This window comes from Asterias amurensis, chromosome 6, assembly GCF_032118995.1.
Source record: "Asterias amurensis chromosome 6, ASM3211899v1".
NCBI classification, from domain to species: domain Eukaryota; kingdom Metazoa; phylum Echinodermata; class Asteroidea; order Forcipulatida; family Asteriidae; genus Asterias; species Asterias amurensis.
In genome coordinates, this window is record NC_092653.1 from 13190851 (window position 1) to 13434592 (window position 243742).

Below are 243742 nucleotides of genomic sequence, written 5' to 3' on the forward strand. Positions count from 1 at the left end.
ATCATTTTAAAAAAATACCCAGTCAGTTTCCCATTGGTTTATAATAATTATAATATGACTACTAAAGATTTAGACTAAGGGGAAAGGGGACCAGTTAAAATCAAATTAATCGCCACAGCTTTTACAAAAACCAAAATTTCCTCTTTTATCGTCATCGTCAGGTTTTTGTTTGGATAATAATGTCTGTTTATGGAAAGGGCCATTGGTCTAACCAGCTGTTTGGGGAGGGGCGGGGCAGGGTTGAAGACCCCCACCTCATCAGACCCTTGCCCCTCCCCACTCACCCTAGATGGTTCGATGCTACTTCTAGAAACTATATTTTCCAGAAGTAGTTTGATGCACCAATTTCTTTAGCCCACAAAATGAAACAAGTTGCCCCTTTCCCCGCTTGCCAACATCCCACCGCAATGATTATTTCTTCACTTTAGAATTGGCACATTCTCAAAAATTGTCCCCGAGTACATTTGTAGGATTCCCTCTTCAGACATAAAAAAAAATCCCATAGAAAAGGACTACAACAGTGGGCATTTCGTAGTGCAAAAACAACAATGTGACCATGCACCCCGCCCCCAATGATACACGGCACTGGTCAGCGTGTTTCACGAAAGGTGTCCGATATGCCTACTTGGGTCGTACAACCGAAGAGCAAATTACTCAGGATACTTTATGCTCATTATTCTTTACAAATATTTCCTAACCCTGCTATAAGCCTATTTTCCAACACTTGTAAAGACAACTCTTAAAAATGTGATGTAATTTGCACTTGTTTTTGCACAGCACCAAGAATGGTTAGCCCAGGTTGGACTCCTCCGTTGCAGGCACTGACTGACGTCCTACCAGGGGTAGATTTCACAAAGAGTTAGGACTAGTCCTAACTAAGGACTAGTCCTAGGAGATATACAAGTTGCATGGATGGTCCTAGGTTATGACAAGTAACTGGTCCTAACTCGAGATAAGACTAGTCCTAACTCTTTCTGAAATCCACCCCAGGTCTACAAGAATGGTCAGTGTACTCTCCAAACCAACGTGTACAAAATTCACGACTACAAAAACTCAATGTAAATACTTACACGTGTTCGCCGGTCAGTATTGGAGTCCAGCATTTCCTTCGTAACATTTGCCCCCAAAAAGCAACATTAAGTTCCAAACTTGTGCACAAGTTGTACCTGCCTCCTTGTTCTCCTAGTCCCAGGCATGCAGGACATTCATGTACAATGACAAAATGCAGGACAAACTTGAAGAAATAAAGAATTTTATCCGACAGAAAAGTTCCAGCGACCAGACATCCAAAACATCCGAATTGAATTAGCTGATGCCCCGTTCTGCATATGCACTTGACACGCGCTCAGGGATGTATACCAGCGAACTTAAGCCAGAAAGCAGACGATAAATGCATGTAATACAATTCACATACAAACACAAAACAACTAGAATGCTCTTTTGTTATGGTAATTTTATTGGCTGTTCTTTTAACCGGATTGAGCCCCTTGAGCTGTCACTAATGCCGTTCTAGAATAATGCAGTTTTCTGGTACAGTTAGTTCCACAACGCTGACTGAGTGAGGAGATAATTATAAATCTTGCATAAGAGTGAAAAAGCACTTTTTGAAGAGCCACAATTTATATGGTGGACAACTCTTTTTCGAATGGTCTTCCACTCTTTTAGATTGAAGTTTGCATATTTTTGAGTGATTTTTTTCTCTCATTCCTGGAGTGAAACCACTCTAAAAGACTGATATAACCATACCACTCTTTATTAAGAGCCATAATATGAGGGACAACTCGAAATGTAAAGAGTGGTGTTTTTCACTCTTTTACATTTAGAGAGATAGTTGGCGGCTTTATAAACTTATGGCCGTGTCCGAAAAGGCGACTTTGGCTACAGCTACGGCGAGATCACACTGACCTTTCTTAACCACTGGCAGACGCGCTGATCTAGCAATAGCTGTAGCCAAAGTCGTTTCAGTGACTTCGGCAACATTTCGGCTACAGCTACCAGCGCCTTCGGCTACAGCTTGCAACTTCGCCTACAGCTTCTGTGCTTATAGGCTTAGCTTCGATGACTTCGGCTACAGCTTCGGCGACGTTGGCTACAGCTACGGCTAGATCACATTACCTCTCTTCAAAACTGACAGACGCGCTGATCTAGCCATAGCTGTAGCCAAACCATTTCGGCGACTTCGGCAACACAGTCGGCTACATCTACCAGCGCCTTCGGCTACAGCTTGCAACTTCGCCTACAGCTACTGTGCTTAGGCTTAGCTTCGGTGACTTCGGCTACAGCTTCGGTGATATGGCTACAACTACGGCTAGATCGAGCACGTCTGACAGACGCGCTGATCTAGCCGTACCTGTAGTATAGAAGTCACCCTTTTCGGACACGGTCTATAAGTCGTCCTTTTTATGTATTTTCATTTTGCCTTGTAAGATGAAAACCGGAAAGGCATTGTTTCTGATTTTGCATAAAATTTACAATTTTGCATTTTCCCATATTTCTTTTTAAAAGTGCCTCAATGAAATCCCCCAGCAGAGACAAAAACAACGACGACAACAGCTGTAAAATGGCTTCGTTTTGATGTGAAAATGTACGTAAATATTTTCGACCTTTGGGCAATTTAATATAATTATAATTGAAAGGACAAAGAAACAAAGAATAAAACATGGGCCTGAGTTATTCGGAATATTCAACAAGTATTTTTATTATCGTAATTACATTTTCTCCAGATTTCCAACTACATTTAAGAGATAATATTTAAAAATTTTAAAAACAAATTTCAAAGGAGACAAAGTTACGTATTGCTGCAGTAGCATCAATGAGATTGCACTAGGCCTATTAACTCTACACATTTATTCCCCTCTTTATTGCATGGCAAATTGAACACTTTCTCGATTGTTATAATATGAGAACTAGAAAAGTTGTAAAAAAAATCGAACTTATTAATGCCCATCATACTATTGATCACTATTCGCTATTTATAGTTCTTAGTTTCATTATCTAATGGTTACATTTGTTTTATATTTTTGCTGTCAATTATGTAGGCCTACTTGACATGACTGTTATTAAACTATAAATTTAGACCAAAAAGCATAACAATACACTATACAACTTTTACAAAGTATGTACATTTTTTTTAAACAATACAAAAACATGCAAATATCAATCTTTTTGGTATATTATTTTGTCACAATTTATTCCCAGTTAAAAAAAAAACAGAAAAATTAAATATTGTCGTGTGGTGTTTTCTAAGGGTGCTAACTTATTGAACCCGGAATGAAGTGCTTACTCATATTTTGTTTTATCTTGATTGAAACGTAATAGGCCAAGCTATTATTGTCGGGGGAAAAACAACAACAACAACACAGCAGCAACAACAACAACAACAACAACAACAACAACAACAACACTACATACCGAAGAGTTTGATGGAGAAGTGCGTAAGAACAAGACGAAATTCGTGAACTTTTGTTGTTACATGGGCCTAATTTCAAAAAGATGCAAGCTCAAAAAGTAGCTAAACACAACAATAGGTTTTACCATAAACAGGGTTACAAGCCAAAATTACCATGTGACATGCAAACTGCGACTAATATCATCCTAGTCCAATTAAGTTAAGTTTGTACAGTACTGAGCAAATTCTTATAAAACAATTTATTTTTAAGCAGCTTAATAAAATTGGGCCCTGCTTGAAGGTTTAAAGCCAAAATAACTATTAAAGGCAGTGGACACTATTTGTAATTACTCAAAATAATTATTAGCATAAAGAGGTTGATGGTATAAAACATTGTGAGAAACGGCACCCTCTGAAGTGCCATAGTTTTCGAGAAAGAAGTAATTTTCCACGAATTTGATTTTGAGACCTCGGATTTAGAACTTGGAGGTCTCGAAATAAACCATCAAAACGCACACAACTTCGTGTGACAAGGGTATTTTTCCCCTCATTATTATCTCGCAAGTTCGATGACCAATATTGAGCTCAAATTTTTGCAGGTTTGTTATTTGATGCATATGTTGAGATACACCAACTGTGAAGGCTAGTCTTTGACAATTGCCAATAGTGTCCACTGTCTTTAAATTCAACATTACAATTTAAAAAGGTGTGATGAGTGACAACTCTTTGTAAAGTTTATTTCATTTGATTAAACAGGAAACTAGCTTTTGGCAGTGTTCGTTAACTGTCTTTAAATTCAACATTACAATTTAAAAAGGTGTGATGAGTGACAACTCTTTGTAAAGTTTATTTCATTTGATTAAACAGGAAACTAGCTTTTGGCAGTGTTCGTTAACATTTTGATAGTGTTAAATCTAACTTTGTATATATAGAATGTCACTGACTACACTCTACGTATAGGATAATGCCCGAGGTGCGCGCCATTCGTACCCACGAATGGCGCGTTCACCGAGGGCATTATGCGACTTAACCCACACCTGTGACGTCATGCTATTGTTAAAATCGCTCCATTATTTCGCACGAATGGCGCGATATTGTTTAATTTTTAAGTCAATTGTTTGTATGTATTACGTAAGCTTGTTCACTCCAGTGAACACCACTGTATATGTGTGTGAACAATGGACGAAGACCAACATTTAGGAAATAATTATGCTCGTTCCTTCGATAGTGGCATCATTGATCGGGAGCGAAAGTGGCAGCAGATAAGTGATTTGGTTTCTTGACTTTAAGTAAATTTATACAAGTTAGTGATAGAAACAGACTATCAGATGATGTTGTAGCCGACTTTCTCGGTCAACAAAAACCCCAAAAGGTGAAGATAAAAAAAGTGACCTACCCGTGTACAAGCCTGTAGTTTCAGATTTGTTTTTAATAAACAAATTTAAGCTACCTTTATGATCAACAATTTCAGTTGAATTCCTGTTATTTTATGATGATATTGAAAAAATGATCTTTGCAATCTTAAATTTTAGGGACTTTACTTACTTACCATGTTTGTGTATGATAAATTAAGCATTTTGAATTAATAAAAACAAAAACAAAAATACTGGTTAAAATGAAATTGATTTATCTGACTTTAAGACCTGCTTAAATTACTGTTATAGTTCTATAATTATTTTTTAACATCTCAGCTAAATAATAATTTAATAATGTAGCTGTTCACATGTGGAAAGTGTTAAAGGAACACGTTGCCTTGGATCGGTCGAGTTGGTCTTTGAAAAGCGTTTGTAACCGTTTTTTATAAAATGCATATGGGTAGAAAGATGTTGTAAAAGTAGAATACAATGATCCACACAAACATGCCTCAAAATTGCGTGGTTTTCCTTTTACCTCGTCGACTAACACGTCGGCCATTTATGGGGGTCAAAGGTTTGACTCCCATAAATGGCCGACCATGTTAGTTCGCACAGTAGAAGGAAAACCACGCAATTTCGAGGCAAACTTGTGTGGATCATTGTATTCTACTTTTAAAACATCTTTCCAACCATATGCATTTTATAAAAAACGGTTACAAACGCTTTTGTTTTGACCAACTCGTCCGATCCAAGGCAACGTGTTCCTTTAACGATCATTTTGCAATACATGTGTAGCTCTATTAACCTGTGTTAAAAACCATTAAAAACAAAATAATATATGGTCCATGGCGTCATTGACTTCATTTACTTTATTCCCTAACTCTTTTATGCACAATGGGTGAATAGATGTACCCATCGCGCCATTCGTGCAAAATAATGGAGCGATTTAACAATATCATGACGTCACAGGTGTGGGTTAAATAATGTGAATTCAACACTTACTAAAAGAGTGTATACCATTTCTGGCTAATATCCTGTTACTTTGTGCCCACCAACAATGCCTTTCTTCTTGCTCTATGGAATTGGGCCATGCTGGAGCGTTTTTTTTTTTTTTTTTTTTTTCTTTTTTGTGACCGTATTGCTTTTCGTTGGGGGAGCCATATTAGAGATGGACCCCTTGAAAACAAAATCTCAAATCTGCTTATACCTGGGCAAAATTTCGTGAAGCGTGTAAGCACAAAAACTTGCTTGCTTAGCAAGAAATAGGTATTCCAGCCAGTACACCAAAGTTCACTGCTGCGATTGGTACCTCAGTATTGTTTTGGCTTGGGCAAGAAGTTTGCTAAGCAAAATTGTCTGCTTAACAGCTTTATGAAACATTGGTAAATACAACACCATTTTGTGATACTTTTAGCAGTCAACTCAAATCCCATGCTCGATTGCACTGGGTGTCATTGACAGCTAGTGATTTGAGGCGGACTAAAAAAGGGGGTTGGGGTAGTATGATTTCATGCAGAACCGGGTGCGGGTTCTGCTGTATTATAATATACATTGTACTACATGATAAGAGGTGTTGGTACGTCACAATGACGTCATTGTTGTATATGCCAAGGACGATTATGGGGATGGCCCGAATACCTGTACAATAATTCCCACGAAGTTCCCACATTGGTGCAATTGTAGTAGAAGTGTCAAGGTTGGTGAACCAGTTCACTACACAACGCAACAATAGTTATAGTCAATTTATTGTTTGCAACCTTTAAGCCCCCTTCACACGAAAGCAATTTAGCATCCCTTGCTAAACTAAAGCAGGGTTGTAAAATTATACAAAATTTATTGCTACATTTTTCAACCATGATAAAATTAAGCAAGGGACCCAAGTTAAATTGATGATGGTGAGTAGCGCTTTTGAGGTATTAATTTAGCAGATAGTGTCTATGTGAAAACACCTTAACGTCGTGTCCTGATTGGCGGCTACAGCTAGCTACGTCATCATGCGTTGAAGTATACTCAGCAACACACGTAGCCGTAGCCAATTCAGATACGGCTTTAGTCCTCTCCTTCTGAGTGTTAAGCATCACTTTCGGGTCCATCATCTCCTATAATATCTTGGGTAAATACGTCCTGGGTGTCGACGGTTGCCCTGACGCATAAACGCCTGAAAGGATGAAACAAAACTAAATTAATAAGTGTAATGATGAAAGGCACTGGACACGTGTGGTTGTTGTCAAAGAACAGTACTCTTACTTGGTGTATTCCTACAAATGCATAAAATACAAAATCTGTGGGGAAAAAAATTGACTCAATATTCGTCATCGAACTTGAAAAAGATTAATGTTAGAAATGTGTGTGCTTCTGATGCCTAAAAGAGGATTCATCCGCCTCTGAAGTCTTTTAAAGGGAAGGTACACGTTTGGTAATTAGACAAAACAAATATTAACTTGAGAACTGACTTGGTAACGAGTATTGGAGAGCTGTTGATAATATACAACATTGTGGGAAACGACTCCCTCTGAAGTCTTTTATTCTTGTCTGAAAGCTCACAAATTCGTCCAAAAAGGGTGTTTTTTCTTTCATTATTTTCTCACAACTTCGATGACCGATTGAGACCCAATTTTCACAGGCTTGTTATTTTATGGTTATGATGAAATACACAAAGTGAAAAGACTGGTCTTTGACAATTACTAAACGTGTACCTTCCCTTTAATAGTTGTTTAATACTTTTGCGTTGCATTGGTGCTACGTGAGGAGTTTATTGGCGTGGTTCACCCATACGCCATATCAGAGAGTTGCGACATAGAGGGAGCAGTCAGCTTTGGTAACGTTCTATTGGCGCTATGCTGTGTGTAGCACAGCCCAATGGGCAGTCTAGTCTCTCACCCTGCGTTCGCCCATGCGAGGTTTTTTATATATATTTTTTATTTACACAAAACGGCTTCTAATCACAAGATGTCGCCCGCAATTTGTTTTATGTAGTATAAGAATTGCAATCATCAAAAGATTTCTTGATTTCGTTTACGGATTCCCATTTTTTTGAATCGATTAAGAAGAAGAAAAAATCCACATCGAAAAGAAAAAAATGACAGTTTTGGATGTACAGAAAAGGGCACATGTTGCGAGGGCGCCATCAGTTTGTTTGTTTGGTTTTATTTTCTCATATCGACATGAATCAACTGACCATCAACTTGTTAGACCTTTCATATCAGTGTGGTTTCTTATTTGGAGAGAAAATAAATTTAAACTTAATGCTTCGTTTAACAGGATTCCTATGGAGCCAAACTCAGGTCAAGTCTTTTAAAAATAGAACTTCAAACGGAAACCATTATACACCGTGAAAAAGATTTTGAATACTGTAGTCATCGGAACGCCTCGGCCACAGCGGGGTGCCTGTTGCGAAATCACACACTAACCTTTACGTGTGGAACGTGGAACACGTTTTAAAGGCCGTGGACACTATTGGTAATTGTCAAAGTCTAGCCTTCACAGTTGGTGTATCTCAACATATGCATAAAATAAGAAACCTGTGAAAATTTGAGCTCAATCGGTCGTCAAACTTGCAAGATAATAATGAAAGAAAAAAAACCACCACTGTTACACGAAGTTGTGTGCGTTTAGATGGTTGATTTCGAGACCTCAAGTTCTAAATCTGAGGTCTCGAAATCACATTTGTGGAAAATTACTTCCTTCTCGAAAACTATGGCACTTGGAAGCCGTTTCTCACAATGTTTTATACCATCAACCTCTCCCCATTACTCGTCACCAAGAAAGGTTTTATGGCAATAATTATTTTGAGTAATTACCAACAATAAACACCATGGGAAGAAAGATTTGCTTTTGCACCCCCCCCCCCAACCCTACTTAAAGAAAAGTCAAACTGTTTTAATTATTGAAGTTTTCGTTTGAGTAATTTTGATCCCAAGGGCAAACGTGATTATTTGCTTTGCAAATGACAAGCTCTAGCATGTTCGGAGGTGTTTCTTAACTGCCAAGTGGACATGGGTCAATATGTCGCCCCCCCCCCCCTGTTTGTTCGGGTGTAAAATTTGATTGTTTTTCCTCTCTTACGAATGACTACTTTAAAGGGAAGGTAGACGTTTGGTAATTGTCAAAGACCAGTCTTCTCACTTGGTGTATTCCAACATAATCATAAAATAACAAACCTGTGAAAATTTGGGCTAAATCGGTCATCGAAGTTGTGAGAAAATAATGATAAAAGTAACAACACCCCTGTTGGACGAATTTGTGTGCTTTCTGATGGGAATAAAAGACTTCTAGCTAGAAGGCTTGTAATTGTTTAGTGAGAAACTACCTCTTTCTAAAAAACTATTTTACTTCAGAGGGAGTCGTTTCTCACAATGTTTAATACTATCAACAGTTCTCCATTATGCTCGTTAACTTGTCAGTTTTTAAGTTAATATTCGTTTTGAGTAATTACCAAACGTGTACCTTCCCTTTAAAACTACACTGGTGCTCAAAGTGTGAAAGTCGATAACAGAGTGAAAGTATGCTGTTGTGTCTTTAAAAGAGTATTCGGAAAATATGCATGTACACCCAACCATAGTTTGTTAATATCGGGTGGTTATGTTTCTTAGAAAATAGCGAAAATGGGCTGAAATGAATGTCTGTTATGTATGTTTTGTCTGGGGCTTTGTTCACATTTTGTAAGGTCCTTGCTACGTCATGGTCAGGGAATATCCCACAATAGTACCACACGGACTGTTTTTTTTTTTTGTGTGTGTGGGATGGGGAGGGGGCGTTTTCTTCTGAAGTAGTTTTTTAGAAAGAGGTAACTTCTCACTCAAAATAAGTAAAAGACTTCAGACCTGAAGTCTATTTAAGGCATCTGAGAGCACACGAATTTGCGCAAGTGCAACAAGGGTGTTTTTTCTTTCATCACTCTCTTGCAACTTCGATGACCCAATCGAGTGAAAAATATTGCTAAGCAGTGTGAGGTCACAGTACAAGTTACTGTGGCTTTATCTCATCTAAAGATTAATCTTAAAGGGAAGGTACACGTTTGGTAATTACTCAAAACAAATATTAACTTAAAAATTGACTTGATAACGAGCATTGGAGAGCTGTTGATAGTATAACACATTGTGGGAAACGACTCCCTGTGAAGTAACGTAGTTTTTGAGAAAGAGGTAAATTCTCACTAAAATAACAAAATAATTCTATAAGCTAGAAGTCTTTTATTCCTATCCGAACGCACACAAATTCGTCCAACAAGGGTGTTTTTTCTTTCATCATTTTTTCGCCACTTTGATGACCAATGAGCCCAAATTCTCACAGGCTTGTTATTTTATGGTTATGATGGGATACACCAAGTGAGAAGACTGGTCTTTGAGAATTACCAAACGTGTACCGTCCCTTTCAAACCCTGCTCAATTTCACCAAGCTAAGATGAGTTGTCAATAGTCGATATTACCATAATTCGTATCCCAACATCACACTCTTGTGCTACACCCAATTTACTGAATGTTTTAATTTGAATAATAATTTGTATGTAATATTTCTTTACGCCTTTTGGTCTACTTACACACAGTCACGTATACCATAGGCTACAGGCACATACTTTTGCAGTTGTTTCTTATGTATAGTAAAATGCAAAATAAATAACGGACAACAAAGCCAGAGTTATAAAAGTGGAACTCCCTCCATTTGAGAACCAGCTGAGAATGTTTTTGTAATCGAAATGGGAGACGCCCGTTTGGATTTTCTTATATTGTGCAGTATAAAATAAATATGTTAAGGTCATTGGGAAGTCAATGGAATGGCTATGGTGTAGGCGAGACCATTTGTGTTTGAATGAATGGATTTCACTTACTGTATGGTTTAAAGGCAAAGATACGTTAGGTTTTTGGAACCGTTTGACTGTTTTAATCATATACCAAAGGCAGTGGACACTACTGGTAATCACTCAAAATAATTATATAAAATCTTTCTTGGTAGCGAGTAATGAGGAGAGGTTTAAAGTACACAACATTGTGAGAAACGGCTCCCACTGAAGTAATGTAGCTTTCGAGAAAGAAGTCATTTTCCGCGAATTTGATTTCGAGACCTCAGATTTAGAATTTGGGGTCTCGAAATCAAGCTTATAAAAGCACACATTTTCGTGTGACAAAGGTGTTTTTTCTTTCATTATTATCTCGCAACTTCGATGACCGATTGACCTCAAATTTTCACAGGTTCGTTATTGTATGCATATATGTTGAGATACACCAACTCACTGTGAAGGCTAGTCTTTCACAATTACCAATGTCCAGTGTCTTTAAACAATGGAGAAACTAGCATGTAAACATTTCCTTTAAAAGGGTGGTCGCGATCTTTCACATAACCACTTATGTCGAAGTAAAATGTTTCTCAACATGCTTTATACTATCAAAAGTTGCTTCTCAGGCTTCTTGACAAAAAGTTTTTGTTGCGATTGATTTGTGAGTGATTACCAAACGTACACCTTCCATTTAAAGGGCAGAAACGTGCTTAAAGGCAGTGGACACTATTGGTAACTGTCAAAGACTAGCCTTCACAGTTGGTGTATCTCAACATATGCATAAAATAACAAACCTGTGAACATTTGAGCTCAATCGGTCATCGAACTTGCGAGATAATAATGAAAGAAAAGTAACCCTTGTCACACCACACGAAGTTGTGTGCGTTTAGATGGTTGATTTCGAGAACTCAAGTTCTAAATCTGAGGTCTCGAAATCAAATTCGTGGAAAATTACTTCTTTCTCGAAAACTATGGCACTTCAGGGGGAGCCGTTTCTCACAATGTTTTATATACCATCAACCTCTCCCCATTACTCGTCACCAAGAAAGGTTTTATGCCAGTAATTAATTTGAGTAATTACCAATAGTGTCCACTGCCTTTAAGACGAAAACTAAGTCTACCCTGTACATGTATATAAAAAGGTTAACACTAATTTTGGACATCATGGTGAATTACGGTTTTGGTCGTAATAATGGAATCATGTGAACAACGGTTACCCTTTTAGTTAAAAACAAAAGGAAAGCAACTTGGTATCTAATCACTCAATGCAAACCACATTGTGTGCTTCTAGTATTCTTCGAGCAGTAATAACACTATTAGATGTGGGTAAATCTGATCATAACCACCGAAACCAAACAGTGCAATATCATATTGTCAACAATTTTTCAAAAAGGCCGATTAAAACAGCCTGTGGTGCAGTGGTGACAATTATCATCCATAAATGATTTTCAATCTTGTATCTAGCAAAGCTACTTTTACGACAAATAGTTAATGTGCTGAGGTTTTGACCCTAACAGAGTCCATCTCGAAGGTCTCTAAAGAAAGACTCTGCTACTATAGGATCGAAACGTCAGGTCAGTAACTATCTTTTTGAATTTATACAATGTCCATTAGGTTCGGTAAGTTGTTCAATACTTGTTTTACAATAAAGTGTTGCACACACATACCTTGCTAATGTCGGGTGCTCTGAAACCATCAGCTTCTTCAGCATAGTGGCGTCCATTTCCATAAATTCCTCTAAGTCTCCAATTCGTTTCTGGATCATTGTACTGTCCTTCTTCATGTCTCCCTCCCCCGATGAAAGACTCCCTTCCCTGGAGTGCTTCCCCTCTGCTGGTGGAGGAGCTTGTGAGTAAGAGTTGTTGCCTCCTCCATCGCTGGACGTGGAAGGGAGCTTCGGCCGTGTGATGATACGAGCCCGGTGAACCATTGTACCCATTGGGGCTTCAGCCAGATTGATAAAGACCTCGTCTGGGTCTTCGAGTTCTGTCTTGTTATTGTTACCGTGGGTTGATGTTGGAACGTATGAGCCGTCTTGGAGAACCAAGCCTACAGCTCTCGAAGGCCCGTTCTGCAGATCCTCATTCCCGGCTTTTATTTCAATATTGCTCTTCACTTTCACTTTCCCCTTGCCTTTGATTTTGACCTCAGTAATGTCCGGAGCCGGGTCTTTCCGTTGCTCTTCCTCAACAGTTTTAGTTTTGACCTCAGTAATGTCGGGAGCCGGGCTTTTCAGTGCCTCTTCTGCAACGGGTGAGAAGGCGGTAGTCTCCCCACTAGGTCCGCCCATTGCCTTCCGACGTCTATCTCGTAGAATCCTTTTACGTTTGAGATCTTCGTAGGCTTCAATGTAAGCCTGGAGTTGCCAATAGGTCAGTTTTTGAGTGACTTCTGGTTTGGCACAGAGGAAAGCATGTAATATTAACATCTGGTCTTCACCCGGTGCGGGATCGGCGTTCATTCGAACGATACAGGCAAAAATGTTGGGGTGATCGTTACAGCCTATCCCATACGTTATGTTATGTAAAGGTACACTCAGAGTAAAGCCGTCCTTTTTGGATTTAAGGAAAGGGCCGCTTACCTCCCAACATCTCAGACCTTCGGGATTGAAGTTCAACATCACACGAGATAATTTCTGCTTCTCACGTAGTTTACAAAGTTGATCAACGGGTCCTTCGACCGCCTCGCGTCCGTACTCGGCACTGGTCGGCACACGACCGAGGTAGTGCACAAGGAAAGTTGGGTACTCGTTAGAGGGGCCTACTTGTGGGTTCACGATCCCCGACGTGTCCTTGTGCTTCTTGCGTTGTCGGTCCTTGGCCGCTGCTGCCGAGGTAAACGACGATGTAGGCGGTTCATCTTCGGCCGGTGTCTTGCTGGAGTCCCCGGACTCGGACCGGGAGCGGAAGCCGGAGAGACCCTGTACACTGTTTCGCTTCTTCTGTTTCTTCTCCTCTTTCTCCTGGTTCCGGATGGTATCCCCAGGAAGATCAGTCGACTTTTTGCGACTTCCAATCCTCTTCAAGAAAGACATTTTTGTTGACCGACTTCTATATTTGGACACCCACCATGCGAACCGTGACAGTCTTTACCGTGAGAAAAACATGGTACATTGATACCGTACCTATTGTGATGTCCCCCAATACATTAAATCTTTGGAGACGATCAGAGCTGCTCAAACTTTCAGATCCAAATGAAAATGAATCATCACTAAGTGTATATCTTCATACTTTCACTTTAAAAAAATTCTCACCGGAAAAAGCGAAAGTGTGGTTTGGCGCTCCCCAAAATGGCGGTGGGCAACTTTCCGTGGGTTACCTTGCGAGGTACAGTACAAAACAGAAGTCACACGGTATACTGTGTGGCTGTAATACGCATGGCTCCCTTCATGGTTCACCTACCACACAAACACTATAAAACTTGGCTCTCTCGACTTGCCATCCAACAATGGGCACCAGAGAAAACAATCTTTGTAGTCACTTTCCCACACACAGCCAGCGAGGTTATTTTCTTGTAACTGCATAAACGGGATGATTTTTTTTTCTCGTACTAAGGTTATCCTTGGTAGCGTGAGGACAGGCTTCAGTGCTCTTATGGCTGGTCCCTTATCCCATAGAGTAACTCTATGCTTATCCGAACACCCCCGCAGTCCTACTCTCTCAAAATGGAAATCGTCTGACAAATCTCGTCAACAACTGACAGAAATTATATGAGACTCGACTAGCATGATATCCTCAGCACTGCATGTCATATGATACACATTCAATACGCCACATAGTCAATAATATGCCCAACGACAGGGGATGCCCTCGCGCCAATTTCTCCCCTCCAGTTGTTTTCATTGCAAGACGAACAAATCAATACCGAGATCAAATTACGGAGTAATCCCACCGATAGATTCTGTGAACGTTTAAAAATCGATATGTGCACTGGTACATACATTGAGAATTTGGACCACTCAAACATTCATGTACACATAGCACACAATATAAAGTATAGTCTTGTATTCCACAAGGCCGTGTTGAATGGTGATGTCAAAACCCGACTGAACCAACAAGACCAGCACAAAAGAAAACTTCGCTCATAAACCAGTTCTCTTTTTAGCGTTATTCATATGCAAAATATATCCGCTCTTGGGTTGGTTTAGTGTGTGGCGAGCTAGCCCTCAACACACAAAAAGAAACCATCTACTGGCCGCAATATAAGGTTGGGGTCAAATTACAGTGGCGTTACAATGCTGTCAACTTGACGAAGACGTCATTTTTTCAGGTGTTGATCTGTTGATAAAAAGATTCACTTTCATTCTCTCTTAAAACTAACGAAACTAAACACTCCCGGAAGGGAACCGTATCTTGAACAATGTTGTTAGTTCCAAGAAATTTGAGCCGATTTAGTTACAGTCTTGACCAGATCTTTGTAGAGACGGTTCAAAAATAGATCATTGTCAAGGCAGTGTGCCTTTGTTGGTGTATCGTCCCGACATCTCTTTGGTTCCCCATAGCCAGTCCGTCTCTAGTTGTTGTTGTTCTTATTTCAAAATACAAGTATATATGTATTACTCACTTAAAGGCAGTGGACAATTTTGGTTATGAACTGAAAATAAATATCATCATAAAACTTTTCTTGATTAGGAGTAATGGGGAGAGGTTGATAGTATAAAACAATGCAAAAAAAGTTAATGGCCTGACGTTTCGACCCTAGCAGAGTCTGTCTAGAAGTATAAAACAATGTGAGAAACAGCTCCCTCTCAAGTGACGTAGTTTTCGAGAAAGAAGTAATTTTCATCGAATTTTATTTCGAGATCTCAAGTTTAGAATTTGAGGTCTCGAAATCAAGCATCAGAGAGCACACAACTTAGTATGTTATTTTATGTGATTATTTATTTATTTATTTGTTTATCTATTTCAGTTGTTCAATTGCTACGGTTGCTGTTGTTGCTGTTTTTGCTGTTGCTGCTGCTTCCGCCGAAAATTGCATACAGCTGCTTATAGCGCGTGCAAGTTGACTTTAGTAGAGGTGACTATGGGCACGAGCTGACTTTGGGTACGAGGTGCTTTTGGGTACGAGGTGACTTCGGGTACGAGGTGACTTTGAGTACGAGGTGACTTTAGGTTATGAGGTGACTTTGGGTACGAGGTAACTTTGACTACGATTTAAGGCCGGATCCGAATTGGCGGCTACGGCTACGACTACGGCTGGAACGCCGCGTCATCATGTATTGAAGTATAGGACGCCCTTAGCAACTTCTCTGGCAACGGTCGTAGCCACAGCCGAAACCACCAATTCGGATTCGGCCTTACTTTGAGTACGAGGTGACTTTGGCTACGAGGTGATTTACGAGGTGACTTTTGCTACGAGTTGACTTTAGCTACGAGGTAACTTTGGCTACGAGATAAGGTTGGCTACGATTTGACTTGGGTACAAGTTGACTCATTGGGTACGAGGTGACTTTGGCTACGAGGTGACTTACGAGGTGACTTTGGCTTTGACTTGACTTTGACTACGAGGTCACGTTGGCTACTATTTGACTCGGGCATGAGTTGACTTTGGTAACGAGGTGACTTTGGCTACGAGGTGACTTACAAGTTGACTTTGGCTATGAGTTGACCTTGGCTATGAGTTAAATTTGGGTACGAGGTGACTTTGGCTACGCGGTTATTTAAGAGGTGAATTTGGCTACGAGTTGACTTTGGGTTCGAGTTGACTTTGGCTTCATGATGACTTTGGCTTCAGGTTAACTTGGGCTACTTTAAAGTTGACCCGGGTACGAGTTGACAATTTCTTGCGCGCGCTTCTGTCAATTTTGTTTGTCTTCGAGTCTTTCTCAAAGGCCCAATAGAAAAGGATAAAGTTTCAGGTTCTAATTAAAATTACAGCAAAACATACACAGACGTAGATGGCAATTTCTAAAATGCAGCAAAAACTCCTTGAAAGCTTTGTTGGGGTGAAATACTGAGTTTGATCAAATGGAAGCAATTTGTAAAAGGTGTCTGTGAGAGTACGACCTTCGGTAGTGGGCTTTCTATACGAATTATTACGAGGTGACGATTCCTAAAATAGTTCTTATCATTTACAAAGTCTTTGGGAATACCGAATATCAATACGTGCACTATAGCGTGAATGACACAGGCTAAGAGGTGTGTAAACAGTTTATGAATTTCCCTCCAAATATTCTATGGCATTTATAACACGAACTGCGGAGTGAAGTTTTGAAAGTTGAGATTACACATTAAGTCCAGGGCAAGCACAGGTGGCCTTACTTTCAGAATCTTAGTAGTACATTAAGTGCCATGGGTGAAGCCCAGGAGATGGTTGTATATTAGTGAGGGATAAAATAAACAGTACCTTGTCTAAACAAAGAGCATGACTTATTTATTACATTTGGGAAAAAATGTAGCAGGATTGTTTCAAAGGCAGAATTTAAATAATCGGTAAAAGATAGTTAAGTTTCCTGACCTTTCAACCCTAATTGTCTTTATCGAAGGCTCTTTTCAGACAAAGTTCTGAAATTTATCATTTCTAGAAAACACTAATTTAATTTCATTTTGATGTAGATAAAACATATTCAGACAATATACATAGATTAAAAAAAATTATTTATTACTATATACACTAACTTGTTTTTAATTTTAAACATTATTTGGTATTTAATAATAATTCAACATGAAAACGATTATGAGATTACAATTATGTACATGGTGTTCAATGATTCAACTATCATGACACTCTGGCAGCAACAACACTCCCTAGGTTTAGTAATCACTACAAAAAAAGGAGCCTATACAAGAAGAGACTCTTTTTACAATATACAACATGGCAAGGGTTCTAACCATACAATCAACCTAAATCATATATATGCCTACTAACATGACTAAGTTTCATGCAGAAGTGTTTCCCATATTCAAGTTTTGGGGGATAAAACAAAACAACGTTACTTGGAACGATTCTCGAGGTGTTTTCCGCCATCGAAAATACTGTCCAACCAAGAAGTTGTTATTGCCATTACTTTTGAGAGTTATTACCGAAGGTTATACCTTCCCTTTAAAGCCAGTGGACACTTTCGATAACGGAGTTGTCCAAGGCCCACACTTCACGTATTATCACAACTTATATATAAAATAACAAGCCTGTGAAAATTTAGACTCAATCAGTCATTGGAGTCAGGAGAAAATAACAGGAAAAACCAACCCTTGTTTCCGCACGTTTCGCCATGTCATGACATGTGTTTACTATAAATCCGTAATTCTCAATGTTGAGAATTGATTTTAATGTTTTCTCAAAAAGTAAAGCATTTAATGGAATAACCTTCTGTAAACCCTGTAAGTTATTTGTAAATCTGTGAACTTTTATTTATTTTTTCTGTTCCGAAAGTGTCCAACGGCTTTAAAGGCACTGGACTCATTTGGTACTAGTCAAAGACCAGTCTTCTCACTTGGTGTATCACAATATATGCACAAAATAACAAACCTGTGAAAATTTGGGCTCATTGGTCATCAAAGTTGCAAAAAAAATTACGAAAGAAAAAACATCCTTAAGAAGAAACTATAAACAAATAGTAAACTTGCGGGTACAACCATGTTTGTAAACACGTAAATCTCTTTTGAGTGAGTGTTGGCTCTGAAAAGAGTCAGTTTGGTCTTGACAATTCGAACAGTATACTCTGCTTGACGAGCAGAGTACATGTACTTGAATACTTGAAAACACCCTTGTGCAAATATGTGTGCTTTTAGGTAGAAATAAAAGGCTTCAGCTGAAGTCTTTTAAAACTCTAGTGAGGAAATTAACTCTTTCTCAAAAACTATGTTACTTCAGAGGGATCCGTTTCTCAAAATGTTTTATACTATCAACAGCTCTCTGTTGCTCGTCACCAGGTAAGTCTTTATGCTAACAATTATTTTGAATGATTATCAATTATGTGCATTTAAAGGGAAGGTATACGTTTTGGAAACTACTCAAAACAGGAGTTAACTTAAAAACTGACTTTGTAACGAGCATTGGAGAGCTGTTGGTAGCATAAAACATTGTGGGAAACGACTAATTCGTCCAACAAGGGTGTTTTTTCTTTCATCATTTTCTTGCAACTTCGATGACCAATTGAGCCCAAATTTCCACAGGCTTGTTATTTCCAGCTTACATGTGTATGATGGGATACACCAAGTGAGACTGGGATCTTACAATTACCAAACGTGTTGGTGCCTTTAAAAGTCGGTATCAGAATGAAAATTGGAAGTTTGAACAACATATATATTTTTAAAAAGGCCAAGGCCAATCCGTTTTGTTAACCGTCTGGCTGCAATATTTATATGAAAACATGATGTTACTCATACTCCACTGCACACAAAAAGAACATAATATTTGAGATTTACGATGTATTGTTAAACAATAATGAATGTTTATGAGTGCATTGGTATAGGCCTACATCGGTGAGAATATTTTCACGAGTTGAAAAATAGAATGTTCAAAGACAGGGTTTGGGTAAACCCCAAGGCAGTGTTGTAGCTAGACCTATTTGAGTGGTGGGCTCTAAATCGTATTTATTCTATACATGAAGGGCAAGCAGTTCAACAAAATTATTTATGCTTAGATACACATATGGGGCGTCATCATTGCTGAAGTGCAGTCTGGGGGGAAATCTGTGCTGGTTTGCCCGGATTGCTGGCAAAATGTGTGTTTTACTGGACAGGCTACTGTGGCTTTAAAGCCATTGGACACTTTCGATACAAAAAACAAAACAAAAAGTTGACAGATTTACAAATAATTAACAGGGTTTACAGAAGGTATCGGAAAGACTTCTCTTGAAATAATATTCCGTGAAATGATTTACTGTTTGAGAAAACATTTTAACAATATAAATTCTCGACAGCAAGAATTACGGATTTCTTTTAAACACATGTCATGACACGGTGAAACGTGCGGAAACAAGGGTGGGTTTTGCCGTTATTTTCTCCCGACTCCGATGATCGATTGAGCCTAAATTTTCACAGGTTTGTTATTTTATGCATAAGTTGTGGAATACACGAAATGTGGGACAATACTGTTTACCGAAAGTGTCCAATGGCTTTAACACTGATCCCAAACCGCAGATGTACAGTTAGTTCAACTCCAGCTTGGTCAGTCAGCAGTGGAGCTTGGTTTAAATTTTTACAGGGACGTTGAGTGACTTTGGAGTTCAATGATAAACAAATATTTTGAGAATAATTATTTTCATGCGTTGAAAGATAAAAAGTTTCATTTCTCTAAGTTGAATGGAATGTCCCCTCTTCCAACTTGGAGAAATGAAATTTTAACCTTGCAACGAATGAAAATATTTGCTCCATTGCACAAATGCAAATTTTATTAATTCGTTTCATAACACACATCTTAGGAGGAAAACTCAGTCGGTAATCTGTACAAGATTGTATAATGGCATCTACTACTACTAAGTTAGTTTAGACAGTGTTAGCAAAGAAGCGGTGCTTAAGGAAACAGTCAACTCACAAGCAGATTTCCAGGTAAGCCAGAATTTGTTTGATTGTGCGCATGGGTACCTAGGCATTCTTCGCTTGCACAGTTAGCGTAGCAAGTCCTGTAAGCAAAGAATGTTCTAATGGGTAAATCGGCATATCAAATTACTCTCATGGAATTTGGCTTCAGTATTTCAGTTTTACTTCGCTGCAGCAAAAAACATTTGTCCACTACTTCCTGTGCATACCTTCAGAGCCTTTCAGTCACTGTCTGAGTCATCACTGATGATGCCTCGGAGGTTGGCAAAGTGGTCAACGGCAGGCCTGGACCGAACAGGGCTGGACTGATTCTTCCCTGGTGTAGTTTGAAGATATTTACTGTGCACATTCCTTCGTCTCGAACGCCCTGTGAAGGGGAAAAGGGAAACAAATATTGGGCTCAGTAAGATTTTCATTATAATTTATCATCATCATTTACCGGTAGCAACCGAGAACCAGTACACCATTCACAACGTAAAGCCATCGTTTAGTGTTTATCCCTCGTCATGTTCGGAAGGCCCTGAGTTTCAGACTCTTCCAATCATTTCCATGTAATTGAGAGGTCTACATTCTCTTATGAGATGTTAAAGGAACATGTTGCCTTGGATTGGTCAAGTTGGTCTTTGAAAAGCGTTTGTAACCATTTGTTATAAACTGCATGTGGTAAGAAAGATGTTATAAAAGTAGAATACAATGATCTACACAAACACGGCTCGAAGTTGCACGGTTTTCCTTTCACCTCATCAACTAACACGGTCGGTCATTTATGGGAGTCAAATTTTTTACTCCCATGAATGGCCGACCATGTTAGTTCGCACAGTCAAGGGAAAACCACGCAATTTCAAGGCAAACTTGTGTGGATCATTGTATTCTACTTTTAAAACATCTTTCCAACCATATGCATTTTATAAAAAACGGTTACAGACGCTTTTTACAGACCAACTCGTCCGATCCAAGGCAACGTGTTACCTTAAGTTTGGTGTTTATACAGTCAATTGTTTTTTAGTACATTTGACATAGCAGTCTTGCCAGGCTGGTAACCTCATTGTGTAAGGCATAATTTTGTTGTGCTAAGCTACTTCTTTGTGCCTTATCAGCTCTATAACATTTGGCTCAGGTGTTGAGAATAGCAGAATTTTTGAACTGTGATGAATAGGTATATCTCAGCCTGGTTAGCCATGGGCAGTGCGCCACATCAATACCTCTCAACACTAACCCCTGCTAGGAATGTACTGGGGAAAAAATGTTAAAGGAACACGTTCCCTTGGATCGGACGAGTTGGTCTATTAAAAGCGTTTGAAACCGTTCGTTATGAAATGCATATGGTTAGAAAGATGTTTTAAAAGTAGAATATAATGATCCACACAAGTATCACTCGAAATTGCATAGTTTTCCTTTTACGTCGCGAACTATCACGGTCGGCCATTTATGGGAGTCAAAATTTTGACTCCCATAAATGGCCGACCGTGTTAGTCGATAGGATAAAGAGAAAACCACGCAATTTGAGGCATATTTGTCTAGATCATTATATTCTACTTTTACAATACCTTTCTAACCATATACATTTTACAACCAACGGTTACAGAATGCTTTTCAAATACCAACTCGACCAATCCAAGGCAACGTGTTCCTTTTATTTGCATACAAAAGTGACAACTTTTGAGCACTTGTATGGTGCTTGCACATGCATTTCAAAGCACAGGTATTCAAATGGGATTCCATTTCAGATGGTCTCAGAACAGCCTCGCACGAGAGCAGTTACCTCACAATGGCAGTCTCAAACCGCAAAAACTAGCTACTGTATTACAGATCACAACATTTAGGCTTTTCTACGCATCTAACCACTTACCGGTGCGTGAGCTTTCCTGGATGATGTTGTCTCGGTTGAGTGCCGCAAGCTCTGCCAGCTCATCTCTCCTCTCTTTCAACTGACGACAGTTTGATATGGACACCCTGCCTGAAGATGAAGATTACAGCAAATTATTAGTGTTTACAAATAGTGGCTTTTAATGTAGAGGTACACTGTAGTGTGGCTTTTGAAAGCGGCTTTTATGAGCGAGCAATATCAGTCACTCAAGAAATATGATTGACTTTGGGACACTATTGGTATAAATGGTAATTTCTCAAAATAATTATTAGCATAAAAAATTACTTGGTAACAAGCAATGGAGAGCTGTTGAGAGTATAAAATATTGTAAGGAACGGCTCCCTCTGAAGTAACACAGTTTTTGAGAAAGAGGTAATTTCTCACTCAAATATTGAAAGACTTCAGACCTGAAGCCTTATTTACAGGCATCTGAAAGCACACAAATTTGTAAAACAAGGGTGTGTTTTCTTTCATTAATCTCTTGCATATTCGAGGAGTATTTCATGCATACAAATATGTTGGAATACACCAAGAGATATTGGTCTTTGACAATTACCAAAGGTGTCCAGTGCCTTTAACGTTTAACAAAATTTACCTTTTAGTCCAGCTTCCCGCATAGTGTTCAGTAACAGTTTAATCTTCTTCTCTTCCTTAGCGACGTTAGCGAAGAGCTTCACGTAGTTCAAACGAAGACCGCACAAGCGAACAAACTTTTTGTACTGCTCAATCCTCTTGCTGTCCTGAGATGACTTTGTGTTGGCGCTGCCCTGAGAAGAATCCTGAAATCATTTCAATTCCATGGTAAATAAAGTATAAATATTATTTCACACTAATAATAATAACAGTAGTGAACATTTGTATCGCCGTGTCTGTTAGACTCTTTTGGCCCAACTGAGAACAAAGGGCAGAATAATCAGTAGATGTTAAACTTGCAACTTGGAATTTGTTTTGTTTTTGAAACCCATTAACTACATTCAGGCATAATACTCTGGTGAGATTCGAACCCATGACCTTTGATTCTAGAATATTTCTTGTTCATGTAGTCAGGTAGTTCCAACATGTCTAGTAATGTTTTTGATGTTGACTATTTTTTTACTGGAACTCCCAGTACAAAATTGGAAGGGTATCAAATACAATGGCTCTGTGAACCAATTTAACAATGAGGTATTGAAAAATGAGTGCATCACAAAATTGAATGGGCCATTTCCTTTCTTCCTAAATATAGTGTGGAAGTGCCACGAGCATCACTGCGTGACGGACCTGAGCGCTAGAAGAATCCACTATTCTTTAAGGAAAATTTGGAATTTTTCAAAGGGCACTGCCCGCACCACAGCAAAAGCATTGGGCACTATGGCAATAATATTGTCGAGGGTGCAGTGGGTTAGTTCAAAGCCTGGATACATACCTCACTGGCAGAGTCATCCTTCCTTGAACTACTTGTCCTTCTCTTCTTCTCCTTAGAATCCTTCCCAGAACTCCTGGAGCCGTTTTCTTTTCTTTCTTTCTTCTTCATCTTTGAGTGATGCAACTCCTCATCTGACGAGAGGCTGCTGATAGATAAGTTACCGCCCACCGAGCTAGAATCCGAATCATCACAATCGTCAGTTCCCCTCTTGGTGTCACCTCCATTAGGTTTGGATTTCTGCTTCAGAACAGAACTGCTTTGTGGAGATGTGAACTTCATGAGTTTTTTCCTAGCCTTTTCTCTAAAACTCTTATCCAGCTCTGAACAGCTTTTATTTTTCGTATCGCCATTACTTTTCCCTGTTTTCTTTGACCTCTTTTGACTCGACTTCCGATCAGTTCTTTTTTCAACTTCTACTTCATCTTCACTTTCATCTTCCGATGACGAAAAAGCCTTCTTAATTGTTCTCTTTTCATGTAGGGATTTCTGGGATTCTTTTTGTGACGATTTTTTCTTAGAATATTCACCACTGCGCCTTCTCTTAGAGGAAAGATTTTCCTCATCACTATCTGACGAACTATGGAGAGTCTCATAAATTTTTCTTATTTTGCGAGCAGACTTCTGGAGATTGCTTTGCGATGACATTTTCTTTGAGGACGGATCATTCTCATCAGAGCTTGAAAAACTGTCCATGGATTTAACCCTTGTCGAGTGTTTTTTGAGGGCTTTCTTGCCCTTCCTATGCTTGAGATTCGCATGTGAGCTGTTGTTAGATTTTGAGACAAGGACTTGGTCATCGCTGTCACTTTCAGAATCTCTTGCAGAGGTTTTGGATGATTTTGATTTACGAGCTGGACTTTCCGACTCATCAGAGTCGGATTCATAACTCACTCTTGATGCTGATGATTTCTTTTTAGAAGAAGCAATGTTCTTTTGAGACTTTGTGCTGGAAGAGAGACGGCCTTGGAATGCAGAGTCCGAATCAGATTCACTGTCACTGTCACTACCCATCTTTGATCCCTTATGAGAAATGTGCTGTTTTTCTATCTTGGATGTCGCCTTCTTCTTACTGGCCCGTTGTTTGACGACTTTATGACCTACATCGGTATCCTCAGAACTGCTCTCATCTGAATCTTGACCCCTCCTAGATCTTGACAAACTCTTTTTACCAGATCTTTTCTCTCGTGATCGTTCACGAGTCTGCCTTTGGCCCAATGATTTCGATTTCGACGGCATAATCCACTCATCATCACTGCCATCATCCGACTGAGAGCCTGCTTTAGAACGTTTTTTCTTAAGTGATGACTTCGCTCGGGTTTTTGAAAGAGGGCCATCAGAGTCGGGGGAATCTTCCTCACTGCTTGAATTGATTAGACTTGCGGCTGCGACCACCGCAGAAATATTTCTCTCTCGTTTGTTGGACTTATTCTTACCAGTCCTACATGTAGGTGTCCTTTTCATTTTGGACAACTTTGCAATCATGTCTCTTTCGCTCGAGTCTACCTCGTCGCTATCATCATCATTTGATTCATAAAGTTTTTGTTTCTTTGCTCTCTCCTTCTGTTTTCCTTTACTCTTGCTGTGTGGTCTTGACGGACCATCTTCATCCGAAGCGTCTGACTCTTGCTTCTTTGATCTCTTTTTAGGACTTCCTTTGCTCTTTATGCGTGCGGGGGATGACAGATCTTTCTTGAAAGGCTCATTATCAGAATCAGATTCTTCCTCTTCCACGTCTTTCTCCTCATCAATAGCCATCTCTAGATCTTTCTTGGCCTTTTTCTTTTGAAGTTTTCCTCTGCCTTTGTTCTCAAGTTCTTCCTTTGCCTTTTTCTTCTGCAGTTTCCCCCTGTTGTTGAGAGGCTCATCATCACTATCTGATTCCTCCTCTTCTGTATCACTATCTTCTTTATCTTCCTGCTCCTCATCACTCCCCATCTGTAAGACTGCCATCTCTAGTTCTTTCTTGGCCTTTTTCTTTTGGAGTTTTCCTCTGCCTTTGTTCTCAAATTCTTCCTTGGCCTTTTTCTTCAGCAGTTTCCCCCTGTTGTTGAGAGGCTCATCATCACTATCTGATTCCTCCTCTTCTGAATCCTGATCTTTATCTTCCTCATTATCACTAGCCATCTCTAGTTCTTTCTCAGCCTTTTTCTTTTGGGGTTTTCCCCTGTTGTTGAGAGGCTCTTCATCACTATCTGAATCCTCCTTTTCCATATCACTATCTTCTTTATCTTCCTGCTCCTCATCACTCCCCATCTGTAAGACTTTCCTAGAACTCTTGGTTTTATTATCAACTTTGTCAACGCCTCCTGAGAGAGGTTTTTTGAGAGGCACATAATCACTTACATCTGATTCAACCTCCTCTTCACCATTATCTTCTTCATTTTCCTCTTCATCACTTGCCATCTCCAGTTCTTCCTTGGACTTGTTCTTTTGTGGTTTTCCTCTGCCTTTGTTGTTGAGAGGCTTATTGTCACTATCTGAATCCTCCTCATCCAAATCAGTATCTTCTTCTTCATTTTCCTCATCCACATTGCTGACCATCTGTGAGACTTTCTTAGAGTTCTTGGTTTTATTGTCAACTTTGTTGAGTCCTCCTGAGAGATTTTTGTTAAGAGGTTCGTCGTCACTATCTTCACCACCCTCAGCGTCTCCTTCATTTTCCTCCTCATCACTAGCAATCTCTAGTTCTTTCTTAGCAATTTTCTTTTGTGATTTTCCACTGTCCTTTTTGTACACAGCTGGCTCTTTTTTAAGAAGCTCATCATCACTATCTACTTCACCCTCAGTGTCTTCTTCATTTTCTTCCTCATCACTTCCCATCTCCAGTTTCTTCTTGGCCTTTTTTTCACCTTCGTTCTTCACAAATGAGTCTCCTTTAAGAGGCTCATCATCATTACATGTATCTGATTCTTCCTTGTTAAGATTGTCCTCTTTGCAAGAAACCAACTCGTCATCATCCTCACTTCTTCCCATCTCCTTTTTGTTGCGCCTCTTCTGAGCAGGTTTTTTCTTCAGTGGCTCATAATCACTGTCTGATTGATCCACCTGCTCAAGATTTTCTTCCTCACTCTCATTTTCTTCCGACTCCTCACTACTTCCCATCTCCTTTTGGTTGCGCCTCTTTTGGGGGGATCTTCCATTGCTTTTAATGTGCTTTGTTTGAGCAGGTTTTTTCTTAAGCGGCTCATAATCACTGTCCGAATCATCCACCTCAAGACTTTCTTCTTCACTCTCATCTTTTTCTTCTTGCTCCTCCACATCGCTCGTCTCCCGCTGCTTCAATTTCTTCTTTGATAATCCTCCCCCACTGATGCGTTTTGCTGATGACCGTTTTCTTTTCGGAGACTCCTGATCTGACTTTGCCTCTTCTGCAGCATCACTATCTACTTCAGTCTCATCACTACTTCTCTCTTTCTCCATCTCTGATCCCTCGAAATCATCCTCTGAATCATCAACTGGTCGTTTGAGTCTCTTATTAATTGGTCTTCCATTCCTCCCAGTCTTCTTCTTCTCACTATGTGGCGACTGCGCAGCTTTCTTGAGAGACGCTTTGACTTCATCCTGATCTGAATCTGATGAGCTTTCCATGTACAAGAGTCGTTTCCGTTTCTTAGTGCTGGCCATGGTGAATACTCACTGAAAAATGCAATGAATAATTAGGATTAAGTAATCTTGAAATCGAGAAATGAGTCGTGAGTAAAGGCTGGGTCACATCAAATTAGTTCTTAAAATGTCTGATACCATCCTCAGAAAATCATGAAAGAGTTTGGTCTGGCTAGAATGTACATAAAGCTTAGGCCAGACAATGTCTCTAATGTGACCTTACAATACATGTAAGTCAGTTAACTCAGGTAATGAGTTGGGTCTTTATTTGTACAAGATGAACGTGCAACAAACGGACTCAGTGTGGCAACTTTTTCACGTTTTGTAACCTTGGGTCTGTTACTATTATTCATATTATTTATTTGTCGTTTAGTCAATGTCAATACAATCAAACAATACAGAGCAAGAGGAAGGCCTCCCCTCCTCTCCACTGCGGTGGAGAAGAAAGGAAACCACCCGCCCCTCCACAAAACAAAACAAAACCCAGTAGTGGATGGCATTCATTTTGGTTGTTGTAAAGTAAATGGAAGGAAAACATAGTAATCATACTGTTCTGTCATCACTCATCATCAGTAATTGAAAATAATAACAACAGCATCTCCGAACAATGCTCATCAACTTTAGAGTCGGATCTTTTGTGCATGTTTATCATGTACGATTTTGACTCCTTGGCAAAATGGCAGACACGACAGGTGTGTGTAAATGCGCTGCGCATTTTGCAGGGGGTCTTGGATATGACCAAAACAGATTTTGCTTTCCCCCCCCCCCCCCCAAAAAAAAAAAAATAAAAAAATAAAATATCTATTGGGTTGACTAAGCTGGGAAATACACTTGAAATTAGGCATGATAAATCAATGACTCCGTAAGCACCAACCAATTCTTTGCTTCCCCTATATATTAGGCTATAAGCAGCGAGGCAGTGCCATGAAATTGGGCATCGATCTTGTGTAACGACCATGATTGGAGCTGAACCTGACCACTGTGTGGTGTGACAAAAAATAATATTAGACCCAGTAACTTGGGCGCTGTACTCCTTCGAACCGCAGTGTCAAAATAGAGTTAACTGGGTCTACTTCAGTCTTGACAGGTAAATAAAATTTAACTTTTTAACTTTTTTTAAGAATAATTTTCAGTGAGTTGTATGACGGACACTGACGACAGTTAAACCCATCCAAGAAAATATTGGCATGTTTTAAAATTTGATCATTAACAAATGTTATACCTCCTCCTATTCATGGAGAAATAGGCTCAGATCCCCTATTCTTCTAAATCTAAATTTTTTAGATTTTAAGGTTAAACATCGGGGCGGAGCCAGAGTTATTTCTTCCTCCATGGTTATATCCTGGTGTCATGTGTATTCAGTATGATAACAGGAAAATTGTTCACAATCAAAAACTGAATGGTTTTTTTTCAAATCATCTATCCAATTTTATAACAATAACACTTACACTTCATCATGTGTTGAAATTTTTAAAGTTTTGGTTTTACGTTGCAAAAGACAGTCCGCCATTAACATTGCTTATGCATGCACGACATTGGAGCAACATCATATGTTTTCACACCTTTCATTCGTTGGTATTTTATTGAATGCTCAGAAGCTAGTATGGCGTGCAAAATAAATCAAAAATATTATATTCAATTACTACTTAACAAATTTAATTACATTTTTTTTTCTAAGGCAATGTTTTTTTTTTTTTATGGCTACTGCTACTTCTACTTCGGTACTTGGCATAGTCCTTCAGTCAGGATATAAACGCCAAGGATAGCTGCTTGTGTGCGGTGCCAAGTGTTGCAGGTGCGTTTTATTGTACAAGGTGCGATTAAAAAGTTGGGAGGTAGCTAAATGATTGCTCCAACCGCCCCCTTAAAAGCCCCGATGGATTGGAGCTCGAGGATCTGGCTGGGGAGAGCATTCCACCACAAGACTGTTCGTGGAAAAAACGAATGTTTGTAGAGCTGGAGACGTGCTGGGATGGCTTGGTATTTACATTTATGGTAGGATCGAGTACTGCTTGGGATCATGGGTATGGCTACTACTATATTAGAATCGAGAGATATCATAAGGCATGTTAGTAAAACACCCCACCCCCTTAAAACACACACACTTTATAACAATCCATTTTCCCCCATTTTAGACCAGTAATGTTTTGTTTCAGGAGATTAGAAACCAATCTATGATATTATTCTCTTTAATATAGACGTAATATTTTTTACGCTTATCGGAATTTATTATTACAGTGTGCAGTTAATCAAAAATAATTTTTTGGGTCATTTTCACCTAAAATATTTTAATTTTTTCCTCATATGGCACACCATAGAATCCAAAATAGTAACCACCTCACGTTATCCATCTAGTGACTAAAACAGAATGAAACTCAATTATGCAGATAGTAATTTTTTTCTGAACTTTCGAGGTTTCTTTGACTCATTTGACATTATTTTGTTGAATGTTGTTGGCATAATAATAATGGAAAAGTTTCCGTATGGCGCCACCACTTTTTCATTCGAAATAAAATAATATAGTATCTAATTTACCTGATTGATATATCCCTTTTTGTAAAAATGAGTGAAAAAGTGGTGGCGCCATACGGAAAGTTATCCATAATAATGCACTAGTGATTTGTACCAAAACTCAATCATTTTATAAATATTTGAGTATAAACCAACGTCAGGAAACTTTATTCTCAGTACGATTACGCCTGATAAAAATACAGACCGTGAGTAAACTGCAGAGCTTCTGTCACCGATGCAGCTTGCACAATCTCGCGGTAAACGGTAATCAAAGTTGGGGGGTTCGAAAACATATGATGAGGGTCGCATATCGTATGACGCTATACGATACGATTAAAAACACACTCTCTTTGAACTGATACATGCCGATAATTACAGCTCAGTAAGCAAAAAACAACCTGCCCCTATACCAATGTACATTATGTTATCTATGATATTGAACTTACCAACTTGTGACTTGCTTCTATTAATTAGACTGAATGTTTTAGTTGAACCAGCCGCCTAAACCTCTCGCACCATCCTCCACACAGGCCTGTTGCTTTTAATTTTCTTTTTGCACGTGAACTGCGACCTGCATGAAATAACCCTGACAATAGAGGGCGCTATCCAATAAAAATCACAGGGCAAGTTCGATAATTGTTTGCCAACCACTTGTTGTCAATGTTCAATGATTTCCTTTGCATGAAATACATCCTGGGTACCAGGCAAATTGATCGCACTTGCTCACATCTAAAGTCGTCAGTGTCCGAATGTAGCAGCGGCTTCGGTATGGTATGGCTATTCGGGCTGCTAAAATCAGGATCTAGCCGTAGCTGTAACTGAAGTCACCGTTTCGGACACGGCTTATAAATGCCTCATTTTTTAACATGATTTGTTTTTCATTATTGTAATAACAAAACTTCAACAAAACTTTGAAAACAATACCTACCAGTGAATATTTATTTTGTGTTTTTATTATTAAGTGGAAGGGGTAGGGGTAGGGGTAATTAGCCTATCAGCGCATCAGATCTGCTGCTTAGGCTATGTAAAATTTAATTCGCATAGGCCTTAAAATGCCGTGAAAACAACGTTTGTTCGGTAACGTTTGTTCGGGAAAGTCTTTGACCGTGATTGCAATAATGTGGAATGTTTTCTTTGAAGAAATCACCTCTTTGTTGTTTCCTTCATAAGTCTCAGAGAGTAATAATCAAAGATCAGCGTCCTTACGTGGTGTATCGAAAACCACAATTTTTGTGAAAATTTTGACTCAAATGATCATCGAAGTTGCAAAATAATAATCAAAGAGGGAAACAAAAACTGTACACAAAATAATTCGCTTTCATAATAATATTATTCCTCATAAAGCTTCGGGAATAAAGGGCTTTTTTGAGTGAGAAATTAAATTAATTAACTCTTTCTCAAAAACATGCGTTATTTCAGAGGCAACCGTTTCTCCCTTCACACTGATCAACAGCTCTCAATTGCTCATAAGTTGTTATTCTTGACTAACAATTATTTTGAGTAATTACCAATACTGTCGACAAGTGCCCTTAAAGACAGTGGACACTATTGGTAATTGTCAAAGACCAGTCTTCTCACTTGCTGATCTCAACATTTTTTCTATGCATGAATAACAAACCTGTGAAAATTTGAGCTCAATCGGTCATCGAAGTTGCGAGAGGATAATGAAAGAAGAAAAAACCTTGTCACACGAAGTTGTGTGCTTTCTGAAGCTTGCTTTCGAGACCTCAAAATTCTAAATCTGAGGTCTCGAAATCAAAATTCGTGGAAAATCACTTCTTTCTCGAAAACCACTTTACTTCAGAGGGAGCCGTTTCCCACAATGTTTTTATACTATCAACCTCTCCCCATTACTCGTTACCAAGTAAGGTTTTATGCTAATAATTATTTGAGAAATTACCAATAGTGTCCACTGCCCTTAAATTATATAAAATAACGCATTAATAGTCTCGGTATTCCAAATTTTTATTCTATAAAATATCTTCATTATCGTACAGTGTGTGATGACACATCCATGAATAAAATTACTGATCATTAGGCCTACACTGTAAGGTAATTGAAAAAATAGCAACCTATCGAGACAGTGACACAACAAAAAAATGTTGTTTTCTTACTTATGTTCTTACAAATGTTTTGATTTAACTTTAAAATTGCCAACCTCTCCGTTTTACTTTGTGTAAAAAGTAGTGTTATAAATGAGGACAAAATAATGTAAAAAAAAAACAAAAACAAAAACTTAGCAGTTTTTGAAACACCTTGACTCAAATTGCTAAAGCTTGTAAGCACAAAAACAATTTGCTAAGCACAGCAAAGTTTTGCTGAACAGAAAATTTTTACCAGCAACAATTACATTAAGTTGACATTGTTGTGGGTGGTGTCCCACACATTTCTTGTAATGTTAGCCTAGGAATTTGTCAAGCATTATATTCTGCCAGCTTCATGAAAATGACCCCTGTGAAAACGTCAACCATTTTACGTGCGCACACAGGATGGGCCAATGAGAAACCCTCCTTTGAACCTCTAGCCAAGACGCAAAACTCAAATGATTTCAGGTGCACAAGGTCTCTTAAATATTTAGGAATTATTTAAACAAAAGTTCAAAAGTAAGATTCAGTATATAAGGCCTATAAGAGGAGAAACCCACATCTTTTGAGTAGTTCCCCAATTAACTTTTAAAATGATAAAACATTTGTTTCATCAACCATGATTCTTGTGTAAAAAGAAGTTAAAAAGGGTTCTTAAAACTTGAATAATTTTTTATGGACGGAATTTCACATACAAATACACCCAATACCTTCCTATAATTCGTTCGATAATAAATGCATCAGATTGTGCAGATCCTGGGTGTGTGACGAGGATCAATTTTGTTATGGGACTAGGACATTTCTCTTAATTATTTGCCAAACAAAATGATTGTTGCGAACTTTGTTCATAGGGCCAAATTTCATAAAGCCTGTTTATAAGCACAAAAAGTTGCTAAACACGTAATAGTATTGCTTAGCAGAATCAGATTTATACCAGCAAAAATTACATTACGTTTGCATTATTGTGGCTTGTGCCCGACTCAATTTTTCTTAGCAAAGAAATGTGTCAAGCAGTATTGCTTATAAACAGCATGAAATTTAAGGAACATTACAGAATTGGTTTTGCTAGCAAAAAATGTTGCTGGCAGTGTAAGCACTTTATGTAATCCACCATACAAAACTGACAAACCTGCAGAAGTTTGGGTCACGAGAGAATAGTGAAATAAACGATTACGAATTTTGCATTGCATTGATGTCAATTTTCTTTTTTAATAAAACGCTCACTGAGCGATAAACCCCAAAAGCGAAATTAGATTACTTATTTCTTATCAAATATGAAATTTCAGACAGAATAAGAGGTGTTTAATCAATTTGAGCTCAATTGGTCGTGGAAGTTGCGAGATAATAATGAAAGAAAAAACATCCCTGTCACACGAAGTTGTGTGCTTTGAGATGTTTGATTTCGAGATCTCAAATTCTAAGTCCGAGGTCTCGAAATCAACTTCGTGGAAAATTACTTCTTTCTCGAAAACTACGTTGCTTCAGAGGGAGCCGTTTCTCATAATGTTTTATACTATCAACAGCTCCCCATTACTTGTTACCAATTAAGGTTTTTTGCTAATCATTATTTTGAGTAATTACCAATAGTGTCCACTGCCTTTAAATGTACAGAACAAAGGAGTGTCCACAAAGTGATTTACACAATTGTGATCAGTGGTGGTATAAGGTTCAGGCTTAAACCGCTCTTAATACAACAAAGACATAAAATAGATGAATAAGGATGCTTCTGATAAGACTAGGACATTTTTGTCTGGTTGAGTCAGCCAAAGAAAAGAAACAAGCCATCAAAAGTGAATAGCACACTGGTTCCTGGATCTATACTTATAAATCAGTTTTATGAAAAACAAAATAGCAACAGGTTCTAATAACAGTTTCTGAGTTGAGAACTCATAGGTGGCATTAAAAGGGATAGTGCAGTGTTAGTAATCTATGTTACTTTCTCAGGATTAAATGATGTGCAAAGAAACAATGGGCAATTCAACCAAAAGAATGCGTTCTCTTTGTGTCGTGGTCGTTATCGTTTTCATGATTGGGACTCGGCTTTTACTCTGTACCACACTATCAGTACGTAGCACTCCATGGAAAGTGACTTCCATTTTCTGAGTGAACAGTAACCGTTGTTTGGCATTCTTTTTGCCAAATCTTCAAACCTGATGATTGTACACTTGTGGAAACTAACATTGTACCATCCCTTTAAGTTTACAAAAAAAACTAGAAAACTTCACACACAATCAATTTCTGAAAGCATAGAATTTGGAATGAGCCTTTTTCACTAACTGCAAAGTGCTATTAAATATAAAGAATCTTAATAATAGATACACATATAACTCCACTCAAAACCAAAACATAACTGTTGCATAAAAAAAACTTCAACGACAAACTCTTAATTTCTTGAAAACATCATTCATTATTCTTCAATAAATACTTCATTCAATTTTTTACAAAATAAATTTCTGCATTCAAAATTACAACTGGATTGTAAAGTTCTAAAATATGATTTGTATAATACTATAAATCTTGCTCTTTCTACTATAAATTTCAGTGATTTAAAAAGGTGGGAATGTATGAAAAATAATTTTACAAAATCAACCATAATGCTCTATTCCCATATAACAGTATAGGCACAGTTGGAAAACTACTTGAATACCATAAATCAACAACATTAAAAAGAAAACATATAAAAACAAGTTCATGTTAAACTTCAAATCAATTTATACAAACAGCAATCAAAACATAAAATCTGAACACAAAATTAATTTAAGCACACACAATTTGAAAACAGACATTTTTTTCAAGTGGAAAGTAGCATTAACAACACATACAAAAATACCCTGTGTTAAGTTGTTGATGTTTGAAGTGCTGATACTTCCTACATAGAAAACACAAAAACATAATCTGAAACCCTTAATTGCCAGCAATTTAAAGTTTCTTTAAGGTTTATGTCTTGCTGAAGTAAGTCAAAAAGTTTCTTTTCAGAAACTTCAGTTAAAAAAAAGTGAGTTGTTAATTAGAAAAAAAGTGCATTGCTTTCCACTCGGTTAGCCCCAAGAGGGCGGTTTTCCAAAGCAGAAATTTTGACTTGGCCCCTGTCTTTATCTAAAGGATAAAGAGAGGTACATAGTGTACTTGCTTTTCAGAACCAGTTACTTCATTTGATACAAAGATATCATTGGATAAACGTGCAGTGACGTAAGCTTTCTATATCTGTGTTTTGATTGGTTCAAAGTGATGTGGGTGCAGCTGACAAACATCACCTCGGACCAATCAAAAACAACAAATATGTAATTTACTTCCGGTCGTCTAATAAATGCAGTGTGCAGACAGTGTATTTTGTAAAGTGCATGTCCTTGCATGTAATGTCGTATGTATTTAGCATATAATTGCGTATCTCTATGTGAATTGAATGTAGTTGAAAGGTGATAATGGACGAGGACTGACCAAATCTCTGGGGTAATTCACAAGCCTCGAAATGTGACGTCATTTGTTCAGACTAAAAAAGTAATTCTTCGCCACAGAGTAATATAACTTGAGGTAGCACTCAACAGCGTCGTCCCACAATGAGCACGATTCCCTCTTGGTAAATTAGATTGTTTGATTTGTTTCCAACAAACTCAACACTTCAGTGGTTTTGTGAAACACTGTAGCTATCTCAGTTTTGGTTTTGCAATTTTCCAACCTCAGTTGGAAAAAAAACTTGGGTTGCAATAAATAGGGCTATAACCAAACTGTTGCTTGGGGGAAAACTAGCCAGACACCTTTCTTTTTTGCATAATGAATATCAATCCTTACGATTGCTACGGTACACACGGTAGGTACACACCAAAGACGGAGGTGATATTATGTAAATGCTGTCTATATGGGTCTTAGAGAACTTCCTTGATCAGTTTGCCCTTTATTCTCATTTGGTCCCATATATCTCAATAACTCAAGGATGAGCAGCGTTACCCTGAAGACCTGGACCTAATGTCATAAGGCTTTTTAGCAGAAAAATGTTGCTGAGCAAATTTCTTTGCTAAGCAGAAAAAAAGAAGAAAAAGGAATGGGTCACCAGTCACAACAGTGCTACAGATTTTGTGGAATGTTGGCTGGTAATCTAATTCTGCTTAGAATGATTTGTCTGTGCTTAGCAAGTTGTTGTGTTTACAGGCTTTGTGAAATTTGTCTGTAAGGGCAGCAAAGGCTGTGAGATGTGCCCCAATCCTAGCCAGACATTTGAAGACTATAGGTGTAATCTCATCAACGTTTTGAACAGTATACTCTGCTCGTCTTCAGGAGAAAACGAGCAGTAAACTGTTTGAAACGTCACAACCACACCGGCTCTTTTCAAAGCCAAAACCCCCCAAAAAAGAGATTTACATGTGGCTATACCCGCAAGTTTACTATTTATTTAAAGATTCTTCCTATTTATCCACACCATGCAAAGCTTCAAATAAAAATAATACTTATTTCAAGAATAGATGATGTGCTCCAAAGAAGAAGACAACCAAGCGATGAGTATTTACGACTTGTTTATGTATCTTGATTTCACATTAGCGTTCACAGCATTCACAGACGTACTGGCGTACGAGGGGGCGGTGTGGACAACTTGGAGTACGCTCTTTCCATCTTCATCAACTCCTGATGGGGAAAAATGGGAGGGAAAAAAATAGTCAAAGTGCTAAAATAAAGAGAAAGATAATGCCTCAAAGCACTGATTGGCAACATGTGGTGTCTCTCTGCCAACCCAATCATGGAGCAAAAAGTCGCTTGACTTGGCCATGTGGTACGGCACTTTGAACACCAAGTGGAGTGGCCTCAAAATACAAAATTAAAATGCAATTTTTTTATTTACTTTGGTTTGCTGTGTGAGGGCGCCCTGTAGACGGCTATTCTCAGATGATTTCTCGCTGGCATTCATGGCGTTCTCACGGCACCGCTCCTCAGCTACCTGAAGCTGACGCTCGAGGAGTTTCACTTTCTGCTGTAACTGATAGAGCAGATGGTCTTTGTCATTGCTCTACAAAATAAAAATAATATATGTTTCATTGAAAATGATTCAAATAAAGTTTCAGTAAGGGGTTTTTAAGACATCCACAATGGAGAACAATAGAGAATATTGGTGAACAATGTGTCATGGAACATTTTTCAAATAAACAAGTTTAGTAAGGGGGTGAAGACATCTACTCTTAAATACAAATGGTCAGTGGTTTTCATTTTACGGAGATGTCGGTAAGCACACAGCTCACAGGCGGTGCTCAGTGGCTACAATTTGTTCGTCAGATAATGGGATTGAAAACCCAAACCACATAGTGCCCCCAGAATGAATCGAATTGAGTTTGAACCGGGTTTCTATTAATGATAATAAACGTATTTATAACGTGCGTTTTCCAAGGGGTACAAAGCGCCAATTGTTTTAACTGCAAGGTGAGTGGGACAAAGATTTTTTAAATTGTGAGACCTATTCCTTGACACACCATGTAATGGTTTACAAGGTGCTGCGGCGCATACAGCAGCCACCTGGCTGTGGCTGCTGTGCGAACCCCTTCTCTTTTCGATAAGTGCAGCACTGGGTTCTTTTACATGCGTTACACAACACATGAGGCCCACGACTTTACGTCCCATCCGAAGGATGAAGCAATGGTTAAGTGTCTTGCTTAAGGACACAAGTGTCACGGCTGGGGATTCAAACCCACACTCTGCTGACCAGCAACACCAGTGTTTGAATTTGTTGCTCTTAACCGCTCGGCCACGACACTTCCTAGAGGTGGAAGGTGAAGAAAGATACTACTACTACACCAACCCAACCACTCAAAGTGTCAATTCAGTCCTAATCATATTCTTTGACCCCATGGGTAAAGCTAGAGTTAGTCAAATTAAGCAGCCGTTTGGGCATTTTGGTGCAAGCCGCTTGCAGCTGCTTTGGTCTCTAAGCTGCCCTATGAAATGTGGTCCTGAACCTTACCCCAGTGCTCCTGCTGGAGTGCAGACTACTCCGCTCCTCTCCAGAGGTCTCAAGAGGTCCTCTACTGCTCCTCCTCAGGCTCATGTTCTCTGTCCTCAGTTGTTTGACCCTCTCTTGGAGATGCTTGAGAAGGCGAATGGTTGAAGCGTCACTTGCGGAGGAGTTGGTGGAAGGACTGACGTTACCCTGATAAGAAAAAAACATTTGGGGTTGAACAAAGACACATTTTTTAGAGCAGGATTTGAACCAACACCCTCCAGACTTAAGTGCCAGCGCTCTACAAACTGATGAGCTATCTAGCTTTATGTTTGCCGTCTCCCTATTTTGTCAATATCTTAGTTAGCCATGCGACCGTTATCTGCCTTGTATCCAGGGATCACACCAAATATTACCACACAACCTGAATAGGGACCGCCAGGGGACCACCAAGGGGATTCACAAGAAAAACTGTCTGAGTAAAATTATCAAAGATTTGGGGTTGAACAAATACAAATTTACAAGAGTAGCATTTAAACCAACAACCTCCGGTTTAGCGTGCTGGCACTCTACCAACTGAGCTCCTTGTTAACTGTCACTCAAGTTTGTCAATTTCTTTGTTAATATAATGTTCATGCAGTCCTCATTAGACGAGTCTTTAGGGGAAGATTCGAACAAGGCCAGTAGTAATGTTCTGGACAACTCAATGATCAATTTGAAATTATTTCAACAAATGTTGGACTCACTGATGATGAATGTCTGGATCTAAGATCTGTCTGACTACCTCGTAAGGACGACCCATCTCTCTTGTTGATCTGCTCCTGAAGGCGACTGGAAATAAGAACATGGGATCAATGTCAGGCATAATGTCTTGTAAAATACAGAACCTGTTCAAGGTGGTCTTACAGCGGCAAGGCAATGTTTGCAGGTAGTTCGTTTCCGAAGAAAAATTGTATCCAATAATGGTGACGCCTCTACTGCTAGCTGCACCCAATGCTGTTTAAAGGGAAGGTATATGTTTGATAGTAACTCCTAAAATGAGTGCCAATAAAAGCTTACTTGGATAGTATAATGCATTTTGAGGTATCCTTCACTTTGAAATAAAGCAGTTATGGCAAAAGATATACTATTTATCCCCCAAATTTGAATCTGAGAAAGGTTTGTGTATTCCAAGTGCTCCGAATTTTGGACAATATTATCTCAAAACCAATGTGCCAATAGAGAAGTAGATCAACAGATTTCTTCATACCTGAAAAAAACTAATAGCTTAATTTTTCACCAGGCAGACACAAAAAAGTCTGAATTCAGGTAAAGGTCTGAAATTTCTCATTCCTCTCTGATGAGATATAAAAAAAAAAAAAAATAAACAGTTAGAAACAACATTACTGAAAAAGGAAGCAATATTTACATTTCAAGTTCTCTGCTGAGTTCTTCCTCAAACTTCTTGGCCATCTTGAGAGCCGTCTCCTCCTTCCATTGTGTCATGCTCTGCTGGATCTCTCTCAGCTCGGAGTCTTTGTCCAGTAGGCGCTCCTGAAGGGCTCCCTCGTTGGTGCGCAGCCTCGATGTCTGCTGTTGGAGCTCTTCTACTTGAGCGAGGTGGTCCTTTTAAGAGAGAGGGGTGTATATTTAGATTGGTTACAGACAGCTGGCTTATGAAAGAGTTAGTTTCAAATTGCCTAATTCAAAAGTCAAACCATCGACTGTTAAAGGCAGTGGACACTATTGGTAATTACTCAAAATAATTATTAGCATAAAACCTTTCTTGGTGACAAGTAATGGGGAGAGGTTGATGGTATAAAACATTGTGAGAAACGGCACCCTCTGAAGTGCCATAGTTTCCGAGAAAGAAGTAATTTTCCACGAATTTGATTTCAAGACCTCAGATTTAGAACTTTAGGTCTCGAAATCAACCATCTAAACGCACACACCTTTGTGTGACAAGGGTGTTTTTTTCTTTCATTCATATCTCGCAAGTTCGATGACCGATTGAGCTCAAATTTTCACAGGTTTGTTATTTTATATATATGTTGAGACACACCAACTGTGAAGGCTAGTCCTGGACAATTACCAATAGTGTCCACTGCCTTTAATTTTAAATAGCTGAATAGACTATGTGTTTGATTCTGATGCTTGACGCTTGTGTTCCAAGCAAGATACTTAACCATTATTGTTGCTTCGTCCTTCCGATGGGATTTATAGCTGTGTAATGCACATTTACCAAAAAAGTAATACTTAACACTAAGAGAAAAGGGGTTTGGCAGTTTGTTTCTAGCAGTGGCTGTTAAGCATTTGACTTTTTAAAACCCTTTTAAACCCTTTTAAAGTGCTAAAACCATGAGTCTCATAATTCAAAAACTTAAAAACCTATCTTAAACAGAGTTTCTCTTTTCCAGCGCCTTGAGCACCTTATTGGTTGATTGTGCACTATTTAAGACTCCAATATATAATATATTATTCTGAGTGTTATTATTATTAGTCCTTTACCTGTATCAACCTATCTCTCATTGTATCCATATCTTCAGATTTCTTGCCAATAGTATTAGCCACTTTTTTAACTTCATCTTCCTGAAGTACAAAAAAGAAAGAAACAAGGAACGTTACAACTTGATGTTAAAATAATATTTGGAAACACGGAAGCCTCTAAGGATGATGGTGAGGGACTGTCTATCAAACATGTGAGACAGAAGAGTCATGGGTTTGACTCCCGCTCGAGACACTTTTGTCCTTAAGCAAGCCACTTAACGGTTTTTGGTACTTTTTGTAACACAAAACACAATGTCCACAGATCTATATTAAACTTACACCATTTGAAGATAATGATACTAAAAAGCTTCCCTGAAATTATTACTTGCTGAGGTGCTGTAGTTTTTGAGAAATGAGTAAAACAATGTAATGAAAATACGTTTTTTACATGCTTAAATAATTTTCGTCTCATGATCACCAAGACGAAAATTATTATCAAAACATGTACCTTTTCTTTCTGGGCCTTAGCGAGTGCCCTCTTCTGTCTCTCCAATTCAGATTTCTGAGTCTGGACGTAGTTCCTAAGCTCCTCATTACTTATCCTCAGATTAGTCAGAGCGGCGACAATCTGGGTGCGGCCGGGGCTCTGGGTTGACTTTTGCGTACTTGCAAATGGGCTCTTGGGCGACAGGGTGCCGTTCAGGGTTTTGTTACCCTTGATGCTGTGGAGGAAAGAGCAAATGCAAATCTAGTGATTATTCAACATCTCATCTCTGATTCAAGAAAAAAAACCCAGAATATTTGGTACTTTCAATGACATGGCCAAACTGGACCCTTGTCAGATGCATAAACAAGTACATACAAAAACATATCCATTTATAGCAAAGTGAGGAGCAATAGATTAAGGGGATCTAAGGTATAATACAAAATAAATAAGAGTCTTCCCTACTTCTTCCCATATTTCAGATTTGCAACTGTATCAGCTTAAACAAAAAGGAAACAGCCTCGCAATGAAACACTCTTTTTGCTTGTTTTTAATATTTTAAACAAATACTATAGTTATTTTCATTGTTTTCATAATTGTTTTTATAATTTTGTTTGGGGGGGGGGGGCATCAACATTAAATTTTTGGTACTCAAATCTTCAGACACTTAAAAACAAAATTAAAACAAATAAATAAATGGAAGACCACTAACATATCGCAATATCACTCAGTTGATAGAGCACTGCCACTTAAAAAAGAGGTTGCTGGCTCAAATCCTGATCCACTAGTTTTTCTACAGTTCACAAACAAACGCTTATAAAATATATTACACTTGACTGAAGAAAATTTCCTAACCTTGAGATGTTTAACTTGATTGGTGTAGTGTTAATCACCGCTGCAGTCCTCCTACACTCCTCATTAATCTCAGATAAGATACTCTTGCTCTTAGTCAAACTAGACATAGTCGCTTCCTTCTCTTGGTGAACTTTAACCTCTGACCTGAGCTTGGTGACCTCTTCCTCTTGTTGACGCAGTTTATGCCGGAGTTTGTCCATCTCCAATAGGTTCTCCTATAAAAAAATAAATAAAAAAATAATAATAAAAAATACATTCTATTGTTTACTGCTGGACAATAGCTTTTGGCCAAACATAACATTAAATTAAAATCGTAAAACAATTACAAATATATATAAACAACGCGATTCCAACAAATTGAATGTAGTTAGTGGGTCTGTATCTAAGTCTACGTTTGTTAATGGAAATAAATGGAAACAACAGCTTACTTAAAACGTCAGGCCATAAACTATTTTTTGGCATTAATTATGTACAATTAACAGTTTGTCAGCTACAAATGTAAATCTATTTTTTCATTGATAAGAGGTGCAGCAGCTTTGGTTAGTACATGCATGTATAACACATTTTCAGAACCTTTTACTATGAAATACTGCAGTTATGGAAAAAGATATCACTATTTATCCCCCCAAATTTGAATCTGAGAAGCATTACTACACAACTCTCATATTGTGTATTACCAATTGCAGATTATACATGTACTTCCTGTGTTGACATAATTAATAACCGCTCCAGATTTTCGGCAAAATCTCAAAAAAGGCTATTCCATCCTTTTAAATGAAATTTTCACAGGTTAATTTTATGGTATTTATACAATGTAAATGTGTCTAAAACTATATAGAATTGAAACAAACAGTCATGGGCTCCAATATTACCAAACCAATATAAGATGCATTTAAACCCTCACAATGTTTTATACTATCAACAGCTCCCATTACTGGTTACCAAGTAAGGTTTCGAGACCTCAGATTTAGAATTTGAGGTCTTGAAATCAAGCATCTGAAAGCACACAACTTTGTGTGACAAGGGTGTTTTTTCTTTCATTATTATCTTGCAGCTTCAACAACCAATTGAGTTCAAATTTTCATATATTTTGTGTATGCATATGTTGAGATAGACCAAGTGGAGACTGTACTTTGACATTTACAAATGTACCAAATGTGTCCAGTGTCTTTAAGATCCATTTACGTAAACCCTCACAGATGTTCTTACATTTAATACTCGTATCGTGAGTTGCAACAACTGGAGACTCTCAATAAACTGTGCATTGTAGCATGAAGTATCGATTCCATAATCCACATTCCCAATGCCTTCGTCAACCTTATCAAGCCACCCAGATATCTCCATGGTGATGGCTGAGTGTTTCTGCTCTTAGCTCACTAGTTACCCATGTAGATGCTTGAGTTATAACAGTTGCTCAATGTTGATGCAAGTGTCAGTATAAAACAACATTCAGTATAAAACAACAACCAGTCCAATCTTGCACATCAGTGCGATCAGGTTGGTGTAACTAGTGGTGTCTTGCCTCGCCTTCAACCTCAATGACCCTGGCTCGAATCCCACCGGGGGACACTATGTGGATTCGGTTTTCAGTCTCTATACTAGGTTTTCCCTGGTACAATTCTCTGGGATTTTCCACCCCACATCTAAAACTTAAATGTTTTCATAATTTTCTCTCTTCTCGTTTGGCTTTAACTAGAGCAGTTGAGAATATTTATCCAGCTCCAGATCCAGATATCACTTTCAAATAATAATTCTTTCACCAGACACTTGTTTCCTGTGTATTCAAAATCTCTTTCACATTCTTTTGCAAATTTCCAGTCAGTTTAGTCCTTTTCCTACTAAACACTGTTTAGTGAAGCAACACACATTCTATTTGTTGCATCCAAGGTTTGTGGAGACATCTTTTGTTCTTTCCTTTGTCCCTATACTGTAGTTAAAAACCTTCCATAAATTTTGTACACAAAATTCCTCCTATAGCATTCTAGAGCCCTCTATTGTGATCCCTTTTCTTTTTTTGCTCTCGGTCTCCAAAAATGAATCACCACTTTTCATTCATACAGTACAAAAGTTCTCTAGGACATCACAAAACTCCATACTCGCTTTCTGAATCAAAACCTGCAAAAGCTTGATGCGGCAGAAGAAACTTTTATTTGACCCAAATAAAAGTCCTGGAAATAAAGTTGCAGTTGCAGTTACATCACAAGCTGTAAATAGCGCCCTCACTCAGCACCCTCACTCATCAGTCTGAGGTCAAGGAAGGTGCACCACTGGCACGGTTGCTATGCTGGTAGCTTTTACAAAATTTCCAGAAGGCCATAGTTTTTTTTTAAAGTGAATATGATCATATCACAGAAACAGTGTTGGTTGACTGTACTTCCAAAAGTCTCTTTAAAAGTCGCTGTCATTTATCAAACAGCAACATAATTGGTTCGTGTTGAAAAGGAGGCCATCATGACCAAAGCTCCATTTTGTCCATTATAATAGCCAGAAAGTACAAACACCCTCCATCCAGCTAAACAAAAAACCAGAAAACTTGTAACTGAATACATGCAGCGGTGATCACTACACTGACTAGTCATTATGTTCCAGAAGTCCCTCCATGGCTCTTTGATGATTAATGTACTGTTTGACAATCAACATGGTCAACAACCAACAGTTTCAAATCCATGAACAGAATAGGTGTCGCTGATAACTCCAAACAACTGCTAAAAAGCGGGGCAATTCGGCAGCATTTCAAACCCACGCAATCAGACATCAGTCACACATGTTGAATGCAAACGACTCATAGTCATTGTCTAACAATCAGACCATGTAAATAACTTCACAAATCCACATGACAACAAATCATTATAAATGATCTGGATTTCAGTCTTCAAATTTTGAGGGAAAAAAACTACCTTTTTGTGAGTTAAGCACTCAAGGGTCACTTACAACCCGCATGTACCAGGGTTCAGTTTACTCAGCAATTACCATGTCAATTAAACTTTGATATACCCGCTCTGCTCAGTTCATTATTTGGAACACTAAACAAATAAACCGGTAGATCTCACTGTTTGTCAACGATCAAAGAGAACCACTCCATAGCTCCGCCCCTCGTAACCGTTTATGCAAATAAGGTTGAGGCGGTTGGGCCAATGGAATTAGACAGAGAGTTAGTTTGCGCTGAGCAAACACTTGACATTCTTGATCCCATACTTGTTTTTTATCCCTGCTGATGACTCTTGTCTTGGCAAAATGACAACATCACAGGTGCGAGGTAATAAAATATGAATCTGATATTCGGCGCCATGAAAATCAATCAGTCACCACTGGATTGCTGTTTTTGATTTAGAATGGAGCCTTGAAATGGACTCCTATTTACAAACAAATCCATGTTTATCATGGTGTATTTCAATCATAAAGCAGAATATATTGCTTGACAAATTTGTTTCATTATTTGGAACAAGTCTCAACATGAACTTAAAGCTACCTAGGCTAGTTCAGCTAAGGTACTTAAAGCAACAGTGCGTCACTGCCAAAATTTAAAACATAAATTGTCTACAGTACTATATCATTTGTCTAATTTTCATTTGTAATGAATTTATCACATTAACCCTCCTTTAAATAATTTTGTTTCTGCTGCCATCCTACTCTGTTTCTTTTTATTTGTTGTTTTATTTTTGTATTTTGTACTCTAGATTTGTCTGTCCATTTTTAAAAGTTCTGTCGCCCAATAGGGAAAGATCCCAAAATGAATGAGCTTTCTGTCCATACATATTGACAAGGTGCATTAATATATACAATCATTGGATATTTGTATTTACATTATAGTTTTAATACGTTTTGGTAATCTTATGTTGGTAAGCATAATTTTGTTGTAGCAATTTTTTTGTGCTTAAAGAAGCTCCATGAAATTGCGACCAGGTCCAGTTTTCTCAAAAACATATACAATTAAAAGTGTACACAGAATTAACAAACCCATCCCAACCAAGTGTCCCTAAGTTAATACAATGTGTATTTATTCTGAAAAGTTATAATGTATATACGTAGGCTGCATGAACCTTCTATATTCTGTTAGTGTGAAATAAATGTCAAAATATCAAAAAATAATAAGATACTTCGATCACAACCAAACATTTGGTGACCAATTGGCAAGAAAAAATTACACATGATTTTGTTCCATACAGTAGTTTTTACTGTCTCATCACCACACTGCTAACATTTTCACAGCAGCTCCCCATAACAAAATACCTCCTATCACAATCAGCCAAAACAAACAATAAATAATGACACTTTATCAGCTGAACTTTGATATCTTGAAGATTAAAGTTCAACAGTTAGAGTCATTGATAAGCTGCCAAGGTGCCACTTGAGGTACAAAGTGACTGAGTTAACACCCCCTCCCCTAATTGTTGTTGCATTTCAGAATGGAGTTTATAAAGTAAAGAATAGAATACTATCAACATACACTGGTGTTTGTTTAGTGTGTTTGGGCTATTGTGAACATTTTGTTACGGACACATTTTTTTAGAACTGTTTCACAGCGACACTTGAATTTATTTGGGATAGATTTTGTTATTCTGTGCACTCTTTTATGGGCCCAACTGCAAAGAGTTGTGAAGCACAAAAAGTTGCTAAGCAAAACCAAATTATGCTTACCATAACAAGGTTGTTAGCTAAAATACCATTTTACAATATGTAATGATTTTATCAATCAATTTTATCAGTCTTGCCTCACTTTACAAAACTGTAACATCTTTTGAATGTTTTATACAATTTTCTATGTTTTATATCATTGACTGTTTGTAATTGCAGGGCACCTTTAAAACAACAGTGAATCACAAAAATGTTCCCCAGGACAAGAACAAATAACATAAACAAATAAGTAAACAAATACACATTTATTTTAGGTATCTTATAAAACAAATATACACCAACATGCAAGTTCGACATGTTTTCAAACTCAAATTAAACAGATGCGATAAGTCCATTCCCTTCATTCCCTAATCACAGGCCTGATCAACATCATTTAAACAGTTTAACTACAATCGTCCTAAAATTACAGGCTTGGCAGCCAGAATGATACACAATGTTACGCCCAGATCTTGCTTTAAAGGCACTGGACCCTATTGGTAATTACTAAAAATAAATGTTAGAATAAAAAACGTTTGTAAACGAGCAATGGAGAGCTGTTGAGAGTATATACATTGTGAGAAATGGCTCCCTCTGAAATAACATACTTTTTGAGAAAGAGTTAATTTCTCACTCACATATTAAAAGACTTCAGGCCGGAAGTCTTTTATTGGGCTTCTGAAAGCACACAAATTGTGCATCAAGAGTGTTTTTTCTTTTATTATTCTCTTGCAACTTTGGTGATATTGAGTCAAAATGTTCACACATTATTCTTATTATGCACGCATATGTTAGGATACACCAAGAGAAATTACTGGTCTTTGACAATTACCAAAGGTGTCTATGCCTTTAATCATGTTAATCCGGGGGATGTTGAGCCTAGATCTTGTTATTAACACAGAATTAAAACCTTCATCAAGAACATGCTTGACTTTTCAGTGGGATTACAGGCAAGGAATAAAGTTTTAAAAGTGTCACAGCTGTGTCTGCTGATGAGTAGAGAAATAAAGTTGAGATTTTTTACTCCAAAAATTGGAAATAAAAAAAATGGCTTCTTACCGTGGCAAGCTGTTCCCTGAGTTGATCTAGCTCCCTCTGGATTTCATCTCTGGCTTTCTCTCTTGCCTCGGACACTGCCTCCACTTTTTCTCGCCCTGCTGCTAGGTTTTCTTCTCTCACCTTATCCAATTCCTAAAACAAAAAAGCCAACAAACAACCCTAGGAAAGTGATTTGGTTTGAAATGGTTTGCTAAAAACAAAGACCATCGCAGTCAAGTTACAAAGAGACAACAAAGATACAAATGTCAAAGAGTTAAAAATCCAAGAAAACAATCAAATATAATAACACCCATATTAAAGACAAGGTTTACGAAGATGATTAAAAAACTGTAGTGGTCCAAGAAGTTTCAAACCGAAATCACCTCCAAATTGGGACAACCACATTCTACATAGATGATAATTGTCGCTTCTTTTATAGCGCACATGTCCATCACCCAGTGACGCTCCTGGCGCTGTAAAATACAGTTTTGTTTTGCCAGATGTGGTACTACATTTTGAATTATGAGACCTATTCTGATAGCACCATGTAATGCTTTACAAGGTGCTGTGGCGCAATTTGCTGCCGATCGGACTAGGAACACCGGGGAGACCCCCTTCTCTTTGCGATAAGTGCACTGGGTTCTTTTACATGGGTTACATAACACATAGAACCACTGGCTTAATGTCCCATCCGAAAGAAAAAGCATTGGTTAAGTGTCACGGCTGGGGAGTCAAACCCACACTCTGCTGATCAGAAATACCAGAGATTGAATTCGGTGCTCTTAACCGCTCGGCCACGACACTTCCATGATAGCACTAATTATCAAGCAGTAGAAGCTAATTCATCTCAGGTGTAAAGGAAAATAATCAACTCAGGTAGAGGAAGAGTAAGATACTATTAGGAAATTGTCTTGTGTACTCCTGAAGCGTTCCTTTTGCTTGCAGTGCAGTTGGTTGCTTCCGAGTAATCTGTAAAAATTGCCCCGTGTGAATGAAATCTCTATTGTCAACTCGACATCTGCAGCTGAATCTTAAAGTCTTTGTAAAATCGAGCAGGTGGAGAGGAGTTCTTAACGAGCCAAGATTGACCTTAAGCTGTGCATCAATCTTAATTGCTAAGCAAAGTGTGATGTCCCAAGACAAATCACTTTGGTGATATTGACAACTTATCTTAAGGTCTTGTAAAATCGAGAAGTAGAGAGGAATTTTTAACGAGCCAAGATTGACCTTAAGCTGTGCATCAATCTTAATTGAGCGAAGTGTGATGTCTCAAGACAGATCACTATGGTGATATTGACAACTTATCTTAGGACAGATCTTAGTGTTTTGTCAAATTGAGCTGTAGCGTTGATTTCACAATGAGCTTAGGATTGACCTTAAGCGTCAATCTTAACTGCTTAGAAAACTGTGATGTCCGTATGGTGATATTGACAACCCATCTTAAGATGAATCTTAGAGATCTGTGAAATCGCGCCGTTGTGAATGAAGATGTATGTAATTTAATTTACCTGTAGAAGTTACAGCTTATTAGTCAATAAGTTTATGGAGAAAAAAAGGTAAAAATCACAGAACAATGTTTTCAGGAGAGTCCCGTTGATCCCGTGTACATGCTAAAATTATTTTCCTTTCACTGAGATGAAAATTATTGTTTTACTCACTTTTCAAAAGCTACAGCACCTCAGCAAGTGATGATTTATGGGAAGCTTTTTGCAATCATTATCTTCAAACCGTTCAAAAATTAATGTACATTTTTGTGGACATTATGTTTTGGTCCTACAAAAATACCCAAATCCTTTAAATGAATAAATTTAACTTGAATTATTTCCTTACCTCTTTGAGTACAGACACTGTTGTCTGTAGATGCTCATGCCTCTGATGTCCAACATGGAGTTCTCCTTGTAATCTAGCTGTCTCCTTAGCAACTTCCAGTTCCCTCTCCCTCATCTCCTCTCGCCGTCTCCTTGTGTACTCCTCATCTCGCTCCTGTCGCTCCCTCTCAACAGCCGATTTTATCTAAAACACAAAATGGCAACAACAAAAAACAATATGAGTTCGACCACAGAATCTGAAACTATACATAGTTAGTGTCTACATTGTCATTACTTGGGTCGTTAAACTTGATGAGCAGTAAAATCTGCCTGGGGAGTCAGCAGCACTAGTTTGCTCCTGACGCTCCTTCTCGCCAGCTGATTTTATCTAAAACACACAATCCCAAACAGACAAATATGAGTTTTGTAATAAAGTAACAAGCCTGTTGAGCTCAATTGGTCATCCAAGTTGCAAGATAATAGTGAAAGAAAAAGCACCCTTTTCACATGAAGTGCTTTCAGATGATTGATTTCGAGACCTCAAATTCTAAATCTGAGGTCTCGAAATCAAATTCATGGAAAATTATTTTTTTTCCTTGAAAACTACATTACTTCAGAGGGGGCTGTTTCCTCACAATGTTTAATACAATCAACCTCTCTCCATTACTCCTTACCAAATAAGGTTTAATGCTAAAAATGATTCTGAGTAATTACCAATATTGTCCACTGCCTTTAAAGCTGTGGTCTCAGGTAGAAATCCAAGGTCCACAAAGGTGAGGAGGCAGGGAAGGAAATCACTGCAATCTGAGACCAACTTACCATTTCTTCAGTTTGTTCCTTCAGTTGCTGTTCCATTTTTTGAGCTTCCTCCGTCTGTTGTACAAGTTGAGACTTCACTGCTCTGAGGTCTTCCTCTCTTTCCTAAAGGGGGTAAGAAAACATTCTTCATTACCAGAGTAGTTTCCCCTAAAAACCCTAACCTTGGAGAGTAAAGCACTCTTCTATCTTAAACTCTGTTCTTCTCAGAACCAACACTTCACACAAAAGCCTTCATGTGGTTCATCTCTATGTGGAATAAGTGGTAAAAAAACCCAACATTTTTCTTTATTGTGTATACACTTTTATGGGGCATGTTGGGGAGGGATCAGAGGGGTGTTGAAAAAAAGTCTAAGGTTAGTACGCTTATGAAAATTTTGATATTTGTAAACTGCCCCTCAACTTGTACAACTACGTATACAATGGAAAGTTACCGTGAAATTCTGCTGCCACCCTCTGTTCAAAACCCAAATTACTTGAGCTGTTAGATTAAGTTTTAATTGAGTGACTGATTTGAAACAATTTTTTTTTCTCAAAAGCTCCTTTAATGACTTCAGAGGTGAGAGTCATTACTAATGAAAAAGTTTGAAACTTGGATACAAATTCAAAGGTATGTTGAAATGATGCCATTTCTACCGTTTGGTAACCCCTGGGGTTATAGATTCCAAGGAGCTTTTGGAAACAGTATCCAAAGCACTAGAGAAGTAGAACAATGAGCAGGATTTCTTTATTTGTGGAAAAAAAATATTGTCTGATTTTCTTTACCAGGCCGACATAAAAAGTCTGAACTCAGCCAAAAGTCTGAACATCTCATGCCTGTGACTTACAGTGAGTGAGCGTTTAGTAATCATCATCAATGCTGACGTCTTCTCGTCTTGAGCGGCCAAAGCTTCTCTCGCCTCCTTCTCCATGCGTAACTTGAGCTGAAAGACATAATAGAAACAAATCCTCACAATTGAATAAGAAATGTTTGATACAATTCTTGCATCGAATCTACATGTAATGAACAAGCATCTATAACTGATATGTAAGTGACTTTAATACATCACAAAATAAATGCTTTGAAATTTCTGCAGAGAGAAGAAAAAGAAGGCACAATCAATCAGCAGTTGTCTCAAATGATTGATAATCAAACTTTCTGATCATTAAATTTATTCCAGTAGACCAAACAAAGGTTTTGGGCTTAAAGGCAGTGGACACTATTGGTAAGTACTAAAAATAATTATTAGCGTAAAACCTTTCTTGATGATGAGTAATGAGGAGAGGTTGATGGTATATAACAAATTGAGAAATAGCTCCCTCTAAAGTGCCATAGTTTTTCGAAAAAGAAGTAATTTTCCATGAATTTGATTTCGAGACCTCAAGAAATCTCATTCGTGGAATTTTGTGTGACAAGGGTATTTTTTCTTTCATTATCTCACAACTTCAATGACTGATTGAGCTCAAATTTTCACATGTTTGTTTTGTTATGCATATGTTGAGATACACCAACTGTGAAGGCTAGTCTTAAACAATTACTTAATTTTCTTTTGCAAAGCAAAACAAAGGAGAGTTGTTTTGCTGAGCTACTATGTGTGCTTAAGCAGTGCTTTAAAATTGGGCCCTGATCAATGTCATGCTTGTGTAAAGACAACTCACATTTTCAATCTCCTGGTCCTTCTCCTTAAGTAAGGCCTCTCTAAGTTCAACCATCGCCAGCTCCTTAACAACATCAGCATTCCTCACTTTTCCCTCCATCTCCTTCAAGGATCTCTCGACTCCTTTGCCCTCTTCCTCCGCCTCTCTCTGCATCCCTAAGATCTTTTCCCCTAGGGCCTCGTTGATCTTGTCCTTCTCAGTGACGGTGGTTGATACTTGGTGAAGGTGCTGATCCTTGTCTAGGAGCTGCTGTCTCAGGGTCTCTACCTCCTTCTGCAGCTTGCCGTTGAGCTGCTCAAGGAGTTTGTTTCTCTCCTACAAATATTTATAATTGTTGGTTAAAGGCAGCGGACACTATTGGTAATTACTCAAAATAATTATTATCGTAAAACCTTTGTTGGTAACGAGCAATGGGAAGCTGTTGATGGTATAAAGCAGTGTGAGAAACGGCTCCCTCTGAAGTAATGTAGTTTTCGAGAAAGAAGTAAATTTCCACGAATTTGATCTTGAGACCTTAGATTTAGAATGCAAGGTCTCGAAATCAAGCATCTGAAAGCACACAACTTCGTTTGACAAGGGTGTCTTTTCTTTCATTATCGCAACGACTGATTGAGCTCAAATTTTCACAGGTTTGCTATTTTATGCATATGTTGAGATACACAAGATGAGAAGACTGGTCTTTGACAATTACGAATAGTGTCCAGTATCTTTAAGTTCCATACAGTCAGTGAAATTAATGTTTGTATTTTTCTAATGTGCATTTCTATATATTTTTGTTTTAGATTTACTGAGTTTTAATAGTGCACTTTGATGGGTTTCAATATTGTGAATTTTAATGTCAGCCTCTTTGGGCTGCTATGTGGTTTTAGCAATGAACCCATTAATTAAATAATACGCAGTTCTCTTATAATAGCACTTTATCTACTCCTGTTGGATGTCTCAAAGTGCTCTGTATTTTGTTTGAAAAACCTGTTGCTCTAGGCGTACATGTAAGACTTGCTAAAAAAACCACAAGTGAACCGTTCAGAAGTTGATAATAAATCAGCGGAAAAACAAATTATTTGTAGTACTTTCTCTTTTTACTAACTGTGATCACCGCGGCCAAACACTGCAGGACTTGCAATCACAAGGTTGTGGCTTTGAATCCTACAGAGCTAACAGTTGATTTCACAATGTATAGAAAAAAGTATTGTCATCTCTAGTTACTTAACCACAATAATTTTCTCTTTTTACCTCAACATGTAACTCTCGTTGATCTTGATGCTCTGAGATGAATAAAGTCTGTAGCTCTTTGACCTTCTCTGTCAGGCTGGATTTCTGATTCAGAAGATCTTCAATGTTGTGACGACTCTCCTCGAGTTCCTAATATTGGATTAAATATAACTTCTGTCAAACTTGTCTAAAAGTGACCTGACCCTAAATATAATGTAACGTAACATATGTACGTACAATTAAGATTTATAAGGCACTCAGGCTTGATACCTCACGGAGGCAATCAAAGTGATTGCCTCCGTGCCCCCTGGTCATTGCCTTGGTGCCTTTAAAATGCTCTAGTAGAAATTTACAATTTCCTAATGGCAATGAAAAAATGCCTTGGTGCCCTTGCCCTTTCAAAACGAGGCATACATGTACAGGCCTGGGCGCTATTCAATCAAGATCATAGCGCACATTAAAGCAACTAACATAGAAAAAGGTTAGTCTTTTTTTAAATTTACAAAATGTAAATGAAGTATTAGATTCCTTAATGACAGTAGGTAAATTGTTTCATATCATTGGCCCAGATACATTGAAAGTTTTTTTACCTAGAGCTTTGTTTGCTAAGAGAACATTCCAGCGAGCATGTCAAGTGTGGATCGAAGAAATCATGGGGGGTGTAATGTGACAGTAAAATGTAATCTTATCGAAAAGTTGTATTTTTTTTCAAGCACTTAAAAATCAAACGAACAAAAACTAATACAAAAGCAATCAAATGACTTGCCAAGAAAACCAATCAAAATGCAGAAACGGCTTCCTCTGAAGTAATGTAGTTGAAAGTAATTTATCTACTGAAATATTTGAATTTGATTTTGAGACCTCAGAATTAGATTTTGAGGTCTCGAAATCAAGCATCTGATGAAAGCACACAACTTCGTGTGACAAGGGTGTTATTTCTTTCATTACTAACTCGCAACTTCGACAACCAATTGAGCTAAAATTTTCACAGGTTTGTTGTTTTATGCTATAAGTTGAGATACACCAAGTGAGAAGAGGGGTCTTTGACAATTACCAATAGTGTCCAGTGTCTTTAAGTTCCATACAGTCAGTAAAATTAATGTTTGTATTTTCTAATGTGCATTTCTGTTTACTTTTGTTTTAGATTTACTGAGTTTTAATAGTGCAATTTTATGTGTTTTAATATTGTAAATTTCATGTCAGCCACTTTTGGCTGCAATCTGATTTTAGCAATAAACCAATTAATAACAACAATTACCAATAGTGTCCAGTGTCTTTAAGGACTAGGAATGGAAAGCCAGGTCGAGTCGAAGGAGGAGCAGAGTCGATGTCTGTGTACGTCCGGGACGTAACCCTTTAATTACTTATGTTTTAATAACTAATCATTTAACAACTAAATGTATCAAATAAACAAGATAAGAGGGAGCTTGAGCTTTAAAAACTTTGTAAATGATTGTGAACATTTCAAGAATTATAAAATAATAAGAAGAATGACCTCTTGGAGAGAGTCCATCCTAGCCCTTGAAGACTTCTGTCCGTTAAACAGCTCTTGCTTGGTAGAGCTGAGCTGCCTCTCTAGTTCAGATCTCTCCATGGGTGATAAGTCTCCCTCACCATTACGGACTCGCATCTTCAGCTCATCTCGCTCCTTGATCACCGCAATCACCTGGACAAATTAAGGAATAATTTTTGTATTGTTTGTTATTTAGACAATCTCCACAGAACTCTTTAAAGACACTGGACACTATTGGTATATTGTCAAAGACCAGTCTTCTCACTTATGTATCTCAACATAAAATCACAAACCTGTGAAAATTTGAGCTCGATTGGTCGTCTGAGTTGTGTGCTTTCAGATGATTGATTTCGAGACCTCAAATTCTAAACTTGAGGTCTCGAAGAGGACAACAAGAGGACAACAGTAATTTAAATACAAGAAGCATAAAGATATAGGATTTATCATAGTGGTCAGTAACACAGAAATCATAATGGACAGTAACACAGAAACCAATTACAAAAAAGCCAAATTGTACATGAAAGTTTTCAAATCTTTTAAGTTTAACGCTAGAAATATTACAAATTTGTTGCTGGTAAGCCGTTCCAGAGAGACCTATCATTACCCCATACCTCTACACTTAAGAACATTAAACAAGCAAGAATGTAGAAGATTAAAGAGATTACAAAGGAGTATGGTTTTACCAAAGAAACATTATACATGTACATGTATGTAGGAGCGGAACCATGTATGCAATAAAAGATAAGCAACAGAAGTTTGAAAGCAATGCGAGGTTCAATAGGTCCTGATGAAGTGACTTTAAGAACCGAACTAAACATATGAAGTAATAATAATAAGTACCTCTTTTGGAGAGAAACCCATCAGACTGTTATTATTATCCACTCCATTAGTCTCTTCCTCCGGTATACCGGATCCTATGGGTTGATTCACTGTAGCAATAGAGTGCTCCAAATCCTGCAGTTCCCTCCTAGCTTGGTCTCGCTGGTATTCCAACACCATTAATTCTGACCTATAGACAGAGGGGAAAAGAATCACAGTACATGTTGACATTGGGCAGTCTGGTTGGCTCAGTGGTTTCTGTCCCCGCCTTTCACCTCTGTGGACCCCCGGTTTGATACTCTTGCATGTGGATTGAATTGAGTTTTTAAGTCTCCACCTGACTGTATGGAGTTTCCCTATAGACCGTATTGAACATGACGTCACCGTTCAAATATTTGCCCTACAAGATGGCGTCTGCGAGCATGTGCATGTGGGTGTGCGTGCTTGTGCCGTAGAAATCAAACCGGGAATGCTGCGTGCTGCTTGTTTCTTTGATGTACGCGTGTAGACGCGCATACAGTTTGACCTACAAGATGGCGACTTTTATATTATATGTCTATAGGGTTTTTCCTCCCAAGTCTAAAACTGGAATTTATTCATTGTCTTATGTACGTACCGTTACAAAAAGTTGATGTGATGTTTCCATTAGGCTACTTTGCCGACCATAAACTCAGATGCAAATTCAGACATTAAAAAACGAAACAAAAAAAAATGTACCAGACACAACTAGTTTTGATGATTTTATTCTTTTTTTTTTTCTTTTTTTTTTTTTTCTTTTGGTAAGTATAGATCCGTTCTTTTGTATTTAATCTGTTCTTTGTTATTTTTGTTTGAATTTTCTCTGTAATAGTGCCCTGAGCACTTTTGTGGATTTGTTCGCTCTATAACATGTACAAGACCTCGTTATTATTATTATTATTATTATTATTATTATTATTAAAATTATCTAAAATAAGAATATTGAAACGTGTAAACTCGGAATGTGACATTTACATGTACATTTGGGTTAGGCTGAAAAAGTTACCTATCCTTGTGCATCTTACCTCAATCCATCAGCTCTCTCCATACTTTCTCTGGTAATCTCCTCAGCCTTGTGGATATCTCTCTTGTTTCGGTGGACGGCCTCTCTCAGATTCTTCAGGTCACCCAGGGCAACCTGCAAAGCATCAACACAAATGCAACAATTTTTTAAGTTAAGTTTTGAAGAGTTGCAAAAGTCAACGGTCATTTTAGAGTAAAATGTTCGGGTCCCGGTCCTGGCACGTGGGTAACTTGCTGTCCCAATCCGTTTCTAATAATGTGTCTTAAGAATTAGACAACTGTAAAGTATTCTTCCGCCATACTTCATATCAACTTCTGTTTGTGATATACTTGAGCACATTGAAGTGAAGGCAGTCCGAGATAAACAACAAGCAATACAAATGTACGAGTCACAGTGAACAGTGACAACTTGAACAATAAAGTAAGGTTTGCGGTAACACCATTTAATGATAATCTCTAAATGAGTATGGATGGTTCTGAACTCAACACTTCGATCAGTATGCTCCTCAGGTTTCTCCAGACACTTTAAGTTGAAACCGGAACCACCCCAACTCATTTAGAGATAATATCATTACATGGTATTACTGCAAACCTTACTATGATATCGTATTTCCACCATGAACAGTTTTGAATTCTACTTAACTTGAAGAATGGAGTGATTGCAGTCATCCTAAAATTTAAAAAACTTTCTTTACTCAAAATAATTTTTAGCATAAAACCTTACTTGGTAACGAGTAACGGGGAGAGGTTGACAGTATAAAACATTGTGAGAAACAGCTCCCTCTGAAGTGACATAGTTGTCGAGAAAGAAGTAATTTTCCACGAATTTGATTTCGAGACCTCAAGTTTAGAATTTAAGGTCTCGAAATCAAGCATCTGAAAGCACACAACTTCGTGTGACAAGGGTGTTTTTTTTTCTTTCATAGTTATCTCGCAACTCCGACACACCAATCGAGCTCAAATTTTCACAGGTTTGTTATTTTATGCATATGTTGACATATACAGCAAGTGAGAAGACTGGTCTTTGACAATTACCAATAGTGTCCAGTGTCTTTAAACAATAAAGGAAAGTGAACTTTTCCAGAAAGAAAAGATGTAGTTTTAATCCAACCGAATACCTGCTCACCTGCTTCTTGCTGGAAATTTCCTCAAAGCTTGACTCCAATTCATTTAGCTTTCTTTTCATCTTGGTCTCTGCTGCAAGCTGGATAATGGGTGACAAAAGAGAGTCAATCATGTTCAGTGTTGTAGCCACGGTGGGCGGTGTCGGGCGGGCCTGCCCAGAACTAACAAATTTCGCCCTGCAATCTGAGCAAAATACTCTTTGCTGCCCAGCACAGATTGACCCCAGATTACACTTCAGCAATGATGGCCCCCAAATCAAAACAGGAATCGTTTTGTTGAACCGCTCGCCCTTGATGGACTAAATTGTATTTAGAGCCCACCACTAAAATTGTTCTAGCTACAACACTGATGATGTTTCTGGTGAAAGATCAGCACAAATAATTTTCACAATGTGCTGTACATTGTCGGCTCATCAGTGCTATCGGGTCATTTCTTGTAATTTCATGTCCGAACAAATTAGGATTCAGCAACTAGATGACAATACATTGTGAATATAGAGGTTAGTTTTAGTAGGATTCGAACCCACAACCTTGTGATTGCAAGTCCTGCAGTCTAACCACTAAAACAGGGTGCATTGCATGGTTTACTACAATCCCGGCCAAAATGCTTGGACCACCCTTTTGTAATGTTACAATAAACATTCCCTGTCCATTTCTCACCTGACAAAAACATTCCCTTCCCCCCCCACCCCCCGTTCAACGCTGATTGGAATGCAGAAGACTGCGTAAGCAGAGCCAACATTGAAAGGGGACACAAGGGCCAAACGAGATACGGCAGGGATTGTAGATGACAAAACAACTCACCAGTTCCTTGATAGTAGCCATGTTGTTATTCCCAGATGGTCCATCTTGCTCCTCAAACTCCATGCTCCCATTTCTGTAATGTCTACCAGGATTGGCCTTTGGTGTTGACGTCTTAATGCTATTCTCTCTGATTGATCTCTTCTTTTTCTTCTTGGCTCCTGGTTTTGTTCTTGGGGCGTCTCGTTGCGTATCCATGTCAACCTCATCCTGAGAGTAGAGTGGTTCATCCTTACCCCTGCTGCTAGAAATGGAGGATTTGAAAGTTAAAGTGTTTGGGTACTTTTTGTACTACACAAAACACAAAAGTCCACATTAAACCTATAGGGTTTAACGATGATGTTAGTAGAAAACTTCCCTTAACATATTACTTGCTGAGGTGCGGTTGTTTATGAGAAGTGAGTAAATCAATTTCACAACAACTATGTTAGCATGTATCAATGCTCTGTGGTTTTCACTTTGTTTTTTTCTCAAAAACTTGATGACGTATAAAGCTGAAACTTCTACAGCTACAATATACTACATACATATTCATTCATCAAAACGCTTTGGGTGACACGATGTCACAATAAAAAAAAAAGTTCTGCTATATATTGGTTTCACTGTCTAAGAAAAATGATAGCATAAAACATTGTGAGAAACGACTCCCTCTGAAGTAATGTATTTTTTGAGAAAGAGATTATTTCTCATTAAAATATTTAAAAGCTTCCTAATATATAACTATCTAAATCATTGTAAACTTTCATATCCTAAGATACTAAGTAATACTGTAAACTACTCATAATTTGAATATATTTATAAAACTTTGTAAAATGTGCAAGTTAGGGCAGCAATGAAATAAATGTGTGCAAATACAAATACAAATCTTAGAAAGCTTCTGAAAGCACACAAATTAACTGTGCAACAAGGGTGTTTTTTCTTTCATTATTCTCTTGCAACTTGATGACCGATTGAGTAAATATTTTCACAGATTTGTTATTTTATGCATATGTTGGAACACACCAAGTGAGAACACTGGTCTTTGACAGTTACCTAAGGTGTTCAGCGCTTTAAGCTTACACAATCAAACCTCAAATTGCCAAGGGGTATTGCATTTAAACAAGATATTTTTTTCGACTACATGTATACCTGCTCTTTTTAACAAACCTTCCAAACCCTGCTGCCCACTCCTCCTCCTCACCCCCTGCCTCCACACTGTCTTCTTCTTCAATTACAAATGCTTCTTCACATTTATTTTCCATTATGGGGGACGACATTTCAACAGCCGGTGATGCACGAGTCGCTAATGCATTTTGCAGTCGGTGCATAAGATGTCCAGCTTTGTTACAAATTTCCTCAAACGTTGGTGACAGGCGAGAGGAAGACACCGGGGACGGACAATCTAAACTGACACTTCCCTGAGAGGGAATGTCTTCAGAGATCTGGAATGACGACCTCTTAGAAGAATCAGAGAGTGGAAGGAACTGAACCTCTGAGAGGAAAGTAGGAACCTGATGAGACATTGAAGCGTTGTCGCTTTCGATAAAATCAACTTTCCCGTTGGACGATGTCGCCACGTTGAGATATTTTTCACACCGGACGAACTGTGAATGGGCAACAGTGCCCTGTATTGATCGTTTAATACCATTCGGGGGCTGTAGTCTTATGAAAACATAATTTGATGTTTCATCTGGTTTTTCATCACTGGAAATATGCTTATTTTGGTTGTTGTTAACAAGCACAGATATCGTGTTATTACTACCGGACTCCGACGAGGCATTTTGTTCATAGACTTGAGTAGTCCTTTCTTTGTTCTCAGAAGACGTTGACATCACTGACTGTGGACTCTTCATCACTGGATGGTCTTTTGTTTTGACGTCCTTCAAAGGCACCGAGCTGTTTTCAACGACATAAACACTGACTGACTCGCATCCTAAATCAGTATTACTCCAGGAATTTGTCAGAGATTCAACATCATTATTAGAATTATTCACAGTGCACTTGCAACCGTCTTCGGGTGACTCATACAAATCTTCAGCCCCTACATTTAGAGCTATGCTACTACCGACGGAGTCATCGGAAACACTGGACACTAAATAGTTCTTGGACTTTCCATGCAAGTTCTCACAATCAAGTCTCTGTTTTATCATCGGAGTGATTCCATTCCCTCCAGTCAAATGACACACTGACCTCATCTCGCGGTCAGCGGAACTGTTGTCAGAAATCAAATCAACAGAGTCATTAAGGGAGCCGAATGAAGGAACAGTGAGAAAATTTGATGACCAGCGGCCGGATGACGTCTGAAGTTGCCAGTTTTTTCTTTTCTTTGATTTGTCCACAGCACCTGGTGAAGGTTTTGTTATGCTTGTTTGACTTTCATTCGAGGAAGATCCATTTTGATCAATGGAGTGAGTTTTGATATGTACTTTCATATTTTGAGTTAAAATTTCTTCTGTTGGTGTTTTTGTTTCCCTGGAAACATTGTGATGAGAAAGGGATTTATTTGAAGTTAGTTTGCTATCTATTTGTGCTGTTTTAATTGACGGGATATTGGACAAGTTTGTTTCATTTTTCTCTGCGCCACTGCTGTCAACAACGCTTTCATCAATAGAATTCACTTCCTCATAACCCTCATCTTCTTGTAGTGGACTATATTTTGTCTTGTCTCTCGAAAGTGACTTTTTCCTTCGATCCCGAGGATCAAAATCTGTTAATATTTTTCTGGAATGTGTCGGCAGCATCTCCCTGTTTGATTCCTCTAGACTGGCCGTTCTCCGCCTTCGAACTTTGACATCGTCTTCAGGTTCCTGATCCAGAATACTAACAAGGCTACGCTGTCGCACAAGGGATTCCAACTTAGAGGCAACCTGTTGAAGGGTTTGCTTCACTGTTAAGGGTCGATGGAACACATCTGATCCGAAAGATCCAAATCCCTCAGTCGAGGCATTGCTACGCTCCGTGACAACCCGCCCAAACCCAGGCAATAGAGGCTCCATCCCGTCGCTGTAAAGAGTGTTCCTTTCACTGAGTGTCCGTATCTTCTTCTTCTGGTGGTTCATGTTGGCTTCTAAAGAGATACTTCTGATAATGGCCCGTTGATCAAATCCAAGATTCCACTCCTCAAGTTGGTTCGTCACTGCGGGAAGAGGATTCGGGATTTCAGCTTTATCACCAGGAACGAACGCAAGGAAGTTCTCCTTCACTACATCAGCTTTGTGAAATCCTACACTCGGATTATTTTGAAGTTTGGTTGCAGCAGAGTCAATGCAATTATTAGTGTCTTCCCCCACTATAGGACAATCTGGCTGGATCTCACTACTCTCTGCCAGATGTAACCCTTCATCTAGTGTACTTCCTTTCACTGTCGGAGACAAAAGGCGCTCTTCATCGATGTTTTTGTCTTTATCAGCAATTTGGAAATCATTACCTGCGGCACTACAATCAGAGTCTGAAGCCTTAACATGTCTTTCAATATGTGATGAGATTTGTTTTTCGACAGCATCTATTCCTGTGTTAGGGTTGCTATGGTGATTGCCTTGTGAATGCCTTGTGTAATCATCTTGCCTGTCGTCATTACGTTCACTCTTATTGGAGTTTGTGACGGAAGACGACTTCTCAGTACCCTGGGGCATAGTTTCAAGGTTTTGTTGTTTGTGCTGAGTGACAACATCAATACAATTACCATGGATTATTGTCGAGGCTTCAGACAAAACTTTGTCCTTTTCCTTCTCTAAAATATTGTGCTCTCCAGCTCCTGATTTTTCACATTGGAGAGCAATATTATCAGTAGCAGTAACTACAGGCTCATCTGTCATAGCATTTTCCTGCATGTTTTCTTTATCATTTTCTACTTGACATAAACATGGATCCTGGGTCTCCAAGTCTTGGTTTCTTTCCTTAAGTTCCGACCCTGATGAGACAGGAAATGTGGACAACATGGATGGAGTTTCGGAGAAAGTGACTTTGGAGAAACTTTCTCCATCGGAATACTGCTCCCCGTCTTCATCCTCTTCGATCGTTGCATCGAAATCGTAATCCGAATGGTGGGAGGCGTAGAAGTCTTTTGTTTCCTTAAAAGGGTTCCTAGATTTGTCAGTTGTGTGGGATGGTATTTTAATGGATTCCACGTTCTCTGTAGTGTTAGAATCATGCTGCAGCTCATCAAAGTGGTGTTGGCTAGCGACCTCTAATTTTTTGCCATCTGTCTTGATGATTGGAGAAAGCAGCTTCTGGTGGGGTTCTGTTTCCGCTACTGGACATGTTGGCTCATGGCATGGCTCCTCCTTCTCAGCTATCATCGAGAGTCCTCCATCCGATATTTCCTGGCTTTTGTTTTCTTGTGATGTTCCCTTGGCGAGACCATCGCCTGTCGGCATCACAGACTCAAGTGAGTCAGATCGTCCGGCATTCTTACTCAGGCTTTCTTCTGCACCATCCGGCATGACGAACACTTGGAGAGAACAGTCTGTGTCTAGTGTTCCGTCGGGATGTTCACTTATTGACTCTAGGAAAAAGAGAGGCGACAACAGGGGAGAATGCAGGTTGGGACTGGTTTGACAGGAGACAGTCTCCCCAGTGCTGGTGGGGCTTCCCTGAAAGGTATCATCTCCCTCGACTGTAGTTTGGCTGAAGCTACCTTCTGCATCTGTTGAGACAGGTACATCAGGATTGGAAGATTCTAAGTTTGGTTGGACTGATCTCATTGGAAGGTCATTTCTTTTGGGATTCTGTTTTTTGTTGATCTGTGTTTGGAAGGGCTTAATTGAGAAAGACAATGGCGCTGGAATATTACTGCTCTTTGTTTGATTTGGAGAGGTGATAGACAGTAATCTGTCAACGGCACTATCACTATCGCTGGATTTGGTTCTCCTTAATGGCCCGGAGTTGGCTGGGCAGGTTTTCATTCTTGCATCCATAGATTTTGCGGTTTCATCCTCACTACTTCGGGGTGACATTTGTGGACTCCCATTTTGCGATGGCCCATTTTCAAATCCAGAATCCTTGGAATCGATGATTGCTTGTACAACAAGGTATTGTTCCATGGTGACTTTTGGGGTGTTGTCAGTGTCCACGTCGGCGATGGCCTCATCTACGTCCACATCGGTCGTACCCTGCCTTGACATTGCTTCCCGTGACTCAATACTTGGTTGCTCCATAACAATCTTTAACTTGCAGGGTAAACCTGCCTCTCTGCCCATTCCTGGACTGTGAGGCTTCAGAAGTTGCATGCCTGCTGGAGCTTCCTTGGTAGCATTTGCATGTTTGGACTTTACCATCCCTGGTTTAGAGTTCTCATCCTCTTCAAGCAAAGGCTCCAGGGAGGACGGTAACGAGGTCTGCTTCTTCATGTACTTCCTACGTCTGTCTCTGGCGCTTGATTTATGATTCTTATGCAAGGGACTGTATTTTTGTCCTCCTTGGGAGCGTCTAGATGCAGAGGGCACATCAGGAGAATGCTGCGGAGCTAGAACATGCTGGCTTGGCTGGCTCTGCTTCCCTATCTCAGAAAGGGTCTGCCCGAATGATGAAACTGTGGCAGCTTTTTTCAATGAACGTCGCAGACCAATTAACTTGGATCTGTCTGCTCCCTGCTGTCTACCTAAGACAGCATCTTCAGGTTGGGAAGAATTTGAAAGTTCTGATGGTTGAGGTGCTGATGCTTGTGACTGAGGAGTGCGAGGTCCAGCTGTCAAGTTTTTACTACTAGGCACAAATGATAACTTTTCAGTGGGTGGGGTGGAGGTCCCCAGCTTTGGTGGCAAGTGTTGTACTAAATAATTCCCACTTGAATTACCAAGCAGTCGCCGAACCTCCTCAATTCGTTGCTTCATCACCTGTTCTTTCCAGGACCTCAGGAAGCGATCTGGAATTCCTATATTGGACCCAGCAAATCCAAGGTCAATCAAAACATTTTCAGCAAGCGTCCACCCTCCTTCAGGTTTTGTATGGTCCTCACCTGCTGAAGAGCCTATACTCGCTCCATCGATGCTGGCTCCTCTTGATATTGAGTTCATCGGGGATGAGTTTCCAACTCGCAAGGCAAGCTCTAAGTCTGTCTCATTAGGAAGTCGTACACTAGAACCACTTCTTCCTGCAATGACATCTCCACATTGCATATTAAGGGCAGTCAGAAACCTCTCCTTTGTCACATCATGAGGCTTATTGCTGCCTTCAGGTGCCTCATGACTTCTTACTTGTGGATCCTTTGGGAGTCCAACATTCGAGCGTCGTCGAGCTGTCTCCGCCCTCGTCTGATCCACCCACTTGGCCACACTTGCATTCATCTCTTCTTCATCTTCATCTATCAAACTTCGGCGAGATTTTTCTGGTAGATGCCCCTTCCTGGTATTCTTTGGCAAGTGCACAGGTTGTCTTCCATCGACAGAAACAGAATTAGTCGATTCTGACTCTAAGGATGATCCCCGATCTTCTCTAGAACAGGAGCTACTCTCTTGATCTATTGGAATGTGGACGCCAGACGTGAAAGGACTTTCGCCCTCGATTTGTTGAAGCGCTTGATCGAGACTGCTTGAGGAGCTTCCGAAGCTCTGTAAGCGACTTGGACTACAGCTGTTGTCCAGAGACTGTAGAGAGGAGCACTGGTGACTGTGAAGGCTCTCTACCTCTTCATAGGTGGAAAAGGAGTCCTGGTGTTGGGCGTTCCAGGCGGCTGCTCGCTGGCGGCCTAACGAAGGATCTTGCCATGATGGATGATTTGATTGACCAGGTCTGAATAGAAAGGGAGACAAAAAGAAAAGAGAAACTCATGAGCTATTGTGGAATGCAATCCATTTCCATAACTAAACAACAACAAAAGTACAACCTTACAAAAATTTAAGGAAGCTTGCTGAAAGTTTGACGCAAGCTTGCAGAGAATAATTGGCAAACATGCGCCAATCTTGCCGCAAGCTTGCAGCGAGCTTGCCCAAAGCTTGCCTCAAGCTTGCAGCGAGCTTGCCTCAAGCTTGCCTCCAGCTTGCAGAGAGCTTGTTGCAGAGAGCTTGTCTCAAGCTTGCCGCAAGCTTGCCGCAAACTTGCAGGAGTCCAAATATGTAGATATAAGGGCGAGCTTAAGCCAACTGAAATGCAACTTTTAAAAGACAATTTCTCTGTAAGGAGTCTTGTAAAACAAAATTCCATCAAGAATTTCACCTATATCTTTCAATTAAAGCCAAGCACCATAATTGGGTAGTTATTAACACCTGGATAATTATTGAATGAAAGCGAATAAATAATAGACAACTTAAGAACGTAAAGTCTGTGAGATTTGATACTTGTGAATGATATGTGATATCGAAAAGTATAAAACATACACGTGTACAAGTATAACACAATAGAGCTGAGTACTAGCATTGTGACAAAGAGAAAAAAAGGAGGAAAAAAAAAAAAAAAAAATTGTAATTGATTATTGTATGTGTATATTTCATATATGGACAATATTAAATTTAACTTATTTCACTACCCTGCGATAGCTGGAACAGCTCATCAATTTTCAAGCTGGTTAGGCCTATGTTTAGTTATGAAGAATGAAGTGGAAGAAATGACACGGCCAGCATACCATTATACAGATTTAATGACCCAACATCTCAAAGGGTAATTCAACTTTAAATTAGTAATATTTCTTTGATCCCTTCATAAAAATATTTTAAGCAACAACTTGAAGCTGAACAAACGAAACCAGTGATCTATTCCAACAGACAAAGCACCAAAACCCCAAAGCGCCAGGATCACTGAGGATGGCGAATTACATCACTGGAAAGGTTGGATTCCAGTAACACTTTTTCATCTGCATCCGAGATCGTGATACAGCTCTCTAACCCATTCCTAAAAATATTTTCAGCACATCTTGAAGCTGATGGACAACATCAAAAGTTGTCTATTCCAAAAGACAAAGCGCAAATCATCCAATAAGCGCAAAAACACAATGGAGAATTTAACCCCACTCACTGGGGTTGAAAAGTTTAAAAGCCTTCAAGGCGAAAAGCAGTAATATTTTTACTAAATTAGTAATATTTATTGGGTCCCCTTCATAAAATGAGGAAAAGAGAAAAACTGGCAAATAAAAAAGAAAAGATAATATTCTTATGCCTGTGTACACAGAAAGTGAAAAAAAAAAAGAGGAAATCAGTTAAAAAGAGGAAGTCTCACATGCCTGTTTTCAACACAACTTGAAGCTACTGAGCTATCGACAAAATTCTCTACTCCAACAGAGCATAACATTTACAAACCGCACAAAAACAAAAACAAAACACAAAAAACTCAGATGGAGCCACACATTCCCACTCACTGAGCTTGAGAAGTTTTAAAAACCTTCAAGACAAAACATTAAAATGGAAAGGTCGGATCCCAGTAGCACTTTATTGTCTGCATCTGAGATTGTAGTTGAGCACTCTCTAGTCATTCATTAAAATATTTTCAGCACAACTTGAAGCTGATGGACAAACGACAAAAGTTATCTATTCCAACAGACAGAGCACAAATCATCCAATATGCACAAAAAACGCAATGGAGAATTTCATCCCCACTCAGTGGTTGAAAAATTTAAAAGCCTTCAAGGTAAAACAGTATTATTTCTTCCAAATTAGTAATATTTCTTGGGTCCCCTTCATAAAAATATTTTCAACACAACTTGAAGCTGATGGGCAATTGATAAAGTTATCTACAAATTACGAAAACCACAAAAGGCACAAAAACCACAAGACACACAAAAACCTCCATGGAGAACTACATCACTGTGCTTGAGAAGTTTTTAAAGCCTTTGAAAAAACAATAAACGGAAAGGTTGAATTCCCAGTAGCACTTTATTGTCTGCATCTAAGATAGTGTTTGAACACTGTCTCTGGGACTTCTTAACATACTACATTGGCCTGTCAATATTGTGGGGACGGCAGCTTGATTGCTGTGCAAACAAAAAGCCATACCATATCAATGACCTCTCAAGATGACTGTTTTTAGTCTCTCTCGTCGACCTTTTTCTTTTCATCTTTGATTACGTACGTAGCTGGCACCATGTCCATTAAACATTAGAGTTGATGGAAATCTCTTGACACTTTTTTTGGCAAAAGAGACAACGTTCTGATGTTTCGAACCTACTAGAGTCTTACTCAATAGCTAAAAAAATAAACTAAGATTCTTACTGGAAAAAAAACCCCCAGGAGACATGTTTAAAACAATTAAATGTTGACGTCATCCAAACCTGTTTTAGAACTAAAAGGATGACCCTATCGTAATGTTACTTTGAATAAAGAAGGGAAAAAGAGACAATGTTCTGATGTTTGGACCCTAGCAGAGTCTTTACACGAAGGCTACAAAAATAAACTAAGATTCTTACCGAAAAACCCAGGAGATGTGTTTACAAAAATAAAAACATTAATTGTTGAAGGAAAACTCTGTCTGTTACTTTAAAAAAAGTTTGGACCCTCGCAGAGTCTTTCGCAACATGCTCAAGAGCTAATTAAAAAAATACAAATAATAATCCTAGCTTTTGAGAAAGACTATGCAAAAAAATTGATACATCAGGCAATTAACTAACTGTTTGCATTTATACATAGGTCATTTGGGTTAGAACATGTTAAAGGTATGCAACAGCCTTTGCTATTTGCAAAGCTTTTCAACTGTAATCATTCTAGCAACTTTGAAGGTTGCCGACTGTGGGCTATTTTTCTTCATAATAAAACAACACAAAATAAATGCCAAAAAATAATAACATTTCAGAAATGCCAGCACATCCATTTCTAACATTGAGCTGCATCCGAACGGTGGCTACGGCTAAACATCTGTTGCTACCTAAGAGTGTTGCTTAGGACGTCCTATACTTCATCCAATGACAACGCAGTGATCCAGCCGTAGCCATAGCTAGCCATATGTCCCAAACACTATAAACAACACTACAAAATAAACCAACTACACTTAAAACTTATGCAAAAAGACATTAACAAGTGCTTTTGTGCAATCATCAAGATGTACTTGACATTTTGTATAAAAAAAATTAAACCGCCGTAAATTTTCCTTTTTCCGTGGGATGCCTAATTCAAAAAGCACTTCATCCATTTGCAATACTATGTACTTGTAGATCTTATGGGATGAGGGTTGAGGTGCAAAGCGAGTCTTAAATAACAACATCTGCAATAAAATGCAAATTGTGCTGACTTCCTCCGCAATCTGCAATATGGAGTTATTCCTCTTGAGAGTATCATCAGGCATGCCATGAACCATTAACAAAGCAGCAGAGTTATTAACGACATGTTAGCGGTAGATACGTTAGATCCCTGTTGAATGTATACCAGTTTCAGAGATTTACTTGTGTTTATATCCAATTTCAGCCTTTGCAGAGAGCTGCCATCGTTTGCATCTTGCAAGCAGGGAGATTGTGTACAACAATCAGAGAGATATTTAGAAACACACACGACATACAATGTACATATGTCTATCAACATAAAAGAGAAAACATTTCTATCATCAGCTAGGGAGATTTTCAAATTTCTTCACCAGAAATAGAAAAATTGGTTGGTTCTAAAGAAACTTTCTGCAGCTCTGCTTTGCAGTGTAGTGACGACTTTGCCCTAATTTTAATTTTGGTTAGAGGCAGCACAACTCCTTTGGCAGCGGATACCGCAACGATATAATTATCTTATAATAGATGTTAAATTTGCACGGGGTATAGTCAGAGGCAGTTCGAATCATATGTTTCTTTTTTCCTATTATATATTGTTGCGATACCCGCTGCCAAAAAAAATAAATTTGAACTGCCTCTACATGTATACATGTAGCTACCGGGCAATCTTGGTAGTCTAGTTGGTAAGATATTGCTCTAGAACTGCAAGGGTTGTGGGTTCGAATCCCAACCGAGTAATATGCCTTTGATATTTTTTTCACAGGACTCGGGGAAGAACTGAGTATACAGTGCTAACACACATCAGTGTATGGGTAAAAACCCAAATTGAATTGATGTTAACAAAAATATATTATCCATCTTGCGCCACTGTTTTGCTTTCTCCTAAATTGTAACTATGCCTTACCATATGAGTTCAGTTAGCTGTTGAGCATGCATGTAGTAAGTGTATTTCCAATTGCCGCCTAAAACAGACGACAGTCCTCCCAATATTGTCCATATAAAGAGGCACCCACATACAGAGTGGATTAACGAGATTGTGACAGCTGCACTGAACCAGGTAAAAGGTGCAGCGGCAAATTTCAGGCTCCTTATCAACTTATACTATCCCCCATACACGGATGGTTTGATTATGATAATCAGTGCATGCAGGAGCCATCTGCAGACACAATATAACAAAACAGCCTGAGGCATGTATCTATTGAGATAGTTCACAGCGGACGATTGTCTAATTGCTTTGATTATATCAGTTGTTGAACATGGGACACTAATGTGGTTTCTTTGTGCTTCATTAACAGCGCTGTGAGCACAGAACATTTAGTTGCCACGTGTCAGTTTCTATGATTTCACCCAAATTTTAGCAGGGGTTACAAGCATATAGAGTCCTAAAGAATATTTAAGTATAAAAAATGTCCCCAAAAAGTCAATGACTGCTTTTCTCTTTTGGACAATCGGCATTATAATAATTGTGGCTTAATATATACATGTAGAGCACATGTCTGTCACTCAGTGACGCTCCTGGCGCTGTAACATACATGTACAGTAATTCCTGCAAGATATATATGGGCTACATTTTTTAATTATGAGACCTAATCCTTAGATAGCACCAGGTTATGTTTTTTGAAAAGTGCTGTGGCGCAGTGCCGCAGTTTCTTTTACTGTACATGCAATACACAACACATGGGACCAACGGCTTTACGTCCTATCTGAACAACAAAGCAATGGTTAAGTGTCCTGCTTAAGGACACAAGTGTCACGGCTGGGGGATTCGAACCCGCCCTTATAGAAATGTAAATGTTGTTCTAACTCACATCTGACAGCAATCTGCGCTTTGATTGGCAAAGTAACTCCAAAAAGGCCTGATGGTCTTGGTCTTGGAAGATTTACCAGTTTCTGTTTAAGAAATGCTTTTTTAAGACACTGGACACCATCAGTTAATTATCAAAGACCAGTATTCTCACTTGGTGTTTCCAAACATATGCATAATTTAAGAAACAAGTGAAAATTTTGTCTTAACCGATCATCAAAGTCGCAAGAAAATAATGAAAGAAAAAAACTACCCTTGTTATTATATGGTGTAACCGCAAACTCTTCTATATCTAATTTCCACCATGCAAAGTTCCTAATCCTACTTACCCTTGTTGCAAAATTTGTTGGGCTTTCAGATGCCTTAAAGACTTAAGTCTTTTGAAGGCAGTGGACACTATTGGTAATTACTCAAAATAATTATCATCATAAAACCTTTCTTGATTACAAGTAATGGGGAGAGGTTGATGGTATAAAACATTGTGAGACACAGCTCCCTCTGAATTGATGTAGTTTTCGAGAAAGAAGTAGTTTTCGAGAAAGAAGAAAATTTCCATAAATTCGATTTCGAGACCTCAAATTCTAAAATTGAGGTCTCGAAATCAAGAATCAGAAAGCACACAACTTCGTGTGACAAGGGTGTTTTTTCTTCCATTATTATGACGACCGATTGAGCTCAAATTTTCACAGGTTTGTTATTTTATGCATATGTTGAAATACACCAACTGTGAAGACTAATCTTTGACAATTACCAATAGTGTCAACTGCCTTTAATAATTAAGTGAGAATTTACCTCATTCTAAAACGTCTTTGAATGCATTCCTTATCTATTTGTGCTTGGCCTCTCATAAAAAACTCTCTGTATGAGTAACATATCTATTTTACCATCAAAATATTTGTTTGTGCTCACACTATTCTCATCTCATGGTCTGTTTGCACAGGGTTGCATGTATGATTTTGCTTTCCCCTAACACACATTTACAGCTTTTTTCTTCCTACATTATGTTCCAGATCACTAACTTATGATACATCTATTTTACCATCAAAATATTTGTTTGTGCTCACACTATTCTCATCTCATGGTCTGTTTGCACAGGGTTACATAAATGATCTTGCTTTCCCCTTGCACACATTCACAGCTTTTTCCTTCCTACATTATGTTCCAGATCACTAACTTATGATACAGTCCCCATTTCCCATTTTCCCTACAAATCAAACAAAAGAAGCTCCGCCTATGCAGTGTTTATCTTATATATGTATGGATTCGATTGAGAGTCCCTCCCAAGGTTAAAAAAATAAATATATAAAAAAATAATAATAAAACCTGCATTATGTGCGTATAACAATTCCACTGTAGGTCAGGGGCGTCATACATTTAAGTTGATTAAGAAAAAACTAAGAATAAAGTAATAGCATTGGGCACTGGGGGGGGGGGGGGGAATGGTAAATTATTTTGTTCTCGACGGTTTTATCAAATCAATATAGCTGGCCGATGCAGTGGTTGGTTTATTTTCCTTTAGGAAGAACCAAGAGGAGAATTGATTATAAAAGTTTGGTTCGTGGAATAACATGCACTTATGGGAACGTACATGTACCTTTATTCTTTAAAGACACTGGACACTTTTGGTAATTGTCAAAGACCAGTCTTCTCACTTGGTGTACATATCTCATCATATGCATAAAATAACAAACCTGTGAAAATTTGAGCTCAATTGGTCGTCAAAGTTGCGAGATAAGAATCCAAGATAAAACACCCTTTTCACATGAAGTTGTTTGCTTTCAGACGCTTGATTTCGGACATCAAGATCTAATTCTGAGGTCTTGAAATCAACTTCGTGAAAAATTACTTCTTTCTCGAAAACTGCGTTACTTCAGAGGGAGCCATTTCTTGTTACCAAGTAAGTTTGTATGCTAACAATTATTTTGAGTAATTACCAATAGTGTCCACTGCCTTTAATAGAAGAAAATTATCATCCACTAGTCTTCATAGTTGGTGTATCTCAACATATGCATAAAATAACACACCTGTGAAAATTAGAGCTCAACTTGTCGTCGAAGTTGCGAGGTAATAATGAAAGAAAAAATACCCTTATTTACACCAAGTCCTGTGCTTTCGGACGATTGATTTGGAGACCTTTCAAATTCTAAATCAGAGGTCTCCAAATCAAATTCGTGGAAAATTACTTCTCTTCGAAAACTACATCCCTTCAGATGGAGTCGATGGAAATGATTTTGAGTGATTACAAATAGTGTCCACTGCCTTTAGATGTTCAATTGTTTGAATCCTATATACATGTAGATACATAAAATGAAACTGATCTGTACAAATTTCACTTCAAAATGGGGTAGTGGTTTTGAGAAATCGCCAAAAATCCGAAGTGGAAAGGTCTACACAGAAAGAATAATCCGAAATTTGAACACACAATCTGTTACACATATCTGACAGTAACGTTTCTTAGATTCAAATTTGAATGGATTGACAACTAATATCCTTTTTCCATTTCCACAATACTTTTAAGTAAAATGATTCTCAAAATACATAGTTTTCAAGAAAGAAGTAATTTTCCATGAATTTGATTTCGAGACCCCGAAATTAAGTTTTGAGGTCTCAAAACCAAGCATCTGAAAGCACACAACTTTGTGTGGCAAGGGTGTTTTTTCTTTTGAATTATTCTCTTGCAAATTTTATGACCGATTGAGTGTAAATTTTCAAAGGTTTGTTATTTTATGCACATGTGGAGATACACCAAGTGAGAAGACTGGTCTTTGACAATTACCAATAGTGTCCAGTGTCTTTAAAACAATCAAACAGTTCCAAAGTTAGACTTTGCCTTTCTTTATGGTGATAACTTTCATTTCCTTTTGAAGCTCTGACAAGAGAGTGGGTGCAAGAACACCAGTCTGAGTCACTTCTTGCTTTGTGTCTTGAGTGGGTTGGGGCAGTGGGGAGAAGGTAAGGTTGACACCTCCAACATGCCCCCAGAAATGACTTCCGTCTCTAAACAGAAATTAAGTACTGACACTGTCGTGTATGGTTGCCTCTCTTATGACACCCTTGCCCTCAAGTACTACGTACAGTAAGTACATCTAAGTGCGTAATGTCACATCGCATTACGTGTATTATATCTTGACAGATATCTGAATCTCATTTAAAACTTGGACAGGACAGCTGCTGCACTACATTGACTAATTAGTAAGGAGACTAGAAGGCTTGCATTAAAGGCACTGGACACCTTATGTAATATTATCAGACCTGTGTTCTCACTTGGTGTATCCAAACATATGCAATAAACAGTACAAATAAGGGCGCAATTGGTCACCTAAGTTGCAAAAAAAAAAAGTGAAAGTAAAAACACACTTGTGTATACTCTCCTGAGAAAGGCTTCATATATGTATATTTTTTGTTAGAAAGACCCCTTTCTTAAACTATGTTACTTCAGAGGTAGTCGGTTCTCACAATGTTTTACTATCAACTGCTCTCCATTACTGTTACCAAGTAAGTTTTCATGCCAATTATTTTTTAGTAATTACCAAACGTGTCCTGGGGTTGATTTCACAAAGATAGTCCTCATTTAGGACTTGTCCTAAGAGTTATTAAAAACTTAAGGCTAGTCCCAAGTTACATGTAGGACCAGTAACTTGTCCTAACTCAAGATAGCACTAGTCTTAACTCGTTGTAAAATCCACCACACTGTCTTTTACTAGAAAATAGAAAATTTTGCATAAGTTGTCATTCTGGCTTTATGTGCTGATATTATGACCACTTTACTGCATCTTTATTTACCAAGTTGTTCAACATTTTTCTTCCCGGCCAGAAACTGGCTTATCTTGTTTTGCATCAAATGAGGGCGAAGAGTGATGTCACAAGACCCATTTTGTAAGTGCTCAGTTATTGGGAAAACAGAATTGTAGGACACAACTTTGTTATGATTTAGGTCAGGGCACCTGATCTATCTATAAAATAGGAAACAGAAAAAGGCAAGCAATTATTTCAATTTTTCTGGTACCTTTGGTTTTGCCATAAATGTACACCTCAAAAACACTGGTTGAGCGCCGGGTAACCATCTTTTGATGAGCAAGAGTGCTCTATAAAATAATATACTTATTGTATTGTATTTGTATTGTATTGTGTTAACAAAGTCAACCCAAGAAGGTACACTGTTTTTTGTGTCAGACTTAGGCAGGAAATCTCAATTTTTCAAGACTACAGAAGTCATGTGCTGATATAGAAATATGAGGCAAGTCTCTCAGTTAACACATATGTAAATCACATGTACTCAAATAATTTCCATCCATTTTGATATTTGTCAAAAGCTAATTCAGTGCCCTTATGATAAAGTTTTGCTTGGCATTTAATTGTATGCTTCATGTGTATCAAACAAGAAAACACTCCAAACAAAGACGTTTCCCCCAAAAGATTAAGTCTTTAAACAAAATTATATCCGAGAATATAACTGAAAAAAAGGGAAAAAAGCTGAAGGTTTTATACAAAAGTACACACAATTTGTAAATTGTTAATGAAACAAAATTAAAGCTCTGGGACAAGGATGCTTGTTTAATCTACACATAATGCATGCATGAATAATGTGAAAAGGCTGGTTAATACGCCGATGCACAATTGTGGCATGTGCGTAAAATTGATGCGTAATGAGATGTCCATGCATATAAAGGACGCTGACGCCTCAGTGACCAATAAACAGCAATGAAAAGGCTTACAGAGTTTGGCAATTTCAGTGTCCAGCGATTATCACTTCGCGAACAAAACAAGTGTTTACATAAATTTCACGATCAGCGGGTAGGTAAAATTTTATACATTTTTGCAAGTCAGCCAGAGGTCAAGTTCATTTCTCAGGTTCTCTGTTATTATTGTTAAATTTATTTCACTCATGTCTTACACCAATTCCCTGCCAACAACAATAACTTTCATGCCAATAAACTACATCAAACTAAAATAATTGGCAAAACAAAATCTCTTCCATGTAAAACTCCATAAGGTTGGGACCACAATGGTCCCATAGTTAGATTAGTGTGAGACTAGTAACACTATGAATCTCTATGATTACAATTATTATTGTATAGCCTATTTCAGGGGTCGATTTCACAAAGAGTTAGGACTAGTCCTAACTTAGGACTAGTCTTAGGAGATACATGTATGAAAAACGTACCGTTAAGTTAGAACGTGTAACGGGTCCTAGCGATAACACTAAGTCTTAACTCTTTGTGAAATCCACCCCTGGTAATGTAACCTAAGGGAATTAAAAAGCGACAGAATGCACTGTGACCTGGGCCCAGTTTCATAGAGCTGCTAAGCACACAAATTTGCTTAGCATGAAATTTCTGCCTTGATAAAAACAGGATTACCAACCAAATTTCCACATGATTTTCAGGATGAGCGACATCAGCTGAATACCAGTAACAAGCAATATGCAACAAATGGAAATTTTGTTGGTAATCCAGTTCGTGTGTAGGAAGACATTTCATGCTAAGCAAAGTTTTGTGCTTAGCAGCTCTTTGAAATTGGGGCTTGAAAAGGTTTTAAGAAAATATCCACATGCAAGGCTGCAGTCTTGGATTTGAACCATGTTTGCAGTGAACAAAAGAGCCACAGATGTTGGACTTCCTGCAGACATGAAGTGAATGCACCATCTGATTTTTATCAACTTCTAATTTTAAAGAAATTGGCAGATATCTTAAAACTTGTTCAGCTGTTACTTTCATAACTTTTGAACTTATTTGGCAATTGTGACACAAAATAAATATTCAAAAACAAAACATATCAGTGCGGTATCTTGCCTGCCACAAAGGCCCCGGAACGTACAAGGTCACTATTTCAGTTAACATGGTCTATATGATAAACTATTTGATGTCCCTTAGACATTTGAAGTTAGATAAAAGATACCGTACAAGATTTCCTAATGGTAAAGGCCTTTGCCGTCAGGGATGACAATGCCAACTCCACAGATCAGTGCAGTTCTTGCCTACCAGAAAGGCCCCGAACGTACAAAGTCACTCTGTCAGTAAACATGGTCGATATGATAGACTATCTGATGTCTGCAAGACGTTAGAAGTAATGGATAAAAGATACCAAACTAGATTTCTTAGGGACTTTGCCGTCAGGGATGACAATGCCAACTCCATCTTGCCTACCCAGAAAGCACCCCGAACATACAAGGCCACTATTTCAGTTAACACAGTCTCAATGATAGACTATCTGATGTCCAAAAGACACTTGAAGATGGATAAAAGATACAGAAACAGATTTCTTAATGGTTATAGGGAATTTGCCATCAGGGATGGTATTTACAACTCCTTAAGACACAGAACATCTTATCTTGTGGAAATTTATGTGGATGGGGAATAATATGCCTAAAGCAAGAGAGATTGTTGGGGATAAAAACTAAATATAGAGATCAGATTTATCGTTGTTTATACTCACTGACGACTATGCTGTTACAATCGAGAGTGTGTTTATCTGCAATGTTTCAGTGTACAGGTAGAATTATACATGTTAAAGCACTACTACAAGTAATTATTAGCATAAAACCTCACTTGGTAACGAGTAATGGGGAGAGGTTGGCGGTATAAAATGTTGTGAGAAACGGCTCCCTCTGAAGTGACGAAGTTTTCAAGAAAGAATTAATTTTCCACACACTTGATTTCGAGACCTTAGAATTAGAATTTGAGGTCTCGAAATCATGCATCTGAAGGCACACAACTTCGTTTGACAAGGGTGTTTTTACTTTCATAATTAATTACCTCGCAACCTTGCCGACCAATTGAGCTCAAATTGTCACTGATTTGTTTTTATACATATGTTGAGATACACCAAGTGAGAAGACTGGTCTTTGAAAATTACCAATAGTGTCCAATGTCTTTAATATAATCTAACATTGGTTTGTGGTACATGTACATATATATACATTGTGTAACACCATGTGTGTTACTTGCCAGGTAGGTTTTTTTCTTTAGAATAGAGAACTGTCTTGCTATTATTCTTCTATGGCAAAGTAGATTTTTCCGAATTTGGGAGACTTCTCAGTTCTGAAAAGAACTGTCTTGCTTGTTACATGTAACTACAAATGGGCGGAGGGTAGAAAATCAGCTGGGACTACTTTAGCTTCATAGAGGATGGTTAATACCTTCACTACGGCAGAGTGAGTTTTTAATTAGTCTCAACGTTTCGGCGAGCTTGCTCTAGTCATCGTTAAGAGACTGTCAGGAGAAATATAACATGTCTAACAGAAAAGTAACACAAAAGCAACAGCTGTAAACCAAAGACATGCAGACTCTAAAACCATTGGAAAACCAGAGTCATCAATCAGTGATCTTATATAACAAACTCTCTCAGAAGATTTGTGATATGGAGCAGATGAGCCACACGCTTTAGACAGCTAGAGTGGATAAACAGGACAACATGAGTGAAAGGTACATACATGTACATGTACATGTTCACCAGGCAGTGATTATTACCTCAATGTATGAGCAAATTATCAGCAATTAGGCAAAGTCACACCTGAGGCAAACAAAGCTGATAAAAAAAAAACTATCCAGGGGTGATTTCTGGAACTCTGAGTGTCTGAAGTTGAAGAAAAAAATTGAAGGACAGAAAAGCAAAATGTGAATGCGTCCTTCATGATGGTATAATAAGCTCTTTGTGCGCTGATATTCCTGTTTTTATGGGTGGGTATAGTGACGGATTTTAGGATTAACTCTCAGTTCTGACAAAAATTCTAACGGTACTGCTTTTTAAGTACATGGTAGCTACTTGGGCATGCAGAAGGTAGCAAATCGGCTGGGACTACTACTGTAGCTCAAAATGGAATGTTATTAACTTCACAGCGAATTGAGTTTTTAATTGATTGAGCCACACGCTAAGAGTGCTTAACAAGACAACATAAGTGAACTGTACATACACCAAGCAGTGATTATTACTTCAATGTGTGAGCAAACTATCAGCATAGGCAAGGTCACACCGGATGACACACAAAGCTGATAAATGTCACATGATATACAGGTCTGTACACTTCGTTTTTGAAAGGGCAAGGGCACCAAAAGGCCTTTTCTTGTGGGAGTGTCGTGGCCGAGCGGTTTAGAACTCCAAATTCAAACTCTGGTGTTTCTGATCAGCAGAGTGTGGGTTTGAATCCCCAGCCGTGACACTTGTGTCCTTAAGCAAGACACAAAACCATTGCTTCGTCCTTCGGATGGGACGTAAAGCCGTTGGTCCCAAGTGTTATGTAAACGCATGTAAAAGAACCCAGTGCATTTATCGAAAAGAGAAGGGCTGGATTGGCAGCATATATTGCGCCACAGTACCTTGTAAACCATTACATGGTGCTTAAGGGTTATGTCTCATATCTCAAAATTCACCCAACTCCTTGCAGTAATAATACCTGGCGCTTTATATCTTGGCAAAAGGCGCGTTATAAATACAGTTATTATTATTATTATTATTATTCTTCATTTCTAAATCCATCCTATGATGAAATTGCAAATTTGTACTGGAGCATTTCATGGGCACCAAGGCAATGATCAGGGGACATGGAGGCAATCATCTCAGTTGCCTCTGTTAAGTATCAGGCCTGTAGTATTAAAAAAAAAAAAAAATTAACTGACAGAATATCCAGCTTTCTGGGACTCTGAGTGTCTGAAGTAAGAAAAGAAAAAAAAATGGACAGAAGGATAAGTGAAATGTGAGTGCGTCCTTCATGATGGGACATGTGCAGACATTACCAATTAGCTCTATGTGAACCCAGTGTGTTACGGGAGAGTAGAGATTCTTATTACATTGCACAACAGTCGAAGGCAAAATCATGAAATTGAATGCAGCGAGTGTACTTGAAGCAAAGGTTGTGACGATTTGATAACAGCCAAACTTTTCAGATTTCTTCATCGCTAAAGATGGTTTTTGTTCTATAAGATGATCATCTTGGGAGACCTGTAGACATTGTTTCTAAACTGTTTTCAGTCATTGTTCAACAAAGGCAATGGACACCTTTGGTAATTGTCAAAGACCAGTATAGTCTCACCATATAGAGTGGTCTCACTTTGTGTATCCCAACATATGATTTTTGGGGTTGAACAAAGAATTGACTAGAGTGGGATTCGAACCAACGACCTCCGGATTAACGTGCCGGCGCTCAACCAACTGAGCTATCTAGCCCTATATTGGCGGTGTCCCTATTTTGTCAATATCTTTGTTCGGGGGTGCATAGAATAACAGATCTGTAACAATTTGGAGTCAATTGGTCATCAAAATTGGAAGAAAAAACACCTTTGTTTCACAAACTTGTTTAAAAAACTGAAGGAGTCCAGTGCCTTTAAAACTATCACAAAAGCTATGTATGAAAACCATCACAAAAACGGAGTTGAAAGAAAAACACCCTTGTTGCACAAATTTGTTTCAATTACCGAAGGTGTCCAGTGACTTAAAAGCTTTCACAAAAGCTATGTAAAAACCACATGATTTACTTGTATGTGATTGCCCCTAACATACATGTTCAGCCTGCTGCTCCTCTTCCCCCTAAATCAACATATCTCCGCAGTTACCATGGCAATCAGAGCTGAGATTGTTCTGCTTGGTAATTGGATTTAAAAATTCACAGAGCTGAACCTTGCAATTGAAAAAAAAAAATAATAATAATAATAATACTACTAATAATACTACTAATAATAATAATAATAATAATAATAATAATAATAATAATAATAATAATAATAATAATAATAATAATAATAATAATAATAATAATAATAATAATAATAATAATAATAATAATAATAATAATAATAATAATAATAATAATAATAATAATAATAATAATAATAATAATAATAATAATAATAATAATAATAATAATAATAATAATAATAATAATAATAATAATAATAATAATAATAATAATAATAATAATAATAATAATAATAATAATAATAATAATAATAATAATAATAATAATAATAATAATAATAATAATAATAATAATAATAATAATAATAATAATAATAATAATAATAATAATAATAATAATAATAATAATAATAATAATAATAATAATAATAATAATAATAATAATAATAATAATAATAATAATAATAATAATACTTGTAAAAAAAACCGAATGAGAATTGTTTTCTAGAGGATTTCTCAGACCGTCTCTGATTACCTACTACAACATGTATTTCACTATTTCCCAGTCATTTATATGTAGATTGGAGATGGGACAGCACTCAATGTGCATAAAACATGTAATACTGGGGCCCTAATCTGGGCTTACTGCAAACACTCAGCACCTTCAGCCTAGCTATAGACCCGACCGTAGTGGTGAACACATTGGTACTGGCAATGCCGGGGAGTAATTTTCTGTAACACAAGTACGAGTTAGCCATGAAATTGAGCATATAATAATATGCAAGATTCCCTGTTAAAGGGTCGCAAGAAAAAATTTGACACCCATCACTGCGGATTAAGTAGGGAATAATAATAATAATGGGCATTTATACCACCAGCGCTTTAAATCCGATAAGCAAATAAATGCAGGCACTTATATTGGGAAAGACATTATTGGTCTTAAGCAATCAACCAACAGACAAGGAAGTTGTTTCAGATGTTTCTAGCCTTGCTCAAGGCAGTCGAATTATTCACTCCGAAAAAAGAAAAAAGACCGCCGCTGTATAAAAACCCACCCGTATTCACTGACGGCCTCCGCATGCGGTTAGTGGTACAAGTGCGGATGACTTGTGTGCACAGTAGTCGTACGATGTGACAGTGTGTATACGGGTGGGTCATGCGGTGTGATCGCACGCACCACGCACAGGGTATACGGGTGGGCTTACAGCAGCGTCTTTTCGGAGCGAATAATGTGACTGCCTTGAGCAAAGCTAAGATGTTTCTTAAAAAGTTCCAGTTACTCTGCTGAATGAATTTGATGATAAAAAAGTGAGACATTTCCAAAGGTGTGGGGCATGATCAAAGGATGCATGATCCCCAGCAGCAGATTGTACCTCACTTGCACGTAAGCAGGGAATGACGATCGTAACGCAAACAAAATAAGCAGTTAGCAAAGCCTTGAAAATTGGGTCCTGAAGTAGATACTTCAGAACAAATTCTCATCTAAAAGTGACCTTGTCTTCGAGAGGATGTGATCTAAAAAATAACTGGTTTGAGGGATGGTGTCGAAAAAATTTCTAATTTAATTCCATTAAAATCAATAATGTTTTCCGTTTTGAATATGCAATGGGAAGATGACATACATTTAATAGGAGTAACTCCCGCCAATCTATTGGTTCAGAGGAAAATATCTGGGCCATATTAAACACCTGCAGCTGTACATTTATCCAGAGGCAACACAACTGGTAACAAGAATTCACAAGATGCGATTACAAAACATACATGTAGGCTGGTTTTCAGTTTCAGGACTGTGCAGAAAGTATGGGGGGATGGGTTTGTTGACTTAATACAATACCTAGGCAGGTGAGTTCTGATGAAAATAGATCACTACACGATTTACAGTAGTGTAAAGGAATCACTGGCAAATGAAAGCACATGAAATGTCATACAGCCTAGAATGCTCTCCTTTGAAAAAAGAAAATATCAACCTAAATCTTGAGTAAAGATCTCTCTAGGCTTTGTTCCATTCAGGTTATTTGTACATGCCTAATAGCCAATTTCGCTACATAATAGAGGCTCAGAATCCCATTTGAGTCCGACATCTGCTCCGTTTGGACTTCTAAAGGAAGGATAAACCACGGATAAGATGTCTACAAAATAGCCTTAAAGGGTCTGTGTATGTTTTGTAATGACTCTGAACAACTACGGTGATAAGAAGTACCGTAGTTTTGGATAAAATGCATTTTTAAAATAATTATTTTGACTTTGAAGTACTTTGGTTATAGAGAAATGTATCACCTTTGTTCCCCAAAATTTGAATATAAGAAGGTTATTGAGGTACTAAAATCAACAAATTCCTGAAAAAAAGGTTTTTCCCCCCAAGACTTTTCTAATTGCACTGTTAAACAGTACACTGTAACAGGTATAATGACCTATGTAGACGTTTTTAGTGACTTTCAGTTGCACTTTCTGCCAGAGTGCAACAAAACTTCACTATTTTTTACATCAGTTGCTGATTATCTGCAAACGACTGTGTTCAAATAAGACATTTTCTGAAGTGTGCTGAAAATGGTAAACAGGCAGTGGAATAACATCTCACGCATTAACCACTTGAGTTGCCAACTCACCGTGCTATTGTGCAAAGGAAACAAACTCTGAAAAGTAAGAATGTGTTTTTCTGTTGTTGCATTATTTCAGGTTTTGAAAAGTTTTGAGAAAAAAAAAGATTTCTTACTTTGGAGGTGGTTTAACATTACTTTTGCCACTCCACCGGCTTCTCAGACTCAAATTCAGACCCTAACGTTTTTACAAAACTTTTTTTTTACTTGGCCTAATTTGAAACAGAATAAAATAACAAAAATGCAAGTGAAATACAGGAGACAGTGGTGTATTTTCCAAATGTTTTTGGTACTGGAGCCTTTTTTTTTAACAGTGAAATAGCATAGAATTGTTGACTGCTTAGAGTGCTATGGGAACCATAGCATGAATAATAGAAGAAAATATTTGTTTTTAATAAAACAAATATTTTACAAATGTAAGGCAGTATGAGGTAGTATCTCCATATGAAGAGATGTTATTAAAAATTATTACTTTTCATAAACCAGATATCAGATGAAATTATCAAGAGGGAATATTCCACATGAAATACTGTCATGTGTGAATAAATGTTCCCTTATTGCGATCTGCCAAATAGTAATAAGCTAAACATGCACAAATCCTAGGCGTTGTGATACTTCATGGAGGCAACAAAGGCGAATTGCCTCCATGCCTCCTAGTCATTGCCTTGGTGCCCATGAAATGCTCCAGTAGAAATTCTAATAGGATGCCCTTAATACCAAAGAGAAAATGCATTGGTGCCCTTTGCCCTTTCAAAAACGATCAAGCAAACAGGCCTGAAATCCCCAGTGATATTTTGTCCTGTATTTGAAAAATGTCCTTCAAAGGATGATAAACCCCTGCAACGATGACATTTTCAGACCTTTGTGTTTGATTACAACTGATGGACAGAACTGAGTACTACTCTTCCACCAACCAATGAATTGTACCATGGGTGTCATGGATGAGGCCACACTCCATTAGCCACCCGGGCAACGACCCTCTCCATATCGGCGCGTCACGTTATTCTCAAACGTACAAATTACTACTGCCATGCAACAACTTGACTGCAATGAAATGTCTGACAAAAATCAATACAGGGCTTCAAAAAAACAACTATTGCATCCAGCATAGCCAGCCAATTATATTTTAAAACAGTAGGAGAGTTGTAATAATCCACACATACAGGACTAAGCTAACCTTTGATATTTTCCAGGTAGTGGGCTCTGAGTGTGCCGCTGCAGCCAGCGACCCTATTTAGCTTCATACACAACTGCTATAAATACACTCCATTTTGAGAAATTGTTTGCTGTCTTCATCAGTGTAATGGATGTATAAGACGATAGATCAACACATTGAGAAAGGTCAGAGCTTTCCCTGTGTCCCAAGATCTTGCTCCAGCAAGATATGAATAAGTTTTTTTTTAGGATGAGGGACACATACATGAGTAAATTCACAGGAAAACTTGCTACTCATGTATTACAATATTCACAAGCTATAGTGCAATTGTTACTACATTGGCTATGGGTGTAGTACATTGGTGTCTGTGGGTATAGTCATGTGACCTATGTTTACATTCAAACCGCCCTCTGTTGAAAAAACACTGTATACGCCATGTTTCGCCGGGCAAAAAGACGTGTAGTCATGGTAAAATTACACTTTCTAGCTGGCTGCCAAAACACAAAGGTTTTGCCCGGCGGTATGCGCCCGAATCATGTTGGTTTTTGAGCGACGTCAGAGGTCACATCATGTTTGAGCAGCTTTAAAGTACAAATGAGATGTGGCCTGCTCATCAAACGAAAGCAAAATCTTTATGGGGTGTTATAAAATGTACTGATATTTTCCAGAGAGTGGTTTCTGAGTGTGCTACAGCCAGCGACCTTATTTAGCTTCATACATTACTGCTATAAATACACTCCATTTTAAGAAATTGTTTGCTGGATTCATCAGTGTAATGGAGGTGAAAGACGACACATCGACACATGGATAATGGTCAGAGCTTTCCATTGTGGCCATTTGCACAACATCTTGCTCCATCAAAACATGAACAAGTTTCCTTTTTATGAGTGGCAGTTAGGTTGGCTAATGTAAGTTGTACGTACACATAATTAATGATTATCTCACAGGAATACTTCCTACTCATGTAAGGATGCACTTGTTACTATGGGTCTAGTACATTGGTTGCTATGGGTGTAGTACACTGGTTTACAGGTATATAACGCATACTGTTTGCTTAGCTTCCAAGTACAAATAAGACATGTGGCCTGCTCAACCAATGAGAAGGCAACATCTTTTTTACGTGAAGGGGTGTTATAAAACGTACTGCAATTTTCATGCAGTTGTTTCTGAGTGTGCTACAGCCATATGACATGTAGCTTCATACGTAACTGCTATAAATACACTCCATTTTGAGAAATTGTTTGCTGTCTTCATCAGTGTAATGGATGTATAAGACGATAGATCAACACATTGAGAAAGGTCAGAGCTTTCCCTTGTGGCACAAGATCTTGCTCCAGCAAGATATGAATAAGTTTCTTTTTATGAGGGACACATACATGAGTAAATTCACAGGAAAACTTCCTACTCATGTATACAAGCTAATAGTGCCTTTTGTGTATAGTACATGTACATTGGTTGCCATGGATGTAAGTACACTGGTTTCTGTGGGATACCGCATGCATGTTTGAGCAGCTTCCAAGTACAAATAAGACATGTGGCCTGCTCAACCAATGAGAAGGCATTTTTGGTTTTTTTTATATGATGGGGTGTTATAAAGCGTACTGCTATTTCCATGCAGTGGTTTCTGAATGTGCTTCAGCCAGTGACAGTTCAGCCAGTGACACTTTGCTTCATACATAACTGCTATAAATACACTCCATTTTAAGAAATTGTTTGCTGTCTTCATCAGTGTAATGGATGTATAAGACGATAGATCAACACATTGAGAAAGGTCAGAGCTTTCCCTTTTGGCCAGTTATAGCAAGATCTTGCTCAAGCAAGATTTGAATAAGTTTGGAGGTTTGATACAGTCTCCTGACGATGACTAGAGCAAGCTAGTCGAAACGTTGAGACCAATTCAAGAACTGACTCCGCAGTAGTGAAGTTAATTGCGATCATATAACATAAGCTTAAGTAGTAGTCCCAGCCAATTTTTAATACATTCCGCCCGGGTAGTAGTTAAAAAGCAGGACAGTTCTTTTTAGAACTGAGAAGTCTCCCGAACACCCGATAAATCTACTCCGCGGGAGTAGAATAAAGAAAAACAGTTCTCTAATAACAATCTCTACCTGGCAAGTAATGGTCCGTGTTACTGCAAACCAAATAAAATATTATATAGAGGTTTGGTACCTGACATGAATGGGAGTATATGCCGAGCCCCCTTGACAGGAAGATTATCAACAACAAAAACAGACAAACAAAAACAGACAAACAAAAAGTCCTTTTATCAGTAGAAAAAAAAACTTCAAAATTACAAAGCCTTTGAATAGTTTTTCATAACCATGTTGCCGTTGCTTTCATTTTCTTGAAAAAAAGGAAAAGAAAAGGAAGACAGATATACGTATAGACGGATACTCTACAATTAAACTAGAAAAAAAAGCTTTGCAATTCTTATGCCCTCCTTGCAACAAACCCTTGCAGCAGAGTGAACCACTTGTAAAAACTACTAGGATATAACTCCAGCGAGGGATACAAAGTCAATTTACACATTCCCCCGTCAGGAGTGTCTCTTCGTTTTGCACCTCACTGTTTGCCGTTGCCGCGAGGGATTGCCTCGTTGGATATGTTTGCAGAGAACGATTGCTTTCTGATTCCGCAGAGTGAGAGAAAAACATGACCTATTTTATTGCAGGGATACTCCATCTTGTCAGAGCATAATGCAGAGAGCTGCCAACACATGCATCTTTTCAATTAGGAAGATATTTAGTAGATGTTTAATTTGCATTGGGGATAAATATTTATTTTTGTTTTACACTTACACTAATGTGTTTTAGCACACTAGAGTACCGTTAAATCACAGGCACATTCAGGCCTTGAATTTCATATTTGAGTTGTTCCGTTTTTGAAATATTAACAGCACCCTTTGAGACGTAAGAGCCAGGACTGCAGTGGAAGCCGTTTCATACTTCTCACGAAAGCATAATGTATGGTGCAAACAATAGCAGATACATTTTCCATTTGTGACACAAGGACATATTGGCTTCACAATTTTGCAATTTATGTGAAGTATGAACCTGGGTTGTCTATTTATAATTCCATATACAGTCACAGGCCAGGGCCCAATTTCATGGCTCTGCTTACCGTAAGCACAGAATCGGCGCTTATGGAAGCAGAGAATTCTGTGCTTACGGCAAGCGCATTTCACGGGCTAGCGGCAAATTTTGGCTTCTGCGCGTGCGTACTCCACTTTATTAGGCATTCTACGCTTACAAGGCCAGCGCAGAAATTTGGCGCTTGCACGTAAGAGGGGAATCGTGATCGGAAGCGCAGACCTCGGCGGTAAGCAGAGCCATGAAACTGGGCCCTGCTGTGATCATGATGCCAGTCCCCCTTTAAAGGCACCAGACACTTTGGGTCAGTACGCAGAATAATAACTAGTGTAAAAACTTACTGGGTAACAAGCAATGCATGGAGAGCTTTTGATAGTATAACACATTGTGAGAAATGCCTTCCTCTGGAGAAAAAGTAGATTCTTACTCAAATATTACAATGCTTCAGGACTGAAGTCTTTAAATATTATTGTAGGCATCTGAAAGCACACAAAATTAAGCAACAAGGGTGTTTTTTATTTATTTAGTTATTTGCTTGCAGCTTCTATCCAATTGAGTCCAAATTTTCATAGTTTGTTATTTTATGCATATTGGGATACACTGAGAGAGAATACTGGTCATGTCAATTAATTACCAAATGTTTCCAGGGGGTGATACACAGAAATATCATGAATCTTAGCTTTTTGAGAAATCCGCCCCACAGGCCAAAATTTGTTAACAAACAGCCTTTTCCTAGCAATATCCTGAACCAGATACAAATGCAAAAACAAAAAAGAGGCAAATTTTTGACGATTCATCATCACCAATGAGTTTTATGACTCCCTCTCAAAAGAAAGAAACAAATCTCCAGCTGCCTGGAGCTAATTGCCATGATCCATCACTACAGCAAAATTGTGTACGTTTGTTACAAATCATAATACATTGTAGTCTCAATTTCATTCATGGTACCAGATTTTGATCTTCTGGGACCCTGGTTTGAATCTTACCGGAGGGCACCCTGTGGATTGGGGTTTTCACTACCTGACTGTGTGGGTATTCCCTGGAATAATTCGCTGGGGTTTTCTTCCAACATCCACATGTAAAACTGAAATTTCTTCATTGTCTTCTCACCTAGTCCAGTTGTTAAACAAGCTTTAATTAACTTATAAGTAAGATCACTCAGGCCTGATGCTTCACAAAGACAATAAAAGCGATTGCCTATACATGTATGTCCCCAGGTCATTGCCTTGGTGCCCTTCGAAATGTCCTGCTCCAGTAGAAAATTTACAATTTCTTCATAGGGTGGTCCCCATTACCAAAGAAAAAATGCCTTGATGCCCTTGCCCATTCAAAAACGAAGCATACATGTAATGTACAATGTACATGTACAGGCCTGATCACTACACCAAAGTTTTCCTGTCTGAAACGAGCCATAATAGTTTTCAATTTCATTCACGTGTACGGCGGTGATGGTCTATCGATAAATTATACACCAACTCAGGCATAGGATTGACACGAGCAGGAAATCCCTCATGGATGGAGGTATCAAGATGGAAATATTGGATTAGACTGTAACACATTATATACATTGATATCGGATGTCGAGTTAGATAACCTCCATCGTAGCATCTCTGACAAATGTCAACGTGATTCAACCGGACGGGCGCTAACTGTCTCTCTGAATCAAGGTGATAAACAAATAAAAATGTCAGATGCTTTAGACTAAGCAACTCTGACATCCGTTTGGATACAGTCGATGTTTACTTGGTATAAATAGTGGCTCTGCACAGAATTGTAAATTTTCATTCTGTATACGTTTGTAGTACATTAAAGACACTAGACTCCTTTGGTAATTGTCAAAGACCTCACTTGGTGTGTCCTAACATTTTAATGTATAAAATAACAAATCTGTGAACATTTGGACTCAATTGGTCACCAAAGTTGCAAGAGAACAATGAAAGAAAAAACACAATTGTTGCACAAACTTGTGTGCTTATAGATGCCTATTATACAGCTTCAGACCTGAAGTCTTTTCTATAATTGAGTGATAAATTACCTCTTTCTCAAAAACTACGTTACTTCAGAGGGAGCTGTTCATCACAATGTTTTACTATCAACAGCTCTCCATTGCTTGTTACCAAACAAGATTTTATACCAACAATTACTTTGAGTAATTACCATTAGTGTTCATCAGTCAACTTTAAAAAGAGTTCTCTTGTAACTATCACATCACGCTGGCAATGCTGATTCTCTGCTAGTGGTTAGCTAGTCTTGGGTCCAAGACCATTAGTGTTGCGCGGTCACACACAAACAATGTTCCGATCTACGCACGGCAACAACTGTACACGCTTGTAATGAACGAACGTTAGCGGGTGCTCTTTTTCTCTGATTTCCGGATCTCCCGGAAATCAGAGAAAAAGAGCGCCCGCTAACAAGCGTGTACAGTTGTTGCAGTGCATAGATCGGAACATTGGTTGTGTGTGACCGCGCAACACCAATGGTCTTTGAACCAAGACTAGGGGTTAGCAGAGGATTGCACTCCTTGAAAAAAACGCTATGATTTTCAATTTTACCAGACATTTATAACTGCTGAATCAGATCATTCTGCACAATAGGCCTACATGTAGAGCTACGATCATGACATTTTCAATTAATATAGGAAAAAGAAATTTATTAGGCAGCAGAGCTTATGCGGTACCTCACTCTTTATCCTGAACAACGTCAAATTGAAAAATAAATTACAGGAATTGGCAGGAGTTGACAGAATTATGGCTTTCAATTGTGTATCTGCTCCTGTCTATGGGTCTATGAAAGCGAGAAGTGGACACAAAAGAAAACTTGATGTAATTGTGGAGTGTTTTGTACTCACTTCACAATGGTTGTGAAAACCGCACAAGGTAAAACGCGGTTGAAAAACTCTTTGTATGGTGTGTATGACAGGGATGCTAGCGAGACAGTGAAAAGACTGCTGAACTATTGTTCCTATGTCTAGTGTCTATGGAAGCCTATTATAACTACAACATTATCAAATTGAATTAAAGTGGAGGTGTGTGTAATTGAGCACACAAGATGTTCATCGGGGGGGGGGGGGGGGGGAGCAGTATTCATCCTGCCAATTAAATGGTGATGAGAGATAAAGCCAAAAATAAACAAAACATATTATAGCGGGGCCTAAGCGTTCTACCATGTTTTACACTGGAAGTATTCTTTTTTATGGCCGGCCGACACATTTTTAAAGATAACTTTAAGGCTATTTTTTTAAGTTCCTTTTTTCGTCTCACATTGTTTAAATACTTCTTTATTCGTTCATTTAAAATAACAAGGTTAAACAAAAAGGGGGGCAGCATAAGGAAAGAAAGCAAACCTTTAGTACTTTCAATGACTGCCTCATCCACTTCAAAGTGAACACCAAAAGTTTTTTTTGTGGCATGACAGAGAATTGTTCTTGAATTCTTTGCCAATTTTGTACATCAATGTAGCCATTTTAACAACTCAAATCTCAACAAACAGAAATATCCTCTGAAATAAACATACCTTAAAAAGACTACTAAAAAATTCAAACTTTGAATATTCAACACAAAAAGTGAAAATCCTCCCACAAATATGTCTTGAAATACTGCTCACAAATAGGTCTTGAAAATATTGCTCATAAATATGTCTTGAAAATACTGCTCACAAATATGTCTTGAAAAAAACTGCTCACAAATATGTCTTGAAAATACTGCTCACAGATATGTCTTGAAAATACTGTTCACAAATATGTCTTTAAAATACTGCTTACTACTATTCACAAATATGTCTTGAAAATACTACTCACAAATATCTCCTGAAAATACTGCTCACAAATATGTCTTGAAAATACCATTCACGAATTCGTCTTGAAAATACTGCTCACAAATATCTCTTGAAAAAAAACTGCTCAAAAATATGTCTTGAAAATACTGGTCACAAATGTCTTGAAAATACTGCTCACAATAATCACTTGCAAATACTGCTCACAAATATGTCTTGAAAATACTGCTCACAAATGTCTTGAAAATACTGCTCACAAATATCACTTGCAAATACTGCTCACAAATATGTCTTGAAAATACTGCTCACAAATATGTCTTAAAAATACTGCTCACAAATATGTCTTGAAAATACCACTCTCAAATTTGTCTTGAAAACACTGCTAACAAATATGCCTTGAAAATACTGCTCACAGTACTTGAAAATACTATCTAAATTAAAATTCTCAAAAGAACATATCAACACAGCAAAGTAGTGCGTGGTGTAGGGCGAATATCGCAAACCCAAAGTAATGTCACTCAAAAACTCAAAACCTCAACATTTGTTTAGAGTTAAACCAAGGCATGATATTGGGTCTTGGAAAAAAGTAGGAATATTTTATTCAGTAAACCTGTGCACATGGTGTAGGCTTCAATATAAAATAAACTCAAGTTATTTAATCATAATTTTTCAGATTTTTCCAAGGGCAAAAATAAAATCAGAAAACAGACTTAAAGGCAGTGGACGCTATTGGTTATTGTCAAAGACTAGCCTTCACAGTTGGTGTATCTTAACATACGCATAAAATAACGAACCTGTGAAAAATTGAGCTCAATCGGTCATTGAAGTTGCTAGATAATAATGAAAGAAAAAAAACACCTTTGCCACACGAAGTTGTGTGCGTTTAGATGGTTGATTTCGAGACCTCAAGGTCTCGAAATCAAATTCGTGGAAAATTACTTCTTTCTCAAAAACTATGGCACTTCAGAGGGAGCCGTTTCTCACAATGTTTTATACTACTAACCTCTCCCCATTACTCGTCACCAAGAAAGGTTTTATGCCAATAATTATTTTGAGTAATTACCAATAGTGTCCACTGCCTTTAGGTAGGAAACATATGCCTGTTACCCTAAAAAAAAAATCATTTCCTCCAAATGCCACTTGTTTTTTTCTAATAAATGTGCTCATTGAAGCACATTTTTTTCCAAACAAATATTAATAATGACATAGCAAGAAAAACCTGTTATGATTCTAAACATAAGGTTGTCAGCAGATGACTCCACGGACCATCTGACAAACCAGAGTTGAATAATGCATTTATGCATCAGTGATGACCATCAAAGAGACATTTTAGTTAAGCATCATAAACAGTCAAATTGATATAGCCACCATTTTGCTCTAATGTTGTGAATGTTGGCTCAGAACTATATTCTAATGCATTGGGTTCTGATGTTGGTCGTAGTCCGAATGAAGAACGATTTTTCATCAGGGCGTTAATTTGTTATACATCCATGGTTAGTCTTAATAAGGTTCGGTAAAAATTTCCATAATATTTACAGGGTATTCTGTATTTAAAATGAACAGAGTTCTAACCAGAATTTTAAAATAGGGTGTGCAAATTTGGTGTCAAATAAAGATTGCATACATACAGCTCTCTTATATTAAAGTATCATTTATTTTGTCAAAATAAAAGAAAAATGTTCTAAGACTTAAATAATTCTCAGAATGATCAAGTATCATGCATTCTGAAAAAACTACAGCCTTTCCTTTTTATATAAAAGGTAAAAACAGGAAAAAATAGAGAGACAGCCTAAAAAGAAGAACAAAAAGATACTCGCTAATCGTTACCATCCATTTATTGGCCATGAAACCATGAAAACCCAGCATTAAGCCTCCATCTTATGTCACAATACCCAAGAGGGATATTTCCTTTTTATGATCCATTAAAGCTGCTACCATGCACTTGACCATCCATAAATGAGACCTCCAACTATTATTAATATTGATTATTTTTCACCGCCCAGCGGTTTTACGTTTTCCCTTTCTTATTCTTCTTCTTCTTTAATAATATGCTTTCCAAACATAGACAAAATTACCGAAGAGCAATTGACCTACATATAATAGAAAACTTGTAAATATGATGTACCCAGGCTGTGTGAAATGGTATGATTTTTTTAAGGACTGAAAACAGCATTCAAGATACTAATGGTACAAATTATCAATTATAATTGTTATGTTTTTGTGTACGTACAATGTACAAACCCTTCAAATAGCTGTACTTTATTGTAAATAATATGATAGATTTATATATGACCAGAGCTATTGGATATTGAAATGTTGGTAAACTTTTTTAATTCCATGCATGCAGGCATATGTCCCTGGCTTTCTTTGTTAATAATTGTGTTTTATATGTGGCTTTTATGCCGATTAAATAATAACAATAACTTGTGTGATTTAACCCACAACCAGCTTAACCCACATCCAGCACATCATTTAAGTTCCAAAAAGAAACGATCAAATCCCATGCTAAACACTTTAAACAATATTAAATTTCCCTTTAAAGTAGTTTTGTTTACCTTTCATGCTTTTAGCCTCACCTGGGGCAAATAAAGCCCAAGCCCAAAAACCCTTAAGCAAATATACGCCCCCAAATCTGCATAAATTCAGAATAAAGTGCACTTAAAACACTTTAAAAATAGTGTAGACAAAACTGTGTCTACATAACCACTGATATTTCACATTATTGATGAATGCATACTTTGTATTTATCTGTAGGGATTTTGTTTTTAATTGTTTCTACATGTACATGTCTGTAAGCGCCATAGAGCATTTTTGTGGATAGGTTTGGCGCTACCGATATATAAATGTTCACTATTATTTATTACATGCATGCATCATAGACAGTGCCGCCTTAAAACCAACTGTCCTGGGCCCAATTTCATAGAGCTGCTAAGCACAAAAATTTGCTTAGCATGAAATTTTTGCCTCGATAAAAACAGGATTACCATACAAATTTTCACGTGATTTTCAGGATAAGCAAACGACAACTGATTACCAGTAACAAGCAATATACAACAACTGAAAATTTGGTTTGTAATCATGTTTTTACCAAGGAAGAAATTTCATGCTAAGCAAATTGCTGTGCTTAGCAGCTCTAATGGACGACTTTGGTCACTTTCCAGTTGAACCAGTTGACCCCAGTTAACTGGGTTCAACTGGAATTTTGACCTGGGTTGCCTGTCATTTTACGCAAAAATTAATATTTACACACAAAACTCTTTCTCTCTGGGGAATGGTGGAACAGGAGTAGGTGGGGAAAGAGCGCAGTTGGAGATTGGTTTATCATTATTACAATTTTCATGAACCGACAAATGTGTTGAAACTCAAAGTTTTGCAAATTTGGGCATGACCAGCTGCCTGTGACCTAATTCAGCCTAATATGTCTACTGCAGATAAATCCAGCCCCCAATGGGTGTTTTATCGCAACCTGCTTTCAACCCCCATGGTCTCCAAAGCGCTTATGACTGTTAACGCAGTACGACACCTTCAGTGCTCTTTCTCGTCAAGGCTATTGTAATTTAGGTGCCTTGCAGGTGTGAACAGTGAAATGAAGTAAATAAAGAACGTGACATTGCATTAAATATTCTTTAAGTGGGGAACTGGAACAACTAATGGATGAAGAAAATAAAGAAACCGCTGTAGCATTATGAATGAACAACAGGGCCCAATTCATTAGAGCAGCTCAAAGGCACTGCACACTATACTCATATAAATTATTAGCATAAAACCTTACTTTGTAACGGGTGTTGGAGAGCTGTTGGTTGTAAACAACCTTGTGGGAAACAGCTCCCTCTAAAGTAACATAGTTTTTGAGAAAGAGGTAACTTTCCACAAGTTTGATTTTGAGACCTCAGAATAGGATTTTGAGGTCTCAAAATCAAGCATCTGACATGTCTGAAAGCACAAAACTTTGTGTGACAAGGGTGTTTTTTCTTTCATTACTATCTCGCAAATTCAACGACCAATTGAGTTCAATTTTTCACAGGTTTGTTATTTAATGCATATGTTGAGATACACCAAGTGAGAAGACTGGTCTTTGACAATTACCAATAGTGTACCTTCCCTTTAAGAAGCTCTTTGAAACTGGACCAATGGCCGGCTCTTGTTGTAAGTGCCTTTAATACAAGACAATTCCTCAATCAAACAGAGTCGAAACTTTTTGATTTGTCACCTATGTGACAATTACCAAAAGTGTCCAGTAACTTTAAAGGGTATATGTACTTTTTGTAGGACATAAAAACACAGATGTACACTTAACTTACACAGTTTGAAGATAATGACGACAGAAGAAAGCTTCCTTTAAAATATTAGATGCTGAGGTGCTGTAGTTTTTGAGAAATGAGTAAAACAATATCATGAAAATACGTTCTTACATGCCAAAATATTTTTCGTCTCATGATCAGTGAGACGAAAATTATTTTCATGACATTGTTTTACTCATTTCTCAAAAACTACAGCTTCTCAGGGAAACTTTCTACTATAATTATCTTCAAACTGTGTTAGTTTAATGTACATCTGTGGACATTGTGTTTTTTGTCCTACAAAAAGTACATATACCCTTTAAGCAGTTATATGAAATAGGACCCAGACCATTACTAAAGCATGACAGCTAGGGCAAAATTACAAAACTTAAAGACAACCACACCGATAACAAAATTGGCAATTATCTCAAAATGAAGTTTGTTAATTCCTTTCTCTGAATGCTTCTGTACGTAAAGTCCAGTAATTGCCATCCTCCAGAGAAATACACGTACATACTGTACCTGCCACTTTTGCTTGACGTAATGAATAAAATCTTTTATCACGAAAGTCATTAGTGTCCTCTTCAATTAACAATTACTTCGCAGAAATAGACTGTATTGAATAACCCCTTTTTGCTATGAAAAGTCGCCATTTTGTAGGGCAAACCGTATGCGCGTCCAAACAAGTACATCATCGAAGCACGCAGCAGCAACATTCCCGGTTTGATTTCTACGGCACATGCACGCACACACGCACGCACACGCACAGACGCCATCTTGTAGGTCAGGCATCTGGCGCTTCTGAACAACACTACAGTTTTAAAATAATTGAGGAAACGGCCAAGCACCCAAATCTTTGCAGTGCCTTATCAGATTGCTATGGCAACAAAATCATCTGGATTAGCTGAAAGTGAAAAGATGCACGCCTGCTTAATGCACTTCTTCCTCCAGGTACAAATGCACACAACGTGGGCCCAATTTCATAGAGCTGCTGATGTGTGTTAGCACTGTATACTCAGTACTTTCCCGAGTCCTGTGAAAAAATATCACAGGCATGTTACTCGGGTGGGATTCGAACCCAAGACCCTTGCAATTCTAGAGCAGTGTCTTACCAACTAGACTACCGTCCTACCTTAGGATGGGTTCAATGCGTCCTAACATCTTTGGATACAGAACTGAACTCGTCCTATTGTGAAGTCCTATTTTAATCTTAAGTTTGGAAGAGTTTGGTTAAGGGTTAATACCGGTACTTCACGGAGGCAACAAAGGCAATTGCCTTTGTGCCCTTGCCCTTTCAAAATCAAGCATACAGGGCTGGTGATTCGGCAGTAAAAGATAATTGTACATTCTTCTAGCTGTAAATTACTTTCCTCAAGAAAAGTTAAAAGAAAACAAAAAATGTGAATGAATTTTCAAATTGGAAGTTTCAATAAGATCAATTGGCAGTGCAAGAGACATTCTTCTAGCTAAATTACTATTCTCAAGAAAATTATTTAGAAAACAAAAAATGTGAATGAATTTTATCAATTGGAAATTGCCTTGAGCGAGTTGCCTGTATATAATTGCCTCGTACGACATGGCCTTCCTACATTACAGGGCATAGTACTATGCCTGACTCAAAATCAGCGGCAAAAAAATCACATAATGCTCGTAGCAGGAAATTCCAAGGTGTTAATAATAAACTCCACGTTAACGAAGATAGATGGGCAAAGGGAGGCTTATTGTTTTCTGTGTTAATTCTGCTGGTTGACAATATTTGATGTCAGTGTTGAATGCTTTAATTGAATTTTCCGCATTCAGAACATTCATTAAAAACTGCTGTCAAGACAATTATATTTGAAAGTACATAATGCAGGTATCTTTTTAGTGCAGCTCTTACTGGCCCGAGTCAAGTGATTTCAGGTCAATTAATTATTTCACCAAACGCTAGGATTAAACGCTAGGATTAATCCTAACTCAGTGTTAGGACGAGCAACCCTATGTTCTTGGATACGGAACTGAACCCGCCCTTAGTCCTAAGATAATTCCTAAGTCATAAGTTTGGAAGAGTTTGGTGAAATTGACGACTGGACTAATATTAGGCCATACGTGTACATACTATTGAGCACATGCAGATACCAACTTCAATACAATGATCTCACCTGACAATATTAATTGTCTTCTCACTTGATGTATATCAACATAATTTTGCATAAAATAGCAAACCTAGAAACAATTTGAGCTCAAGTTGTCGAATTCTGAGGTCTGAAAATCAAAATTCAACTAATATTTTAATATATAGAAGAGTTTGCGGTAACACCATGTAATAACAATCTCTAAATGAGTTGGGGTGGTTCTGAAAAGAACCGTTGGGTTAACTCGACGTTTCGATCAGTATGCTCTGATCGTCTTCTGGAGAATGCTGGACTCTGATGCTGCATGCTGCTTAAGTACTAGGGGGTAGATCAGCGGTGATGCACGAAGGCGGGAAATGTAGGCGAGAAGTGAACTCGATGATGCGTGGTGAAACCTGTTGTGGAGCCTTGGGTGTTGTGTGGGGGGTGTGTGCTCACTGAACCGTGTCAGTAGGAACAAGCACAGGGGATAGTGAGGGTGTGGGGCCTAGGTGACTGAGGGTATAGATGACCCAAAGCAGTCTAATAGTTGGGGCCTAGGGGGTGACCGTTGATATAGAAGATCCATTGGTCGGGAGAAGGGGGAGCCAGATGTCGCTGATGTGGAAGCCGATGTCTTGGGGTACGCCTAGTACTTAAGCAGCATGCAGCATCAGAGTCCAGCATTCTCCAGAAGACGATCAGAGCATACTGATCGAAACGTCGAGTTAACCCAACGGTTCTTTTCAGAACCACCCCAACTCATTTAGAGATTGTTATTACATGGTGTTACCGCAAACTCTTCTATATCTTATCTCCACCATGCAAAGTTTCAAATCCTACTTAATATTTTAATGAGAAATTACTTCTTTCTCAAAAAGTACGCTACTTCGGGGGGAGCTGTTTCTCACAATGCTTTATACTATCAACAGCTCTCAGATACTTGTTACCAACTAAGGTTTTATGCTAATAAATATTTTGAGTAATTACCAATAGTGAGTGCCAATTTTCCCGATGTTTTTACAAAATAACTTCTCAGATACAGGTTCGTTTAGGAGTCAGATGTCCACAAAACATATCTATTTACTGCTAGAATGTCTCTTGCTTTAAGGCACTACACACCTTTGGTAATTGTCAAAGACCAGTATTCTCACTTGATGTATACCAACATATGCGGGCTATTGAATCACAATTTTCCAGAATTTTCAGACTAAAATCAGACTTAAAGGCAGTGGACACTATTGGTAATTACTCAAAATAATTATTGGCATAAAACCTTTCTTGGTGACGAGTAATGGGGAGAGGTTGATGGTATAAAACATTGTGAGAAACGGCTCCCTCTGAAGTGCCATAGTTTTCGAGAAAGAAGTAATTTTCCCCGAATTTGATTTCGAGACCTCAGATTTAGTACTTGAGGTCTCAAAATCAACCATCTAAACGCACACCACTTCGTGTGACAAGGGTTATGTTTCTTTCATTATTATCTCGCAACTTCGCTGACCGATTGAGCTCAAATTTTCACAGGTTTGTTATTTTATGTATATGTTGAGATACAGCAAGTGAGAAGACTGGTCTTTGACTGTTACCAATAGTGTCCACTGTCTTTAAGTTGGAAGAATGTCATGCCTGTACAAGACATGAAAATGAATTACACAGCAATACACAACATTATCAATTCTAATACAACTGTTAAAGCCATCAATAATCGTGGTGAAAAAGACAAAATCAGCGGGGAAAAGAGAACCTCAAATTGGAACAGTAAGCCACTAGAAGTAGGCGTAATTGAGACGAAATTAAGTGTATACAAAAATCATAGCTGCGGGGGCACTATATATGTGTGCCTATCATAAAAAGTGAAAAGGCTTTTTGATAGTCACATTGAATTGAGGGATTACCTAATGAGGTTTGACAGTAATGCAAGTCCCACAGTCAATCTCTCATTTCGTTTCATTTCATAATGGTTTAATAGAACAAGACTGGACTATACTCAGCATAACAGAACGCTACAAGCCTTCAATTGGGCTGTACAGTGATTTCAGAGCCACAGAGCACACAAGTATAGTTTGACAATTCATATAAAATAAGAAGTAAATTGATTTCACAAGCAAATTCCGAGTTATTTTTTTTCGGGAATTGATCGAAGCGCTGTGACCTCAAGATTAACAAGCCAACGGTGTATCAAACGAACCATTGTTCTAACTATTTTCTCAGTCGGGAGTGCCAGTCACACCCCTTTAAAAGTTTGGGTACTTTTTGTAAGACACAAAACACAAACAGCCACAGATTTGGCATTAAACTTAGATGGTTTAGAAATAATGATGGTAGAAAGATTTTCTTTTAATAATTGCTAAAAACAAAAAAACACAAAAAACTATTTTAGCATGTACAACGATTTACATGACTCTCCTGAAAATACTGCTCTGAGATTTAACATGTTTTTTTTTCTTAAAAACTTTACCACTAATGTAGCTTAAACTTCTACACATCACATCCATCCTCTTTCACAGTGAGTAGGGATTCAAATCATGGCCCCAAAAACTTGATCTTTATAAAGGTATCCCCCTCCTGCCACTGTTCCCAGGTTGTATCAGAAACGTGACTCTTGGCTATAATGCAGTTTACAGGTTGAATGGCTTCTGACTGGCCATAAAGATAAACATTGACAAAATAGGGAGACTGTGAGCATAGGGCTACACGTACATAGCTCAGTTGGTAGAACACTGGCTCCGTCATCAGGAAATCAATTGTTCAACAAGTTACGCTCTATCAATCTTGCTTGTTTAAAGGCAGTGGACACTATTGGACGGTAGTTACTGTTGGTAGTATAAAACATTGAAGTAACGTAGTTCTCGAGAAAGAAGTAATTTGCCACGATTTCTATTTCGAGACCCAAGAACAAAATTTTCAGGTCTCGAAATCAAGCATCTGAAAGCACAAATCTTTGTGTGACAAGGGTGTTTTTTTCCTTCCATTATTATCTTGCAACTCCGACCAATTGAGTTCAAATGTTCACAGGTTTGCTATTAATTGCACATGTTGAGATATACTGGTGAGAATACTGGTCTTCGACAATAACTAATTGTGTCCAGTGCCTTTTTAATGCTAGTATAGAACAACACTAAAGCAATATTTAAGTATTTTTTGATATTTTTTGGAAGTCTGCAATTAACTTCAAGGACTTTCTTTGGCCGAGAAAAAAAGGAAAAATGTGGTAATGTGACCGGGTTCCTTACAAAAAAAAGCAATCGGGAGGGTCTTTTATTTTAATTTTATGAACATTACCATTGGTTTTTCCACTGTTCATCACACACACAATAGTGAACTAAACATGTAAGACAAGACACTGAACATTTTTGCTCATGGTTTTATTCAAGAGTGTTCAGTATTAAAAAAACATTTTTGTTAAATGAAGGATAAGCAACTCACATGATGTCACCCACACTGACAAGCCTGTCTCTTCATAAAAAAATTAAAAATTTGTCTAAACCTAATTGCCCGTCAATTTTGTTTACAATGTTATTTGTATATCTCTTGGTAAAAAAATGCAAAATGCAATTACTTCAATGAAAGTCCACTTAACAATAATGAAATGAAGAAATTAAACTACTTGCTCGTATTTCTTTTTAACACGCTGTTTTGCACAAGTTTCGGGATGCCCTTCTCTCATTTCATGAAAATGAAAAAAAAAGTAATTACTTTGATCAACAATGATGAATGGCGACTTACTAATTAATGAAGTTAGAAATTAAACATCCCGATTAATAATTCAGTATTGCTTAAAATTGTAGTAAACATGGTAAAAGGCTGGAAGTCAAAACAACTCAAAATGTAGAAAACATTGCTCTTAGTGAAAACGGCTTAAGATCTCTGAGGCAAATTTCCTTTAAATGGAAGGTACACTATTGTCAAAGACCAGTGTTCTCACTTGGTGTGTCTCAACATAAGCATAAAAAAAAAAAATCTGTGGAAATTTGAGCTCAATTGGTCATCAGAGTTGGGAGAAAATGATGACAGAAAAAACACCCTTGTTGGACGAATTTGTGTGCTTTCAGATAGAAATAAAAGACTTCTAGCTAGAAGTCTTTTATTATTTTAGTGAGAAATTACCTCTATTTCAAAATCTATGCTACTTCCAGAGGGAGCCGTTTCTCGGAATGTTTTATACTATCAACAGCTCTCCAATGCTTGTTACCAAGTCAGTTTTTAAGTTAAATTTGTTTGAAGTAATTACCAAACGTGTACCTTCCCTTTTAAACAAATGTACCAGTAACTTTACAAACTTCTGCTAAGCAAAGATGAGGAGGAAACCATTCATAAAGGGTAGGCCTACACTATAGCATGACACATTTGGTTTTGGTAACCTAACTCGGATGAAGCAAAGCTGTTTTGTACTGAAATTTGCTCAGTTCCTTTTTTTTGTGCATCTTTCCGAGCCCCTGTTTAGGCCCCCTCCTGCTCTAGCTTCATGATCAGTTGATGAAGTGGAAACACTGTACAAAACACACATTGCTCCAGAAATGATAATGGAGCACAAGCAAGAGCCAGAGCCAAAGCAAAGGTTTGGGAAAAGGCCCTGTGTTGCCCGACGATTGTGTGGGTTCGGCAGTCCTGGCTGTGGCTCTTAAAGATAGTTACTCCATTCTTCTGGTCAGGCGTAAAGCCTATAGGTCCCGAGTATTGGTTATGCATCTTAAGTCCCAGATTAAGTCTCAGATTGCACCACAGCACCTTGTTAACCTTTTACGAGTTAGTACTTAAAGACAGTGGACACTGTTGGTAATTGTCCAAGATTGGTCTTCACAGTTGGTGTACTTCAACATATGCATAAAATAACAAACCTGTGAAAATTCGAGCACAATCGGTCGTCGAAGTTGCGAGATAATAATGAAAGAAAAAACACCCTTGTCACATGAAGTTGTGTGCTTTCTGATGCTTGATTTCGAGACCTCAAATTCTAAACTTGAGGTCTCGAAATCAAATTCGTGGAAAATTACTTCTTTCTCGAAAACTACATCACTTCAGAGGGAGCTGTTTCTCACAATGTTTTGTACTATCAACCTCTCCCCATTACTTGTAATCGAGAAAAGTTTTATGATGATAATTATCTTGAGTAATTACCAATAGTGTCCACTGCCTTTAACTGTGTCTCATATTAAACAATATCTCTGTTACTCTTAGAGCTGTGGAAAACAATCAGTACATTAAGACACCCATAGAATAGAAGCATCACCCATTTATTATTGTGATGTTTATGAATTGAGATATTTATGAGTTGAGATATTATTATGAGTTGTGATCATTATGTATTATGATATAAGGGCCGCTAGATAAAACAAATGCTTGGCACATCATCTCATCTGTGTAGCTTTGCTCAATTTCTGTGAGTTCCAATGGAAATTAAATTACAAAATTGTTTAAATTAATAACCATCACAAGTTTCGGTACATGTACATGAATGTCTGTGTAATGCATGGACGATATTTGGTCATACATGGTCATATGGTGTAGGCCCTTGGTTTTTACAGACTTTCCAAGCAACTTAATCCCAGCTTTTCTGAGGTATTAGACAAATTGGAAATCAGACTTACACATGTAAGTAGGAAGAATATCATCATTCCTGGCGTAATGTCTCAAAGGCTTACAAAATTAAAGGATTCAAAGAGAGTTCTGACAAAAAAATTAAATAAAAGAGAAGAAGACCCCTCCCCCCCCAGACATTGCCAGATGCAATATATTTCTCAATGATTATGAAACAAACAATCAAGGGTTTGTTTTATAGGAATACTACCGGTAGTCAATAAACTGATGTCACAACTGACCTTCAAACTCCCTACAGGCACAGGGACTACAGGCTACAAATTGAGTTGTCATGGAAGGAGCAAGGCCATACTTAAGTTCACAAAGAGCACTTCGAAGAGGAAATCTTCAAGACAAATAAAAGGGCTGTTTTTTTTTTTCTTCTTTTGGTAACCAAATAAATTGATTAGTTTCAGAATGAAAGCTTGCTGATTTTTAAGTGCATAAAGGAAAATCCAAAGGAAAATGTTCATCTAAATAGCATTTACGGACTCCCAAACTACCCTCGCTTATTTCAATTGCTGCATCTGAGATAATATAACCTGGCACATAACGACTGGCAAACTACCTGTATCTCTAACCAAGGTGTGTACAAAAATAAATATATATTTTCATCACTTAAACAGATACGTTTGGTAATAACTCTTAAAGGCAGTGGACACTATTGGTAATTACTCAAAATAATTATTAGCATAAAACCTTATTTGGTAACGAGTAATGGGGAAAGGTTGATGGTAGAAAACATTGTGAGAAACGGCTACCTCTGAAGTGGAATAGTTTTTGAGAAAGAAGCAATTTTCCACGAACTTGATTTCGAGACCTCAAGTTTAGAATTTGAGGTCTCGAAATCAAGCATCTGAACTAGCACACAACTTCGTGTGGCAAGGGTGGTTTTTTTCTTTCATAGTTATCTCGCAACTCGGACGACCAATCAAGCTCAAATTTTCACAGGTGTGTTATTTTATGCATATGTTGAGATACAGCAAGTGAGAAGACTGGTCTTTGACATTTACCAATATGGTCCACTGGCTTTAAAATCGATGGCAATAAAACAAAATGGTTGGAAGCTTGCAGCAGCTTTCGGTAGTTTTAAAGTGTTTTGAGTAAAATTTCTGTTCAAAGTGGTGTGGTTAGGGAAAAAATACTTTTATCCACTAACAAATTTGAATCTGAGTTGTACAAACTATGAAAGTACATACAAATTCATTTAATTCCAGCTGAGATCGAAATAAAAACATGCACTTCATTTCATCCTCAGATCAACACTTCCTTACAGAGAAAGAGACAATGGGGAAAAAATAACTACCATAATAACGCCCAAGGATAAATTTCATAGAGATGGTTAAGCCCAAAAGTAGCTTAAGCTCAACAAAATTTAGATTACCACAATAAGGTTACCACCCAAGCTACCATGTCACATGTACAATAATTGACTGGTACCCCGTTTGTTTCTGCTAAGCAGAAAATTGCTCAGCAGCTCTATAAACCTGGGCCCAAGGTGTTGTTTTGTTATTGCTTGTTTTAAACATTGCCATCCCCATCTAAATTTTACCTTGGCCTGCACGAGTCCAACTCAAGCTCCACTGATCTCTGCCAATTCAAAACGTTTGATTCTTGAGAAATGCTGCCTAAGTGGTGCTGTCCTGCCATGTCCACTGCCGCCTTTACAACAATCTAAATATCAGATGCGGTTTCCGTTGCCTCATCCCAACAGAATAATGTGCAGCTCACGTCCCCTTCAGCTAATTAATGAAAGCAATACAGCTATGACTATAAGCTCTTTATGAGCAGAATATTTACGCCATTGTGTAACAACGACCACAAGATCCTGAGTTCATCCAGTAAGACAGAAGCGATCGTTTTAAAACACGAATCTCAATTTTCCAATACCAGACGTCAAAAACTAAACCGCAGCAGGATTTCGATGTTGATAAGCGAGTGGAGTGAATCGTTTACACGGTTGTCTGTCCGTGAAGCTCTTCACAGAGTGTTCCCTCCCCCCTGTCCGGGTGCGTAAGTGAAGTCAACCCAAAGAGAGAGAGTGGTCTACTAGCTGCACACGTGCAAACACGCACACTGTGACCAAGCGTCTTTAATTGATCCCCGAACAGTGTGTGTGTGTTATGTGTGGGGGAGAGGTGGAGGAGTATAGATGTCATCCACTAACCATTAACCTTTTGATAGACTTGTTGCAAAGTGGGTGAATCCGATGGCCCATCGGCCCACAGATTAATAAACAATCACGGTTTAGGATCAAGGCGGGTTAGAGAAAGATATTGCTGACTCGTATGATGGATTTACCCGGGAGGTAAAACTTGATGGATTTTGTCAATATTGCCTTGAGCATGTATGTATTATATTTCAATGGATTTTGTGCATTGTATTTGAGATTTGGGATTTTAAATTTCATTTTACTGTGTGTGTGGGGGGGGGGGGGTTAGCTTATGTGAAATTGCTTAAAGGTTTGATCATAAAAATATCAGAGCTTTGGAATATGGGATTGACACAATTTTTTGTTTTAAAACTATTTTTAAAAAGGGATTTAAACCAGTCGCTACTCACCCGCCGGCGCATGAAAAATAGCATGAAAAGAGATATTAAAATGATGATAAAATCCTGCCATCAACTGGACAATGTTCCCAGTCATAACTCAGCTTTATAATTCAACTCAAGTAAAAATAAAAACACAAATGTTGACAGAAAATTACCAAGAGTTCGCTGGACTTTTTGCTTTTTTCTCCTAAACACGTCCTCCTAATTTGATACAAATTTTCAACGGTTGTTAAATTTGTTGCGTCGTCGAAACCAAATTATGGTGAAAGATCTCTCCACGAAAACAAAAACTACTACGTATGCAATCAGTGCCATTCTCTACGCCATTATATCCAATCAGACTATTCATTAACAGACGGGCGAAAAGTAAAATGACATTTTGATTGATCCATGCTATTCCAAGGGACTGGATCTGCAAGGCTACATTTAATGGATGTGACAAAATGTCAACCATGCAACAACAAATCTCTCCCCACCCCCATTTTCTTTCTCTTTTTGGGTGTGAGACTGAGATTGTGGCACTACAGTTTACAAACGAATAAACCGTTGGGACATTTGGAGGAGTGTGGGAGTCAAACTACTAAACTTTGTATGTGGTTTTTGAAGCTTTGCATGGTGTGGACAATAAGATAAGAAATAACTTTAAGTAGTAAAGTTGCAGGTACAACCATGGAGGAAGAAATAGATGGTACAACCATGCTGTACAACTATGTTTAAAATCTACTTTAGAGTAATGTTGGAATATTTTACTGTACATACAGTGCTCACACATCGGTGTAAGGAACAAAATAGTCTAGTCTAGTCTCCTGACGATGACTAGAGCAAGCTAGTTGAAACGTTGAGACCAATTCAGAACTGACTACGTGGCAGTATTATGATCCTATAAGCTTAAGTAGTAGCCCAAGTCTATTTCCTATACCTTCCGCCCGGGTAATAGCTAAAAAGCAGGACAGTTTTTTTCCAAAACTGAGAAGTCTCCCGAACCCCCATTATCTACTCTGCGGCAGTAGAATAAAGCAAGACAGTTCTCTAAGAACAAACTCTACCTGGCAAGTAGTATACACACATGGTGTTACCGCAAACCAAATGTACAATATTCTGTATAGCCAATGCAAATTTAACATCCATTATAAATCGTTGCGGTACCCAATGCTGAATGAAGGATTCAAACTGCCTCGCAAGGTGGTCTAGTTGGTATGACACTGCTCTAGAATCACAAGGGTCGTGGGTTCGAATCCCACCGAGTGATATATGCCTCTGGATTTTGCTTTCACAGTATTTCAGGGAAGTATTGAGTAAATGGTACAAACCAAAGTTCGTACAGTTTTATCTTTTTATAAGCAACAGATTCAACGTGTATAATTGATTTCTGCTTTGTACACATTGTAGCTCTAGCAAATCAAGATGCCAAGTTAAAATGATCACGTCTTCTGGCACAAACAAAACAAAAGGTTGTTTGTCCCTCCGTGGTTGTACTTTGACGTCAACTGTTGTCCCACAAGGTCCTACTATATATACATAAAGTCTTGCAATGCCACTGGGAAATAAGTGACCAGGGTTGGGGGAGGGGGGGTATACTTTGAATTTGTATCCAATTTAAATTAGTTGTGTAACAGTAAGACATAAACAATCAAGAAAGCCTACACATGTATTAGTAACCAAACCTTGCAGTTGATTTATAATTGACTCGCTGTAGATTAAGAAAAAAAAAAAAAAACAGTGAAGCCTTATTCTCCACGACAACGATGATGAGATATAATGATGACGCCATGCAAAGAAACAGCCTGCTCGTCAATCAACCCTCAGTCCGCATTAAACAGTACGCATCCTCCCTACGGCTTGACGCCAAGCACAGAGCAAACTTATAATGTTATTACAGGAGGTCTTGACATGCAGTATAGTACAGGTAAATAACAACATCATCAATATCAGAGGGATTTGAAACTTTGCACCGTGGTGGAAATACGATTAAGGTTTGCGTTAACACCATGTAATGATATTCTCTAAATGAGTTTGGGTGGTTCTGAAAAAAAACTGTTGGTTTTTAACTCAACATTTGGTCTGATCCACTTCTGGAGAAAGCTAGACTCTGAGGCTCTATGCTGCATGCTGCTTATTTAAGTGCTTAGTACTTAAAGACACAGGACACTATTTTATGCGCTTAGAGGCTTTTGCATTAGGCGCTTTACAAATGTCTTATTATTATTACTGTTGCTGTTGCTGTTGCTGTTGCTGTTGCTGTTGCTGTTGCTGTTGCTGTTGCTGTTGCTGTTGCTGTTGCTGTTGCTGTTGCTGTTGCTGTTGCTGTTGCTGTTGCTGTTGCTGTTGCTGTTGCTGTTGCTGTTGCTGTTGCTGTTGCTGTTGCTGTTGCTGTTGCTGTTGCTGTTGCTGTTGCTGTTGCTGTTGCTGTTGCTGTTGCTGTTGCTGTTGCTGTTGCTGTTGCTGTTGCTGTTGCTGTTGCTGTTGCTGTTGCTGTTGCTGTTGCTGTTGCTGTTGCTGTTGCTGTTGCTGTTGCTGTTGCTGTTGCTGTTGCTGTTGCTGTTGCTGTTGCTGTTGCTGTTGCTGTTGCTGTTGCTGTTGCTGTTGCTGTTGCTGTTGCTGTTGCTGTTGCTGTTGTTGTTGTTGTTATTGTTATTGTTATTGTTATTGTTATTGTTATTGTTATTGTTATTGTTATTGTTATTGTTATTGTTATTGTTATTGTTATTATTATTATTATTATTATTATTATTATTATTATTATTATTATTATTATTATTATTATTATTATTATTATTAAAGACCAGTCTTCTCACTTGGTGTATCTCAACAGATGCATAAAATAATCAACCTGTGAAAATTTGAGCTCAATTGGTCTTCAAAGTTGCTAGATAATAACGAAAGAAAAAACACCCTTTTCACACGATGGTTGATTTCGATCAATCTAACTCGTAGAAAATTACTTCTTTCTCAAAAACAATGTTACCTCAGAGGGAGCCGTTTCTCACAATGTTTTATACAACCAACCTCTCCCAATACTGGTTACCAAGTGAGGTTTTATGCCATTTATTTTTTTGAGTAATACCAACAGTGTCCACTGCCGTTAAGCAGCATGCAGCATCAGAGACCAGCTACATGTATCTCCAGAAGACGATCAGAGCATACTGATCGAAACCTACTGTTCTTTTCAGAATTACCCCAACTCATTTAGAGGTTATCATTACAAGGTGTTACCACAAAAATTACTACATACATCATCAATATCATTGTAAACCCAAAGCATAAAGCTTCAGAGTTTACAACTGAAAGGTTGGTTCTGTGGTTTCTCTACATGTCTTCTACCTCTGTGGACCCCGGTTCAATACCCGGACTGGAGCCAGTTGCATGTGGACATGGTGGATTGGGTTTTTCATTCAGTCCCTACCTGGCTGCGTGGGTTTTCCCTACAGGGGATTTTTTTCATTGTCTAAAATTGAAATTTTGTCATTGTCTTCTCTACACAAAGGTGGAATACACTATTAAATGTAAGTGAGAATACGTTTTATTGGTCGAGAACCAATCATGTGATATAACACAAAGACGCATGTTAAATTGGATCGAGGTCAGGTAACATGAAAAGTGATTGGTCAATTGGACATCGAAGTTGCGAGAAAATAATGAAAGAAAAAACATGTGTCAATTGAAGTTGTGTGCTTTCAGATGCTTGATTTTGAGACGTCATAAATATCTAATTTTGAGGTATCGAAATCAAACTCGTGGAAAGTTACTTCTTTCTCGAAAACTACGTTACTGTGAGGAGCTGTTTCTCACAATGTGTTTACTATCAACAGCTCTCCATTACTCGTTACCAAGTTAGGTTTTATGCTAATAATTATTTTGAGTAATTACCAATATTGTCCACTGCCTTTAAAGGGATAATGTAAGTATGTAATAACCATTCAATCAGTTGGTATGCATTCACACACTGTGTAAGACTCAGACTAGACAAGGGCAAGGTTGGGTAGAGAGAATTGATGTATCAATTTAGACGGCACACACAAAGGAGTCCATGACCAGTGCAATGAGGCATGGCATTAGCATTACTAATTGAAATATGCTGAACTACTGCACGGTACCTTGCAATACAATCACTGCAATTTCAATTTATTTAGTCAGAACACCGTTCAGGTGCTGCCTGCATTTGTATATACTTTTTTTTTTAAACAAGTGTGTGTTGTTTAGTATGTAATTTATCTAGCATGCTCATTACATATTCATGTCGTTAAAGGAACACGTTGCCTTGGATCGGTCGAGTTGGTCTTTGAAAAGCGTTTGTAACCGTTTTTTATAAAATGCATATGGGTAGAAAGATGTTGTAAAAGTAGAATACAATGATCCACACAAACATGCCTCGAAATTGCGTGGTTTTCCGTTTACCTCGTCGACTAACACGTCGGCCATTTATGGGGGTCAAAATTTTGACTCCCATAAATGGCCGACCGTGTTAGTTCGCACAGTAGAAGGAAAACCACGCAATTTCGAGGCAAACTTGTGTGGATCATTGTATTCTACTTTTACAACATCTTTCTACCCATATGCATTTTATAAAAAACGGTTACAAACGCTTTTGTTTTGACCAACTCGTCCGATCCAAGGCAACGTGTTCCTTTAATGTCATGAATGTGAGAGTAAAAGACTGGCTATACAAGGTATTTTCGGCCATTTAATACCTACATGTATATGCAGACTATGAGGGAATGGTAACCACAGACCACAGGCTGTTAGGATTAAACCACATACAACAGCAATTGCTCTAATAAATTGGCGTGTTTAAGGGCAGTTGTGTCAACCGTACACTTCTATGTTTACATGTATCTGTTGTGCCAACAACCTTAGTGTTTTTTCCTAATTCTAACCCTAAACCTAACTTAACCCCAATCCTGGGGAATAAATCACAGTTGTTTTGGGGAACATAAATGTAGGACTGTTGAAATACAGAGCAGTCACAGTGTCAACAAGTTTTTGACAAGAATAATTCTTAAAGGCAGTGGACACTATTGGTAATTACTCAAAATATTTTTTAGCATAAAAACCTTACTTGGTAACGAGTAATGGGGAGAGGTTTATAGTATAAAACATTGTGAGAAATGGCTCCCAATGAAGTTAAGGAGTTTTTGAGAAAAAGGAAGTTTTTCACGAATTTGATTTTGAGACCTCAGATTTAGAATTTGTCAGGTCTCGAAATCAAGCATCTGAAAGCACACAACTTCGTGTGACAAGGGTGTTTTTTCTTTCATTATTATCTCGCAACTTTGACAACCAATGAGCTCAATTTTTCATATAATGCTGAGATACACCAAGTGAGAAGACTGGTCTTTGACATTTACCAACAGTGTCCACAGTGTCTTTTACGCACATCCCGCAAATGTGTTTGTGTGCAATAACTGCATGACTGTAGCTTCAAATTGTACCTTTATTAAACTCAAAACAACCCGCCCGGCCCGTACTCCAGTTCATTCACAGTGAAGCTTGTAATGGATGACAGTACACTCACAAAACGCATACAATATACTAATGTATTTATTATACTGTAGTGTACGACAGTCAATGGCCATCTGCATTATTCATCCATAAGTGTGGTACATGAATTTACGCTTGTAACGTTGCAAAGCACTTTGTCGACTAATGTAAATGACTTCCATTATTTCGGCTCTCAGATTACAGTTTAATGCAGGCAGCCCTCAATCTGTGCATCAAACAAATCCAATTAGACGTCCACAGTTGAATTATTATTCAATTCTGAATTATCTACAATTACATAAAAAAATTATGTATGGTCTAATGTCTTTCTTTATCAAGAGACATATATTAATTGTTTTTGTATTTGATTTCTCAAATCATAATGTATGAATAAGTGTAAGAACATTTCATTATTAAAGGCAGTGGACACTATTGGTAATTACTAAAAATAATTATTATCATAAAACCTTTCTTGATTACGAGCAATGGGGAGAGGCTGATGGTATATAACACTGTGAGAAACGGCTCCCACTGAAGTGCCATAGTTTTCGAGAAAGAAGTAATTTTCCATGAATTTGAGTTCAAGACCTCAAGTTTAGAACTTGAGGTCTCGAAATCAACCATCTAAACGCACACAACTTCGTGTGACGACGAGGGTGTTTTTTCTTTCAGTATTATCTCGCAAGTTCTATGACCGATTGAGCTCAAATTTTCACAGGTTAGTTATTTTATGCATATGTTGAGATACAGCAACCGTGAAGGCTAGTCTTTGACAATTACCAATAGTGTCCACTGCTTTTAAGTAATGTAAATGTAATTCTAGAGTAGATTCAGCTCAAAACTTGTCTTTCTTTTATATTTATGTTTTCACAATTTTCATACACCGTTTGTTTAGTAATGCAGAACCAATTACCATTTAGACAAATTTTGCTGTATATATCCATCTCCTGACAATGACTAGGGCAAGCTAGTTGAAACGTTGAGACCAATATTAAGAACTCGCTCTTAGGAAGAGAAGTTAATAGCATTTCACTGTAAGCTAAAGTAGTAGTCCGGGCCAATTTTCTACCTTCCGCACTGGTTGAAGTTGAAAAGCAGGACAGTTCTTTTCAGAACCCAGACAAGTCTCCCGAATTCCGAAAATCTACTTCAAGGTAGTAGAATATAAAGCAAGACATTAAGTTCTCAAAAGAACAAAATCTACCTGGCAAGTACATGTAGATACACACAATGGTGTTACCTCAAACCAAATATATTGATACCTCACCATGCAATGCCTCAAATCCTATAAATCCATTCACCAGAAGATTGCAATTGATGCTGATCACTACCCAGTTGATTTCAAAGAGGGTAAAAAATATCAACTAGAAAATCATCTCCTTATGTACACCCTGCATCTAAAAAGGACAGCTACAAAATTCCTTTCCTCCCAACCCAAGAACCACTGAGAGGAGCTCACTCTCATACAGGGCCCAATTTCATAGAGCTGTTAAGTGCAACAAATTGCTTAGCATGAAATTTCTGCCTCGATAAAAACAGGATTACCTACAAAATTTCCAAATGATTTTCAGGATGAGCAAACATCAGCTGAACACCAGTAACGAGCAATATGCAACAAATGGAAATTTTGTTGGTAATCCTGTTTTTTTCAAGGAAGAAATTTCATGCTAAGCAAATTTTTGTGCTTAGCAGCTCTATGAAATTGGGCCCTGATGTCAGGAAAAGCTACATCAAAACTATGTCTTATGCAGTTGATATTCAATACTTAGGGGCGCCCTACTAAATTCAATTCAACATCTTGGTCCAGAGATCAAATGAAAGAAAAAAAGAGGTTTTCTGCTTGCCACCACACGCCCACAACTACATAATCCCACAGTGGAGTTGATTCGCGTAACCGACAGAGAGTTTCTGCTAAGTTCCAAATGAATGCAGTTTATCTTCAACACTTAGGGCCCTACATGTAGCAAGTAAATTCAATTCAATATCTTGGTCTAGAGATAAAACAAACGAAGAACACGGCCCTATGTACAGGTACACAAAAACGAGGTTACAATTTTCTGCTAACCACCACACGCCGCCGGCAACTACATAATCCCACAGTGGATTTGATTCCAGTAACCAACAGAGAGTTTCTGCTAAGTCCCAAATGAATGCAGTTTATCTTCAACACTTAGGGCCCTACATGTACATGTAGCAAGTAAATTCAATTCAATATCTTGGTCCAGAGATCAAATGAACGAAGAAGGGGGCCCTATAATGTACTAAAAAACGAGGTTACAATTTCTGTTTACCACAACACACCGGCAACTACAAATCCTGCAGTGGAGTTGATTACAGAAACCGACTGATACAGTATCTACTAGTGTCCCAAAAGGATGCAGTTTATCTTCAAGATTTAAGGCCCTCTACTAAATTCAATTCAATATCTTGGTCCAGAGATCAAACGAAAGAAGAAGGGGGCCCTATTATGTACAAACAAAACAAGGTTACAATTTCTGCTTACCACAACACACCGGCAACTACAAATCCTGCAGTGGAGTTGATTACAGAAACCGACTGATACAGTATCTGCTAGTGTCCCAAAAGGATGCAGTTTATCTTCAACACTTAAGGGCCCTATCTAAATTCCATTCATGACTTGGTCCAGAAAACAAACGAAAGAAGAAAAGGGCCCTACATTAAGCACAAACAAAACAAGGTTACCATTTTCTGCTTACCATCTCACGCCGGCAACTTCATATAAATATCCCGCAATGGAGTTGATTCCAGTAACCAACAGTATCTGCTAAAGTCCCAAGTGAATATGAATAAGTGGCTTTATAACCGTCATCAAGCGTAAGGAATTTTGTTTGTTTGAAATCAACCAAACCAATCGGAAGCTAATTTCAATTGGTAGGCTGCAAATTAAACTAGAAAGGCAGCAGAAATGTGGCATGATGGCATAATTACAAGATGTTAATGCAGCATAATTATGCAACAAGGTCAGCAATTCAAGTGCTGGTTGAGGGTTACACGACCATCGTACATGCGTTACAATCAGCAGGGTACAAGGATGAACAATATGACATAGCTGAAAGACTTAAATGATTTTAAGAAGAATATCCGAAAAAGCCAGACAAATTCCGACAACAATTAATGTAATTTATCTTGTTAGCTACAATGCTTTCCTACAGAAAACAATTTCTCATTTTTCAACTTCTGATTCAAAACACAGAGTAGAGTTTATAATCTTAAAATGGCCTATATTCTCCAAGAGGTTATGTACATGTGTATGCTCACATACCATCTGATATTTTTCCAAGTATAAACGACAAGAAAAAAAAGACTTGAATAAACATGTTTCAATATACTTACAATTGCTGAGTGAAAACGACCAGTCAGAAAACGTTAATGGTAAATCCAGTGTGGAGAGGTTTCCATGGGAACATAACAATCAAGATATTCCCCATTGGCACTGACAGTGCATCATTCTGCACTGCGTTAAAAAAAAAGAAAAAAAAAATCCACCACTCAAAACCTAAGCGTCGTAGCGGTGAGCGTAAAGAGCGCCATTGCTACGTCTAGAAACTACAAGCAGTCCGGCTTGGCATCATAATGGGCGGGCCCAGTGTACCAGGGGACCGTGGAAAAAGACATGCCATGCTCCTGGATGCATCATCAGCCACCGCTACACGTCTTCCTCCCTCCCAGTGGTTGCCAAGGTAACACCGTTCTACTTCTCATTACTAACATGGCAGTGAAGCAGACGACATCGGGGAGAAATTCCGTGCCTGGACACGACCAATTATTGACACTGCCTGATCGAGCGCTTCCCCCATTTAAAGGCACTGGACACCTTTGGTATAGTGTCAAAGAACAGTATTCTCACTTGGTGTATCCCAACATACGGACAAAATAACAAACCTGTAAAAATTTTGACTCAATTTTGGTCATCGAAGTTGCAAGTATGAAAGAAAAAAAACCACTTTCAGATGCATTTAGTAAAAGGCTTCAGCTGGAGTCTTTAATTATTTGAGTGGGAAAATACCTCTTTCTCAAAAATTACATTACGACAGAGGGAGCCGTTTCTCACAATGTTTTACACTATATCAACAGCTCCCCATTGCTCGTTGCCAAGTAAGTTTGTATCCAGTGCCTTTAAGAACCAACATTTCGATATCGTCTGAGCATTGAGCTTTTACTCGGCCGTGGCACAGCCAGCAAGAGAGAGGGCTGCCTGGCACCAACTGAACTGTGACTGGTAAACAAAAGAGCTCATTGATTTGCAAGGAATTACATCAACTATTTTCTGTAATAGCCTCATCCCTTGCATCCAATTAATCAAGACAACTCCTTTCATGCCCATCCACTCATTAGTAATGGTCCTCTTTAATTTTTTCTTTATTGATGTCACAGATGATAAATGATGGTGGGTTAATTATAAAGACTTTGTATTCCAAAATATGGCACAAACATGTACACACTAATTTGTATCCTGTCATCACAATAAGGCATAACAAAATAAATGTTATGTTGGCGTTACCCGACCTACCCTAAAAATACGGCCGACCCTGGACATTTTTATTTTGTTCAAGGGAAGAAATTTAATGATTAAAAATAGAGTTTAAAAATATACTATTTGTTGTGTGTAGCTTTGTGTTCTTTTGTTATCATGTATACTACCGGCTTAAACAATTAGAACACGTGTCATTTTCGTTGCTGGGAGGAAAAGAAAAAAGAAAATCCCTACCTACCTACCCTATATTTTTGGGCCCATTACGCCAACATAACATTATTTTTTTTTTGTATGCCTAATTAAAAACAAGGGCACCAAAGCGCTGGTGAAAATGCAACGAGACGAAACCAAAATTAAATGAAGGGAAAATAAACAAACATAAAAAAATTACGCAGTCTCCCTTGACGGTGGTTCGCTGGCCAAACGCCACTACGCACCCGATGAGGACCAGTCAAAAAACACTCAAAGTGGTCCAAATGGCTAGTTTAGTGTTGAAAAATGCACGCCTGGAAATTCATTTTTGAACATGTTAAAAGGGCAAGGCCATTTTCATTTTGCAAAGGGAACTCCATTGGAAAATCTGAAAGACAATGAATGGGAAACCTTTGAAGGGGCACCAAGGCCAACAGGAGGAGCTATGGCCTCTATGACTTGCATGTACTTCCAGGGCCCAATTTCATAGAGGTGCTTATTTTTTGCTTTTAAAAGCAAAAAAATCTTTGCTTTGTAAAATCAGATTACCAGCTAAGACTCCACTCAATTGTTATGCTAAGTAAACAACAGCTTAATATTAGTCACAAGCAATGTACATGGCATGAGATTTTTGCCAGTAACATGTGTAAAATAAGCAAGCTATTTTTGTGCTTATAAGCAAATTTTTTGCTTAAGCAGCTCTATGAAATTGGGCCCTGGCCTTTAAGTGTCCCCATTTCACTTGAAATGTGGAAAAGTGAAAATCCTTGAGGACTAGTGAGACGACAAGCTAACTGGTCCTGCTAGCCAGTCACTGAAAAAGTTTAGAGCAAACCATTAAATACATTTAAGCTGGAAAAAGAATCTCTGTAAAATGTAAGAGACAGTCATCCTACTTCAGTTCATGTAATATCACATTTCAAAAAATGCCCACCACAAATCCTGTCTGTCCAGTGTTAAATAGTGTCCCCATTTTACTTGAAATATGGACTAGTGAGGACTAGTGAGGACTAGTGAAATGACAAGCTGAAAAAAAAAATCTTTCAATAGAGTACATGTATCATGATCAATGTAGCTTGATTACATACATCAATGGGTTGAAAGGGGGGGGGCTGACGGGAAATCAAACAACCAACAGATGGTTGGCTTTGTATTCATTTGCCAATTAAACCCTTGAAAAAAAACTAACTCCATTTCCAGGTCCTTAGACATGTTAGAATACAAGCTGACAGGCTGGCTTTAAGGTACAATACATGTACATGATTTTGTACAGTTGATAAAAATAGCTGATAAACATTTCTGTATAATTATTTGACTTACATTGCTCATGGAGGAAGAAATACTTCCTCCATGCATTGCTCTACATACATGTACTGTAGGAGTATTTCGGTATGAGTTGCACTTAGCACTTGATGTTAAAAATAGAAGCTCACAGTACATTATCATCATCAGGTCTGCAATATCATAGGAGGGTTTTCGATACAAAGGGTTTTGATACAACCATAGAGTAAGGACAGAGACTGCCTCCGTCCCTTTCTGGTCTGCCTTAAAACGGTGGCAAGTTCACTGGCCATCTACCCTCAAGCATTTTCTTGAGGTTTCACACTATTCTACATAGAGCTTTATGGAATGTGCCCATGCAAACCCTGTTTATTTTGAGTACAGAAGAAATACATAAAAAGAATATTAAGATAATGTTAAACGAATTATAGCTAAATTCCTACATACAGGACGCAGCTTATCTAACTTTCGAGAGGGGTAAAAAACGTCTTATCTAACAGTGCAAAAAGAACCATGAAACAATGTTTTCTAGTTTGACATTTTTTCAGAAAATGAAAGCATGCGGTGGGCATTAACCCCTCCCTCACAGCGTGCGGTGTGTACGCTGGTAAAAATGTTGATAATAGTGAACGGCCCTTACAATGGCTCCCTGGTTAGATGTCCAGCATGCTACAGCACCATAACACAAAGGATTAAAAATACTGTTGAATATGAAACCAAATTGACCATGAAATTAAACTGATAATGGGGATTGTGTGTTTTATTTCCCTCGTGGACTCTGTGTCAACACAGCATGACCAAGACCACTGAGTGAAGGGCAAAACTAATTAAGATTGTCAAAGACCAGGGGCCAATTTCATAGAGCTGCTTAAGCAAAAAATTTGCTTAAGCACGAAAATAGCTCGCTTATTTTACACATGTTACTTGCCAAAATTTTATGCCATATACATTCCCTGTGACTGGTATTTAGCTGGTGTTTACTTAGCATGGCAATTGACTGGACTCTTGGCCGGTAACCTGATTTTACAAGCAAGGATTTTTTTCGCTTAAGCAAAATTTTGTGCTTAAGCAGCTCTATGAAATTGGGCCCAGTATTCTCACTTTAGTGTATCCGACATTTCTATGCATTAAAAAAATCTGTGAAAATAATGACTCAATTGCTCAGCAAAGTTGCAAGGGAAAAGAAAAAAACAGAGGTGTCTGTGCCGTTAATATAACAGAGCTGCCCCCGATTTCACGAAGCGCTGCGACGCGTCTCAAGTGCAAGTTGCGACCGGTTACACCTCGTAAGTTGCGAACTCGTCGCAGCCGCGTAGTGTCTTATAGGTCTGCGACGCATCGCAAACCCTACGATGCGTCACTACTTGCGATGAGTTTCGTGAAATCGGGGGCAGGAGTCCAATCCCTGTCAACCTTGACTTCATTACGTGAGAGACTAATGTTATGCATATATGCTTAATTTGCTAAATGCAAACATTGAGAACTCCTAAAATGTTTTTGTAGGCCTTCTCTTATGAAATGTATGGGCAAAGAAAACAGCGCCAGAAATACCAGTGCTGCTTCTAATCTGTAATAGTAAGTAAAGGGAACCAGTGGACATGGTGGAAAGGTAAGTGTAGGTGTTTAGTACAGCAGCATTAGATGTAACCAAACAACTTTGAAACTAAAATTAGTAGTCCCTTTTGATTTTCTACCTTCGGCCCAGGTACCTACTGGTCACTGAAAAGCAGGACAGTTATTTTAAGAACTGATAAAGTCTCCAGAGAATTCCAAAAATCTACTCTGCGGTAGTAGAATATCAAGCAGGACAACTTCTCAAAAGAACAGAATCACCTGGCAAGTACATGTAGATATACAAACGGTGTTACCGCAAACCAAATATATATCGATACCTCACCATGCAATGCCTCAAATCCCATGACAAATTATTGTATAAATATGGGGTGCAGGCGATTAGCTTTCCTGTGTCGACCCCGCGGTGCTCACTCAGGTAAGCCCCTGACAAGAGCTAAGCGAACGATAACTCACCCTCTCGTGGTTACGTCATGCACCTGGGGCCAGCCCCTAAGTGACCCACTCCACAAGCAGGACACTTGGGGCTGACCCAGGTATGAGCCCCTCGAATGACGTCAAAGCTATTAGAACGTACAAACCTAGGGAAGACTGGGGTCGACCCAGGGAAGCTAATCGAACACAACCATTGTTTACATCGTAAGTGGTGTTTGCAACCTAGATGTACATGTAGTGTAAGTGACTACAAAAAAGTAAACTAGCAGGACATGTACAATCTCTTTTGAAGGAGTGTTGGCTCTTAAAAGAGCCGGTGTTAATTTGACAGTAAGCTTCTCCTTGAAGACCAGTAGAGTAGAGCAGTTTGATATATTATACTAATTCATCCATACATACATAGCATGTCGTTGAAACTTTTATAATAGAGCAAAAAAAAAATAATAATACTTAAATTTTCCCAGAACTGGTCTCAAATAAAAATTTTTAACAACTTTCGAATTGGGCTGTTTTGCTGGGGGCAGGTAGGGGGTGTGTTGTGACATGGAGGAAGGCTGTTATTTATTTATTTTTCTTGCCAAGAGACGATTTGATTAGAAAAATCTTATAGGGAACTTTTCAAATCAATGCCATAGCTAGAGGCATCAACCTCAGAGAATATGGAAATGATATGTTACTGTACAGTGTCCCAGGGGTAGCGGAGACCTTTAGTGTCTGTATGCATGTTATGTGTTCACATAACAATACATGCATGGGGGAAATCATCTCATCACACCAGCCAATATATACCTCGAAGATGTCAACATCCACTTAAAGGAACATTACAGAATTGGTAAGAATAAAAAATAGTCTAAGACCACAAATTTACATAAAACTTACATGGTCTAATAATGATAAGAAAGAAAACTACATGTAATAAGTAATAAACATTACTAAGAAAACATCCTTTGAAATAAATTCTGTCTGAAATGTCATATTTGGAAATAAAAAAATAAAAATAAAACAATTTCCTTTAAAATGATTTGGTCATACTAGCTGTGTTATATCATTTGGATTTTGACATTTTTGTAATTTTGTTTCTTTTTATTTTGTAATTTGGGGGTGGGAGCGCGATATGTAATTTGATTAGAAGTGTATGGCACAAAACAACCTCAGGAAAGCAACATCATGGACATGATGAGATAATATACAAATGCTGAGGGTAAGCTACAAAGTATATATTATCATGAAAAGAATCTTGAAAAAAACAAAACATGTATGGCACAAAAGCGACCTCAAAAAAGCTACATCGTTGACATTACCAGTCAATAATATGCAATGCTGAGGGTCAGCGATATAAATTGGGTAGAGGAGGCAATGCTGACAGTACAATGTAATCGTTGGCCGACAGCATCTTCTACGTTTTGTTTTGCATCCAAGTAGAAAATTATGAAGATTGCACATACAACAAGCAACAAACTTCAAGACATCCTTAGAAATTCTAAAACATCCTTAGAAACTTCAAGACATCCTTGAAAGACATCCTTAGAAACTTTAGAAGACATCCCTCACTTTGTATTGATTCAACCTCATTTGAAATTATCGAGGTTGAGGGAAGAATTAGAAAGAGCATGAGATATGCATCCATATACTGTAGGTGTGCATAGTATAGCAGAGCTCACTTTAAAAAAAAGTGTACAGGGAAGTACAGATCTGTAATTTCTTGCCAGGATTACTGGCTCTCAAGATATAAGACACACTAAGCATTCCAGACTTGATTAACCCCCCTCTTAAAAGGGTTTTGATGTCTTTTGTAGATCAATTTTTTGGTGATGAAATGAATCCCTACTCACTGTAAATGAAGATGTATTGGTGTATTATATGTTTTATAATTTACCTGTTTTAGTTCTATTAGTCATCAAGTTTTTGAGAGAGAAAAAAAAAAAGGAAAAAATCACAGAGCACTGTTTTCAGGAGAGTCGAATACATCCATTGTAAATGCTAAAATCATTTTTGTCTCACTCAGACAAAAATTAATTTTTGTGATATTGCTTTACTAATTTCTCAAAAACAATGGCGCTAGTGGCTTTGTGATATACAATATCAACCACTAATCAACCTCTGTTAGGGATAGCACAACATTGGTCAAAGATTTATTTAAACTAATACTCAAGCCGTCGGGCTTAGTTGACCACAAACTTTAAACAAACAGAGTTGTACTGTCCCCTACCCTAACATACATCAACAAGAAAGTCAAAATACTAACTGACAAGCAAAGAATATTAGCACAATAATGTGCAAATATTAAGTTAACTTTCCCTATGGCAGCGAAAAAAGAAAAAAAAAAGTGCAATGGGAACACAGCTTGGATTGTAACAAAACGTAAATGACAAGCAAAAGAATAGTCACACAAATATGGAAATAAAAAAAATAACTCACCATTTCTTCCATCCACGAATCACAGCACAAGACCACGTCACATGACCACATCAACAGCCAATCAACAGGAAGGTGAGGAGGAGGGCGGGGCAGGGCGGAGTTGCAGAGAATACCATGGAGGGATGACAGTGCAGGCATGCAGACAAATATTATCTACTAAACACTCTCAAAGATTCTACCAACAAACTAATAAATTAAAAGTGCAAGCACATACATTGTAATAATAATAGTGGCTTCAAAGACCTTTTCGCAAATACCCAATGTGCAAACGCTAACTGTTCAAAGAGGTGCACGCTGGTCTCAAACTTGATCACTAGCTAGACCAGCATGCACCTAATTCCCTGCTTAATGCCTCCGTATCGAGTAGTTGTGATTTAAGGTCTATAGCGCTCAGGTCCGCCACTTTGTGACGCTCGCTTCAACATTTTAACCCCTGGTTATTTGGGTACTTTTTCTAACACAAAACACGATGTCCACAGATTTGTATTAAAGTTACACAGTTTGAAGATAATGATAATACAAAGCTTTCTCTTAAAATATTAGTTGCTGAGGTGCTGTAGTTTTTGAGAAAAGAGTAAAACAATGTCTTGAAAATAAGTTTTTAAAAGCTAAAATAACTTTCGTCTCATGATCAGTGAGACGAAAATTATGTTCATAACCCATTTCTCAAAAACTACAGCTCCTCAGCAAGTAATATTTTCAGGGAAGCTTTCTACTATCATCATCTTCAAACTGTGTAAGTTAAGTGTAAATCTGTAGACATTGTGTTTTTCGTTCTTCAAAAAGTACATAGACCCTTTAACCATCTCAGCTCTCCTAGTATGCAACCTGTGCTGTCAAACATGTAGCGCACTAAGCTTAATCAATCACAAGAACCATCTCTGCCCTTGAAGGTACCCATTTATACCCATGGGCGAATAGAGCATTTTTACACTGGTCAGTCCCTGTAACAGTGAGCCATCAGAGTTAATGACCCTGTAGGCCGCAATCAGGCCTGGATTTCAATATTGAACATGTTGGAAGGGCAAGAAGGCCATTTTTCATTTTGCAAAGGGCACTTCCATTGGAAAATCTTCAAGTCAATGAGAAACTTTTGCAGGCCACCAATGCCAAGACCAGAGGGGCAATAAGGCCTTGGACTTCTCCAGGCTTTTACAATTTCAGAGGAGTAACAAGAAAATGTAGAATTTACAAAGCTTGGATTGATTTTTTTTAAAACTTTCAGACAGAATGTCTTACCTCTGAGCAGCCTTCTCATGGTTCCCACAAGGCTTCCCCTGTAGCTGTGGAGCAAATGCAAACTGTGGATGCACGCCCTGCTGTAAGGTGGGGCTCTGCTGGGGCGGACTTGGGCTGATGTCTCGTGGGGTGCCCCAGGGGCTACTGGCTGATGGCTGAGGCCGGGCAGGGGTACTTGTTACTCTTGGGGATGACCGGCTTGAGCTGTAGGCACTTGAACGGGGCGATGGGTCCCGGGAGTGATGCGTTTGCCGCCCACCTGTGGGTCACACAACAATTATTACAACTACTAAACAACTATTACACCAACTTGTACAAAACAATAATACTTTTTACACATACACACTGATGTGTGTTACGGTATACTCAGTACTTTCCTGAGCTCTGCGAACAAGAAATCATAGGCATATTACTCAAGTGGGATCGAATCAGGTGGGGCACTTAAATCAGACATGATGTCACGTCCTTGGAAAAAGGTATGAAAATGTTAACGAGCACATTAGGCTGACCTACATGTACGCATGTAGTAGGCTCTTAAATAAGGGAATAAAAGGGTAGCGATGAGTTCTTACATGGCCGTTTAAAGCCGGCAGGGTCAAGCCGAAGGCGAGGGCCTTTATCGCACGTGTAAGAACGAGTCACTACGCTTTTATTAAAAAAAGAAAAAAAAATACAATTACAGACAGTTTGACAGTTGAAAATTTGAGGTTAGAAATATTTTTTCAAAAACTTTGTGTAGAGTATGCTGCGCGTGGGTTGTGTGTATGCACGCGCGCGTTAGAAATAGATTGCGCGTGCTTAGAACTAGATTACGCGCTGTTACACAGCTATAAATTGCGCGTTCCGTGTGATAATCTTGCGCACTGACAAGCGGAAGCCAGCCGGTTATAAACACTGGTCATTATCAACTGTTTTAACACCCCCTCGTGACACGCGCCACCAATAGGAGTAGAGAAACTGTCTGGGGTAATTATGAATACTTTTTTATAAGGTATTTGTTTTCTCACACCATTTTGTGATTTTTCATGTGGCTAAAAGAAATTTGGAAACCATACTGGAAGATTATCATGCCTAATGTTAGTGTTGTACATGTTCTGGTAAGTCAGAGCCACAATTTATATAATTATTGTCTTTTTTCATGCAACTACCCTTTGCCTTGATCCCCCCCAACACCCAATCTTCCCACTTATCCTTTTGTATCTGTGATTCTCAGTTACCTTCCTTTGACCTACGTACTGTAGCTCATAACCTTAACAATGTTAACTTAATTTATTTCATCCTCAAACGTTGCCGCTACGTCTGCTGTGTGCATTATTAGTTTAATATTGATCATGGGAAAACATCAAGAAAATTGGCGCATGTTCTTTGTACACTCAGTAAATTATTAGCTGTGTATCTGGTGCAGATCACAAAGGGAAGTCTTGCACCGCATATGAGAAAAATAATGCATGAAATTAATCAAACACAATTTCTTTTCACAAAAGAAAAAAGCAAAGTTGTTGCTTTAAAAGCATGATGAAAGGTAGTTTTTTTAAAGGCACTAACCACCTTTTGTAATTGTCACAACCAGTACTCTTAATTGGTGTATCCCAACATATGCATAAAATAACAATTCTTTTAAAAATGTTGATGAATTGGTCATGGGAGTTTAAAGAGAATAATGAAGGAAAAAACACCCTGGTTGCACAAATTTGCGTGCTATGCCTATAAAGGCTTCGGGCCTGATGTCTTTTAAAATTTGAGTGAGAAATTACCTCTTTCTCAAAAACTATGTTATTTCCTTTCTTACAATGTTTTCCACTAACAATAGCTCTCCATTTCTTATAACCAAGTAAGTTTTTATGCCACCAATTTTTTTGAGTAATTACTAATAGTGTCTGGCGCCTTTAAAGACACTCAGATAAAAATGTCTAGTATAACATTCTAGGTGAAGGTTACATGTATGCCTTATCCAGCTCAACAAAACATTCACTTCCTTGCAACAACTTTTGTATTACCACATCAGCAACAAGTACAATATTCCCGATTATTCCACTTTCTTAAAGGAACATTACAGAATTGGTTTTTGCTAACAAACCAGTTGCAGGCAGTGTAAGCACCAAATACATAAACTGACAAACCTGTAGAAGTTTGAGATCAAGATCGATCGGCCATCTGGGTCACGAGAGAATAGTGAAAAACCGATTATAAATTTTGCATTGCATCGATGCCAAAATAAAAATGAATAAAATGCTCACTGAGCGATAAACTCCAAACGCGAAGTTAGATTATTTATTTCTCATCAAATATGAAATTTCAGACAGAAATATTTCAAGGGATGTTTTCTACTATCATCATCATTTGACCGTGTAAGTTTTATGTAAATCTGTGATCTTCACGATTTTTGTTTCTTACCAATTCTGTAACATTCCTTTAAACAGATTGTACAACGAACCCAGGCCTGGAATTACACACAGGCAACGGAGGACATGGCTTCCATTGCCCTTGATCTTGGCATTGGTGCCCCTTTAGAAGTTTCCCTTTGCCCTTTCCTGGATTGACTATGCAAACTGCTTACCTGCAAACTGTTTCGACCCTAGCAGGGTCTTTCTTGACGGCTAAAAAAAAGTCTCGACTAGGGTCAAACGTCAGGCCATTAACTTTTTTTTACAAACAAGACATAATACATTTTATCAATAAAGAATCAATATCTCAAATCTCTACAGAAAATACTCAACTTCACACGTATGCAAACTACAAACACACACAATTATATACGTACAAATCTCATGAGCCGCTTTTGCCCGATGCTGTCCGCTATTCTGAAGATACCTAAAATGATGCATAGTTTTCCACCTCGATGCTAACAAGTCCCTTTTTTATTTTGTAGTTTTTACCGCATATAGAAGAAAAAGCATCACAAAAGATGACTTCGTTCAATGAATGCAAAGTCCTCAGACCATCGGAATGAAACAATTAAAACCCAATTGAAGTAACTTCTCCACAAGCTCCAGGTAATGTCCTTCAACACCAACTCATTATTGGGTTTTTTTCTCTCCAAAACGAAAACATCACACAAGAATACGGCCTGAAATTGAACAAAATTTCAGAAGCTCGGTGTCTTGGAAATCAACGTGAGAAATGGCTGAGGCAGAAAAACGGCCGACCACACTCCGTCAAGCAATTATTGTACTCCGACTGGATGGGATTCAATTTGATGAACAGATGCTCAAGGGCACACGAGTGAACACAATGCCATCGAAGAAGGAAAAACCTAGATACAACGAGACTCAATCCAAGGATAGGCAAGTCCGTGGAAAATTGTCACAAAAACATATATCTGAGAGAAAACACGGGAACAATCAATCTTTGATTAATTCCAGCCTTGTTGAAATCAAACTCTTATGATAATGGCAGATTGTAAAACGTATCCTGCATATTGTAAGGCGTATCCTGCATTTTTCTTAATGCTTCATTTCGTTCCCTGATGAGTAGGCAATGATTGCTTCGGCCTACACAATTCCTCATTTAAAAGGCATTGGTCTCTTATTGACTTCCTTGCTTTATAAATTCATGAGCAAATATTTTAGTTTCATGCGGCCACTTCATCACAAAGCAACTCAATAATAATCAGTCACTTAGCAATTTTGGTGCGTTATAAAACTTTCCATTTGTTAAAGGAACATTACAGAATTAAGAAGAAAAAAAAACCTTGTCTAAGATCACAGATTTACATAAAACTTACACGGTCTAATGATGATGATAGTAGAAAACATCTCTTGAATGATTTCTGTATGAGATGTCATATTTTGATTAGAAATAAATAAAACTAAAATCCTGTTTATCGCTCAGTAAGGGTTTTATTCCACAGGTTTGTCAGTTTATGAATAGGGTATTACATCTACCAACAACTGATTTGTTAGCAAAAATCAATTCTGTAATTCCTTTAAAGGTACATACTTTAAGAGTACTTTAAAAGCAGGCCCGAATTGCATGGCTCTGCTTAAAGCTGACTTCTGCGCTTACGATCAATTGACAAAATCTCCCATCTAAAACAAATTAAAAATAATTGGAAAACCTCTTCTTAACTGAATTGGCAACCATTTCCTCTAGTAACAATTGTGCATTGCTGAAAATGCTTTTTTTTCTCATCATCAAGTCTTGACACCTGTGTCAAGTGTCTCACTTGAGCATTTATTGCTCCGTCCTCCAGTTTGGACACAAAACCATATGTCCCGTATGTGTGTTTTGTAATGCACGTACAAGAACCCAGTATAACAACATTCTTTCCTACTGTACCTTCAAAGGCAGTGGACACTATTGGTAATTGTCAAAGACTAGCCTTCACAGTTGGTGTATCTCAACACATGCATAAAGTAACAAACCTGTGAAAATTTGAGCTCAATCGGTCATCGAAGTTGCGGGATAACAATGAATAAAAAATAACCCTTGTCACATGAAGTTGTGTGCGTTTAAATGGTTGATTTCGAGACCTCAAGTTCTAAATCTGAGGTCTCAAAATCAAATTCGTGGAAAATTACTTCTTTCTCGAAAACGATGACACTTCAGAGGGAGCCGTTTCTCACAATGTTTTATACCATCAACCTCTCCCCATTACTCGTCACCAAGAAAGGTTTTATGGCAATAATTGTTATGAGTATTTACCAATAGTGTCCATGCACTGCCTTTAAACAGCATGCTCATTATAATTCTTTTAAAAAAATGATACTGATACTCATCAATGCATCATCTGCAGTTTAAGTTATATCGGCTTTCGAAAGGATACTATGAATATGATTTGCATTTAGATGCATAGTTCATTCTGAATCTGATCTGGATGGACGATGCACAAGATAGGAAGACAATTACAAACAATAGGTCACTATATCGGCAATATGTAAGAAGGCCTTGGGGGCTTAAGTTAGGACGGGTTACTCATTCTAACTCAAGATACGATTAATCCTAGTCTTTTCGTGAAATCGGCTGCGGTGCCTTTAATACTTTATATGGCAACTAAATGACAACATAAAAAAAACACTGTGAATCGGGCAACAATTGAACTCTTAATTAAGCTTGGGCGATATCACAAGTTATCGAATATCGTGATATTAATTTGGACACGATTTCGATATCGGATGGATTTGGTTTTAATCGAAATATCGATATATCGCGATATATCGCGATATATATCGCGATTATCGCGATAATTGCGATATATCGATATATTGATTAAATATCGCGATGTATTTGCTAGCTGATACCCCATAGGTTTGGAGTAAAACCAGAAGAATAGGTCATTAGAACACCTCTCTTATACTAGGACTGTCTCTTCTACAACTTTCACTTGGAGTTTTAAGACTGATGATGTCAAATTTCATTAATCGCGATTATATCGAATATCGCGATATATTGTCGGCGATATATCGTGAATAAAATAAATCGATATCGCCCAAGCTTACTCTTAATGAGATTCCCTCATCCTTTCCTCACTTCAAATCAGATTTCATTATCAGATCATTTTCCCAAACTCAATCATTTCATAATTCAATTTATCACATTAAATGCAGCTGCTTGAATATGAATATATGAGTAATTCCAGCTTCTTGAATTTGATTGAATGCCATTAGAAATTTAATGCTTTCCATGCTGCCAGAATTGCGATGATTTTCTCTTTAAAGGATTTGGGTACTTTTTGTAACAAAAAAAAACAAAATGTCCACAGATTTACTTTAAACTCACACGGTTTGAAGATAATGATAGTAGAAAGCTTCCCTGAAAATATTACGTGCTGAGGTGCTGTAGTTTTGGGGAAATGGGTAAAACAATGCCATGAATATAATTTTCGTCTCATGAGACGAAAATTATTTTAATCATTTACAACTGTATGTTCATGACATTGTTTTACTCATTTCTCAAAAACTACAACACCTCAGTAAGTAAGATTTGAAGGGAAGCTTTCCACTATCATTATCTTCAAACCCTGTAAGTTTAATGTAAATCTATGGACGGTTTGAAAAAGTACCCAAATCCTTTAAACAGTTGTGTTAAAATATTACTAGCTGTACTTTGAAAAATGAGTAAAACAATGGCATCTGAATATGTTTTACATGCTAAAATAATTATCGTCTAGAGACAACAATTATTTGTGTGATTTTTTTACTCATTTCTCAAAAATTACAGCAGCTCAGAAAGTGATATTTTAAGGGAAGCTTTCCACCATGATTATTTTCATTGGACATTGTGTTTTGTGTCCTACAAAAAGTACCCATAGTCCAGCTGCTAAGGCCCATATGTGGACAAATTGTGCACTTTGTGGTAAAAGCATGAAACTTCCTACAGTTGTTATATACACCCTAAAGATCATTTTAAGACTTGGACCCATCTTGGATCTCACCCATTTTAGGGGTGGGGCTACGTTTTAAGAAAGTGGGGGGTAAAAAATTTAATATGTCAGTTTTGACTATTTGAAAAACATTTCTGCTAATTGTTTTAGACTAAAATACATGATAACAGTTCAATAATTATTTGAAAATTAATAACTGTCTTGAATTCTGCCCATTTTGTGGGCGGAGTCATATTTTTAAGAAAGAAGGGGGGTAAAAATGTAATAATGTTAATTTTGACTAAATTTACTTTTCTCTGCTCTTTCTTTTAGACTAAAATACATGATGACAGTTCAATAATTATTTTAAAATTAATAACTGTCTTGATTTCTGCCCCTTTAGTGGGCGGAGTCATATTTGTAAGAAAGTGGGGGGGGGGGGGCAGAAAAAATGTAATAAGTTAATTTTGACTAAATTATTTGCTTTTCTCTGCTCATTCATAGCTTTTAAACTAAAATACATAATAACAGTAAAATAGTTATTTAAAAATTAATTACTGTCTCCCCCCACCCTTGTGTGGGGGGAGTCACATTTTTTGAAAGTGGGGATAAAATAAAACCATTTCTAGCCCCTTGATTGTTGTACTGTACATGCAAAACGGTGTAAATACATGTATAGACATTTAATTACAATATTTCTACATTTTAAGTTGCAGTAACAGTGTTTACATTTTACTCACAGCACTTCTTTGCTCCCTCTTGAGACCCTTTAATTAATATGAAAATGCTGAGTACTGAGTGTACAGTGCTAACACACATCGGTGATGGGTAAAAACCAAAATTAGTATACAAAAATGAATTGCCCGGATTTTTGTGCGTACTTCACAAGTTTCCATTTCACAGCACTGAAAAAGCATGTCAAACTTTGGGTGCACTGTATGAAAATGAATGATACACGTACATGTACAACAATTTGTATATCTATGCTGAATGCACAAGCTGGCTGCCTTGTTCTTGCTAACCTGTCAAATGGGCTTATGATTTTAAGAAAACTTGCTACAGTTCAGCATTGAAATTTGCTTAGTTAGCACGGAAATGTGTTTAGTTACCATACCACTAGCACTCTCTTCATATAAGCCATATTATAACACCCCTTGCAAGTATTGTGCCTGCTCATTGGTTTAGAGCGCGTCACATGACATGTCTTAGTTTTGCTAGACGACGGCCGTGTGATAGAGCGTCGGTTTGCCATGCGCTAGTCCGAAGACTAGCACATGGCGCCGTGCGCTAGTCCGACAGACTAGCACACGGCGTGCATTACCCAGACGTCCGTTGCGTGTACGAGGATGATAAATTAATAGTCTGTAACCATTTCAGATTGTCCGACACTACATGCAACACAGTAGGTAAAAGTGTTTGCAATCTGTGTTCGCGTCGTCCGTGGATTGTAGCATTCAGGTCTGTAACTTAATAATAATAATACAGGTTTTAGAAATGTTTGGGGTGTTATAAAACAAATATTGACTGCTTTTACTCGTGCAATGGTTAAAAACTATGACTCCCTCGGTGATCCCCGGAGCGTTCTATTTTCCCTCGGCTTCGCCTCGGGAAAATAGAACGCTCCGTGGATCACCTCGGGAGTCATAGTTTTAACCATAGCACTCGAAGCAGTCAATATTTGTATACTATGTAATGCTCTCAAAAGATTCAAGATTTTTGAATTGCTTAATTAAGTTTCTCAATCATTAAGCCATTGGACACTTTCGGAACAGAAACAAAAAAAGTTCAGAGATTTACAAATAACTTACAGGGTTTACAGAAGGTAATGGTAAAAGACTTCTCTTGAAATATTATTCCATGAAATGCTTTACTTTTTGAGATTTGAGAAAACATTAAAACAATTATCAATTCTTGACATCGAGAATTACGGATTTATAGTAAACACATGTCATGACACGGCGAAACGTGGGGAAACAAGGGTGGGTTTTCCCGTTATTTTCTCCAGACTCTGATGACGGATTGAGCCTAAATTTTCACAGGTTTGTTAGTTTATATATAAGTTGTGATACACGAAGTGCGGGCCTTGGACAATACTGTTTACCGAAAGTGTCCACTGGCTTTAAGTTTTACTCAATCCCCAATATCTGGAAATAACAGGTGTTGTATAATGTCATCTCCCAGCCACCCTGCCAGTGGAATACTCTCAACAGATTATTATTTTTTTTTTTTAATACAGTAGTAAATTGAGCTTCTCAAACATTAAAGACACTGGACACTATTGGTAATTGTCAAAGACTAGCTCACAGTTGGTGTATCTCAACGTATGCATACAATAACAAACCTGTGAAAATTTGAGCTCAATCGGTGATCAAAGTTGCGAGATAATAATGAAAGAAAAAAGCACCTTGTCACACAAAGTTGTGTGCTTTTAGATGGTTGATTTCGAGACCTCAAATTCTAAATCTGAGGTATTGAAATCAAATTTGTGAAAAAATTACTTCTTTCTCGACAACTACATGTACATTACTACATGGGAGCCGTTTCTCACAAAGTTTTATAATATCAACCTCTCCCCATTACTCGTTACCAAGAAAGGTTTTGTGCTTATAATTATTTTGATTAATTACCAATAGTGTCCACTGCCTTTGAGTTTGACTCAGCCCACAATATCTGAAAGAAGAAAGGTGTCTTGAAATGCCCATCTCCAAGCCTCCTGCCTCCCCATCCCTCTCCCTCCATAAGCCACATAGACATGAAATGCTCTCAACAGATTTTGGATGTTCGAATGGATAATTAAGATTTCTCAAACCTAAAATTGAGCTCGGTCCGATCAATACCTGAAAAAAAAGTTCTCAGTATGTCTTCTCCTGGTCCCCCTCCCCCTTCCTTCTGTAAGCCACATACATTGGGCCCACATGTAATGCTCTGAGGGATTTGCGGCTTGTGTAATTTCTACTGGAGCATTTCAAGGGCACCAAGGCAATGACAAGCGACTATTAAAATAGGTGATTTTTCATAGCATTTATAACAAAATGCTAGTTTAAGTAATTTGTTTTGTCTTTATGTTTATCTTTGGTATTGAAAACCCTACTGTGCAAACTGGGGCATACTAACAAAAACAAATTTATCTTAATTGTTTTTGAAAATTTGAGATGATAAAAAAATTACTATCATCTTGTTTTTTACCCTTACATTTATGAGTACGTATTGTAAACTGTACTTTCTCAAGTTCTGCGAAAAAAAAATCCACAGGCAAAACACCTCGGTGAGATTCGAGTCCACAACTTTAGTATTACTAGAGCCAACGATTGGCTAGAGCTGATGTCTCACAACTAGACCACTGAGATTGCCCGGTGGCTCAAGGCAGTTTGAAACCATTGTGCTAACAGCAGGTACAGCAACAATTTAATAGATGCTAAAGAATAGATGTGACAAAGAATATAATTTGTATTTAGCCTTGGGTTTTTACACATCGACGCAAGTTATATTCTTTATCCACGATGAAAAAAAATAACTTCTACTAAAATGAGGTCTGCGTAATGTTTATACTTGATTATAAAAGCCCTACAACCATGACAACACAATCTGAATGGTTTTATCTTGATGACATTTGTAAATTTGATCAGATAAAACAAAATTGCTAGTATTTATATTTGTTGTTTTCGTATCGGCTGTACTTCACGCATACCAGCACGCAATTTTTGCACGTATCACCCTTACATGTATAAGCTAGCTATATGGAGAACCTTGTCATTCGTTTAAATAATCAATATTTGCATTCATTGACAAAAAAACTTGTCAGCGTATTGCAAATTTGCTTAGTAATAACAATAACAATGAGTATTTATATAAAGCCCTTTTAAAGGATTCGGGTACTTTTCAAAATGTTCACAGATTTACATTAAACTTACAGGGTTTGAAAATAATGATAGTGGAAAGCTTCCCTTCAAATATTACTAACTAAGGTTGTGTAGTTTTTGAGAATTTAGTAAAACTAGTCACAAAATAATTTTAATCTCATATGAGACAAAAATTGTTTTAGCATGTAAAATCCCCTTAATCAGTTATGATATTGTACCCAAACCATAGCATAACTCAGGTTGATACGTTATACATGCTAAAACTGAGATGAAAATTATTACTTTTACTCATTTCTCAAAAAACTACAGCACCTCAGTGAGTAAAATTTCAAGGGAAGCTTTCTACTATCATCATCTTCAAATTGTGTAAGTTTAATGTAAATCTGTGGACATTGTGTTTTTTGTTAGGAAATAGTACATATATATACCCTTTAAACAAGATCAAAGCGCTTCACAGAAAATCTACGTAGAACCTAAAAAGAAGCTAGACAGAAATGGAAAATAGGAAAGTTTTGTTAATGTGTGTATGGGAGGAGAATCTCTGATGTGTAACAATGTTTTGTGTTTGAGATTTTAGACCTAATTGCTTTTTTAATACTTTAGGATTTCTATTGATTAAGTTTGTTGTTGAATGTTTTTAAGAATGTTTACTCCCGTTGTTATAATTCAGTATTTTCTTATGTTTTAGTTTGTCTATTTTTCCATGTTCAGCGCCCTAGAGCATGTTTACACATGATTAGGGCGCTATACAAGTTTTGGTATTATTATTATTATTATTATTGTTATTATTATTATTATTATGTAAACAAATGGGCCAGTTATGGAAAAAAACCGTGACCATGACATTTTATAATGTTCATCGCCAGGGCCCAATTCCAGAAAGCCTGTAAGCACAAAAACTTGCTACGCACAGAAATGTACTGCTTGGCAGAATCAGCTTCCCAGCCAAATTTACATTAAGTCTGCATTAAAGCCATTGGACCCTTTCGGTTCAGAAAAAAAAAATAAAAGTTCACAGATTTACAAATAACTTACAGGGTTTACAGAAGACAATGGTGAAAGACTTCTCTTGAAATATTATTCCATGAAATGCTTTACTTTTTGAGAAAACAGCAAAACAATATAAATTCTCGTTAACGAGAATTACGGGTTTATTTTAAACACATGCCATGACACGGCGAAACGCGCGGAAAAACAAGGGTGGGTTTTTCCATTGTTTTCTCCCGACTCCGATGACCGATTGAGCCTTAATTTTCACAGGTTTGTTATTTAATATAGAAGTTGTGGTACACAAAGTGTGGGCCTTGGACAACACTGTTTACCGAAAGGGTCCAATGGCTTTAAGTCTGGCATTTGACTGACTACATTTTTGCTTCAAGCAGTAATTTTCTGCTTAAAGGGAAGGTACGCTATTGGTAATTGTCAAAGACCAGTCTTCTCACTTGGTGCATCTCAACATGTATGCATAAAATAACAAACCTGTGAAAATTTGAGCTCAATTGGTCATCGGAGTTGGGAGAAAACGATGAAAGTAAAAAGACCCTTGTTGGAGGAATTTGTGTGCTTTCAGATAGGAATAAAAGACTTCTAGCTAGAAGCCTTTTATTATTTTAGTGAGAAATCACCTCTATTTCAAAATCTATGCTACTTCAGAGGGAGCCGTTTTTTCACAATGTTTTATACTATCAACAGCTCTCAAATGTGCATTACCAAGTCAGTTTTTAGGTTAATATTTGTTTTGAGTAACTACCAAACGTGTACCTTCCCTTGTAGCACCTATTTACCATTCTGTAATTAATTATCGTTTCCCTGGAGTTTTAGTGAATGCCTCTTTTTACAATTTTATTGGGTCACAGCTCGTCTGTTTGTACAATCTCTTTGCAGTTTTAAATTGTGCATACTCCTATTGTATATTTTATAACTTTCCATTGTATATTGTTAATTTCTTTAATTGCTTGTCATTGTTCGCTTGATTTTGAACTTATTTTTATATCTTGTTGTTTTTGCTGATTATCTAAATTTTTAATGTTTCTCTGTATTAGCGCCATGGAGCATTGTTTTCGATGGATATGGCGCTATATAAATTTTTACTATTATTATTATTATTATTATTATTAACAGCTTTATAAAATTGGGCCCACAAAGTAATAACCTCCTTGCTGAAGAAAAACATGGCTCTAGCTTCAAAGAGTTGAGTCATTCTACCTAAAAGTACACAATGCTAAATCAGCGAAAGTAAAACATTTACAAAACCACTCCCCCTTCTGTAACGTGAAATGTTACGAGGGCAACGCTTTTGTTGAAATCTGCCCCATTTCCCTATGGCATACATGGCATAATGTTATAAACGCACGTTCTAACCTCGCTACGTGTTTTTCTACACAATACGGGACATCCTTTCACCATGGGGTGATTTCCCTTGTGCGGAAAATTACTAAACATTAATATTTCAAATTATAATATTTTAGAGAATGTAGTGAGTGATGCTCATGCCTGTTTTCTTTTTAATTGGGATTCTCAGTGATATGTATTGCATAAAGTGGCATAACTCTGGGGGGTGGCTTCGGTGTCATTATTTAATGGAAAATTTGCAGAAAATGTTAAATTTGGTTTTTGAAAGTATGTGATATAGATATATGAAAGTATGTGTTCACACGATTCAATGTTTTGCTAACCTTTGGCCGTCCATGCCAACCAGTGTATGACTTTTTGTCAACAATAGAAAGGTCTTATAATAATGGCTGAGGGTTTTATGTGGCTGTGGTCATGTCAAGTAACGGGCCTAGTTTCATCGCTCTGCTTACTGCCGACTTCAGCGCTTACGATCACCATTCTCTGCTTGCTTAACTATGTATAAACTCTGTTTGTGCACGTGGAACACATCTCTGCTTAGCCTCACGATAATAGCATCGAATACAGTCCTCTCTTTACAACTTTGTTTTTTAATCCTCAAGAGTATAATTATTTCTTTATTGCGACCGACAAATTGCGGCCTCAAGAGTACATTTCTTTATTGCGACTGACAAATTCCCATTGACAATAAATGCTGAAGATCAGATCTGATGCTTTGTACTACCTCTAGAGAGATCCAGAAGCCATGTTTAATCTCTCCTGGGATGCCCCGGGGATCTCTAGTCAAACTGACAATGACGCATTGCTGTGTCACAGACAGATCACAATCTTTTCGGACAGGGAGTATTGCAAACAGTTAAATTGACATTTTATACCGTGGGCAACTCTATGGTTATTCAAGTAACACTCGATCACTAAAGATATATAACAAACATTGATTTGCTGAATGATTGTCTTGACTTGTTACTCTAAACAAGAATTACCCATGGAGCTACCGCAAAGCTCACCTATTTGACTTTATAAGTCGCAATACTCAATTGGTAACTTAAAAGACAGTGGACACTATTGGTAATTGTCAAAGACCAGTCTTCTCAGTTGGTGTATCTCAACATATGCATAAAATAACAAACCTGTGAAAATTTGAACTCAAACTGGTCGTCGATGTTGCGAGACAGTAATGAAAGAAAAAACACCCTTGTCACAGGAAGTTGTGTGCTTTCAGATTCTTGATTTCAATACCTCAAAATTTAATTCTGTGGTCTCGAAAACAAATTCGTGGAAAACTACTTCTTTCTCAAAAACTATGTTACTTCAGAGGGATCCGTTTCTCACAATGTTTTATACTATCAACAGCTACCCATTAGTGTCCACTGCCTTAAAAAATTAAGCATATTTTAAATTGTTGCGGTACCTGATGCTAAAAAAAAACAGACAATCTCAGTGGTCGAGTTGGTAAGGCACTGCTCTAGAATTACATAGGTCGTGGCATGGGTTCGAATCCCAACCGAGTATACTAGTATATGCCTGTGATCTTTTTCTCAGAACTCAGGAATACATGTATACTAAGTTAACAGTGCTAACAGACATCGATGTATAAGGTTAAAATTTTCTCAGTTTCAAATTTTGGGAGAAAAAAACGATATAAGTTTCCATAACGCATTACTTCAAAACCTAACTTTTCACAAAACAAAGCATTTACTAACCATTATACAAAAAAACACACCCCCCTGACCTGAGAAAGATCTCAAACTACACAAAAAAACACTTGTTAATAAATATTAAGAGGATGTGTGAGCAACAGGCAACGCCATTGCCTCTCTGAGCTCAATAGAGGGCTCATCCTCAGACAACGAGCCACACCAACTGCAAAGGCTGCTTACTTATCCCGTGAGGCATGTGAGGCAGGAGATGTTGTCCCCATGGATATTGGGTCCCACCATTAAGGCAAACTGTGTCCAAACTCCTTCTGATAACGAGATCTTTGAAATCCTCCTCCTCAAACCTACATGTATGTTAATTCCCCATATGGGGGACAGGATCGCTGGCGGACAGATTTCCCTCGGAAAACAGACACCGACACCAGAGTTATAAAGCTGACTCATCACAAGAGGGGGCAATTCCAATAAGACTTGACTGAGTACAATGATGAATAATAGTAAACTACAGCAAGTTCAGAGGATAAGTATTGTTAAAATGCCTTCAGTTAAAGGCAGTGGACACTGTTGGTAATTACTCTAGTAATATTTTTAATATTGTATTAACATATTTACTTGTACATATATTTGACGAGTAATGGGGAGAGGTTGATGGTATAAAACATTGTGAGAAACGGCTCCCTCTGAAGTGCCATAGTTTTCGAGAAAGAAATAATTTTCCACGAATTTGATTTTGAGACCTCAGATTTAGAACTTGAGGTCTCGAAATTAACCATCTAAACGCACACAACTTTGTGTGACAAGGGTTATTTTTTCTTTCATAATTATCTCGCAATTTCGATGACCGATTGAGCTCACATTTTCACAGGTTTGTTATTTCATGTACATGTATATGTTGAGATACACCAACTGTGAAGGCTAGTCTTTGACAATTACCAATAGTGTCCACTGCCTTTAAAGGCAGTCCTTCCTCCCTGCAGATGATCTAAATCTGAGTTAAAAAGGCCCCTAGTCGACAAAGCATCCTATTGGAAACATCACAACAACTTTTTTAGAGAAGACAATAAAGAAGTTTCAGTTTAACACGTTGGAGGAAAACACCTTTGTGGAAAACCCTCGCAGTCAGGTAAGGACTTTATCGGGGTCCACAGAGGTGAAAATGTATGAAAAGAAACTACTCAGCCAACCTGACTGCCAGATCACATAATTGTTTTGGACAAATACAGTGTTCTATTCTGGAGGATAAACATCCTACATGTCCTTTGGGTGTATAAAAAAGGTCATTAATCCAAGTGAGGGAGAAACAGATTTCTGTTTTGCATGCCTTTATTTCTCCATCTTTGGAAGGCAACAAGTACAGAAAAACAAATTCATTACAAGGTATAAACGGGTACCTGCGTGGGTAGAGGGCGATATTGTGTTTAAAAAAGCATTCTGAGCCCCAGGGCAACCCATGCTGTTTACTCCCAAGGGAGATGAGAAAGATTAAAGGAATCAATTGGCCAAATTTATGGAGAGACATCAGCCAGACACAACAAATTAATTTTCCCGCTCAGGGTAAAACATAGAAAGGAAGAAGCGAGAGGATTTAGACTTGACTGGACTTTGCTAAATCTAATAATTTTTGTTTTTAAATTTGTCTTTTAAATTGCTGAATATAGTTTGATCTAAAAAAAAACCAGACCCTTGCCTTTGAAGGGTTTGGGTAGTTTTTGTACGGCACAAAACACAACAGCCACAGATTTACACCAACTTACATGGTTAAAAAAAAGATAATGATGGTAGAAGGCTTCCTCTTAAAATATTACCTATCGAGGTGCTGTTGTTTTTGAGAAATGAGTAAAGCATTTTACAAATAGTTATTTTCTTCTCAGTGAGACGGAAACTGTTTTAGGAAGAACAACGTATTAACGCGACTCTCCTAAAAACATTTTTCTTCTCAATAACTTGACGACTAATGATGCTGAAACTTCTACAGGTAAATTATTATATTACATACATCTTCATTCACAGTGAGCACGGTATGCATATCACGGCAACAAAATTGATCGATGGGCAAGAACTTGTTATTACGGGCAACAACTTTATCTACAAAAAGGTACCAAACCCTATAAATACAAAAATAAGTTTTTTATATCTTACCATTGAGCAGCCTCTGTGCTTGTTTGCGTCCAGTTGTCCCTTGTCTATTTTGCGGACTACCAGTTTCAGACTTTGATGGTATCACCCGAACACTATCCACATCACTAGTTCCACCCTCATCAGTGTCTGAACGAAAAACAATCAAAAGAGAAAAGCACTTTTAACTGTAAATACAAAATGATTTATGTAGCTTTTCCAATAAAGTTAAAGGCACTGGCGGTCACTAGTTGTAACTACTCAAAATAATTGTTAGCATGAAAACTTTAACGAGCAATAGAGAGCTGTTGATAGTATAAAACATTGTAAGAAATAGCCCCCTCTTTTGAGAGGTAATTTGTCACTCAATTATGAAAAGATTTCAGGCCTGAAGCCTTTGCTTGGCATCTGAAAGCACACACATTTGTGCAACAAGGGTGTTTTTGATTTCATTATTCTCTTCCAACTTCGATGACCAATTGAGTCCAAATAGTTGTTTTATGAATACTGTACATGTATGTTGGGATACACCAAGTGAGAAATATACTGGTCTTTGACATTTACCAAAAGTGTCCAAGGTGGATTTTTACAAAGAGTTAAGACTTAAGTCTTATCTTATTCTAGGATGTGTTGCTCATCTTAAGGACTAGCCTTTTCAATACATCCTACAATAAGACTAGTCCTAAGTTAGGACTAGTCCTAAGTTAGGACTAGTCCTAAGTTAGGACTAGTCCTAACACTTTGTGAAATCGACCCAGTGCCTTTAAACTGAAAGACTAGTCTCTTTTTTTCAGAGCCAACACTCCCACAAAAGTGATTTACACATGGTTGCACCCGCAAGTTTACTATTTATGTATAGTTCTTCCTCAGACATGTCTTGAGATTGTGTTATTTACCTTGTTGTGTATATCTCTTCTTGTCCTTTTTCTTCTGCTTAAGTACTGCTTGGAATTTCTGCTCCAGTTCCTCCATCTGCATGGGATCCGTATCGCTCCGGTCACCATATTCATCAAACACTTTCACTTCTGGACCTATAAAGGGAAAGTGTAGGTACACTTAAAATGGATGACAATAAAAACCCTTGGTCAAAAGCAGCAATCATGGGGCGTAAAGACCAGTGGAGAACCGTTGTCAGAAATCCCCTTGAAGATTTTTCGACTTGATGATGATGTGGTAAGACTAGAAAATATTAGACTAGAAATATTTCCCTAACCAGAAAAATAAGACACACACCTTGGTTCAGCCACTCTAAAAATTGCATCAATGTGGAGCATTCTTTTGTTGTTTCCTTTGTTTCTGCACAGTCTTCCTCCTGCTGGCGTTAGGAATTCTGTAATTCTATTTGCATTTAGTAAACTTCTAAAGACTCACCTTTTTCCATGTTAATTGTTTTCTCGTGCGCTATGATCTTGATGAAAAAGCGCTTTATTAATTGTAATTGTTATGTTTTGTTATCAGTTTCCAATAAACTTTGTACCCAAATTTACTTGAGGAGCACCCTACTCTCTCCTTTTTTTTGTCTTGGTCCATGACTTGTACCGAAAATGAGCACACACCTTTCTGTAATGCCTCCTGGAATTTCTGATGCACCATTCCTGTCTCCACAGACTCCAGGTCACTCTGGATAGACACCTGGTCAAAACTCTTGACCTGTACTCCGGCCACATGCTTGACCATCAAGGAGCGGAAGCGCTGCTCGTACTCCTCAGTCTGGATGGACTCCGGGTCACTCTGGACGTTATGACCACGCAACCTCTTTGGAAGTTTACTCTCTTTCGCATATTTAGGGGTGGAGTGATAATCTATAAAGAAAGGGTTTGTTTTTTATTTGAATAATGTCTGATACTATGACATGCTTATCTCATGTTACCGCTTACATTTGAATTCCTCAGACTATCGAGACAGTTGCTATGTCACATGATTAAGATCAAGCTGTTGCTTAGTTACCTAAGAAGCGGTGAACACCCATACACATTTCTGAATGAATATGTAAGGCACAATGGTACCAGGGTTTGCTCATCTGAAGGTTGCTATACAAACTATTGTCCGAACCATTAGACATAGCAAGTGTCTCTCTTGTCCGAGGAATTCAAATGTAAGCGGTACATGGTGACTTATATTCAAATCTAACACACAAATAGTTTATTGCATGAGTTAACAAGAACTCTTAAAGTACCATTCAGCAGATATATTTTGCGCTATAACTTTTTCAAATAAATATATGATGAGATATATTAACTCTTTCATCAGTGCCAAGGTCATACATGTACAATCTATTTTATGAATTCTAAAAGCCACATTATCGATGAAGTACAATCTTATTTATGTTCTCAAAAAGTGTCATCAATCAAACATCCACAACCAATAATTTACATGTTGTCACAAGAGGGCATTATCACTCAAGAAACACTATTGACCATCGACCTTATCGCAAATACCAATGCGCAAGCGTAGACTGTTGAATGAGGTGCATTGTGGGATAGATATGGATCAAATTAGGATACCAGCAAGACCACAATGCACCTAATTCCAAGCTTTACGCGGGCGCCCCGGTATTTGCGAAAAGGTCTATGTGTTGACTTTGGGATGTATGTAAAATGTACATGTACATGTACCAAGGCAACACAAATCATCAAGATACATTTTTGTATGGTTAGAAAAACTTATTGTTTATTGGTTCGAAAACCTCGGGAAAAAAATGGGAATTTTAGGTTTAAAAAGCAAATAACAAGCGGACACTGAAAGAGCTAAGTTTTGAAATGAAAATCACATTTGATTACAGCTGTTCACCACACTGGTGTTAGTTAGGCAATCATTGCTATTAAATTCCTTTTTTTGCTAAAGCTCAGTAAAAAAAATGTTTTAGCCTTCGAGAAAGACTCTGCTAGGGTCAAAACGTCAGGCCATTAACTATTTTTTGCATGAAAAAAATGTTAGCTAAAGCTGATTTGTAAAAGCTGTGTAATGATGGCTTAACAGACTAGTGATTAGAATGATTCAAAGTGCAGCGTAATATTCCTCATTTCATTTCACTTAAATTCTGGTTGTGTGAAGCCAAGGAATTTCAGAACAGCGTACTTAATCGCTGCTTAAGCCTCACCCAATCGAGAGAAGACACAGGAAGGAATTTCATTTATAGATGTAGGAGGAAAACCCCTGAGAATTATTCCAGGGAAAACCCACGCAGTCAAGTAAGGACTGAAAACTCAATCCACAAACAATGAAGTGCCCCGGTGTGCTTCAAACCGGGGTCCTAGAGGTGGAAGGCGAGGAATTTGTTGTACCACTACGCCAACCCGACCACCCAAGAAAACTATTTATCAAACAAAATTACCAAAAAGGTTAATTTCCTCTTACCAATCACCTTAGCAACCTCAAAATGACCCTCATATTCCTCAGTCTTAATTGAATCTGACCCGAGGTCACTCTCAGTGACCTCCTTGCGCAGGTACATATACTCTGGAAGACCGCTCGGTTTGGATGTCGGCACGGTAGCCGTCCGCTTCTTACGGTGTCGTGATTTACCACGCTTTCCGTGCCCGGGCACCATGAGTCGATCAGTGTCCTTCAGAGGCGGAGACGACTTCAAAGTCCCGACAGGATGTGATGGTTTCTCGACAGCTGCGTGTTTCTTTGGGGAGTGTCTTAAATTATTACTGGAAGACGATTGCGGTCGGATAATACTTGTCTGGAAGATGTGCTCAAAATCCTCCGTTGCAATGGAGTCCATGTCACAACCTCGCCCTGCCCGCCGATGCTCCTGAAAAGTTCGGCTTGTTGGTGCCGCCGATGATGACGCTGTTTTGACATTTGAGTTTCTTAATTCCTTCGATCTTTGGTGGTGATAACGACCCAGAACTTGGGTTGAGTCTGAGGAAGAACCTGCGCTTGCAGATTCCGATAATGCCATGGAAACTATTTCCTTGATTCTGGATGTGATCTCCTCACGATCACCGTCTTCTTTATCGGCAACCTGCAACTCCTGGTCACTGGTCGTCTCAGTCTGTTCCCCCCGTGGTGTTTCGTGGTGCGGACTGTGTGCGGAGTAACGCGGAGTACTGTACTGTGACGGTGCATCATGGGTAAATGAAGGATTGTGGGTATGCAGTGTGTTGGTGTCTGAATCTGTGTGCAAGTGAGAATTTAAAGCAAAAAATGGGGAAGGGGGAAGCGAGGATGTTAGCAAGCCCTTTTAAAAAAAAAACATTATTATTACAAACGCAATAGAATGTGCATAGCTCAAAATGCTTCTGTTAAGCCCGGTTCATACTTCCTGCGCATAAGTGCTTTGTGCGAAGTGAAGTTACTGCGTCACCATATGAAAAACAGCGTGTACCGGTTATTGCGTCACAAAATTCGCATCTCATTCGCAGGAAGTATGAACAGGCTTTAATGTCAGTGCAAGGCAAGGCAAATGGTGTCAAATCAGTCTCTTTAATTAAAAAAATGATTTCCTTGAAGCAATCCAAACACCCTCATAGATCAACCAGGGGCCTTTCTCAAACCCTGGCTTGGGCTCCATCTACGACTTAGGCTCTGTGCACTGCTTACAATGGCTTACGCCCATACATAGTGGAACCACAGCTCGGCCTTCCAGACCTTTACTTTTTGAAGCAGCGTTTAATTTGCATGCCGTGGTGGTTCAAACATCAGAGGAGCCTTGAACCGGAGCCCAAGCCGAGGTTTGAGAAATGCCCCTCCAATCAAGTGTTGGTACAGTGGATGTCAGTTTGCTGTACCTGCATCAAGTGGGTTAGTGGACAAAACACAATTGTACCAAGTAAATAAACCTGACTTAATGTCAGCATTTATGTTTGTCGACTTCTGTGCACACAAATGCACGCAATTTGTCCAACAGTAACATAGTGCATGAAGAATGCAAAACTGACAGCTTTAACACTGTAGCATGTACGATGTACAATGTACAAAGTCCAGTAGAGAAAAGCCAACATTTTTGTGGTTTCTCAGCAGTACAAAAAAACACATTGTTTTCTGTAAACTTTTTCTAAATCTGAAACTCTGCAAAACTTGTAGCGGATTACAATCATTACAGCTTCAAATGTTGAAAATGTTTTTTTGACAATGCAAACAAAATGCAGTTTTGCAGTTTACAATGGTATTGAAAATAAGCAACAAAACTAGTGAGAAGTTGCATGCCTGTAGTTGCAGCTAATATTTTCAACAAAATACTCAATTTTGTTCCAAAATGTCTCTTAAGTTTCCAGCTCTTATCTCTGTCTATCACATAAGTTTGTGTTGCAATTTTGTCTCTCATCTTTGCAAACAATAAACACAGCTGCTGAGAAGTTACATGCCATGCCTGTAAACATGTACTTGTAGATGCAGCAAATATTTTCAATAAATATTCTGATATTTTCAAAAATCTCTCAAATTTCCCGGGATTTTCTCTGTACATCACTGTCACATATGTGACACACTCTGTGAAATTGAGTCAGATGTTGCCCATGCATTGTTTATGTAATTAGTTTAATGTGGAAAATATCAACAACAAAATTATCAATTTTTTTGTCTTGTTTTGTATTCCTTTTTTTTAAGATCAATATTTGCATGGTAAACCTTTAGAGAACTTATTTTTAGGCAATAAAGCTATGAATACATCAAATTTGTGATCATACTTTAGTCTAATTTGTGTCCTTTTGCGCGAAATGGTAGTTTAAAACATCACTTTACTTGTTATTTGTTTTTAAAAAAATGATACTGGCTAATTTCAAACGGGAGGAACTCAGCAACGCGATACACCCCAAAGCTTAGACATATACCAAATAAATGCTGCTGGTGTGTTCTTTCCAGCCATGCATATAACTCAATTCTTTAAATTGTCAACATCTGACTCATTTTGACAGAGCGAGTCACATACATTTGCAGTTGCAATTTTGTCTCTCATCACTTTTCTTAATGTAAAACAATTTTTATTGTTGCATGTTCTTCAACCGTTTGGTGATGAATATATTTGAAATGAATTTTTTAAGTGTAAGTGATGCACAAGTCCCTCAATACAATTCATTAACAGACCAATAGACCCCCTGCAAGCTACAGCAGCAGCTTCACTTAGGTCACAGAAGACCAATCATTGGCTGAGAGTTGTGCATGAAATGTCAACATGTGCATATTACCGTTGTTTGACCTCAGCCATTGCGACCTATGCAATAAAATCTTTGGTTTGGCCAAAAGAAGAATTTCAAAGCACCAAATCATTTAGAAAAAGCATGGAAGTGAGATAGCATCAATATGGTGTTTTAACTGTTGCGGTGTATGGATAACTTGCTAATGTCAAGCAAAATGAGTCATTTGTTAACCTAAATCTAGGTGATTTCTATTATTATTTTACTCATTGGAAGAGCATAGTACATGTATGCTATTGCTTTAAAGGATTTGGGTACTTTTCGTAACACACAACACAATGTCCACAGATTTACATCAAACGTACACTGTTTGAAGATAATGATAGTAGAAAGCGTACCTGTAAGTATTAGTTGCTGTGGTGCTGTAGTTTTTGAGAAATGAGTAAAATAATGTCACAAAAATACGTCCTTACATGCTAAAATAATTGTTGTCTCATGATCATGCTGATACAAAAATTATTTTCATGACATCGTTTAACTAATTTCTCAAAAACTACAGCACCTCATCAAGTAATATTTTCAAGGAAGATTTCTACCATCATTATGTTCAAACTGATGAGTAAAGCCCGGTTCATATTTCATGCGAATGCGAATGCGAAGCAAATTTGACGTCACAACCCTCCTTTCGCAGCGACATTCGCAGGTGAGCCGAGCAGAGCTCAATTGCTGCGAATTATTCGTTGCGAATTTGTGACCTCAACATTCGCTTCGCATTCGCATTCGCATGAAGTATGAACCGGGCTTAAGTTTAATGTAAATCTGTGGACACTGTGTTTTTTGTCCTACAATAGACCCTTTAATGTTAATACTGTTAAAATCCCATGTTAAAACTTCCTTTAGACACTACCTTCATGTGATAAAACCAGAAACCACCCAGGGATGATAGAAAACGAAACAGAGTTGTTTGTTGAGTACATCGACACATTCTTTTAGTGCTTAAATTTTAGGCCCTTTTTCATGTTATATATGAGGAAGGAAGTTGCAAATATAAAATCAGATACATATTATTTAAGCATTTAAATTTGAAAAACCAAATATATTTAAAAATTTCACCCTTGTTTTTGGTTGTTTCTTCTCAATGATAGCATTTCTAACAAACGACTCAATTTGATTGAGTTCATCACATTTATGCAGCTCTTTCTGAGACCAGTCAAAGGAAATTTATGCAGAAAAATCATTTAGAAAAATCAAGGTAAAATACAGAGAATCTTTATATCCAGCTGTTTCCATTAAGAAAGCCTGTCTCCCCAAAAAGCAACTTGTATTACCTTGTAGGTTTAGCGTCTCCTCCATTCTGATCCTGATGTCCTCGGAGCAGATAGAGTCAACATCACTCAACTCCGCTATTGGTTTCCTACGGGGGTCTATAAGATAATTTCAGGAAAGTTATTCTTGTGTCCTTCCCACAGTAAATTCTTGTACTTTTTAAAGGAGCATTACAGAATTGGCAAGAAACAAAAATCGTGAAGATCACAGATTTACATAACACGGTCTAATGATGATGATAGTTGAAAACATCCCTTGAAACATTTCTGTCGTAAATGTCATATTTGATGTGAAATAAATAATCTAACTTCGCGCTTGGAGTTTTCGCTCAGGGAGCGTTTCATTCATTTTTAATTTGGCATCGATGCAATGCAAAAAATTTTATCTGTTTTTCACTATTCTCTTGTGACCCAGATAGTCGAACCATCTCAAATTTCTCTCTCAAATATTAAACAACTTCAGGCATGAAGCGCCTTTTTAGGCATCTAAAAGCACACACATTTTGTCCAACATTGGTGCTTTTCCTTTTATTTTTCTCTTGCAACTTCGACCAACTGCGTCAAAATTTTCTCACGTTAGTTATTATATGCATATGTTGGGATACACCAAGTGAGGGACAAGCCTTTGACGAATTCCAACAGTTTATATCCTGCTTGCATTGAAAGCCATTATACACTTTCGGTAAACAGTACTTTCCAAGTCCCACACTTCGTGTATCACAACTTATATATAAAATAACAAACCTGTGAAAATTTACGCTCAATCGGTCATTGGAGTCGGGAGAAAATCTTGTTTCCTAACGTTTCGCCGTGTCATGACATGTGTTTAAAATAAATCCGTAATTCTAGCTATCGAGAATTGATATTGTTTTAATGTGTTCTCGAAAAGTAAAGCATTTCATGGAATAATATTTCAATAGAAGTCTTTCATTATTACCTTCCGTAAACCCTGTAAATTGTTTGTAAATCTGTGATTTTTTTTTCTTTTTTTCTGTACCGAAAGTGTATAATGGCTTTAAGATTCAGCAAGATGTAAAATAATCGGAAGGATACATAGTGTGTAATTTGCAAACTTACCTCTTTGATTTCGTTTGTTGCTCAGCCTTTTCTTATCTCTTGAGTTTTTGGCCACTCCATTCATCTGGACTATCCCATTACCCTGGTGGGTGTGGTCCATTCTGGGTACTAGGCTAGAGTCTCTCGGAAGGCTGCTTGTTCCTAAACCGGTGTCGAACCCATTGTCATCTAGAAAAAAAGAAACAACTAAGACAATTTAACATGTTTAATAATAATAACAATCATGTTATAATTTACCCACTGCTGAACATAGGATTTGAACTGCCTCTAGCTACCGGGCAATCTCAGTGGTCTAGTTGGTAAGACACTGCTCTAGAATTGCAAGGGTCATGGGTTTGAATCCCACCCGAGTAATATGCCTTTGATTTTTTAACACAGAACTTGAGTAAGTATTTACTGTAGTATACAGAACTAAACATACATCGGTGTATTATGGAAACAAAATTAAATTAACAATAATCATATTTGAAATTTATTAACATGCATTTTAAAATGACTTGGGTAGAAAACAAAATTTAGACAAAATTGTCATCAGACATCAAATCTACGATAATAACAATGGTGGCTTCTTATAACATACATGTAGTGCTCTAAATCTGTCACTCAGTGACACTCATGCACTCTCACATTATTGTAATTAGCGATAAAGTACATGTATGAGACCTTTTCCCTTTACATATACTGTAGGGGACCTTAATAAATAATAAATAAAAAGCATTTATATCTGCCTAAAAAGACGCTCCAGGCGCTTACGTGTACATTGTAGTGGTTTACAAGGTGCAGGACAATTAAATCAAACAAGTGGAGATGGGCAGGCAACCTAGCAACATGTGTGCATGCAAAGCAATCAACTGGGCCCAATTTCATAGAGCTGCTAAGCACAAAAATTTGCTTAGCATGAAATTTCTTCCTTGATAAGAACAGGATTAGCAACAAAATTTCCATTTGTTGGATATCGCTTGTTACTGGTATTCAGCTGTTGTTTGCTTATCCTGAAAATCATGTGGAAATTTGGTTGGTAATGCTGTTTTTATCGAAGGCAAAAATTTCATGCTAAGCAAAATTGTTGTGCTAAGCAGCTCTATGAAATTGGGCCCTGGACAAGAAAAAGGGGGGCGACAAAACAGAAGATGGAGAAATGACCCAAGTTACACACAGGGGCATTGCTTGGCAACAGACAGTGCAGGATGAGATGGAGAACTGGTGAAGAGGCTTTCCTCCTGCAGTGGAGTGAAACAGGCTAGACGACAACAAGGTGCTCTGGTGCAATAGCCAACCAATCATACCAGAAAAACTTCTTAGTTTTGTCTTTCCATTGTTAAATATTCTGTCTGTCCACTAGGGAAGAACGCAAAAGCACTGAGCTTCTTTGTTCCCCTACATACTGACAGGATGTATACACAGGCCTGATACTTCACAGAGGCGACAAAGGCGATTGCCTCCATGCCCCTGGTCATTGCCTCGGTGCCCTTGAAATGCTCCAGTAGAAATTTACAATTTCCTCATATAAGGTGTCCTTTACCAAGAAGGAAATGCCTTGGTACCCTTGCCATCTCAAAAATGAAGCATACAGATACGTATGTGTACATGTATACAATTCGGTACAGCATACTATCAAATAAATTCAATGCAGACAAGTTTAACAAAAAGTTATAACACATAATACCTTGTACATATTCTGTTTGTGTGAAATAAATGTTGAAAAAAATTGCTGATTCAAAAAAATGATGTAACAGTTACCGTGTTCTTCTTCGTCAGCCGTTGTATCATCATTTGATTCCTCAGACAGACTTTCTGGCATCTGTATTTCCTGAACCAATGACTGTCGAGTTCTTGTTTGGCCAGACTGGAAGCTATGTTCACTGGCCTCACTTGTTCTGCTCTGTTGACAGGGAAAATAAAATAAAGAAATTTACTTAAAGGAACACTACAGAATTGGCAAGAAAAAAACTCGCCTATGATCTAAGGCTTTCTAATCTTCTTGATCATTAATTTGTTTAAATGTGCTTCGAGTGAACAGCTTTAAAAATTTAAGTGTGTAATTTGGAAGCTTTGTTGGCCTGCTCTCACACTTGTCTTGTCTGCTTCAATAGACCGTATTGAATAACCCCTTTGCTGCTATAAAAGTCACCATATTGTAGGTCAAACCGTGCGCGTTTAAACGCGTACATCAAAGAAGCACGCAACACGCAGCATTCCCGGTTTGATTTCTATGGCACAAGCACACACACACACGCACATGCTCGCAGACGCCATCTTGTCGGCCAAAAATTTGAGGTGACGTCATATTCATTACGGTCTTTTGTCCTTGGTCCATTTTACCATACCTTGGTTGTACCATAGTTGTACTAAATATCTGTCTGTCCATGGGTTATAGGGGGCAAAAGAAACTCACTTTAAAGGAACATTACAGAATTGGTTTTGATAAAAACAAAAGTTGCTGGCAGTGTAAGCACTTTATGTAATCCACCATACAAAACTGCCAAACCTGATGATTGGCCCTCTAGGTCACGAGAGAATAGTGAAAAACCCATTACAAATTTTGCATTGCATCGATGTCAAAACAAAAATGAATAAAACGCTCACTGAGCGATAAACTCCAAAAGCGGAATTATGTTATTTATTTCTCATCAAATATGCAATTTTTGACAGAAATATTTCAAGGGATGTTTTCTACTATCATCGTCATTAGACCGTGTAAGTTTTATGTAAATCTGTGATCTTTAAAATTTTTGTTTCTTACCAATTCTGTATCGTTCCTTTAACCAAATGGTGTCATTAATTTGCTGTTTATTATTGAATCATTATTTACTTTATTATATTTCATACCTCATTCTTAATATGTATTGCTTTAGTAATTTCTACATATTTATGCATTGAGGTAATGAGTGAGAGCATTAACATTAATTGAAATAAATGTTACTGAATGATTGAATGAAATCGGGCAGGAAGACCACCACTAAAGAAGAACTCTAGCTGACTCACCCTATTAATAATATTATGAAGCTCAGCATCAATGTTATCCAGTATCATATCCACATGGTGCATATTGATGACCCCGTGGCTCGGCTTGCTACCGTCTACCCCAGCCAGGTCCTCATCGAGAGACACTAGGGTGTCTCCTGAGTTATCCAGAGCCTCGCCTGCATAATAGTCAATAATAATAATTTCTATCAGATTACTGTTCAAAAATGAAATTATAACTTTAACCAGGGCATAAATGTGATGTGCAATTTGTTAAGGGTAGGATTACAGACCTTTTAATCCCTGAACATAGCCGACTAAAATGAAAAATGTGGAAAAGAACTTAAGAAGCAGCGTGTGGTGATCAACATTCGATCGGGTCGGTCGGTATCTGGTTTCATGCATATTCAGTAAAAACATCGCGGGTAAAAAAAACATAACTTTCCGGCATTTCTCAAATTTAAGTATAGTACTAGAAAAACGATTGAATGCCTGAGCGACCAAGAACGGCGTGAGATGTATTTTATCCTGGACAACGGGTTTCAAATGCTTAATATGTTATTGTTGCAAGTTTACACAATTACAAGGAAGTTGTCATCAGATCATTGCATAAGATGTGTTCAAAATCTTTCACCTCGCACCTCGCATTATCCAATATCCCAGATAAAAGAGAAAAAAATGCGAATGGCAAAGGAAGAAAAGAAAATACTTCCACCGGAAATAAAAACCAAAAACAACACACGCATTTGCAACTTTTCTCCCTCGGCTCTTTTTTCCTTTCCCCTTCCTCCCCTCCCCCATTATTATTTTTTCCTTTCTTCTTCTTTCCTTCCCTCTTTCTCTGTTTTTTGTTTTTCTTTTCTTTTGGGGGGACCCTCTTGGGGGGGGGGGGGAGCTCAAGCCCCCCGAGCACCCCCCCCCCCCCCCTTGGGTGCGCCGTTGACATAAAGAAGCAAAGTTTGTAAGGTTATAGGTCCCTGAGCAAGCGTGTGCATTGAGTTCACTTCACAGATTTACAAATAACTTACAGGGTTTACAGAAGGTAATTATGAAAGACTTCTCTTGAAATATTATTCCATGAAATGCTTTATTTTTTGAGAAAACATTAAACAGTTATCAATTCTTGATATCGAGAATTACAGATTTTTTTTAAACACATGTCATGACACAGCGATTGTGCAGAAACAAGGGTGGGTTTTTCCCGTTATTTTCTCCCGACTCTAATGACTGATTAAGCATAAACTTTCACAGGTTTGTTATTTTATATATTATAAGTTGTGATACACGAAGTGTGGGCCTTTGGACAATACTGTTAACCGAAAGTGTCCAATGGCTTTAAACTGTTATAGAGGGGAGCTGTCTTTTATATTATTGGGGAGTGAATTTCAGAGGTCAGGAGATGCAACCTGAAAAGCCCTTTGCCCATAAGTATTGGTGGTGGCTGGAAAAGGAGTGAGGAGATTTTGCGAGCTTGAACAAAGATTTCTAATAGGATATATGGTCATAAGGTGTGGATTAATTCTCTGAGGTATTGAGCAGCTATGTCCTGCCTTACCCTCATCCTCCACCTCGATGTTATGGTCAGCTTCCTCCGCTGACTGAACCTGACGCTGGATAAAGTTCTGCTCATTGCTGTTTTCAGCCTGGTCTAACTCCTCTCCTTCGTCATTGTCTGCTTCATCGGAACTTTCAAACTCTTCCCCCGAGGCTTCAGACTGCGATCCTGGCAGAAAGTTATACAAAAAGAATTGGATAAACATCTTACTGATTTATTCCAGTTATATTTCATGCAAAAGTATAGCCTCTTACTCATCAACACATCGCTCTCACAGCAGTTTTGTCCCATTGTGGGTGTGACCGCACACAGATTTCATTGGTAATGAAGTTCTACAAACCTGTTCCTCAAGTCACGTTTCACGAAAATGGTTGTTGATGAAAAAGATATTATTGGGTGATAAGAAAAAGGCAAGTTTGCAAACTTCACATCTGTTTTTTTTTTTACTTTTTTGTATGCTTCCAAAATTGTGTACATTATTATTTCTGGGTTAGTGACAGAACTTGCAAGCGACCCAAAATTTTGGTTGACTCGTCTGATGCTGATCGGCGAGTGAACAAAAAAGTTCGGGGGAAACCCCTGTCTACATACCTGGATTCTAGATTGATACGGTCTAGTTCCCCGCTCCAGACCGATTCATCACTCCATGAACCATTCATCTTGAGACCTGAGCCCAGAGTTTGAATCTTACCCAACCACCCATTGATTTGTTTGTTTCCTTCGAGACTCGGGAGTATACAGAGCTTACCACACATTGGTGATTGGGTAAAATTGAAATGAAACACTCTACATACCTGGATTGATCAGGTCTAGTTCCCTGCTCCAATCCGAGGCATCACTCCGTGAACCATTCATCTTAAGATTCTACCTGAGCCCAGAGTTTGAATCTTACCCAACCACCCATTGATTTGTTTCCTTCGAGACTCGGGAGTATACAGAGCTTACCACACATTGGTGATTGGGTAAAATTGAAATGAAACAGTCTACATGTACATTGTATACATACCTGGATTAATAGGGTCTAGTTCCCCGCTTCTATCCGATGCGTCACTCCATGAACCATTTATCTTAAGATTCTACCTGAGCCTAGAGTTCAAATCTTACCCAACCACCCAATAATTTGTTTCCTTCGAGACTCGGGAGTATACAGAGCTTTTTACCACACATTGGTAATGGGGTAAAATTGAAATGAAACAGTCTACATGTACATTGTATACATACCTGGATTGACGAGGTCTAGTTCCCCGCTTCGATCCGATGCGTCACTCCATGAACCATTCATCTTGAGATTCTACCTGAGCCTCTCCTCTTGTGCAATCACAACATTCTCTGTCTCATCTTACTACACAAACAAACAAAGCCAAAACAAAACTAAATGAATGTTTGTGTTGATTCTTTAATAAGTTTTGATTAAAGATTGCCTTACATCACATTAGGCCCGACGACCTATTCACACTCAAAAGCTTTTGGTCAAAATTGAATTAAAATGCACACATTTTAAACCTGTCTGTTTTTAAATAAGAAATAAAACCATTGGGGAAAAAAACCAAAAAAAAAAAACCACTTATTTGCTGAAGAAGGAAGTTTATAAGAGTTATAGCTTAATGTAAAGTCATGTTAAAGAGTTTAATGTATGTACAAATATACAAAGACATGTTTATCAGTGAATTATCGATTTGATGTCAGGTGTTCACGACAAAGTTAGTATGTCAAAGTGTGCAGACAATAATTAAAACAAAACAAGTAACTTGAAGTTTGTTGTGTAAGACGTAAACAGAATATTGAAATGGAAACTAAACACTGCCAAGACCACATAATCCTTAATCAACATACAGCACAGTTGCTCAAACAACATTGAAAATCATTATCATAAAAACAAGCCAAATCACATTTCGTGCCAGACAGCGCACCACGGTCCATACAACAAATAGAATTCCTCTCGTCTTTCCGATCGAGTAGATTACTATAGATGACGAGATCACACAGTTATTCCCTAGATACACCCCAGGCTAATATCAGAACTCAGCAGAGAGCATGAGAGTAATTAAGATTGCCCAGAGTAGATGTATTAAAGGTACTGGACAAGTTTGGTCATTGTCAAAGACCAATATCCTCACTTGGTGTATCCAAAAATGTGCATGAGTAACAAACCTGTGAACATTTTGGGCTTAATTAGTCATCGAAGTTGCAAAATTCAAAGTTGCAAGATGACCATTTTAGCCAAAAATTTCTTTTCATTGAAGAATAATAACACCCTTGTTGCACACATTTGTGAGCTTTCACTAAAAGATGCCCGAGAAAGGCTTCGCTTCTGAAGTCTTTTTTAGATTCAAAAGAAATACTTGAAGGCACTGTACAGGTTTGGTAATTGTCAAAGACCAGTGCAAGCCTGTGCAAATTTGGGCTCAATTGGTCATCCAAGTTGCGAGAAAATGATGAAAGAAAAAACACCCTTGCTTGGACAAATTTGTGTGCGTTCGGATAGGAATAAAAGACTTCTAGCTAGAAGTCTTTTATTATTTTAGTGAGAAATTACCTCTTTTTCAAAAACTAAAATACTTCAGAGGGAGTCGTTTCGCACAATGTTTTATACTATCAACAGCTCTCCCATGCTCGTTACCAAGTCAATTTTTAAGTTAATATTTGTTTTGAGTAATTACCAAACGTGTACCATTCCCTTTAAGTGACAAATTACCTCTTTCTAAAAAACTACATTACTTCAGGGGAGTCGTTTTCACAATGTTTTATACTATTAACAACTCTCCTTTGCTTGTTACCAAGCATGCTATTAATAATTTTAGATATACCAAACAAATCCAGTGCCTTTAAAGTGTGATTCTGTGTTCATGCCTGGAAGTTTTCCATTTATCTCTCCCCTGTCACTCTTTGTCTTAATCAATTTTCAAATGAGAAAGTTCCTGTTAGAGACGCTTGATTAATCTCTTTATACGGCTCAGTGCTTAGCCGTGCATGATTGAATGGGGTTAACTCCTCCAGGTTTAACATTCGCACATTAATTACAATTAAAGGCAAAGTTTAACTTCTTTTTTCTTTTAGTTTGTTCGATTTGTTTAATCCTATGATAAATGTATGTCTGTGAAAATTCAACTTTCTAAAGGTGGTAGTGTTTTTTGAGATATTGTCGAAAATCTACAGAATTGTGTCCATCCATGATGCAGGAAGAATAATCCATGATTGGAATACACTATGTACACAGAGTCAGAAAAAAGTTTCATTTAGAAATGTTTCCTCAGAATGAAATGTTTTTAAGTTTCTCTCTCTCTAATAATACTACTAAATATCGCAGTCTTATATAGCACACGTATCTATTGCAAACAAGGTACTTAATGCACTATATAATGTAAACCTATAGAAAGATAAGTTATTGCAGTGATGAATTCTGCAGACACCCAATCATTTAGCACCTTAAGGCCGGGTTAATACAAGGTGCTACGGCGCATTAAAGCAGCCGCAGCAAGGAACAACGGGGCGAACCCCTTCTATTTTCGATTAGCACACTTGGGACCAACGGCTTTACATCCCATCCGAAGCACGAAGCAATGGTTAAGTATCTTGCTTAAAGACACAAGTGTCACGACTGGAAGGATTCGAATCCACACTGTGCCGATCAGAAACACCAGAGTTTGAAATCTGTGCTTTTTCATCGCGATTCCCAAGACCACATTCCCAAAGTTACAGTTACAAGTTTGCCCACAAATTATTTCAAACAAACAAGAATTGTGTCTTCCACAAAATGAAAATTTAATCCAACACTATGCCTACCTTTAACAAGAACTCATATTCCTAGGAAGTAAAAACCTGATTTCTAAACTCTCAGAAAGCATTCCCTTCAGTGAGTTGAATACCTTATTACTTTACAAATTGATCCCAACGAAGTGGGTTATATCACGATAACATTGCTGTTTACAACTCTCATGTTGCCTGATAGGGTTTAATCAACGCTGTAATTGGTTCGATTTTCTACCTCCATGGTTCAACAGTCACCGCTTGACAGCATCAAGGGGCCAGACACATGGTTAATTAATGGGGGGACAAAGGTTCGAAAGGGGGGGGGTGAAGACATAAGGCCATTTAAAAAAAAATACCAGTTGATCGTCCAGGTTTTTCCGAAAAGAGGAGGATGAAGGAAATTTTCTTTATAATTTTGTATTTATATTAAGGGTGGGTGCCGAGTATTTTAATTCCAAACTAACCACCACCTCTTCAGTTTAAAATCACAACTAACTTTTTGTTGTTACAAGTTCTTAAAAGAGTAGTAAATTTAATGAGAAACACACAGTGACTTTTTTGGGGAAAAAGTGTAAACTCAGATAAAAACAATTTTTTTTAAACGCAGCCTAAAAAAGAATGAGGGAGGGGACGATCAACAGGTATTTTACTTTGATTGGCCTAATGTTACTTTGGATCTGTGGCAGCTCCCCCGCTGGAATCCTATTAATACTTCATGGCTGAGAGTATTATGATGTTTAACATGAGTGGATTATTCGTATCAAGGCACGGATTGGTGCTGTTTGTTCATGCATCGTTGCCCGGTAACTTGGCTACTGTTTACCTAAATCATAAAATTTGCTGGGGTTATACTGTTATAAATCAGTTCTTTTGTGGGGTGTTTATTATAGCTCTCAGTTGTTGTTGCCTTCTTAGACTGTTTTGAAGTAGAGCGACCAAAAAAATGCAGCGCAGCTTCTAACGGTGAGATGCCAAAGAAGTGCTTAATAAAATTCAATACTTTTTTTGCTTGAACAACATCGAGTATTAATGATGTTTGCAATACCTAAATGATAGTGGTCTCTAGTTAATAATAATAATAATAATAATAATAATACCAAAACTTGTATAGCGCCCTAATCATGTGTAAACATGCTCTAGGGCGCTGAACATGGAAAAATAGACAAAACTAAAACATAAAATACTGAATTATACCAGCGGGAGTAAACATTCTTAAAAACATTCAACAACAAACTTAATCAATAGAAATCCCTAACTATTAAAAAAACAATTAGGTCTAAAATCTCAAAAACAAACATTATTATATATTGCCAGCATTAATAGTAGGTTAAAAAAAAATACATGGATTATTGACAATTAAAACTTATTAAACCATTCAGTGAAAATATTCAATTTTAAATAGATGAGTTTTCAGTGCGCTCCTAAATTTGTTCAGTTCAGTTAAGTCTCTTAGGGATGTGGGCAGAGAGTTCCAGAGTGTAGTAGCTGCCTAGTTAGTCTGCAAGCCACAAGTAAAGCTTTTTGCCACTTGCTTGAGAACCTGTACAATTTCTTATCAGCTTTACATTGGCAATCCATGTACTGGTACATTTTCATTTCAGGGAGTAAAGCCCGGTCATACTTCCTGCGAATGTGAATGCGAAGCGAATTTGATGTGAATTTGAAAAAACACCTTTCACAGCGATATTCGCTAGTGAGTTGAGCAGAGTTGAACTACTGCAAACTGTTTGTTGCAAATTTGTGACGTTAACATTGGCTTCGCGTTCACATTCCCGGGAAGTATGAACCTGGATGAAGAGGGGTGAAAGACATAATCAAGGGGTAATGTTCAATGTATTTAATCATTATTTAACGCTCTTTCTAAATCAGTATCAAGTTTTCTGTTAATTTTTATCAAATTTCTCTTGGGTGTATTTATTGTAAGACATGTGCGCTGTATAAATATAAATAACTATTATTGTTATTAATTTATGCATTTTTTTATTTTTTTTATTTTTTTTTTGGTTTTTTTTTTTACTATTATTATTTCGAGACCCATTTGTTTAGCACCTTATAAGGGTTAACAAGGTGCTACTGCGCAGACAGCAGCCACAACCAGGAACACCGGGGCCAACCCCTTCTCTTTTCAAAAAGTGCACTGGGTTCTTTAACATGCGTTACACAACACATGGGACCAACGGCTTTACGTCCCATCCGAAGGCAGAGCAATGGACACAAGTGTCACGGCTTGGGATTCAAACCCACACACTGCTGATCAGAAACACCAGAGTTTGAATTCGATGCTCTTAACCGCTCGGCCACAACACTTCCTAATAATTGATCCAAATATCAACTCACCCCACCATGTACATGTAGCTAATTCAATGCATCAATTTTTCACATGTTTTCTTCAAAGGTATCATTTATACACTCAAGAAAAGATATAAAGTGGCTGCATACGCCACATATTTTAATCAATTTTTACCCTGCAGCTACAGGTCATATGGAGAAAGCTGCATCAATATCTTCTCATCTCAATACAATACTGGCTGCTATATGAAAGGAAACATTATACAGTCTACCACTTATCTACCATGCAAAACATACTTAAAGGCAGTGGACACTATTGGTAATTAGTCAAAATAATTATTAGCATAAAACCTTACTTGGTAATGAGTAATGTTGAGAGGTTGATAGTATAAAACATTGTGAGAAACGGCTCCCTCTGAAGTGAAATAGTTTACGAGAAAGAAGTAATTTTCCACGAATTTGATTTCGAGACCTCAAGTTTAGAATTTAAGGTCTCGAAATCAAGCATTTAAAAGCACACAACTTCGTGTGAAAAGGGTGTTTTTTCTTTCAATAGTTATCTCGCAAATCCAATGACCAATCGAGCTCAAATTTTCACAGGTTTGTTATTTTATGCGAATGTTGATATACACCAAGTGAGAAGACTGGTCTTTAACAATTACCAATAGTGTCCACTGTCTTTAAAGGCACAATATTTACACTAATATAAACATGGGCATATTCATGTAATCGGATTGCACATATAAGAGGATGTGAACACTGTAATCATCCATAACACAAATAGCGAACATCCCTTCATGAATCATGAAGCACGAGGATTGGGAAAAGGGACAAAAGATTAACCAACAAAAGATAAGAATTAAACTAAAATTAATAGTAAACTTGTGGGTATAACCACATAGAAGTAATAAATAAAAAATAACAAATAAAAAGGCCCTCATCCTCCTCTTTTTGGAAAAACTTGGACGATGAACTGGTATTTTCTTTTATTTGGCCTAATAGGACCAAATAATTATGAAAAATCCCTAGACATGAATGAAGAGTAAAACCCAACTTCAACGAGACACTCATGAAATTGCTGAAGACCCACTTGTTTTGTGGACAGTGATTTTTCATAATAATTTTGCCATGTTTATTGAAGATTTTTGATCTGTGTTGGACACAACTATACAACTTTGCACCCTCTGGGAAAAGGCGCTCTATAAATGGCAGTTTATTATAAATAATTACTATAGGCTATAGGAAAAGGTTTTTAAGTGAAGGCACCGGACACAATTGGTTATACACTACTAAAAATAATTGTTTGCATAAAAACTTACTTGGTAACAAGCGATGGAGAGCTGTTGATAGTATAAAACATTGTGAGAAACGACTCCCTCTGAAGTAACGTAGTTTTTATGAACGGGATAAGTTCTCACTCATATTTAAAACAAATCAGGCATCTACATAATGTACAAGCACACAGATTTGTGCAACACGGGTGTTTTTTCTTAAATTTTTCTTGTGCCACTTCGATGACCAATTGAGCCCAAATTTTCACAGGTTTGTTATTTTATGCATAAAATTGGGAATACACCAATACTGGTCTTTGACAAACACCAAAGGTGCCAAGTGCCTTTAAAAGAACATTTTACCAAAAAATAATGCCAGCTTATTATTACAATATACAATGTACATACAAGAAATAATTTCCAAATGTGATCTCACCTTTAAAAGAAAACTTATCCAAAGATGCTTCAGCCAATGTACCTGCTATATCATCCACAAATCCAATTCATCCAGAATCTACAGCGAGGAAATTCCAACTACTGATCCTTGCACAATTATGTACGTGTATGATCACATAGTCAACAAAAGCCGAGACTCTTCAAACACTTCTCAAAACCCACACGTTGTTGTTTTTATCCCAAGCAGAGCTGGATTCTATTCCAACAGAATTATAAACCGGTCACAGCCGCCAAGAAAACAAAAACACTGCAGGCAAATTCACCTCACTTCAGTTTCCACGCTGTCCATTCCATACTAGTTAATCCTCTCTTGTATTTCAAAATCAGCGGGCACTCATAAAAAAAAAGGCACCTCCAGTACAACACACATAATACTTCAAGCAAATAACGAACCCTAACTGACAAACCATGGAATAGCATTAGCTATAAACCTCCCTTATCAGTCTCCTGTGGTAATATTTGCTCATTGATCATAAAGTATTATACAGTGATACAATCCTGACAACAGAACACCCCCCCTCTCTCCCTCTCTCTTCGCCCAATCAGACCAAGCCATCAGTTCAAATGAATTAAACATGGTACTCTTAACCTATACAGTGGTTGCCTAGCTAGGAATGTTGACGCTTTTTAATCACGGCCCGCTCTCGAGTCACTTTGAAATGAGCAATCCAACATGCCATGAATCAGGCATTACGCCAGGTATTATACATGTAGTAGCTAGTAAAACATACATTCAAAGTGACCCTTGAGTTTGGGTTTATGAGGGGTCTTTACACAACATCGGATGTTGTGACATCCAGCAAAAGGAGCAAGTTGCAACTGTCTCTTACAGTATATTTAAACATCATCAATTCATAGAGCTGTATGATCATATGAAGCACACTCAAGAGTTCCTCTGGACACACAGGGTGCAAAGTTCTTTTTCTACCCTGCCGTTCGTGTTCATCCTTATGATAAGTAGTAATTTGAGAGATAGTGGGATCGGTAAACTCAACAGTTTGAATCTGCCGCCTTTTTATCTTTATAACGTTATTATCATTGCAAGATTCGTTGCTTCTCACACGGGTTTTTGCCTTATTATTCATAACACACATTGTAATTTGTACATGGATACTGCACAAGTACAGTATGGAAACCTGCTACCAGACTTCCAAAGCATGCAAAGAGTTGGTGTGTCTGCGGGCTATAAATGCCACTGAATACATCAGTAGAGGATTTAAGTTACATAGTTATTTGTAGGCATGTGCTTGAAAATGTACCCCATAGGCCTGCTACATGCCTACTTTTATACACTTTTTAAGTGGTCCATTAATTTTAAAAGTACAATTTTAATAAAATTGCTTCCAAAGTACTGTTAGAGTATGTTAAATTCTTTATTTTGAGATTGTGGCAAATGGCATTAAATGTCAGTCTTACAACAATACTGTTGATTGGGTTTGATTTGATTTAAATTTGATTTGATTTAAATTTGATTTGATTTGATTTGATTTGATTTGATTTGATTTGATTTGATTTGATTTGATTTGATTTGATTTGATTTGATTTGATTTGAAATGTTTTTTGCCATAAAATGACATTTGCAGCATTGCGATCAAATTACAAAGAGTTTTTAAAATAATCAACGTTCACAAATCAACTTACAGACAACCAAATAAACACATTATTACAGATCACAACTATAAAAAAATAAAAAAAAATAAAAAAAATGAATACAAACAAATCAAAATAGTTACCAATCTTGTACAAAACCTGGAAGACAAGTCCAAGTGAAAAGTTAACCACCCGACAAAATAATCCAAAAGAAAAGTTCAGGACTAACCCTGAGTTGTCTCCACACTGACCTTTATTATCTCAACTTTTAGAGTCCACAAGAGTTCTCAACCTGTATCGGGTAATTATGAACTACCGGCGTATCAATATTAACTATATCCAGTGTTTGGCCCCACTTCATAATTGACACTCCAAGTTCTGCGGCTTTTTTGAGGTTTTTCTCAGTGTTTTTCCTTCGACAGATAAAGCGTCCGTGATTGTGTGCCTTGTCAACAAGTTATATCACAGAAATTGGGGTTAAAAAGGAATTATTTTGTTGTATTGAAACAAATTCAGTTTGTGCTGAAATAAAAATCATGTTTCTTGTTGAGTCAACTAGTTCATGTGTTAATTTTCCATTAAACTTTCTTTACCAGAAGAGAGCTGACTGTGCACAAACACAGAGGCCTTACAAGCACAGTTTGTCTAAAACTGTAAGGGAACTATCATACTAAGTTGTATTGTTGCATCACTCACTTTTTGCAAGCAAAAACACCCTAAGTTGACAAGATGCAGAAGAGGCAATTCTTGTTCCTTCCTCCTTGTTTTTAGCAAGAAAACATGTAAGTTAGCAGAAAAAATATGCCTACTTGTACTTGACTATTTCCTCTATACTTGTAATGCAGGGCCATCCCAATTTAGGGGTTTACTTTTTTCCCATTTTTTATTTCAGATAACAATTGAAAAATATTGACAAGTATGTAACTATGGAGTAAAGCAAAAGTGACAATGTTAGCAGTAAGCATAATAAAATTAATGTAAAACAAAGGTGTGGGCTATTTTGATAAGCAGAAGCTTGTAAAAACAGCCTTCTTTTAAAGTTTCTTCACTGACTCCTGTTGCTTTTAGAAGGGCAGTGTGTATTACTCCATAACATACCTATCCATGTAATTGTTTTCTTCTTTTTTTGGCAAGTTAAGAGTAACAAGTTTTATTTGCAATCTTTATGGTCGACAATGTCAATCACAATCGGCGTGGCAGTGAGTGGACTTTGGTTGATGATTTCCTGACACTTAACAATGTGCCAAGCAATACCGCAGTAAGTGTAGCTCAATTATATCAGCCCCACTGTTATTGTTTCTTTTAGAGCCACCATTTGAAATAGTGCAAATCGCAGTATCCTCAAAGGCGGGGTTTTTAAACTAGTCAGATCATTCGTTTTAAGGCACTGGACACTATTGATAATTACTCAAAATAATGGTTAGCAAAGAAACTTACTTGGTAACAAGCAATGGAGAGCTGTTTATGGTATACAATCAAACATTGTGAGAAACGGCTCCCTCTGAAGTAATGTAGTTTTTGAAAAAAGGGTAATTTTTTACTCAAATAATAAAATATTTCAGCCTGAAGCCTTTTATTGGGCATCTGAAAGCACACAAACTTGTGCAAAAAGGGTGTTTTTTCTTCCATTATTCTCTCGCAACTTCGACGACCAATTGAGTTCAAATTTTCACAGGTTTGTTATTTTATGCATATGTTGAGATACACCAAATGAGAATACTAGAAAATTAACAAAGGTGTCCAGGGGTGGATTTCACAAAGGTAGCCCTAACTTAGGACTAGTCCTAGGCAATGCTAAGAGATAGGACCAGTCCTAAGTTAGGATGAGTTACTGGTCCTAACTTAGGACCAGTCCTAGGCAATGCTAAGAGATAGGACCAGTCCTAAGTTAGGATGAGTTACTGGTCCTAACTTAGGACCAGTCCTAGGCAATGCTAAGAGATAGGACCAGTCATAAGTTAGGATGAATTAGTGGTCCTAACTTAGGACCAGTCCTATCTCTTAGCATTGCCTAGGACTAGTCCTAAGTTAGGACTACCTTTGTGAAATCCACCCCAGTGCCTTTAAAGGGGTTTGGTAATCACTCTTAAAATTAATGGCAACAACAAAACTATTGGCTTGAAGTCTACAGAATCAGCTTTCAATAGTACATGATTACATTACATGTACATAGCGTGTTGAAAATTTTCATTTTGAAGTGTAACAAGGTTTAAGGTTTTGTTTTAAAAAAAATTGCCCCAAAATTTGAGTCTCAGAAAAGTCACTGAAAGTAGGGATTGGCAGATTGTTTATTCCTTTTCGGGATTATTCTTCTTGCATGGACATATTTCCCTCCGGATTTTAGCAATACCCCAAAAACCAGACCAGCTCAGCACCTGCTCAGCACAGAAAAACCTTGCTTAGCAAAAAACAGGTTACCAGCCAACATTCCATAAAGTTTAAATTATTGCAACTGGAGCCCACTATTTTTTTTCTAGGCAAAGAAATTGGTCATGCAGTTTTTTTCTAAGCAAAGAAATTGGTCATGCAGTTGTTTTCTATTAAACAGCTTTATAAAGTTGGGCCTTGTCTTGTACTTGGAATTTATGGAGGGAAAAAAGAAAAGCTTAATTTTAACGCTTTGCTCAACAACGGCTAAAAGGAAAAAAAGCGTAAAACCCTGAAATCACTTAAAGGGACACGTTGCCTTGAATTGGGGGAGTTTGAAAAGAATTTGAAACCTGTTTGTTATGAAATGCATGGTTAGAAAGATAATTTAAAAGTTGAATATAATGATTCACACAACATGCCTCGAAATTGTACGGTTTTCCTTATACGTCGTGAACTAACACGGTTGGCCATTTTATGATTTTGATTCCACAAAATGGCCGACCATGTTTGTTCGCGACGTAAAAAGAAAACCGTTCAAGTTCGAGACATGTTTCTGTGGATCATTCTATCCTACTTTTAAATTATGTATCTAACCATTATGCAATTTCAAACGCTTTTCAAAGACCAACTCAACCGTGTTCCTTTAAAGCCATTGGACCCTTTCGGTACAGAAAAAAAAAAAAAAGTTCACAGATTTACAAATAACTTACAGGGTTTACAGAAGTTAGTGGTAGACTTCTCTTGAAATATTATTCCATGAAATGCTTTACTTTATCAATATGCTTTATCAATTCTCGATAGCAAGAATTACAGATTTATTTTAAACACATGTCATGTCACGGCGAAACGCGCGGATACAAGGGTGGGTTTTCCCGCTATTTTCTCCCTACTCCGATGACCGATTGAGCCTAACTTTTCACAGGTGTGTTATTTGATATTAGAAGTTGTGATACCCAAAGTGAGGGCTTTGGACAATACTGTTTACCGAAAGGGTCCAATGGCTTTAACATGTAATCAGCGACCGTGTTCATTTAACACGTGTAATCAGCGGCATCTTAAACCCATGATATTTACAAAGCCAGCATAATGTTCTTGCTCTTGTTTGTGTACATGAGGACGGCAAATATTGACTCTTGATAACATTCAGCTTTTGTGCATGTAAACATGTTGGTTTACATCATAAGGGAAGGTACGTGTGTAATGTATGTGTACATGGACAACACTGTTAATCACTTAAAGCCTACACTTACAGATCTACCCAAACAATGATATTTAAGTGTTTATGGTGGTTGTTTCAGTTTGAACGAGCCAGTTAAAACTTCTGAGGATCAGTCAAAGTGGCCTGATTGGCTAACACTTCATTGCCACTCAGCATGCCCCATTAGCTACAGTGTTCATAAACTGGCTTCAAAATAACCCATAGCACCCACAGCAACTGCTGTTGTGCCATGAACTTTTGGGGTTGTTCTAAAACCCCCTCGACCCCCTCGACCAACGACCCCTCCACGTCCGCCCCGTGTTCGAAGAATGTCTGACAAATTCCGAATTCATAAAATGTCGCTTTACGGCCGAGTAAGAATTATGTCCCCGATTAAGAATTCACAGTGTGTGTGATCCGCGACGCAACTTCTTTCCACGACTAGACTTGGTTTCAAGTCTGAGAATGCATGCGATTATTTATCTGCATCAGCACACAGTTGTATTACTCTACACCGATTGGGGACCCCAAAACACGTGTAGGCCATTTTGGTCGGTCGGGTCTACAACCTCGAGCTCCGCGCATAGAGCAACTAGTAGTACACAGAACGGGAGTGATCGGCCGGAAATGGGTCTGCCTGTTAATCACGTAATGAGTTGGCTGTAATCGTACTCAGGCGGTAAACGCAGGTTCCCAGTTGGGATAATAATTGTATTCAGGATCGGATCGGCCAAGAGATACGCGTGGAAATGCAGCGTTTTTTTATCTGTACATCACAATTGCCACAGGACCGATCTCAGCAGCCAATCACGCACAGTTTGCTTCGTGCCTACCACGTGTGTATGGTTTGTCTCCATGTCTCGTACGCTGTGTTATGTGCGAGGCATGGTGTAGTCGACGTCAGCATACAAATGTGTACGTGATTGGCCGAGATTGTGAACTGTAGCAATTTCGGTGTATAGAAAATAAAATCGCAATAAAGTCGAGTGGTCGAGGGGGTCGTGGGGGTCGAGGGGTTTTAGAACAACCCAAACTTTTGCTGGGGTTTAGAGGTACCCTGTGCAAGTGTCCTGTACAAATTTACATTGTCCCCATACATGTAGAACTTAGAAATGCCCCTGACCAGAGGGAAATTGATGTGCCCCTTCAAGGCCTGCATACATGATTTCAAACGCAATTATGTCACTATACAATTTATGACAATGTTGAACGAAAGGGTCCAGTGTTTAAAGCTGGAGGACCGAGAGTGACAAGCCAATAGCAAACCTTGATCTAGGGCCCAAGTTATGGTACTCCATTCAGATTTCAGTTTTGCAGTTTTTATTTCCACAGCATAAAACAATAGATCTAAAATGTACGCTAAACTTGCATCGGGCATCTGAGTGTGGGTTCGAATCCTGATCATGAAACTAGTGTCCTTCAGCAAGATGCTTAACTACAATGTATATTAAATTCTCTCCATCCTGCCTTATTTGATGGTAGCAGGTAAAGAAACGGTCCAAGCACACAACAGAGCAGACCGAAAAGCCCAAATGTTTACATTGAACTAATCCCCACAATCTATTTGCCAGAGGCTTCTTAAGAATTGTTAAAGAACTTTTCAAATTGTGTAGGTTTTTCCACTATTCAAACAACCTGTGGGCCAAATTTGATAGCAGCCTACCAAAGAATTGCCGTTTATGGAAGCAAGGAATTCCAAACTTATATGTCAAGCGTATTTCATAGGTTAGCAGGTAATTTTTGCTTTAGCGCATGCGTACTCCATGTTACTAGATATTTTTCGCTTACACAGCTTCAGCACAGAAATTTGAAGCTTACACAATAAGCGGAAAATGGGGATCAGACCATACTAAGTTTAAGTTATGTGCAACCAAGTGAACAACATTTCCGCCTACATATTTTGCCTTAACAAAAAAACTACATTTAGCCTCTTGCTATCGGGCAATCTGGGTTGTCTCAGTTGTTAAGACACTGCTGAATTGCAAAGGTCATGGGTTCAAATCCCATCGAGTAATATGCCTGTGATTTTTCTCACAGAACTAAGGAAAGTACTGAGTATGTACAGTGCTAACACACATTAGTGTAAGGGTAAAAACAAAATTAATACATGACGGTTCTTTTTCAAGAGGCAAAATATAACACAACATACATACACATACCTGTAACATTTGAAGTTCATGTGTATGCTAAATTAATTGTTAAATTTTACTTTCTGATAAGCTACAGTGTACATGTTCTGTCTTCAGGGAAGCTATGTGTGTGGTGCTTGCCCACCAGCCTTCTGCACTTTCTTCATGTTGGTCGGCCAATGGGCCCAAGAGGATAGTTCAGAAGATACCCTATGGCAATACATGTTAGCCCCAAAAAAAATAAAAAAATGTTTAACGTCCTCCCTTTTTGAAAAGGAGGAAGGAGGGCCTTTTTTTTTTCAAAATGGCCCTCCGACACATTTTTTAATACAAACAGCTAATCTATTTTTTCTAAATGATTTTTTTTTTCTGAGATCGTAAACAAAATATTTTGTAAAAAGAAAAGGAGGCAGCCTCTAAATAGGAAGCGGGCGGGGACGCTAAACATGTTTTTGTATTTTTATTTGGCCTAACTGGGGACATGTTATTTTTCTCCAATAATTGAATCAACCATTCCGCTGGCACAGGAGAACATTTTGATCCCCAAATTGATATTGCTTTGTGCCGCATTCTCAAGATCCGTTTCAAAGGGTTCAGCGGACTCTGGTTGAACATCTCCATGGCAGGCCGACTTGGGTTTTTAAAAAACTTACTATAGGCAACCCTCAACATAAAAAGACTGTGTACATGTATTTCATTTCATGAACTCATCAATTTAGCAGAGTCCGAAAATAAGATTTAAATTGATGAGTCGCCCCCAGGCAGCCACTAGCTAGTTGCTTGGAAACCAGTCTGGTTGTCTCCGTAATTATCCTGTACTTTGGATTGGTGTGAAAAGCAGGGACAGCCTTCAATGCTTTTTTGAAGGGGCACCAAGACCAAGACCAGGGGCAACAGAGGTCATGACCAGTAAATCCAGGCCTGGCTTCTATAACCAATTAGTTTTTATCGCCATCAATTTTAAGTGTAGATTGTTTTTACGAATCTACACTAAACTGTAGATTCGTTACGAATCTACACTTAAGTGAAGCGTAGATTTGTAATATAATCTACAGTTGAGTGTAGATTCATTAGAAACTTAAGTAAATAGTTCAACTTGGAAATTACTGTCTTTCCAAACTGAAAGATAGCATGAAGTGCAACAAAACATAGCTGAAAATATCTTATCTTTCAATTTACAAAAACATTATCCAGTTTAGAAAAATCACTTTTAATAGCTTTGTTGTTAGCTGAGCAGATGACGTTGCACTCGATAATGTTGCAAGCACTAAAGCATGCCTATTTTGCAAAATAATTTTTTAAATGTGACCGCCGTTTGACACTGTATACGAAATTAGATAAGATATACAGTGTTGTTACTATTGAGAAATCCAATTCATTGAAACTGTTACATAACCAAATGGGGGAAATAGTTGAAGTCAGAGAAAAGACTCTAAAGTGTAGATTGGTGACTGCAATGTTCGGCTCGTACATTCTATTCACGAATCTACACTTTGTCGTCCATTCTCCTTAACATAACTGCCCTCATTTCCATCTCATTCCTCCGTAACTCAACTCTTCTTCACTTTCTCCTCCTACTACAGCTATTCTTTATTGATTCCATGTTTCCTGTACACTTTCTGTCCCCACCCCCACATTAAACAGTCCTTTTTAATCAATCAATAACTCAGGCACCTGGCTGCAAAGGAATTCTCTTTGCTTCAGTCTCTCAGTTCAATATGTCTCTTGTGGGAGACGCTTTCTTTTTATGACTTGGCTCACACAATCCCGAGTAGATTGAGAACACTACCCACATTTATTCAAACCAACACCTGTACTATGTCTACATGTAGGTCATCTGACTAAACATGGCCCTACCTATGCCAGCTGATACTCCAGACATGCAGCACTTTCTTTAAAGACACAGGGGTCGATTTCATAAAAGTTAGTCCTAACTAGGACACTACTCCTAGGACTCTTACTGAGTTATTAATCACTTTAGGCTAGTACAAGATATGACTATAGTCTTAACTCTTTTCGAAATCCAACCCTGGACATCACCTTTGGTAACCGTCAAAGACTAGTATTCTCACTTGGTGTATCCCTATATGCATAAAATAACAAATCTGTGAAAACGCGTACTCAATTGGTCATTGAAGTTTGAAGAGAATAGTGAAAGAAAAACACCATACGTTAATTCAGAGGGAGCCGTTTCTCACAATGTTTTATAATATTAACAGCTCTCCATTGCTTGTTACCAAGTAAGTATAAAAATTATTTTGAGTTGTCCAGTGCCTTTAAAAACAATAATCATCAAGACATAATGGAGACAGTCTGTACTTACCAGTCTCAATCAATTAACTCCTCTCAGTTGGTGTTCAGTTCCTAATAGTTGTCTTTCAAATCACACTATGAAGCGTCCCTCTCTTGTTTGCTTGCGTTTTCTGCCCATGAAGGAAAGTTCTGCCTCGGTTCAATTCAAATCTATAGAGAAAGGAGAGATGCAAAAGTTAAGGTCAATTCAGGCAATAAGCCACTTGCAGTTTAGATTTGAATAATGTCTGGTACACGCAGGATGACTTGCTTAGTCACAAAAGTACCACTTACATTTTAATTCCCTAGACTTGACAGTCATTACATTGTACATTGTCAAATGGTTCAGGCAAGCTTTAGTAGGATAGCAACCTCCAGATGAGCAAACTCTGGTACCAATGTCCCAAACACATCGATTCAGAATTGTGTATGGGTGCTCACCGTCTTTTACGTATGTAACTAAGCAAAAGCTTGTCCCTAATCATGTGACATACATGCATAGCAACTGTCTCTACATTCTGAGGAATTTAAATTTAAAGACACTGGACACTATCGGTAATTGTCAAAAACCAGTCTTCTCACTTGGTGTATCTCAACATATGCATAAAATAACAAACCTGTGAAAATTTGAGCTCAAGTTGCGAGATAATAATGAAAGGAAAAAACACCCTTGTCACACGAAGTTGTGTCCTTTCAGATGCTTGATTTCGAGACCTCAAATTCTAATTCTGAGGTCTCAAAATCAAATTCGTGGAAAATTACTTCTTTCTCGGAAACTACATTAATTCAGAGGGAGCCATTTCTCACAATGTTTTATACCATCAACCTCTCCCCATTACTCGTTACCCAGTAAGGTTTTATGTTAATAATTATTTTGAGCATTACCAACAGTGTCCACTGCCTTTAAGCGGTAACTTGTGACCGAGCACGTCATTGTACCTGCAATATTCAAATCTAACACGCAATGGCTAATAATGTCTTGTGTTTATACCCAATTGCAACGAGACAATATTTCCAGGTCTGCATGCTTCATGTTTCTTCATTGTTGGATTTCCGCAAGCATTTCTGATCTACAAAAAAGTTGCCCTGCCCCTGAAGGAATGAAACTCAACACTTTCCACATCCACCAAAAACCTATCCCTATAAAAAGTCCCGCAAAGGCAATCTTAATTGCAACTACAGTACACCAATCTACAATTACCACAGACAGGATAGAGTATAACCTCCAGCAGAAGGGAAATTCGTCTGGAAAGAACCGTGAAACCGTGTCCTTAAAGAAAATGGTTTCACCTTCCCAATGTAGTATTGTTACTGGAGACGAGTGAGTTTGTAAGTAAACCTTGCCAAATAAGAGTCTCCATTATAAGCAATAACACAAACCAACTGTAATTGATATTCGATTACACATGTTTAAAAGCAGGAACAGCGTTCTTGAAAGAAAATGAAAAAACAAGCAGTGTTTTATAGTCATATAACTATAAGGCTAATTTGGCTTACGATTTCAGTAGAATGAATTATAAGGTGGGTTTGAATAATTTTTACGATACTATGAGCAGCAATTAAATTAAAGGCATTGGACAGTGGACACTAATTGTGAACCACTCTGTGAAAAAGAGTCACATGTCGCCCAAAGCAATATTAAGTTATGGACAGTTTAATGTGGAAAGTGTAAATAAAAAAAATAAACCCCAAAAATCATAAAAAAAATAAAAAAAAATTTTTTCTTTATTTTCCTTTTTAAGATCTTTAGTTGCATGGTTAACCTTTAGAACACTTACTTTTAGGCAATTAAGCTATGAATACAACAATTTTGTGATCATACTTATGTCTAATTTGTATCCTTTTGCACACAATGGTAGTTTAAAATATCATTTTACTTGTAATGCATTTTTCACAAAAAATGGAGTAGTGGCTAATTTCAAACAGGAGTAACTCAGCAACTCGATACACCCCAAAGCTTAGACACATACCAAATTACTGCTGCTGATGTGTTCTTTCCAGACATACATATAACTCAATTCCTGAAATTGCCTACATCTGACTCATTTTCACAGAGCGGGTCACCTATTGGAAATTACTCAAAATAATTGTTAGCATAAAAACTTACTTGGTAACGAGTACATGTTACATGTACTTGTTGTGTGCTTTCAGTCGCTAATAAAAGGCTTCAGGACTGACGTTTTTTAATATTTGAGTAAGAAATTACCTCTTTTTAAGAAACTACATGTTTGTTCCTTCAAAAGGAAGCTCTCCATTGCTCATTATCAAGTAAGTTTTTATGCTAAAAATTATTTTGAGTAATTATCAACAGTGTCCAGTGCAAAGTAAACCACTACACACTACACTAACCCAACCACCCAACCCTCATTAAAATAGAGAAGTACTTGAAATACTTTGGCCCCTGACTTTTACACAATTTGTAGTGTAGTTATCCAGCAATTCATCTCTCCTTCCAAGGAATGACTCGGGCTAAATTGACCACAGACTAAATAAAATAGGTTTTCTGGGTGATTGCAGGGGGACTATACACTAGTCTCATTGGAAGATAAGATACGATTTCTTTGACTTGATCCCCGAGTAGAAGTTTTCAATTGATTGATGAAAAAAATCTAAACAATACAGTTACTACAAAGAACCAGGCTTTTCGATTCCACTAGTCAATTGCAATGCTATCATTGAATTAACCAAAAATAGTTATTTACTTTGGTGTATTTTGGGGGCAGAATCTACCACAGCGTAATTGATAGAATGTAGTTTACAGGCAGTGCAGACATTTCATCTGATGGATTGAAATGAACACTATACAGTTATAGATTGTTCTGGGTCTAACCTTTAAGTATCTATCATCAATCAGAACTTGGAGCAAGATCAAGACAGACATCTCAGTGATGAATGTACTTTATGGGAGAAGGTAGGAAGATGGGTTTTGATACCTTTTGTAGATCAAGTTTCTGTAAATGAAGATGTACGTGTATGTAATATAATTTATCTGTAGAAATTTCAGCTTCATTAGTTGTCAGGGTTTTTTTTTAGAAAAGGGTGAAAATCACAGAGCGATGTTTTCAGGAGAGTCGCGTATTAAATACCAGTACTGGTAAATACGTTATGCTACATATAAAATAGTATGTCTCATGAGACGGAAATTATTTCGAATGACATTGTTTTACTCATTTCTCAAAAACTACAGCACCTCAGCAAGTAATGTTTTAAGGTATATACGCTTTCTACCACCATTATCTTCAAACCATGTAAGTTATATGTACATGTACATGTACATCTATGGACATTGTGTTTTGTGTCAGACAAAAAGTACCCAAACCTTTTAATTCAATCAAGGATGATGCTCTATGAAAATGCAGCTCATCTCTCATTATGCCAGAGCTCAAAATATACACTGGACCATAGCTCGGCTGGTCATTTTTGTGTCACGTACAGAAGACTACTATAGTCGTCTTTTTATTTTTTCTGTTAAATTTTTTTTTTTGGGGGGCATATTTTATTTTAACATTATCTCATTGTGACCAAAAGGTCAAATTTCTGGACAATATATTTAAGGTGGAAACATCGCTAAGACAACAATTTAACAATACTTATAAATTGCAAAATAACCAGTAAAAATGTAAAATAACAAGAAAAGGGAAATTATCCACATTGCACACACACGTAGATTTATTTGCCTCAAATCTGTAAAGAAGTTTATAGTGAAGTACAATGTAATTGGCCCATCAACCTTGAGCCTAGCAAAATGTGAGTGAATCTGCCAACCATTCAATGTTCAAACACACAGGGAAAAATTCAAAGATGAACCAGTCTATTAAGTTAAAATGTTCAGAGTAATATTTCAGACTCTGTCTGGATTGCTACTTAGTGACTCTGTCTCACTCTAGGCATGGGACAGCACTTTAGGGGAGAATAATTACATCAGATGGCACTTCAGCTCTGTAAGATGCCTTCCCTCTCATCCTGTAACACTCTCTCCTCACCTTCCACTCTCAACGGGGTCCCCGAAGGGCGTTACTGTCCCCTTCTTTTTGTCCTTCACTCACTCACTCTCTGTCCGCTACTGCTCTTTATCAATAAAATTGCTCTTCCAACATGTACCTCCTAACCAATTTAAACCTGGCTCACATCTTCAATTTGGACCTGTCTCACAGAGGTATCAGTTACTAATTCATGGGAAAGAAAACACGAAGAATCAGATGGCAGTACCAGTACATGTATGTCATGCCAACTTGGACTCTAAACTTCGGTGATCAAACCATCAATGGTCATTAGGAAATGTCGGGCTTGAAACTGAGCAGAGGCCAAGGGCTAAGGAAGCCAGAGGACAAGTCGTTAATGGTTTGTAACAGTTTGATAGTTAAGATATGGTGGTGGCGTAATGATTTAGGTCTTTGCGCTCGAATACTGCTCTTGCGAGATCACTTCTCTCGCGCAAAGCTACCGGCTGCCGACTACTAGCTCCCCCAATTGGATGAGACTGCACAGCACAGGGGCCATCAGTTTAGCGAGAATACCGCAAGTAGGCCTATGTCACGGCAACTTGGACTCCAGACTTTGGTAATAAACCATAAATTGGTCATTATAGGAAATGTTAGGGCTGAAATTGAGCAGAGGCCAAGGGCTTAGGAAGCCACTGACTTTGCCTTGATGTAACTTAAGAATGTTCCCGATTGATAGTGATTTTCTAATGGAGGGGCTACATTGACATGGTCACACAAGAAATAATAGTGATTTTCGATTGATTTCACAGTTGATAGTTGTTTTCTGATGGAAGTGATACAGAGTTAATTTCTAGGGCTGATATTTTGAAGGCTGTAACATAATTGTAATTCTGTCCTAACTGATAAAAGTCTGTATTGGGTACACTGACCTTACATGTTGTAGCTTGCTTCTCAATTAGAAACAAATTTTGTTTAAACAATTTCATAAGATTTCTTTTCTTTTCGTTTTTATTACAAAGAAATAGGCGTACACCTCTGGCAATTACTCCAAAAATAATGAACATAAAAACTTGGAAGAAGTGGGCCTACTGCAGCTGTTGATTAACATTTTTGAGTTATGATTCCCTTCTAGGGAACATGGTTTTAGCAAGAATCAACTCATAAGTTTTCGGGAAAATCAGCTAAAAATATGGCCCAGTGCACAGGTGTAGTTGTTTTGTTTGTGCGAACTTCACTTTGCCTTGCATGAATTGCAAAGGAGATTTCATTTCTCCAGTAATGCAATTCGCGGCCTGGGAGTCTGTGCACAAAGCCGCTTAGATCAGCTCTTATCGTGGTCGTAAATCTGTTCACACAGCGAGTGTCTTCCAACTGGGTTTGTGCCCAGCTCGGCTTCTTTCTAATTGGCTGCTAATGTATTGAGTGGATTTGGCGACTTGTTCGAACTCCTTCCTTTATAAAGCTCCATGATTTTAGAGAGAGAGAGATTCAACAAATTTCAAACTGAGGAACATTTCTGCATGAAACGTTTTTAAGATTGTGTATTCCAATTACAGATTATTCTTCCAGGTGGACCTAAACCACTCAAGATTTCCAGCGTTTTAGCTGTATAACGAAGCTGTTCTGACCAAGCAGGAGCGACTTGTTGGCTCGATTAGGCTTGGTTTCAAAATGACACTTCTAAAAACTAGGTAATGAGCAATGGAGAGCATTGATGGCTTAAACCATCCTGAGAAACAACTCCCTCTGAAGTATAGCTTCTTCTTTTTATGCTTCTACATTGGATACATGTACACCAAGTGAGAACACTGGTCTTTGACAATTACCAAAGGAATCCACACGTACGTCTTTAACACACATCGATGTATTTTGGGCACAAACAAACTGCATCTCTCTTCCACCCACTGAGGGCAACAAACTAGGAGGCCTAAAAAGGTGGTTTACAAATCAATTCACAATCAAAAGGTTATTTAAAAGACCACTTAAGACCCACTTCAACTCTAAAAGGATTATTGCCACACTCTCCTCCAACAGTGACATTAACAAGGATGGGTCGGATCGATAACCATCACTATTAAGGATACCCTATTATTATGTGACAAATGTAACCCAAAGTGCTACACGCAGGGGTAGAAAACACCCTTTCAAGGCATTCCATTGATTGTTACTGAGCCATGTGATGGGCTTATCCTCAAGTCACTTTGTACATCACACCTTCTACAATGCACACCCCACCCTCTTTGTTAGTTTGTAAAAAGACCATTCCAAGTGTGCAAAGTGCTGAGCCACATCGCCCTTCTATGCCAAAGCAGTTTAACTTGAAAAAGTTCAGAGTTTTTCCATAATCAATATATTAACCACAAGGGAAACTGACTGGGTAAATTTTGAAATGAGTTTTAGAGTTGAACAAAGAATTGACTAGAGTGGGATTTGAACCAACGACCTCCGGATTAACGTGCCGGCGCTCTACCAACCGAGCTATCTAGCCCTATGTTGGCAGTGTCCCTATTTTGTCAATATCTTTGTTCGGGTGTGCCACTCAGAAGCCATACAACTGTTAACTGCCGTGTAGCCAGGGATCACACCCAACCTTCCCAGGTTGTATCGTAATTTGGGTGTGATCCCTGGCTACACGGCAGTTAACGGTTGTATGGCTTCTGACTGGCACCTCCGAACAAAGATATTGACAAAATAGGGACACCGCCAACATGGATAGCTCAGTTGGTAGAGCGCCGGCACGTTAATCCGGAGGTCGTTGGTTCGAATCCCACTCTAGTCAATTCTTTGATCAACCCTAAAACAAATTCCATAGGCCTAATCAACAGAACAATAGAACATTTATTTCCACATTCACATGGAGGGTATCATCCTAAAAGCCGAGGCTTGTGATGGATGCGCCTGATGTGATTAAGTGTTGGGCTCATTAACTTAAAACCAGATTAAGTCCTGTGCCAGTCTTGTTTTTTGTTTCAATTCAACATCTTCGTCTCAAAAGAACTATGTTCAATAAAACTGTGTTCTCATTATTGACGCTAGAATCTATCTAGTCTCTTCTTATTTCAATTCGGGTCTTGTGAATAAAATCCCATCCAAGTCTTGCTGTCTTATTGATTTTTCCCCCAAATTCCCAAATTCAACCGCTGCAGAAACTGCCCGTTTGCCTCACACACAAGCAACTGTCACTTGAAAAATAAAAATAAGAATAAAAGTAAGTGGAACACATTTTTGACTGGAAAATCAATGAAGGACCTGGGAATTACAGTATGCTCTCCACAGTCATGACAAACCCAGTCCGACGCAATGCATTCTGTCTTCAAAAGTGGCTAATAAAAATGACAAGCCATCAGCAAACACCGCCTGGCACTCCACAGCAGTTCAAGATGCAGGGCTCTTCAGGAAAATGGACAAATAACGTCAAGTGCGTCTTGGAGGGGGGGGGCAAGGAGATGTTGTGAGCCCTTGCATTAAAGGCAGTGGACACAATTGGTAATTACTCAAAATAATTGTTAGCATAAAACCTTACTTGGTAACAAGCAGTGGAGAGCAGTTGATAGTATAACACATTGTGAGAAACGGCTCCCTCTGAGGTAATGTAGTTTTTGAGAAAGATGTAAATTCTCACTCACTAAAATAAAAGACTTCAGCCGAAGCAATTTATAGTTTTTGAGGAGGATGTAATTTCTCACTCAATCAAATAACAAAAGACTATCAGGCTGCAATAATGTTATTAAACATGTATGCATCAAATAATAAAAGACTTTCAGGCTGAAATACTTTTATTAAACATGTATGCATCTGAAAGCACACAAAGTAATGCACGTTTATTTTTCATTATTCTCTTGCAAAATTTTTTGACCAATTGAGCCCAAATTTTCACAGGTTTGTTATTTTAAGCATAATGTTGGGACACTCCAGTGCCTTTAACGGAGGTCAAACCTGAAGATGGTGGATGCATAAAGGGCTTGTAAAGACCATAGAGAAAAGACCAAAGAAGAAATGGAGTGAGCAGACTTTTAATTTAGCAAAAAATACCACATAGTACATGTCACTTGTCTTGCTTATGTACACATTCAGAGGCACTTGACAGCGTACAGGCAGGGCAACCTAAATGATTCACCTGGTAAACATCATGATTGAAGAGCATTTTACTGTACACACACACCAAGGTCTAGGTAGACTTACGGACAAGTCGTTAGTGGTTTGTCGCGTTGATAGTCAAGTCATGGTGGTGGCGTATTGCTTGGTTTAGATCTCATCAATTGAATACTGCTCTCCCCTAGGTAGACTTGTGGACAAGTCGTTAATGGTTTGTCGTGTTGATCATGTTGATAGTCGAGTCCCGGAGGTGACAAAATGGTTCAGGTCTTGACACTTGAATCACTCCTGCCAGAAGCTGCTGGTTGCCAATTACTCCTTCATTAACATTTAACCACTTGTCCACAAGGCTTTGGTCTAGGTTGACTCTACTGATCTAAGCTTTAGATCATGGGGGTTTTAACATAGACCAACCTCTTCTTCCTGGGATCTTACAATATCCCACTTGGTAAATGAAGGACATTATTCTAATCCTTCAACTGGAAGTGTACACACAAGTGTTTGCGTTTGCCCTGATGGGGTCTTGGCTTTATGTGTACAATGTTTGCAGATTACTAACTGACTTTTCCTGATGAATGAACAATTTGGTGGCTCCATGAAGTGTATGTAGGCCTACTGAACAATTTGGTGGCTCAATGAAGTGTATTCAAGGTTTCTTGGGCTGACAAACTGGAACCTTTGCTGTTTGTAGTGTAGGTGTATAGGCTATACCCATACACACAAAAGCCAAAGGCCTGCATTTGTGTAAGAGTTAGGAAGGGCACCACGGCGTTTTTGTAAATTTTCATTGGAACATTCAAGGGGCAAGCACCAAGGCAATGACCAAGGGCATTGGCCTCCATGAGGGTCCCAGTCCTGAAAATGTATTACAGAAATGGGTTCTTTTTTGCATCTGTTTTATTTACAAAACCAAGTGGTCTGTATTTATATCAGTTTTCAAACCCTATAAGCATGATAAGGACCGGTCACACAGGCCCCGATAACGAGAACGAAAACGATAACGATAAAAATGCATGCCCTCGATTGGTTGAATGAGCATGGGCGTAATCTGCGTGGAGCAATTCAACCAATCGCGAGCGTGCATTTTTATCATTCTCGTTTTCGTTCTCGTTATCGGGGCCTGTGTGACCGGGCCTTTAATGGGACTTCAGGTAAATAATTGGTTCAATTTTACACAAAACATGACCGTTTAATTTTTAAAAGTAGGCCTACATTGACTATAGGCAAGCAGATAAATCATTATTCTGTGACATTGAGCGTAATAAAGTAGTTTTACTATAAAATGAAAAAAATTATACAAACCGTAAAAAAATCAAAAATGAAACACCAGGTCTGTATTCAACCGTGATGCTGATTTTGAATTGCTCAGATGTACAGTAAAATAATTTTATCATCCTGTGTAATAAACAACATCTAAAAATAAACAAAAAACTTAGTAACTGGTTTTGTTTACAGTTGCCAGGCATCGGCAACAAGGCCACCAGGTGTTTGTCTCGGCAATAAAGTATAAAATGATCCTGTTTACATTGGAGTCAGGCCTGTAACTGATTGCATCCACTAGATTGATATGTCTGTAAAGTACTGTATCAAGCGTAAAAGTTGATTGATTTTGTCAGTGGTAAGCCAGAAGGTTGAGAAAGTTGGGTGTATTGCCTGACCCTCTGTGTTAGAGTAGAGCTCCTTTTACACTACCTGGGGGGGGGGACACCCAGGGGGAATAACGGCCGACCCTTGCACACTTGGATTGCCTTACCCCTGATTGGCAAATGCACATACCCCTGGGAAGATCTGCAATTGGGCATACACCTTGGAAGATCTGCAAATGGGCATGCACCTAGAGGAAGAATGGTAAATGGGCATACACAAGGATGATCTGCAAATGGGCATACCTCGAGGTGCCTTCCACTCGTGCAAACGTTGCCAACAGTTGCGCACGTTCGCCAACAATTTCAAGTGGAACGAGTTGTTCGCCATGGCAACTTTAGGCAAACATTATACTTCTGAGGTGTTGGCGAGTGATTTTTAAAATGGCGGACAAGAATACGATATTATTTCTTTGTCACAAACATAATTACATTGTATTTTCGGTGGATGATAAGATTTGGAATAACAAAGGTAATTGGTTGATGTAATGATGGTGCGTGGCATCTTCATTTCAGGGCGCCGCCATATTGACTTCGCGTGTACGCCCCAATCGTTCAAAAGATAAAAACGTTTGCGCGAACAGTTGCGAGTAGTTTGCGCGAGTGGAATGCAGCCCAGCTCCGAAGTAGGGGTAAGACACCAGGGGCAGCCTATGTTTGAAATGTGTAGGTGTGGGGCGTACATTTTTTAATGGTTTTAAGCCCGGTGCATACTTCCTGCTAATGCGAATGCGATACAAACGTTGACGTCTCAGATTCCCAACGAATTATTCGCCAGGGTCGAGATGTGTTCAACTTTTGCGAAACATTCCCTGGGAAAATGGAGTTGTGAAGTCAAATTCACATCAATCTCGCTTTGTACAGTTGTATTAATTAATGCATTCGCTGGAAGGTAATGAACCGGGCTTCAGTCTAGTTTTCAAATCACCCTATCTAGTAAAATGTACATTTCAATCCAGGTTAATAGAGGAAATTTAATTTTCTTTCAGGGCCTTATCAAATAGCAAGTAACAGTCAGATGCACTCAGAGTGTGTGTATCTGTGGTAAAGCACTTCTTGAAATGTGTAGCCGAAACCCTGTGGAATAGAGACCTACAGGGAAGAACGTGAAAGTGCGACAGTGTACACCAAGGGTTAAACTCCTAGGGTCTCCCCTGAGTTGTTTTTAACAGAGATAAGACTACAGCGTGAAAAGGGCTTCAAGGTGTGGTTGTGCACATGGTGCGGTACATGTATCTAATTTTTAGAGCCCTTTATTTGGCATGCAGTCGAAGGTTTGTTATTATACAGCCCAAATTTGCAAATCAAAATGAATAATTTCTATGAGAGAATCTGGGAAGTTTGGGGGGGGGGGCTGAAATCCCAAAATAAGATTATTTTCAGATACTGTTGAAGCTATTCGATTACAGTGCAGACCGTGTTTATCCAGACGCCATGTATAAAAAAGGGTAACCCAATATAACATTGCTGTCCAACCCCCCCCCCCCCCCACACACATACTGTACACACCCATCTGCATTATAGACTGTTGCCTTCTATTGAATTAGCCCATAAAGAAAATTAGGATTTCGACTTGAGCATGACTAGCAATGGATGGAACAATGTAGCACTAGGGTGTATTGAAAGCCAGACTATCCTACAAAAATATAGGCCTAAAAAAATCTGTCTTTGTCTTCTAGACAACTATCGTAGTGTTCTTACAGTGTATGATCCACACTGTGATCACCAGAGGTCGATTTCACAAAGAGTTATAAAGCCATTATACACTTTCAGTACAGAAAAGGAAAAAAAAAGTTCACAGATTTACAAATAACTTGCAGGGTTTACAGAAGGTAATGGTGAAAGACTTCTCTTGAAATATTATTCCATGAAATGCTTTACTTTTTGAGAAAACATTAAAACAATACCAATTCTCGATAGCGAGAATTACGGATTTATTTTAAACACATGTCATGACACGGCGAAACGTGCGGAAACAAGAGCGGGTTTTCCCGTTATTTTCTCCTGACACAGATGACCGATTGAGCCTAAATTTCCACAGGTTTGTTGTTTTATAGGGCATACACAAAGTGTGGGACTTGGACAATACTGTTTACCGAAAGTGTATAATGGCTTTAAGACTAGTCTTATATCGAGTTAGGACGAGTAATAGTGTAACTCGTGTGGTATCCTGACTGATGCCAACAACAGGGACATTTAAATTTTAGGACTAGCCATACGTTTCTAATATCCCCCAGGTCCTAGTCCTAAGTTAGGACTAGTCCCAACTCTTTGTGAAATCGACCCCAGTTGTCCTACTTTACTAAACCATGCCTAAACCGAGTGTCAGGGCTTCATCCCAGTGTTCTATAGTGTCAGGCCAGAAAACTCAAGAAACGACAAGTACCGTGGTGTTTCTTTTTTTTCCTTCTCAAAATGGTAGGCCTACGTGTACATGATACAAAAATTAGTGTGACTGATAATTAAAGGAAGTAGACACTATTGGTTATTGTCTAAGACTAGCCTCCTCAGTTGGTGTACATCTCAACATGCATAAAATAACAAATCTGTAAAGTTTGAGCACAATCGGTCATCGAACTTGCGAAATAATAATGAAAGAAAAAAAAACACCCTCGTCACACGAAGTTGTGTGCGTTTAGATGGTTGATTGCGAGACCTCAAGTTTTAAATCTGAGGTCTCGAACTCAAATTCATGACAAATTACCTCTTTCTCAAAAACTATGGCACTTCAGAGGGAGCCGTTTCTCACAATGTTTTATATTATATAACTGACATACAGATCCTTGTCATTTGATTGGTGGAACTTACTTCACGTGACATTCACTATTACTCCCATCCGCACCGGCGATCAAAAAGACCTGTTCGCCCATGGGGAATAGCATTTCCCATTCAACAGTTAGGATCATCCTTGTTCCCAATGTTTTTGAGCAGTACAGCGCCGCCGCGCCGCTGCTAAAACAAAGGAGCACCTGTGCAAAAGGTTGTGATCCGGTTTGAGCATTGTTAGCGGCGCTATAGGCCTATGATTTTTGGTTGTCAGTAATTTGGTGTGATTTTTCATAACGTTATACTTTTAAAATACACCAAATGACAGGGATCTATATGTCAGTTATATAAAACAAATATTGAGTGGCTTTAATTCGTGGAATGGAAGCAATATTACCGCTCGGCAAAATTTTGACTGTTCCATTTCACTCGGCTTCACCTCGTGAAATGGAACAGTCCAAATTTTACCTTGCGATAATATTCCTCCCATTCCACTCTGAGCCACTCAATATTTGTATACTATCAACCTCTCCCCATCACTCGTCACCAAGGCTTTATGCTAAATTTTGAATTACCAATAGTGTCCACTGCCTTTAATGCTGTCTGTGAATTGGGTCAATTTGGGTAAGGGCTCAGATTCCGCACGTTAGGCCATAAAACAAAACTGTTGGAATTCCTTTTTTGGATGGGGAGTGAGGGTGGTTTTTATTTTTGGAACGAAAAATGCACGGTGAATGGAACGAAAAATGCACGGAGGGTGATGTATGTACTTGTAGCGTGCATGGTGCGTGCATATAGCACTTTTATTTGCTATCATGTGACAGACAATCCTCCAATCAAATGGCAAGGTCAGGATCTGCTTCAAGGACAAGGGTGTTAATACAAAAATGATTATCGCAAATACAGACAGACTAGTCCCATTTACTGCTGGAATGTATTTCCGGAAACTAAGGCTCCCCATAAGTAGCTGGAATGCAAATGTCAAAGTTACACTTACAGGGGTCTATAATATTCATACTCCTTCCTTGAAGTTAGAACTGTGACTACGATAGCGAAACGAACCAACCTATGACTATGTGCGTAGGCCTACTGGTTTTTTTTTTTCATGTGTTATGTAATTTGGTGGTTTGCAACAAAATCATTAACTTTTCTCACCGTCGCGCTGCATGCACACGTCCATTGCTCAAGTTCTGCTCAACTCAAGTTCAATTCAGCCAGAATTACTCAAACTTCTTAGTCTACAGCGAAAAGATTAATGCTTGCTTACTCACCATACGTGTATGCTCACCGTCAAATAACTCGTGTCGAAAGCTTTTTCTCTCTCTCTCTCTCTCTCTCTGCAGTCAACCGTCAAACGTTTATCCAAGATCCAAGCCAATGTAAACATTCAATTTGGGGAGCTCTGCGACCATCCTTCTTTCTAGATTGAACCCACGTGTGTGTCTTCCGGACCCTCTACTGACTCTGTTTTGATAGCTAGCTAGCTAGCCTCACAGAATTTCCACAGTCTGATCTTGAAGTGGCCCGCTTGCGTGAGCAGTATCGCCAACTGGTGGCGCTGTTAAACATTAATGGTACACAAGCCGCAATTTTCGTCTACATCAATGCGTGCCACTACTAGCGCATTTTTTTCAATGGGGAATTTCGTTTAGATTAAATCGATTCAAAAAGGAAAATCATAGGACAATTTTTGAGGATGTTTATTTTGCTTTACAGTATATACAAAAAATTCCTTGCAGGCCGCATGCCGAATGGCTTCGGGTATAGTGGATACGGCTGTAGCGCGGATATTCTTCGACTTGGCCATATAGCCGTAGCCGAAGCTGCTCGATTCGAACACGGCTTAAAGGCAATGGACACCTTTGGTAATTATTGTCAAAGACCAGTATTCTCACTTGGTTATATCCCAACATTTTGCATAATATCCAACCTGTAAAAAATTGGGCTCAAATTGGTAATCTAAGTTGCAACAAAAATAATAATGAAATAAAATACACCCAGAGTTGCAAAAATTATTGTGTACTTTCAGATGCCTAAAAAAATGGCCTGGAGTCTTTTAATTTTAATTTGAGTAAGAAAGTACCCAAACACTACGTTACTTCAGAGGGAGCTGTTTCTCACAATATTGTGGTGAAGTACGTGAGTTTGTAAGTAGGCACTTGACACATGTTCGTAATAACTCAAACAATGTATTTATTACCAAACAAACTTACTTGTTAGTAACGGCAACTGAGTGTGTTGATAGAGTAAAACATTGTGCGAAACGACTCCCTCATGAAGTAACGTAGTTTTTGTGAAAAAGAAGTAATTTCTCACTAAATTGAGTACAGATACTTTGGACCTTTGGCATCTAAAAGCACACAATCTTTGTGCAACGAGGGTTTGTTTTTTCTTTCATATTGTTCTTGCAATTTCGATGACCAATTGAGCCCAATGCCCAAATCTTTGTTCATTCTTATGAACTAGGATACACCAGGTGAGATATTACTCTCTCTTTTTTAACTTGTTTCACAAATAATTATTAACAAACGCATTTATAGGGGTGGGTAGGTAATGTTCTCCGCTGTAAGGCAAAGTAAGAAAATAAAATAACAGTTTACCGTCCGGGTTTTTCCACAAAAATGAGAAGGGGTGCCTTTTTATTTTCTATTTCTTGCAAAGGTGTGCGCCAATCATTGTAATTCAAACGTGCCACCAATTATAATGCAAAAAAAGAAGAAAAAAAAAAAAAAAAAAAGGATGCGGCCTCAAAAAAGGATTAGGTAGGAACGACCAACCGTCTATTTATGCCTAATAATTTGACGTAGTGGAAAAGGTCTGAGTACTGTTTGTAGGACAAAAAAACAAAATGTCCACAGATTTACAATAAAATTAACAGTTTGAATATAGAAGTGCTGCAGTTTTTGAGAAAAACAATGTAATGAAGATAATCAAATCTTCAAACGTTGTAAGTTTAATGTATGATCTGTGAACATTGTGTTTTGTGTTACAAAAGGTACCCATCCACACCATTTAAAGTGGAGATGGGTGGGTGGGTAGGTATAGACCTTTATCACGGTGTAGCCATCTTAATTTACTCCAATCCAACTCATTGTAGCCAAACCGTGGACGAAATAATAGTCTGGTGCCATGTTAGCGCAATGAATGTTAGCATTCATTACCGTTGTGGAAACAGGGAACATGACCAAGATGGCAACAACGTGATAAAGGTCTACAGCATGTGGTATTGTTGGCAACGGCTGTGTTTTTGTGTAAGACCAATAAACTGCGATGGTTGCAACGTGAACTTAAAACAAAATCAAAAATTAACACAAACAATTATGATACTCAAGAAATAATCTAAGAGTTTTTGGAAGCAAAATATACCCGACATATTTCAATGTATTTATTTTATCAATGCAGATTGTACTGGGATCAGTATGCTTTTACAAGTTGTAAAATTTGAACTAAAAGTTGGAATCATTAGCTATGATCTGGAAGTCAGGTTGTTGTTTTTTACAGCGCTATTTTACTGACGTTGTTCACATTTTGTTCACAAACTCTATTGATAGTTCCAATCTTGCCAGGATAATAAACTCACTGTCTTCCAGTAAAACTTATTATTTTCATGTTGTATCAAGTATTTTAAAATGGAGCTATGCACATTAATTGCTCCTTGATCCAAAATTACTGAATGGGATGTTAATCCCGAGATTTTATCCGCTTCGAAATTACCTCGAAGATTCGTTATCTGAGAGCTTATCACTTGGTTTTAACATACAAATTGATAAATTTGAACAAGAGAAAAACAAGTTATGGGATTTTAAGTTGGAACTACCAAGAAGCGAAAAGGTACTTTCTATGAATGAAACTATAACTGTACAAACCAGAAACAAAATGACATTAGTATCCACATCAAGCCATTTAAATATGATTACAGATGAATTTAACAAATCCTCGAGTGAGGTCATGAAAATCATTGATGGATCCAGACTGGCCGGTAAATCAAAACTCAACGGCAAATTTGTACATTCTATTTCTTTATTTTATAAAAAACACAGTCACCTGTTGGCATTTATTTTAACCGTTTATAGATCGATCCTTGTAGGTCAAATTCATCCACTTTTGTTTTCAATGGATTTCTCAATCAATAATTGTCTCAATTTTTTTTTTTATTCACGCTGGATCAATCAATGAGTTATCATAATTATTATTTTAAATTTTAGTATTTTTTTTTATAATGTCAACTAATACAAAAAGTTACAAATCAAATACTTGGTGCACTCTATTTCAGATAGCAGTTATCGTTAAAAGCATACTAGTTACTTTTATTTTCATGTTGCGGTATCAATTATTTTTAAATGGAGCTCTGCAAAACTGTTCCTCATTGATTCCAAAATTAGTGAATGGGATGTATAATCCCTAGTTTTGGTCCGCTCCGAAATTACCTCGAAGATTCATTATCTGATAGTTTGTCACTTGGTTTTAACATACAAATTGATAAATTGAAAAAGAAAAAAAGGTTATGTGATTTTCAGTTGGAACTACCAAGAAGCGAAATTGTACTTTCTATGAATGAAACTACTGCACAAACTAAGAAACACAATGACATTATTGTCAACATCAAGCCATTTAAAATTATAATTACAGATAAATAACAAATCATCGAGTGAGTTCATGAAAATCATTGATGGATCCAGACTGGCCGGTAAATCAACACTCAATTTGAATTCTATTTTTTTTTTTTTAATACACAAACACTTTTTGGCAACTTGTTCAACTGTTAAGATCGGTCCTTGCACTTCAAATTCATCCACCTTTATTTTCAATGGATTTCTCAGTCATTAATTTTATTTTTAATTGTTCATTCACGCTGGATCAATCAATGAATTAGCATGTATTTTTTTTATGATAGTATCATTTTATATGACAAAAATTATTAATAGTGAACTAACAACAAAACTTACAGTAATTATTGTGCATTTCAAGAACTACATGTGCAGTCAATTTAAACTTTGCAACTTTTCACAAATCTTTTCGGCTTTTTCAGATAGCACTACGATAAATACTGTATAGCTTTTAAAATATATATATATAAAAATATAAAAATACTTAAAAGTATTTTTATAAAAATATAAAAATACTTAAAAGTATTTTTATATTTATATATATATATATTTTTTTATTTCAACAACGGTATCAACAACTCAACGGCAACAGTTTGTTAAAATATAAAATACATAACCTCAACGAGTTTTTATTATCTAGATTGGTTACCGTCCTTCTCGGCCGAATCCGTCCACCTTGATTTTCAATGTTTTTTCCCCATCAATAAATATTCTCTATTTTAAGTTCATTTATGCGCGCTGGATCAATCAATGAATACTTGTTTTAATGTTATCTCATTTTAGAGTTCAGTAAAATTTCAGAAATGACACAAAATACAAAAAAAAGTTAATGTCTACAACTTCACACAAATCCTGTTATTATTACTATTATTATTATTTGTGGGTTTTTTTAAAGATAAATTAACACTGATCGAATCTTGACAACAAAGTCCGGAAAATGTGTTTAATTCATGATCACATTAACGAAAACCCAAACAATATTTAAAACGTTATAGAAATAAACCAGATTAGACCTATTGCTGAGCTGAGCGTTCAATATTTATTTTACAAAGTTTGAAAAAACAAGTATTAATCCTAAGACTTTGGGGTTACTTTTAACCCTGACTTGGGTCCCGTGTTGCCTGACCAGCTACTAGAACATGTCATTATGTTGAGACGCTAAATTGAACAGACTAAAGGAATTTGTCTCGACTCAAAACGAAATTGAATGGCCGAATTCTGAATTTGCAAACGCAGAAACAACTGGAGAGGCAAAACAGCTTTAATTCGAACGCATGAAAATGAAATTGACTGCTAATTTGCCGAATTTAACCGAGAAAACCTATAGTAATATGTATTGATAAAGTCAAATTTCCGAGTAAGAATTGTTTTACATAGAAATTGATGAATTCAGACTGCCAGGAACTAAACATTTGCAGGTGCACATTTTTAGTTCGATAGATTAAGATATCTGTCTTTAAAGTGTACATCAATCATTGATGATAATAATTAACATTGCTACTACAGCAGAATAATTGAAAGGAAGGGTAGGCCCTACCATCGCACCTTCAATTGCATGACCCGATTTCGTCAAATAGTTCGCTTTTGCTTATTGATATTTGAATTTTTACACTGAACGAACGAACTTCAACAAACAATGTCGGCAAAAAATAAGACCTAGCTCCTTTAAGTCATGACAACCCAAACAATCTGAATAAAAGTAAAATTTCCATCACTTCAAGTTCAAAAACAGGTACAATTTTAACTTTAAATCGACATTCACAAATAGAGCAAATAATGTGCCGAGCGTTTAATATTTACAAAGTTTGCAAAAGCTGTGATATGTTTAAATTTTAAGATATGAGTTAAATTCCCGAGTGAGAAATATTATTATTATTATTTTAGCAACATCATTATAGATCCAGAACTTAAAACAGATCATATATTATTAAAAAAAAAAAAAAAAAAAAATAGCACATGAAGTGCAGAGCGTTAAATATTTACAAAGTTTGCAGCTAAAGGCCAAATACTGTACAATAGAATTGAAGATTTCTAACAGGTTTCTAGTCACGCTCGAAATAACTAAATTTCTAGCTTTCGAAAGATTTTTGTATTGATTTTCTGCTCAATCATTGATTAACAATGATTAAAATGAAGAGAAAAGAGTAAAATTTAAAAGGGAATGTATCACTGCCCAGTAGTGGGAATTAGTGTTATACTTTCACAACACTGATAAAAAATACAAAAATTTGCCATGCATTAGTTCTTTGAGAGACGCTCCTATTCAGGGATGTTTAATAATATTTCACTCAAACTGAATTGGTTTTTTAAAAAAAAGGCGAGAAAATAAATGAATCTCCTATGAAAGAAAAATTATTATCTAAAACGAGATCGGTTGAGTTACGGTTTAAAGTGCACCATGTAACCAGAGAATTAAAACAAAAGTTACTTGCAGCGAGCTATTTACGGTTCCTATTTTTAGCAGCTAGTCAACCTCACTATAAAACAGTGGGTTTCTGGTCACCTGAAGTGATCTTCTGATGCCCGAAAGTGGCTCGTTCTTCAAGCGGCAAAAATAAGCGCGTATAAGTAAACACACGGCATATTACACGTACGCTTTATTTTAATTCCTTGGCGAGAGAAAACAACGTCCACTTTGATTTCGTATTTTAGTGGTTTTATTAAAGCAAGAAGTTGATTAAAATTACCGCGCCCAAAACTCGAGTTGTTCGGTTTTGTTCAGTTTTTTTTTTCTTTTTTCATTTTAGAACCGGGCGTACTTTTAGCGTACATGTTTTCACAGATTTTATTTCATTATTAACATACACAATTGCAGACGTAGATTTATTTGATCCTCCCTGAATATACAGACCATTAAAATTGCATAAAAAACAGTTATTGTACCACCAACCTCCGTGCCAAATTATGCCACAATTCATATCATTTTCACCGCGGTCATTGTCGTGGTCTTTGGTAGTAAACAGCATTTCATTATGCGAAAAGCGGCCTCCGGTATTCATATTATCTAAAACGTTGCCCGCTGAACTTTTTGTATTGTATGAACCAACATTGAGCTGATACTGATCCCCTGTAACACGGAACTCACCATACTCGAACCACCAAGCGTCTTTAAAGTTCCAGTCGGTCATATCAAGACGAAGTTGCCATGTTCCTTCGTCATATTCAATCAGGTTGCGTAAGATGTCATTGCCAAGCCAGAATTCACCACTAAGATTACCAAACCCGTCACGGTAATCGGCCCAGTCGCGATAAAAGTCAACACTGCCGTCTTGACGCCTCTGAATGACGATCCAGCCTCCTCCATCAGTCTCCACGTCGCAGTACACTTGCAAACCATCAACAAACCGGGCAGGAAATATTGTAAAGACACCACTCACTTTCTGACCCGCCTCAAGAAGCTCCTGGCAGCTGCTGTAACGAGGCATAGAGGAGACGGTAGTATCGGGGTGTGCATGGGACAGGAGAGGTGTGTCCATATTGCCATCGTAGTACACACTACCAAAGTGTGTAATCAAGTTATCAGGAAACTGGGCAATGGTGGCATTATTCAGCTCACAAAGGTGATGAATTTCATCATAATTTACCGATTTACAGTTAGGATAATCAGCATGGCAGTTACGAACACAGCGGATACGAGAACTGACGTTGATTTGTTGATACGTAAACGACTTTAATGCCCGATTTTCTTCAGCGGTGAATGTTTGCATTAGGTTACCACAGTAACACAAATGAAAAGTAGCAATCATTATTACTACTTCGAAAGTGAGGTTTAAAATAACTTTTGTTCCAAAAGTTGTAATGTATCCACCGGGCGCCATATTTGCATACAGCACTAGGCAGTTCTATTGCAATCTACATCATGATGTCAATGTTGGAGTTGCTAGACGCATACATGCCTGATATCATTCTTCGTCATCAGATTTACTAAACCCAAAACGTGCAAGAGCTTGATTGGTCAGTAGACTGTCACTTGTTTCAATGTTTCTCATTTGCGCACAGGCTCTATAGGAATTCAAATTGTTCAATTTGTTGTTCTAACGGCAACGCTCCTCAATCTAGTACTACACACGATTATTGATCATTCTAGAAGAAACACAAAGGAAGCTGCTTGATGCCTACTCGTTTTGTTATTGGAAAGCTGGGGTTGTTGAAAATAGATTGAAGCTTAATAAAAAAGCATGAGGGTTTGTCGGTGTTTATTTTTTATTAGCTACACGTAGATAGCTGGAGAGCAACAGTTTTTTTTTTAATTAAGAGTGGTTCGCTGTGACCGGGTTTAGGAATACGCATGAAGCTGTATTAAGATAAGGGCGGAGCCTAGGAATGGTTTGAGCTTGACTGTTATTTGCTGAAAAACCTTCAATTATGAAACCAAATAGTCACAACGACATGACGCAACATTAAAAATGCACCGTGATCAAAATTCGTACACATAAACTTGATTCCGGTGCAATGCCACACTCGACAAAATGTCAAAAGAAAACAGAAACAAGCGATCTTTGTTTGATATTCGTTAAAAATGATTTCAAGCAACAAGAACATTTAGTTCACATCAAAATAAACAGATTTAAACTTTGAAATAAAACATTTTACTTATTAATAAGAAACTATTATACACATATTGACTGGCAATGAGGTAACGGCCTCGGGAAATAGGTCGCGCTTCTGGTCACTCAAAGTCCCTCGGGGGAATAGACGTACACTAGTTACCGAATTATGCCAGTCAATATGTGTTAACACAGCTCGGTCTTAAATGTGAAATAAGAACAGAAATCTGAAAAAGAAAGGAAGTTTTGTAGTTGCTATTCACGATCAAAGTCAAGAGAGGGCGCTGTAACCGGGCACTATTTTCGAAGACTAGCGCCCACTTGGGAACTGGTTCCCGCAAACACGCGCCCGCGATCACTAAACTATATTAGTTCATCCCACGTGACCGTATTTCAGCCAACCAGAATACACTAAAAGCAAGAGGTGTGTTATAAAAACAAATAGTAACTGGCGGGTACAACCATGTGTAAATATCTTATGGTGAGTTTTGGCTCTGAGAAGAGCCGGTTGGGTCTCGACGTTTCGAACAGTATACTCTGCTTGTCTTCAGGAGCCGACATGGCATAATAAGCACGACGCTTGATACGCAAATATGCCTCAAAATTGCATGGTTTTCCTTTTACCTCGTCCACAAACACGGCCGGCCATTTTTGTTATGGGAGTCAAATTTTTGACTCCCATAAATGGCCGACCGTGTTAGTTCGCAAAGCAAAAGGAAAACCACGCAATTTCGAGGCAAACTTGTATGGATCATTGTATTCTACTTAACAAACATCTGTCCAACCATATGCATTTTATAACAAACGGTTACAAACGCCTTTTATAGACCAACTCGTACGATCGAAGGCAACATGTCCTTAAAAGCACGTTGGCAGCTGTTAATGGAATTTGACTTGGACGCTTTATCACGGAGCCAACAAATCAAGGGCAGTTTATGGGACTGTTTCAGGGGCCTATTGTTTTTTTATCTAGTAATATAAGTACATAGTTTCAAGAGGTTTTTTGCAAAGGCCGTGTCTTTGGAAGCATAGAGAAAGGACAAATGGTGAAAGTAACCAACAGAAAATTAACCCCGACGGTTGTAAGGTGGACTAAAGCCCTTTTCACACTATAGCTATTTCCCGGGAAAATGCCAGGGTGTTGCGGGTTTAACAACTCCCGGGACTTTTCCGAGAGTTTATTTTCCTGGAAATGGCTCTGTAGTGTGAAAAGGGCTTTTGAATGCATGTGGATAAAAAAATCCAGACTTTACACGAAATTCGACGCTCAATTAATAATTCACACGAGTTTTAGGAAGCAAAATATACCTGACATGCACCAACGTATTTATTTCCTCAATGCAGACAGTACTGCGATAAGTATACTTTTACAAGTTTGGACTCAAGTGCATGGGAATCATTAGGTAGGATCTGAAGGTCAGGTTTTTTTATACCGCAATTTTACTGACGTTGTTCACAAACACCATTGATAGTTCCAACTGCCAGGATAATAAACTCACTGTCTTCCAATAAACTTTATTATTTTCATTTTGTATCAATTTTTTTAAATAAACCTAGCGAAATTGTTGCTCCTTGGTTCAAAAATTAGTGAGTGAGATGTTAATCCCGAGTTTTGACCCGCTCGAAATCACCTCCAAGATTCATTATCTGAGAGGGAACAAACAAAATGGGGGGGGGGGAATGAAAAAGAAAAAATGGGTTATTTTAAGTTGGAACTACCAAGAAGCAAAATGGTACTTTCTATAAATGAAATAATAACTGTACAAATCAGAAACAAAATTACATTATTATCCACACCAAGCCATTTTAAAATATTATGATTAAAGAAGAATAACAAATCCTCGAGTGAGGTCATGAAAATCATTGATGGATCCAGACTGGCCGGTAAATCAACACTCAACGGCATTTTTTTCCTTCAATCTATTTTTTTGGCAACTGTTTATAGATCGATCCTTGTATAGGTCAAATTCATCCACTTTTGTTTTCAATGGATTTTTAAATCAATAATTGTCTCAAATTTTTATTTTTCATTCACGCTGGATCAATCAATGAATTATCATATATTTTTACTGATAGTATAATATTTTATAATGTCAACTAACACAGTTACAAATCAAGTACTTGGTGCATCTCAACATCAACATGTGCATTTTAAACTTTGTAACTTTTCATCAATCCTGGTATCGTCTTTTTCAGATACCAGTTATCGTTACAGCACAGTATACTCGTTACTTTCCTGAGTTATGTGAAACGATTTTTTTATTTTCATGCTGTATCAATTATTTTTGAATGGAGCTATGCAACATTGTTTCTCCTTGATTCCAAAATTAGTGAATGGGATGTCAATCCCGAGTTTTGATCCGCCTCGAAATTACCTAAAATAAAAACTAAAAAAGGATTCGTTCTTTGATTTGTGTATCACTTGAAAAATTGATACATTTGAAACAGACAAAACAAAAGGTTATTGGACTACCAAGAAGCGAAATTGTATTTTCTATGAATGAAACTATAACTGTACAAATATATGATTACAGATAAATAACAAATCCTCAAATGGGGTCATGAAATTCATTGATGGATTGATAATTTTGTTTTCATTCAGTTTACAAAAAATAATAATAAATGGCACAATAACAATCAAAACTCGACGGCAAAAGTTGTTTTTGTTTTCATTCAATTTTTTTTTAAATAATAAATGGCACAATAACCATTGTTTGCATTCTTAATTTAAACTGTTTAGATCGGTCGTTGTGTGCTGAGTTCACAACTTTTGTTTTTCACTGGACCTGTCAATCAACAATTTGTTTTTATTTTTAGTTGTTATTCATGCTGGACCAATCATTGAATTATGCATTTTTTTTTTTCGATAGTATTATTTTATATTACAAATTGTGATCTAACAACAAAATTTACACAGGACTCGGGAAAGTACTGAGTATACAGTGCTACACACATCGGTGTATATGGGTAAAAACCAAAAATTAATATTCTTTATCCCCGATGCAAATTTAACATCTATTAAAACAAAATTTACATTCAAATTCTTTGGGCACTTCCACAATTACATGTGCAATAAGTTCTATTTGCAACTTTTCTCTTTTCAGAAAGCACTACCGGTAAATACTGTTGTTTCGTGTTTCGTTTTTTTTTTTTTTTTTTTTTTCCTTTTTTTTTTCTTGGGGGGGGGGGGTCCCTGATACCAATGAAAGCGCAGTATAAATACTCAGTGGGATTCGAACCAAAGACCTTTGACATGATAGAGCAGAATGGTCTTCACAACGAACCATCGAAGTATATGCATTTCGAATCCCGTATTTTAGAAGCAGGTGCCGCCACTATTTCATCGGGGACAAAGAATATACGTTTTGTTTCATTGCTGATATCGGTACGGTATACTCATAGCATAACACAGTACTGTAAACACAAATCCACAGACTTTACTCGGGTGTAGTGTACTTTCAGCAATGCTTTGTGCAATCTTTGGTTGTATTGTGTGAGTTAAAGTTGGAACTATACCAGACAGCGAAATGGTGCTTTCTATAACTGAAACTATTGTACACAATTAAGAAATCAAGCGATCTAAAATAATATGATAAGAGATGAATAGTAAATCCTCGAGTGAGGTTATAACAATCATTGATGTATCCAGACTGGCCAAAATCAATAAATCGATGGAAACAGTTGTTTTAACATATAAAATACATAATCGCGTTCTGGTAAACCCTTAAATAGTATTTGTTATCAAGATTGGTCATTTTAGACCGAATTCGTGCACTTTTATTTGCAATGTTTTTCCATCCATAAGTATTCTCTATTTTAATTTAATTTATGCGCGCCTGATCAGTCAATGAATCGTTTGTTAAATGTTATCTAATTTTAGAGTTAAGTTAAAATTTATGAAATGACACAAAATACCAATATTACAATCAAATGCTTTGTCAATCTAAACATACGCGCATACAATTTAATGTCTACAACTTCACACAAATCTTGTTTTGGTTTTGGTTTCGGGTTTTTTTTTTTAAGTTTTTTTTTAAGTTTTGTTTTTGTTTGGATAAATTAACACTGATCGAATCTTTACAACAAAGTCCGGAAAATGTGGTACTTTTAATTCATGATCACATTAAAGCCGTTGTACACTTCGGTAAACAGTTATGTCCAAGACCCACACTTCATATAAAATAACAAACCTGTTAACATTTATTTAGGCTCAATCGGTCATCGGAGTCGGGAGAAAATAACGGGAAAACCCACCCTTGTTTCCACACGTTTCGCCGTGTCATGACATGTGTTTAAAATAAATCCGTAATTCTCGATATCGAGAATTGATATTGTTTTACTGTTTTCTCAAAAGGTAAAGCATTTCATGGAATAATATTTCAAGAGAAGTCTTTCACCATTACCTTCTGTAAACCCTGTAAATTATTTGTAAATCTGTGAACTTTTTTTCTGTACCGATAGTGTCCAATGGCTTTAACGAAAACCCCAAATTTGGATAAAAGTTACTTTTCATCACGTCGAACAGAAATATAGGCAGATGTGTTTAAAAAGTATTAAAAACATTATAGAAAACAAAAATCAGATTAGACCTAATGCTGAGCGTTTAATATTTACAAAGTTTGCAAAAACAAGTCTTTGGGTTACTTTTAACCCTGATCAGGGACCCGTGTTGCCTGAACAGCTACTGTACTAGGTCATGTCGTTGTGTCCTGAAATTAGTGTCAAAAACGTCCCCAAAAGGGTCAAAATGACAGAGTCCGAGGTAAAACTCAATTTTACCAATTTTCCGGGTCACGTAGCCTAACACGGGATTGGGTCACGCCCCCTTGGAACCCGGATACTCGTCAAGTCTGATCCGGGATCCGGGATCCGGGTCAAGTCTGATCCGGGATCCGGGTCAAGACTGATCCGGGTCACTGACCAGTTATCGGGTCAAGTGTTACCCGGGATCCTGGTCATGCCTGAACTGGGAGTCCTAATAGTAATTTTAATTGATATGTATTGTTTTACATTGATGCATTCAGACTACCGGGAATGAAACATTTTCCCGCGCACATTTTTAGTTTTCGATAGATTAAGGTATCTGTCTTGCAAATCTAGATCAATCATTGATGAATAATAATTAAAATTGCCATACCATCGTAGCTTGAATTGCATGGCCCGATTTTCGTCAACAAAATCGCTCTAGCTTTTTGATATTTGAATTTTTACTGAACAAACTAATTTCGACAAACAATGTCGGCAACAAATAAGAACTACCTCCTTTAAGTCAAGACAGCCCAAACAATCTGAATAAAAGTAAAATTTCCATCACTTCAAGTTCAAAAACAGGTACAATTTTAACTTTAAATCGACATTCACAAATAGAGCAAATAATGTGCCGAGTGTTTAATATTCCCAAAGTTTGCACAAGCTGTGATATGTTTTTGATAGAGTTAAATTCCTGAGTAAGAAATATTATTATTATTATTATTATTTTAGCAACATCATTATAGATCCAGAACTTAAAAACACATTATATATTTATTTAAAAAAAAAAAAAAAAATTAAAAAAATAGCACATGAAGTGCAGAGCGTTTAATATTTACAAAGTTTGCAGCTAACACGATTTAATATAATTAGACTCCCGAGTGAGTATCCTTTATAGTTACATCATTTATTGGTCCGAACTGCCGAGAAATAAAACAATTCCGGTGTACAAGTCGAACTAAAGGTCAAATACTGTCCAATAGAATTGAAGATTTCTAACAGGTTTCTAGTCACGCTCGAAATTGCTAAATTTATAGCTTTCGAAAGATTTTCGATAGATTTTTGTATTGAATTTCTGCTCAATCATTGATTAACAATGATTAAAATGAAGGGAAAAAAAATAAAATTTAAAAGGGAATGTATCACTGCCCAGTAGTGGAAATTAATGTTATATTTTCACAACACTGATAAAAAATACAACAATTTGCCGTACGCTTTATTTTAATTCCTTGGCGAGAAAAAACAACGTCCACTTTGATTTCGTATTTTATGTGGTTTTATTAAAGCAAGAAGTTGATTAAAAATTACCGCGCCCAAAACTCGAGTTGTTCGGTTTTGTTCAGGTTTTTTGCTTTCATTTTAGAACCAGGCGTACTTTTATCGTACATGTTTTTACAGATTTTATTTCATTATTAACATACACAATTGCAGACGTAGATTTATTTGATCCTCCCTGAATATACAGACCATTAAAATTGCATAAAAAACATTTATTATACCACCAACCTCCGTGCCAAATTATGCCACAATTCATATCATTGTCACCGCGGTCATCGTCGTGGTCTTTGGTAATAAACAGCATTTCATTATGCGAAAAGCGGCCTCCGGTATTCATATTATCCAAAACGTTGCCTGCTGTACTTTCTGTATTGTACGAACTAACATTGAGCTGATACTGATCCCCTGTAACACGGAACTCACCATACTCGAACCAAGCGTCTTGAAAGTTCCAGTCAGTCATATCAAGTCGAATCTGCCATGTTCCTTCGTCATATTCAGTCAGGTTGCGTAAGATATCATTGCCAAGCCAGAGTTCACCATTTAAAAAACCAAACCCGACACGGTAGTCGGCCCAGTCGCGATAAAAGTCAACACTGCCGTCTTGACGCCTCTGTGTGACGATCCAGCCTCCGCCATCAGTCTCCATGTCGCAGTACACTTGCAAACCATCAACAAACCGGGCAGGAAATATTGTAAAGACCCCACTCACTTTCTGACCCGCCTGAAGAAGCTCCTGGCAGCTGCTGTAACGAGGCATAGAGGAGACGGTTGTATTAGGGTGTGCATGGGACAGGAGAGGTGTGTCCATATTGCCATCGTAGTACACACTACCAAAGTGTGTAATCAAGTTATCAGGAAACTGGGCAATGGTGGCATTATTCAGCTCACAAAGGTGATGAATTTCATCATAATTTACCGATTTACAGTTAGGATAATCAGCATGGCAGTTACGAACACAGTGGATACGAGAACTGACGCTTTGCTTACGGTATGAAGACGCCGCAAGTGCCCGGTTTTCCGCAGCCATGAATATATGCATCGAGGGAGGGATATCACAGTAAGCTCCCGATGAAACACCAAACAGTGCTACAAGGAAACTGAACTTTACCAACAGTGCCGTCATTATTGTATGCTGTCGGAACACCGGTGTTATCATTCGTATACTTTAAAGTAGATGTTTTCTCTGTCATCAAACAATGTCAGCCTGTGTGCAGTTCCGATTTTGTGTGCTTGCGGTGAACAAGTTTTCTATAAAGACACTGAAAATATCGCAGCGCCCAGGGTTTTGCGATCCACGAAAATATGTGAGCAAGCATTCAATTGGTTGAATCAAGTCACGTGTTGAGCTCTTAACGAATTGACGCACACGTTTCCATCCTTAGAAACAATCATTTACTTCAGTTTAAAGTAACTATTGAATTATGGCTTTTGCTACCAACCCGATTTCATGCTCTAAAAAAGACGTGTGGTCGGCACGTAGATGGTTGTGTTTTGTTAAAAGTAATAATTTTAACGCTATTTCCTTCATAGTAATTAATCACAAGCATTTTTCAAACAAATAGAAACTTGCCATTAGGCTGTGGGCGGCACGTATTAGTTGAAAGCAGGAACCCGACTCTGCGTGGAAATGCAACCCAATTGGCTGTCTTTTACCCACAACAATTGGAATTGTGCTAATTTATCCAGACAAATATAGTTGAAACACAAATTAAGCAGAAGACACAATCATTCGACTTGAACTAGTTTCTTCAGTGGTAGAAACAAACCGCGGTGACTGCCTAAAATAACGCCGTCAAAGGCATGGGCCATTAAGAAACAGTACACTTTAAGGCACTGGACACTATTGGTATACTCAAAATAATCGTTAAAAACTAAAATCAGATTTTCAGGTCTCGAAATCAAGCAGCTGAAAGCACACAGCTTCGTGTGCCAAGGGTGTTTGTTTTTCCATTATTATCTCGCAAATTCGACAGCCAATTGAGTTAAAACTTTCACAGGTTTGTTATTAATTTGATGCATGTGTTGAGATACACCAAGTGAGAAGACTGGTATTTGACAACATTACCAAAGGTGTCCAGTGTCTTTAGACGACAATATAGACTCTTTTGTGCTCATTTACAAAAGTAAGACTGTGGATTTAAACAATGACCGTTCAAATAATAATCGTGTCAACTTCACGGGAAGGATGGGCACTGCGTGCTTCATTTGATAACAATGCTCGACACGTGCTGGTAAAAAGACGCTCATAAAAAGACGTGTGTTGAACGGTGCTCTTCACCCCTAAATATTAATGCTGCAAATATTTTGTACAAAAGATCGCGCTTCCAGAGGCAGTCCTTTGTACATTATTGGTCGCTGTAATTACATGTGACCTTCGATGTCTTTATAAATTTGGCGGCATTTAACCGTGTTGGGATTTGGGTATTAGGCCTACCCACTTCAATAGAAAACGGCAATTGAGGGAGTTTAAAAAACGGATAAGTTTTAAAGACTCGATCAATTGCGCAAATTTGTGGAAAAATGAAAGAGCGTACCAAAAACCCGTACACATGAACTTGATTCCGGTTGCAATGCACCAAGCGACAAAGATACTTTTCATTGAGCTTGCACTAATTGATCAACTCATAATGTTTAAGAGAGAACTATGGCATACATATGAAATTTTGGAGTTTGCTTCACGTTAGGCCCGTGGTCTAAAAGACAGTGGTGTTTGCCGAGCTATAATATGGTCCTGAAATTAACCTTAAAATAGTCAATGTTAAAATAATTCAACAATTAATTCAATTAGATTTTTAAACAGTTCTTTTCCCCGAAATTGTTTTGACGCACCTACCCACCTTAATTTAGATTATTAAATAACGAATGGCTTCATAATATCATCCACACACTGACGAATAAAGTAAAGCCAGAAATGAACCAGATAATTTAGGTAAAAATAAAACCTTACTTTCAATGACTTTTCCTTTTTCAAACAAACATCTTTGTCATTTAATTATGAGTACAGTTGATGATCTTGGCCATCGGGGTATTTGATATGTTGCTTTCCTTGCCTTTTTATTTTTATATTTTTATATAGGCCTTTATATTTATTATTGTTTCAAATGAAAACTTAAAAGCTATTTTTAGTTGATTGTTTCGACCCACCCATTACCACAATTCCGAAATTGTTTTAAACATTGACTATTCTGAACTACTCCTTACTGCTGCCGAAGCGTTTTACCTGCTCATGCAGTTAATTTTTGTCAGGTAGGCTACCGCGAACCCACCTTATACATGTTTATTTTTTTATTTTATTTTGTTTCATGTTTGGACTTGACGTACTTTTATTGAGCAAGATTTTATAGAAAAGTGTCCAGTAACAGTGTAGGACATTACGAACAATTCGGAAGTCGATCCTCCTTGAATATATTGACCATTAGGATTGCATGAAAAACAGTTATTATACCACCAACCTCCGCGAACGTCTATTCCACAATTCAGCTCATTGCCATTTCCGTCAGGTTGAGTACGGCGGTCATTGTCGTTGTCTTTGGTAGTAAACAGCATTCCATTGTGAGAATAGCGGCCTCCGGTGCCTATACTATCTAAAACGTTGCCCGCTGTACTTTCTGTATTGTACGAACTAACATTGAGCTGATACTGATCCCCTGTAACACGGAACTCACCATACTCGAACCAAGCGTCTTGAAAGTTCCAGTCGGTCATATCAAGACGAATCTGCCATGTTCCTTCGTCATATTCAGTCAGGTTGCGTAGGTTATCATTGCCAAGCCAGAATTCACCACTCAGATTACCAAACCCGACACGATAGTCGGCCCAGTCGCGATAAAAGTCAACACTGCCGTCTTGACGCCTCTGAATGACGATCCAGCCTCCGCCATCAGTCTCCATGTCGCAGTACACTTGCAAACCATCAACAAACCAGGCAGGAAATATTGTAAAGACACCACTGACGTTCTGACCCGCCTGAAGAAGCTCCTGGCAGCTGCTGTAACGAGGCATAGAGGAGACGGTTGTATCAGGGTGTGCATGGGACAGGAGAGGTGTGTCCATATTGCCATCGTAGTACACACTACCAAAGTGTGTAATCAAGTTATCAGGAAACTGGGCAATGGTGGCATTATTCAGCTCACAAAGGTGATGAATTTCATCATAATTTACCGATTTACAGTTAGGATAATCAGCATGGCAGTTACGAACACAGTGGATACGAGAACTGACGCTTTGCTTACGGTATGAAGACGCCGCAAGTGCCCGGTTTTCCGCAGTTTGAAATATCTGTGCACGGTTACCGCAGTAATTTCCATACGAATAAATACATGAAATCACAAGGAAAAGGCACTGTAACAAGTGTTTCGCCATCTCGACGTATACTGGTGTTCTTTCTAATAATGTCAACGATTTTCTCAAGACCGTCAAAGCTAGTGTTCCATACACATTGCTTTCTGCGCTGAATATGAATACTATATAGCTGAATATTTTAGACAATCAACTTTTTTCCAGATCAAAAGGTGAGAAAACGATTGGTTGACTGCAATATCCATGCAGCGACCGAGTCGGCGAAGGCGATATACTTGAATTTAAACCTTCAACACGAACAGACCCATGGAAAGGAAACCAGTTTAAGAACCGAGCTTAATTTGTTCTATAGTGCGCACAATAATTGTCACTGACGTCAAGGCGAAGGGTGCGTGTTCAAACTCCTTTGTTGTCGTCCTGTATTGCCTTATTTTTTTTGCCTAAAGTAAAAAAAAAAAAAAAATGACCACTCAAATTGACCTTCAGCTGATACAATATTATTTTGCTTCATTTTGAAGCTCACGGTTTTTCTCTCCTTCCCAAAGTTAATATCATTTATCGATTACTTTCCAGGTGCGTGGAAGATATTAAGAGATTGCAATTTGGGACAGGAGTGTTCCCTCGTTTGAAGGCAGCAACTGGTTGAGAAAAAGGGGCGCGTGTCTGCAATAAACCGAGTGAGAAACAGCCGTCTGCTGACTGGGTTATTTCCCAGCCTCGCTATCATGCATCACGTTTACGTTACGAGTATGAGCTATACTGACGTCTTGGACCAAGACTAGCTGACTGCTATAACATATCTTGTGCACAACTCTGTATCGATACCAAATGCTATAGTTGTCTCCTTCTGCTGTTCAATGCAACAACAATGAAGAAAACATCCGGACATCCAAAGATATTTGAAAACAACTATAAATCGTGAAAATTCATTGATAAAACAAAATTTCATTCATTAATCTGTTTTTAATGTTTGTTGCATTGGTTGTTGTTAGTTATTTTGTTTTTGGAGGGTGTTCGTTTGCTTGTTTGTTTGATTGATTAAATATTAATTTATTAATTCATATAAAAATAAATGTGTTTTATTTGGCTGGGGTATGTTTTTGATTTTTTGTTTTTGCAACAAGTTTAATTGATAGCACTGAACCGTTCCTGTATAATCGAGGATATGCTTCCTTTCAGGTTTAATATAAAACTAAATAAAAAATTGTCGAAAGGCATGGTGGTGGATAAATTGGTTCAGTATACGATGCATGATGTAGGTTTTCTCACTAACACGTCTATAACCATCTTAGGTGCTATGATTTCGATATGTAGGGTTTAGGTCTACACTCAACGTTACTTTCATCAAGAATGGTTGGCAACATAGTATCAAGCGGTGGGATTCTGTTGACGCGATTTTCTAATCGGTATTAAGGCCCCGGATAACGGCAGTTTGATCATTGTGAAAGATGATAATGTTAAGGGAATCTCTGAAGAAAAAAAGGGTGCAAAACTGGGGTTATTGGTCATCGTATTACCACAGGTGTGTCTCCTACATATAGAAATAGAACCCGGAGAACACTGAGCTCGACCACCCTCTCTGTCGTCTGTGGACGCGGCGTATCAATACCGCGCAATACGCGCGTATGGCAAAATTATCATCGTGTGACACGCGCGTATGGCAAAATGGCAAGATGTCAGCGCACATAGACCATTTCTAGTGTTTTCATTGGTCAATGATGATGTAATTGTATGGCAAAGTTGTATAGACCTTATCGCAAATACCAATGCGCAAGCGCAGACTGTTGAATGAGGTGCATTGTGGGATATATATGAATCAAATTTTGCTACCAGCTAGACCACAATGCATCTAATTCCAAGCTTTACGCGCGCGCCCCAGTATTTGCGAAAAGGTCTATGGCAAAATATTTTGCCATACGCGCGTTACGAAAATGGCGTGTGCGCGTCCATAAAAATGGTCTCACAACGAAACCGCACGCACAATGAGACACTCAGCGTTCTCCAGGTTCTATTTCTATGGTCTCCTACGATCTTTATAACGGTTAAGCATGTGTCTTGCTCGGTACACATGCCATGACCAAAAACCCGTATACGCATGAACTTGATTCCGGTCCAATGCCCACCAATCAACTAAGATTCTTTTCAGTGAACTCGCAGTTATTGTGCTTTACAATTTGTTTCTTGTTTTAACTGTATATAGACCTCATATTTTGAAAATGATCAAGGGAAACCAAATGCTTAAAATAAACAGCTTTTAGTCATACCTTGTATTATTATTAGTTTCTTGTGTTTTCTATAGCCTCACATGACGACAGAAAAACAGACGCGTGGTGACAAATTTTCTGTTCTACTCAATGAGCGAAAGTTACGAAGACACGAGGCACTGTTGGTTTGTTTTCAACTCTTGTTGCAATTGTTAAAATCCACAAATTTGGCGCTCAACCTTTTCTTCTGAAACATCGACCTCCACAAGGATTAAATTTATCTTCGAGGTGAAGGCTACAATAAAAAAATTCAAACAAGTTACAGAGAGAAAAATGCATATCTGGTCACATTCCTCTTGAACTGCAAAAGAATGTAAAAGGGTGGAAAGCTATATACAGACATGGGTTTACAATGTGTAGCAGTACAACTTTGCTTTACAATAACGTTTTTACAAATAGTGTTCAGTGCATTCAAGTGGTTCGTACTTCAAAACGGCACCGATTAATAATGGGTGAAACAAACAATCTAAACGTAATATTTTTACAAGCTGCAAAAAAACATGATCGCTTTGCCTTTGCTTTGATTTGGCTCGTCCTACGGTCGTTTCATTTTAGAACCGGACGTACTTTGATTGAGCAAGTTTTTATAGAAAAGTGTTCAGAGGAACCAGTATAGCACATTACGAACATTTCGGTACTCGATCCTCCTTGAATATATTGACCATTAGGATTACAATAAAAACAGTTATTATACCACCAACCTCCGCGAACGAATATTCCACAATTCAGCTCATTGCCAAGTCCGTCAGGTTGTGTGCGGCGGTCATTGTCGTTGTCTTTGGTAGTAAACAACATTCCATTGTGCGAATAGCGGCTTTCTATGATCGTCTTATCTAATATGTTGCCCGCTGTACTTTCTGTATTGTACGATCCAACATTGAGCTGATACTGATCCCCTGTAACACGGAACTCACCATACTCGAACCAAGCGTCATTAAAGTTCCAGTCGGTCATATCAAGACGAATCTGCCATGTTCCTTCGTCATATTCAGTCAGGTTGCGTAGGTTATCATTACCAAGCCAGAATTCACCACTCAGATCACCAAACCCGTCACGGTAGTCGGCCCAGTCGCAATAAAAGTCAACACTGCCGTCTTGACGCCTCTGAATGACGATCCAGCCTCCTCCATCAGTCTCCATGTCACAGTACACTTGCAAACCATCAGCAAACCGGGCAGGAAATATTGTAAAGACACCACTCACTTTCTGACCCGCCTCAAGAAGCTCCTGGCAGCTGCTGAAACGAGGCATAGAGGAGACGGTTGTATCAGGGTGTGCATGGGACAGGAGAGGTGTGTCCATATTGCCATCGTAGTACACACTACCAAAGTGTGTAATCAAGTTATCAGGAAACTGGGCAAAGGTGGCATTATTCAGCTCACAAAGGTGATGAATTTCATCATAATTTACCGATTTACAGTTTGGGTAATCAGCATGGCAGTTACGAACACAGTGGAAGCGAGAACTGACGCTTTGCTTACGGTATGAAGACGCCACAAGTGCCCGGTTTTCCGCAGCCATGAATATTTTCATCGAGGGAGGGATATTACAGTAAGCTCCCGATGAAACACCAAACAGTACTGCCAGGAAACTGAACTCTACCAACAGTGCCGTCATTGTTGTATGCTGTCGGAACACCGGTGTTATCATTCGTATACTTTAAAGTAGATGTTTTCTCTGTCATCAAATAATGTCAGCCTGTGTGCAGTTCCGATTTTGTGTGCTTGCGGTGAACAAGTGTTTTATAAAGACACTGAAAATATCACAGCGCCCAGGGTTTTGCGATCCACGAAAATATATGAGCAAGCATTCAATTGGTTGAATCAAGTCACGTGTTGAGCTCTTAACGAATTGACGCACACGTTTGCATCCTTAGAAACAATCATTTACTTGAGTTTAAAGTAACAATTGAATTATGGCTTTTGCTACCATCCCAAGGTACCGATTTCATGCTCCAAAAAAAAGACGTGTGGTCGGCACGTATATGGTTGTGTTATAGTAATTAATCACAAGCATTTTTCAAACAAATATAAACTTGTAGGTTGTTAGCGGCACGTATTCGTCGAAATCAGCAACCCGACTCTGCGTGGAAATGCAACTCAATTGGCTGTCTTTTACCCACAACAATAGGAAATGTGCTAATTTATCCAGACATAGTTGAAACCAGTTAAGCAGAAGACACAATCATTCAACGTGAACTAGTTTCTTCAGTGGCAGAAACAAACCGCGGTGACTGCCTAAAATAAGACGCCGTTAAAGCCATGGGTCCACTAAGAAACAGTACACTTTAAGGCACTGGACACTATTGTTAATTACTCAAAATAATCGTTAAAATAAAATAAAAACTTGTTAAAATGAAAACTTGTTAAAATAAAAACTTGTCAATGTACAAAAAAATTATCAGATTTTGAGGTCTCGAAATCAAGCATCTGAAAGCACACAATTTCGTGTGCAAAGGGTGTTTGTTCTTCCATTATTATCTCGCAACTTCGACGACCAATAATTGAGTTAATATTTTCACAGGTTTGTTATTAATTGCATAATTATGTTGAGAAACACCAAGTGAAAAGACTGGTCTTTGACAAATTACCAAATCTGTCCAGTGTCTTTAATCGACAAACGGTTCACACATGGTGTTTTTGAAATAGGCTCTTTTGTGCTCATTATTTTACAAAACTAAGACTGTAGATTTGATAATTCACAACAATATTGAAAACACGAACAAAAAAACGTCCGTACGAATAACAGCATGAAACCGCCAGAAAGAGGCACTGTAACAAGTGTTTCGCCATCTCAACGTATACTGGTGTTCTTTCCAATAATGTCAACGATTTTCTCAAGGCCGTCAGAGCAAGTGTTCCGTACACATTGCTTTCTGCGCTGAATATTAATACTAGCTGAATATTATAGAAAATCAACTTTTTTCCAGATCAAAAGGTGAGAAAACGATTGGTTGACTGCAAAATCCAGCGACCGAGTCGGCGAAGGCGATATACTTGACTTTAAACATTCAACACGAACAGACCCATGGAAAGGAAAACCAGTTTAAGAACCAAGCTTAATTTGTCAACAGTGTGCACAATATTGGTCACTGACGTCAAGGCGAAGGGTGCGTGTTCAAACTCCTTTGTTGTCGTCCTGTTTTGCCTGATATTTTTTTGCCTTAAGTAAAAAAAAAAAAAAAAAACTCAATTTGACCTTCAGCTGATACAATATTATTTTGCTTCATTTTGCAGCTCACGGTTTTTTTCTTCTTCTCAAAGTTAAGAGTATTGAGCGATTACTTTCCAGGTGCGTGGAAGATATTAAGAGATTGCAATTTAAGACAGGAGTGTTCTCTCGTTTGAAGGCAGCAACTGGTTGAGAAAAAGGGGCGCGTGTCTGCAATAAACCGAGTGAGAAACAGCCGTCTGCTGTTTATTTCCCAGCCTCGCTATCATGCATCACGTTTACGTTACGAGTATGAGCTATAGTGACGTCTTGGACCAATACTAGCTGACTGCTACAACATATCTTGTGCACAACTCTGTATTGATATCAAATGCTATAGTTGTCTCCTTCTGCTGTTCAATGCAACAACAATGAAGAAAACAACCGGACATCCAAATATATTTGAAAACAACAACTATAAATCGTGAATATTCATTGATAAAACGAAATTTCATTCATTAATCTGTTTTTAATGTTTGTTGCATTGGTTGTTGTTAGTTTGTTTTGTTTTTGGAGGGTGTTCGTTTGCTTGTTTGTATGATTGATTAAATATTAATTTATTAATTTATATAAAAATAAATGTGTTTTATTTGGCTGGGGTATGTTTTTGATTTTTCGTTTTTGCAACAAGTTTAATTGATAGCACTGAACCGTTCCTGTATAATCGAGTATAATTATGCTTCCTTTCGGGTTTAATATAAAACTAAATAAAAAATTGTCGATAGGCATGGTGGTGGATGAATTGGTTCAGTATACGATGCATGATGTAGGTTTTCTCACTAACACGTCTATAACCATTTTAGGTGCTAAGATTTCGATATGATAGGGTTTAGGTCTACACTCAACGTTATTTTCATCAAGAATGGTTGGCACCATAGTATTAAGCAGTGGGATTCTGTTCTTTTGACGCGATTTTCTAATCGGTATTAAAGGCAGTGGACACTATTGGTAATTACTCAAAATATTTATCATCATAAAACCTTTCTTTATTACGAGTAATGGGGAGAGATGGATGATATAAAACACTGTTAGAAACAGCTCCCTTTGAAGTGACATAGTTTTTGAGAAAGAAGTAATTTTCCACGAATTTGATTTCGAGACCTCAAGTTTAGAATTTGAGGTCTCGAAATCAAGAATCTAAAAGCATACAACTTCGTGTGACAAGGTATTTCTTTCCTTTCATAGTTATCTCGCAACATTTTATGCATATGTCGATATACACCAAGTGAGATTACTGGTCTTTGACAATTACCAATAGTGTCCACTGTCTTTAAACTAAGTGGTACTTGCATCAAACGGATAACTGTTTGAAATGGTATATGAGTGGTTGATAGCGCCGTGGCAGACTGAATTAGATATGGTTGGTATTTACTGCAAACAAGCAGAAACGGCGAAATATCAAAATACTGAACAAAACTAGCGTCGAATTCAGGAAGAGTTAAGATATATCTTTCCTCTGTATCGATCTTAATCGCTGAGCAAACTGTGATGTCACAATACAAATCACCTATGGTAATACTGACAACTCATCTGAGATAGTTCTTAATGATTTGCATAATCAAGACCATGTGCTTGAGTGATTTGAGATATTGCTTATAACTTATATACAACGTGTGTTCTGTCTACATAAATTTTGCACACATCTAACTTTGACGCTTCAACCGCTGCATGCTCATTCATCAAAAAACAATTCTAATATTTATAATAATATATGTACAGATAATTCAAAATTCGGTTTAAACGAACTGTACCACATCATGCTTTGTTCAGTTTGTTACATTAATCTCTGAAAATCATAGCAAAAAGCGATTATTAAGAGCTGTTTACTCTTTATTGTTGTACGTCGTTTTAATTCATAGAGAGGATCACAAACGACTATGAACGTATTGTTCAATCTGTACTGGCTCACCGTCGTTGTGACTTTCGGTGAAAGGTTGGCATCTTGATAAAGTTGCCATAATACAAACGGCGTACATCCGTGGCGGCAGTTCGGTATGATAGTGACCAACGTCAATAGTGCGCAACATTCGATAGAGTCGAAAGTGACAATAAATTTTAGAGACTCTACAATTTGCGCAAATTTAGTGGACACATGAAAGTAGTGTAAAATCATCGTATGTTTACAGCGTTGTGCCATTTATCTCATAATGATCTTTAAAGTTATATAGTGTTTTGCTCAAGGATACACGTGCCGTGACCAAAACCCGTACACGTGAACCTGATTCCGGTGCAATGCAACACTCAACTAAGATTCTTTATGTGATCTTGCAGCTATGAATGAACTCACAATATTGAGGGCATTTATTAACAATTTGGATTTGCCTCACGTTAGACCTATCATGGCCTAATAGATTGGAAGTGTTGTCTAGCGGATTGGTTCTAGAATGAACCTTACTGGTGTCTAGGCGTTATCGTCAAGAGACACTAACAAACTGGGGCGTGCAACTTCAGAATAAACATGTACCAGTGTGTTTTTAGTCATTGTGATGTGATCTGCTTATGCGCATTTCATTAAGCAGTATTGAGTAGTATACCGGGTGCACACAATATAAATTGAATTTTTTTACTTATAGCGTGACACAATAAAACAAACCGTATTTTTTGTAATTCGTGTGTTTTTAACATGAACTGATTCGAACTGCGACCAAAACCCCGAGTGGCTTAGTCTTTTCATTTGAGAACCGGGCGTACTTTTATTGTACATGTTTTAATAGAAAGGTAACCATGAACAGCAGCGTAACACCTTGCGGACCTAAAGTCCGTAGATCCTCCTTGCATATACAGACCATTGGGATTACATATATAACAGTTATTATACCACCAACCTCCGCGAAAGGATATCCCACAATTCAGCTCGTTGCCATATATTACATCAGATTGAGTACGGCGGTCATTGTCGGTGTCTTTGGTAGTAAACAGCATTCCATTGTGTGAATGGCGGTCACCCTTGTACATCTCATCAAATACGTTGCCTGCTGTACTTTCTGTGTTGTACGATCCAACATAGAGCTGATACTGATCCCCTGTAACACGGAACTCACCATACTCGAACCAAGAGTCAGTAAAGTTCCAGTCGGTCATATCAAGACGAATCTGCCATGTTCCTTCATCATACTCAGTCAGGTTGCGTAGGTTATCATTACCAAGCCAGAACTCGCCACTCAGACTACCAAACCCAACACGGTAGTCGGCCCAGTCGCGATAAAAGTCAACACTGCCGTCTTGCCGCCTCTGAATGACGATCCAGCCTCCTCCATCAGTCTCCATGTCACAGTACACTTGCAAACCATCAGCAAACCGGGCAGGAAATATTGTAAAGACACCACTCACTTTCTGACCCGCCTCAAGAAGCTCCTGGCAGCTCCTGTTACGAGGCATAGAGGAGACGGTTGTATCAGGGTGTGCATGGGACAGGAGAGGTGTGTCCATATTGCCATCGTAGTACACACTACCAAAGTGTGTAATCAAGTTATCAGGAAACTGGGCAATGGTGGCATTATTCAGCTCACAAAGGTGATGAATTTCATCATAATTTACCGATTTACAGTTAGGATAATCAGCATGGCAGTTACGAACACAGTGGATACGAGAACTGACGCTTTGCTTACGGTATGAAGACGCCGCAAGTGCCCGGTTTTCCGCAGCTTTAAACATTTGCGTGCGGTTACCGCAGTAAAAATGTCCATACGACAAATAACATGAACTCACCAGAAAAATGGACTGTAACAAGTGTTTTGCCATCTCAACATACACTGCTGTTCTTACTAATAACGTCAACGATTTTCTTAAGACCGAGCAAGCGTTCGCAACACATTCCTTTATCTCCGCTGAATATGAATATACTAGCTAGATATTATAGACACGAGATTTTTGTTCAAGAATCAAAGCGAGAAAACGATTGGTTGAGTGCAGCCACGTGTCAAAACCATTGCCATCACTATCTCTTCTATTAGTAGTTAAATACAGCGACCTTTGACGAAGGTGTATTATAAAACTTGAATTTAAACCGTCAACACGAATAGACCCCTCGAAAAAACACCAGCTTTAAAAACTTAGCTTATTTTTCGATCACTGACGTCAAGGCAAAGGGTACGTGTTCAAACTCCTTTGTTGTCTTCCAGTGCCTACAGTAAACGCCTAAAAGCGACCTTCTGCTGATAAATTTATTATTGGTTGAGAAATTATGCTTGAGAAAAAAGGCGCGTGTCTGCAATAAACCGAGTGAGATACAGTCGTCTGCTGACTGGTTAATAGTCTTGGTTCCAAGACCATCGCATGGATTATTTCCCAGCCTCGCTACCATGCATCACGTTTATGTTACGAGTATGAGCTATAGTAAAGTCTTGGACCAAGACTAGCTGACTGGTAATAAAGTATATTGTGCACAACTCTTTCTCGATACCAGTGAAATGAAATTTTCTCCTACTTCGGTTCAGTGCAACAGCAATGACGAAAACATCCGAACACTCCAACTAAAGATATTTGAAAACAACTATGTGAATATTCGTTGATAAAACGAAGTTTCACTCACTGGTTTGTTTCTAATGTTTGTTGCGTCGGTTTTTGTTAGTTAATTTGTTTTTGGGAGATGTTCGTTTGCTCGTTTGTTTAGTTGATTAATGCTATGTAATTATTAAAATATAGAACAATTCATCCGTTTTGTCAATCTGGTTATAGCGCTTAGAAACATCCGGATTCACTTGGCGACTATTTGTACCATTATGACCTTATATTATTTAGAACAATGAAACACATTAGGTATCGTAAGGTTTCTTCTGCTCTGCATGGTAATTGTTTTGTCTACGGTGACTTGCTCAACACCTTATAATTTTATTGCACTTAGTTGACGTTTATAGAACCACTGCACGTCCATTCCACAGAAAAAAAACCTGTATGTTTTACATTTTAATAAAATCAAAGTAACATCAATTAATTTTGTTCCAGTGCTTTTTAATCCAAACGCGCCATTGGATTGATGAGTTTCTTGTTAATTATTAGCCTCGGGAAAATCATCCTAATAAGCGTTTAATTATCGGTGTATACTCTTTTGTTGTACTTGTTTTCCTTGTGCTATTCACACGACAGTAATTTAACTGGGGTCCCTTGTCTACTTTTAGCAAGGTTATAAAATGTAGCAATGTGTGACAGGCGTGTATCCCATTTCACAAGAGAGCAATAAAACAAGGTTCCATGCTTATTTGTAGCATGGTTGTATCCATTCTTTTTAAATGTACATCGTGTGAAAGGACAACAATTATTTCTACTGTCAAAGTTCTCTTGCAAAGTCTGGTCAAAAATTGCTCAAAAAATTGATCATAATTTACCGATTTACAGTTAGGATAATCAGCATGGCAGTTACGAACACAGCGGATACGAGAACTGACGCTTTGCTTACGGTATGAAGACGCCGCAAGTGCCCGGTTTTCCGCAGCCTTTAATGTTTGCATCGAGGGAGGGATATCACAGTAAGCTCCCGATGAAACACCAAACAGTGCTGCCAGGAAACTGAACTCTACCAACAGTCCCAACATTATTGTATGCTGTTGGAACACCGGTGTTATCATTCGTATTAAAGCAATTGTTTTCTCTGTCATCAAATGACAGCCTGTGTGCAGCTTCAACGACTTTGTGTGCTGGCTGTGAATAAGTGTTCAATAAAAACACTGAAAATATCACTGAGCAACAAGGGTTGTGGGATCCGCGAAAAAAATTGGGAGAAAGCATTCAATTGGTTTAATCAAGTCACGTGTTCAGCCCCAATGAGTAGCTGTAACACAAGTCCGCGTCATCGTACAAGGCTTAGTTGATTTAATTTTATATTTTTAGCTTGGCACAATTGTTGCTCTAATTTCCAACCCAAGGTATGACAGATTTCATGCTTAAAATGAGGCGTATTATGAGCGGCACGTATTCGTTGAAATCATTCACCGAACCTGCATTGAAATGCACCTCCAAGGCTGTGTTTTATTAAAGGCGATAGAAATAGCGCTATATCGGCAAATGAAATATCGAGCGTTTTCCACACAGCTGAACCACAAATCAACCGTAAGAGGCTGATATTCTACGTATACGATTGTTCGCAGTGTCAGGTGATGGCAGCTTATATGCTGCTTGAACGAACACAGAAACAAGCGATCTTTGCTTGATATTCGTTTATAATGATTTCAAGCAACAAGAACATTATTTTAGTTCACATCAAAATAAACAGATTTAAACTTTGAAATAAAACATTTTACTTATTAATAAGAAGAAACTATTATACACATATTGACTGGCAATTCCCTCGGGGGAATAGACGTACACCAGTTACCGAATTATGCCAGTCAATATTGTGTAAACACAGCTCGGTCTTAAAGTCACCTGGAAGTGGTTTTTTTTTTAAATAAAGCTTTTGTCACTAATAATATGTGTTTTGATGAGTGGAATGTGAATAAACAGTTAACTAAGGTTTTAAAAAAATCAGTTCTTATGTTATTTACAAATTTAAGAGTAGACCCCGACCCGAAAGGGCGCTATTCGTGACGTCAATCGAGGCAGACTTTCCCTGTAATGCGTAGAGTAAACACAATTTCAAAGTATGTACGGACCAAGTCGTGAGTTTGTACGTTTCAAAAAAAAAAATTTGGGGTTGTTTTCCGGCAATGCCGACCAGGTGTATTGCTGCTGAATGCAGAAACGACTTGGACGTACATGTACTTTGCAGGTGTGTTTACTATACGCATTGCAGGCAAAGTCTGCCTCGATTGACGTCACAGAAGGGGTAGGCGGAGTCAGCCCCCCAAACAACTTTATATATTTTTTAAACATATAAATCGTGACAAACAATTACTAAAAAAATTGTTTTATTGTTCGTAAGCATATACTCTTCTTTGAAAGAAACGAAATTCTATTTCCTGGTGACTTTAAATGTGAAATAAGAACAGAAATCTGAAAAAGAAAGGAAGTTTTGTAGTTTCTGTTCACGATTCAAGTCAAGAGAGGGCGCTGTAACCGGGCACTATTTTCGAAGACTAGTGCCCGCTCGGGAACTAGTTCCCGCAAACACGCGCGCGCGATAACTAAACTATATTAGTTCATCCCACGTGACCGTGTTTCAGCAAACCAGAATACAGAAAAAGCAAGAGGTGTGTTATAAAAACAAATAGTAAACTGGCGGGTACAACCATGTGTAAATATCTTATGGTGAGTTTTGGCTCTGAGAAGAGCCGGTTGGGTCTCGACGTTTCGAACAGTATATACTCGGCTTGTCTTCAGGAGCCGACACGGCATAATAAGCACGACGCTTGATACGCAAATATGCCTCAAAATTGCATGGTTTTCCTTTTACCTCGTCGACAAACACGGTCGGCCATTTTTGTTATGGGAGTCAAATTTTTGACTCCCATAAAAAAATGGCCGACCGTGTTAGTTCGCAAAGCAAAAGGAAAACCACGCAATTTCGAGGCAAATTTGTATGGATCATTGTATTCTACTTTTAAAACCTCTGTCCAACCATATGCATTTTATAACAAATGGTTACAAACGCTTTTTATATACCAACTCGTCCGATCGAAGACAACGTGTCCTTAAAAGCACGTTGGCATCTGTTAATGGAATTTGACGCTTTATCACGGAGCCAACAAATCAAGGGCAGTTTATGGGACTGTTTCAGGGGCCTATTGTTTTTTTTTATCTAGTAATAAAAGTACATAGTTTCAAGAGGTTTTTTGCAAAGGCCGTGTCTGTGGAAGCATAGAGAAAGGACAAATGGTGAAAGTAACCAACAGAAAATTAACCCCGACGGTTGTAAGGTGGACTAAAGCCCTTTTCACACTATAGCTACATGTATTTTCCGGGAAAATGCCAGAGTGGCGGTGTTGCGGGTTTGATAACTCCCGGGACTTTTCCGAGAGTTCTCCCTGGAAATGGCTCTGTAGTGTGAAAAAGGCTTTTGAATGCATGTGGAGAAAAAAATCCAAACTTTACACGAAATTCGACGCTCAATTAATAATTCACACGAGTTTTTGGAAGCAAAATATACCTGACATGCACCAACGTATTTATTTCGCAATGCAGACAGTACTGCGATAAGTATACTTTTACAAGTTTGGACTCAAGTGCAAGGGAATCATTTCAGGTATGATCTGAAAGTCAGGGTTTTTTATACCGCAATTTTACTGACGTTGTTCACACACCATTGATAGTTCCAACCTTGGCAGGATAATAAACTCACTGTCTTCCAGTAAACTTTATTATTTTCATTTTGTATCAATTTTTTAAATAAATCTAGCAAAATTGTTGCTCCTTGGTTCAAAAATTAGTGAGTGAGATGTTAATCCCGAGTTTTGACCCGCCCGAAATTACCTCCAAGATTCATATCTGAGAGGGAACAAACAAAATGGGGAAAAAAAAGAAAAAAAAAAAAAAAAAAGTTATGTGATTTTAAGTTGGAACTACCAAGAAGCGAAATGGTACTTTCTATGAATGAAACTATAACTGTACAAACCAGAAACAAAATGACATTAGTATCCACATCAAGCCATTTAAAATATGATTACAGATAAATAAACAATCCTCGAGTGAGGTCATGAAAATCATTGATGGATCCAGACTGGCCGGTAAATCAACACTCAACGGCATTTTTTTTTTTCCTTCAAGCTATTTTTTTGGCAACTGTTTATAGATCGATCCTTGTATAGGTCAAATTCATCCACTTTTGTTTTCAATGGATTTCTAAATCAATAATTGTCTCAAATTTTTATTTTTCATTCACGCTGGATCAATCAATGAATTATCATATATATTTACTGATAGTATAATATTTTATAATGTCAACTAACACACAAAGTTACAAATCAAGAACTTGGTGCATCTCAACATCAACATGTGCATTTTAAACTTTGCAACTTTTCATCAATCTTGGTATCGTCTTTTTCAGATACCAGTTATCGTTACAGCACAGTATACTCGTTACTTTCCTAAGTTATGTGAAACGATTTTTTTTATTTTTATGCTGTATCAATTATTTTTGAATGGAGCTATGCAACATTGTTTCTCCTTGATTCCAAAATTAGTGAATGGGATGTCATCCCGAGTTTTGATCCGCCTCGAAATTACCGAAAATATAGACTCAAAAGGGATTCGTTCTTTGATTCGTGTATCACTTGAAAAATTGATTCATTTGCATAGACAAAAAAAGGTTATGGGACTACCAAGAAGCGAAATGGTATTTTCTATGAATGAAACTATAACTGTACAAATCAGAAATAATTAAGTTATTATCCACATCAAGCCATTTAAAATATGATTACAGATAAATAACAAATCCTCAAATGAGGTCATGAACATCATTGATGGATCCAGACTGGCCGGTAAATCAAAACTCGACGGCAAAAGTTGTTTTTGTTTTCATTCAATTTTTTTTTTTAAATAATAAATGGCACAATAACCATTGTTTGCATTTTTAATTTAAACTGTTTAGATCGGTCGTTGTTTGCTGAGTTCACAACTTTTGTTTTTCACTGGACCTGTCAATCAATAATTTGTTTTTATTTTTATTTGTTATTCATGCTGGACCAATCATTGAATTATGCATTTTTTTATATAGTATTATTTTATATTACAAATCGTGATCTAACAACAAAATTTACATTCAAATTCTTTGTGCACTTCCAGAATTACATGTGCAATAAATGCTATCTTTGCAACTTTTCATCCATGTCATTGTTTTTTTTACCAGCTAGCACTACCGGTAAATACTGTATAAGTTATGTTGTGGTTGTTGTTTCGTGTTTCGTTTTATTTGTTTTTATTTATTTTTTTATTTATTTATTTATTTTATTTTATTTTATTTATTTTTTTATTTTATTTTATTTATTTATTTATTAATTTTTTTTTTTTTTTTTTGGGGGGGGGGGGTTTCTGATACCGATGAAAGCGCAGTATAAATACTCAGTACTTTCCCTGGTTCTGTTAAACGAAATCTACAGGCATATCCTTCGGCATGGGATTCGAACCAAAGACCTTTGACAATATGATAGAGCAGAATGGTCTTTACAACGCCACACCGAAGTATAGGCCTAGAGGCATTTCGAATCCCGTATTTTAGAAGCAGGTACCGCCAATATTTCATCGGGGACGAAGAACATACGTTTTGTTTTTTGCTGATACCGGTACTGTATACTCATAGCATAACAGAGTACTGTGAACACAAATCCACAGACTTTACTCGGGTGTAGTGTACTTTCAGCAATGTTTTATGCAATTTTTGGTTGTGTGAGTTAAAGTTGGAACTATACCAAACAGCGAAACGGTGCTTTCTATAACTGAAACTCTTGTACACAATTAAGAAATCAAGCGATCTAAAATAATAAGATGAATAGTAAATCCTCGAGTGAGGTTATAACAATCATTGATGTATCCAGACTGGCCGATATCAATAAATCGACGGAAACAGTTGTTTTAACATATAAAATCATTTTCGGCCGAATTCGTCCACTTTTATTTGCAATGTTTTTTTCCATCAATAAATATTCTCTATTTTAATTTAATTTATGCCCGCTGGATCAATCAATGAATCATTTTTTTAAATGTTATCTAATTTTAGAGTTAAGTTAAAATTTATGAAATGAAACAAAATACCAACATTACAATCAAATGCTTTGTCCATCTAATCAACATACACGCATACAATTTAATGTCTACAACTTCACACAAATCTTGTTATGTTTTTTTATTTTATTTTTGTTTTTTAAAAGTTTTTTTTTAAGTTTTGTTTTTGTTTGGATGAATTAACACTGATCGAATCTTTACAACAAAGTCCGGAAAACTGTGGTACTTTTAATTTATGATCACATAAAAGCCATTGTACACTTTCGGTAAACAGTTATGTCCAAGGCCCACACTTCTTTTTTGCTTTTTTTTTTTTTTGTTATCATTCGTATACTTTAAAGTAGATGTTTTCTCTGTCATCAAACAATGTCAGCCTGTGTGCAGTTCCGATTTTGTGTGCTTGCGGTGAACAAGTTTTCTATAAAGACACTGAAAATATCGCAGCGCCCAGGGTTTTGCGATCCACAAAAATATGTGAGCAAGCATTCAATTGGTTGAATCAAGTCACGTGTTGAGCTCTTAACGAATTGACGCACACGTTTCCATCCTTAGAAACAATCATTTACTTCAGTTTAAAGTAACTATTGAATTATGGCTTTTGCTACCAACCCGATTTCATGCTCTAAAAAAGACGTGTGGTCGGCACGTAGATGGTTGTGTTTTGTTAAAAGTAATAATTTTAACGCTATTTCCTTCATAGTAATTAATCACAAGCATTTTTCAAACAAATAGAAACTTGCCATTAGGCTGTGGGCGGCACGTATTAGTTGAAAGCAGGAACCCGACTCTGCGTGGAAATGCAACCCAATTGGCTGTCTTTTACCCACAACAATTGGAATTGTGCTAATTTATCCAGACAAATATAGTTGAAACACAAATTAAGCAGAAGACACAATCATTCGACTTGAACTAGTTTCTTCAGTGGTAGAAACAAACCGCGGTGACTGCCTAAAATAACGCCGTCAAAGGCATGGGCCATTAAGAAACAGTACACTTTAAGGCACTGGACACTATTGGTATACTCAAAATAATCGTTAAAAACTAAAATCAGATTTTCAGGTCTCGAAATCAAGCAGCTGAAAGCACACAGCTTCGTGTGCCAAGGGTGTTTGTTTTTCCATTATTATCTCGCAAATTCGACAGCCAATTGAGTTAAAACTTTCACAGGTTTGTTATTAATTTGATGCATGTGTTGAGATACACCAAGTGAGAAGACTGGTATTTGACAACATTACCAAAGGTGTCCAGTGTCTTTAGACGACAATATAGACTCTTTTGTGCTCATTTACAAAAGTAAGACTGTGGATTTAAAGCTAGTTCACAACAGTATTGAACACACGAACAATGACCGTTCAAATAATAATCGTGTCAACTTCGAGGAAATAATGGGCACTGCGTGCTTCATTTGATAACAATGCTCGACACTTGCTGGTAAAAAGACGCTCATAAAAAGACGTGTGTTGAACGGTGCTCTTCACCCCTAAATATTAATGCTGCAAATATTATTTTGTACAAAAGATCGCGCTTCCAGAGGCAGTCCTTTGTACATTATGGGTTGCTGTCATTACTTGTGACCTTCGATATCGTTATAAATTTGGCGGCATTTACCCGTGTTGGGATTTTGGTATAATAGGCCTACCCACGTCAATAATAAACGGCAATTGAGAGAGTTTAAAAAACGGATAAGTTTTAAAGACTCGATCAATTTGCGCAAATTTGTGGAAAAATGAAAGAGCGTATCCAAAAACCCATACACATGAACTCGATTCCGGTTGCAATGCACCAAGCGACAAAGATAATTTTCATTGAGCTTCAACTAATTGATCAATTGACTCATAATGTTTAAGAGAGAACTATGGCACACATAGGAAAACTTGGGGTTTGCTCCACGTTAGGCCGATGGTCTAAAAGACAGTGGTGTTTGTCGAGCTATTATATGATCCTGAAATTAACCTTAAAATAGTCAATGTTAAAATAATTCAACAATTAATTCAATTCGATTTTTAAACAGTTCTTTTCCCCCGAAATTGTTTTGACGCACCTACCCACCCTAATTTAGATTATTAAATAATGAATGGCTTCATAATATCATCCACACACTGACGAATAAAGTAAAGCCAGAAATGAACCAGATAAGTTAGGTAAAAATAAAACCTTACTTTCAATGACTTTTCCTTTTTCAAACAAATATTTTTGTCATTTAATTATGAGTACAGTTGATGATCTTGGCCATCGGGGTATTTGATATGTTGCTTTCCTTGCCTTTTTAGTTTTAAATTTGTTATATATGCCATTATATTTATTATTATAATTCAAATGAAAACTGAAAAGCTATTTTTAGTTGATTGTTTCGACCCACAATTCCGAAATTGTTTTTAACATTGACTATTCTGAACTACTCCTTACTGCTGCCGAAGCGTTTTGCCTGCTCATGCAGTTAATTTTTGTCAGGTAGGCTACCGCGAACCCACCTTATACATGTTTATTTTTTTATTTTATTTTGTTTCATGTTTGGACTTGACGTACTTTTATTGAGCAAGATTTTATAGAAAAGTGTCCAGTAACAGTGTAGGACATTACGAACAATTCGGTACTCGATCCTCCTTGTATATATTGACCATTAGGATTGCATAAAAAACAGTTATTATACCACCAACCTCCGCGAACGTCTATTCCACAATTCAGCTCATTGCCATTTCCGTCAGGTTGAGTACGGCGGTCATTGTCGTTGTCTTTGGTAGTAAACAGCATTCCATTGTGAGAATAGCGGACTCCGATGCCTATACTATCTAAAACGTTGCCCGCTGTACTTTCTGTATTGTACGAACTAACATTGAGCTGATACTGATCCCCTGTAACACGGAACTCACCATACTCGAACCAAGCGTCTTGAAAGTTCCAGTCGGTCATATCAAGACGAATCTGCCAAGTTCCGACGTCATATTCAGTCAGGTTGCGTAAGATGTCATTGCCAAGCCAGAATTCACCACTCAGATTACCAAACCCGACACGATAGTCGGCCCAGTCGCGATAAAAGTCAACACTGCCGTCTTGACGCCTCTGAATGACGATCCAGCCTCCGCCATCAGTCTCCATGTCGCAGTACACTTGCAAACCATCAACAAACCGGGCAGGAAATATTGTAAAGACACCACTCACTTTCTGACCCGCCTCAAGAAGCTCCTGGCAACTGCTGTAACGAGGCACAGAGGAGGCGGTTGTATCGGGGTGTGCATGGGACAGGAAAGGTGTGTCCATATTGCCATCGTAGTACACACTACCAAAGTGTGTAATCAAGTTGTCAGGAAACTGGGCAATGGTGGCATTATTCAGCTCACAAAGGTGATGAATTGCATCATAATTCACCGATTTACAGTTAGGATAATCAGCATGGCAGTTACGAACACAGTGGATACGAGAACTGACGCTTTGCTTACGGTATGAAGACGCCGCAAGTGCCCGGTTTTCCGCAGCCATGAATATGTGCATCGAGGGAGGAATATCACAGTAAGCTCCCGATGAAACACCAAACAGTGCTACAAGGAAACTGAACTCTACCAACAGTCCCAACATTATTGTATGCTGTTGGAACACCGGTTTCTCTGTCATCAAATGGCAGCATGTGTTCAGTTTCAACGACTTTGTGTGCTGGCTATGAATAAATGTTCCATAAAGAAACTGAAAATATAACAGCCACCAGGGTTTTGCGATCAACGAAAATATGTGAGACGGAGTTTTATTGGTTGAATCAAGTCACTTGTTCAGCTCCCCGCCGAGTAACTGATACACAAGACCACGTCCTTCGATGCAATCTCACTTGATTTAAATTGAAACGCCTAGATTAGCACCATTTTGTGGCTTTTATTGTCAACGCTTCAACATATTTCATGCTTCGTTTAAAAGTCAGCAACTGGCCCTGCGTTGAAATGCAACTCAAGGCTGTGTTGTATTACAGGCAGTAGAAACCTAAACAGAAATAACACTATCTTTGGCAAAATGATTATCAAGCAATTTTCTCGCACAAAGCTGCGTTTACGCACAATATAACCACAATAATTTGCAGTTGACGCAATTATTTAACGTGAATAATTTTGATTTTGCAATGTCAGATTGTTATTGAACGAAAAAAACAAACACGTCATCTTTGCTGAATTCATTTAAAGACACTGGACACTATTGGTAATTGTCAAAGACTAGTATTCTCACTTGCTGTATCTCAACATATGCATACAATAACAAACCTGTGAAAATTTGAGCTCAATTGGTCGTCGAAGTTGCGAGATAATAAAGAAAGAAAAAACACCCTTGTCACACGAAGTAATTGTGTGCTTTCTTCAGATGCTTGATTTCGGCCTCAAAAACTAATTCTGGGGTCTCGAAATCAAATTCGTTGAAAATTATTTCTTTCTCGAAAACTACGTTACTTCAGAGGGAGCCGTTTCCCACAATTCTTTATACTATCAACCTCTCCCAATTACTCCTTACCAAGTAAGGTTTTATGCTAATAGTTTTTTTTGGTAATTACCAATAGTGTCCACTGCATTTAAGTCACAGATACAGCCTTTTTATCAGCGTGTTATTTTAAAGGAACACGTTGCCTTGGATCGGTCGAGTTGGTCTTTGAAAAGCGTTTTGTGACCGTTTGTTATAAAATGCATATGGTTAGAAAGATGATTTAAAAGTAGAATACAATGATCTACACAAATATGCCTCGAAATTGCGTGGTTTTCTTATTACCTCGTCGACTAACACGTCGGCAATTTATGGGGGTCAAAATTTTGACTCCCATAAATGGCCGACCGTGATAGTTCGCGACGTAAAACGAAAACCGTGCAATTTTGAGTGATACTTGTGTGGATCATTATATTCTACTTTTAAAACATCTTTCTAACCGTATACATTTCATAACAAACGGATTCAAACGCTTTTTATAGACCAACTCGTCCAATCCAAGGCAACGTGTTCCTTTAAGCTGTACAGCCGAGCCCATACTGTTATAGCACAGCAGAGCGTGGCGGACTATAAAAGGTTTGTTCCGCACTGAATACAAAAGTGGTTTCAATGCTCATTATGCCAATTCGGATTAATTTAACGGTCCTAATGAACGATTAAAATGTTTTATTTCAAAGTTTAATTGTGTTTGTTTCGATGTGAACTAATGTTTTGTTTTTATTGCTTGAATATAAACGAACATCAGCAAAGATCGTTTTTCGTTTTTGTTTAACTAATCTGTCATCACCAAGAATAAGCCTCTTACGTTTAATTTGTGGGTCAGTTTTGTGTAGTTTACCGAAAATAGCGTTGTTTATATTGCCTTTACTGCCGTTATACACTTTCGGCACAGAAAAACAAAACAAAACTTCACAGATTTACAAATAACTTACAGGGTTTACAGAAGGTAATGGTGAAAGACTTCTCTTGAAATATCATTCCATGAAATGCTTTACTCTCGTCGAGAATTACGGATTTATTTTAAACACATGTCATGACACGGCGAAACGTGCGGAAACAAGGGTGGGTTTTCCCCGTTCTTTTCTCCCGACTCTGATGACCGATTGAGCCTTAATTTTCACAGGTTTGTTATTTTTTATATCAGTTGTGATACACGAAGTGTGGGCCTTTGGACAATACTGTTTGCGTTTATCAGTGTCAAATGGCATAATAAAAAAAAGGCCGATTGAGCTAAAAGTTTCACAGGTTTGTTATTTTATGCATATAGTTTTTATTTGATGTCCTTTTCTTTGTTAACTTCTACTTGATGTAATTTTTTTAACATATTATGATGTTGACATGTGCAATTCAGTTTTTTTTAACTGCGAGTCATGTTTTAATAAACCATTTTTGAATTGAATTGAATTGAATGTTAAGATACACCAACTGTGAAGACTAGTCTTTGACAATTACCAATAGTGTCCAGTGTCTTTAACCGCCCTAGTATTTGAGGCCAGTAACAGTCTAAGCTCACATGCACCATTCAAATAATGAGCGATACTTTGAGCGTGTAGAATACTTTCAGTATGTTCGTGTTGCAGCTTTAAATTTAAGTATAAATATCTTCGTCGAAGGACGCTGGTTGAGGAGGATTTAACTACCGGTAGAAGAGGACAAGGATGACAGTAGGTTTTAACACGTGGCTGCACTCGACCAACCGTCTCCTCGCATTGATTTGGAAGAAGAGGTCGTGTGTCATTAATATTAGTATTCATTTTTAGCACAGAAAGCAATTTCTCTAACCCGTCTCTGCAGATTGCGCTGGGTTTTTTTTACTGCGAGTTGATTGTCATCGGACTTTTCTCACCATATTAACTCGTCATCTTTTTGGAGGTGGACAGTGAAAAAAATTTCGATAATGAAAAAAGTTCTGTACGAATCGAATTTTGTTGAAAATGTTGTATTAAAAAAAAATTGATCGACCGGGCCATTTAAAAATAAAGAGGACGAGGGCCTTTCCATTTTTTAAAATTTCTTTTAATGGTTGCCTTAAGTTCCTTTTAAATCATGTTGTTTGATCATACAATAAATTACTTTTTGTAAATATAAATGATGGTTTTGCTTTTGTTTTTTCACTTTTTTTTGCTGTGCCCTAGTTCTCTTGGAAGGTTATATGAATTACTCGCACATCACCAGGTACATATTAACCTCTCGTTGTTTTATTGGATAGCATCAGTTTCAGAAGTGATAAGTCACTAGGGAATAATATGCGCCCTCGTTAAGAGCCAGTAATTTGTGTGGTGATAGTTTGTGAAGGCTATTACCTGGCATGAAATGATCATTCTGATTAATTGCTTAGGCCATTAACTATTAATTGCTTTTATTACTCGTTAGTTTTTGACAATATGATGGTGATGAAATTTACACACATCTTAATAATTTCATCGTCATTAACATTAAGAAGTGAACTGTGAAGGAGAAATTGATAATGATTTATACACAGGATGGCCATATGGGACAACGCCTATAGCAATGTTCTAGTTTTATGTAAATGAAACTTTATTTTTTTTTCAACAACACTTGTTTGCCTATTAACTTGTTAGTTTAAAAATCACGCAAAATTGCCCCTACGTTAATCTTCTAAACCTGACGGCCCAGAGGTCTTGACGTACCGGTCCATTGAACGTGACCATAGGGTTCCCAGTCTACTTTTGCTTACTTCATAATAGTCCGAAGACCTTGATGGTCTGGGTATTTTTTTTATCCCCATCCCTGTCTCTCGAGTCTGATTGAAAGAACCACTTTTCTAGACCCTTGCATTAATTAACAAGAATCGTGGTTTTAATTTAATTGCAAATGTTATTTTCGCTAGCATTATCGTACGTTTCGTCAAGTCATTTGAGGACGGAGATAAGGAGGTTGCGGCGTCACGAGAGAGCGGTCCATCCCGAGGAGGCATCCCTCCAATGCAGATAATGTGGCCATCAAATATCTGCCAGGATTGGCCTATACTCACATGAGAAGGCTTGCAAACTCAAACTCCCAAACTCGCCCCCCCCCCTCCCGAATAGTCATACTCGTAAGCGAGTGACAGCCTAAATGTATGATATAAATCGTCCTTTTTTGTCAGGTCATTGAATACACAGATTATTTCAGGTCAGAAGTGATAGGTTCACAGGGAACAATAAGTGTCTCTCGCTAATAGCTAACGGTCATGTTATTGGGTTTTTTAAATTATGTTTAAATAGGATGAAAGAAATAAAGGCTTTGATGAATCATTACTAATTTGGCTTTTGCAGACGATTTGTAAAATATTAATGACAATGAAATTGTTATTAAAGCTATGATTAGGCGGCGTTCTTTCATCATCATAATGTCAACAACTAATGACTTATTAGCATTTAATCAGACTGGGCAAGTAAAACCATCAACAGTTGTGTTATCGGTTGAGTCGTTTCTTTCGGTTATATTGGGTTTGTTGGCTCATTCTTGGGTTGTTCGTTTAGCTATTTGGAGTTAGTTTGTTTCTTTCGCTCCATAAGTAAAGTAAAAAGCTTTCCTTAAAATATTACATGCTGAAGTGCTGTAGATTTTGAGAAATGAGTCAAATAATGACAGGAAAATAATGTTTGTCTCAGTCTTAGCATGTACAATGTATTTACCTGTTTTTGTATCAAATACCAAATTTGGTAGGTACGCTTTAAATGCTGAAATAATTTCCGTCTAATTTCACATACATTATTTGCGTGGCATTGTTTAACCCCTTTCACAAAAACGGCAGCAACCCATCGAGTAATATTTTAAATCATTATACCATCTATACTATACCATCATTATCTTCAAACCGTGTAAGTACACGTAAACCTGTTTCAGTGGACATTGTATTTTGTGTTTCCACACACGGTATGTAAAACCCTGTAGGGTCCTCAAGCACAATGCTTTCTAGTATTCCAGCTACCCAATCCCAAAAATGTTGGGGTGCTACTGCATTGTATCCCACCATTCTCTCTGAAAGTCTAACCTTCGCCATCTTTGCAGGGTTTAACATTTAGTTTACCAATACAATTCTGTGGCTGTACCTCAAAGATTGCCAACGTTGGCTATTCAAAGAGAGGTGTGGGAAATTTGTGACGTAATTGATTTCACCTAAATGTGCGCAAAGGGAAGCAATGAAACACGTGACAGTATACTGACCAATTAAACTCTTACACGCTTCGGGTTCAGTAAATCGGTTATAACAAGGGTAACAATTTCAGCTGCGTAATAAAGAAGAAAGATAACAGACAGGCAACCCTAATGCGTCTAGCCACTCCGACCAGCAACACCTGAAGTCAATTTGTTTCAAAGAACACCAAAGAGCTGCGTATTGCTCTATACAGATGCAAATATGGCATATGATAGATATTTGTCAAGCTTTGGAACTAAAACTATTTTCAACTTTACATTAGAAGTAGTAACTGTAGTGATACCTACTCTTCATTTGTGTTACTGCGGTAACCTAATGCAAACATTCAGCGCTGTAGAAGATCAGGCATTAAAGTCGTTTACGTATCAACAAATCAACGTTAGTTCGCGTGTCCACTGTGTTCGCAACTGCCATGCTGATTATCCTAACTGTAAATCGGTAAATTATGATGAAATTCATCACCTTTGTGAGCTAAATAATGCCACCATTGCCCAGTTTCCTGATAACTTGATGACACACTTTGGTAGTGTGTACTACGATGGCAATTTGGACACACCTCTCCTGTCCCATGCACACCCCGATACAACCGTCTCCTCTATGCCTCGTTACAGCAGCTGCCAGGAGCTTCTTGAGGCGGGTCAGAAAGTGAGTGGTGTCTTTACAATTTTTCCTGCCCGGTTTGTTGATGGTTTGCAAGTGTACTGCGACATGGAGACTGATGGCGGAGGCTGGATCGTCATTCAGAGGCGTCAAGACGGCAGTGTTGACTTTTATCGCGACTGGGCCGACTACCGTGTCGGGTTTGGTAATCTGAGTGGTGAATTCTGGCTTGGCAATGATATTCTACGCAACCTGACCGAATATGGTGGAACATGGCAGGTTAGACTTGATATGACCGACTGGAACTTTAATGACATTTGGTTCGAGTATGGTGAGTTCCGTGTTACAGGGGATCAGTACCAGCTCAATATTGGACCAAGTACAGCAGGCAGCGTAGAAGATCATATGGTCAAAGGAGGCCGCAGTTCGGACAATGGAATGCTGTTTACTACCAAAGACAACGACAATGACCGCCGCACACAACCTGACGGACTTGGCAATGAGCTGAATTGTGCGATATCCGTTCGCGGAGGTTGGTGGTATAATAATTGTTATGTATGCAATCCTAACGGTCAATATATTCAAGGAGGATCGAGTACCGAATCATCCGCAATGTGCCATACTGGTTTTTACCACTTTTCTATAAAAACATGCGCAATAAAAGTACGTCTGGTTCTAAAATGAAAACAGAAAACACTATTGAGTGGATCGCGGTACCCTCAAACCAATGGCATGCTTGAAATCACACGAATTACAAAAACCAAAGCGATTGTGTACTATTGAGTCATACAGCTATAGTAAAAAAAAAATGTTACCTATTTATAACCACTGCCACTTGAAATTGTGGTTGGGTTGGTCAAAACAAATAACTAAGAATCGTAATTCAGTTTTCATTTAAAACAATTACATATATAAAGACGAATATAAAATTTAAAAAAACGAAAAACAGAAGGAAAAAAAACCACTGGCCAATATCGTCAGTTGTGTTCCTGATTAACGACAAAGCTGTTTGTTTAAAATGGGAAAAGTAATTGAAAACCAGACGAATTTTTTGAGACTTTTGATCTAAAATATCTGGTTTCATTTCAGGCTTTACTTTAATTGTTGGTCAATGTATGGATGGTGAAGCCATTTAACATTTAACAGTCAAAATTGGGATGATATTTTTAAGTTAATTCCGGGACCATATAGCTCGGCAAACAACGCTGCCTTTACGACCAGTTCGGCCTAACGTGAGGCAAATCCATTTTTTTTAAACTGTACATAACAAGTGCTATCATAAAAATTGTGAGTTCGTCAATGACTGCAAGCTCACTGACAAAATCTTACTCGAGTGGTGCATTGCCCCTGAAGTAGGTTCATGTAAAAAATATACGGGTCTTAGCACACTTTACATTTACCTTAAAATTTGCGCAATCATTGATCTAAAATGGCGTTTATTATTGACGTGGGTAATTACCGAAATCCCTTCACGAATTAATGCCGTTCCATTTATCAAGACAGCGAAGGTCACATGTAATGACAGCGACCCAAAATGTACAAAGGACTGTCCAAAGGACCTCTTGAAGCGCGATCTTTTGTAAACCATATTGTTCATAATTATTATTTAGGGTGAGTGCGACGTTAGACACATTTTTTTGAAAGAGCGACTTTTTTTATCAGCACGTGTCGAGCATTGTTATCAAATGAAGCATACAGTCCCCGTAACTACTTCATGTGAAGTTGGCTTGATTGTTATTTGAAAGTTCAATATTGTGATGTTTTCTGTACTGGTGTGAACCGTATTAAGCCCTTCAATTTTGGTTTTGTGAAGGGACACGGTACAGCTTATTTCAAATTCTATCTTTCTGTAATCGCCAAGTGAACCGTCATACCCATATTTTTAGCTTGTCGACAGTATTTCTCTTTTTAAACGGCCCACCTGCCTTTGTCAGCGTGCTATTTTAAGCTGTCACCGCGGTGCGTTTCTGCATCAGAATTAACATGACCTGGTTCAAATGTTCCCGTCCGAAAAGAGATGATATAGGCTTGCAAACGACTCTAACAGAAACATTCGATCTCAAAACATCAAAGAATCTCTCTAGTGAAGTTGATAACTATTATTATTGTCTGAACATTTTAGGTTTATGTGTTTAACACCATTTGTAGAGCCGATTTCAAAATGGGTTTTTACTCTGTACGTCATACCCATGTCCTACTTTTGTCAATAACATTGTCTTTTTCTTTTTAACGGACGCAAGTTTAATCAAAGTGTTTACGGGAATGACATTTAAACTTGATTAATAAATATGTGTTTTTTGTCGATTCTAAATTTTTCATATCTATCGATCAGAAAATTACGCCCCAATCTTAAGGTTTTGAAAAACTACCATCACATGCCGTTGACGGCTTGTGTCAAAAAGACAATGACATCTACGGGAGTTTGCTTTTTATACCTCCGTGCTGCTTCAACGCTGCCGCTCCCTTAGCATATGACGTTACATAAGTAATGACGAAAGTGGGTTTTTTTACGATTTGTTTTCTTTCTGAAAGGCACATGAGAAGGGTATTAAAAATGTTTCGGTGCCATTTCCGTTTAAGTGAACACGTTGCCTTGGATCGGACGAGTTGGTCTATAAAAAGCGTTTGAAACCGTTTATTATGAAATGCATATGGTTAGAAAGATGTTGTAAAAGTAGAATATAATGATCCACACAAGTATCACTCGAAATTGCGTGGTTTTCCTTTTACGTTGCGAACTAACACGGTCGGCCATTTATGGGAGTCAACAAATTGACTCCCATAAAATGGCCGACCGTGTTAGTCGACGAGATAAACAGAAAACCACGCAATTTCGAGGCATATTTGTGGTGGTAGATCATTGTATTCTACTTTTACAACATCTTTCTATCCATATTTTTTGTGCATTTTATAACAAACGGTTACAGAACGCTTTTCAAAGACCAACTTGACCGATCCAAGGCAACGTTTTCTTTTAAAGGCAGTGGACACTATTGGTAATTACTCAAAATAATTATGAGCACAAAACCTTACTTGTTAACGAGTAATGAAGAGAGGTTGATAGTATAAAACAATGTGAACAACGGCTCCCTCTGAAGTAATGTAGTTTTCGAGAAAGAAGTAATTTTCCAGGAATTTGATTTCGAGACCTCAGGTTTAGAATTTGAGGTCTCGAAATCAAGCATCTGAAAGCACACAACGTCGTGTGACAATGGTGTTTTTTCTTTCATTATAATATCTCGCAACTTCGATGACCGATTGAGCTCAAATTTTCACAGGTTTGTTATTTTATGCATATGTTGAGATACACCAAGTCAGAAGACTGGTCTTTGACAATTACCAATAGTGTCCAGTGTCTTTAAAGGCAATGGACACAATTGGTATTTACTCAAAATAATTGTTAGTATAACAACGCACTTGTTAACGATCAATGGAGAGCTGTTGATAGTATAACAAATTCTGAAAAGTAGTTTTCGAGAAAGAAGAAATTTTCTCCTAAAATATTTGAGTTTGATTCGAGACCTCAGAATTAGATTTTGAGGTCTCGAAATCAAGCATCTGAAAGCATGCAACTTCGTGTGACAAGGGTGTTTTTTCTTCCATTTTTATCTCGCAACTTCGACGACAATTGAGTTCAAATTTTCACAGGTTTGTTATTTTGTGCCTATGTTAAGAAGACTGGTCTTCGTCAATTACAAAAGGTGTCCAGTGTCTTTAAGGGTTTGGGTACATTTTAAACAACACAAAGTCTACATATTCACATTAAACTGACACAGTTTCAAGATAATGCTAGTAGCAAGCTTCCCTGAAAAATACGCTTGCTGAGGTATTGTAGTTTTCAGAGAAATCATATGAGTAAACAAGGTCACAAAACTATTTTTAGCATGTACATCATATTTACGCGACTGATCTGAAAACTCTGTGATATTCACTTTTTGTTCTAAAAAACTTGACGACCAATGAAGCTAAAAACTTCTGCACGTAAATTATATTAATTACCTCTTCATTTAGGCCTACAGTGAGTGGGGATCAATGTCACGGCAAAAAAAAATTGATTTACAAAAAGATATCAAAATCGTTGAAGCTGTCACCACCTGACACTGCAAACAATCATTTACGTTGAATAAGCCTCTTACGTTTATTTTGTGGGTCAGCTTTGTGTGTGGAAAACGATTGACAATTAATTTGCCGAAAATAGCGCTATTTCTATATTGGCTTTAATAAACACAGCCTCGAGGTGCATTTCCACGCTGGTTCGGTAAATGATTTCAACGAATACGTGCCGCTCACAATGGAGCATGAAATTTGTTATACCTTGGGAGTGCAATGAAAGTCAAATTGTGCCAACCTTTGCGTTTAAATTGAAACCAAGTAAAGATTGCATCGAAGGACGTGGCCTTGCGGTACAATTACTCAACAGGGAGCTGAACACGTGACTTGATTTAATCAATTTGAATGCTTTCTCCCGTGTTTTCGTGGATCGTAAAACCCTGGTCGCTGTGATAATTTCTGTGTCTTTATAAATAGAACACTTATAATCACCATCAGCGCAAAAGGTGTCGAAACTGCACAAAGGCTGCCATTATTTGATGACAGAGAAAACAATTGCTTCAATACGAATGATAACACCGGTGTTCCGACAGCATACAATAATAATGGCACTGTTGGTAGAGTTCATTTTCCTTGTAGCACTGTTTGGTGTTTCATCGGGAGCTTACTGTGATATCCCTCCCTCAATGCAAATATTCATGGCTGCGGAAAACCGTGCACTTGCGGCATCTTCATACCGTACACTGTAAAAAAATTGGGTAAAAAAATGCCCAACTTTTTACCCATTTAAGGGCGAATAGTGAACTCCTCCAACTTTTGGGCAAAGTATTACCCATCAAAGTTGGGCGCTCTGATTGCCAAATAATTGGGTAATATTTCATCATCAATAGTTGGGTATATTTTGGTAACCAACAGTTGGGTAATTTTTTGTTTACCCATTTTCTGGGTATTTAATAATTATCAATTACCCACTTATTGGGCTATGATTTCCAACAAATGGTGAATGTGTTTAACCCTTTGATTTACAGTTTCTCCTGCGATACGTCATACAACCAGGCATATAAAAGATATTTTCCACGATGGCAAACGGTGGTGAGTTGTGACCTTGGCATCTCTCTCAAAATCGTGAGGGTGCTCAGTGGTTTGTAGATGCTTTGGAAGGTTAGTTTTTAACTAAATAAAGTTTGTTTCCTGTTGTTGTACACAGTCGTGACAGTTGCAGCGCAAGCAATGCAGTGATAGTTCCATGCATGTATTTCATACACAAAGCAACGCAACAACCACGCATACATGCCACAACCGGCGTTGCACATAATGGCATGATAAAACTGAAACTATCACAGTAGTGTCAATGTGTTGCTCGCTCTGCAATTGTGAAGACTATAAGTACGACTGAATAGAAAACACAACTTCATATTTAGTTAAAAACTCACCTTCAAATTGGAGCTATATCCACTGGACAACCCCGCTCGTCACAGCCACTCCTCCACTCGCCATGTTAGAAAATATCTTTGTTCTACTGTTTAATGCCCAACTTTTTGGCAACTCTTTAATCGTAGTGCGCATGATCGGACGATTTTGACCAACTAATGTGCATAATTTTAACCAACAATCGAGATTAATTAAAATTACCAAAAAGTTGCCCAATAAATAAGCAAAAGTGTAACCAACAGTTATGATGAATTCAGATTACGAAATATTTTCCCAACACTTGCCCAACTTTTGTTCCGCTTTTTAAACAAAGAATGGGCAAACAAAATGTTTGCCCAACAAGACCAATTATTTGTTTTGTTGGGCAGTTATCGACCAATAATTGTTGAAGTTACTTTGCCCAACAAATGATTTGACCAACGTTTTTGCAGTGTAAGCAAAGCGTCAGTTCTCGTATCCGCTGTGTTCGTAACTGCCATGCTGATTATCCTAGCTGTAAATCGGTGAATTATGATGAAATTCATCACCTTTGTGAGCTGAATAATGCCACCATTGCCCAGTTTCCTGATAACTTGATTACACACTTTGGTAGTGTGTACTACGATGGCAATATGGACACACCTCTCCTGTCCCATGCACACCCCGATACTACCGTCTCCTCTATGCCTCGTTACAGCAGCTGCCAGGAGCTTCTTGAGGCGGGTCAGAAAGTGAGTGGTGTCTTTACAATATTTCCAGTGTACTGCGACATGGAGACTGATGGCGGAGGCTGGATCGTCATTCAGAGGCGTCAAGACGGCAGTGTTGACTTTTATCGCGACTGGGCCGACTACCGTGACGGGTTTGGTAATCTGAGTGGTGAATTCTGGCTTGGTAATGATAACCTACGCAACCTGACTGAATATGACGACGGAACATGGCAGGTTCGTCTTGATATGACCGACTGGAACTTTGAAGACGCTTGGTTCGAGTTTGGTGAGTTCCGTGTTACAGGGGATCAGTATCAGCTCTATGTTGGATCGTACAACACGGAAAGTTCAGCAGGCAACATATCATCTAAGATGCAAAACGGAGGCCGCTTTTCGCACATAGGAATGCTGTTTACTACCAAAGACCACGACAATGACCGCCGTACACAACCTGATGTAAAATATGGCAACGAGCTGAATTGTGGGATACTCTTTCGCGGTGGTTGGTGGTATAATAACTGTTATCAATGTAATCCCAATGGTCCGTATTTTCAAAAGGGATCGAGTGCCTCTTTACATTCGTTTGCAGTGTGCTGGGTTTCTGGTAGTTACGTTTCTATAAAAAGTTGCGCAATAAAAGTACGTCCGGTTCTAAAATAAAACCACGGGTCTTTCTGGTGTTCCATAATGTGCCACCTCTAAACATACAATTTTGTTCCAGTCGCATCCATTAATATTTTTTTTACCCGTATTTTGGTTGTGTCGCTTTTTTGCGTCTCTTTTTCAATCATTTTTTGGAGGGCATCTTATTGTTTTTTGGCGAAGCAATTTTTGCCATTGCGTTGCAATTTTGTCTTTAGTAGAAAGAATTGATGCATCACTTGTTTTTTTATATCTTACTGTTTGTGAATTATTCAAACTAAGATTAGGAAAACAATTAAATTTTTAATATCTATCACAAATTAAAAACTAAGGTGCACACATTACGCCAAATCGACTCATATCAATTGGCAAATTTCGATTATGAATAATCGGATCATAAAAACAATCAGTTACAGCTCGTCAATGACTGCAGTTTGTACTTAAAAGTGTCGTAGTCGAGTGTTGTATTGCAACGCGGAATTCGACTCCATTTTTTGTTCTTTCAGTATTTGGACTGTTCGCAGTTTCAGCTTAAATGTGTTTTACATATCCATACAATCATACAATCACAAACCTTGGAAATTATTGGTCTCAACTGGTCATCGAAATTGCGAGAGAATAATGGAAGAAAAAGCACCCTATAGTCACACAAGTTGTTCGTTTCAGATGCCTTAAATTCGAGACCTCATCTAAAAACTCTCAATAAATTCAAATAATTTAGTGATAAATTACTGCTTTCTCAAAAACTACATTATTTCAGAGAGGGCCGTTTCTCACAATGTGTTATACTATCAACAGCTCTCCATTGCTCGTTTAATACCAAGTGAGTTTGTGTGCTGAAATTTATTTTTGAGTAATTACCAATATTGTCCAGTGCCTTCAAGGCCCACTATAAAGCCTCCGTTGGGATTGCCCACAATTGGAGAGACGGAAGGGGATCCATGCTTACGTAAAGCTTCTCATTTGAAGCAATTAAATCTTTTGTACCATCTGTAACCTTAAATTTATAAATGAAAAGTCGAACAGTGCATTGTGTTCCAATGAAAGAAGTGACTCAATTATGAAGGAAACTGTCTTTGCACGCAAAACATTGGGACATTGACATTTCCTTCATTCTGTTGACAGCCGTCAAGGTAAAATGTATACAAGCCTGGGTGACTGGTGCGACTGTTCGAGTCGCGACTACCGGTTTTCAACTACTCGTGTAATCGTACGTTCCTCCACGACTACTAAAATATAGTCGCCACTACTTGCTTGGTGGACTGATTGTGTCGCTTACGACGATCTAAACAACATATTACTTTACGAAACACAACCAGCCGTAAGTATGCCTCAACGCATCTGGGAAGTAACAAAAAGACGCGACTAATGTTGAAGTCGCAACTAGTCGAGTAGTAAACTGAACTAGTCACCCAGACCTAAGCCTATAGTAAATTATTCACAGACAAAAATAAAAGACACAACCAGGCGAATAACTTGTTTGTTTTTAATTCATAGAATCAGAATCAAGAAAACACCCCGAGGAAAGAATCGGTCTGTTCTGTATTTTTTCTCATTTTCATTTAAATATTTGATCCCTTTAAAGCTCCTATTTAAAGAATGAACAAGCCCATTAACCAATGACAATAGAAAAGGATTTATAGCTATCAGGCGAGCCAACAATAGAGCCATTGTAATCTTAAGGTAAGAGCCACCTGAGATACCTCGGATAATTATTTCTTAAATTTAATAGAACAATCTGTGCGTCCATGCACTATAAACATTTAAAGACACTGGACATTATTGGTAATGTGTCAAAGACCAGTCTTCTCACTTGGTGTATCTCAACATATGCATAAAATAACAAACCTCGTCGAAGTTGAGAGATAATAATGAAAGAGAAAAAAACCCTTGGCGCACGAAGTTGTGTGTTTTCATAAGTCTTGATTTCCCCCATAATACTCGTTACCAAGTAAGGTTTAAATAATTATTAGCATAAAACCTTTCTTGGTAACGAGTAAAGGGGAGTTGTTGATAGTATAAAACTTTGTTAGAAACGGCTCCCACTGAAGTAACGTAGTTTTCGAGAAAGAAGTATATTCCAGGTGTTTGATTTCGAGACCTCAGATTTAGAATTGGAGATCTCGGAATCAAGCATCTGTCAGCACACAACTTCGTGTGACAATTGTGTTTTTTTTCTTTCATTAATATCTCGCAACTTCGACGACCGATTGAGCTTAATTTTTTACAGGTTTGTTATTTTATGAATATGTTAAGATACACCAACTGTGAAGACTAATCTTTGACAATTACCAAAAGTGACCATGTCTTTAAACTCCCTAGTATTTGAGGCTAGTGCAGTAACAGTCTAAGCTAACATGCTCTGTTCAAATGATGAGCATTTGATGTGACCGTGTAGATTACTTTCAGTCTGTTCGTGTTGCAGCTTTAAACTTAAGTATAAATATCTTCGTCGAAGGACGCTGGTTGAGGAGGATTTAACTACCGGTAGAAGAGGACAAGGATGACAGTAGGTTTTAACACGTGGCTGCACTCGACCAATCGTCTCCTCACTTTGGTTTGGAAGAAAAATCGCGTGTCATTGATATTTGTATTTTTTTAGCACAGAAAGCAATGTGTCGCGAACATTTGCTTTTGGTAACAGAGAAAATTGCTGACGCAGTTAGAAAGAACAGCAGTTGACGCTGAGATGGCGAAACACTTGTTTTCTTGCCTTTTTCTGGTGGTTGCATGTTATTATTCGTATGGGCATTACTGCGGTAACCGTGTGCAAATATTTCAAGCTGCGGAAAACCGGGCACTTGTGGCGTATTCATACCGTAAGCAAAGCGTCAGTTCTCGTATCCACTGTGTTCGTAACTGCCATGCTGATTATCCTAACTGTAAATCGGTAAATTATGATGAAATTCATCACCTTTGTGAGCTGAATAATGCCACCATTGACCAGTTTCCTGATAACTTGGATACACACTTTGGTAGTTTGTACTACGATGGCAATATGGACACACCTTTCCTGTCCCATGCACCCCATGATACAACCGTCTCCTCTATGCCTCGTTACAGCAGCTGCCAGGAGCTTCTTGAGGCGGGTCAGAAAGTGAGTGGTGTCTTTACAATATTTCCTGCCCGGTTTGCTGATGGTTTGCAAGTGTACTGCGACATGGAGACTGATGGCGGAGGCTGGATCGTCATTCAGAGGCGGCAAGACGGCAGTGTTGATTTCTACCGCAATTGGGCCGACTACGGGAATGGTTTTGGCAACTTGGATGGGGAGTTCTGGCTTGGCAATAATAACTTACGCGACTTGACTGAATCCGGTCCAATGTGGCAGCTGCGTGTTGATATATTGGATTGGAAGGCTGCAGAAGTTTGGGCTGTTTATGGAGATTTCAGGGTTACAGGGAATCAGTACCAGCTCTATGTCGACTTGTACAATGATGAGAGTACAGCAGGTGATGCCCTTATGTATACTATAGGATTCAACTCCCCATTATTGAACAATGGTATGTTCTTTACTACGAAAGACAACGACAATGATCAACGCTTTGAGGCAGGTGGGGATCCAGGCACTGAGCTGAACTGTGCCATCTTCGGAAAGGGAGGTTGGTGGTATAATAACTGCTACATGTGTAATTTAAATGGAGTTTATTATCAAGGAGGAACCCACTTTCTTAATTCATCAGTGTGGTTCAGTGGGAAGAAGCTCAGAGGAGATTGGGTGTATTTCTCAATAAAGAAATGCACAATGAAAATTCGGCTCAAGATGTAAAACAGAGATAACTATGTGCGTCAGACAAAACATCGTGTAAACGTATGAAGACTAATTTCCTTTCTTTCAAGCTTTTTCAAACAGCAATGAACTTGAAATGCTATTGTGGGGACCAATGTTGTAACCATGAAGTGTGGTCATCTGTTAACAAAATAATGGAGGCTCTTTTATCAGCATATTCATCTGTTTGAAGTCTTTGGTGTTGCAGGTGGAGTCGTCTTGTACGTACCTGACTGCGTTTGTTTGTGTATACGATGGGCCTAAATGTTTTCCTTTTGCAAAAGAGAGCGATTTGTTTTCCTGTCAACAAGTTTATATGAATCATGTACACCCGAAGAGAAATTAGCTGGAATTGGGCTTTTGTGGATGTGTAGTATAATTATATTTATACCACTATAATTGATTTATACTACACATCCGGAAAAAGCCGACAAAAAACCTAACCCAAGGAAATTTTCTTGTATACTGAGTTCTGCATTTCGAATAATCCTTTAGCGATTTAAGGAACGTAACTTCCTACTGAGATTTTTGTTTGTACAACACTCTAGTTATCTCATTCGTTTTAACCATTAGGGTTATACCGCAGTTCTCTCGTTAGTGTTCGGACGACTCTTGCATGTGTGGTGTCTTATTTTAGTCTAGTTCCTACTAGCGCATGGGAGGGGAAGACTGAAATTAGCGGCGTAAATAGATAGCAACATTTTAGGGGCAGAAGTGGGTTTAGCATTTTTAGAGGCGGGCACTTTGGGCTAAGTTTCCGTTTGTCGTTTCATTTTCTTTCAAGCACATGCCTGTGATCTTCATTAGTTTTCACAAAATTTCCAATTTCGGGGGCGGGAGGGGGGGGGGGGGACATTCTTCTCACACGCGACGGAAGAGCCAACATGCCTACTTTAAGCCCGGTACATGAACAAGCTCTCTTTCTTCACCATTGTTGTAAACATCGAAATTATCACATCAAAAGCATTTGGACTGTAACAGTTTTACTCTGGTAATTTACAATCCTGAAAGACCAGATTTCGAAATGGGGCACCGGTGGTGATTGGGGGCGGGGGCTCGGACAGGGCACACTTGCCCCCCCCCCCCCCCCGGTTACATTACTGATGACTTAATTAGTAAATGTAAATGTATTTTTCTTGGTGCGGTGTCTCGTGTTGTGACTCCGCATTGTACAGGATACCGTGTTCGATCAATAATTCGTGCGCAGGAAAATAAGCTCGCGCAAGTTAACGATTCTACTGGAAGAAACGCGTCTCACATGACGTTCTGATTTAAAATGGTTTTGCCACCAATGTTTTGACCGATGGTTTTTGGAGTCAGCAAATAATGAACACGAGAATGCATCTTTGAAAACTTCACTCGATATTTTAGTGTCAGAGTTCAGTGGAAATATTATTCGAAGTTTGTTTCAAAGATCATCAAAAGTGTATAAGAAGTTAGTTTATAAACGAATTCCAAATAGTGAAATCGTAAATAATAAAGCTTTCATGTTTAAGGTTTTTCTTTGTTTTTTTTTAAAGGGCAAGGTCCTACTTAATTTTATATTCGCTCGACTTTCATAACACGTTTTCGAGCAGTTTCAACTTTATTTAAAGTAACACTTTATCATACTAATTCACTTTGAATTAGTTATTGTGTGAAATCTTTTGTGTGCAACAAAAAACCGCTGCATGGCGAGTTTGTGTGTTTTTTGTGTTTTATCGGTGTTGTAAAAGTTCAACACGAAATCTAACTACTTGGCAATGATACCTTCCCCTTCAAGTGCACCTTTGTTTAATAATTTTAATCATTTTTAATCAATGGTTGATCCAGAATTCAATAACATATCTTGTAATATATCGAAAACCATAATTGAATAATTTCGAGCGTGACTAGTATCAAGAAACAACATTCAACTCTCTTGTAAACAGTATTTTGCCTTTAGCAGACATGTACAACCGAAAATGTTTAATTCCTGGCAGTCTGGCAGTCTGGCAGTCTGGATCCATAATCATGTTGCTATGATAATAATAATAATGATCCGCACTCGGAAATTTAATTTTATCATAAACCTATTAAAGCTTTTGCAAACTTTGTAAATATTAAACGCTCGGCACATTATATGCTATATTTTTGAATGTCTATTTTAAATTAATATTTTACCTGTTTGTTCCTTGAAGTGGTGGAATTTAACTTTTATTCAGATTTTATGGATTATCTTGACTTAAAGGAGCTAGGTCGAGTTTTTTGTCAAAATTCGTTCAGGAGTAAAAAAAAAAAAAAAAAAAAATAAAATAAAAAAGGGTTTTTTTTTGCACACAAAAACGGGTAATGCACTCTAAGGTACAATTATACCTCTCCTTTTAATTATGTTGTCGTTTTGAATATTTCAATTATTATTAATCAACGATTGATTAAGAATTCAAAGACAGATCTATCAAAAAATCTTACCATTGAAAAACATTGAGTGATGTTGAAAACATCAACTCTTGTTGTAAGTATAAGAACCTTTATGAGTAGCCCTGTGAACCAGAAAATGGTTATTTCTTGGCAGTTTGGATCCATCAATGATGCATATCTAAACTTATCAATACGTATACTCTGAACGCTATTGGTAATTGTCAAAGACCAGTCTTTTCATTTGGTGTATCTCAACATTATGCCTGAAATAACAAACCTGTAAAAATTTGAGCTCAATTGGTTACCGAAGTTGCGAGATAATAATGAAAGCAAAAAACACCCTTGTCACACGACGTTGTGTGCTTTCAGATGCTTGATTTCGATACCTCAAAATCTAATTCTGAGGTCTCGAAATCAAATTCGTGGAAAATTACTTCTTTCTCAAAAACTACATCACTTACATCTGACCTAGAAATTATAAAATAGGGCAGGCTAAATGGGACTCACTTTAATTTTTTTGGAGTAGCCTATAGCTCGGATGCTGTTTTTTGAACTCTGTAAAATATTAAATGCATTGCTATACTATTATGCTATATTGCTTTAATGTATATATTTTAAACACATAAATGATTTCTTTTTTCTGTTTGAATGATCGACAAGCACTTTTTATTAAGATTTGTGGGTTTCGTTATCTTATCTTAAATTTAAGGAGTAATGTCCGGTTTTGATGAAATCTGTTGTCGATGTTCTTTTAGAATTTAATTTCCTAAACATAATGATGACGAAGAAAAAAATGAAAAAAATTAAAAAAAACTTTACAAGATTGTTGACAATTTGAAAGCATTTATCTGTATGGACGTATTGATGAGATTAGCTTTTTGTAACATTTTAATCTAAATGAGATTAGATTTAAACAATAAATAAAATCACTGATTGATCCAGGGCACAAAAAAGTAAATTAAAATAAACTTTCATTGGTGGATAAAACTAGTGAAAAAAGGTAGATAAATTCGACAGAACTAGATAATGAATACTCTTTAAGGTGTTCCCAAAAAGACGATTATGTATTTTATTTCAACAAACTGTTGCCGTTGAGTTTTGATTTACTGGCCAGTCTGGATCCATCAATGATTTTCATGACCTCACCCGAGGATTTATTATTCATCTGTTATCATATTTTAAATGGCTTGATGTCGATAATAATGTCATTTTGTTTCTTAGGCTGTGCAGTATAGTTTTAATTATTGAAAGTGCCGTTTCGCATTACTGGTGTAGTCCCGTTTTAAATTTACACAACCAAAGATTGCAGAAAACATTAACACTTTTAAAAATTACAAAACACTCGACTTATTTTCACAGAATGGAAAGTTGTTAGTATAGCCTACAGCTCATGTGAAATGGCAAAAACCAAAAGGTAATCTTTATCCCCGATACAACACTAACGTTTATGACATTGGCGGTACCTGCTGCTTAAATACAGTATTCGAACTGCCTTTATATCAAGGTGGCGTGATGGTCAGACATTGTGCTCTAGCAAGACAAAGGTCTTTGGTTCGAATCCCATGCCGAATGATATGCCTGTGGATTTATGTTAATAGATTCCGGGAAAGTAATGAATGAGTATACACTGCGCTTTCATCGATATGAGGCCCCCCCCCAAATACAACAACATTAAAACAATATTTACTGCTATCGGAAAAAAGCCGATTGATGGAAAGTTGTAAAGTTTAAGTTGTGTATATGCACCTATTGTTATTGAGATGCACAAAGTTTTTAATTGTTAGTTTGGTATTAGGAGAAACTATGTATTACAAAATGATAATACCTTTATAATTATATGATAATTCATTGATTGATCCAGCGTGAATGAAAAAAATAACAAAATAAAAAATAAAATTATTTATAATGAAAACACTTTGTGAAACTAAAAGGTGAATTATTAAAAAAGAAAACAAAACAATTTTTGCCGTTGAGTGTTGATTTACCGGCCAGTCTGGATCCATCAAGGATGTTCATGACCTCACTCGAGGATTTGTTATTTATCTGTAATCATATTTTAAATGGCTTGATGTGGATAATAATGTTTGGTTTCTTAATTTGTGCAGTAGTCTCAGTCGTAGAAAGTTGTATTTCACTTTTTGGTAGTTCCAATTACATAATCAGAAGTTGCATAATCTGCACAGATTATCAATTAAATAATTTTTTAAAGCAAACTGATGGCCTCTCAGTCAAAAAGTCTTCGATGTTATTTAATCGAAGGTCCCAAAATAAACTTAATATTTGAAGGCACACTAATTTGGGAATTAAGGAGCAACACGGCAATCTTGCTCCATTTTAAAATGTGATCAAACTTGAAAATAATAAGTTAACCGAAAGACATGAGTTTACTATCCATGCAAAGTTGGAACTATCAATGGTGTTTATGAACAACATGTGAACAACATCAGTAAAATAGCGGTGTAAAAAAAAAACCTGACTTTCAGATCATAGCTATAATGATCGCCCACTTTGAGTTCAAATTTTACAACTTGTAATAGTATATTGATCGCAGTACTATCTGCATTGATGAAATAAATACATTGATACATGTCAGGTATATTTTGCTTAAAAAAAACCCGTGGATTATTTATTAGTTTGTCTCAGCTAATATGGATGTTTATATTTTGCGATTTGCGTCAACAGCGTCTTGAAAATGACAGCGAACAATGCTTTCTTGACGCACATTAATCCACTCCCAAATAGTCGATTCATTCCATAGTGACAATAAGGTCAATGTTATTTTAATGACAAGTCTGGGATGGACAATAAGAACCGCTGATCCCAAACAATGTTTTTGAAAACAAGTGACCGCGACATTCCCCCCACCCCCAGCCCCACCCCTCTTATAACATAACGGGTTTGGGCTTCACGTGCATAAGTCCACTCGGAATGCTGGTCAGCTCTTACGGAATAGTGTAATACATTAGCGCATCTCTGCCACATCTTTCTCAGTTGTCTTAAGCGAATAAGATAATTAGGTGTTCGGGCCAACAGCCCGGAACACCTCTTATTTTTGTTCGGTTTTTTTTTTTTATTGATACTACTTCTTCTTCTTCTTCTTCTTCTTCTTCTTCTTCTTCTTCTGTACGTCCCTTGTCCCCCTACAAAAACATCTTTCCAAACATCGTATGAACTTGAAACTTCACACATAGTTAGATATTTATTAGGAGAAGAAACCGTGTGAGTTGCGTCATATTCAAAGTTTGTTAATTCAAAAAATCATAACTTTTGATCTACATGAGGGATTTTTACAATCGAAACATCATCGGAATCGTCATGGAAAACTCCGTAAACGCCCCACAGACATGACCCCATTTTGATGTTGTCTTCCGGCTCAAAAGAGAGGTTGAAAATTTCAAAATTCACGCCTAAAGAACAACGTAAATCCCCATTGGTATGTGCATAAACATTGCACGTAGGCATACACACAACGTGTAGTGTATTAGCGGTGCAGCAGAGCACGCTCCAGTGATCATCCATTCTGCTTATTAGCGGCGATTGTCCGCTAAACAAATCACACTTCCCAAGCACATATAAAGTTGAAACTTCACACATAGTTAGATATGTATAAGGAGAAGAAACCGTTTGAGTTATGTCACGATGACGTCTTCAAATCTTGAGTTATGAATTTTCAAAGTTTATTATTTCAAAAAATCATAACTTTTGATCTACATGATTGGTTGTTACAATCGACACATCATCGAAAAGTTCGTTAAAAACTCCGTAAATGCCTCGCAGACGTGATCCCATTTTGAGCTCGTCTTCTGGTTCAAAATCGAGTTTGAAAGTTCACAATTTCTTGTAAAAAGAACTACGAAATTTCCCCATTGGTTGTGCCTAACACTTGTGGCGTACACGTGTAGTGTATTAGGCATAATTTATTTGGTGGCATGCTGCCAAGTTTGTTGTACTCTGTGCCATAGCGTGATATGCATAGAGCTATATAGCTATGCAGAACGCTGCGAAAACGATTTCATTTCAATCTTCAGCGTCCAAATGTTCAAATGTTACCCTTCTGATGGCTTAGTGGTCAATGTGGAATTGAAGACGAAGTTTCGCTGAGATGGCCACCTACTTCAGTGATTCATAGAACTTTTAATGATGTGAGAAAACAACAGTACAAAATGACGAACATTGGTCATGTTTTGGTTAAACACCGAGAAGAATAGAGACGTTACATCGATCGACCACTCCCCCCGGGTGAAGGGCGTTTTGGGCCCACGGAATTCACGTCAGTATTACGATATCTATTACTTCTTGAACTTAGCATAATCATCAATTGTTTTGATTATTTGTTAAAACAACTATCCAAGTTATTTTGAGTTAAATATTTTGAAGAAAAAAAATCTCTGAAATAACATAAGCCCTTTCAAACTTTCTCTAGTAGGAAAGGACGTTACGTAAACTAATCTATTTCTACCTCCATGCACAGACATGGATGTTACAATACAAAACATTCAAAGAATACAGAATGGTTAAAGTATAAGGCCCAAGCAATTAGGAGTGTTCTTGCTAAAATAAACTGCCGGATTAAACAAAACTTTAGTACAAACAAATCAATAAAACAATCCAGATTTTCATCTTCTTCTTCTCTTCGTCCCTTGTCCTCGAACAAAAGCACACTTCCCAAAATCGTAGATAAAATTAGGAGTGGAATAATGTGTTAGTTAGGTCATGATGACGTCATCCATTCTTGAGTTATAAAAATTCAAATTATTATTTCAAAAAATCATTATTTTTGATCCACGTTTTTTTTTTTTTACTTCTTTTTTAAAATATTATCAATAGAGCGCGAAAAAGCTTCATGAAGAATAGTCTTCGTTCAAGGCGGTTAAAACATACATGCCCCTTACAGTCTTTTCTTCAGTCGTCAGTCAATATTTCCTAAGTTCATATTTCCTAAACTACATAAGCTATTTTGACAATCTGTACATCATATGAAAGGGCTTTACGTACTTGACAGAAATGGATATGTTGGTGAACTTTCGTTGACCTTTTGACCTGTTTAAACGGGAGGTGACTGTGAAATGATTTGAAAGGGCGTGGTTTATTGTCTTTTAGGTCGAAATAAACATCCTTTGATGCTTTACCATCACACCATACAAGTCTGGCAAAGGTCTGGTAGAAAACAAATATTACCGATGACGTCACCAAACATACACTTTTACTAGATGACGTAATCATGTGGTTTGACAGTTTTTGTAATTTGAATCATTTATTACAAATCTTGAGAACAAAGCAAGGTGTAATATTTGTTTTTTAATCCAGGCTTTTACTCCCGGAAACCGAACACCTTGAGTTTGTTCACAAACTCTCAATCTCTAGTTTTTCTTGTAACTATAGCAATAACACCATTCAAAATTAAAAAATCAAGACTTCTTCACAAGTAAATGCACTGAAAATATAGCAATTATAATAAATAAATAAAGCTGGTTAACTTACAGTCAATCCATTAGTGGTTCTGTCGAAAAGTCTTGTTTGCAGATATGTTGGTGACAATTTTCACCCTGCTCAATGATTTGGTATCAATGA

The 243742-nt window shown here is 37.8% G+C and overlaps 8 protein-coding genes across 12 annotated transcripts; all 8 read right to left on the bottom strand.

Moving 5' to 3' along the window:
- Nucleotides 1-5448: 5448 nt before the first annotated feature.
- On the bottom strand, nucleotides 5449-15170 carry LOC139939113 (uncharacterized). Its single transcript, XM_071934851.1, has 2 exons — nucleotides 12184-15170; nucleotides 5449-6901 (listed from the first exon to the last, which is right to left on the bottom strand). Exons 1-2 carry the CDS (start codon nucleotides 13548-13550, stop codon nucleotides 6814-6816), a joined length of 1455 nt encoding a protein of 484 aa, XP_071790952.1. The 5' UTR covers nucleotides 13551-15170; the 3' UTR covers nucleotides 5449-6813.
- Nucleotides 15171-17138: 1968 nt separating this feature from the next.
- On the bottom strand, nucleotides 17139-29954 carry LOC139939198 (uncharacterized). The gene is made up of 5 exons (XM_071934988.1): nucleotides 29831-29954; nucleotides 23271-26906; nucleotides 22461-22644; nucleotides 21848-21955; nucleotides 17139-20365 (listed from the first exon to the last, which is right to left on the bottom strand). Exons 2-5 carry the CDS (start codon nucleotides 26892-26894, stop codon nucleotides 20220-20222), a joined length of 4062 nt encoding a protein of 1353 aa, XP_071791089.1. The 5' UTR covers nucleotides 26895-26906; nucleotides 29831-29954; the 3' UTR covers nucleotides 17139-20219.
- Nucleotides 29955-33140: 3186 nt separating this feature from the next.
- On the bottom strand, nucleotides 33141-181855 carry LOC139939197 (uncharacterized). Of its 5 annotated transcripts, none has more exons than XM_071934986.1 (32): nucleotides 181719-181855; nucleotides 168031-168170; nucleotides 151876-151996; nucleotides 150655-150822; nucleotides 149121-149278; nucleotides 147876-148017; nucleotides 146136-146303; nucleotides 145062-145157; nucleotides 141008-141775; nucleotides 139207-139452; nucleotides 138547-138681; nucleotides 137675-137800; nucleotides 121365-121623; nucleotides 57615-57852; nucleotides 56813-56890; nucleotides 55689-55801; nucleotides 54667-54835; nucleotides 53809-53979; nucleotides 52335-52463; nucleotides 51102-51416; nucleotides 50291-50386; nucleotides 49467-49568; nucleotides 48670-48852; nucleotides 46861-46992; nucleotides 41191-41405; nucleotides 40360-40573; nucleotides 39873-39953; nucleotides 38794-38990; nucleotides 38132-38216; nucleotides 37410-37595; nucleotides 36300-36464; nucleotides 33141-36085 (listed from the first exon to the last, which is right to left on the bottom strand). In XM_071934986.1, the coding sequence occupies exons 3-32, from the start codon at nucleotides 151934-151936 to the stop codon at nucleotides 36014-36016; spliced, it is 5268 nt and encodes a 1755-aa protein (XP_071791087.1). In that variant the 5' UTR covers nucleotides 151937-151996; nucleotides 168031-168170; nucleotides 181719-181855; the 3' UTR covers nucleotides 33141-36013. The 5 variants fall into 5 exon arrangements, with proteins under 5 accessions (XP_071791087.1, XP_071791083.1, XP_071791088.1 ...); XM_071934982.1 differs by having other exon boundaries at nucleotides 57615-57855; XM_071934987.1 differs by lacking the exon at nucleotides 141008-141775 and having other exon boundaries at nucleotides 57615-57855.
- Nucleotides 58211-103351, bottom strand: LOC139938093 (uncharacterized). Its single transcript, XM_071933473.1, has 4 exons — nucleotides 103254-103351; nucleotides 64516-64623; nucleotides 58758-64319; nucleotides 58211-58217 (listed from the first exon to the last, which is right to left on the bottom strand). Exons 1-4 carry the CDS (start codon nucleotides 103349-103351, stop codon nucleotides 58211-58213), a joined length of 5775 nt encoding a protein of 1924 aa, XP_071789574.1.
- Nucleotides 181856-194401: 12546 nt separating the features above from the next.
- Nucleotides 194402-196754, bottom strand: LOC139938222 (ficolin-2-like). The gene is made up of 2 exons (XM_071933627.1): nucleotides 195857-196754; nucleotides 194402-194517 (listed from the first exon to the last, which is right to left on the bottom strand). The coding sequence occupies exons 1-2, from the start codon at nucleotides 196752-196754 to the stop codon at nucleotides 194402-194404; spliced, it is 1014 nt and encodes a 337-aa protein (XP_071789728.1).
- A 1753-nt stretch (nucleotides 196755-198507) lies between these two features.
- On the bottom strand, nucleotides 198508-199993 carry LOC139938223 (ficolin-3-like). Its single transcript, XM_071933630.1, has 2 exons — nucleotides 199084-199993; nucleotides 198508-198518 (listed from the first exon to the last, which is right to left on the bottom strand). The coding sequence occupies exons 1-2, from the start codon at nucleotides 199991-199993 to the stop codon at nucleotides 198508-198510; spliced, it is 921 nt and encodes a 306-aa protein (XP_071789731.1).
- Nucleotides 199994-208074: 8081 nt separating this feature from the next.
- LOC139938224 (ficolin-2-like) lies at nucleotides 208075-209058 on the bottom strand. The gene has a single exon (XM_071933631.1). The coding sequence runs from the start codon at nucleotides 209056-209058 to the stop codon at nucleotides 208075-208077; it is 984 nt and encodes a 327-aa protein (XP_071789732.1).
- A 9024-nt stretch (nucleotides 209059-218082) lies between these two features.
- Nucleotides 218083-219567, bottom strand: LOC139938225 (ryncolin-1-like). The gene is made up of 2 exons (XM_071933632.1): nucleotides 218652-219567; nucleotides 218083-218093 (listed from the first exon to the last, which is right to left on the bottom strand). The coding sequence occupies exons 1-2, from the start codon at nucleotides 219565-219567 to the stop codon at nucleotides 218083-218085; spliced, it is 927 nt and encodes a 308-aa protein (XP_071789733.1).
- Nucleotides 219568-243742: the final 24175 nt, after the last annotated feature.

Coding starts and splice junctions, on each gene's coding strand:
- LOC139938224 (XM_071933631.1), bottom strand. CDS start 209,058: ATGTTTAAAGCTGCGGAAAACCGGGCACTTGCGGCGTCTTCATACCGT.
- LOC139938222 (XM_071933627.1), bottom strand. CDS start 196,754: ATGACGGCACTGTTGGTAAAGTTCAGTTTCCTTGTAGCACTGTTTGGT. Junction 194,518..195,856: donor TGGCATAATTTGGCACGGAG/GTTGGTGGTATA, acceptor ATAACTGGTCAG/TGACCCGGATCAGTCTTGAC.
- LOC139938093 (XM_071933473.1), bottom strand. CDS start 103,351: ATGGCAGGACAGCACCACTTAGGCAGCATTTCTCAAGAATCAAACGTT. Junction 64,624..103,253: donor TTGGACTCGTGCAGGCCAAG/GTAAAATTTAGA, acceptor GACTCCTGCAAG/TTTGCGGCAAGCTTGCGGCA. Junction 64,320..64,515: donor AAGCTTGAGGCAAGCTTTGG/GCAAGCTCGCTG, acceptor CTTTCTATTCAG/ACCTGGTCAATCAAATCATC.
- LOC139938223 (XM_071933630.1), bottom strand. CDS start 199,993: ATGGCGAAACACTTGTTACAGTGCCTTTTCCTTGTGATTTCATGTATT.
- LOC139939197 (XM_071934982.1), bottom strand. CDS start 151,936: ATGAATGGTTCATGGAGTGACGCATCGGATCGAAGCGGGGAACTAGAC. Junction 51,417..52,334: donor AACGAGAGTTACATGTTGAG/GTAAAAAGAGAA, acceptor AAATATTTGTAG/GAGAGAAACAAACTCCTTGA. Junction 36,086..36,299: donor CCCTCACACAGCAAACCAAA/GTAAATAAAAAA, acceptor TTTCCCCATCAG/GAGTTGATGAAGATGGAAAG.
- LOC139939198 (XM_071934988.1), bottom strand. CDS start 26,894: ATGGCCAGCACTAAGAAACGGAAACGACTCTTGTACATGGAAAGCTCA. Junction 22,645..23,270: donor AGGATGACTCTGCCAGTGAG/GTATGTATCCAG, acceptor AAATGATTTCAG/GATTCTTCTCAGGGCAGCGC. Junction 21,956..22,460: donor GCGGGAAGCTGGACTAAAAG/GTAAATTTTGTT, acceptor CTTCATCTTCAG/GCAGGGTGTCCATATCAAAC.
- LOC139939113 (XM_071934851.1), bottom strand. CDS start 13,550: ATGTCTTTCTTGAAGAGGATTGGAAGTCGCAAAAAGTCGACTGATCTT. Junction 6,902..12,183: donor GAGCACCCGACATTAGCAAG/GTATGTGTGTGC, acceptor TCATCCTTTCAG/GCGTTTATGCGTCAGGGCAA.
- LOC139938225 (XM_071933632.1), bottom strand. CDS start 219,567: ATGTTGGGACTGTTGGTAGAGTTCAGTTTCCTTGTAGCACTGTTTGGT.